The 288358-nt window shown below is 44.3% G+C and overlaps 1 non-coding gene across 1 annotated transcript; it reads right to left on the bottom strand.

Annotated features, from left to right (window-relative positions):
* Positions 1–26970: 26970 nt before the first annotated feature.
* On the bottom strand, positions 26971–27039 carry TRNAE-CUC (transfer RNA glutamic acid (anticodon CUC)). Its single transcript has one exon. It is a non-coding gene; the product is annotated as a tRNA-Glu (tRNA).
* Positions 27040–288358: the final 261319 nt, after the last annotated feature.

Genomic DNA, 288358 nt, shown 5'->3' with positions numbered 1-288358 from the left:
AGAAAAGAAATAGATACTCATGGCTTATTCTGCCCAAGGCAAAAAATTGCAAATACACAGCTATGTATAAGCATCCCGAATAAAGCCACATGTTTCTGAAATGTTGTCACAGATCTGTAATGAAGAGCCAATTTGATGCGAAAGGAAGCAAGTTCTACAAAATGCAGAAGACTGTGCAGTATGCTAGGCTTTGTGCAACATTTCAGATCAATGTACAATAGCACACCATGCAATATTTTAACCAGGCCTTAATGGTAGGATGTGTATGAACCATTTGGAAATGCCCTGTTCTGCCTGCTATCCCTGTAGCGATATTTTTGCATTATACTGTGTGTGTGTGTGTGTGTGTGTGTGTGTGCTTGTGTTTGTGCAGGAACACTTTTTATTTTGTTAGGGATTTATTTCCTTTTCCTCCATAGACTCACATATACAGACTAATATGTCTAAATAACATAGCCATTAGCAAGAGATCAAATTATCCATTTGGCTCCCTGTGTTATGCTGCCTTACATGTTATTCCCCCCCCCCCCGCCCAGTTTTGGCCATTTCTTAATTAGATTTCCTACTGCCTCTTGTCCTAAATACCATCCGGTGCATTATAATTCTAGTACACCTTTCCAACATCCTGCTTTGTACAATCTACTCTTCTCCTCCCCACTGTCACATCCTACCAGGCACCATCTTGATGAATAAATTATCAAGATTGTTCTACAAGAAATCTGTCGTGTGGTATGTGACCTCTTTTAAGTCTGAGATTTAGTCATGAATCCCATATTAGTACTAAATGAGCTGTTCTTGTGCCAAGTGATTGTACCAGAAGTTCCCTTTGATCACGTGCCATTTTCCCCACTTGTTTCTTGATTCATCATTTTCAGAACACTAGCAACTACCCAAAAAGAGGCACAGATCCAAAATTTGAATCGTTCCAACTTTTAAATGAATCCAAACCCAAGAAGGGACAAAATATACAGATTATTTACACAGCGCCAACAAGACAATGGGGGAGTCAAAGCAACAGATGAAGCTGCCTTCTACTCAGTCAGACCCTTGGTCCATCAAAGTCAGTATTGTCTACTCAGACAGGCAGTGGCTCTTCCGGGTCTCAGGCAGAGGACTTTCACATAACCTGCACACCTAGTCCCTTTAACTGGAGACGCCGGGGACTGAACCTGAGACCTTCTGCATGCCAAGCAGATGCATGACCACTGAGCCACAGCCCCTCCCTAGGGGTGGTTTCAGTGATACCTTGGCCTAGACACAAGTCCAGGATGGGAACCCAAATTCACTGTCCCCCCCACATAATTGGCAGCCCTTGTCCTGTATGAGGTGGCTGGGACTAGGGTTGCCAGGTCCCTCTTTGCCACCGGTGGGTTTTTTTGGGATGGAGCCTGATGAGGGTGGGGTTTGGGGAGGGGCTTCAATGCCAAAGAGTCCAATGGACAAAGTGGCCATATTCTCTAGGCGAACTGATCTCTGGAGATCAGTTGTAATAGCAGGAGATCTCCAGCTAGTACCTGGAGGTTGGTAACTTTACTGGGAGCTGTCACAAGCCAGCTGCCTGAGCCCAGGATGGGGTAGGTATAAGCAGTAGCAGGAGCCTGATCTTCTTTTTCCCCATGTGTTGGGGCAGGGTGTGGCTGTAGGCACGCCCTTCTGGACCCAGGGCAGCTGCCCTGTTGCCCATTGGTTAAGACCAACCCTGGGGAGGGTAAACAAGGGTAATGCTTGACGGTAATGTCATTTATGTCCACAACTATCCTCTAAAATAGACAGATAATTGACCCAGTCCACTCAGGGAGTTTCTTGTAAACTCAGGTTTCCCCCATCCAAATTCATTACACTTAGCACTGCAGCACAATACTTTTGCAACCCACCGCTGGGTTTTAGGTTATCAGTAGTCCAAGGGTTATTACAACATGCAAAAATTATCCTTTATACAATGTTATCAGTGCACGTGGCTCTCAACCGCATTTCAGTTCACAAATTGGTCCCTGCTCCCAAGAGAAGTTTACATTTTAAATAATCTGGAGAAGAGCGTGACCTTTTCTTTCTTACTGTGCAATGCATAGGTTTCATTTCAGATTTAAGCAGTTTGTGTTTGTTGATGAGGAAAGGGGTATGCTATTATATGTCTGGTTTCCATGGCACAGAGTGGTAAGCTGAAGTACTGCAGTCCAAGCTCTGCTCATTACCTGAGTGCTATCCTGATGGAAGTCGGTATCAGGTAGCCAGCTCAAGGTTGACTCAGCCTTCCATCCTTCTGAGGTTGGTAAAATGAGTACCCAGCTTGCCGGGGGTAAAGTGTAGAGGACTGGGGAAGGCACTGACAAACCACCCTGTAAACATAGTCTGCCTAGTAAACGTCGGGAGGGGGCATCACCCCGTGGATCAGAAATGAACCAGTGCTTGCACAGGGGACTACCTTTACCTTTTTAGCTAGCTGAGCTGCCTAAGGATGTGCAAATTTGGATCTGATCTGTTTTTCTTTACATCGTCAGTGCTTTCGGTCTCTGCATTTTCTGCTGGTTTTGCAGGTTCATTTGTAAGGTTGTAGGGTTTTTACACACAATTTATATGTAGAATGTATCTCATTTATACATATAAAGGTGATGTATTAATGCCGCCATAATGATGAAAAATGCATACACTGTACAGGGGAACGAACAGTGTGAGAGAATGGTGAGAATGGTGCTAAAAGAAAAGAGGAGATTTTCAATTCACACACGAGAGAAGTCCCCACCCATGGAGATTCTCAGGTTGAAACAGCAGGGATGAGAAATTTCAGATCATTCTGAATTTCTGTCTTTGTCTTGGCTGACAATGTAGATATTAAGTCCCAGGTGTGTGCATATAGGGAATGAACCAATGCATACAGAGGTATTAGCACATATGATTTGCTGGGAATGAATGTGCACTGAATGAAGAGCAAAGGCACCTCTCTGGGTGCATTGTAATGGAGAGGTGTTCCAAAGCTATTTTCTCTGGATTTGTTAAAGAATTATGACGCAAACACCTGCTCTATCTGAGGAATCCAAATCATTCAAGCATTGTTGTGCTTTTAAATATCTCATAACCAAAAGGGAATTTCCTCTCCCTTTACCAAAAGCAACACGTTCTGCTGTACGAAAAGCTTGACAAAGAAGTAGGAAACATTGACCCAGTTCAAAGGCAAAGCTTTAAGAGCGGTTGGCATTTTGAAACAATCGCTGTGTTAAAATAGCGGTAGGGAAAGGGAATTTAGGCTATCATTCTCTCAAAGAGAGGGAAAGTATTGGAGGAGGTGTGGAGGTACAACCACGTGAAACATAGGGGAGGAAAACCAGAAAGACTGAGAGCGTTTGGTGGGAGCAGAGTGAGGGGAAAGAGCTGTTCATAAAGAAAGAGGGCAGAGAGTCAGAAGAGACAACTGGAAAAATGGCTTTAATTGTCTCAGGATACAGCATTTTGTCATGCAATTCCACAGATATATATTGGGCAGGCTGCAAAATTAGCCGCGTGTCAACGGAATTTTATCTGTGTCTTTGAATGAAGAAGTAATTCAGCCCTTACCTCCGCATGAGCCTGTCACCCTGCTCCAGACAATTTGGCTGAATACAACAACTGCTTTTCATGTCTCTTTCCACTATTAGCTCTAGCCCTCTAGTAGATAGATGCCTGGAGAGGATCCCAGGAAACTCAGAATCTAAACAAGGTGAGACCCACTGGAGGGCAGAGATGCAAAGGATATGGGGAGATAACTTCAAAATGACATGAACATATTTTTTTCTCACACAATGGAGTCATGATTACACTCCTGTTTTATACACAGACTGAGCAAACTGGCTGAGGGATCTTTCACACTTGAGCAGCGTGTATATTATTTGAAAATACATGTAAACTGATAATTATCAGGCCATAAAATACCGGTTTGTTAAGGTGAACTCATGCGGCCTGATAACTGGAGGAAATATGATGAAAATCCATAGTATGTGTGTGTATGTTTCAAAACTTAATTTTGTTATCCTTGGAAATGAAAGCTTAACTAGATGTCCCACTAGTAGTGATGCAAAAATAACAATCACACGTGGATTTTTCAAATATTTGTTTAAATGATTGGGGGAGGGAGGAAGCAGAAATCAACAATGTATAATGTACAATGCTTCATTGGGCATAACCAGAAGAAATTCCCCATGAATTACACCTTAATTTTCTACTTTTATATTAAATTTTTATCTTACCCTTATTCCACTGGTCCAGGTTGAATTACCCCTAAAGCAACTTTGATGTGTAGTGGTTAGAATGTTGGATGAGGAATGGGGTGAACAAAACAGAGGGGAAAATGACCCAACCTGACAAACAAAGTCGGGTACCAAAAGGTTCAGTGAAACAAAATGCAATTACACTATAAATTAATATTTATTATCAAGCACTATGCATATATTAAAGACAAGCCCTTATGGCAACAAATGTAGGATTGATAATCTAAAACCACATGCCAAACGCATTTTGGCCCCTAGGCCTTCTCCAGTGGTCTAGTTCAACATATTATGCATAACTTTCATTAACAAATAGAACATTTTTGTATCAACCCGGATACGTATTGTAAGATGTATTCCAATTGGACTTTGCTACCAGAATGTTACTAAACTATATTTTGAATTGTAAAAGCAGTTTAATTATTTCTTTCTGGAATGGGCTGGTATTACATTCAATATGTGCATATCAGTATCAACCAAGAAAGACAATAAATATTTATTTATTGTTTAATTGCATTTTGTTTCACCCAACCATTTAGGTGCCCAATTGAGGAATAGGGTGACCCCAGGTTCAAATCACTACTCTGCCTGGAAGCTCATTGGGCGACCCTGGGCCAATCACTCTGTCTCTCTCAGCCTAACCTAGGGTTGCCAGGTCCCTCTTCACCACTGGCAGGAGGTTTTTGGGGTGGAGCCTGAGGAGGGCAGGGTTTGGGGAGGGGAGGGACTTCAATGCCATAGAGTCCAATTGCCAAAGGGGACATTTTCTGTAGGTGAACTGATCTCTATTGGCTGGAACTCAATTGTAGTAGCAAGACATCTCCAGCTAGTACCTGGAGGTTGGCAACCCTAGCCTAACCTCTACCTCACAGTGCTGTTGTGAAAATAAAATGGGAAGGTAAGAAGTATGTATGCTCTCCTGAGCTCCTTGAATAAAAATCAGGGAGGGAAATGTAACAGGTAAGTGAGGACAAAAAGAAATTGCATTTCATGAAAAAATATACAGTGTTAAGCCCTTGGTATCTATCACAGAGGGAAGGAGAAAACTTGATATACAGAGTTTCTTTAGATTACAGGGAGGACTCTGTTCTGTGCAAATTTGGTGCCATTATCTTTATAAGCAGCTGTCACAGACCCTCATATACATTCTTCCTTGAAAATAATGGCCCTGAACCCTGGAACCACATGGATTTAACTCTCAAACCAGTAATGTCCTACCTGAAAACAAAATCACAGTAAAAATCCCCTGCTGAAGCCTGAATCCAAAATAGCAATACACCAGCATGGTATAGTGGTTAAGAGCGGTGGACTCTAATCTGGAGAACTGGGTTGATTCCACACTCCTCAACATGAGCGGTGGACTCTATTCTGGTGATCCTAATTGGTTTCCCCACTCCTCCACATGAAGCCAGCTGGGTAACCTTGGACTAGTCACAGTTCTCTCTGAATTTTCTCAGCCCCACCTATCTCACAAGGTGTCTGTTATAGGAAGAGGAAGAGAAGGAAATTGTAAGCCGGTTTGATTCTCCTTTAAAAAGGTAGAGAAAGTTGGCATATAAAAACCAACTCTTCTTATTATTATTGAAACAGACTCCTAGATAAAGGCTGAGATATCTGTGTTATGAACTGCATTTCTGAACATTTCTCATCATCACATTTTGAACCAAAATAAAAAGTCAATAAAACTGTGATACAGTCCCAAGATGCAAATTCTGATTAGCTACTACTAGCACAAGATCAGATCAAGAAACCAATAAATAGAACAGGATACAAACAGAAAAGCTGTGCAGGAGGACAGATTAAGAAAAAAAAGAAATAAAATTTTATTTGCTGAACATTCTTATATAATACCCATTGGCATTTTCTTTGTAAGAAATTACTTTATTCCATGGGTTAATGAGATTGACAATTGACCATGCTTAAAGGGTGTTAAAGTAATGTATTGGAATACCTTAGGTTTACAACCCAAAATTGATAATCTCAGCTATTTTAAGTACAAAAGATCGATGTCGTCAATTCCCCTGGCTTTAAGTGCTAATAAATGCTTTAAAACACAACAAGCATAGCACCGCTTGACAATTAAATTAGATACAGAATTAAATTCCTTACATACACTGCAGAGGACTCCTTGGGAAAAACCTGATAACCACCCTCAGTTATCAAAGTCACTGGATTCTTAGCAATCAAAATATTGGCACAGCTGTACCAATGGAGGCTTTATTTTAGCTCCTGGACAGAAATGTTAATAAGATAAATAAATGGGGAGGATTTTCACAATCAAGCAGCAAATTTTGTCTCTTTGCTGGCCTAGAGAATGGAGCAGGTCTGTGATGACGAAGGAGGATGGTACCTTCTGGTGGCTTTAAGCATCCATCCCAGGCTATCAGTAGCCAAAGGACATTTCAAAGCAATCAGAAACAGAAAACACACAAGAAAAATGGGATGAGACCAAAAACTTGGGCAAGGACCATGTGCTCTGGGCTCTTGTTCATGTTTCCCAATATCTATCCATATATACTCGCATAGCAGAGAACAGGGCAGGACCTGCATGCACAGTGTTCCATATAGGCGCTGGTGTACACAGTTGGTGGCAAATGCCTCTTTGAACGCATGAAGCTGCCTTATCCTGAGTCAGACCATTGGTCTAATAAAGTCAGTATTGTCTACTGTGACTGGCAGTGGCTCTCCAGGTTCTCAGGTAGATAAAAGAAAAGAAAAGAAAAGGTAGTCTCCTGTGCAAACACTGGGTCATTACTGACTTATGGGGTAACGTCACATCCCGATGTTTACTAGGGTGGTTTTCCATTGCCTTCCACAGTTGTCTAAACTTTATCCCCAGCAAGCTGAGTACTCATTTTCATGACCTTGGAAAGATGGAAGGCTGAGTCAACCTTGAGCCAGCTACCTGAACCCAACTTCCATCGGTATCACACTCAGATAGTGAGCAGAGCTTGGACTGTGGTACTGTGGTTTACCACTTTACACCACAGGGCTCCCTTCTCAGACAGAGGTCTTTCAAATCACATACTCCTTGATTCTCTTAATTGGAAATGTTGGGACTGAACATGGGACCTTCTGCCTACTACGCAGATGTTCTACCACTGAGCCATGGCCCCTCCCCTTTGAAATGTTTTTTCCCATGTTTATGTTTGAAAATGGTATCTGGAAAAAGGGTGGTACCATATTTTGCCACACCCCCAATCTTCTATCTACACAGTCACACATTCCACTTACTTCAAGACATTCTGCGCCTTTTGTCTGTATGGGCTCTCTGCTCAATTGTAAATACATTCAGGATGGATTCTCTCTGAAAGAAGACTACTGCCTTCTTAAATATCTTGAATGAGGCTTCCTCAGAATCAACAGACACGAATAGATGAGGTTGATAATATAATGGAAGTGTTCAGCATAGGCCAATTAAGACAGTGGCTATGCAGTTCCAGGAATTTATAAAGGAAGAGCAGGAAGCAATTGTTAGAAAGAAATATCCCATGATACTCATGCAAAAACAGTTTAATTCAACTCACTTTAATACTTAATATAATGACAGTGTGATAAATTCTAGTGAAAAGAGGAATTGCTTTTTCTTGACAATTCTAACGTCATTTCTGGCCCTGGATCATTTTGAGACCACCCATAATGTTATCTAATAAGGCTCCAGCCCCCTGTTCTTATTTCTTAAACCCCTGTTTGTGGCTTCCTAAAGGCACCTGGTTGGCCACTGTGTGAACAGACTGCTGGACTTGATGGGCCTTGGTCTGATCCAGCAGGGCCTTTCTTATGTTCTTATTTATGTTCTTATGTTCATTCATCCCTGGACGTTTTATAGTTCCTTGCTGCTCTGTTTTAACTATTTTAATGCTGTTAGTTTTAGTATTTTAACATATTATTGCTGACTGCTTTAATTATTTGTTATTTTAACATGGGCATGGATAGCTGCCATGGGAGCCAATTTTGCCAAAAACACAAGGTGTAGTGTTCTAAATAACAAACAGCCCAATCCTGAAGGAGGGGGAAGGTCTGCGGCAGCTGGGAGCAGTGCAGCTGTGCCTCCTCCTCTATGGCTTCCAGCCTTTGTGGAGGGAAAAAGAGACCCAATTTTTAAAAAAAATTTAAAAGGGGGGAAATATTGCTGACAATGGGGCTGCACCACCGAAAAAGGTGGCACAGCCCCACCACCACTCAAGGGGCTGTTCCCAAGGCAAAAGGGTTGTGGATGCTGCCTAAAGGCAGCTCCACCCCTGGGAATGCCCCCCCTGCCGGTGTGGCTACATGTTTACCCCGTGCCAGCGTAGATGCCTCCTTATTCCATGATAAGGTGGCACCTATGCAGGCACATGTTTACCCCTGTGTGTTTACCCCTGCGCCAGTGTAGGTACCACCTTATTCCGTGATAAGATGGCACCTACACTGGTGTGGGGTCACACCTGCTCCAGAGGAGTTTTGCCCCCCCCATTTAGGAACGGGCTCTTCACAACATACTGATTGGGGTTGCCAGTGTCTGTATTCTGATGGGACACACTGACTATCCATGAAGCTATCTGAGCGTTCCTGATCCTGGATCACAGAACAGACTCCAACATAAATTCCCTAGCTTTCCTGGAAAGCAGTTTATAAATGAAAAGAACAGATAAACCATCTAGCACTAAAAATGCTTCATAAGTATGGAACACATGTACTCAGAGCACGGAAACACACACATGTGCACATACACATGAACTTGGAGCTGCCATGAGCAAGACTCTGGAGAGGTGGCATATACATAAATAGAGGGTATGAAGTCATCAATTGCGGAACAAACATGTTTCTTGAAAGATGACCTCAAGAAGGAGATGGACAACAGTCTCTTGCTTTGCTGGAGGACACATATATCCATTAACATTGACATGAAACACTCACAAAAAGTTGTTGCTTGTTTTCCTTATAAATGGAAATTTAATTAAGGCCTAGGGGAGAAAAATGCTCAAAATTTGATGAGATTGCCAGGGGACAAGCAAGAATGTCTTGGGCCATGCCTGGTATACATGAGCAAACAATGCCATTTGTCCTCTGCCTCCCCTATATGCCAACCTTCTTTTGCAGGGGTGAAAGCCTTATCTTTTCCTTAGCTTATGACTCCTCCCATGCAACTCTTCAGGCCAGACTCAAGTCATAAATATATATATGAAATTTCACAATATGACAGGTTATTAAGCTCCACTGAGAACTATTCTCCTTCTGCACTCACTCTTACGAATATCTTCCATTTCATTGTCTCGGAAACCATGCCCAAGTTAAACATGGACTCTACTTAAAATGACGTTTGGATCAGTCAGTTGCGCCGGTGTATTTATCATTTTAATATGCTGCATTCAAAGCAATTCGATTTATCTGTTCCCTTTTGTGTGGAACCAATACTTCTTTTTTTGGAAGGCGTTGATTTTAGCCAGAACCAATACATTTCAAATTCCCATGTAGTTTGGGACCACCTTGGTCGGTGTTCATTACCTTTTCATTACACTTGGAAAGTGACACCAATAAAAATGAGGGACTGGTAAGTTATAAACTAGTTGCTGGCTTGCACAAAAAATAATGAGGGTTTCTTACCATTTGGTTGTCCCACATTGCCTGGAATCCCTTCAGCCTGTCAAAACCTTCCTCCATTGGATCAATCCTATGACTGTTTAAAATAGCAGCGGTGGATATGATGGTTAATGACCCAGGATCCTAGCATGGCAAAAGTAGATGGGGAAAGGTCAGGCCAATAAGGAGCCAAATGGCTGGCATCTAGCTCAACTAGAACTTTCCTGAAACTTTGTGGAACGAACATTCGCCAACTTTTCTTAAATTTTGTTTAAAAATGTTTCGTCACACTCTGGAAATTACTGTCATGAGCGTAGATATATGAAGAGCAAGAAAAAGAAATAAGCCATATCCCAACATGTACATTATAAAGTTTAGAAAGGGAAATTATGTACAACAATGGACCATGTAGATGCACTAGAATATACACAGGTAACAGAGTGCTTTTCTCCCTCTTTCATAATACTAGAATGCGGGGTCATCTGCTGAAGCTGGAGGGTGAGAGATTCAAAACTGATAAAAGGAAGTATTTCTGATCCAGCATGGCTTTTATGTTCTTATGTTCTTATGCCATCCTAAGAAGTACTTAAATGGACTTAGAAGGGTATTACTATGCTTAGAATGGCACTGACCTGGATAGCCCCAGGCTAGCCTGATCTTGTCAGATCACAGAAGCTAAGCAGGGTCAGTCCTGGTTAGTATTTGGATGGGCAAACTCCAAGGAACGCCAAAGCCGTGACTTGCAGGAAGGCAATGGCAAACCATCTCTGAATGTCTCTTGCCCTGAAAGCCCTACAGGGTCACTCTAAGTCAGCTGTTGCTTGACAGCACAAAAAACACACAAAAAAGGACAGCATTGACAGTGATTTTTTACACATAAGACCTGCTTCGGTTTAAGAAATGGTGCAACTCCTAGGTAGAAATTTGACAGCGTGCAAGAGCAATTTGAGGCTGTCCAACTGGAGTTATTTGACAGCCATGTTGCAAGAATTCCTCATATGGTTGTTGCTCACTCATTAATCTATTTGCTCTTGATGCACCCAAACAGCTTGAACATATTTGATTGTAGTAAAAAAGACAATGGCATAGGTGTGATCACATCACTCTCTTCCTGTTGCTTCCTCCCCTCCCACCACTGTGTCTTCTACCACCTCCAATTGCTAAAATTACACTGTTAAAAGAAAACAAAAAGTTTCACATTTTGAGATGAGACTTATTACCTAGGAGTCTCTGTGTGCCTTATGACAGCTTCATTTGGGGTCTTTAAAGGATGCCAAGCTATTTGGACCAAATTGGGTATGTGGATCCCTACACTGCCTCAGGGGAACTGTGGATTCTCCCCTTTCTAGTTCTGCAGAAATCTTGTTTTTCAAACTTTCTACTACTAAAAGAGATACATCTCAGGTGGCTTTCAATAGCACATAGCACCCACATTTATTTATTTATCAAATTTATAGCCCACCCTCATTCCCAATCAAGCCAGGCTCAGGGTAGGTGACAACCTCTAAAATCACACAAAACTATAAAACATCAAGAATTAAAACACAGAATCATAATAACTGCAAAACAAGGTGGCACCCAAACAAACCAGTAGCCACCATGGAACTGGATTTCAGCAGATCAAATCTACACAGAGTGTGGAGGTGAGGGATGGGGAGGCGGGCATATGATGGGCAACTCACAGATGCCCTCAGTTAGGCCTGGTGGAATAGTTCTGCTTTGCAGGCCCTGAAGAACTGCTTAAGGTCCTGCAGGGCCCTGATGTCACTAGGATGACTATTCCACCAGGCCAGGGCCAGGGCTGAAAAAGCCCTGGCCCTTGTTGAGGACAGCCACACATTCTTCGGGCCAAAGACCACCAGTAGATTATTATTTGTAGAGCGCAGAGCTCTCTGGGGGGCATACCAGGAGAAAGAAAGAGCCTTAATAAGCAATATAAGCAAGTTTTATGTTGAAAAAAAAGGCAGCTGAACTGTCCTGATTGGGGATCAATTTATTCATGATTGTTCTCATAGTATCTCATGGGAGTTGCAACTATTTTCTAGGGAAGATCTAGCATTCTCCAAGCAACTTCCTACGTCATGACAAAGACCTGCCTTGATTGGCTAATTTCACACGCTGAATGTTTTACACGTATTTTTCTTTTTAAAAAATTGCCGAGGCATGACTGGGGCCAGGGAGATCACAGAGCTGCCAAGCAGATGCAAAGCTTCTAGGACAGTGTTTGAACTGAACTTTGAGCAACCATAGGAAGGATGTGTAGCGAGACCCTTGGGGAAAAAAATGCACAGAAGTGTGGGACAATGCAACAATGCAGGGAAACATGTAAAAATGCTTCCTTCATCCTGCTCCATTGATGCAATCTGCTCTCAGAAGAGGGGGAATGAAACAGTTTTGCTCAATTTTCCCTTGTCAGTATAGGGCCCTGAACATGTTGTTGATAAGCAGAAGGCAGGGAAATATTTATCATCTCCTCCCATGAACTTTTTCACTGAATTCAATCTGTCGTTCACATTTCAGGTCAGTGTTTTTATAAAGTGTGAAGTGGATCCCTGTTATCCTGGACTGAGTAAACTAATAATGATAGGCAATAGGTGAAAATGAAAGATGGTTCTGTTTTGTTCCATAGAAGGATGGGAAGAAATCTTTTGTTCTTCTGAAGCTATTAGACATGCTGGGAAACATGGGAATAGCTTTGACACCTGAAGATCCAGAAATGATTGGTTCTTGTAGGTTATCTGGGCTGTGTAACCGTGGTCTTGGTATTTTCTTTCCTGGCGTTTCGCCAGCAGCTGTGGCAGGCATCTTCAGAGGAGTAACGCTGAAGGACAGATGCCTGCCACAGCTGCTGGCGAAACGTCAGGAAAGAAAATACCAAGACCCCGGTTACACAGCCCGGATAACCTACAAGAACCAATGAACTCTGACCGTGAAAGCCTTCGACAATATCCAGAAATGAGTTTCAATGTTTCATTACAGACTCTTGGTGAACATTCTAAACTTATTCAAGCCCCTTTGTTCAGAAGATTATGAACAAAAAGCTAGTACCATTCCCCAATATCTTAAGTCTCTTTCATAGAAGAAAATCTGCATCTGGCTTGGATAGATTTCAATAGTGTTGCTCTCGAGTAGGGCTGGTTCTTCTGAAGAGGATAAATCTACCAAGGGGCAACAAATTCATTTTGAGAGTTCTGGGATTCGACCCCCACACCAGTCATTAGTGACTACATTTGGCCCAGTCTAAGGGTAGAATCTTCTGCATTGCTCGATTCATAGGACCCACTGATAGCAAGATGGAAGACGTGTTGCTTGGCACTCTGATGTGCACTACCATCAATTTAACCAGGCAGTTTTTGAAGGGGGACAAAATGGGCATCATGAAGAATTTACAGAAAAGCTGAAATTCTGAAGAGCAGAAGGAAGCTCCTTAGGAGCTGGCGTGACCCCTTTCTTGCATCCGTACCACTTTACCATGGTGCAAAGTGGCACCTACGCTGGCGTGGGGGCAAAAACACCGGTCCTGGGGAGCACCAGAACTGTGCCGGCTTCCGCCGCCAGAGCAGCCATGCCGGCAGGGAATTCCTGGAAAGGAAATGCATTCCCAGGGCATTCCCAAGAGTGGAGCTGATGTTAGTCCGCTTCCAGACCCCTTTCAGCCGGGAATGCCCCTTGTTGCTGTGGTGTTGCTACACCACCTTATTTGGTGGTGCAGCCCATTCCTTTCTAAGGGGGATTTTTTGCCTTTTCCATTTCCTCCCTTTTTAATTTTTGTTTTGTGGCCAGGAAGCCTCTGAAGAGGCGGCTTGGCTGTGCCACTCCTGGCTGCCATGAATCTACACCCCCCCAGGAATGGTCTATAAGTCACTTAGTAAAATTAGCAGTCTTAGGCTATCACATCCAAATTGATTTCTCATTATCCTCTCCTTCCCCCTCCATAAGCAAGCAAACATGCTCTGTAAATATACAACAGAGTTACAGTCACTCAGCAACCAAAACAATTTACCCACAAAATCTATCACTTAGCTCATTACAGGATATCCAACAACAGTAGGTTTGTCATGCAGGGGATACCAAGAAGTGGAGACTTCTGAACTCAGTGATGCTACATAAAGAAGCGAGAGGGGTGGTGGTGGGGGGGGGGAGTTGACTCAAAAGGACTCTACCTATCTAATTTTTAACAGCTCCCGGGATAAGGACATTTCACTTTTACAGGCTGTGCTCCAACTTAAAACAGTTTCTCAGCAATAACAGCAGACCACATAAGAGAGAGATAACCCAGGAGCCAAACTCTCCCATCAGTCCTAGATGCCAACTTTGTCCCATATACACTCAGGCAATATGATTGCATGACCCAATAAGATGAGCTATATGATCTTGGGCTCATCTGCTTGCACACCCTCCATGCCATCTTGTGCCAACAATGACTTTCCACTCCCTACACTGGGAAAACAGGCCAATCCCTACACGCTAGAATAAATGGACATAAATCTGACCTCAAAAATGTAGCATTCAGAAATTGGTATGGGAACATTGTAATATTCCTGGGTACACTGTTGCAAAACTTCAACATGTTCTGCAAAAAACAAAACAAAGAAACCTTCAAAGGAAGAATTCAACATGAAAGTGCTGAATTAGAACTCATCAAAAGATTAAATGCCACATTGCATTGGGGCCAGAGCAGAGACTTGATTTCCAAACTCTCTATAGGTGGTAACAGTTCAGCATAATCCATGTTTTAGAGATGTTAATGGGCCCTTGTTATCATATTACAATCATACACTTATGCTTTATCACAGTGTTTCCCCTATCTTATGCTTCACACTGCATTGTCCTGGAAAGGATGTTTTCAGACTTTGGGTTTATCACTCTGCAACTTTGTTTCGCTCTCTGTAACAGAACCTCATGAGAGGCCGGAATCTGGGATTTCTCTCATCATTAATTAGGTGTAAAAATCATGTGTCAGTTCCCATCCCTAAGCCATGAACTCATTCGGAACGATTTATTACAAGCCTTTCTGTTCCACAGTTCCTACTCCCCAAATCAGATTGTGGTTTGTGGGAAATTTCCGGTGCATATTACGTATCTGAAGAAGTAAAGTCTGACTCACAAAAAGCTTATCCTGAAATAAAATTGATTAGTCTTAAAGGGCCACTTGATTTCTCTTTCACTTTGCTACAACATACTAATATGGCTCCCCTTTTGGAATTAATTCCTTGCCTCTCATCTTTTCCCGCTTGGGCAATTTTCCCGATTACTACTGTTATCTCCTTCTTCTGTTTATTTCAAGTTGGAGATAGAAAGAACTGCCCTAGACTGTAACAGAGGCTGGATTCAGAGAAACAACACTGCTTTCTTCAACTGTACGTGTATAAATTCCCATCTTTTTTCCCCTTTGGGGGGGGGCAATTGCTATTCTGGATGTCCCTCAGTAGAACATTAATTTATAGTCTGTAGCCATCCACATAGTATATTTATTTGACTTTCAGCCCATTTATTTAAATAAAAATGGTGCACAGCCCTATTTGCAACCACAAGAAAATTCCAAAGAGTTCCTGGGGTGCGGTTGGTAGGCACCTTTCATAAGCAACCTTTCTGAAACTAAGTGAGTCTGTATCTGACCAGTGACTGGATGGGAGACCTTCTGGAAACCTCGTCTGCTGCTTTGACTTCCATCATGGAAGAAAAATGCAATATTAAATGTAAGAAATAATAAAACATACAGGAGTCTGAATGGATAAGAGGAGGAAAAAAGACATCTGGAATGTTTCTTCAAGAGGGGGACGGCTGAGCAAATGTGTAGAGGGGGAGATAGGAGCAGAGAGGAATGGAAAAGAACGTGGAGAGTAAGAAGCTGAAGCAAGAGGGGAAAGGAGCAAAACATTTTCCATCTTCCATTTGCCTCACCCTTCCTCACCTCTCTCCTCTTCCCCACAATTCTTGGCTGTTTCCATTTGTGTTGGCATATCACTGTATATATTACATAGGGCTGCCAGGTGTCCGGTGGTGGCTGGCAAACTCCTGGTAATATGCCCACTTCCGGTTTGTAACCAGAAGTAAACTGCGCAGCACTTCCAGTTTGTAACCGGAAGTGCTGCCTTGTAGGAGCCTTATGCCACTCAACCTCTTAGTTTGAGTGGTAAAGGGCCGCTTGCGACTTGGCAATTCCCGGTGTAAGTGCATTGCTAGGGGCCTTTTACCACTCTTAGTTTGAGTGGCATAAGGCTCCTCGCGAGGCGGCACTTCTGGTTGCAACCAGAAATGCTGCGTGGGCGCTGCTCTTCTGCCCCAAAAGCTCCCGCCGGAGGAGAGGGGGGACCTGGCAGCCCTAATATTACACAAGGCAGACCTATTTATAGGGTTGCCAGGTCCCTCTTTGCAACTGGCGGGAGGTTTTTGGGGCAGAGCCTGAGGAGGGCGGGGTTTGGGGAGGGGAGGGAATTCAATGCCATAGAGTCCAATTGCCAAATCGGCCATTTTCTCCAGGTGAACTGATCTCTGTCAGCTGGAGATCGGTTGTAATAGCAGGAGATTTCCAGCTACTACCTGGAGGATAGTAACCCTACCTATTCATTTGCTAAGATGGTTAAAGTGTCAACCGAGATTTAAACAAACAAAGGGTGAAAATAAAGGGGAAACTATAATAATAACTCTAAAACTCAGCAAAAAAAAAAAAAGCCCCACCAAAATTCCCATAATCTACTAGGTGAATTACATTTGTCTATGGTTCTCCATAACTTTGTTTTTTTTAAAAAAAAGAAGGATAACAATTACTTTAAAATAAAATAAGAAATACAGTGACTATAGTCAGTAGGTGGGAAAAGCTCAAACAAGAAGGTCAAAGGTCAGAGAAGAAGAGTTGTGCTGTAAAAAATCTTTTAATTATTTCTGTTGCAATTTGGATTTTATTTTTCCTCAGTCTGGGTCTGCTAGTAGGTGGCCATGTCTCAGCACCATGTCTAATGTTCACAGAAACCAATAAAGCATCTTGAAGTGCACAGACTGTCTTCCTTCTGGCTGTGCAGCAGCTTTTAAACCAGTGTTTTATGTAATAATCCTTTGTAGGAATGTGGGGAGAGGAAATTAAGGTGCAAAAACTTAATAAAAATCCAATTTTCTGAAGCATTTGAGACGATTAAAATGGAGCCCTGCGACTGGTTCTCATTATGTTAGGCGAAGTCCTTTATCATTCCCTTACCCTTCTACACAAACTATAAAATCGTGTTTAGCACAACCACGGCATATTTTGAGAACGAGACACCCCTGCAGATATTTTTTTAAAGGCCGTTTCCTTTGAGGTTCAGTTGCCTTTGTAGGAAATACCATTAGATTTTCATTACTTCTGGGTCAGCTATGAAAGTAAACCTCTGTAATTATAAACTTTTTTTGCGCTTTTTCCTTTCTCGGTGATATTTCATAACAGTCGGAATTTACCTAAATTAAGACGGTTTCCTGCAATTCATCTTAGCCTAGATAAGCAGCCCAGTACAGACCTAGAGTGTAAAAAGGCACTGAAAAATTCATACTGGAGACTGAAAAGAAGTTCCGTGAGAAAAAGTTAGATGCTAGCTGTCCATGACTTAAATCCCTTTCTGTCTGCCCCCATCAGCATGTGTTGGAACAACATGCCATTTAAATGTTGTGGCAGTAACTTCCCCTACCACTCCTCATTAATTTTAAAATATTTCATTTTGGCTGGAATGTTATTCATTGACAGTTAAGTACGCAAGTCAATGCTCCCATTTCTTTTGCCCATTAGCCGAGCTTTTCAATAAAAGATGCAACTCAGATCAGCTGCTTACACTCTAAGTAAATGACAGTTCTTCTAATCAGATTACAAGTAGGAGGGGAAGAAAACCCGTAGAGATTTTATTGGGTAACAAGCTGTTTGAGTTTTGATTCCAGCAGGAATAGAAATTAACTGTGCTAATAAAGGTTTCTGCTAAGTGGCTGCACGGGAAAAAAAGCCTTTGCAAATGGAATCTAAAACGAAACTTAGACAGTTTTTCCCCCCAAAAGAAAGGGCTTTTTTTGATTTACAGAATTGAATACAATTATGCAATTTTCCTTTATGCACCAGCAGCCTCTGCATTGAATTCCTGTAAAGCGGATGATTCACAGAGAAGAAAAAGCTTTGCAAACGGAGAAGCAACCAGGAAAATGATCACTTGAATGCAGTAACGAGAAGTACGATGTATTAATCTATTGTACAAAGGAACTGATAGTGAAACTGCACCTTCTAGGTTAAAGTTGCCTGCCCTTCCCCCTCCAGAACTGTGAACTGGATCACTTGAGGGCTTGTCAGGACACCAGTGACAAGTAATGCTTACTTGCATCTATGTTGACATTTGAAAATGCTTTCAATCACCACCTCCACAATGCTTTTTCACCTTTAAACAACTCATTTCATTGCCATGGTAGTTGCAAACTGGTTAGCTCCAGGCACTTGCAAGAGTTTATTGGGCACCTTCAGAGGAACCGACTTTACAAGGACTTGACAAGGATTTTGCATGGCAATCCTTGTCAAATGGAAACTTTCACCTTAAAAAAAAATCATGCGTAGGTTACCTCTAGGGTTTCTAGATCATTCTTTGCCACCGGCGGGAGGTTTTTGGGGTGGAGCTTGAGGAGAGCGGGGTTTGGGGAGGGGAGGGACTGCAATGCCATAGAGTCCAATGGCCAAAGCAGCTATTTTCTCCAGGTGAACCGATCTCTATCGGCTGGAGATCAGTTGTAATAGCAGATCTCCAGCTAGTACCTGGAGGTTAAGGAAATCAGTACAGGAGCGAAAATGAGTGAAAAACAGCAAATATATTAAAGCTAAACACATTAATTTACAAAGATGGTCTCAAGGACCTCCAATATGCAAAATGCAACAAGTGTCCGATGTAAAATCTTATATAAGGTAAGTATACTTCAATTCTCAATCTTTCTTATTTTCACAAGAGCAGGTGTACATGGACGAGAGGATGTCGACAGACGAGAGTTCATCTGGAGGAAATGATCGTTTTGAAGTCAACAAGTTCAAATCTTGATCAGTCCTTCCTACACAATAAATATATACAAAATTGCCATTTCCTGCTACATAACAAATTAAAAATCAATAAATATACAATATTAATCTTATACTTACATTTTAAAGTCCAATTGCCAAAACATCCATTTCTCCAGGTGAACTGATCCCTATTAGCTGGAGATTAGTTGTAATAGTGGGAGATCTCCAGCTACCACCTGGAGGTTGGCAACCCTAATGCTGGGACAGGTTTTTTAAAATTTTCCTGAGACCTTAGAAGCCACTTTTCAACTCAAATGAGTTCTTGAAGTGGAAAAGATTTATTTTAACTTCTTCATGTTAAAACATCCAAAGACAGATTTTAATAAAAAAGCTAAATTGGTTAGCTTCTCTAAATAGCAGGCAGAATAACACTAACCAAACTAAACTTCAGCACACATGGATGTTAAAAGCTTCCTTAAAAAGTCTTAATAGCCCATTTAAATGTGCCAAGCTCTTGAGTCTGGAGAACCTCAAGTGTTAATGAATTCCATAAATAACAGGTGGCAGCTGAAAATACTATGTAATTAAAGACTGCTTATCTCCAAAGAAGATGGTGCCCCAAACCAATGCTCCTTACGGACCTGAATTTTATCACATTGTCCATTGTTTTTGTGAATGAATTAGGTGCACATTCAGGGCACAATGTATTCTGGTGAATTTCTAACCCTGCATAGACACTGCACACTTATGCTTGTGGTATTAATTCCTGCAAAAGAAAAAAAAGCATATCTAGAACAACCTCTCTCTCTCTCTTCTAAGCCTTGGAGTTTTGGCCAAGAGATTACTTTGCCCAAAAAGTTCACTTCCTTATTTGACTGTCCAGCGTTGAACATCATTTGTGTAAGTGCAGAAGAATCAGATTTGCCTCCCATTAAGCCATCTGGAATGACACCCAAACCACACTACCTGAGGCGATCTCTACTTCTGGTCTCATCACCACTCCTTGCCTTGTTGTACGAGGATCATATTTGCTGTTAAGCAATGCTATGTGAAGTCTATATCCATCATAAGGATCCAGAGGCTGGATAGCCACAAGAACACTGTTGTGGGTGTGGAATCTTGTTAGCGTGAATAGGTGTGTGCTATGGGCTTAGCCTAAAGTGGTGCATCTTGGAAGAGAGAGAGAGCCTACAACAATTACTATGAGATGATCATACGATGGCTCATATCAGGGCCTGGAAGAGGTCACTCTCGCAAGCAGAAGGGAAGAGATGAGCCATGTGAAGAAACAGTTCAGTGTTGGTTCTGGGAGTGAGAGAGAAATAGATGGACACTACTGTGAGTTAGGCGAAGGTCCCTGGAGTGCAACATATCTCTCTTTACTGGGAATCCAATGTGGAGTAACTGCTCTAGTGTTCTACCTATATACCAGTGTTCTACCTATATATTTGTAAATAAGGCAAATACTATGTAAACAATGTAAACCTCCATTGCTCTCTCCTCCAAAGGGAACCAATCCAATATAGCACTGCTCATAGAATTTTTCAGTGCTCAGAGAAGTGGGGAGTGTATAACAATATGTATACTCTCATGCCTTTTCCTTTACATTATGTAAAGCGTGGTGTACTCTAATCTGAGGACTCTGATCTGGAGAACCGGTTTCGATTCCCCACTCCATATGAGCGGTGGACTCTAATCTGGTGAACGGTGTTGGTATCCACACCCCTACACATGAAGCCACCTGGGTGACCTTGGGCTAGTCACAGTTCTCTCAGAGCTCTCTCAGCCTCACCCACCTCACAAGGTGTCTGTTGTGGGGAGAGGAAGGAAAGGAGTTTGTAAGCTGGCTTGATTCTCCTTAAAAAGGTAGAGAAAGTCGGCATATAAAAACCAGTGCTTCTTCTTCTTCTTACACAATACACACTGCTGGAACAAAAGCCTCTGATTTTTGCCAGAGCCAAGCTATGTATGAATGTTTTAGAGAAAAGAATCAAGTTTTGCGGGTGGATTCTCAATCTGGGAAGACATAGCAGCTCCATCGCTCATCATTAGCTTCTACATGACATGTTCAAAGGTCCATACCGAGAACGTCTATATAGGACATATGCTAAGTGACTCAAGAATCAAGATACGTGTAAGGGTAATTTAATATAATTTGATTTACATCTCTTTTCTGGTTTTGAATATGGCCATATAAAGCAGCTCCTGCCTGCCTTATTTTTTTTTTTTTGTGCAGACACTTACTTTTCATAGCACAGATGTATAGCAAGCACAACCATAATGTACTTTGTACAGTGCATCTGTTGTGCAGTAGGGAAGCTTAGTTGGGCAGTTTGTGAGCAGGGTGCTTACAATATAAAATAGGATGCAAACACCATGCAGGTGTTTCGCAGAAAGCAAATATGAACAGATCCAACCCAGTAATAAACAGCTGGCATCCGTGAAGAACAGGGCAGACAAACTGCATCCAATCCTCGGTGATAGCAGAAATAAACACTAGTTTATGTGCCAGGAGAGGTTTTGTTTCCAAATTATGCAGAAGTTTATTTGCATGTGAAGAGTCTGAACACAAACAACCCTGTTTTATGCGGTGAGATGCCTTACATGAGTAGAGGAAATAGATCACAATGGGTAGCCGTGTTTGCCTGTAGCAATGGAAAAGAGCAAGAGCACAGTAGCATCTTAAAGATGAACAAAATTCCTGGCAGGGTATGAGCTTTCACGAGTCACAGCTCACTTCCTCAGATACAGATCCACGAGTATAGGAAAGTCCTTCTGCCAGTCCAGAGAACCCATTCCTCTCCAGCAATAATTCCCATACACCAGCACTGTAATGTTTTTATTAGGAGAATCAAAATGTTGCAAAGTAGTGCACAGATTTTTGACATACAGAGAATTCTTTATCGGGCTGCATGTTCAGACAATAGTCGGATCTGTTATGTCAGCCCCCTCCCTTCCTCAAGCAAGAAATGGTCAGGCTTGGCATGTGATCAGAAAAAAGGTCCTTTGTTGGTTTAATGCCCTGTGGGTCACCTTCTTTTAACAGATACCATTCTTGTGGCATTCAGCTTAGCGGTTTCCGTCTGCAAACCTTGCAGTATTTAAGATCTTATTTTAATACTACTTTCTGTGCTGCTTTTTCAAAAGCTCCCCAGATCTACATGAAATTAATTGTGTGTGTGTGTGCGCGTGCTTCAGGAAATGGCATGCAAATTGGTCTGCCATATTTTATTCTGAGAGCTTCCTTTAACAAATCATTCCATCGTTGGTCGCTTATGGATCCAAATTCATCTGCAATGTCTGTGTCAGGAAGCCAGACCATCAGAACTGTCTCTGCATGTTAATGCAGGGAAGGAAACAGAGCACAGGCAATAGCAATAAATGGGCAATAATAATGAATGATTAGATTTTTAGGCCATCTATAGTTTCTTCCACCTAAGGATCTTGAAGCACTTTGCAGACTGTAATGGGTTATGACTGCAACGATTTCCTGTGGAACAGGCGTCAGCCCCATTTTCATATGTCAGACTAAGCTTACCCTCGGCCCCAAGTTCTTAACACAACTGCATATTTGTGCAAAAAAATACATTTTTTCTTTCTTCAACCTCTGAGACTTACTTACTGGCATAACTGGGTTTATGGTTGAGGAGTGTTTTCTGAATAGTTTTAAAATAAACAAGTGACCCCCCCCTCGCAAAAAAACCGTCTTTGCCTTGTTTCCCTGCTTGGCCATAATCTTTCATATTATGTTTTGGGAGGCACTATAGTTCCGTGGTACAGCATCTGCTCTGCATGCAGAAGGTCCCAGGTTCAATCCTCAGCATCTCCATTTAAAAGGACCAGGTAGCAGGTGAAGGGCACAGAGGCAAGAGGGGAAGTGAGTACGGTTGCCAGCTCCGGGTTGGGAAATACCTGGAGATTTTTTGGGGAGAAGGGTGGGTTTTGGAGAGGGGAGGGACTTCAATGCCATGGAGTCCAATTGCCAAAGCGACCATTTTCTCCAGGGGAACTGATCTCTTTTGGCTGGAGATCGGTTGAAATAGCAGATCTCCTGCTACTACCTGGAGGTTGGCAACCCTAGAAGTGGGAGGTTTGGAAGGAAGGCATGAGTGGGGGCCCCCGGGCACCCTCTGTCTGGAACCCCCCAAAAGCTGGAACTGGTCCTGATCCCGGTGTTGGGAGGCAACATCAGGGAGGCAACGCTGTTACTTGCCATCAAAATTCAGTGGGAAGCTTAAGAGATGACACTTGACTTTCCAAGGTAAGGCGATTGATGGGTGTTTTTAGCATATTGACAAAGAACCCGGGGGGGGGGGGAAGCTTGAATGAAGGTAAATTGTCCTCTTGATGACCCATCCTGAGTGGATCAGATATTGGGCTCTTTTTTGATCAATAGCTGGATCGGAAATGATACTTTCCCATCAACTGGAAATGGCCCATATTGCTCTGATGAAGCATCCCTTGAAGCAGGGGATACGATAGTATTATGCGTGCCTTGGAGCTGGGGGTATGTAAATGCTTTAGTGACATCCTGCCTCCATGATGGAATGAGCTCTGGACACGGCAGGCCAGATGCGCTCACTGAAACTTATCCCATTCAGGCTTTCAAGGGGGTTCTCTTCAAAACAACCAAGAGGAGATTGGAGTGTCTCAGCTGAGGAGAGGACAAGGGCCTTACATATTGGCTTTTGAGTACTGCTTGTTAGAGCTCCAGGACAGCTGCTTGAACACTATGTACTACAGAATGCTGGACTGGATGAACCATGGGCCTAATTCAGTATGGCTCTTTTAATGTCCCTGGGTCCTAATAATGACACACACTAGGGTTTTGTGTGAAGCAGTCCTGCCTGCCAAATTCCAGAGGAGCGAACATGGCAAATTGCAGTCAAAGCAATAAAAAATCTTGTGGCACAGTGAAGATAAGGAAAGGTATCATGGCATAAGCTCTCATGAGTTAGAACCTACTTGGTCAAATGTACTGTGGGCTCTGGCTCAAGAAAGCTTATAAACTCATTAGGAGTGAATGCATTTAGTTTTAAGGGATATAAGGATATTTTCTGTTTGACAACATTTTATCACCCTCTCAGTAGTTAAGAGCATTCGTGAACATTCCATGGCATCTAGGGTTGCCAACCTCCAGGTACTAGCTGGAGATCTCCTGCTATTACAACTGACCTCCAGCCAATAGAGATCAGTTCCCCTGGAGAAAATGGCCACTTTGGCAACTGGACTCTATGGCATTGAAGTCTCTCCCTTCCCAAACCCCGCCCTCCTCAGGCCCTGCCCCCAAAACCTCCCATCAGTTGCGAAGAGGGGCCAGGCAACCCTAATGGCATCCCAACAGATCAATGAAGAAAAGAAGGGGGCTGCACCAAGGCATAACGAAGACAAGGAAACAAATGGTGCGGAGGGAAACGGATTCATTAATAATTTTTGCAACCCCCTCTGCATTCCGCATGTAGCTTCATCAGGGGGAATCTTTCAGGTGCTGGGGACATTAGTAAAAAGAATCGAAAGATTCCCCTGATGAAGCTGCACGCGGAACTTTGAGGGGTTACAAAAATTATTAAAGAATTCATTTCCCTCTGCACCATTTATTTCCTTGCCTTCGTCCCCTGATCAGCCAATTGATACAGCGGAATGATTGCTGGAAGGAGCAACAGGCAAAAGCCATGCAATTGCATTTGTAAAAAAACACAATGTCCCTTTAGGTTCATGCAAGCCAGCATGGTGTAGTGGTTAAGAGAAGTAGACTCTAGTCTGGAGAACCGGGTTTGATTCTCCACTCCTCCACATGAGCGGTGGAGTCTAATTTGGTGAACCGGTTTGGTTTCCCTACTCCTCCACATGCAGCCTGCTGGGGTGACCTTGGGCTAGTCACAGTTCTCTCCAAACTCTCTCAGCCCCACCTACCTCACAAGGTGTCTGTTGTGGGGAGAGGAAGGGAAGGAGTTTGTAAGCCGGTTTAATTTCCCTTAAAAGGTAGAGAAAGTTGGCATATAAAAACCAACTCCTCCTCCTCTTCTTCTCCTCACATTAATAATAGAATTGTCTGACTGAAGTCTCATCCTAAATGGACAGCAAACGTGTTGGTTTATATTCATTTTCCTAATCGTCTTTGACTACTCAAGACAGCCATTGTAAACTTGAGGCCAAAAGAGATCCCGACTTCTTAGAGTTTGTGACAGCTGCAGGAGGCAAGATGCTCACCGGTGTCTATGGGATGCACCACCTTTCAGATGACACTATTTTGAGTGGTATTTGAGACCGGTGGAGTCATGCACTGTTTGTTTCACTGCCCTGAGTGTTCTGAATATTTGAGAGAAAGCATCTGATGCCTGACCTGAAAATTCTCCCAGGTTATTCCCCATTCTCTCAGGTGTGTTCCCCTGTACGTCAACTCAGTCGCATTTTGAAAATCACTCCGTGTGATTTGGAGCCCAGGTCCTTGGTTGCTTCCCTTCTTTCCCTCCATAGATGAAGTAAAGGATCTGCATAATTTACACTCCTGCCATTGACTGCGAGTCCAGCTCATTTCTGATGTTTTTTAAAATACTCACCTACTACTTTAGGGCAAATCTAGAAGGTTACACTGGCTGCAGCTGACGCCGGCTGTCTTGCAACAGGAGAATTTCTAAAAAGAAATAAATTAGGATTTGTTTTGAACAAGGAATTCAGTCCGACCTTTTCTTGTTGTCAGTGCTTGCTATCAACTTTTCTTCCTTTGCTGGGGATTTTGTACGTGCGCTGAGAGAAGGTAAACAAAGCAGGGATGGCAAAATTCAATAGGAAAGCAAAATGCTACCATTAAGGGCATTAGCTTAAAACCAAGTGATTTTAAGTGTAATTAAGGAGACCAATAATGAAAGAAATAGCAAAAGAAGAATGCTGCAAAGCATTTAGCTGGGTTGCTTGTTGAGACAGCCTCAGACCTGCCACGAGTGCACACCATTTTGCACTGCAGCGTGGTATAGTGGTTAAGAGCAGTGGTTTGGAGAGGTGGACTCTAATCTGGAGAAGCGGGTTCGATTCCCCACTCCTCCACGTGAGCGGTGGATGCTGATCTGGTGAACCGGGTTGGTTTCCCCACTCCTCCACAAGTAGCCTGCTGGGTGACCTTGGGCTAGTCACAGTTCTATTAAGAGGTCTCTCACCCCTACCTATCTCACAGAGTGTCTGTTGTGGGGAGGGGAAGGTGATTGTAAGCCGGTTTGATTCTCCCTTAAGTGGTAGAGAAAGTCCGCATATAAAAAACAACTGTTCTTCTTCTTTATTACAGGTTGAATATCCCTTAGCCAACCAGAAGTGTGTCGGATTTCGGATCATTTCGGATTTTGGAATATTTGCATATACATAATGAGATATCTTGGGGATGGGACCTAAGTCTAAACATGAAATTCATTTATATTTTATATACACCTTATACATATAGCCTGAAGGTAATTTTATGCAATATTTTTAATAATTTTGTGCATGTGGGGCATTGTGGGCAACCTACCATTGGCACGACTGGCTTGCATACTTGCTATTTTATTACTCTTTGTGGGCATTCAAAAAGTTTTGGTTTTTGGATCATTTTAGATATCGGATTTTCGGATAAGGGATATTCAACCTGTATTCAAACAAAGAAGAAAATCACTCAGCCAGTTATTTATAAATACAAATAGTTTTTTTTTTAAGTTAATCTATGTCCATGTTTTTGGAATTATTTTGTTCATGAGTAAAACAGCCTTTGGGGAATCATAAGCAATCATCCCTGATCCTCAGGAAGAAACAATTTCACCTACCGTATAGATGCAAAAGTGGTTGCAAGGGAGTTGGAAATGAGTTGGAAAACTCCGACAGCAGGTCGGGGTGTGTACCTGGAAACCCTTGAACCAAATATCCACTTGGAAAATGCCTTTTTGGCTTGCTTCTGGGATTTTCAGAATGGCTGATGGCATTCTGGAATTCTTCAGGATTATGGAAATGCATCACAAAGATTTCCATGTTGCTTTTCAGACCCTGGGAGGGATCAGGAAAGCCCTATCTGTCACAGGAGACCAGTCTTGGAGACAACACATGAACACATGAAGCTGCCTTGGTCCATCAAAGTTAGTATTGCCTACTTAGATCAGCAGTGACTCTCCAGGGTCTCAGGCACAGGTCTTTCACATCACCTACTTGCCTAGTCCCTTTAACTGGAGATGTCGGGGTTTGAACCTGGGACCTTCTGCATGAGAAGCAGATGCTCTACCACTGAGCTACGGCCCTTCCCCAAGACAAGCCTTGGCTAGGCCAGAGTCAGCCATTTTCTTATTTTGCTATGCTAAGGACAATGGCTACTAAAAAGTGGTTTATATTTGGTTTGAATATTCAATGTTACAAAACCTCTAAAAATTTGTTATTTTCAGTGTTGGTTTTTACTACCAAGTGGTTATGACTTGTAATTCCTTTTAGTCCCTCAAACAGACTAGTTGAGATATACCATGGGGAAAGATTGTTGCTTTCATGCTTAGACATCCAAATGGCACCTGTCAGGCCATTGTAGGAAACAGGATTTTATTTATTTATATTTTATTAAAATATTTATACTCTCCCTTTTCTCATGGTTCAAGGCAGCTTACAATAATAGTTAAAACATTTTTAGTTAAAAAACCAAAAACAAATACTGGATACTGGATTTGGTAGACCTTTAGTCTGATCTAATGAGGTCATTTCATCAACTACTTTTCTAGGTGTATACCACCACTACTAAATTGGAATCAAAATCCACTGTTCCTCTGACACCACTCCAGAGTCTAGAACCAGAAAATACCCAATGATAATGGAATTCTATATCCTGGTCTTATGTATGTTTACAAAGAAGTAAGCCCCACTAAATTCAGTTTCTTGTAATGGCAGGCCTTATTTTCAAACATAATACGAAATATGCATTGAATAAGGGCCAATTCATGCATAATGGAGGAGGGAGTTTCCTCATATTGTTCGCATGACAGTAGCCCATCAGGAATACTCTTTCAGATTCACCTGTAACAAAGGCATGATTTAAACATGAGGTTTAAACCACAAAATGCTTCATATAGGATGCCCGTAAAAACTAAGAACATTAATATATAATAATCATATCCTCTCCCCCAGCCTGTCACAGTTCATTATTTTTGCCTTGCCTGAGAAGCATTCTGCTCTAGTCGTAGATCTTCCACTCCACAAGTTTAGCATGAGTTTTTCTTCACAAATAAAAATGCTATATTTTTGAATGTGTAGGGGAAAGGAATGTCTTGGAAGCAGATAGATTTGGAGAAAGAAACAACCCTCTTTGTCCAATCTCATAGATACAACTCCAGTCCCCAACTACTTTTAGTTATCAAAGACCGTTCAGGAGATCTAGTCAGGGATCTCCAATGTAAACTGTAGCTTGGCCCTCAGATGCAGACTATGCTTTTTAAAATCACTATCTGCTACATTTTTATATCCCACCATTTTTCCGAGGCCCTCGACATTGGGGACGTGGTTCCCCCTTCCTCCGTTTTATCCTCCCAACAACCCTTTGAGGCAGGTTGGGCTGAAAGAAAAGGACTGGCCCGAGGCCACTCAGCAACTTTAATATCAGAGCAGGGATCAGAACTTGGATCTCCCAACCCTCTAACCCAGGGCTGTCAAGCATAAGGCCCGGGGGCCGGATCTGGCCCCTTAAGGGCTCTTATCTGGACTGCGTGCCAGCCACCCCTCCACTCTCGATCTGGGCTGGCGAGGCCTGGCCCGGCCCAACCAAGTGACATTTATGTTAAATCTGACCCTTGTAACAATTGAGTTTGACACCCCTGCTCTAACCGCTGCAGCACGCTGACCTGAGCTTTTTTCTTTCATCACCCAGTGCAAGCTGCTGTTAAATGCCAAAGAGCTGCTAGGCTACTTGTTCTGGGTCGGTGGATAGCTTACGTTTATTTCTAAAATGCCGGTCCATTCTGCCACCACAGAGAGCCTCTGTGGTTAAAAGCGCCCCGGGTGCGTCATGCGTCATCCGGTCCTTCCCAACTTAGGGCGACCCTGAAAATTAATCTCTTCCTGCCGTTAAGAGCCTCGCTCAGGTCTTGCAAACGGAAGGCCGTGGCTTCCTTTATTGAGTCGATCCGTTTCGTGCCGGGGCTCCCTCTTTTCCAGCTGCCTTCAACTTTCCCTAGCATACCGCTTCAAATAAAAGGAACCGTGCCACTTTTCAAATGCCTGCCTCATGGAATTGGCTTCTTTTTTCAGCCCATTTCAAATTAACGGTCTTCCGAGAATAAAGGCCGCCACCAACTCCTCCTTCCTCTCGGGTGTCACCCTTAGAAAGCATGCCAGGGCTGGTTGCTCATAGCAACTGAGCCCTTAACTACTGATTCCCCACACCTGAAGACAGGGGTGGCATTCTGAGCTATGAGTCGCAAGATTAACGTTTCGTTCCTGTTTTGGTCAATAAAGTATATAACCTCCAAAGGAATCTGGTCATGTCAGAGCTCAGCCCACGGCCGATTTTCTTTCCTGATCCTTCTCCTTTGTTTAAAATGCAGAAATTGCACAGGTAAAGATTTCCCCAATCACTCACCGCAAGGCCAGAATCTTTGTGCACTAAAACGTTCAGCTGCTGCAAAAAGAACAACAAGGGGGATGAAGTACATAAAAATCATATCAAAGAGTGCAGGGTGGCCATCGTCTTGTTCTGGCAATGCTCCTGTACCTTTAGCTATGCAAAAGATACAGACATTTAATCGGTAGATTCCTCTCTGTTGGGAAATGCTGCAGTTGCTGTGTTTCTGCTTGTGCAGCTGTAAACAAATGTCAGAGATGAGGAGAGTGCCTCTGAGCATCTGCAGAGAAGAAGAAGAAGAAGAAGAAGAAGAAGAAGAAGAAGAAGAAGAAGAAAGAAGAAGGAGAAGGAGCAGGAGTTGGTTTTTATATGCCAACTTTCTCAACTACTTAAGGGAGACTCAAACCAGCTTACAATCACCTTCTCTTCCCCCCCAACAAACACCCTGTGAGGTAGGTGAGGCTGAGAGAGCTCTAAGAGAGCTGTGACTTGCCCAAGGTCACCCAGCTGGCTTCATGTGCAGGAATGGGGAAACCAACCCAGTGCACCAGATTAGCCTCTGCCGCTCATGTGGAGGAGTGGGGAATCAAACCCGGTTCTCCAGATTAGAGTCCACCGCTCCAAACAACCGCTCTTAACCACTACACCATGCTGGCTCTGTGTAGGGATGCTGTGGATTTCTCTGCAAACACATTTGGCTGTTGAACTTGCCATGTACAAAGATGGCGATCTGTCTGTTTAGTTCATGCCTTGCAGCAGCCAGTGCCTGCCGAACTAGTTTGCATGGGGTTTTCCCACAACTGCGCTATACCCCGATAAGCTTCCTTTGCTGATCCCTGCATAACCCACAACTAGTTAAAAGGATAGCATGTGGCCAGGTCAATCCCCCCCGCCCCAGCACATTAGCAGGCCTACTGACTTTCAGCCCAAAAATACAGCTTTTGAAATTTGCACATCAAATACATCTCCTCCTAAACAACAGTTGCTCACAGGAACGGTGCTTGTGTTGTTATAGTTTCAACTTCTCTCAAGGCTTTGCAGGTCCAAATCCTCTCTTCTGTGGAATCATTAAGGATGCAGTAGCCCCAGCCAGCGTGGTGTAGTAGTTAAGAGTGGTGGACTCTAATCTGGTGGACCGGATTGGTTTCCCCACTCCTACACACTAGGGTGACCTTGGGATTGGTTTCCCCACTCCTACACACAAGGGTGACCTTGGGCTAGTCACGGATCCCTCCGAACTCTCTCAGCTCCAGCTACTTCACAAGGTGTCTGTTGTGGGGTGGGGAAGGGAAGGCGATTGTAAGCCGCTTTGAGACTCCTTAAAGGTAGAGAAAATCGGGTCATAAAAACTGACTCTTCTTCTTTTTACATCCGAGCAATTGGTCTCAGCTATTGCTTTAGGTTTCATTCATATCAGGCAAAGTAACGGTGAGGTTGGAGTCTTGGGGAACACGAAGAGGAACAGGATCTAAGCCGACGAGGAGCTAACTTAGATTTTTCAAGGCCTTGAATACTTCCAGTTGATCTGGGAATTCCCACACTTAGCTCTATTACGCAGAACTTTTAAAATGTCTGTTGTTACGGAGAGATTAAGTTCCTTCCCAGCACCTGTTCTAAGGGCACATTTCTTTGCTGATGAACGAGCCGAGTTTCGTGTAGTGATTTGCCATTAATCATTATAAGGAATAAGCCTAACGAGTCATACATTCAATGTACAACTGTTTTACCAGCTCAGACCTGAAAGAGTCTATTAATTTCCACTGCATTTGAGACAAAAGAACACAGGGAAAAGGTTGCTCTTCTGATGGGCTCTTTTCCTGAGGGCTGCTCTGCAATCATATTCAGTTAGGATGCCCTTTTTGTGACGGCCTTTTGCTTTCACCAACTTTCAAAGTCAATTTCCTTCTTTATTTCTCTCTCTTTTTACCTGCAGTGCTTTCGTTTTAGCTCTTCCTGCTTACACATGTGACAGACTCTCTGCAGAGAGGGCACATAGCAGTTACCGAGTTAAGGATGCTGTTAGTGAGGTTTTTCATGTTCTGTTTCCTGCTAGAGCATCCTGCAGACGGACCTAGGATGTTGGCAGGCACCAGGGATCTCAGACCTTGCAACCTGAGAATGGGTTATAAGACCTATGTCCCCTGCACTTGCAACCAGAGAAAGGAACTGCGGTGCATCAGCAAACAGTTCTTACGGCTGCATGAGCCCCTGCAGACAAGCAGTCCAATGATGGGCATTAAGTACCACTATATATTACAGCCAGCATGGTGTAGCAGTTAGTAGCTCTAATCTGGAGACCCGGGTTTGATTCCCCACTCCCTGCTGCAGCTGCTGCTGCTTCTTCTTCTTCTTCTTCTTCTTCTTCTCCTCCTCCTCCTCCTCCTCCTCCTGTGTAGACACCCAAATACCCATGATGAAGCCAAGCAAAACACACATGATGAAGCCAGCCTGATCTATCACTCAGGGTGACAGTTAAAACAAATTCTCAAAAGTCACTGTCAATATCTCTTCTTGCACATACATTGTAAAAACAAAACCACTGGCCTTCACGGGCCATTCTGGGATTGCTAGAGCAACTCCAAATTACTTTGGGGAGGAAGCAGAAGCCTCTATGATGAGGAGGCAGGAACAGCAAGAAGCTGGAGCTGGCTTCTGTGAGGCAGAGAAAGCAGAGTTGCCAAAAGTGTCAAGCAAAAATGTCATCTCCCTTTAAGAGAGGCTTAATGGGATGTTATTTACCTCCATACCCTGAGAAGCTTCATCTGCCCATTTCCACACATTAAAGGGACAGAACATTTTTCTCCAGGCCTGTTGCCAATAGAAGAAATCCATGGTTGGTGGCAAGGATGGGGGGCATTCATTCTCCTTTGTGATTGTGGAATAAGCCTTCTATAAGCCAGTTCACAGATGAGCCTTTGAACAAACTTCTGAGTGATCAGAATCCTCCGGGTGCTTGCAGTAGCTGTTGGTTCAGACACTTTACAGTCCAGCTGTACATCCAGTTGAGCAACCATTGTTTCTAGCAGACTCTAGCTTCTCCGACAGACTTTTTTACACTGCCCCAGGTTCTTTATTTCCAGAAGCAACCAGATACTGCCAGAGGGCAAGTGGGTGGGAGCATTGCCGGTGCTACTGAAAGGAGGCTGTGTTGGTGGTAGGGTTGCCAGGTCCCTCTTCACCACTGGTGGCAGGTTTTGGGGGCAGAGCCTGAGGAGGGTGGGGTTTGGGGAGGGGAGGGACTTCAATGCCACAGAGACCAATTGCCAAAGCAGCCATTTTCTCCAGGTGAACTGATCTCTATCGGCTGAAGATCAGTTGTAATAGCAGGAGCTATTACGGTACTGGAGGTTGACAACCCTAGTTGGTGGCTGTATCTACTATGGTCATGCAGAAGCTTCTGGCCATGTGAAAGCTAGTATACAACCTTCTGTGTGAACAAATCCTATCAGCATTATTCTTCCATGGGTTTGTTAGCTGGAAAATGCATTGCCACAGTTGAGCAAATCACTTCCTGCTTATATCCCATGCCTGAAGCCACTGCTTATTCCTTGGCATTTGCAGTTTCAAGCCTCTCATTTTATTTCAGAGTTTTCTTCTTTCCTGCTGGCATGATCCAGGAGCTGACTTGGCATGTTGTCTGGGCCCAGATATACTTGCTGCAGCAATAATAACCACCTACATCTAATGATTCCTGGTAGGGTTGCAAAATTGCAGTCTGGAGACTCATATTGTACTGTTACAGTCCCCAAGACAGTGAGATATGAGACAGCGCTGACTGAGTATATTTGTTCCTCCTCAGTTCTACTGTCATAACACCTTCACCCCGATTCTGCTGTAATGACTACCACACTGAAAGCCTACAAGGCAAGAGGGTGTTGCCAAGTGGTAGAGCCTCTGCTTGGCCCGCAGAACATCTCAGATTCAATCCCCAGCATCCTGAGTTAGAGGAATTAGGAAACAGGAGATGTAAAAGACCCTTACCTGAGACCCTGGAGAGCTGCTGCCCGTTGGAATAAGTGCTGACCTTGATAGAGCAATGGTCTGATTCAGTATAAAGGAGCTTCATGTGTCCGTGTGAGTGGATCACAGACTTGAACAGGAACATGAAAAAGAAGCATGGATTCTAAACTGGTAGCCATACTCTCTTTCCTTGCCGAGGCCATCTTCTCTCATACCACCACCTCCTCTCTTATAAATAGTGTTGCCAACCTCCAGGTAATAGCTGGAGATCTCCTGCTGTTACAACTGATCTCCAGCCAATAGAGATCAGTTCACCTGGAGAAAATGGCCATTTTGGCCATTGGACTCTATGGCATTGAAGTCCCTCCCCTCCCCAAACCCCACCCTCCTCAGGCTCCACCCCAAAAACCTGGCAATCCTACTGGCAACCCTAGTCCCAACATTTCCTGCTATCAGTAATCCTCAATAGGAAGTCAAGGGGCAAAAACAGTGTCTTAGATGATGTGGACAGGGTCTATATGTCTTGCTGGCGCTTCCATTGATTCAAGCAAACATTGAAAGCCATGAGTCTTGTGCAGATGGAGCTGGTAACTCTACATATGAACCAGCCTACCAGTGAAGAACATGAAGCAGTGAGGTTTTGGAGCTTCCTGTCCACAGAGTAGGGTTGCCAACTTTGTGCTGGGAAATTCCTGGAGACTTGGGTGTGGAGCCTGGAGAGAGTGGGGTTTCAGGAAGGGAAGGACCTCAGTGGGGTATAATGCCATACAATCCATCCTCTAAAGCAGTCTTGTTCTCCATAGGAACTGCTCTGTGTAATTTGGAGATAAGATGTAATTTCAGGAGAAATCCAGGTCCTAGTTGGCGGTTGGTAACCCTTTCACAGATATTTACCTGTCACCTAACTAGCTGTTTTTTAGGCCCTAAACAAACATGAACAAATAAATGATTTTATTTTTCCAAGCTAATTATTAATTTGTCTCCCTGGTCTCATTTGTGTAGGATCTTATTTGTTTGTTTGTTTGTTTATCCTAAAGTATTCCCCCCTTTCTGGTTGTGACCCATTTTAAGCAATGGTTTGAAATAGGTATTGCCACTTTAAACGATTTTATTGTTGTTTCTGTTGGTCTTTGTGTGCGTAAAGTGCTGTCAAGTTGAAGCCAGCTCATGGCAACCCAGTAGGGTTTTCAAGGCAAGAGACTAACAGAAGTGGTTTGCCATTGCCTTCCTCTACATAATGACCTCAGTATCCCTTGATGATCTCCCATCCAAATACTAACCAGGGCCAACCCTGCTTAGCTTCTGAGATCTGATGAGATTAAGCTCACCTGGGCCATCCAGGTCAGGGCTTTGTTGATCTTTACACTGCTGCTTTTTACTGGCCATATTCAGATTACCGTTCTAAACCGGATGTCATCTGTTGTTGGCCCATTTTGGAATAAAGTGATACAAAGAGTGATGCTCATACAGCTCGTTTCAATCCGTCTATGAGCCATCTCTAAGCATGTTGGCTAGTTCAAACAGCCCCACGATTGTTTTCCTGCCTTTTTTTGCTGGTGCGTACTTTCCTGTCTTTTTTTTGGGGTGAACATTCTGAGATTTGCGTTATAGCGCTATAGTGCTATAACGCAAATCTCAGAATGTTAAAAAAAAAGCCAGAAAAAAATGCACTGGCAAAAAAAGGTAGGAAAACAATCGTGGTCCTTCCCAAAGCTCTCCAGGCAGTTCAAACAGCACACTGGAGAGATTCAGAGGCGCAAGGAAGAACTGAAAATGGTTGAAAGGAGTTTTCATTAAGAACCGGCTCAGCTTTGCTTTGCGAATGGGACACAAGGCAAAGATCGTTCCATTCTTTTCAGATGTCTGTATTACAGTCTGAAATACTGTGGGAGCCAAATCTTCCAAAAATTAGTTTTCTAAACTGCCAAGATGAAATCTGCCACTATTGAAAGGCATTCAAAGTTAAGTTACGGCCAACAAGGAAATAATTGCTGAGGCGATTTCTCTAAATAGTCTGACTTGAGAGAAATGTGTCATGGGTTTTAAAAGGGAGAGGCCTGCCGGCTGAATTGCCCAGGCCGGCAACTAAAATTAATTTCCTTTCCAAGCCATTCTGTCAGGAGATAATGTAATAGTTTCACAAGAAATACCTGTCTTCTCACCTTGTATTAGGTTTCTGTCCTCTGCTGGCTTATGGAAATGATCATGATTTTATCAGCCGTATGGTGGTATAATGTACTTATTTTAAAGTTTCTAAGGAGGAATTTTCCTGTTTCTACCCATTTCCTATATGGGGGGAGGAGGGGGGGCTGTTGAAGCAGGGACAGCTTTGTACAAAGTACCTTGAAGAACTACACAGCACCACTGGTAGGGTTGCCAGGTCCCTCTTCACCACTGGTGGGAGGTTTTTGGGGTGGGGATTGAGGAAGGTGGGGTTTGGGAAGGGGAGGGACTTCAATGCCATAGAGTCCAATTGCCAAAGTGGCCATTTTCTCCAGGTGAACTGATCTCTATCGGCTGGAGATCAGTTGTAATAGCAGGAGATCTCCAGCCACCACCTGGGGGTTGCAACCCTAACCATTGATGCTGAAAGCAAGGCTATTCCATTGGCCAAATGCTGCCCCCAGCTGTGTTCCTGACAGCACTAGGTGGGCTTCTGTTGTCCCGCATTCAGGGCTGAATAGGAATTCTTGTTCTCCAAGTGGGGAGGGGCCGTGGCTCTATGGTAGAGCATCTGCTTGGCATGCAGAAGGTCCCAGGTTCAATCCCTGGCAACTCCAGTTAAAGGGACTAGGCAAGTAGGTGATGTGAAAGACCCCTGCCTGAGACCCTGGAGAGCAGCTGCCGGTCTGAGTAGACAATACTGACTTTGATGGACCCAAGGGTCTGATTCAGTATAAGGCAGCCTCATGTGTTCATGTGACCTGAAGCAGCTGAGGGCTCTGTGGGTGGGGCTTATCTTGCATATTAGCATAGAGACAAGAAGTATGGCCTTAATATCCTGGGGTGAGGACATGGCCTGATGAAAAGCATCCTTTCCCTTTAAAAGTGGCTTAATGGGATGTTATTTATCAGGTGATATTATCTACCTGTGTCATGAAAAGCTTCTACTGCCTATTTCTACACATTAAGCCTCTGTTACAGGGACACAATCATGTTTTTTTCACCAGGCTCCTTAGCATCCCTGTTTGGATCAGTGGTTTAAATATCTTTCCAATGGTTACTGGTTAGAACCAGTGTGATATCATGATTAAAGTAATGTCATGGTTTAAAGTGTAAGACTCGTATTTGGGAGACCCAGGTCTGAATTCTCACTCTGCCGTGGAGGCTCAAATGGTGACCTTCGGCTAGTTGCATACCCCTCAGCCTATCCTACTTCACAGGGTTGTTGGACAGGCTGAGGAAATAAAGGAAGGTAAAATAATACAATAATTAAAAAAACAGAGGAGAGGACCTTTTTAGGTCCCCACAATCATTGATTGGCTTTGCCTGTGTCTTCTATAAAGTTTATATCGCTGGTACCTGGCATTAAATTTTATGGTACACATGGCCCGGCCCAACCAAGTGACATTTATGTCATAACATAATAAATTAGTTTGACACCCCTGTTCTAGAGCCTTTTGCCTTGCATGTACAAAATTGCCTGAGGCATGCAGGTGGGCTCTTTGGTCCCCAGCCAACATTTTAAAATCCTCACGTGAATCTGAGCATTTCTTTTTTTTAAAAAAAGAGACCGCAGAACGTGTCCCATTGTTCCAATTTTCAACACTTGTTTTAGGGATGGGTTTTGTTCCTCTCTCCCTATCTGTTGGTTAGGTGCTCTATAAAAAGCTATCACCATGGTACCTAAGCCTTTTCCCATTAAAGAAACACTATTCTCACTGCTTACTTAGCAACACTGACAATAGCCTCCAGCACCGGTGAGGCAAGCTGACTTTGTGGCATTTTGCAAGATGAATTCTTTGCCACAGTCTCTGTTTTCTTCTTGCGCTGTTCCTTTGCAGAGAGATGCAGCCTTGGAAAAGAGGCTCCCTCATCAGCTACTGCTGATGGTGCCATTGTGCACACGCCACAGCTATGGATCAGCAGGTACACTTTGTACCTTTGCATGCCAAGGAGGGGGAAAATCAATTTCTGCCTTGAAAAGGTGAAACCAGTGTTGCAGAAGATCTGCACACCGTTCCCCAGTGCTCTAGGGCACTGGTGACTTGTGGAGGGGATTCAGTGAAACTTGACATAGGAATGAGACTTCGTGAGAGCGTTAACCTATTTAGAGCCAAAGAGGTAGTGGTTTTTTTTAAAGACACAGAACATCCTCTAGCTTTAATTGATCAATCTAGATTTTTTTTTAAAGGCAGAGAACATCCTTTAGCTTTAATTGATCAGACTAGATTTTTTAGATTCTCATCACTCAAATCTCATAATACATTTTAAAAATTCAGCCTACGTCCATCCACACATTGGGTGCCGTACTTGCTAATTTATTTAGTGTATCTATATTCTATGTTTTAGTGCTTATGGTGGCTTACAGCAATTTCATCCGTATCTGTTGGCATTCTCCAAGGGCTCATAATGAGAGTGTTGTGTTTGGACAGGTTGAGGAAATAAAGGAAGGTAAAATAATAAAATAAATAAATGAGTTTTGACTTGTTATCATTTTCTGGTCCCTACAGAAGGGCTTAAAGCTCTTTTGCTGGAGGACTTTCCTTGAATGTATAAGGAATTAGGATCAAGGCCCAGCATCTCCAGTTAAAGAATCTGAGGTACTGGGGCTAGAGTCTTGCTTGGGACCTTGTAAAGAAGACAATAGTGAGCTAGATGGATCAATGGCGTGACTCAGTATAAGTCCGCTTCATACATTTATATGTACATCCCACTACATCCTCACAGGGTAATATGCATATACAAGCTATAAATAACTAAAAAATTTAAAATACATATTTGAATACTGAACAATGGAGGGAGAGACTTTCAAAGGTGAAAGATAGGAGGAAGAGAAGGCAAAGCTGTAGTAGGAGGAGAAAAAAAAGGGAAAGAGGGAAACCTAAAGATGGGGGAGGCAAACAAAAAAGGTGGGTGAATGAGTGAGGGGTGCAGAATCTGCCAGGAGGGGGAGAAAAAGGTAAGTAGGTAGGTAGGTGGAAGAGAAGGAAAGGGAAAGACAAGGTTGGGGAGACAAAGAAGAAAAGCAAGAGAGAGGTAGTGGGGAAATGAAATCCTCCCATAAGTTCTCACTGGTCCCCCAATTTTAATTTTGATAAAACAACTCCAAAGTCACAATTATATACATTCAGTTCATGCAGACTTTTGAGCATCCTGGTTCAGCTTAACGGTAGGTTTGAAACTTTGTAGGTCAATTAAACCAACATTTAAGAGATGGGAATCAGCATCTCCTAAAAACCTGGGCAAAGGAATAACCAGGAATTCTGAAAAGCCTGGCCAAAGGAATCCTGAGATTACCCTGCTAGTGAGGGCATAAGGTATTTTTAGATGGATTTATGTTTTTATATCTGTTTTTTTAATGCTTATTTGACCAAATTGATTTATAATGTTGGGTCCTAAGATGCTCTGGAGAAAGATGGGCATATTAATATTTTGAATCAACCAATAAATACCCCTAGAAAAAATGTATGCAGCAGCCATGTACACCATTGTACACCTTTATTAGGATCAGAAATGTCTGATTACTCGCTGGTGCACCTTGTGTTCAGCTTACAGTTAGTGATCACGGAAGCCAAATGTACACTGGTGCTATCTTTGACTCAATGGCTCATAATCCAAGAGGAAAAACATAATGTTGTACAGTTTGACATTTTGTGTTGAGACTTACTCCTTTGGTGTCTTTGTGTGCCTTATGACAGAATGGCTACTGAACTGCTGGAACCCGATCAAGTTAAGCATGCATAATATTGCTTAGACTCATGGAAGGAATAGTTTATTTCCTGCAGCCTATAAAATCATGCAGTACTACCTACTAAAAGGGATGCATCTTGGACCATTTTTTGTTCCTTACACATACTGTGATTGACATCTTCTCTGGTGATTGAGAAGACTGTGTTTGCTGACTGTGCAGGCACAAAAGTATCTACAAACTGCAATGCAGAAATGAAACTTAGCTAACAAGGATCCTACCTAGCCAACACGCTATAGTACATACAAGCGGCTACCTGCAATATTTGAGTCCAACATTGAAGTGCACCATCAAGGTGATCTGGAGAAGGGGCTTGGCTTATATGTAAGCAAAGAGTATGATGCTGATAAACTTGTGACCCCATTTGATTTGATGTTTTCATCATTCCTGATCAAGATTTCAAAGGTAGGGGTGTCTACAGGGAGGAGCCAAAGCTCAGTGGTATGGCACAAGCTTTGCGTGTAGAAGGTCTAGTGTTGGTCAAATCCACTTAGAACATGAAAATGCCTGTACCTCACACCTTGGAAAACTGACAAGTCAGAGTAGCCATTATTGGACCAGTTAGACCAATGGGTTGATTCGGTGGAAGGGTGCTCCATGAGTTCATATGGTCTGAATTAACACAGTGCTAATATATTCCCAGGGAATAGCCTGAAGGCAGATGGCACAGCTACTTTGCTGAAGCTAAACACTCCTGGGCTTGGTCAGTGCTTGGCAAAGGGACCTGTGTGTGTAAAGTGCCGCCAAGTCGCAGCCAACTTATGGGAACCCAGTAAGGTTTTCAAGGTAAGAGACGAACAGAGATGGTTTGCCATTGCCTGCCTCTGCACAGTGACCCTGGCATTCCTTGGTGCTCTCCTATCCAAGTACTAACCAGGGCCGATCCTGCTTAGCTTCTGAGCTCTGATGAGATCAGGCTAGCCTGGGCCATCCAGGTAAGGGCCAAGGGGACCTATATACATTTAATTGAGTTCCATCAGAGAAAGGCAGGGTGTAAATACTGCTAACAAATAAATAGTTCAATCTTCATTACAAAAGGAGAGTATACAGACAGATATGATATCATAGGAAAGTATCTGTGAACATATAGCAATAAATTTCTTTCCTGTGGATTTCTCTCTCTCTCATTGAGCTACACATGGCAGAACTGTCCATGGTGCTTCGTGGGGAAAAACACTGTCATTAATAACAAACGTACGTCACTTTCCCTTTTCAGCATATACATTAGAATGGAAATACTTTTAAAAATTTTCTAATGTTGCCAGGACTTATTGTCCCTCCTTTAGCTGGAGGAATACTTGGGTGAGTCAGATATTAATATTTCAAGCTCTTACTGGAGAAGTGGTGGGTGAAGAACAAAAAAAATATAGCCCTTTCTCCTAAGCATTTGAATTAAAAATACATTTAAAAAAAAGTTCACTGCAAGTAAAGTTTTGCAAGAGGATTTTCAGACTTCAGGGCCTAATAGCCAGTCACTCTCAATAAAATAAAGTGCAGGGTTCTTTATTTAAAACGGAAGTCCCACACTTGTAGCCTAGTTCTCCAAGTCAGTGGAGCTGAAGTAAATGGCTTTCTGAACACTGGTACCCTAACATTATAGCCTTATGAAGCCACAACACTGTCCGGGATCATAAGCATACATACTTATTGGAATCGTTTGCAAGACTTACAGTGCGTTCCTGAAGGGGGGAGGGTCGCAGCGGCCGGGACAGTGCAGCTGAGAAGCCTCCTCAGAAGCTTCCCAGCCGCCGTTGTGGGGAAAAAAAAAGCCTTTCACCTATAGGGGAAAGAGGGCCTGTGCCAAGTAAAAAGGTGGCACATTGCCGGATATATGTATAAGCTAAACAAGCTATAGCTTAGGGCCCCACTCTCTTGGCCCCCCCAAAAAAATTTAAATGAAAAGAAAACCTGGATGTACATTTCCAAAATATAAGATAAAAAACAAATAAAATAAAACCTACATACAGCAACAGTGTTTTGTGTTGTGTAGTCTCCTATGATGTAAGTAATGGGCCCCGCCTGCAATATATAGCATATATTCAACACAAAAAACAGCGACAATTTGTTGTTGACAAAGGACAGCTGGACATATAAAGGGCCCCACTACCTTCAATAGCTTAGGGCCTCATGAAACCTAAATCTGGCCCTGATCCCGGGATGCATTCCTAGGGCTCTGCCCCCTGGGATGCCCCGGGAACGCCTCTCAGGATGCCGGCCTGGGGACTTGAGCTGAGAGAATGCTGGCGGGAGGCCCCATGGGCGCCTGAGCCCTGCACAGCCGCTGCGGCCCAAGGGGGCCCGTGTAAATGGCACTATGCCGGTGTCCATGAAAGTTTGCATGGCCCAAGTGGCATGGACTTTGCCATAGGGGTCACACCGGCTCCTAAGAGCATTCGCGTGCTCCCTTCAGGAATGCACTGTCACTATGCCTGTCTTGCTGCCCCAGTCACCACGTTGAATCACAAGGAGGGCTAGCCTCCGGGTCACTCAATAAAGCAGCACACCCAGGTCACCCACAGAAAAGTAAAGGTCCCTATATATTTGGGAGACTCAACCCCTGCAAGGAGCTTTCAGGACAAGTGAGAAGCGGAGGTTGTTTGTCATTGCTTTCCTCTGCAGAGTCTTCCTTGGGGGTATATACTTCTTTGGTATGTGGGAAAATGTGACTTTGTAAATCAATAATTTTTTTTTTCAAATTTCAAATACCTTTATTGGCGTAGTACAATTTGCAGTATATAAAAGGATAAAAGTTAAAGTAAATTAAAATTAATACGAATCATTCCTTAATGTTGTGATTCTACTTTCGACTAGATTCCCATTGGTTGACTGCTATCATCAGAAATTTTGCCACATTTTTCGGTTATCTCAGGATCCTTGTCAGCTAATAGTTTGTGAAGTATTTTCGTGTTATTTGAGAAGTTCAAAACGATAGGTTTTATGAGGTTTCCTCTTGGGGAATCATAAAGATGGCAGTCCAGAAGAATATGAGACAGGGGTAAATTAATCAAAAGAAACAAGTGAAAAAATGGCCTGAGTATGCTCCAGGAGCAAAGAATATTGACAGTAACAGAGAGCCAAAGTGTGTGTGTGTGTGTGTCTGTGTGTCTGTGTGTGTTTGAAAGGAAAGATGAACCTGCTGAGGCCCCTGAGATTTTATAACATCACGGAACAGGGAAACTTGGTGAGATCTCCCAATTGTCCCCCCTCCAAGTATTTCCCAGTTTGTCATTATAAAGGTGACTACTAAACATTGTTCAGATACACATTTCGTGTATTTGTTTTGCTAACTTTCTTTGTAAAAAAACAACTAAGGTGGCTAAGAAAAGTTTTAAAATTGTTATAATAAAAGTAGAATCAGAGAGCTCATAACAGGAAAACCAAAAATCCAATAATAATGATAATAAATACAAATACAAATACAATACCTTTATTGGCTTCTTGGAATAATAAAACATGCCAAACAGCCGGCTATAATGATAATAATAAAAGGCATTGGGGATTGCATTCTGTCTATTCTAATTATGATTCTGTGATGCTTTATCTGGTTTTTAAATGCATTTATTAATTAAGAAACATCTTTCCTGTTTTTCGGTCCAAGTCCCCAAGCAACTTATAATAAAATAAAAAAATATAATTATAAGGTACAATAAAAAAAATTAGTATAATGCCCTCATCAGAAATAGCCAATAGATAATATGAAAGGTAAATACTGAAGAGAGAGTGGAATGGAGAGAGCCAGCATGGTGTAGTGGTTAAGAACGGTGGTTTGGAGCGGTGGACTCTGATCTGGAGAACCGGGTTTGATTCCCCATTCCTCCACATGAGCGGCGGAGGCTAATCTGGTGAACTGGATTTGTTTACCCACTCCTACACACGAAGCCAGCTGGGTGACCTTGGGGAAGTCACACTCTCTCAGCCTCACCTACCTGACAGGGTGTCTGTTGCAGGGAGGGGAAGGGAAGGTGATTGCAAACCAACTTCTTCTTTTTCTTCTTCTAAAGCAATAGCAAACCCGAAACCTCCAACAACCACAGAAATCAGACCTGACCATCAACAGAAAACCTTCCCCAAAATGAGCACCAGAAACCTGTTGAAAAAGGACTGAATTCAGTTGTTTTCCAGAAGTTAAAAAAGATAGGGTGAGACTTCCCAAAGGAGGGAGCTCTAGAATCTCAATGCTGCTATCCCCTCTCCTAATGAGCTGTCTGATGCTGAACCAGACCATCGATTCCTCTGGCACAGGGTTGCCTGCTCTAAAAAGAAGTGCCCCAGCATTGCCAGCAGAAAAAGAAAGAGCCTTCTCTGCACCTGCTACAAAAGACCCTTTAGTGGGAGAAGCCAGGAACTGAAACTGAGATATTCTGCATTCCCCTCCCCATAGCGCCTCTTGTAAAATGAACCCCAAATACGAAACTCCTCGTGAATTATTTATTTTTATTTACTTCCAAAATTCATCTCCTGCCTTTCTGCCCTCACAAGGGCCACTGAGGTGGCTACAAATGAAAGCATACATAATGAAATCACTTTTAAAAACCAGCGTGGAGAGCCAGTGTGGTGTAGTGGTTAAAAGCAGTGGTTTGGAGCGGTGGTGTCTGATCTGGAGAACCAGGTTTGATTCCCCACTCCTCCACATGAGCGGTGGAGGCTAAACTGGTGAACTGGGTTGGTTTCCCCACTCCTACGCATGAAGCCAGCTGGGTGACCTTGGGCTAATCACACTCTCTCAGCCCCACCCACCTCTCCAGGGTGTTTGTTGGGGGGGAGGGGAAGGGAAGGTGATTGTAAGCCGGTTTGATTCTGCCTTAAGTGGTAGAGAAAGTCGGCATTCAAAAACCAACTCTTCTTCATCATCATTGAAACTATTAAAAACAGAGCTAAATATATATACAAATGCATGCAACCAACAATTAAAGCATTGGTCAGGAAGGAGGCATCACTGAGGGAATGCCAAATGCAGAAGGCAGCCACAGAAGGGGACAGATGAATTTCCTTGGGGGGAGAGTTTCAGAGTTTTGATGGCACAAACAAGAAGGCCTTCTCCTGGGTTGCCACCCACCTAATCTCAGAAGGTGGAGGAACCTGAAGCAGGGCCTCCAAAGATGACTGTACTGGTAACGTAGGCTAATAAGGGAGTAGGCAGTCTTTCAGATATGGTGGTCACATACATACAATGCAATCTTGTGCAGAGAAGATGCTAATCTTCTGTTGACCATTCCAGTTTTAATAGATATGTTACCAAATCAAGCACAGGTAGAAATTAAAGTGATGATTCTGGATCTAATACTTACAGATCTCATTTCTCAGAATTTGATATTTACTGAGGGGAAGCAAATATATGGGGTGCAATCATGCCAAAGTCATGGTCAGCAAGAAATTCCTACATGTCAAGACTGCATACCTGGAACATGGCCTGCCTTTTGGTAATGAATACAGTAAAATATGATCAGTGAGTTTCCAAAAAAGCTGCCCTTCTCAGGGACTATCACTAGACACCATCTCATTCAATACTTCAGGTCTAACATAATATGAAAATGAGAACTTACTAAGAGATAAAGAAAATATATGAATTATGGAAATATATGTAACTATAGATGAGATATATACAATAGAAGCTTTTCGTTATAGTTAGGTACAAATATAGATGCAGAAAGGTTTTAAAAAAACATGATATTGTATTTAAAGTCCAAACTAATACAGTTACAGCACATTCCTGAGCTTCTGGCAGCCGGGGACGGTGAGGATGAGGCACCGCTGTGGTGCCTCGTAAGAAGTTCCACGGCTGCCAGCAGCTCGAAAAAGCCTTTGAAACGCGTTTTTCTCTTAAAATGGGGCTTTTCGCCCTAAAAAGCAGGCGCAGCCTCACTCTTCTCGCCGCTGGCGTACCTGGGCCAAAAAGGGACAGGAAGCTGCCTAATGGCAGCTCCTCTCCTCGGCCACCCTGGGTACGCCTCTAGGGGGGCCGGAATGCCCCGCGGAACGCCGGTGCGAGCCTTTACACCAGTGGGACACCGCAGAACACCAGAAGGCCCCACCGGTGTCCCGGGGTGCTGCTGCTGCGGCAGCACGTGGTGACTGGCATCCGGCTCTCTTCGCCGGCGTTGGGGTCACTAATGCCGAAGTAAGCAGCCTGGATGCTGGCACGGGGGCCCCTAATGCCGGCATGGCCACTTCCTGGCCTCCTAATACTTCCGCCCTCGAAGGCCAGGAATGCTTTGTAACTGGTATAAAATAGTGGAATTTCTATTTCTGTTTAGTAATAATTTTTAATAATGATAGAATATATCCAAGTAGCAAATATAGCAGGGATTCTAATAATAATGCTTCAGGTGGTTGTTTTACCTTGCTTATGTTTATGATTTTTTTTCCTTTCCCAATATCCCTTTTTCAATTTCTGTACCCCACATTTAAAAAAAACAATACCATTTTTTTGCAAAGAAATACTTCAGGTGTAACAAAGTAATAATTTGGATCCAATTATTCCTGTTTGTGAAGTGAGAAGTTTTCCACTGTAAGGAGACTCATCTCATTGAAAGAAAGCGTCTTTCCTTCAATGGCAGATTCCTCACAAATTGGAAGGGAACCAGTGGATCAAATCCATAACAAGATGTGCTCATGCCAGCCTTGTGGATCAGAGATCATGCCAGTTTTTCCACTGACGCAAGTGAAGGGAGAGACTCCTTTCTACCCTTGAAAAGGCTATGGCAGGGACACAGTCCAAAGGATACATGACATAGTGATGCGGTGAGAAGGGGAATTGGACAATATCTGCTCTCCTTCCTCTCGCTAACAGAAAAGCTGTTAGGATTCATCCCAATACTTTAATAAGGTATGTATTTTATGGGCCAATGTGTAATTATGGATTCTCTCTTTCTGTCTGAATTCTCAAGTCGCAAAGATGCAACCATTATGGTAGTTTTGTGTGTGAAAGCACCGAAAACCTCATCGTACTATATTCCTTTCAATTTCATTTGGAAAGCTCTTCAATCCCGTTGAAATCTATCTGGCGATGAACGTATTTGTGTAAGCAGCTGCCGTCTTTGTTTTTGGCCGTATTTGCTTACAACAGGCATAGCTGTTTGCTTTGGTTTTTCCCTCCCTCTCTCTCTCTCTCTTTTTTTGTGTGTGGTAAGAATCAAGTCCAGTTTAATGAACTGAAGAAAGCAGAGGATTTCACATCCTGCTGGTTGTTCCTCCTGTTAGAATGATATGGAATAGCATTGTGGTTAGAATTTAAATGTTTTCTGAGAATCCTCTCTGTTGCTTTTTCGGATGTCACTTTGTGGCATCCCATTCATTTGTATTATGTCTTTGAATATTCATCCATGTGAGACCTAGCATACAATCCCAAACTGTTCTCATGCTGTTGAAAGCACAGTTCTGCATATTGATGGGAGTATGGCTATCCATATGCTTCTGAAGTGTTCCCTTCACATCAGCAGCTGAGGTGGCTGAGGGGAAATTGAAATTAGCTCATTTTTTTTCAAGAAGCCTTCTGGAATGAAGTTGGTGAAAGGATGGAATTTTCAGGGTCTTCCATCTAGTGTTCACCTTAAATCAGGAGCGATGTCAAAATGCGGCCACTTGCCCTTCAGGTACTTATCTCCAGATGAAGCTGCAAAGTGTAGCTCCAACTCTGAGGTGATCACTAATGAATGTTAACAGTGTAACTCCAGGAGAATGCTTTCACAGACGACAGGGGGAAATTCACCTACATTTATGTTGGTCCATAATGACACATCCCATTGCAAAACATCTCATCACAACTATTGCTGGGAAAAAAGCCCTCTCCCCCACTTCTCAAGTAAGCAGCTCTATGGTAATGATAAGAAATGGTCGATGGGAAAGCCGCATCCTTTCACAGAAGTGGCCACAATGCATCAGACAATAGGGAATGGATCAGGAAAAGGCCACATAGCATATGATCCTACTGCTGAAGCCAGGTCCTCTTTCATGAGATTAAGCCACCTGAAGCTTACCATGCTCCTGATAATATTACAAGAGTACATTGGGGCCGGAAGGCCAACTGACCCCAACTCCCACATTGAGCATCCGAGGACCGCCTTCCTTTGTCTTCAAAGATGGAAGGGTTTACAGGGAGGCCTCATGTCAGGACCAGTTTGAGGCACTGGTTACCTAGTATCCAGGGACAATAGGAAACATGGGTAATGGAGTTCCATGCTCCCTGACCTTCTTCATTAAAACACCAGAAAACATGCCCATGTTTGAACTGTTGTGCAATGAGCTAAGTTTGAAACTTACAGCCAGCAGTATATTATGGCATATACCTGCTGCAGTAATAGAAACAATCTTACCAGATGTTTGTATAATTGGTAATATATGTTTACCTTGGCATTCTTTTTTCCCGTAACCTAAATTGGAATGCCCATCAAAAAGCAGTGTCCAACAAAATTAAACCTGGGGTTGGTGCTATTGTCAATTTTTTTCACACCAAAGGTGGCAAATATATTCCAGGGGCTATTCAGGTTTTTAACCTGAAAATTACCCCAATTATCCTCTTTGGTGTTGCCATCTGGATTACAGTCATCAATGAATCTATAGATCGTCCACTGCTTCAGTTCTTACGAAAACTTCTAAATGCCCCTCGATGTGTTGCTGGCGTTACTCTTCATTCCGAGTTTGGCCAAATGTCACTTGAAGCTAGGGCGTGGTTGGCCGCCTTTAAACTACACCTTAAACTGTGCTTTAGCACTGAGGGGTTCCTAGCTTCTCTGAAGCATGACCCTTTTAAATCCTCATGGCAAAAAATCTTAGATGAGAAACTGGCATTGTTGGGCTTCTCGCAGGATATGTTATCAGATCTTGGGAAAACTGAAACTTTTGCCAAAATTAAAAAGCGCATTAAAGAGCTCGATTATAACAGCACTACTTTTCGTGCTCGTCGTGTCTGTTCATCCCAGTTCTTCGGAATACCCCCTCCACGTGGTCTGCCTGCCTATACATATTATCTAACAACTCCTCGTCTCTGTAGAGCTTTTTGCTTGGCTAGATTGAATGCTAACCCTTCTATGGTAATGCAGGGCAGATTTCTGAATATACCATACTCTGACAGGATCTGCCCTTGCTCTTCTGGCTCTATTGACTCATTAGCCCATGCCCTTTTGGAATGCCGCTTTTACGAGGAACTTCGATCGCACTATATTTCCCCCCTTTTAATATACAAATCCAATGCCTCTGTGACTGACATAATGCCTTTTTTACTAAGTAATAGGGACCCCAAGGCTACATTGTCAGTGGCAAGATTTGTTTCAGTCCTTATATCCCTCCAACACTAGATATATGCTGCTCAAGATCAATTGATCAAGGAGCTTCTAAGGGATAAAAGGAAAGGAAAGGAAAGGTAATATATTATGTAAGTAATTCCAAACATCTCTTTTAAGATTTATTCAATTGGCTTCTCAATAGTGTTATGACTGTGAAATGGTTTTAAGTCCTAATAACCATAACACAGGAAGAGGTTGATAATTTAGAACAGTTTGTTTATTAAGCTTAACAATACATACCGGGTGGGAGCTTCCCAAAAGCGGAGGACAGCTCGCACCCCGAACAAAGGATTGCAACCCCAATTATAACTTCTGGTTAGGGATGTTCCAATTACGTAGACTTACTAGACATTGGTTATTTCTCTTACTTTAATTAACATAGTGTATAGAGATTGGTAGAAGCTGTCTCTAAGCAGATGCTAGGTCTTGTACAAAACACATTCCTTAAGTAATAGGTAACTCTGAAGCTCTATTGGTAACAGGCCGTACCAAGCAAGCACCAACGGATTACAGTGCTTGCTTGGTCTCTTAGTTGTGGATGCCACCATTCCCAAAGAGTCCTCAGGTGTGTGTGCATATGAATACACAGCATTCCAAACTAGCCCTTACATTCTGGGCTTAGCATTTCATAACTGCAAATGTGCAGACTGAACATGAGAACATACGTTCAAATATATTTCCCATAGTATATAATAATTTCAGGCATTACAATAGATAGAGACTAACCTGTTACTACCCTGACCTGGATGGCCCAGGCTAGCCTGATCTTGTCAGATCTCAGAAGCTAAGCAGGGTCAGCCCTGGTTAGTATTTGGATGGGAGACCACTAAGGAATACCAGGGTTGCTGTGCAGAGTTAGGCGCTGATAAAACAACCTCCATTAGTCTCTTGCCATGAAAACCCCAAAAAGGGGTCGCCATAAGTAGGCTGCGACTTGAAGGCACTTTACACACACACACAACCTATTACTATTATATATTTTTTAGACAACCTATATACATGCCTGGTCTGATATATATTGTCAGTGTATGTATATATATTTGTAAATGTGTGTATGTTTTACATGGGTTTCAATTGGCCAAATAGGCTGAAATGCATCTGGCATGTGGTTATAGATATCAACCTTAGGAAATGCCATTGTGCTGTTTTAACGTTTTTTAAATATTTTTTATCTTGACATAGTGCCTTAAATAAATTATATTTTCATTATCTATATATTTTATTTATCTCACCCAACCTTGGGTACCCAGCTTACATACCTGCTGCTCCACAGGTATAGGATCTGTGGCCAGGTGAAAGTACGAGCAAACCCTTCAACTCATACTAATATCTGCTAATTATCTGGATCAGATGTTCTAGCTATTGACCTTTTAACTCCCTTTTACGTGGATCTGTATTTACATTGGTTGTATCTCACTCTAAGACTATGGAATAAGGTGGAGTATAAAAATTAAAAATGATATATGAGAACATAAGAACATAAGAAAGGCCATGCTGGATCAGACCAAGGTCCATCAAGTCCAGCAGTCTGTTCATGCAGTGGCCAACCAGGTGCCTCTAGGAAGCCCACAAACAAGACGACTGCAGCAGCACCATCCTGCCTGTGTTCCAAAAGTATATAATTATTCACGCTACTTTACCAAAAGGTTCCAGATTGGGGGGAGGGAGCCATTCAGATTATGAAATTCAATGATTTTCATGTTTGAATGCCAAACGGGTTCCTATTTCTTTAAACAAATACGGTAAAAATAAAGAACTTGTTTGGCATTCAAACCCCCTGTCCCCCTCCAGTTTTTCCAGTGCAGCTGCCTCACTCAAAGCAAGAACTTCTTCCCCATTGATCAAGCCTTCTATTCATTCTCTATATTGTAACATAAGCAGGGGCCAACCTATTGGAAGCAGCCCACACAAAAGGACTATGAACTCATGAATTAACTATGTAAGATGGCTTCATTGTCTGTGTTGCTACACTGTCTTTCTGACAGTTCACATTTTTTGAATGGGAAAAAAAGTATCTAAAGGGGTGGGAAAAAAGCACTCTCATAAAAAGCGATTTTGGCTTTCAGCCCATTTTCAAAGGAGAGATTTTGTGTCCATGCTTCTGCTTGATCGCATGATCAGCAGCTGTACATTCCAAGGCCCTAACGCTGCCCCTCCAATCATATTATTTACCCTCTTCCAAAAACCTTTGCACTGTCATGTTTTTCAATACTGACATGAAACACAAAAGATTCAAGGGAGGCTTGGTCATGCCTCTCATTTTGAGCTCAGTGTTATTTCATTGGCGTTAAGCATTGCATATTTACTTCGCTTAATAGGACTGGAGAGTGGTGCTCGCCCCCCACCCCATTGCATGGGTAAACAATGGACCTCCAAAGTAAGCGCCTGAAATCAAACAGTTTTCCAGCTGCGCTCGGGATGTGTCGTGACAAATTGCTAAGCGGCTGAATAAAATCAGCTTGAGACAGATCAGCGTGAAAAAGCAGTGGAAGGATTCTAAAAGAACAACGGCCATATATTCATTGCCTGAACTTGGAAACCTGGTGGTGAGATTTCAAAGGAGTTGGGGAGAAGCTTGTCTTTCTTTTCATCACTGGAAGGAACTTGCCCCTAATAAACATGCATTTTTTCTGCAGTGTGTATAGAACAGTGTGCCTTACGATCTATCTATCTATCTATCTGTCTGTCTGTCTGTCTGTCTGTCTGTATGAAACAGATATATTAATCTAGTGGGGCAATCCTAAGAAGAGTTGTACCCTTCTAAGTCAACAGGGTAGGTAGGTAACACTTATTGTATGAGGTCAAAGGCCATAACAATATAACAAAAAAACAATTGCCGAGGCAGTAATAAATATACCAATGCAAGATAACTCGGCAGAATTAAAAAAGAAAAAAGAAAAAGGTAAAGGTCCCCTGTGCAAGAACCGGGTCATTCCTGACCCATGGGGTGACGTCTCTTCCCGACGTTTCCAAGGCAGACTTTGTTTGTGGGGTGTTTTGCCAGTGCCTTCCCCAGTCATTTTCCCTTTACCCCCAGCAAGCTGGGTACTCATTTCACTGACCTCGAAAGGATGGACGGCTGAGTCAACCTTGAGCCGGCTACCTGAAACTGACTTACGTCGGGATCAAATTCAGGTCGTGAGCAGAGCTTTGGACTGCAGTACTGCAGCTTAACACTCTGTGCTACGGGGCTCCTAATTAAAAGCAATTTAAAAAGCAGAATTAAAAGCAATGTTAAAATGGTTGGAACCAGGACATCAGGCCGAGGGTGCAGTATGGATCTTCTTGGCTGCCAATGCACACTTGACAACACATATGCTGCATAATGATGCTCACAAGATAAAAGTTAATGTTATCTGCCACTGAATGCAGGGCCAGCCTGGCTAGAATGGCTGCAAGAAACTTGGCCCTGGGAACTGAGTAAAGTTTACAGGACAGGATTTCCAGTGCTCCACAGATGCATACTTGTTGGGCTACTGGTGTATGCTGATAATGGCCCACTAACATGGCAGTTGTCATTGTTTGAAATCTGAGAACTGTAAAGGCTTCTCTAAGTTTATGGAAGGTGATGCTGGACAAATAAGAAGCTGTAGTATGATGCCATTTTAGAAGTTTAAACCATGGTGGGAAATCTGAAGCTAATGATGATACCCCTATCTAAGGAGGCATCTATATTATATATCTGATCTTGAGTTTTAAACCCATCCAGAGGAAAGCCCTGGGCATCAACAGGTATTGGATAATGGCAGAAGATCCTGTGATAACTGGCAACCCAAAAGGTAACTTTCTGGAGCTGGATAAAGCACTGCCTAGTAAGACGACTAGAGGGAGAATACTTCAATTTCCCCCAGTAATCCATTAAGGCAACATGGACCAGGGCCCTAATGGAAGGCAAGACAGTTTTGGCTCGCAGCAGGGCAGCTGGAGTGCCCTGAGGCAGATCAAATTTCTCTTTAAAAAGGAATTTTGTATTATCTCCAGGCTTGATACTATGTTATCGTCCAAACCCCAGATCTCACCCCCATACAGAAGTTGGGCAATGACTTTACCCTGGAGTAGTTTCAATGCAGGAGCCCCGTGGCACAGAGTGTTAAGCTTCAGTATTGCAGTCAAAAGCTCTGCTCACGACCTGAGTTCGATCCCAACGAAGTTGGTTTCAGGTAGCCGGCTCAAGGTTGACTCAGCCTTCCATCCTTCCGAGGTCGGTAAAATGAGTACTCAGCTTGCTGGGGGTAAACGGAAGATGACTGGGGAAGGCCCTGGCAAACCACCCCGTAAACAAAGTCTGCCTTGGAAACGTTGGGATGTGACATCACCCCATGGGTCAGGAATGACCCGGTGCTTGCACAGGGGACCTTTACTTACTTACTTAGTTTCAATGCAGGAACAATCAAGAAGCCACCTTTTGAGTGATAGAACTTAAGGATAGCCCCTGTCGATTGTACTACTAAGGACTTTGTTATCTCCATATGAGCCTTCCAAGAAAGATTTCCCGAGAATGTTACCCCAAGGTATTTGAAGCGATGGTGCGGATCAATTGGAGCGTTACCTATATGCCACCAAAACATGGGGGACTTCTTTCCAAAAACCATCACCTTAGTCTTAGAGTGGCTGATCCATAAAGATTGTTCTTTACAAAAGTCACTAAGCCTGTGCAGCATCCTCATAAGACCAACTCGTGTAAGAGACAGTAGAACCATGTAATCAGCATACATTAGAATAGATACTTTCTGTGGGCCAAGTGAGGGTGAGATAAACTCTAGGCTTGTCCAACTCACCATTATATCACTGAGGTAGAGGTTGAAGCAGGGGAGCTAAAATGCACCCCTGTTTAACCCCTCTGAGGATTGGAATCTCCTCTGTTAACAATCCAGATGTCCCCACTAATATTTTGGCTGTTAGATTACTATGAAGTTCACGTCGCCGGAATAATAGCCGTTTCTCGATGTTTGCAATGGCCAGCTTTGACCAAAGCCAATTCCTGTCTACTGAATCGAAAGCAGCTTTTAAATCCACAAATGCTGCAAACAGATGTTTGGTAGAGCCCCTACTGCATTTTACGGCAAGATTGTATAGGCTTGATTGTACTTTGCCCTTTTCTGAAGCCCGCTTGTTCTGGGCAGATGATTTGATTGGAGATTTCCCAATCCTCCAACTTGCCCAAGAGATGTTTGCTGTACATTTTGGAGATTATATCCAGCAGGCTAATTGGATAATAATTGCTGGGTACCCGTTTATCCCCATTTGTAAATACTGGAACCACAATACTGTGTTTCCACCCAGGGGGGAGGATACCTGTTGTGTTAGTCTGGGTGAACAGCTTGGCCAAAATAGGAGCCCACCAGTCAGGGAAGTATTTGAATAGTTGTGGCGGGATCATGTCCTCCCCTGGGCCTTGTTGAAGAAAGGGAGAGGATCAGAAGAAGAAGATGAAGAGTTGGTTTTTATATGCCGACTTTCTCTACCACTTAAGGGAGACTCAAACAGGCTTACAGTTACCTTCCCTTCCCCTCCCCAAAACAGACACCCTGTGAGGTAGGTGGGGCTGAGAGAGCTCTAACAAAGCTGTAACTTGCCCAAGGTCACCCAGCTGGCTCTGTGTGTAGGAGTGGGGAAACAAATCCAGTTCACCAGATTAGCCTCCATTGCTCATGTGGAGGAGTGGGGAATCAAATCCAGTTCTCCAGATCAGAGTCCACCACTCCAAACCACCGCTCTTAACTACTACACCATGCTGGCACTTCTTTTTATCTCAGACCTTTTATCTCAGAAGTTGATACAAGAGACCATTGGGGCATGATGGATAGATCAATGGGAGAAACTTGCTCAGAAACCCTATTTGGATGGATAAAAGGAGTTTCAAAGAGCTGTGTGTGTGCCAGTCTTTGGACAGGATCTGAGCCTCCAACTGAGTGGAGGTTTTAGAAAGATGAGCCAGCATGGTGTAGTGGTTAAGAGCAGCGAGACTCTAATCTGGGGAAATGGGTTTGATTCCCCACTCCTCCACATGAAGCCTGCTGGGTGACCCTGGGCCAGTCACAGTTCTGTCAGATCTCTCTCAGCCCACGCAGAGGCAGGGCAGTGGCAAACCACCTCTGAATGTCTCTTGCCTTCAAAACCCTATGGGGTCGCCTTGTCAGCTGTGACTTGACGGCACTTCACACACACACGCGCGCCTCTGCTTAGGATAGCACTGTAAGACACATAGGGTTGGGTCTAGACTAAATTTTCTGCTCATGCAAGGCTTACCAGAACATTCCTTTCTCCACTCTGAAGCAGTCCCCTGGTCTCCCCCAAATGCTGCTCCTGAGAGACTCTCAGGAGCAGCATAGGAGGCAAATCGGGGAGCCTGCAGTGGGAAGAGGGCATTGGTGAAAACGACCCCACCTCTTCCATTAATAGAAGACTTACAGTACATTCCTAAAGAGAGTTACTCCAGTCTAAGGCCATTGAAATGACTGCAGTAACTCTCCTTAGGAATGCACTGTAAGTCTGCATTCAACCCAGGGAAACTCTTCCAGATAGTTGCAGTTCATTTTTTAAAAATAAAATTGAACTTTTTCTTAGGCTCAGCTTAAATGAGCTGCTGGGGTGGTGAGGAGTCAGCAGACTTTACCCTTGCAAAGGTGTCTATAGCCAGCATCTTTTCAAGTGTCTATATTTCAGATTCTGACTTTAGAAAAAATGATTGGGGGTACACATTATAAAATCATACATGAGGAGGAGAAAGTAGATAGAGAGAGCTTTCCCCCCCTCTCCCATAATACTAGAACTTGGGGGCACCCAATGAAGGTGATGGACACAAGGAAATACTTCTGTTTTCAATGAGTAATTAAATTGTGGAATTCCCTGCCAGAGGATGTAGTGATGGCCACAAGCATAGATGGCTTTAAGGGAGGATTAGATAGCTTCAGGTAGATAGATCACTTAATGGTTACCAGCCATCATGACTCTACATTCTGAATATTCCAGTGATAGTGATGGTATCAGGGGAAGGCGTTGCCCTCTATGCTCTCATTTTTGTTGGACTGACCAGGGCCACTGGCTGACCACTATGTGAGACAGGATGCTGGACTAGGTGGACCACTGGTCTGATCCACTTAGGTTCTTCTTACGTCTAAATTGGGCCATGAATGCAATGTTAGCATGCTGGCACAATGCCATACTGGGCTAAGGCTGTTAGACATGCTAACTTTGCATGTGGTGTGGCTGGGGACCTAGTTGAAACAAGACATCAGGTTTGTGCAAGTTTGCATAGGGACGTTCTTATGGAATGCCAGCATCTGATAGCAACTGGGCTTTCATTATACCAGTGGTGTAAGACCTGCTGAAGTCCTTCCCACAACTGTCAGGTAACAGAAGGTACTCCAAGCTGTGTGGGAGAATCCTATGGAGCTGTGGCTCCTTCCACACCAGCATCACCCCTGGTTCTAGGAAGAACAACAACATAGTCTAGGGCTTTGCATAGTCCTCACAGTTCAAGAAGGAGCCATGATGTTCTAATACAAAGGAGAGAGGCTGTGGCACAGTGGTACCTGTCACCTGAGTCAATAACATGGAGCTAGCTGGATGAATGATCTGACATGGAATAAGACAACAGCCTGTCATGATGTTCAGTGTGTGAAATTTGTCTTCGCTAATATCTAAGCAGCATGTGTTTGATGTTAGAAGGGCAAACGAGATGAATGACAGGTATGTGAGAACTCAGTGGGAACAATACTTTTTTTGAACATCTATAGTTTCATCCTTATTCAAATTCTGCTGCGTTTGGAAATGCTAAAGGGTGTCAGCCTGATACACACACAACAAAGCTTGCGTAGTAATGTGTTAAGTTTGTAACTTTGCAGTCTGTCAAACTTCAAAAGGAAGTGTAAGGATCTAATTTATTTTAAACGAAGCCTATAGTGAGTGATGCTTGCTGGTGGTTCACACATGAAGTTAAAAAAAAAAACTGTTATGGCTTATGTAGTTTCTTTTTTAAAAAAAATAAAGTTCAGGTGGTCCACACAGAGCTACTTTAGTTACACCCAAGGGTTTGGCGACATTTCCCCTTTCAACAGCAGACCACCCTTGCCAGAAGAAGTCGGTTCATACTGGATCATACCATGGATCCCTTTAGTTCAGTACTGTCTAGCCTGACTAGTTGTTCAGACTTCAGGGTCATGGAGAGAGAAAGGTATCCTGCTGAAGTTTTTTAACTGGAGAAACAAGGGACTAAACATTGACACTAATCCATGCAGCTGCTGAAAGCTCCTTCACTTTCCAAAGTGGTTTTCTGTGTGGAGCAAGAGTCCAGTAGCACCTTAAAGACTAGGGCTGTCCCTCTTTGCCACCGGCGGGAGGTTTCTGCACTCTATACACAGCAGATCAGTCCACAGTCCCTTTATAACCACCTCCCTGAACCATTCCTTTGTAGTATAATTTTATTACCTTTATAGAAATGCCTTTCTAAACAGATCTGTTTGACATAGGGAAGCCAGGTCTCTCTTCGCCATCGGCAAGAGGTTTTTGGGGCGGAGCCTGAGGAGGGCGGGGTTTGGGGAGAGGAGGGACTTCAGTGCCATAGAGTCCAATTGGCAAAGGGGCCATTTTCTCCTGGTGAACCGATCTCTATGGGATGGAGATCAGTTGTAATAGCAGAAGAACTTCAGCTAATACCTGGAGGTTGCTGCTAACAATGCCAATATATTGTAGCTACATATACACTTTACAGTATGTGGTAATGAAACCACCAACAACACATACATTCAGTACAACAGTGGATGTACAAAATTTCCACAGCTCATTTGAATTCCATCTGGTAAGTATCAAATAAGTCCTTTGAAGTAATTATCTTAGTCTTTTCTCAAAACAGATGCTGCAAGATGAACAGTCAAGGAGAATATGATCGTTTCGGAGCACAAGGGCTCAGTTCTTCATCAGTTCTTCAAAAGATGCAATGCATGCAATCCTATATCAACATCCATGATATCAGGTTTCAAAGAATAACCTTTTCCAGAATAAAGTGCATAATACTTCCCCAGAGGCATAAGATGCTGAGTTCCTTCCACTCCTGGTAAGGACTCAAGTGGAATTCAAATGAGCTGTGGAAATTTTGTACATCCACTGTTGTACTGAATGTATGTGTTGTTGGTGGTTTCATTACCACATACTCTAAAGTGTATATATAGCTATAATATATTGGCATTGTTAGCAGCATTGCTCCTGTACTGGTTTTCTCATCCTCCTGATAATAGTACAGAGGTGTCTTTTTTCTCCTTCAATACCTGGAGGTTGGCAACCCTACGTTGACATGGTTTGTGGAATGACAGAAATATGAGCCTTCCTGACCACTTGAGAACTCCAAAGCTAAGGAGGGTTAGTACTTGGGTGAGAGACTACCAAGGAAGACCAGGCTTGCTACACAGAGACAGGCAATGGCAAATCACCTCCATCTGAAAACCCTATGGGGTCACCATCGATTGTGACTTGACAGCAAAAAACAACCCTGTAGTGTAGTAATATGGGTGCTGCAGTGGGGCACCTGGGTTTGAACCCCTTCTCTGCACCTTGAAGCTCAGGAGGTGCAGTTGCTTTCCATCAGTCAGTCGCGCCAGTTGCTTTCCATCAGTCTAACCTACCAGCTTGGTGTACCAGCGTGGTTTAGTGGTTAACAGCGGTGGACTCAGATCTGGAGAACCGGGTTTGATTCCCCACTCCTGCACATGAGCGGTGGAGGCTAATCTGGTGAACTCCTACACACAAAGCCAGCTGGGTGACCTTGGGCTATTCACGCTCTCTCAGCCCCACCTGCCTCACAGGGTGACTGTTGTGGGGAGGGGAAGGGGATTGTAAGCTGGTTTGAGTCTCCCTTAAGTGGTAGAGAAAGTCGGCATATAAAAACCAATTCTTCTTCTTCTTCAGAGTAAGTTAAAAAGGCATTGGAAAACTATTTGAATAAATGCATTATGCCTGGGATTCTTCATGCTGAAGTAACACTCATCTTCCTGCCTTAGCCATAAGTTAAACTTGAAAGACCTTATTGAGAAAAAGATATTTAAAAATATGTTGTAAAGCCCTGACCTGGAAAACCCAGGCTAGCCCGATCTTGTCAGATCTCGGGAGCTAAGTAGGGTTGGCCCTGGTTAATGCTTGGATGGTGTGGCGGGAATCTGTTGTGCCCCCCACCTTCTAGTTCGTTGTGCATGACCCTCTCTGCCTGCTTCACTTACCAAAAAGCAACCCAGATAGATCTGGCTGGAAAAGAACCTTTCATACAGAGAAGCATTCTTACACAGTCATCCTTAAACAGCATTCAAGGCATATGAGCAGTACCAAACAGTTTTATTGAACTTACAAAAAGAATATGAAGCAAAGGAGAAAGCAATATTTAACATATATGACAGTACTTAACAAACATACATATTGACAGACACAGATACAGAGGCCCCTGGGTCACTTCCAGAGAGAGAGAGACAGAGATAGCAACCATTCAAAGGGTCTGTGGTCTCTCAGTGGAAGGACAAAGAAGGGATAGTTGGACGGTTCATTTATAGAGAGGAGAGGGTTTCAAATGACCCCTCCCTGTCACATTCTTAGGAAATGAGTTTTCTGCAAATCATGACTAAATTGTTTAGAAATATCTTGTTCCATAATAATTCTTTCAGTGTCTGGGTTTGTCCATCAATGTTCCCAAAACAATCTCCTCCTAGAACGGGCAGACAATTTGCCGCCTGCTTGAACAGCCTTGATTTGGAGCACACAATGTGCTTTGGGTGACTAGCTCCTGTGCCCTTTAGGGTCAAGAGCCTAATTGGAGCTGATGTCAGCTAAAGGTCTTCTGTGACTATAGGTGATAATATTAAGGTATGCATGTGGTTATTATTTTGTTAACCCAAACTCATTTAATATAAGCTAATATGTTTAAAAATTCTCACGACAGATGGGAAACCACTAAAGGAAGTCCAGCAATGTGACACAGAGGCAGGCAATGGCAAACTACCCCTGAAGTCTCTTTCCTTGAAAACTCCACCAGGGGTCGCCATAAGTCAGCTGTCACTTGATGGCAAAAAGAAGAAGAAGCACCAACGGTCTGACTGTTTAAGGCAACTTCCTATTAGGAAGAACAAGAAGAAGAGTTGGTTTTTATATGCTGGCTATCTCTACCACTTAAGAGAGAATCAAACCAGCTTACAAACACCTTCCCCTCCCCACAACAGACACCCAGTGAGGTAGGTGAGGCTGGGAGAGCTCTAAGAAAGCTGTGACTAGCCCAAGGTCATCCAGCTGGCTTCATGTGTAGGATTAGCCTCCACTGCTCATGTGGAAGAGTGGGGAATCAAACCCGGTTCTCCAGATTAGAGTCCACTGCTCCAAATGGGAACTTGCAGTAGAGACGCTGATCTGAGCACCACGTTCCTCGGGAGTTCCCGAGGGACCCAAGAAAAGTTCGATTTTGGGGTGCAACCCTGTACCCCCCCCCCCAGGTTCCTAAATAGTGGACTGGGAAGCAGGAATACCCCTGCAGCCGAGAAGAGCGGTTTGACCCCCAATTTCTCTGAGAGAACTTCAGGAAGTCTCTCGGAACATTGGGTGTGGTCCCGCCGGCATCGAGGGGAATTACATAGCCGCGAACGTTTCCTTGGCATCAGGCTCAGATCTCCTCTGTCTATTACCATCTAAGCAACTATATGGAAGCAAGGATACCTACTGTCTAAAATCTGAGTAAGTTACAAGAACTCTTCCGTTTTACCTGGATCTGGAAGCTCTGAAGGATTATCAAATACATCTATTAAATCCGCGTCTCCCCACCTAATGTATAAATGACTCTTTGAAAACAAGAAAATATCTGATAAACCGGCAGGAATCTTATCAATTGGATCGGTGGGTAGACATAATAAACAGGATTTTTTGAAAGGCACTACAACTACCAATCAGACACTATGACGCAGAAAGGTTAGGGAGGAGGAGATATCCCCCCCTCCTCCTCCTCCTCCTCCTCCCCCTTCTTCTTCTTCTTCTTCTTCTTGAGACGGAAGGGGAGAACTAACTACACTGCTCTGAATTTCTTGGAGGAAGGGCACGGAAAAATATCAACTGATTGTTATGGTTTGCTGACAAAGTTATATAAAACTTAAAACATTTTTTTAAAAAATCCCATAAATCAGGTTTGCAGAGTCCACACTGCTCCATTTGCTATTCACAGAATTACTGGGGGACTGGGGGGTGGGGGAGTGAAAAATGTCCATATGATGCCCTCAGTTGGTTCTGCTGCTGCTGCAGACTGCTATCTTTGTTCTTAATATGCTTTAAGGTAGTTAATTTAAAACTCTTTTTGTTTTGCACCAGATATTTGATACATATATACACCCGGGCACACAACACTGATTTATTGATGGTGCTTGCATTTCATCTATATTAGTTTTGTGCCTTGGAAGCTACAGTATTAAAAAGAGCAGTTACATTTCTGGTAAATTTCTTCAAAATTAAAGAGTATAAAGATTATCCATCATTGCTCACACAGGGGAGGAATTTTTGGGGTGTTATTTTTTTAATTTCCCGTTTCTTGGCCAGGAGAACTATCAAACACGGTGGTATTTCTTCTACTTCAGTTACTGATCCTCCCTCTGAAAACATTCAGATCTTTAAAAAAAGTTCAAAATTTGAATAATGAACTTCTGTTTTCTGTTCAATGCAATCAGGTGGAAGGGCTACCAGGAATTTTGCTGTGGCACCAAGTTTATTGGGAAAAAAGCTTACGGTGGACAATGCCCAAAGATTTCGACAGGTTCCTCTCTCTGTACGGTGGACTCCTGCCACAAATACAGATCCAATTACTGTGCATCACATGTCAGGGATTTGATGCCACTGCATTTCTAAACACTTGGTTTGCATGTAGGCATGTATTGCCCTCAGGGTGCCCTGGCAGGGTATAGGGGAATGCTTTTGATGGCTTTGAGCCTTGGGGTTAATTGCTTTAAGGTCCTTGGGATGAAAGGGTGCTGGAAGAAAGCAGGTTTGCTGGTTCACTTCTCAGCTTGTCAAATGAACGGAAACAGTAACATCTCAACATGGGCTTTACTTTCTCTGGCTTAATTTGGAAGAGGTGGCTAAAGCTTTGAAAAAAACCAACTACAGATTTCTCTGTACCGTACATTGCCCTAAATAAGAATCCAGAACATTTTAACATGGAACTTCAGGCTGACTCTTAGGCACACACATACAAAAAGGGACTTGAGCAGAGAATGGGACTGATATATGGTTGCCAACCTCCAGGTGGGGCCTGGAGCTCTTCTGGAACAACAACTATCTCCAGATGACAATCATCAGTTCCCCTGGAGAAAATGGCTGCTTTGGACGGTGGACTCTACAGTATTATAGACATACCCCATTTTATTGCGCCTCACTGTATTGCACTTTGCAGATATTGCATTTTTTATAGTCGGCAGCCTTCAACATTGAAGCAAGGCTCTCCTTCAGCAAAAGGATTATGACTTGCTGAAGGCTCAAATGATGGCTAGCATTTTTTTTAATAAAGTATTTTTAATTAAGGTATATACATTTTTTAGACATAATGCTATTGTACACTTCATAGTGTGAGCCCCATGGCACAGAGTGGTAAGCTGCAGTACTGCAGTCCAAGCTCTGCTCACAAACTGAGTTCGATCGCGACGGAAGTTGGTTTCAGGTAGCCGGCTCAAGGTCAACTCAGCCTTCCATCTTTCTGAGGACGGTGAAATGAGCACCAGCTTGCTGGGGGTAAAGGGAAGATGACTGGGGAAGGCACTGGCAAACCACCCCATAAACAAAGTCTGCTTGGAAACGTCGGGATGTGACGTCACCCCATGGGTCAGGAATGACCTGGTGCGTGCACAGGGGACCTTTACATTTTTTTTTTTTACACTTCATAGGCTACAGTATAGTGTAAACATAACTTTTATATGTACTGGGAAACCAAAACATTTGTGTGATTATTGTGCTATTCTCTTTATTGCGGAAGTCTGGAACCGAACCCACAATATCTCTGAGGTATGCCTGCAGACACTGCTGAGCTCCATCCCTTTCCCAAAGCCTGCCCTCTCCAGGCTTTACCCCAAATCTCCCAACCTTCAGTTAGCAACCCTAGGCTGACACCATGCTTTCAGATTATCTGAATGAGATATGGAGCATGAAACTCTCGAGTGGGTGATACATTTGGCTACAGGTACCCTCTTTGGGGTATCTCTGGAGACCCTTGGGCATCATGCACGTATGAGAAGGTGTCATGGTTAGTGAAACTGGAGGCACCCTAGGGGAAAACTATTTTCAGATGACTTGTTGATAGGGTCAGATCCCACTCTATGAGTCCGGTATCTGGTAAAGTCTCCTGCCAGAGGAAAGCTCCTTTGCTAGTGGAACAGATCTGTGGGATCCAGTCCACTCCCTCATTCTGGACTAGGGTTGCCAGGTCCCTCTGCACTGCTGTCGGGAGGTTTTGGGGACGGAGCCTGAGGAGGGCAGGGTTTGGGAAGGGGAGGGACTTCAATGCCGTAGAGTCTAATTGTCAAAGCTGCCATTTTCTCCAGGGGAACTGATCTCTATCGGCTGGAGATCAGTTGTAATTGCAGGAGATCTCCAGCTAGTACCTGGAAGTTGGCAACCCTATTCTGGACACAGCTGTCCATTCGACAAAGCAGTTGTTGCTGGATTTATTTCCGATGACCAAAACAGAAAGCACATCTTTGAACTCATGACAAAACATATTCTTGACCAGTTTTATAGACTTAATTTTTTAAAAAAATCAAGGCTTGAGTTTTTAAATCTATAACTTGGTTGAACTGAAATTCTATTTCTCCCTCAAAGACTGATTTGACCCCCTGCTTAACCTGGGGACACATTCTCAAGCTTTTTATCCAAATAATTTGCTTCTTTAGACTCCAATGTCCTTCTGTTCTATTGAACTATTAGTCTGTATTGAAGACAGCTTGGAAAAAATCTTTTTTTTCCTATCATTGTGCAGTTGGTGGCACCAGAGGGACTGAATCAAAGTGAGGAAAAAGTGTCCTTTTTGGATACAACATTATTTTACGGGGCATCTGGCTATTTCTCTACTGAAGAGGCTGTTTTTACCACCAGCAGAAAACAGGCTCTCCTTCTCTCTCTCCCGCCCTGTGTTTCTGTAATAAAACAATTGGTGTGTCATTTTGTATTATGTCATACCACATGTTGAAAGGCAAACTGACATCTTGTACCCTAAAGGTATTTGAACATATCAGCAACTGGAATAAAAAGCATTCTCTTTTGTGCTCTCTCTCGTTCTTTCTCTCTCTCTCACACACACACACACATGCACAGGGCAATAATTGTTCTCCATTTTTGTTTTAATATGTCTTAATTTCCATTTTTAAAGAATCCAACTAATGCAAGGACAAACATCCACCCAGCCTGGCTAAACACTCTGGCCATTTGCTAAATTCTTTTCTTTAACAAAGTGAAAAGAGCCATGTTAGAAGGCAAAAAAGAGCCTGCTAATCTTGTTGCCTGCACAGAATGAAACCCCCCCCCCATAACAACCCACATTTGCCAGACATGAGAGCCCGAGGAAAGATTAATTAAAGTCAATGGAGAATTTAAAAGCGAGAAAATACAGGGCAACAAGAAATCATCCTAGGAAGCCAGAGGGGCTCAGTGCCAGTCAACATTAATTTGCGGGATGGGAGATGTCAGGAACTGAAAACAAGATTTGGCAGCTAATACGAGCCAGTCTTGGGCTTCTATTCATGGAAGAAATGACGGCTGTATCTTCTGCTCTGGGCTCACAGCATTCATTTGCCAGCCTTAGGTGACTTGATCGCCAAGAAATCTCATCATCTCCATCTTGTCCATCTATCCCATTTTGGGCCAAGCTTTATTGCTGTCATTTACTGCAATCATTCTGCCTTTCCGTCCTTCTTTGCCTGACAAATTTTGTCCATAGTGGTGAGGTTCCCAAGTTTTGATTGAAGTATTGTTGGCCCCTAGGTGGCATTAGAGGGCAGAGGAGAAAGAAAGATGGAATCTGGTGGGTGGAGCCAAGAGAAACTCGGCTAAATTGGGGCTGAATATGCCAGTTCAGAATCACAGCACACTACTGACTTTTTGGGACCTTGAAACTACTTACTATAGAATACAGAACACAGTTTTACTGGTGAAATATAAAACACTGGCTGGTTGGTAACACTACTTTGGGAAATTCCTGGAAATTTGGGGTGGAGGCTGAGGAGGGGGGTATTTAAAGAGGGGAGGGACTTCAATGCCATAAAGTCCAATTGCCAAAGCAGCCACCTGGAGATCAGTTGTAATAGTGGGAGATCAGTTGCCTGGAGATCACTTGTAATAGTGGGAGATCTCCAGCCACCAATTGGAGGTTGGCAACCCTAGTGAGAAGAGAGTTCAGTGCTGGTGTGATGCTATAGAGTCTGCCATCTGAAGCTGCTATTTCCTGCACAGGAACTGATCTTTGTAGTTGGGAGATGATTTGTAATTCCAGGAGTACTCCAGGAAGTTGACAACTCAGGGCTAAAAAACGAAGAAGCAAAAGAGAGGCACAGCTAGACAAGGTCTTCCCCTAGGGTTGCCAACTGCCAGGTAGTAGCAGGAGATCTCCTGCTGATTCAACTGATCTCCAGCCGGTAGAGATCAGATCACCTGGAGAAAAGTGGCCGCTTTGGCAATTGAACTCTATGGCATTGAAGTCCTTCCCCTCCCCAAACCCTGCCCTCCTCAGGCTCCACCCCAAAAACCTCCCACCGGTTGCCAAGAGGGACCTGGCAACCCTATCTTTCCCCCCCTTCTTCTTCCTCATTTGCATTTTTGTCTTTGTGCTGAACAATTTGAAATATGTATAAATGCAACTTATGCAAATGGCCTCCCTCCCCAGGGACAGCCATCTTGTGAAGATAAGAGAAGTGGAAAGACTGGCTGATCCATTTCTTCCTTGAAAAATGGATGCGCTCTCTCATTCTGTTCCAGACTGTTTTCCACCACTGCCTTCCTCCCCATCTTTTCAGAACTGTACTATCCCATCATCATCACATTTTATTTTGTAATGAACTCTTGCAATCACACAAGTCCTCAAGGGACTAAAGTTCTAGACACTCAGAAAAAAAAGCAACCCAGACAAAAGGAGGGAATATTGAGGCAAGTTTACTTTCCTCCTGAACTTCTTTAAGATATAGGAGAGGCTGGAGCTAAATTGCTCAGCATGTGTCTTGCTTCAATTTCCAAGAGTTTTGAAGAGGCACAGTCAGACTGTAACATAACGTTTGCTTCTCTAGTGGTGATTGCTGAAAGAGTGGAAACAAATGGCAGGATACTCCATTGGTCAAACTGAAGATTCATGTATCTAGCACTATATAAGTCTGCCTGTTTTTGCTGGGGCCCTTTAGACGTGAGGTGAGTGTCTACCCTATGACAAGGCCTTCTCTGCGGGGGCACCCAGTATGTAGAATTTCCTCCCCATCAAGTGCCTACTTAATTACCCTCCACAAAGAAATGGTTTAACTCTGCTGAGGATTGGGCTATTAAAGACCAACAAAAACTTTCTTTATTGAAGCTTTATTAAAGCTTTCATTATTGAAGTTTTGACAGTGTTTAATATAACATGCTTTTTAAAAAAATCAATGCTTTTCTTTTTTCACCTGTTAATTATTTAGTTGGGATTTGATCTTTTTTCCAGTAGAGTGTTTTTTTTTTTAAAAAAAATAGTGTATTATCCATTTTCAGGCATTACAACTGTGCATGCTGGTAGCCTCTGTCCTTATGTATTAAGAGCGGATCCTACCCACAATCTTGCCAATATGCGCAATTGACATGTTGTGTGAGGTAGGGCAACATGCATAGATACAGTGCCCATCCCACCCTGGTCTGTGTGAAAATAAACCCTGAAACGTCCACTGGTCACTTTACATACCAGAATTGTATGTGCACGGTAAATATGAGCATGGGCCCTGTTCACACAGCATGGCAAATGTGTATATTGGGAGGATACACCGTTGATAGGCTTAGGGTTGCCAGGTCCCTCTTTGCCATCAGCGGGAGGTTTTTGGGGCAAGGCCTGAGGAGGGTGGGGTTTGGGGAGGGGAGGAGCTTCAATGCCATGGAGTCCAATTTCCAAAGAGGCCATTTTTCTCCAGGTGAACTGATCTCTATTGACTGGAGATCAGTTGTAATAGCAGGAGATCTCCAGCTAGTACTTGGAGGCTGGCCACTCTAGATAGGCTCCTGGTGTATGCAGTTGTCATGTCTGAAAAGGGCTATTCTTTGAAACAAGTAAAGTGCCTGGTGGACTAACTGGTTCAATGACACAGAGCAGGGTACATGGGTTAAAGTATTGGATTAGGCTTGGTAAAACCCATGTTCCTAGCCAGGAAGCCCTAAAATACACTGGATTACTGCTCTTTTCAATAAGTCTCACAATTTCATTTTAAATGTAGGTTTCAATCTGAGTACTCATTGTTCTGTTTTATAGTAGAGAAAGCTCTTTGTCACCGAATATTCTTTCCATTGCTCATTAAGCAGCCGGGCCAGTGTGTATATATAATATCATCAAACTTGTATGAATTCTGTCTCGTTCCAATGATATTCCAGGCTGAACTCTCTGTGTTTAAAAAGCAGGGAAACATCTGCAGTTCCACCACTGGTTCTCTGGTCCAACACTCTTTCACCTCCGCTGGGACAACATCTTGCAATTCAAACCCCCAAGCATATTGCAGACAGCTGGCTCTGAAAAAAACCACAGTCAAAGTTTACCTCCTCCCTCCAGCCAAAATATGCCATTCCTCTACCTAAGGCCCTGAAGGGCCAGAACTCCTCCGCGGCTTTCAAATCAAGAGTGCGTTAAAAAGGCATTGGAAAACTATTTGAATAAATGCATTATGCCTGGGATTCTTCATGCTGAAGTAACACTCATCTTCCTGCCTTAGCCATAAGTTAAACTTGAAAGACCTTATTGAGAAAAAGATATTTAAAAATATGTTGTAAAGCCCTGACCTGGAAAACCCAGGCTAGCCCGATCTTGTCAGATCTCGGGAGCTAAGTAGGGTTGGCCCTGGTTAATGCTTGGATGGGAGACCACCAAGGAAGTCCAGCAATGTGACACAGAGGCAAACAATGGCAAACTACCCCTGAAGTCTCTTTCCTTGAAAACTCCACCAGGGGTCACCATAAGTCAGCTGTGACTTGATGGCAGAAAGAAGATGAAGAAGCACCAACGGTCTGACTGTTTAAGGCAACTTCCTATTAGGAAGAACAAGAAGAAGAGTTGGTTTTTATATACTGGCTATCTCTACCACTTAAGGGAGAATCAAACCAGCTTACAAACACCTTCCCCTCCCCACAACAGACACCCAGTGAGGTAGGTGAGGCTGGGAGAGCTCTAAGAAAGCTGTGACTAGCCCAAGGTCATCCAGCTGGCTTCATGTGTAGGAATCGGGAAACCAGCCCGGTTCACTAGATTAGCCTCCACTGCTCATGTGGAGGAGTGGGGAATCAAACCCGGTTCTCCAGATTAGAGCCCGCTGCTCCAAATGGGAACTTCCGGTAGAGACGCTGATCTGAGCGCCACGTTCCTCGAGAGCTCCCAAGGGACCCAAGAAACGTTTGATTTTGGGGTGCAACCCTGCATCCCCCCAGATTCCTAAATAATGGACTGGGAAGCAGGAATACCCCTGCAGCCGAGAAGAGCGGTTTGACCCCCAATTTCTCTGAGAGAACTTCAGGAAGTCTCTCGGAACATTGGGTGTGGTCCTGCCAGCATTGAGGGAAATTACATAGCCGCAAACGTTTCCGTGGCATCAGGCTCAGATCTCCTCTATCTATTACCATCTAAGCAACTACATGGAAGCAAGGATACCTACTCTCTAAAATCTGAGCTCACTTCTTCAGCTGTGGCTCATGAAAGCTCATACCCTACCAGAAAATATTTTTGTTAGTCTTTAAGGTGCTACTGGACTCTTGCCCTTTTTGACTACTGCAAACAGACTAACACGGCTACCCACTGTGAATTATCTAAAATCTGAGTAAGTTACAAGAACTCTTCCGTTTTACCTGGATCTGGAAGCTCTGAAGGATTATCAAATACATCTATTAAATCCGTGTCTCCCCACCTAATGTATAAATGAAAACAAGAAAATATATGATAAACCGGCAGGAATCTTATCAATTGGATCAGTGGGTAGACATAATAAACAGGATTTTTTGAAAGACACTACAACTACCAATCAGACACTACGACGCAGAAAGGGAAGGGAGGAGGAGATATCCCCCCACCCCAGTGGTGACGTCTTTACGAGTCAAGTAGGTCCTCCAGCCACGTTTTCCCTGGAAGCGACTTATCTTGGAGAACCGGAAGACAGTAAGAAACTTGTTGCTCTCTAAGGCATCTAATACCATCGCAGCATCTTCGATCGTGGGACCGGAAGTGTGTCTCCCTTGTGCAATTGGCAAATATCTCCCAAGTTCCTGGATACTAAGAGGAGGTAACGGAAGGTCCACGATCCTGCAACTTTCCTGAAATATCTCTGTGCTAGAGTGTCGATGGTATTCTAATACTAAAGTACTACCCCCAGTACAAGAAACCTGCCAAACTATTTACAAACTTATTTTTTTCGGTGTATCTGTCTGGACTTTACCAACTAAGTGTTAATAGAATTTTTAAAAGCAGCAACCATGGAACGTATGATTAATCAGATGGATCAACTACTTGCTATGATGAACTCTCAATATCAAATTATCAATCAAAAACTGGACATCATCTTAGATGAATTTAAAGAGATAAATAACCAAGTTACTACAATGAAGCCAGATGTGGGAGCAGTGGACGTTCTAACTGGGAAGACGGCTGAAGAACAGAAAAATCCTATAAAGGAACTGGAAAGCCATGATGAACAACCAGAGGCTGCATATCTTCAAGAAGAAACTGCAATAGATCTGCTGGCTACAATGGATCTGAATGTGAGAGACTTTGATTTCTGTCTTTGCACTCTGCCTGAAGAACTCTTTAATTCTAGCTTGGAGGATTTGAGGGGTGGAAAGGCTGGAGTTACTGGGATCTCTCTCTACGACTTAGGGATGGAAGAAATTACAATGCAGATTTACTATGAGAACCCTATGTCTGCAGAGGGAATTTTACCAACAATCTCCAAGGATGCTTTTCGACGTTTAGTGTTAAAGAGGAAAAGTGGAAGATGCTGGAAATTCCGGACAAAGGGACTGGATAAAAGAGTTTAGAACTTCTAGAATAAAAAAGGAAATAGTTGAAAGGTTTAGTTTTGGTGAAAATGTAACAATCTATTATACTAATATACTAGAAAGATAATTTGCAATTATGGGTGTTAGGAGACATGGAGGGTTTACAGAGAAATTGACTTTTAAAGGAGGTGATAAACGTTACCTAATGTTCTAATATAATTACTATTATTGTGATTTATTCTTGTGTTAGTATAAATTAATTTTTTAATTCAATGCTTTATTTTTAAAATTGCATGTGATTTAGTTTATTGAATAAAATTTAAAATATTAGGATTGGAATTATCTATACTAAAGAGTACATAGGCTTATTGATGAATGGAGGAAGATGTAGGGGAAGTCTTTTTCTTCTTTTCTCTTTTTCTTTTTATATTGGATGTATTTTAAATGTATATGTTTATTTGATTTAGAAAAACAATAAAAAATATTTTTTTAAAAAAGAAGAGTCCACTGCTCCAAACCATTGCTCTTAACCACTATACCATGCTGGAGAAGCCATGAATCACTGTGTCAGAGGCTGCCTGACAACAGATTCAGACTCTGACGAAGACCAGATCCAGGGACAGAGTCCTCCTTCCCCACCCACACTGACAGTGAAAACAGCTGATGACGATGTATTGCCAAGACAAACCTTAAAGTCACCGGCTAAAGAGCAGCCTAAGGAAAACCAGATGCCGGCGGACCCGGGAACATCAAGGAAGCTGCCCAGGGAGCCGGGAGGCCATGAGGAACAGATGTCTCCTGGGACTCGTCGAAGGAAAATGGGCCGGGTCCTGGCAGAACAATGCTGGCGTTCAGCCAGGTTGGAACAACAAAGAAGGAACCGGGACAGCCATGAAGATAGTGAGTGAGTCTTTACAGAAGCTGCCTCCCCCAGACAGCTGCAAGAATTTAGGAGGGCTGAGTCAGCAGAAGCTGTGGAAGCAATTAGTACAGCTGCCAGCTGTAGAAGCCTCGGCTTCAGAAACCCCAGCCTGTTGCCCCGCCTGCTGCAGGCCTCTTCATAGCACCGCGCTGCTGCAGGAGCACCCCGCCCTGGTGGGCCAGCATACACTGAGAGAGCAGAAAGTCTTAACACAGAGAGCTCTAACGTAGTGGCATGCCCAGGGAAAGGTCTCAGGTTTTGGAAAAGACCTTGATCTTTGGCTGGACTAAGGGTTGTGAAGCTACTGCCAAAAGCAACAGCAGTGTATCTCTTACCATCCTTCTCACTCCACCAGAACATGATGTGACGTCATTGTGCTCCACATTTCCCCACCTCACTATACTTCATTTGCTGCTGATTGAAGGGTATTGATAGCATGATATCCAATGATGAGTGGATGCAGCCTGAGTAAGGTTGCCAACCTCCAGGTACAAGCTAGAGATCTCCTGCTATTACAACTGATCTCCATCCGATATAAATCAGTTCGCCTGGAGAAAATGGCTGCTTTGGCCATTGAAGTCCCTCCTCTCCCCAAACCCCACCCTCCTCAGGCTCTGCCCCAAAAACCTCCAGCCGGTGGCAAAGAGGGAAGGGAAAAGACAAGAACTTCTTTCTTTCTTTGGCCAAAAACACATGGTCCCGTAACCCTCTTTATTCCCCGTTTCAGCCAGGATCAAATTTACCCTGGCTGGGGGGAAACTGTACGCATTACCTTGAAAAGCAGGGACAAAACTGTGTGCAAATTGATCCATGTAAATAGAAAATGCGGGAGACATGCACAGTTCCTGCAACACCCCCACCCCCGGTGATTGGTTGTTTCCCGGGGCACGGAAGGCCCTCATTGGTCAATTTGAAATGACCAGTCACCGGGGGCATGAGGTGTGTGCCAAACTAAACAGGAACTTCATGTCTTCTGCATTTTCTGTTTACATGGATCGATTGGCACAGTTTCGTCCCTGCTTTTCAAGGTAATGCGTACAGTTTCCCCCCCAGCCCGCGTAAATTTGATCCTGGATGAAACGGGGAATAAAGTGGGTTACGGGACCATGTGTTTTTGGTCAAAGAAAGAAAGAAGTTCTTGGCTTTTCCCTTCCCAGTATGTACCATTATCAGTGGCTTCCATGACAGCTTGCAATATCTGACACTGGTGTTCCATCTGTTTTCCCAGAATGCTAAGGCACACTCTGTCCTTGGTCATTGGCAGTGCCCTCACATCCACACCTCTCTTTTGTTGGGCTGCCAGGATCCATAGCATGCAGTTCTTTCTGGTTTTCAACTAGCTGGCACTTCTCACTTTCTTCCTGTCCATTCTCTAGTATGTTTCTCTCCCCCACCACCACAACTTTGAGACGTGTCATTCAATAAATAAACCAGAGGGAGAAAGAGAGACAATGTGAAACTACAGACAAACTTAGCAGGTTTGGCAGAGAAAGCTGCAGTCTTGTCAGGTTCTTTCAGAAAATGTTGCACAGCTGTTACCCTTGATAACCTGGATTATTAGACTGTGTCAAGCCAGTGTATGTACCAGGTTGCTTCAAAGCAGACTGTAAAAGTGGATGCTACACCTAGATGCATGAATGGGCCCATTAGTTCTCCATGTGAATAGAGGCGGTATGTATCGAAAGTGGCCCTGGTTTATTATGGCCACCTAGCAAGCTTTGTTTATTCATCAACCCACCTTTATTCCAGCACGACAACAGCATAATAATTACTATAAAAGCAATCCTAAAAACATCCTTCAAATCTATCAATTGGTCAATCGATGAAGCTTCGTGGCAGCGTGGGGATTTGAAACTGGGTTGCCCCAAGCCTAATATGATGCTCTACTACATTGCCTCTCACTCATTCTGAAGTCAGTCCATCTTCATGCTGGATCTCTGAACTTGTACCTGAAAAAATGCTCTCCATTGTCTTCAGCATACAAGACGCTAAATAAAATATTAAGGATATAACTTCCCTGAAAAGTTTCACCGACTTATCAAAACTCTTTTGCTTCCCCACGATTCCTCAGATATTTTTCCAAGGAGTAATTTCTCTTCAGGTACAATTTGGTGACTTAACTTGTATGGAATCCCTCTTGGGCATGCCACTGGGCCTACTGGACCTTTTTTGGACTCCCCTCAGAACTCTTCAGATGTTTGCCATAGGAAAAAGAATCCCAAATTCACTTCAGATTTGGTTCGGGTAAAATTTCAGTGACAACCCTAAAAGCCTTTGTTAACTATCAGCATGGCATTGCTGTAGGCTGCTAAGCTTGGTGTGTGTGTTAAGTACTGTCAAGTCACTTCCGACTCATGGTGACCCTATGAATTAATGTCCTCCACAACATCCTATCCTTAACAGCCTTGCTCAGATCTTGCAAATTCAGGACAGTGGCTTCCTTTATAGAGTCAACCCATCTTTTGTTGGGTCTTCCTCTTTTCTTGCTGCCTTCAACTTTTCCTAGCATGATTGTCTTTTCCAGTGACTCTTGTCTTCTTTACTTTAATGATACTGTTCACATGTTCAATTCAGCCCTGAACAATGTCACACTGAGATCGAAAATTAAAGAATAATAAAAAATAAAAAGAACTATCTAGATAACCCATATGAAAATTAGATTTTTTTAAAATCTTGATTGACTGGGGTGGGGTGGGGAACTTGGCAACTGCTAATGTAGTATTAAAATCCACCCCTGCTAAAAGAACCCTACTCTCTTGTCTTCTCATAATGTGACCAAAGTACGACAGCCTCAGTTTAGTCATTTTAGCTTCTAGGGTCAGCTCAGGCCTGATTTGATCTAAGCTAGGAGAGACCACAAAACAGAGAAGCGAAGAGCTTAATTCCCTCTTATCAAAACAAAATGACAAGCCTGGAATTGGTACTACGGAAAGAAATGGGGAGAGCAAACAGCAGGTGCACAGAAAAAAACGCAATGCTTGAATGCCTTCTGCACCTGTCTAATGACAGAGATCAAGGGGAAAATCCAAAAGCAGCTTTCGCCCTGGATCCAAAATGAGCAGATTCCATCTTCTCAAGCACTGGAGGTGGATCGCAGCTGACAGTCCATTTCGAAGCCTTGTACTCGGGCCCTTCCCCAAAGATGGTGTCTGCTGGCAATGTGACAGTGGGAACATCTGCGGTGCCAGAGATGTACAGATGTTTGTTGATCTGTGCTTCAGCACAAGCCACATGCTGTAAACAGTTGTTGGATGGGGAGGATTTGAACAAGAGAGAGGGTGGCAATGTTTTCACACAATGAGCCTGGAAAAGAAGAAGGGCCTGCCAAAAATCTTATAATTCAGGAAGGCAGATCCAAGGCAATATGCTTGTGGAATTTGGATCTCTGCTTGTTATGCAGCTTTTCTGAATCCGTTCCTTGTTTTTAAAAGCTGTTTTTTTTTAAAACAACAACAACAACAACAACAATCCTAATGTCTTGATTTGGCAAACTTTTTTGCTCATGCAGTGGGTAGATTTAAGTTCTAGAGTAAATTGATCTGTGTACAAGGTAGGTGGCAGTTTGTCAGAATCCCATGAATGGTGAACTCGGAGAGTTGATGTTGGTTAAGGGGATTGGCTCCATCCATGAGTAATCTTACAACGTAATCCTAAACAGAGTCAAACCTTTCTAAATCCACTAAGGTAAAGGATTCTGAAGGATATAACTTTGCATAGGGGTGCACTGCTAATGATACTTAACATTTATGCACCAAATGCTCAGAGAATTTTGCCTTGTAAGGGAAGCCATTATGAATATACAAGAGCTGCTTTATACCAGATTGGACCATCATTCCATCTAGTTCCATCCAGTCTACTCTGACTAGCAGCATCTCTTTCTTCTTTTCTCACAGTCCAATGTAGTTTTTTCATTCTCAGCCCACTGAAACCAATGGGATTAAGAAGAAGAAGAGTTGGTTTTTATATGCCGACTTTCTCTACCACTTAAGGGAGAATCAGACCGACTTACAATCACCTTCCCTTTCCCTTCCCCACAACAGACACCCTGTGGGGTAGGTGAGGCTGAGAGAGCTCTAAGAGACCTGTGACTAGCCCAAGGTCACCCTGCTGGCTTCATGTGTAGGAGTGGGGAAACAAATCCAGTTCACCAGATTAGCATCCGCCACTCATGAGGAGGAGAGGGGAATCAAACCTAGTTCTCCAGATCAGAGCCCACCGCTCCAAACCACCGCTCTTAAGCACTACACCACACTGGCTCAAGGTGGAGTAATTCTGCATAGGATTGCCCTGTTTGTCAGATCGAAGCATTTCCCAACATCCATTATTTGAGCTCCTTTAATGGAGATGTCTGGGACTTTCTGCACGCAAAGCATGGGCTTTCCCACTGAGCCACAACCCCTCTTGTGTGTGATTTCCCCCTAGGGATCCCATTCCCCTGGGGGGTGTGTGTGTGGAATTCTCTGCTTCCGCACTCCTGTTGTCCTCCGTTGCTCTGAACAATGGTGGTAGATTTTTTTTAAAAAACCCACATCATGTGTGTGGTGGTAAAAACCTGGAAGTGAAACAGGGTAGCTCTAGGAATTGCTGCCAAACTCTATGGTTTTACAGTAGAGAAAATGCATTTAGAAAGTCCACATCTGAGGAGAGATTTGAACCACGGATATCCACATTTGCAGCTCCTTTTCTTAACCACTTTGCTGGGGGCTCTGTGACTAGAAAATTGGCAAGGGTTGTGACCTGAAGATTTGCAGGGAAAGCTGCCAGTAGAAATCAATATGTCCCCAACGCAAGAACTCACTCTTAAGGATTTGTCTGCCCTAGGCAAAGATGTAGGATTTCTTTCTTTCGGCATCATAGAGATATGAGATGTTTTGCAGCTCCAGGCAAATTTTCTTGTGAAGTTATTGTCCCTATTCATTGCTACAAGATGTTAGAACCTGTTTGATTGTAGTCACGTTGGTCACAGAGCCTTGTAAAAGACCTGTGAGTGACCTGTATGGTTCCATTTCACATACTTTACAATGTCAGCCATTAAACTGATCAGAGCCTAGAGGCAGGGAAGAGCATATTTCCCCCTTTCAACTCTTTATTGTTCTGGAATTTCTCTGTGTGCTTGTACTGAAACCTAGTGTCCCTAGTAGAATTTCTAAAATTAATTTCAGAATTGGATCATGCATACCTTGCCACAGATTTCAATTACTTCATTATATTTGCATCTCATTTTTCCTCTAAATGTTCTTGATGTGCACATGTTTGTGAATATAATACAACAACTTTAATGGCCATTTATGCAGGGTTGATTTTGATGCTTGCTCAAAGCTACTTTTTTAAATCTGCCCTTTAAAATTACTATTCACAGTCCCGATGCAAGAGGAGAAAGTCAAACAAATTCCATTCCCCCCCCCCCTCGCCTGCTCCTTCATTCCTTCGTTTGCATAGCTATTAGCAACGGTCGTTTGCATAGCTAAGCCGAGGCTGTGATTTTTCATGGTTCCTTCGGTAAATGCTTCGATGTGGGGGTGGAGCTAATACAAAAGGTCGCATTAAAGGGGCTCTTAAGAAATGCGAAGTGTAGATGCCTGGGGAAGGCACTGGCAAACCACCCTGTAAACAAAGTCTGCCTAGTAAACGTCGGGATGTGACACCCCATGGGTCAGGAATAACCTGGTGCTTGCACAGGGGAATACCTTTACCTTTTTTTACCTAAGAAATGCGAAGCAGGTATGCGCTGGCTTCGCAGTGATGGCTGGAATGAGGGTTCAGCATGAAGAAATTAAAAAAATATATATGTAGGGCACTTCAGCCTGGAACGTGCTGCTAATTACCAAGCCTAAACGGCCTATGAGATGGTGACATCAGGATTCTTTGTTTGCAGTGTCTGACTGATATGCACATGAGCTTCTGTGCATTGATGCATTGTTTTAGCTGATGCGATTATATGGGCTGTCCTCATATCAAGGCAACTCCCCCCCACCCATATTTTGAAGGCACAGCCTCCTGCACATTGTTAAAACCCCACACAAAAAGAATCTTGAAACACCTGTTTGTGTGATCACATCATTAATGGCTCCCCCTCCCCATGTTTTATCAGTGCACACATGTACATTGGCAAGGCCTGAGAGAGATGCGTGAATGAAAGGAATTATAAACGGTGGCAAGCTGCATCTGTGCAGTGCTCCATTCAAAAATGATGGAAATTAAGAAATGGAGCAGTGGAGGCACCCAGAAATAAGACCATATAATTTGAAACTCCAGGATAGTGGTAATGGTGTCAGATTAGGATCAGGAGGCTCAGGTTTTAAATCTCCACTAAACAATGAAGCTTGCTGAATAACCTCAGCCTAATAATTTTCTCTCAGACTATCCTGCCATAGAGGATTGTTGTGAGGATATGTGGAGGAGAACCACATACAATCCCCTGACCTCTTTGGAGAAACAGTGAGGCAAACAATGCCAGGGACAGAATGCCACATTCTTGGATAAAACTAGAATGAGGAGAATATTGGAAGTATCCCTAGCTAGGACTTTTCAGAAGGTTTTTTTGTGTGTGTGTGTGTGGCAAAGTCAAGAACTGAATACAAAAACAGCAAAGAAGAATAATTGCGTTATAAATGCACCAACAAAGTCTGGTTTGCAACGGTGAACAAAAATTGTAAGAGAGAAGAAAAGCAATTCCACCCTACCCAAGAAATCCATCTTAATATCATTCATACGGCAATAAATAGCATTAAGTGAGCCAATCCAAACATAGATCATGCAGCCTTAAACCACTTGGAGACACAACATGGATTTTGTTCCAATCAAATAAATCACTTATTTTCCAAGGGAGCAATATTTATAGCAGAGGAAGGAGAAAAAATTAACACGATTTTCAGTATAGAAAAGGCCCAAGGGTGGAATTAATAAGTATAGACACATCGATCTCCCCCCCTCTTATTTATTTTGGATTAATGAGAACCTACAAATCCACTGTTTTATTGAAATGGAGTTGTACAAGGAAACCCAAAATAACATTACTGTTCTTTTCATTGGTTTTGTTAAATATGAACTATCCATCCTGGGAGGCCGTTTTGGCCGCAGCTGCCTGTGGTTGATGCTATGGATGAAGTTTTCTTCGTGAAAGTGAGGAAAGAACTCTCTCTAGAAAAGCAGTTCGGCATTTCAGAGTAGCCATTTACTAAGGAGGCATTGGGGGTAGGTTTTCCGACCCCAGCATGGGAAATTCCTGGACATTTGGAATGGTGCCTGGGGAGGGAAGAGCTTGGGGATAGACCTCAGCAGTAGGCTTGCCAGGCCCCGTAGCTCCACCGGCGGGAGTTTCTGGGGCCGGGGCTGGAGCGCCATGGCTGTGGGGCCTCCAGGGAAACTGATCTCTGTAGAATGAAGGCTCTATGGCATTACATTCAGAGGGAGGGATTCAGAGGGAGGACTCTATGGCATTACATTTCAGAGGGAGGACTCTATCGCATTACATTTCTGCTGAGCTCTGCCCCTTCACCGAACTCTGCCCTCTATAGGCACTGCTCCCAAATCTCCAGGAATTTCCCAAGCCAGAACTGGCAACTTTACAATCTCTGTATAAATTCAATATAAGTCAATAAACACCTTTGACTAAATAATTAGCCCCATTGTTATTAGTGTACAGTTATGAAGACTGAAACAAAACAGTATTCATCTTCATTTTCTATTTTTATTTATCCTTTCCTCACCTATTTCTTTAAAACAAAAAGAATTTAGCTGTTTATGAAGTCTCTTATGCCCAACTACGCAAAAATTTCACACTTCACAAAATGTTTTAATATTGCACAAAATGTGTCAAGCTGCCCATTAGGACAAACTCTGCAACAACAAGAAATCCAAGATACTTCACACAGTTGGAGTGATTCTTGAAATTGTGTACCCAAAAATAAAATTGTCTTTACTTTAACTTAGGTTTGTTGCCCTGCCACCCTCTCTTTCTTTTCCTCTCTTCTCTTCCCTCATCTCTTTCACCAACTTGCTGCAAGCTCGTTGCGAGCATAGAGAGCCAGCGTGGTGTAGTGGTTAAGAGGGGCAGACTCTATTCTGAAGAGCTGGGTTCGATTCCCCACTCCTGCACATGAAGCATGCTGCATGACCTTGGGCTAGGTACAGTTCTCTCAGAACTCTCTCAGCCTCACCTACCTCACAAGGTGCCTGTTTTGAGGAGAGGAAGGGATTGTGATTGTATGGCACGTTGAGACTCCTTAAGGTAGAGAGAAGTGGGGTATAAAAACCAACTCTTCTTCTTAAATTGTGATGATGATAACAGCCCATTCTTGAGAATGCGACGTGCGGAGTCAGCAGGGAAGAGGCGCAGTGGTGCCACTTTCTAAGCCGATTCACACAGGCTTTTCACGGCTTTTTTTGTTTTCAATGGGCCCAAAAGCCCCATTGAAAACACTGAGGCTGCACCTGCTAAATAGCAGGTGCAGTACTGCCGTTCCGGCCGCCTGCGCAAGTGGCTGAAAGGGGATAGGAAGCCGCTGTTGCCGACGCCACAGAGAGGCCGCGCCGGTGGAGGGGTGAGGCGCGGTCCCGTAGTTCTCACCCCCCGGTGGGACTGGCCTCGCCGCCAGCATAAGTACGTTTAATCATGCAATTACACATACTTATGCTGGCGGCGAGGTCACACCGCCTCCTATTGAGTTTCAGCCCATTTTTCAGGAATGTGCTGTTAGAGATGCTGGAAAGTTGGTGTGGTACTGAGGGCAGAGTGATGGACTGGGATCTGGGAGATTCCTGTTCCTGTCTCCCCTTTGTCATGAATCTTGCCTGGGCCAATCACTCTCTCTCAGACTAACCTACCTCACAGGGTTCTTGTCAGGATAAAATAGAGGAAAGGAGAACAATGCCCCCTCTCTCTGATTTCATTGGAGAAAGGGCAGGATGAAAATCTACCAAACAAATGAAATGCTTAGGAATATAAATGGAAAAGCGGCTCAAGGTAGCACTGTCACATTATGCTGTTCCTTTCCTTACTCTTAACCTTGGGGACTTGGTTCCACTTCACTCCTATTTGCAAGGTTAATCTTTGAAACCACAGGGGATAGAAAACTTAAAGAGAAAAAAAAGAGAGAGAAAGTTTGACTTCTGAGGTTCTTGCCAATTCGTGGCCTGCAGGTCATGCGAATGTGGCCCCCAAATGACTCACCTGACTTCATAAACCTGCGGGACGGCTATTATTTAGGGGAAGGGGGTAGTTTGTCCCTGTTCCAAGTCTTGTTCTGTCCCTGGTTTGCTTTGTTGACTGTCTGAACTAATTAGTGCTGAAAGCAGTCCTTGTTTCCACGTATGAGACTCTGGATAAGTGACAAGTCTTTGTACCGGGAAGAACACTTATGCCGCCGACGTGAATCTTTTCTTTTTTGTAACTCACTGTTTTGTCTTGTCTGCATTCGGCATCCCACAGAACTAGTGTCTAACAACCTTACACATGCTGAGCGAAATCTATTTGAAAATGTCCCTATCTTCCAGCATACAAAGAGATATTATCCGGATTTTTTCCCCCCTTTTCTTCCTGCAGACTATGATCTGGCATTCCTGAGCCGGCTTGTTTTCAACCTATTTTCCTTCACTGAAACAATGCTTGAAATATATTATTGAGAAAAGAAAAGCCTTTTAGATTTTCCCCCTCCTGTTCTGTTCTTTTTTTATTTCATGACATCAAGAAATAAAGGGGGGGGGAGAGAAAGAGGTGATCAAGGAAACAGGATTGGAAAGGAACTGTGAAACAGAGAATAGGAGCCATTGCTAGGGGAAGGATATCAAGAGGCGGACACTGAGAGCTGGGATTAAAACTCTCCGCAAACTTATTAAAGAAAACCAACAATGGCTCACTAGTAGAACATCTTTGGTCCAAAGTGATAAAATTCTCGGCTAGCCAGAGCTTGAGAGAAAATTGGTACAAGCTGTTTTACCAATGGAACATCACACCTAAAGACATTAGTAAAATAAGCAAGAGTACTGATGGTTGGTGCTGGAAATGTAAAGATGTTGATGGCTCTTTTTTTTCCACTGTAGGAAGTATGTACTTGTAGGAAAATAAAGAAATTTTGGGTTGGGATATACCAAGAAATGCAAAAGACAATGAAAATCAATTTCCCTTTGGATCCAAAAACAATGTTGTTAGGAATCCTACCGTCGGCCATTGACAAAAGCAAAGCAGAATTGTTCAGATACATGATAACAGCAGCAAGCGTGACCATTGCCTTCAATGGGAAACAGGAAAAAACACCATCTTTAGATAACTGGCTACAGAAACTAGTAGAATATGCAGTGATGGCCAAGTTGACAAATACTGTAAACAAAAGACCCAGGGAAGAATTCCTAAAGAATTGGAAATTGTATTATGATTACAAGCCAGAGTAAGACAAGCTGCATAAAATAATATGAAATGTTACAGAAGGGATAAATTGATCTAAACGATTCATTGTACATGATATTATGGGAATAGGCCTCTTTATGGTTTTAGACTAGCAGATCAGTTACAATTGTTTAGAATTACATCATATGGGTATTTCATGGTATTATAATATAACTACAATATTTGAGTAGGTTAAAGCATTTATTACTAGATCTATAGAATATGTAGTACAATTATGCATTGTTAATCATTTTCTATATGGGCTGATTGAAAGGTTAAGTACACACAAGTGGAATTATATAACAATACTAATTAAATATTGTAATTCATATATCCGGCAAAAAGGTATGAGAATATGCTCAGGTTCCCCCCCTTCTCCTTTTAAGACATGTTTATATTTTATATTTCAGATTTACAAATAATTTGCTAGAGTAGTAAAAGGCATAGACGGATATTTAATTGCTCTAAAAATAGCTGATTAATGTCTTGTCATAGATATGTAAAATGTGTGTATGTTGTATGTTTTCTTTTATGTTGTTTGAAAATTAAAAAAAATACTTAAAAAAACACAATGGCACACTAGTTATGAAGAGCAGTGTGGATGGGGAGGTAGTGGGTTAGAAAGCACTGAACCACAGGGTTCCCTCACACACACAGCATGGAGAGACTGAAAGTATCCTCCTGATTTGCTGCCATTTTTCTTTCTTTCTCCTTCCTTACTAGGGTTGCCAACTGCCAGGTAGTAGCTGGAGATCTCCTGCTAATTCAACTGATCTCCAGCCGATAGAGATCAGTTCACCTGGAGAAAAATAGCCCCTTTGGCAATTGAACTCTATGGCATTGAAGTCCCTCACCTCCCCAAACCCAGCCCTCCTCAGGCTCTGCCCCAAAAATCTCCCGCCGGTGGTGAAGAGGGACCTGGCAATACTATTCCTTACAGGTAATGTCCAGTGTCAGAGGTCACTTTGGACGAAAATGTATGGTCGCTTTAGCTTCCTTTATTCTCTGTTTCAGCCAGGATTCAGCCAGGATCGAACACATGCGTTTCGTCGAATGTGCATTCGATCCTGGCTGAACCCTGGCTGAAACAGGGAATAAAGGAGGCTAAAGTGACCATGCGTTTTCGCCCATTGTGGCTGTGATGGTCCCAGCGACAGCAAACAAAGCTTTTCTCTCATTCAGAATAGTTGGGGTTTTCTGGACAAATTGCTTCTCGAAGCACTGAACAAAAAGTCAATGCTGTGCTGCGGGCAAACGGATGCCACCTGGTAATGCCTAAGTTTGCAAGCTGCATGCACGAGGGGTGTGAATCAGAAGAGATACTCGCCATTACATCATCCTGCTTCACACTACCAGAAAAGTGAAACACAGCAAGGTATGAAATTTGGATTAGAGTTTATCTGGGATGGGAACATGAAGGGACACTGTTTGTATGAAATGTCACTGATCGCTCTGTGCCATCCCCCACCCCGTATACACGGCTCAAGCTGCTCACAAACAGCTTGATGAGGAATTGGCACTGGGCTTGCAAAGTGCTGAACACAATCAGAGTGGAGCTGATAGGTGATTGAGCACCACTACAGAAAATCCAGCCTACTGTGATGCCCAGCTAGGCTAGCTTGGGCCATCCCTGAGATGTCTCCCTTGCATAACTCAGGTGACCATGATAAATTGTCCAGTTCTTTTGGAGGGATATGTAGATGTGAGGTAGGTTTTCCCACCAGAATTGTCTAAAAAACTGTTGGTATCTTCACTGTAACAGATATCATTCGAACTCATGGGTTGTTCAGATGTGTATCTTACTGCCCCCTGACACAGTCAATACAATCCTCTTAGGCACTTTCTCTTTCTATCTGTACTGCTGGTGTTTTCCCACATCCATGCTGGCTCTACTGCCATTGGATGGAGTCAGCCTACCTTGGCTTCCTTCCTTTCCTCCCAAACTTCACACAACTAATTGGCTATCTTTCTTTAAACATTACCTTGTTCCGTTTAAAAAAGGAATGACCGAGAACCATAATGTGGCTTTCTTCACGCCCAGCAGAAAAGTAAAAGACAGAATATGTGTAGCCCATTCAGGCTTTTTTCTTTTCTTTATATCCTGTACTTTATAAAAAACTAAGGCTACTCTTATGGGGGAGTAAACCCTACTGAAATCAGTGGGAGTCCCCTTGGAGGAAATGTGTTTGGGATTGTATTACATATTACTCTCTTTCTCTCCCTCTGCCTCAGTCTGCCTCTCTCTCTCTCCCCGTTGAATCTCCAAGCAACAAGGAATGCCTTAGATAGAACAACACAACAGTGTAAAATTGCCTCTTCCAAAAGGAATAATTTCACTTGACACTACAGTTGAAGCAAGTGGAAGCTCATGGGTAGGGTTGGGAAATACCTGGAGATTTTGGGGGCAGAGCCTGAGAAGGGTGGGGTTTGGAGAGGGGAGGGGCTTCAATGCCATAGAGTTCAATTGCCAAAGCCGCCATTTTCTCCAGGTGAACTGATCTCTATTGACTGGAGATCAGTTGTAATAGCAGGAGATCTACAGCCAATACCTGGAGGTTGGCAATCCTATTCATGGAAGGGAAATGATACTTTGTGAAAAGTTAAAAACACTTTAAAATGTAGTTGCTGATGCCTAGATGCCCCCCATAAACCATTACATTCTCTGGTTTAAAAAGGTGTGCCAGTGACAGCCAGGAGCACAGATGTCTTTAAAAGGGGATTGGACAGATTCATGGAGGAGAGGTCCATCAGTGGCTACTAGCCATGATGACTACAGGAAGCCGCCACATCTAGAGGTGGTAAACCTCTGAATACCAATTTTAGGTGGCAATATCAGGGAAGGCCTTGTTCTTTATGTCCTTTGTTGGCCCTCTGGGATGAAATAGGATGCTGGACTAGGTGTAGGGTTGCCAACCTTCAGGCACTAGCTGGAGATCTCCTGCTATTATAACTGATCTCCAGCCAATAGAGATCAGTTCACCTGGAGAAAATGGCCTCTTTGGCAGTTGGACTCTATGGCATTGAAGTCCCTCCCCACCCCAAACCCTGCCCTCCTCAGGCTCTGCCCCCAAAACCTCCCTCTGATGGCAAAGAGGGACCTGGCAACCGTAACTAGGTGGACCACTACTCTGATGTTGTTATGTTCCCCTCACCCCACTTCCTATTCTGGTCTTATTACCACTTGAACATGAACTGCTAACTCAAAGTGCAAGGGTTTTTCTTTTTATGACATGACACATGTAGGGTTGCGAGCTCTGGGTTGGTGAACACCTAGAAACTTTGGTGGTGGAGCCTGAGGGCAGGATTTGAGGAGGGGAGAGACTTCAATGTGGTATAATGCCATAGAGTCCAACTGCCAAAGCAGCCATTTTCTCCAGGAGAACTGATCTCTACCACCTGAATATCAGTTGTAATAGCAGGAGATCTCTGGCCACCATCTGAAGGCTGGCAACCCTACACACATGAGATGTTCGATAAGATGGCTGAAACTTTGGCCACTTGAGAATTGAACTGGGAATGAGCTCATCTCCAGAGCTGGGGAGAAAACCAACCAACAATCCATGAGCTCAATCTTGCTCATTCATAAAGCCACTTAAAAAAGATTCTGACTCTGTGTTTTGCTATGCTCTGATATTGGGGGGAAATCGCCAGATAATATTAGGCATGGTTTGAAAAAAAGAAATTACATTATATGCAGGCAAACAACAACATCTTAACATTTCTTTATCCATCTCATAAATTCTTCAAGTTCTGCAGAAAACAGGGTATATTCCAAATCAGAATAATATCTATCAATAATAGCTTATGCAGTCTGTATCCTGTCCTTGTACATGTTCAGCTGATGCTTAAAAAAAACACTGGTAAGTTAACTGTTACAAAAGGGTCACAATCGGGGTTGCCAGCTCCCTCTTCACCAGGTTTTTGGGGTGGAGTCTGAGGAGGGTGGGGTTTGGGGAGGGACTTCAATGCCATACAGTCCAATGGCCAAAGTGGCCATTTTCTCCAGGTGAACTGATCTCTATCAGCTGGAGATCAGTTCTAATTACAGGAGATCTCCAGCTGGTACCTGGAGGTTGGCAACCCTAACTAGGCACTTAGTTTTCAATTTTATCTTATTCATCTTTAATGCACTTAAAAGAATGATAGACTTAATATGTTACCTGTTTTAGGTACATTGGTAAGCTGCAGTAATGCAGTCCAAAGCTTTTCTCACGACCTGAGTTCTATCCCGACGGAAGTCGGTTTCAGGTAGCCGGTTCAAGGTTGACTCAGCCTTCCATCCTTCCGAGGTTGGTCAAATGAGTACCCAGCTTGCTGGGGGTAAAGGGAAGATGACTGGGCAAACCATCCCGCAAACAAAGTCTGCCTAGAAAATGTCGGGATGTGACGTCACCCCATGGGTCAACAGGGGACCTTTACCTTTACCTTTATGTCTGAGCTGCACTGATTCTCTCTCTACGTCTGTGTACATCTAGATGTCCCCATACCCAACATTTCTGGTTACTGGCCTGTTTGGGCTGCTGTTGTGCCATGGCCTGGTCATTGTTATTGTGTCTGGCACAGCAGGAACTTCTGCATGAATGCTTTCATACATGGAAAGGGCCCAAGCACAATTCACCTTGGACCACTATGCTTGGGAGCTGCAGGGTTGCAACAATCTCCCCGAAGTGCTCCTTAGTTATAACAGGAACAGTGCAGGTGATTATTTATTCCTTCTCTTCCACCTCTCCTGTGCTATCACAAAATTTAATCCCTGCTGTTACATTTCTATAATGGAAGCGGATACAGAACATGTAGATGCTCACATGATAAAGTTGAAACTATTGAACATATGATCATGGAGTGTCCTGTCTTTAATGAACCAAGGGCTAGTTTAATTAATCCTTTATTTATAAATATGGAAAGGTCCAATGAGGCATCTCACAGTACAAGGGTGCAGGGGACATGGCTGCTATCAGTACAAATGATTCTGTTACTCTGTGACAAAATTTATAGGGGCAATAATTAAATACCAAAAGAATAACACTAAGGAAGGCATTTTTATTCCTTTTTTCCTGCTCAAGGCTATAGCTGTATGAGCAGTACCAGACAGGCAGACAGACAGACAGACAGACAGATAGGACTAGGGTTGCCAGGTCCCTCTTCGCCACCAGCAGGAGATTTTTGTGGTGGAGCCTGAGGAAGGCGGGGTTTGGGGAGGGGAGGGACTTCAATGCCATAGAGTCCAATTGCCAAAGCGGCCATTTTTCTCCAGGTGAACTGATCTCTATCGGCTGGAGATCAGTTGAATTAGCAGGAGATCTCCTGCTACTACCTGGCAGTTGGCAACCCTAGATAGGACTGAAACTGTTATGGTATTCATCCACACATTTACCAGCCTTTGCTAACTGAGGCCTCCTTGCAACTTTTGTTTTGCCACGTTGGCACACTTTGACTGCTTGGAAATCTATCAGGGCCATTCTCCTTTCTTGTGGGAACTCGCGTGGCCCTGCAAAGTCAGCAGCTCTGAGAATCTATCTGTGCACGGATGTGGTGTGATTTAAAAGGAGGCCCTGAAAAGAGGGCGAGGGCAACAACCGGTGATGCAAGGAAGGCTGTAAAATCTGCACAGAAGATTGACTGAGCCAACAAAATGTTCATGATTCCCATCCTTTTTGGACTCTACCGCCCTTCTTCAGGGAAATACTATGTACCAAAAATGGAGCTACAAGGAAGAAAAAAAATCAGTTGGTCAAAACTACTTCAGATAGGGTTGCCAACCTCCAGGTACTAGCAGGAGATCTCCTGCTATTACAACTGTTCTCCAGCTGATAGAGATCAGTGCACCTGGAGAAAATGGCGGCTTTGGCAACTGGACTCTATGGCAGAGTTTCCCAAACGTTTTGAGTCATGGAGTGCTTTTCAGGAGAGAAATTAATCATGGAGCACTAATTTTCACCTAACACCTACATACTAAACTGAATGACAGTAGTATTTTTCTTTCCAATCTCTTCATGGAGCACTAGGAGATGTTTTGCGGAGCACCAAGTGCTCCTTGAAGCACAGTTTGGGAAGCTCTACTCTATGGCATTGAAGCCCTTCCCCTCCCCAAACCCTGCCTTCCTCAGGCTTCACCCCAAAATCTCCAGCTATTTCCCAACCAGGAACTGACAACCCTAACCTCAGATGATGAAGTCAGATGATGAACATTACAGTTTTGCTGTTATCAGCCCAGTGTTGCAGGTAGTCCAGCATCCTTTCCAGCAGTAACCACCCAGGTGCCCTTGGAAGTCCTAAGAGCAGATCATGGAGGCCAAGACCTTTGCTTGCTGTTACCATCAAGAATTCAGAGGTACACTCCTTTGAACATGGATGTTCCATTCAGCTTCAAATGTGTGGCTTCACATGATAGGAATTATTTCAGCCTTATGATCGAACAGGGGCTTTTAATGGGAAAAGCAAAAGAAGGGTTGCCAGGTCCCTCTTCACTACTGGTGGGAGGTTTTGGAGGTGGAGCCTGAGGAGGGTGGGGTTTGGGGAGAGGAGGGACTTCAATGCCATAGAGTCCAATTGCCAAAGCAGCCATTTTCTTCAGTAGTAATAGCAGGAGATCTCCAGCTAGTACCGGAGGTTGGCATCCCTAAACATAAGGCCCAGTGAGAGCATATCTCATTTCAGAGGTGACACTGGGTATGCTCTCGACTAATTTCTTTCATGGGAAATGAGATTCTGGACATAAACACGTGCAGACACACTCCTCCAGTTTCCCCAGTCTTTCTAGCCAGTCTAAAACATAGGTAACATTTCAGATGAAAACTAGCCAAAAGAATAAATGATCCAATCTGAATGAGTGTAGACTTGCAGTCTTCAGGTGATGGATTGGAAACCTTGGGTGAGTTGCTTCTCTGTTTGTGTGCCCTCATTGAGCTGCCATTTTTTGTTGTTTTGGGAAGGACCTGCAAAGCAGCCACACCCCTTGCCTCTTTTTGCACGTGCTGTGTCGTCTTGCTACTTTCTCGCCCATGGTAGATACTGCCCCCGTCCTCACTCCCAATCCCCTACCCCCAAGAAATTTAGGAGTGAGAGAAAAAATGGTCAGAAAATTGCCTCCATAGTGACCCTCTAGGAATTTCCCTATATCTCTATGACCTTTACCATAAAGAATCAAGGATGTTCCAATAATGCCATCCAGAAGGGACATTGTGTCTTCTCCAAACTCCACCATCCCTATTCACTGCCCTCAAAAAAATTCACAGAATTTAATGAGGCAGTACTGGCAACCAAAATGCAGAGAAAAAAGCAGCAGGGCAACAAGGCAGAATCACTTGGTGGAGAGGATTCCTTTTTAGCACAGGCAGATACAGGTAATGGTTGCAGCTCAAGTCAATGTTTGTGTGATTAAAACACTGTGGCCATTTATGCAGGGTCAATTTTGATGCTCGCTCAAAGCTATTTTTTTTAATGTGACCTTTAAAATGCTTATTCACGGTCCCAGCGCAAAAGGAGAAATTCCACCCTCCACCACCACTCCCCTGCTCCTTTGTTCCTTCCATTAGCAACCTCTATTTGCATAGCTAACGCACAGCTGTGAGTTTTGCATGTTTCCTTGAGGGGATTCTTCACACAAAAGGTCACGTTAAAGGGGCTCTTAAGTAATGCGAAGCAGGTATGCGCCCCTTTGCAGTCACTTCCTGAACGAAGGTTCACCATGAAAAACTAAAAAAAGAAAAAAATATGCGGGGAACTCAGCCTGGAACGCACTGCTAATTACCAAGCATAAATGGCCTGTTTGTGATCACCACATATATACATTCAGGGTGAGACCCTCAGGAGGTTCCCCTTCCCCTTTCTGTAGAATCCCAATTCATGTAGAAAATAGTCCCTGTCCATGCATGGCTAGCCAAATCCCTGATTTTTCAGTCTGGTATCAGCTTTCAGTTTGGTATTGGCTTGGTGAACAGTCTCATCGGCACAAGTCTGTTGAACAATGACGACTTTCGCTTCAGCCCTTGAGACAATAAGGTCACCTGCTGTAGTTGAAGCTGAAAGGTCTTTCCACCAGGATGCTCTTTGAAGCACTCTTTGAAGCATCCGGTGCCAGTGTTTGTGCACCGGAAAGAGTTGTCAAAGCTCTTGCTGGCAAAGGGAAGGAAGACGTTTAAATAAGAAAAAGGAGGGGGGAGCTTTTTTTTCGCAAGCCAGGATGGACCGGTTGTATTCCAGCTGGCTACTTGAACCACTTGCAAACTATGCTGGTTGGGTTGCCAGGTCCCACTTCACCACCGGCGGGAGATTTTTGGGGCGGAGCCTGAGGAGGGTGGGGTTTGAGGAAGGGAGGGGTTTCAATGCCATAAGAGTTCAATTGCGAAAGCGGCCATTTTTCTCCAGGTGATCTGATCTCTATCGGCTGGAGATCAGTTGAATTAGCAGGAGATCTCCTGCTACTACCTGGCAGTTGGCAACCCTATATGCTGGGAAGGGGGGATGTGGCAACCAAGGACAAGCTAAAGCATCCAACCTGAAGGTTGTGCCTCCACCCTAGGAAACTGGCTCCAGACACTGAGTGGAAGGTGTTTGATTCCATTCTAGTCCAGGTGTTGCAACCGAAAGCTGGAACAGGCTGAGCCACAAAAACAGAAGGGGAGAGCAGGATGAGTTGTGAGGGGAGCTTTGAATTTGGATCATTGTCAAAGCCCCGCTGCCCAAAACAATTGACCTCTGGACTCCAGGTGGGGGTGGGGTGGGGAAATCTTCCACTGCAGCATATAGTCAACCAGCATGGCTGTGGCACCCGGCCCGGAATTGTATCAGCCTTTTCCAAACCTCCTCTGTTACCCCTTTCCATGCCAAACAAACAAACAAACAAAAAAACTATTATGTAAGATGAACAGAAAATCTAATGGCCAAGTGTGCAAAGCACAGCACATTACCCAGAAGTGACATCATTGTGCCAGGGAAAATGCTCTAGCAATTGCCTCAAACTCTGTGGTTTAACCATAGAGTTTTCAGCAAATGCTACAGAGTCTGTTGATGTGACAGTGTCGCTTTCAGGTCACGCAGGAATTAACATCATCACACTGGGTGACCTCTGGCAGGCAGAGGGGGCAGGAGTCAGGAGGCCTTCCATCAAAGCAGGAGATGTGGTAACCACGTGGTTAACGCCTGGTCTGCACATGCAGCAGAATGAGGTGGAAGACGGCTGAGATGATAGAATGAAGAAGTAGAAGAAGAAGAAGAAGAGTTGGTTTTTATATGCCGACTTTCTCTACCACTTAAGGAAGAATCAAACCAGCTTACAATCACCTTCCCTCCCCCTCCCCACAACAGACACTCTTGTGAGGTAGGTGAGGCTGAGAGAGCTCTTAATAGAACTGTAACTTGCCCAAGGTCACCCAGCTGGCTTCATGTGGAGGAGTGGGGAAACAAATCCAGTTCACCAGATTAGCATCCAGTGCTCATGTGGAGGAGTGGGGAATCAAACCCGGTTCTCCAGATCAGAGTCCACCACTCCAAACCACCATTCTTAACCACTACACCACATTGGCTGTACCACTTTAGACTGCTGGTGAGGGTGTCACATTTTCAATGCTCCTCCATGTTATTATTATTTTATTATCAGGCACCTTCCTATCTTGAGGAACTCAAGGCAGCTTACAATGTAAATAAAACAACAATTATTAATAATACATGTACAAACTTCCTGAAAATTAAAAGTGAGGACATCAGGGAGAAAAAGTCTAGTCTAGGCCTTCGCATGTTATGCCAGTTTTCCATTTACAGGGAATAATTGATGATCACTCCCCAGTCATTGGAAGCGGTCCAGTCCATTCTTCCACTTCACTCCTCTGCCATCTCATTACCATTCTGCTGCACATGTCGACCAGGCCTGATTGTACGAGTTAAGCAGAACGTACTTTAGTTGGATCAAGGCTAAGTTTCGCCTTGTTTGTAGTTTGAAGTTTCCGTGTGCATTCCAACACAGATTATATGACCTCCCTCAAGCTCCTGTGCATTATTTGATGTATGCTAATTATTTGATGTTGGTGTATTAATATTGTTTTGGTTTAGAATAAATCACCCTTGTACTTTTCTTTTCTTTTCATACATATATCCCAATTTGGGTTTACTTTAGTTTTACTATTGAGCCACGTGCTGCCTTCTCCAACAGTCACTACCTGGAGGTTGGCAGCCCTAATCAGGGCCCATTAGGGTTGCCAAGTGCCAGGTGGCAGGCAAACCATCGCCAATCCACCTGGCTGCCCGCCGACCAACTGAGGGTTGGCGGGCAACATGTGCATGTGGGCCTGTCCGAGGTATAGGGCTGCCAGGTCCCTCTTTGCCACAGGTGGGAGATTTTGGGGGCGGAGCCTGAAGAGGATGTGGTTTGGGGAGGGGAGGGACTTCAATGCCATAGAGTTCAATTGCCAAAGTGGCCATTTTTCTCCAGGTGATCTGATCTCTATCAGCTGGAGATCAGTTGAATTAGCTGGAGATCTCCTGCTACTACCTGGCAGTTGGCAGCCCTACCGAGGTGTTACGACGCTTCTGGTTGTAAACCGGAAGCGCCGCATCGCAAGGGGCCGTTTTTCACTTAAACTCCCAGTTTGAGTGGTAAAGGGACTGTTGCGATGCAGCACTTCTGGGGGTAAATGCATCACAAGGGGCCTTTTACCACTCAAACTGGGAGTTTGAGTGGTAACTGGCCTCTTGCGATGCATTTTACACCTGGAAGTGCAGCATCGCAACAGGCTCTTTACCACTTAAACTCTTAGTTTGAGTGGTAAAGGAAGGCCACTCCTAGTTTGAGTGTAAACCAGAAGTGCATTGATCGCGTTGGGGCGGCCACGCGCATGCGCGCACGCAATCTCGAAACCACCAGGGAAACCTCTCACCAGAGCAGAGGAGGGACCTGGTAAGCCTAGGGCCCATGTGTTTGCATCTTTGCTCTGGCACACTTCTGATCATCCACATTCAGCGTGAAATGAATGTTTTTAAACAGCATCTAATTTCAATAGCTTTTAAATGGCACCTACTAATTTCAGCCCACCCCTCTTCAGGATCTGTACTCAAAATGTGCATAAATATTCAAGTGTTTGATAGAGCTTGCCCTCTCTTTTCCTCTCATGCTTAAAAGTTAAAATACAATTCAATAACATGGGTGAAGGTGTAAGAGAACTCAGGAAGTTCTAACGAGGTCTTCGTGGATGACACAGTGACCCGTGCAGAGTCTTGTGGTAGATAATGAGGTGTGAACAAACAACAGATCTCACTTTTTTGCTACATTGTTAAGCATCAGGTCACCACCAGATCTTGACAATTGCCTGCAATGATCGGTACTTAGAAAGCCTCTGATTCAGTTTCCAGGAGATACTGGTGACAATTGCTGTAGGCAAATGCTATTTTATTCTACCCAGAAATTCTTCTTGAAAGAAATGTGTCTCTCACCTGTGGGATAATTATATCTTGTATCTGGAAGTACTTCATTTTCCAAATGTGGTGGACTCGACTGTTCTCAGGTCATCCCACTCTGTATGCCACTCATGGAGACATTCCATGTTTGCTAACTCCTCAAATTCCATAATGGAGGGGAGAAGAAGGTCTGGAGAAGAAGATCCACGTTTTTCAACATTGGCTTGATTGGATAGCCAAACTAAGCAGCTGCTGATGGATGCAGTATAAGAGACAATGTAAGGTGAATCTAGGGTTGCCAACCTCTAGGTACTGCCTGGAGGTCTCTTGCTATTACAACTGAGAGAGTGTCTCTAGTCCAAGGTCACCCAGCTGGCTTCATGTGTAGTAGTGGGGAAACAAACCCAGTTCACCAGATTAGCCTCCACCACTCAGGTGGAGGAGTGGGGAATCAAACACAGTTCTCTAGGTCAGAGTCCACCACTCCAAACCACCGCTCTTAACCACTACACCATGCTGGCTTTCCAGCCCAGCACATGGATGCTTCTGTTGCAAGAGTAAAATTCAGGAAAGGTGAATTGAGTTGTAAGCTGTTTGGGGTCCCCAGTGGGAAGGCAAGTTGGGTGTAAATATCTAAATAAACATAATTAATGAGTCCTCCTTTCCTGACTGTCCTAGTTCTGCAAATACCTGTTGCAACTTTGCTCTACCCCAACGTTGGGCAGGCACCACACGAAAGGATAAATCTTACCCCTTCCCCATGAGCAGAGATGTATATTGTCCATGAGTACCCATGTATGTTGATTCCTCAGGGCTTGTCCTTATGTTGGCGAATCTGTTCATGGTTGATGCATGCCCACCCTTCCACCTTGCCTGGGCAAGGGATTTATGAAACAGAAATGTATTACTTGTGTGTCAGACATAACATATCTTTGGATCTCCAGATCTTCAAAAATGGTTCATGACCCAGTCTACCAGCAATCATACAGAACTTATAGGTTCACTAGTGGTATCCGCTGGTCCTTCACCCTTTGCAAATCTGCAAATAAAGAAAAACCATCACCCAGCCCATTGAAAATCTACTCACTATTGCAGGGAAAATCAAGAGAACACCTAGAATTTTAGTGTCTGGCTGTTGTTCAACACCCATATCTGTATCCAGTCCAGTGCTTTTCAAATAGCACCCATAAAGAGATATTAGAGTGGCAGTCAGAGGAAATTGCTTTACAGCTTTGTAGCACCTATATTTCACAAAAGCCTTGCCCCCCTCTCAAATGTTTGCCTTCTCATATCTAGCTTTATGCATCTTTCTTTAAGAAAAAATACTGTTTATGCATTTTTATAAAAAGAAATGATGTCCTTGAAGGTGGTTGACATTTCCCAGCAAGATTTTAATGCCGTGCTGAATCACAGACACTTGGAAGATATTTGCACCCTGTTCTAAACAAATACAAGGGGGAGAGACAGTGAGGGCTATTTTGCTGCTCTGTTTTTGCTATTTTAGAGACTGCAGAGACCGGTATTAGCCAGGGGAACAACTGTGTTGCATTTAAATTGCATCTTTCCCTGGCTTTTCTCAAAACAGGTGGCTGGAAGGGGAGCTAGCCACCTTCCTAGAATTCAAGAAAAAAGGGAAGACCAGGCATCAGTATTTAGACCACATTTTATGATGCTAAAGGAAAAAAATATCCTTGGAAAGGACAAATGACTGAAATAAAGAGACTTGTTGCCTTCATGGTCCCCTAAACAGATTGTGGAAGCAATACATCTTAATTCAGCTATCCACCCAAATGTATTGTTGTCAAGGGCAGGAATCAAGAAATGATGGGATCTCATGTTACCTGTTAATAGGAAGAATAGCTGGGATCCAGTCTCAGTGGGTGAGATCAGGGGTAGGTGACCTCCAGCATCTACTTGTGAAGATATTGGTGGTGGTGATGGAAAATGTAATCAAGTCACAGCTGACTTAAGGCAACCCTGTAGGGTTTTCAAGGCAAAAGATGTTCAGAGGTGGTTTGCCATTGCCTGTCTCTACCTAATGTCCCTGGACCTCCTTGGTGGTTTCCCATCCAAATACTAACCAGGGCCAACCCTGCTTAGCAGCCAAGATCGGATGAGATTAGGCTAGCCTAGGCCATCCAGGTCAGGGATGTTGCTGGCCAACCACAAAAGCGTTGGGCAAGAGGGGAGGTTCTGCTGTGAGCTCTTGACCCATCGAACCAGAAATCACCACAGAGACAATCAGATTCCAAGCAGATGGCTTTACTGGTCAAATAGGCAATACAGTGCATTGAAGGCAAGATGACAGCTATGGTTTGTCTTGCCCGTTATTTGGAAATATAAGGCAGAGAAACGGCGGGAGATTACAAAGCATAAACAGAGCATTATTTCCCAGGAGTAGCGTTCCCAGGCTTTGGTATGTAGCCGTCCTTGAAGTCTGGACGTTCAGCAGAGAAACATCTAAACCGAGATAACAGCCTGACATCCTGCCCCCCTTAAGGCCCCCTCCCATCCGGCAAGGGGGCTGGTCTGTCCGGGTAGGTATTGTGAAAGGCGTTGACGAGTTTGGGGGCGGAGACATCCCGTGCGCGAACCCATTCGTCATAGGCAGGGGGGAAGTGTTTCCAGCGGATCAGGTATTGCAAGGCCCCGTGGTGTATGCGGGAATCCAGGATTTTGGAGACTTCGAAATGTTCTCCCCCCCCCCCATTATGGGTTGTTCAGGAGGCGGCTCCGGGTGCCATTGTGGGGAAGCAACATGGGGCTTTAGAAGGTTGATATGGAAAACGGGGTGCACACGCCTCAGAGTTTTGGGGAGAGACAGTTCCACCGTGACAGGATTTATGAGGCGGGTGATGGGAAATGGGCCAATGTATTTAGCACTGAGCTTATGGCACGGACGGGTGGAGCGCAGGTTCTTGGTGGAAAGGTATACCAAGTCACCCACTTGCAGGTCCCTACCGGGGGAACGATGCTTGTCAGCCTGCACCTTGTATTTGCGCTTGGCTCGGTCTAGGTTGCTAACCAGCCAGGGCCATGTTGTACGGAGGGTGTGTGCCCAAGAGGCAATGTCAGCATCCCCCTCCCCCTCTGATCCTTCTATTGGGGTGATAGGACCGAAGTCCTGTCCATACACCGCATAAAACGGGCTGAAACCTGTGGACTGATGTACAGCATTATTGTAGGCATATTCTGCAAAAGGCAACAGTTCCACCCAGTCATCTTGGTGGTAATTGACATAACAGCGCAAATAGCATTCAAGTACAGCATTGACACGTTCGGTTTGACCATCCGTTTGGGGATGGTATGCACTAGACAACCCCTGCTCCACCCCCACCAATTTGAGAAAAGCTTTCCAAAACTTAGCAACGAAACTACTTCCGCGGTCGCAGATTATCTTGCACGGAAACGAATGTAGTCTAAAGACATGTGACACGAAGAGGCGGGCCAACTTCTGAGCGGAGGGGATCCCCGCACATGGAACCAAATGTATTTGCTTAGAAAATAAGTCAGTGATAACCCATAACACAGTTTTTCCCCCGCTGAGAGGGAGATCCGTCATAAAATCCATACCAATCACTTCCCAGGGTTTGCTGGGTATTTCAAGTGGTTGCAGTAGTCCTGGGGGCTTGCCTTGAGATCGTTTGACTGTGGCGCAAACAGGACAGCTGCGAATAAAAGAGTCAATGTCAGAACGCATTCCCCCCCACCAAAATTGTCTGCGCAACAGGTGAAGGGTCTTTAGGAACCCAAAGTGTCCAGCTGTTTTCACTCCATGAGCCAAGTGTAAGACGTCTTTTCGGAGCGCTTTGGGCACATATAATTTCGAGTCTTTATACCAAGAGCCTCCTTGTTCGATTACACCAGGAGGCAGGGTTTGAGCAGAGCGTTCCATAAGGCATTGTTCCCGAAGGCAATTTAAGAAAGACTCGGAGACGGGAACCCCCCCTTGTTTACGGTGGTAGTAGGAGCAGTTATGGGGGTTGACGAGGGGGAAGCGCTTACGTGCGGTGGTGTGCAGACTGCAGGCGGCTGGGCGGCCGGTTGGGTTGGAAGAGCTGGAGCGTCGGCTATCATGTGCTTCCGTTGTGGGGGCAGCTGGGCAGCCGGTAGGGCTGGAGGAGCTTGCGCGCCGGCTGTCGTGTGTTTCCGCTGGGGCAGTGTTTGGGATCGGGTTTGTACAGCCAGTACGGGCAGGGCTTCTCTTTGCACGGGCGTAAATAAAGAGTCTGTTGGCCGATCGAGTTTAGCCGGGTATTGAGGCAATCGGGAGAGAGCATCTGCGAGAACGTTTTGTTTTCCAGGGACATGCTTCAGGACAAAACAAAACTGAGCAAAGAATTCCGCCCAATGCTGTTGTTTCGCGGATAACTTATGGGTTCCTGTGAGGGCGGCTAGATTCTTGTGATCGGTCCAAACTTCGAAGGGGACTTTAGACCCTTCCAGGAATTGTCGCCATAGAGTAAGCGCATAGTGAACGGCCGAGGCTTCTTTCTCCCAAATGGGCCAGTTCAATTGGGAGTGCGCAAATTTCTTTGAGAAGTAAGCGCAGGGGTGAAGGAGACCATCTGGTCCTCTTTGGAGCAGGGCCCCTCCCATAGCTACGTCGGAGGCATCGACTTGTACAATGAACATTCGATTTGGGTCTGGGTGCCGTAGCACAGTTTCCGACGTGAAAAGGCATTTGAGGGCCACAAAGGCGGTCTGGCATTGATCAGTCCACAGTATTTTAGCGGAGGGTAATGTAGCAGAGCTTCCTTTACCCTTGGTTTTCAGAAGGTCGGTGATGGGCAGCGCTATTTGGGCGAAGTTAGGGATAAATCCGCGGTAGAAATTAGCAAAGCCCAGAAACTGTTGTACTTGCTTGCGGTTGGAGGGAGGAGTCCAATCGAGGACGGATTGGACCTTGGCCGGGTCCATGCTAAGGCCATGGTGGGAGATTATATATCCCAAGAAAGTTATTTTGCTGTGGTGAAATTCGCATTTAGCCAACTTTGCAAAGAGTTGGTGATTGCGCAGGCGGTGCAGAACTTCTCGGACCAAAGTGACGTGCTCATCAATGGTTTTTGAATAAATAAGAATGTCATCCAAATAAACTACCACCCCGCGGTACAGTAAATCATGGAGGATTTCGTTGATGAGTTGCATGAAGACCCCCGGGGCCCCTTTTAACCCGAAGGGCATCACAAGGAATTCAAACATTCCAAAACAGCTAGAGAAGGCAGTGAGGGGTTCGTCCCCCTCGCGGATACGGACGCAGTAGTAGGCTTCTACTTGGTCCAATTTGGAGAATATACGTCCCTCTTGTAGTTGCCCCAAAATATCTGAAATTAGAGGTATAGGATAGGCGTTGGCTTGAGTAACTGCATTGAGTTTTCGGAAGTAAATGCAGAGGCGCAGGTCGCCCTCCTTTTTTCGGACGAAGAACGCGGGGGCTGAGTTGGGAGCATTCGATGGGCGAATGAATCCTCTGGCAAGGTTTTTGTCCAAAAAGTCCCATAGTACAGTGCGCTCGGAAGCGCTCATAGGGTAAATCTTACTCTTGGTTAATGTGCAGTCCTTCACCACCTCAATTGCACAGTCAGTGGCCCGGTGGGGGGGGGGGGTAAGGCATCACATTCTTTAATGTTAAAGACATCCGCAAAGTCCTGGTATACATCAGGTAGGGACGGCGGTGATGGGACATCGGAGATTAATGCCGGAGCGGGTGGAGACAGAACCGCAACTTGCTGTCGGTGCTGGTCGCATTTGGGGTTGGCAAAGGAGATAGTGTTCATCTCCCAGTCTATACTGGGACTGTGACCTTTAATCCAGTTAATTCCCAGGACCACTTCAAATCGGATAGGGGCTATGGTAAAGTCTATTTGCTCCCAGTGGGAGCCAATACCCATCGCCACCCCTATAGTGCGATGATCAACTGGGCCCCCTTTGAAATGGCTTCCATCCATTTGGGCAAATTGGATGGGGGCTGGTAAAGCCTCGGACTTGACTTTGAGTGCTGCAAATGTGGCCTCACTGATTAGAGTGCGACCGTCAATGAGTGCCTTAACGGGTAGTTGGGGACCACCTTTATAGTGTTGTAAAACTGCGTCCACATAAACAGTGGTTTCCACTTCCTTCACTTTAGTGGGAGCTTTCGGTTTAGCAGGAGATTCTGCAGGGGTCTGTGGAGACGCTCCACTCACCACAGACCAGAGTCGTTTTTTGACAAATCAAGGGGGGATTCCAGGTTTAAAGCTGGAGGATTCCATGGGTTCTCTTCATCAGAAGAAGGAGAGTTGTCCCCCAATGGGGCATTTGTAATCCGGGACCCGGTGGGGTCGTTCGATGTAGGAAGGATAGATGAGTCCTCAACGTGAAGTTCAGAGGGTGTGGGTCTTCCCGGCGCTGCGCTGCGGGTGGCCGCGGTGCCTCTGCGTTGAGGTCGTCCTCTAGCTCGGGCTGCCATGCTGGGACAAAAGAGTTCAGGGCGATGTGGGCAGACTGCCGCAAAGTGGCCCAGTTCCCCACAAGTGAGGCAAGCACCTCTTTGAAACTGGGTTTCGCGATCCTGGGGTGGACGCACGGGTTTCCGTGGATTGGGGGGCGGTGCCTTGGGCTGGGGTTTTTGGACGCTTTTCTCCTTGTTTCTTTGGCGGACAAGGGAAATAAAGCGCCGGCGGCTTTCCACCTCTTCGGCTAAAAGAATCCAATCCTCGAGGGTATCGGGATCACCCCGCATATACGACCAGTTCAGAATGTCAGGGTGTAAGGCTTCCCTGAAATGGTGAATTAGGGTGGCTTCGGGCTAGCCCACAATTCTGCTTGCTAGTCTCTGAAATTCATCGGCAAACTCTCGAACTGGAGTAGAGCCCTGTCTTAGTTGTAGAAGCTCCGCTTTGGCTCGTTCCCCCAGAAAGGGGTCCTCAAACCTCCTCCGTAAGGCAGTCATGACATTGTTGAGGGAACGGATAGAGCGGGATCGGGTGTCGAACTGGAGGACCATCCAGTCGGCTGCTTTACCTGTCAAAAGGGAAGCCACATAGCGAACCCGGCTGTCCTCTGTAGGGAAGAACTGTCCTTGTTCTCGCATATAGCTGTCTACCTGATGCAAGAAACAGGGCAGGGTTTCGAGAGATCCATCGTAAGTAGTTTTCAACTTGAGTTGTTTCCAAGCACCGGGCATGGGTTGGCCCGGTTGCACGGGTGCCCTGGGTGCAGGTAAAACGGGACCTCTGGGAACCGGGGGTTGAACAGGCACATGAGCGGGTGGCTGGGCTAGCACTCCCTGTTGAACCGGTACTGCGGCCCCCTGTGGAACGGGTTGTGCCGGGGTTGTCAGGGGCTGCTGTAACTGCCTGTTGTCCTGAAGCAAGCGTTCCATTAGCTCCTGGAGTTGATCTACACAGCCAGATAGCTCCCGATTCTGAGCTCGTAACAGGTGAACGTCCTCACCCGGGCAACTGTACGATGAGGTTTGCTTGTCCGAAAACTTGCGGCCCATTGAGAACTGTCCCCATACAAGTCCTCTTCCTCAGACTCCTCGGAGTCTTGGCGTCGTTCCGCGAGGTGGCGTGCGCATTGGGTCGTGCGCAACTGGGCAAATACCGGGGAAAATGACAGACCCAATGGAGGACCGCTCCTTCCGGAGTTTTTGGGGCGGCCGCCTGTCCGCGCCCGATCCGCAGCCAACTGCTGTTCTTTATCCCTTGCGGCTTGAGCCTCGGCTTCCGCCTTAGCCGCTTCAGCAGCTTCCCTATCCGCGAGAGTTTGTGCGCTTTCAAGTCTTAGAGCGGCAGCTGCAGTAATGTGCGGTAAAAGTTCCGTTTCCAGGAGCGTGAGTAGGGGGTCGGGCTCCCCACCTAGCAATGGTTGCACTCGGACCGTGACCGCGGGTGCATCGGCCCCGAACGTCGAGGTCAAACGAGCCAAGGTGGCTATCGTGGTATCCTTTGTACAATCCGCCAAGAGGAGGGCTGTCTGGATAGCGACCCTCTTGGCTTCAGCTTGACAGTCAGCTGCATTGGGTACCAAAGAAAAACCTGCCGGTGCGGCTCCCGCCATGGTACCTTCCCCCAAGGCGACAGGACGCGTTAGAGCCGTGGATGAGAGAGTCTCACGGGCAATAAGCTTATCCAATAAACCGGTTAGTATTTGTAAGTCCTCAGTTGCCAGCCGGGCATCATCCAGCAACTGATCAAAATCCTGGAGGTCTAAACGAGCATTAGCATCCTCCGACGTCAACATCCAGAGAACCCTCACTAGAGATTGCCACTGTGTCTGGACCAGTCCACGCAAGCTGCAAACCTCTGAATTAGTCCTAAAGAGTTCAGCTACTATGTCCCGTAGAAGGGTAGGATCCTCTGATGAGGACTCCAGGATTCCAAGAAGCAGTAGTCACGGTTCACTCGGAGAGCGCCCTCCTAGCTCCCATCCGAGTGGCAGGCGAACCCTCCAGGGCTCCAGCCTGACTAAAGAATCGATGAAGAAGAGTGGTGGATAGCTGTCATAATGTGAGCTCTTGACCCATCGAACCAGAAATCACCACAGAGACAATCAGATTCCAAGCAGATGGCTTTACTGGTCAAATAGGCAATACAGTGCATTGAAGGCAAGATGACAGCTATGGTTTGTCTTGCCCGTTATTTGGAAATATAAGGCAGAGAAACGGCGGGAGATTACAAAGCATAAACAGAGCATTATTTCCCAGGAATAGCGTTCCCAGGCTTTGGTATGTAGCCGTCCTTGAAGTCTGGACGGTTCAGCAGAGAAACGAAAGGAAACATCTAAACCGAGATAACAGCCTGACACAACTTCACCTAGGAATGACCAACAGGGGTGTTGGCCTTGCTCCTTAGTACATCTAACAACCTCCTGCACTTGCCTCAGGTACTGAGCAGTAACCCAGAACACTCATGCAACTTTCTTGGCTGTACCTGAAAACCAGTGAGAGGACTGGGGGCAGGGCCATGGTGGGAAGGACGGCATTGTGAGCATGATGACATCACTCCTGGGTAAAACCTGGAAATGATGTAGGGTAGTTGTAGGAATCACTAGAAACTCTGTGGTTTTACCATACATTTTCAGGTAATTCCTAGAGCTACCATTGTCACTTCTAAGTTTTCCCTGGAAGTAGCATCATCACACTTGTGATGCCGGTGAGTTTTTTTTTTTTTAAACAGTATCACAGAATCATGAAATCATAGAGCAGGAAGGGTCCATACAGGCTATCTTGTCCAACCCCTGTTTAATGCAGGATCAGCCTGGAGCATCTCTGACAATTGTTTGTCCAGCCTCTGCTTAAAAACTGTGAGTGAGGGGGAGCTCACCACTTCCCTAGGAAGCTGATTCACTGGTACCTTTCCACCAGCAATTTAAACCCATTATAGCGAGTCCTATCCTCTGCTGCCAACAGGAACAGCTTCCTGCCCTCCTCAAAGTGACAGCCCTTCAAATACTTAAAGATAGCAATAACGTTCCCTCTCAACCTCCTCCTGACTAAACATTCCCAAGTTCTTTAGCCTTTCCTCGTAGTGCTTGGTCTCCAGGCCCCTGATCATCCTTGCCACTCTCCTCCGCACCCTCTCCATTCTGTTCGTATCCTTTTTGAAGTGAGGCCTCCAGAACTGCACACAACACTCTAGGTGTGGCCTGACCAATGCAGTGTTCTGTGGAACTATGACATCTTGTGATTTGGATGTCACTAGGAGCAGCGGTGAGCAATGGGAGTGTGGGTTATGTTGGGTCCCCTGATCTGACTGGGGGGTTTGGTAGCCCTATGTACAATACAGCACCAACCACTCCACCAATAAGTGGAGCTGCCACCACTTATTGAGAGCAAAGCCAGAAGGAGCTTTGATTAACTACAGCCCTGCTTTGGGGGTGGAGGGAACATGGTGCTGAGAAAAATGGTCTGATGTGCTGCGGTATAGCACATGGACTGTCAGTTGCTTACTGCGAGGTTAGATCAGCTGGACCATTTACAGTTTTTATTAATCGTTACACTTATACCCCACCTCTTGCTCATCATGCAATTCAAGATGGCATACCTTTGCTACTCAGTCATTGACCCCGTGTATCTTCAGGTTCCTCCCAACCAATTTGGTTGTTCAGTTAGGAATGCTGACTCCCATAGTGGAGGATGATGAGCTGACATGGATATTCTATGGATCTTATTAACTGCAGATAAAAATAAGAATTGCCACTAATCAGAGAATCCCTGCTGCTATTAGATTGGTTTTGGATATTGCAAACTAACATTGTTCATTTAAGAGAAAGACATCAAGGTTGTTATAAAATGGATTTTGTTTCCCGGGGTTTTAGAACTATCCCTATGATGGTAATGTAAAACCATACAATTTGCTTTTCTCCCAAGTTAAGTGCAGAGAGAATTGCAGTTTTTGGTGCAAGGTTCCTTGGTGGTAAGAAGAAAACATCGCTTTGCTTAGAATTGTGGGAAATTGCTTTCCAAAATCAGCATGGTGTTCCACCTATTTATTTCATCTGTTGCCTTGTGACAATGTGAATGATTTCAAAGTGAGGGGTTGGAATAATTCATGGGGATGCAAAAGTGAACATGCAGCACAGCCTTATGGGAAGCCTGTTGATTCATTTAGTTAAGTATCGTAGCAGTTAAGTGTTGTGACAGTTAAGTATTGTCCAGTCTGACAGACTGGACTTCTACAGGTCCTAAAGCAGAGAAAGGTCTCCTCTAGTACTGCAGGGTTGCCAACCTCCAGGTGGACCTGGGGCTCTCCTTGGATTGCAACTGATCTCCAGACTATGGAGATCAGTTCCCCTGGAGAAAATGGCAGATTCAGAGGGTGGACTCTGTGGCATTATACCCTACTGAAGTCCCTCCCCTCCCCAAACCCTGCCCGCCACTGGCTCACCCCTGAAATCTCCAGGAATTTCCCAACCCTGAGTTGACAACCCTAAGTAGCTGCTGACTGGGATCTTTTAGCCTGAGATGTCAGGGATTGAAAATATGCAGTCGACCGTTGAGTTGCAATGAGTTGCAGTTTCTCTCCATAATATCAGAATCTGTCTTATGCTGACTCCCTCTGCCCCAATTTTAATGGCAGCTGATTTATTATTGTTGGATATTGCGTGATATGAAACTAGGCTTTTCTGTTATGAGCAATGTAGCCATCCAGTAAACAGATGGCTGCTATAGTACGATGATAGCATAAGATCCAATGATGTGTGGCTGTAGCCTAGCATGGGCTCTCCATGGCTGCAGCATTTGCTCCAGCCCTACCACCTAAGTTCCTTTACCTGGAGATGCCAATGAAACCTGGGGCATTCTGTATGTAAAGGATAGGCTTGAGCTCCAAGCCATGGTCCTGCCCATGGTCACCCCCTCTAGTGTGATAATTAATTAAGGGTGCCACTAGAATTTTAACAAATGCTGAGAATTTTTAACTGTAACTTATTATTGGACCAGTGGACTCTGATCTGGAGAACCGGGTTTGATTCCCCAGTCCTTCACATGAGCGGCGGAGGCTAATCTGGTGAACTGGATTTGTTTCCCCACTCCTACACATGAAGCCAGCTGGGTGACCTTGGGCAAGTCACAGCTCTGTTAGAGCTCTCTCAGCGCCACCTACCTCACAAGTTGTCTGTTGTGGGGAGGGGAAGGGAAGGTGATTGCAAGCTGGTTTGAGTATCCCTTAAGTGGCAGAGAAAGTCGGCATATAAAAACCAACTCCTCCTCCTCCTCCTCCTCCTCCTCCTCCTCCTCCTCCTCCTCCTCCTCCTCCTCCTCCTCCTCCTCCTCCTCCTCCTTCTTCTTCTTCTTCTTCTTCTTCTTCTTCTTCTTCTTCTTCTTCTTCTTCTTCTGTTTTAATTGTTGGGATATGTTGTGAGCAGCCCCGATCCTGGCTTGCTGGGAAGGGGAAGGATAGAAACCAACCAACCAACCAAACTAATACATGCATGCACACATACTTACATGCATACATACAATGCATCCACCTTACTCCAGGGGTCTGGCTACGCCCCCAAAAAGCAGGAGGGGGGAAATGCTTTAAATATAATAATGATAGAAAAAGCAAGCTTAGGCACTTTGTTATTATGAGGCAGAAAGTATTCATTTTCTAACAGAAAAACGAAACTCTGTAAAGTGCACTTTATTACAGCTGTTCCAGAGCACCGACTCTGATTAGGAAATAACAGGCTTTTTTGTAGTACAAATTATATTTGGAAGTTAGGTTTCTATAATGTAGAAATGTGGCATTCAGAGGCTCAGCTCATGCGTGAGCAGGCTTTCCCATTCAGTTCCATGGGAGGGAGAAGCTACATGTGCACTTTTTTTTTTTGCTTTTGTTTTTCTCTCTCCAAGTGAACAAGGACTTCTAGACACAAGAAAGAGGGTCCCAGGAAGTTCAGAAGAACTCTGCTGGATCAAACCAAAGGTCCGTCTAGACCAGCAATCTAACATCTAATGGCCCAAAAATGCCTCTGGGAGTACCCTAGGAGGTCAACACCTGCCTGGCTCTTCTCTGCCCAGTAGCTGTTGTCCAGAAGTAAACCACCTCTGAACACACAGGTGGAATTTAGCCATCATGGTTAACAGCCCTTGATGAACCTGCCGTTCATGAATATGTCTAATCCCCTTTTAAAAGCCCTGTAAACTACTTGCTGTTACTATGTTTTGTGGCAGTGAGTTCCATATGTTGGGTGGAGGAGTACATACTTCCCGATTCTTCTGCCTGTCACCTTCATTGATTACCCCTCAGTTCCAGAATTATGGGAGAGAAAATCCCCCCCCCCAGTTTTCAAGTTAACTCCAAAATTCTTCTCTTGTTTCAGTTCTCTTCACAGGGTGGTTGCAAAGTAGATACTTCTAAGCAGTTTAAAGCAATTTATACACTGATAATTCTTTCTAAATTGTGAATAGTATTATTCGTTATGCATTTTTAATAGCTTATTAAATAAAGTTCAGTCTTTAGCATCTCTTCTTGGGTAAACTCTTCCTGAAGCCCTGGAGAATTCCAGCCAATAAAAATGCTCAGTGTTAGTCCAGATGGACATTTGGGCTGACTCAGTCAAAGGCAGCTCCTTATTGATTTATTGATAGCTTCTAGGTAAGGTATAGAAGAAGAAAAAGAGTTAGTTTTTATATGCCGATTTTCTCTACTGTTTAAAGAGAATCAGACTGGTTTACAATTGCCTTCCATTCCTCTCCCCACAACAGACACCTTGTGAAGTAGGTGAGGCTGAGAACTCTAAAATAACTGTGAGTAGCCCAAGGTCACCCAGCTGGCTTCATGTAGGAATGGGGAAACTAACCCAGTTCACCAGGTTAGAGTCCGTCGCCACTCATGTGGAGGAGTGGGGAATCAAACCTGGTTCTCCAGATTAGAGTCCATCACTCTTAACCCTTACACACTGGTGTAGTCCATGTTCATACACCATGCAGGAGGGGGAATGGGCATGAGCGCATTGGCATGGCTTCCATACAATCACTTCCATACAGTGGGGATGGGCTGTGGCTCAGTGGTAGAGCATCTGCTTGGCATGCAGAAGATCCCAGGTTCAATCCCTGGCATCTCCAGTTAAAGCAACCAGGCAAGTAGGCGATGTGAAAGTCCTCTACCTGAGACCCTGGAAAGCCGCTGCTGGTCTGAGAAGACAATACTGATTTTGATGGACCAAGGGTCTGATTGAGTATAAGGCAGCTTCATGTGTTCATGTGCTCCTGACCACTACACCACGCTCGCTCGTTCAGAAGCAGTATCATGACTAGACGATGGGAACATTGCATGTCTCTTGCATCCTTTTTGGCTTATCCCAAAACGTGTGCTGACCTAAACATCAGTAAATAATTGAAAGAGAAAGTGCGAGGAAAGGGATTGCCTTTTAAACAAGATGTGCATGGCTCGTCAAGGAGCCCCACGGCAAATGCAGTCCACGGGGGAGATGACAAGATTTGCCTCAGTGGCAGAGCCATGGAATCTGACAGAGAAACACATACGTGGGAAGTCATCTGTTAGTGACCAGAAAAACGAGGGCAGCATTTCTGAACACAGTGACACAGAAAGTGGCTACCAACAATCAAAGACGGGTAATGACAAAAAGCAGGGGACCAAGAGGAGATGGGGAAAGGTGTCCACCCTGGTCTCAGCTGGGACTACACGGATGCCTGCTTTTCTTTTACATCTTTTAAAAAGAAATGGTACAGGATAGGAGGAAAACAACGCCCTGATTACTTTTGGCACTGCAAAACCAAATGAATCATGAGGAAATATTTTTCAAAACCACAGATTTGTGGGAGGTTGAACGCAGCATGGGATAACGTGGGAAAATGTGAGCAGGGGAGAGGAATAATCCTCAAACCAAACACTTTGTGTGTGTCTACAAATATTTGCCATGGTTAGTCCAGATTAACTGAAATGGCTAGATCCTGTGTTTTACTGGAATCTTCTTGGTGTGCATGATACTTCACACAGGCACCTCTGTCTCTCGGAGCCCAGATACACCTGCAGCAGCGTCCTGCCTCCACCTAGAGATTTTTTAAAAAATATTCAATACAGGTCAATATAGGCTAGCCAATAATTCTCCTCATGCATGCCATCTGTATACATGTGAGAGATAAGGAAAAGGATTCCATCTCCCATATTTCCCTTTTGTGTGACTCAAGTATGATTCTTTATTTTTGTGCCTCTTTTGTTCCTTCTCGCTGAATACTTCCCATAACAGCTACGCATTTTCAACCCTGTTTGTATATCAGTAGCCAGCATTATGCATACACTGTGTGAACAAATACCGTGTAAACGGCATGTAAAAAGCACACAACATGAACATACGATACCAAGCAATCGACAAACCAATGGCAAAAAGCGGAAGACAGACTCTATTGGTATAAATATCAAGTTTTAAAAGTGAAATAGGGAACTTTGGTTCATCCCTGCTATTAACCCCCTTTAAGCTTGTGGCGTAGATCTGTCCTTAATGGGAGACAGATGATTGGATGGCTGTTTTGCTAAAGAAGAGTCAGGGGTAATATTAGAGATGCAGAGAAAATTGCATCTGGATCACAGTGGAGCGAAGTGGCATGAGCAATCTTTGTTTTTTTGCAAAAAGCAATCCTGTCAGCTATGAGAGAAGAGGTTAAAGTATAGGATATTATTTGCTGAAGGCTACATAAAGCTGAGGGGATATCAACATGCCCTTCAACCATACTTACGTCGCCGTCTTCCTCGTATGCTGGATCTTCCAACTCTCTTGGTGTGCCCTGAATTTTGAAAAGCTTCCCATTTGGGGCGAGATTTGTGTGTGTCAAGGGGGGAAAGATATATTTTGTGGCACCTCAGCACCAATGTTGTTTTGTGGGTTATAAGATGCCAAAAATAAAATAAAATAAAAGGTTGGTTTGTTGGTTCTGAAATTAAATTCAGCTGGGGAGAAGGGAAAAGATAGCACTGACAACCGCCCCCCTCCATACAGCCTGCTTGTTTCACTCACCGAGATCAGGCTACAAACTGCTTATTTGCTTAGCGCAACTGCGCACCTGTTTCTAATCTATCAAATACTGGAAGGACGCTTCATTTTGCAGATATTTCTTCTCCCTTCACTTTAAGGAAAAGCAACAAGGCGATTAGCGAAAGGGACAGATTGTGTGCTGTTACGATGAAAGACAGGCAGTCAGGAGTGAGAATGAGCCTTAAAAAAAAAAGTTGTTATAACTGAGCAGATGACCTGCCTTGGAAAGGCAAATGGCACACAGAAGGCACATTGGTGATCCTCAGGCCTGACTTTGTGACACGGAGTCAGGCCTATACTCTTCCTTATTTTCCAGCATTGCATGGCCGGCTACCCTCTGGATAACTGTGATACTTGAAGCCCAACCGTTTGCATGCATGTAGAGCTCTTCCGGCCATTCAGGGTGGAACTAGACATTATGACGTAAATGTGAGGTATCTAACAGTGCAGTCTTGGGTTGCCAGGTCCCTCTTCACTACTGGCAGGAGGTTTTTGGGGTGGAGCCTGAGGAGGGCAGGGTTTAGAAAGGGGAGGGACTTCAATGCCATAGAGTTCAATTGCCAAAACGGCCATTTTCTCCAGGAGAACTGATCCCCATCGGCTGGAAATCAGTTGCAACAGCAGGAGATCTCCAGCTAGTACCTAGAGGTTGGCCACCCTAGTCCAGTCCTAACCAGAATTATACCATTCTTGGGGACCCAGAACTGTGTGCAAAGACAGCGTAGATGATTTTAAATAAATAAACAATTTAAAGAAATAGCATACCTTTAAAGAAATAAGCAAAGCATCTTAAATGGATTTGGAAGGATGGAACAGTGCTTAGGATGGCACTGTTAACACTCAAATGCTTGCAGGCAGGAGAGAAAATCAGCAAGAAGATATGGTAGGGTTGCCAGCTCCAGACTGGGAAATCCATGGAGATTTTGTCGTGAGGTCTGAGGAGGGCAGGGTTTGGGGAGGGAAGAGGCCTCAGCCAGATATAATGCCATAGAGTCCACCCTCCAAAGCAGCCCTTTCCTCCAGGGGGACAGATCTCTGTTGTCTGGAGTATAGTTGTAATTCTGGGGTATCTCCCACAGTCAATTTCCCTAGGCTGTTTGAATCCCGCCCCCATCCTGACTCCAAAACCATAAAAAAATCAGTATATAAGCATTTTAAATACATTTTAAATAAACAAAAATATACGACTCCAAGAACTGGGTTGGGCCGTATGAGAGGGTTGTTGCTCTTGTGCCCTGCCAGGTAGGCGTCTATTTGGTTAATCCTGGAAACAGAGGGTCTGAGGAGAGGCAAGAGGGCAGTTCATCAGAATAAAGTATTTCACAGGGGAACAAACAAACGAACAGTGGTATGAGCGAACCCCAGTTAGTTATCCCGACACATATTCTGGTAGTAATGAAGATTAAAAAATTGACAGGCTGCTCGAATTGCCATAAAAAAGCCTATAATCAGATTGACAATTTATGATGAAGCGGCGCTAGAATAACAACCTGTAAAATCATTAGGGTGTCCACAGAGCCATCTCTGTTAAGGTCTCCTATTGCACAAATATAAACAGTAAAAAATGGCTTTTTCTCTCACGTCCATTTCTCGCACTAGTAGGGTTGCCAGCTCTGGGTTGGGAAATACCTGGAGATTTTTGGGGTGGAGCCTGAGGAGGGCGGGGTTTGGGGAGGGGAGGGACTTCAATGCCATAGAGTCCACTATGGTCATCTTTGGAGGCCCTACTCCAGGTGCCCCTGCCATTTGAGGCTAGGTGGGTGCCAACCTGAGAATGGACCTTCTTGTTTTATGGAAATGGAATCCGTCCTCAGGGAGATTTGACGGTCCCCTTATATCATTGTCTTCCACCAGTGGGTGAAGACTTTCCTGTTTTCTTTGGTGTGCCTGCACTGATTCCCATTAACTCTCCTTCCCATCCATGTATGTATGTATGTTGTAATTGTTTTTGTCTTGTATATATCTATATGTGCTTTTAACTTGTTTGAATGTTTTTGTTGTTCACTGCCTTGTGGACCATAAGTTGGGTGGAAGTCAGCATAAAAATGTTCTAATAATAATAATAATAATAAATGAACAAATAGAGCCTCCATGTTCATACTCGCTATACTGCACAATACACAACTGCAGTGACGCAATAGCAGTAAGAGGCGATGCCCCTTCTTGCAGGCCTTCTGGGGCATCTGTTTGATCACTGCTAGGCTGCATGGCCCAGGCTAGCCTGATCTCATCAGATCTCAGAAGCTAAGCAGGGTCAGCCCTGGTTAGTATTTGGATGGGAAACCACCAAGGAATACCAGGGTTGCTGTGCAGAGGAAGGCACTGGCAAACCACCTCTGTTAGTCTCTTGCCATTAAAATCCCCCAAAAGGGGTCGCCATAAGTCGGCTGCGACTTGACGGCACGTTACACACACACACACACACACACACACACACACACACACACAGGCTGCATTAGTGTTGCCATCCTCCAGGCACTAGCTGGAGATCTGCTATTACAACTGATCTCCAGCTGATAGAGATCAGTTCCCCTGGAGAAAATGGCCGCTTTGGAAGATGGATTCTATGGCATTATACTCCATTGAAATTCCTCCCCTCCCCAAACCCAGCCCTCCTCAGGTTCTGCCCCTAAAACCTCCATGTATTTCCCACCCTGAAGCTGGCAACCCTAATCCCGACATTTCCTAGTATCAGTAATCCTGAATAGGAAGCCAAGGGGTAAAAACAGCGTCTTAGATAATGTAGATAAGGTCTACATGTCTTGCTGGCGCTTCCATTGATGCAAGGAAACATTGAAAGCCATGGGAGTTTTGCAGATGGAAGTGCTAGAGGAAGAGGACACATTGTGCACATTAGATGCTGCCTTGCTCACATGGAACATCCATAGGATCCAAGCCAGTAAAGTTGGAAGGTGTGTGTATTCATATTATTGGGTTAACTTTCAACAGGACTTTTTTTTAAAATCCTGAAACAGTTTTTTTTAACTAACCTTTTTGCTAAAATTTTGACTCTGTGCAACAATACATTGCAGTTCACACTCAATCCGTGGCATGAGCCAAACAAGTTTGTTTCCATCGAATCAACTGCTTTGGCATTCTCGATCCCTGGGGCCCGGCTAATGCTGAACCAGGTTGGGTTGGATTTAAGATCTCTATCATAATGTATTCTCTTCTGTACACAACCGTGAGTTATGTTAGAGATGCGAAGAAACAGACCTTTTGTTTTCCCCCTGCAAGGAGTAGTGTGGTTTCTAGACTATAATTGGATAGCTTGAGATGTTGACATTTTTCCCATTTTGACAGCCAAATCAATGTTATTGAAAGCGGTTTGTAGGCGTTCGTGACAGCCTCAGGATTAATACTGCGAGCCGGTCTCAAAATGGCTGCTGTTTATAGGCAGGTAAAATAGTAATGGGATTCTGTGGGTGAATTTAGGGATGCTTTAAGTAGATAGTAAAATAAGTGTTGCCAATACCTATGGGCAGAATCCAGCAAGCCCATCTGCTGTGCAGCCACCATTCATTTCTGCTCCCCTTTCATTGAAAGAAATGGAAGAGAAGTGACTCTTTGCTTGTTAGATGGAGCCCTCAGGGTTGTTTCATTGTGTGAGAATTAGCAGCAAAACTGGATGAATTTCTGTTGTTCCCCTTCACGTGGGAAGCTGTGACTTGTCACAAATATTAGCAGCTGCCGGCGCAAACCCCCAGAAATCCCTTATATGTTATTTATTTGTTTAAAAAGTTTAGTGGCTACCAGCAACAAATTAAAAAAAAAAACCCAACCATAATAATTTCTTTAAAACAACCCTAAAATTACTAACAAATCTCGATCATCGAACACCTCATTAAAACCCACCCACCTGGAGTGCACAAAACATCACCGAAAAGTTGTTTTGCAGGCCGGCCTTATTTTTATTCATTTAAGCATTATTTATTTATTTGAACGCTTAAGCATTTTATAACAAGCTGCCATAGCAATGGGCTGGCATGTTCCCTTAGCAGTGAGGTATTACTAAATTCTAAAGTGACTCAGTCTACCCAGGCCAGTCATTAGCTTCCCTTGACCTGAGGAAGCGTTCAGGTCAGTCAGGGTTTGGGGAAAGATGGGTAACTAAAGGGAGTATGGTTTGGAGGAAGTCTTCTTCTGGGCAAGACCCAGAAAAAACTTTACACATACTCTGTTCACACACGCAAACACATAACCCCCCCTACATTATGAACTGGGGGTGTCTTAACACAATTTGTCTGGCTCTGATTTGGTTTCCTCTCATTAGAGATAATGAGCCATTGTTCCAGAACTATCATAGATTTAAAATGTGACAGTCCTGGATATGTGGCATCACCACACACCCCATTACTGTCCCCAAAAGCTAAACCTTCTTCAGTCATACTTTCAGAGCAAGGTCCTTTTGCTGGAATGTTCTTACCATTAGCACATTCTCATCATGTATCAAAAGTATCATAGTTTCTCTTCTGCTGAAAGCTTACGGAACGGGAATCTTTATGAAAAGTAATGGAGGGTTTTTCTTCAATCTGTGGGCATCTGAGGAACCTGATAAAAGTTAATATCATAATATGGCTCTTCTTTCTTTCTTTCTTTCTTTCTTTCTTTCTTTCTTTCTTTCTTTCTTTCTTTCTTTCTTTCTTTCTTTCTTTCTTTCTTTCTTTCTTTCTTTCTTTCTTTCTTTCTTTCTTTCTTTCCTCTCCCCCTTCCATCAGGAAAGAAGAAGAGTTTGTTTTTATACCCTTCTTTTTTCTCTACTAAAAGAGTCTCAAATCGACTTACAATCACCTCCCCCCACCCAAACACACAACAGGCACCTTGTGAGGTAGGTGAGGCTGAGAGAGTTTGCAGAGAACTGTGACTAGCTCAAGGTCACCCAGCAGACTGCATGCGGAGGAGTGGGGAATCTAATCTGCTTCTCCAGATTAGAGTCTGCCGCTCATGTGGAGGAACAGGGGATCAAACCTGGTTCTCCAGATTAGAGTCTGCTGCTCTTAACCACTACACCACCCTGGATGCTTCTATGCACCTGTGGAAGTCCAATTGTCTCCAGCACATTGCAGGTTAATCAGATGGGGCACCAAATTATTTGAGGTTGGCTTCCTTGAAATTAGAAACTCTTGTCGGAAATGTTCCACCATTCCGAATGAAAGGGGAGTCATTAGAGCATGTGTAACCTTTCTTACTGTAAGCAGTAATGAAAAATGGTTGGCAGTTCTAGGTTCCGTCAGTTTATTCATGCATTTGAGTCTTTTCAAATGCTTGTGCATATTTTTTTTTTGGTAACTCTCTTTCATGCCCTTAGCTATAACATATTCTAGGCTGTCTTTGTCAGAAAATCCCTCTATAAGATCTTAAGAGTCTGGGCTCATGACATTAATACAGTCGAAGATGAAAATACAGCTTCATGATCATTTTATTTCCCCCTCTACTTTTATCTGTAGGGGGAAAAATTGGAAGCACTGTAGCATCCACAACAGGAGAAATTATGTCACTTTATCTCTGAAAAGTGCACAGCTGACTGACTGAATAACCTGCACAGATAATATGCTAATAAAATGGATCTGGACTGTATAAAATTGGATTGGCCATAAACGGCTTCCTGAAGGAACCACGACTTGCTAGGCATGAGACTGACTATGTGAAACTCCCCCCCTCCTCCACTTAACAAGGAATTTATTGTAATTAAAATAAAAATGAAATAGCTTTCAGTATCTTCTCCGCAGAGAGTTTATCAAGGCAATAGTCGACCTATTTGAAGACTGGCAATTTGTATCCAATAAGATATTTATGCAAATATGTCTATTATTTCCCCAAGCAGGAAAAGGCACATCTTTTTATTGCATTTTCCCCCTATTTCTTTCGTAATAGAAATTCATAGGTAATGAATAATCTGTGGATTCAGAGAAGAGATAATTTAAATTATCCTGTGCTTAGCAGCTAAGGTGGCTTAAAGGTTAAGGGAGTTTTTGCTGAGGGAATTCGCTGGGCTGATAGTTTGCTCTTTTGAGATTTGAAGATTCTCATCTTACCAGCATAATGTATTTCCCTTTAAGTTTGCAAGAGTGATAGGTTGCTTGCTAAAGAGCCATGGACTCATAGCCTAAGAACTACATAATGGATTGTCTAGATGGAAGAAAGAGTCAGCAATAGTTGTTCGATATGATAACACATAGCCCTATCCAGCTCTGGGGGCCATTTGGTCCACAGAGAAATGGAATTCTGTGCACATTAGAGATGAGCAATGGTCTCTATTTCGTTTTATAAATATTTATTTATATTTGTTGTCAGTGGTTTTGAGTTTGCTCTTGGACAGTATTTGTATATATTACATACCTCACTTGCAGTGCAATTCTAAACAGCGTCAATGGACTTAGCACAGGCTTCCCATTCATCTACTTTACTAGCCCCCAGCCCCAATTTCCTGCCCCTGAGAAATTCAGAAGTGGGAGAAAAAATAGCCTCCACATAAGGAGCCTCCACTGTAGCAGTTTCCCCTATTCTGTAAGGTAAAGGCCATAGAGACTAAGGGAGGCAGCCTAGAGTGTCACCCAGAAGTGACTTCACATCTTTCCCAAACTCTGCTCTCCCCAGCAACTGCTCTCCCCTCCAATCTTATGGCATTCGCTGAGGCAATGTTGGAAATCCTAACTTAGAAGGGTGTAAATCTGCTCAGGCTTTCACAGTTCCACATATAATGTACATATAATATATAGTGCTGATTTACTGATATTCAAATACTTTTGAAAAATATGTACATTTTATGGGAGAAAATGTGGAGTCACTGTAGCTCATGTTACTTTCCCTGTCAGAAGTTATTTTATTTCTGTTGTTTAAAAGGCAGAGTTTAGGGGAATGGATGCAATCAGTAGGGTTGCCAGGTCCCTCTTTGCCACCGTTGGGAGGTTTTTGGGGTGGAGCCTGAGGAGGGCAGGGTTTGGGTAGGGGAGGAGACTTCAAGGCCATAGAGTGCAATTGCCAAAGCGGCCATTTTCTCCAGGTGAACTGATCTCTATCAACTGGAGATCAGTTGTAATAGCAGGATATCTCCCGCTGGTACCTGGAGGTTGGCAACCCTAATTTCAATTCCAAAAGGCGAAAGATTTATACGATCTGAAGAGAAACCTGCCTGAAACCTTGCCTGAAAAGCTGCAAGGGTGTTGTCATTTCTTGGCTTGAACCATCCCTAATATCCATTTGGGAATAAAATTAGGGGGAGGTCAAAGAGAGGGGATGAGAAATATGAAATCATCCATAGTGTACAGATGCCTAGCTGGATGGAGACCCAGACATCCCAACAAGTCCTAAATGCATAGGGTTGCCAGGTCCCTCTTTGCCACAGGTGGGAGGTTTTTGGGGCGGAGCCTAAGGAGGGCAGGGTTTGGGGAGGGGAGGGACTTCAATGCCATAATGTCCAATTGCCAAAGCGGCCATTTTCTCCAGGTGAACTGATCTCTATAGGCTGGAGTTCAGTTGTCATAGTTGTCATCTTCAGCTAGTACCTGGAGGCTGGCAACCCTATAAATGCATAAGTCTTTTTTTTCTGACTTTGCTGCTGAAAATTAGTAATCACCTTGATCAGGAATGAGGTTGAATTTAGTTCAGCTCTGCTTGGCCATATTCTGCCAATCCCCCCAACACCCAATCAGCCCAGTTGCTGACAATTGACAAGGCTATGTGACTTAGGGGCACTTCCATCCTCTAAGGCATGCACTTTTTTTTTTGTTAGAGTCTGGGGACAAACAGCAGGGGGATGATTCTCCACAAGGCCTTGCCTGAGAGCTTCTCCGGGGCATCCAGGCTGCCCACAGTTTAGAATGAAGAGCTAGATGGATCTTTGGTCTTGGTCTAAAGCAGCATGGTGATCATTATGCTCTTAATTCTTAAACTTGGTCACTGTGAGCCTTCCAAAATCTCCCAAATAACTGACAGTGTCTTCCAGAGGAGGCAAAGGGTATGACAAGCCGGTGTAGCAATGGAGTGGGGAATAGGGTTGCCAGGTCCCCCTCTCTCCTCCAGTGGGAGATTTTGGGGTGAAGGATTGCATGTGTGCGGCCACGAGCACCGCGATCCCGTCACCTCTGGTTGACTTCTGGAAGCACCGCAGTACAAGGGGATGATTTACAACTCAGACCCTCCATTGGAGTGGTAAATTGCCCGTCATTCCAAGCCACCTGGCAGCCCTAGTAGGGAGGGAAGTCACCAGTGATGATGTTAATGGCCGATAATGCGTGGCTGGAGAGTTGCTGGTTTGTCCTTCTCATGTCTCCCACTTTTGTAAACCGCTACAAAAAAACTAAACGCATGAGAGGTACTCTGTGCTTTAACAAGCTCCGTGCTTTATCCACCCGTAGATGGTGTCTGATGACCAGAAGAGGGCTTGGCTGCCAGGGAAGGTCATCTGGCAGCTGCTGGCTGGGCTGTTGCCCCCAGATGTCCGCTGCTGCCACCTCTCTCAGCCCCTTCACTTCCTTCTCCCATGGTGGCAGCTGCTGCTGGGGCAGCCGGTCTGCTGCCGCCACTTCTCTTGTGCAGCAAAGGCAGTGGCAGTAAGGAGAGCACCTGCTAAGGGGCCGGGGAAGACGGGACAGAGTTGACCTGCTCATGTTGAAACGCACAAGCAAGCACTCTGAGTTGCAGCGCTACTGAACTTTAAATCTGAAAATCAGAGGGATTGGAAAACCTGGTAAAGTACCGCAGGGGAGTGGGTTGGCTGGCCCCACGGGAGGGAGACGGCCAATGCATTCGGGCAAGGGAGATTCACTTCATTGCAGAGAGAAGTGCAAGACCAAAACAGCCGTGCGTTGTTTTTTTTACCAACATCTGCATAAGTCTGAATACCAAAGGCAGCGTTTCAACAGTTGCTTTCAGCAATGGAAATCACTATAAAAGGCGGGGTACACAGCATGCTGTGCTGTACTGATGTGGCTGAATGGAATTGACTCCTCTACCTGGCCAAGTCTGCACCAGCGTTCATAAGGGAACTGGGCAAGGTGGGATAAATGAAACGGGATCTTTGTTTTCAGGAGATCCAGGATTTGCAGTGGAGGGGTATCCTTTTAATATTTCAGGGTGGTGCCTACTGTCAAATCCACTCAAAGAATCTTCCTGCAGGATCTCGGGGACAGTTTGGGGTGAGCATTGTGTTCGGCTCATTGTTCCACACGTTGCGTCATTTCTGCAAACGAACAAGGCAAGGCTAATTACATCAGTAGATCTCACCGAGTAATATGCTGACAGCAATTATTGCCCAATCCTTTATCCACAGTAGATAAAATGAATTCTGAATACAGGCACAGGGCCAGAAAAAAGTTCCCTTAACAGATTTCTGATCCAATGAACATCTATTTCGCAATGAGGATTTTTAGGCTTTTTTTTATTTTGTAGTTTTCGGCAGCCCTTGCTTCACCATGCACGAATCTCATTACAATTAATCTCCTGCAACAGAAATTCTTGTATCGTTAGGCAAGGGCTCTAGTTTTTGATAGTCTGTGTCTATTTCCGTTTTATCGCCGCGTGGGATGGAATAGAAGAAGATGGCCCTCTGTAGCCACAAATCAATGGAGAAGCCTCTGATCAACTGCCATGAAGTTCATTCAGATAACTAAAATATTTCTGTGCTGTTGGCAGCCTCCCTGGCAGGAAACAATCCATTAGGGTCTGAAGAGAGGGGAGCTGATAAAAGTTAGGCAGGATGTCAAATTATCCCATCTCCTGAGTTCTCACTGATAAAATTGCTGCGTCTGGACTAAGTGCTTACTTGTAGACCCCTTGAGTCTTGCTCAAAAATGATTCCCCATTAGAGTTGTTTAACATGTTTCTGCACTGAGATGAAGCAGAGATTTATGTATTTATTTTATAACTGTCAGGCTGCATGTGCAGCCGCCAGGAACAAAGGGAGCTGCCGGTGCAAACGGAATAGAGTAAGAAGGGAGCTTGGGAGATCTTGGGCAGGTCTTACAAGGGTCCCAGGTAAGATTGCCAACCTCCAGGTGGAGTAGGGTTGCCAGCCAGGTAGTAGCTGGAGATCTGCTATTACAACTGATCTCCAGCCGATAGAGATCAATTCACCTGGAGAAAATAGCGCCTTTGGCAATTGGACTCTATGGCATTGAAGTCCCTCCTCTCCCCAAGCTCCACTCTTCTCAGGCTCTGCCCTAAAAACCTCCTGCTGGTGGCAAAGAGGGACCTAGCAACGCTAAGGTGGAGGCTAGATATCTCCCACTATTACAACTGATCTCCAGGTGACAGAGTTCAATTCACCTGGAGAAATAGGCCGCTTTGGCAATTGTACTCTGTGGCATTGAAGTCCCTCCTCTCTCCAAATCCCACCCCTCTCAAGCTCAACCCCCCCCCCCCAAATATCCAAATATTTCCCAACCCAGAGCTGGCAACCCTAGTCCCAGGTAAGGCAGGTGGAATGAGATCTACTTCTCACTGTGTCTGGGCTGTACCACTTCAGAATTAACATGGGAGCTCATATGAATGAATATGTTAGCCAAATTGCTCGGTTATGAATATTTATGTGGGGAAATTAGCATTCAATAACCGGCTATGGGCATAACCTGCAGGATCTAACCTATGTCTACGGGAGTCCAAACCATGATTCAAAGAATAAAGCGGAGACAATGGATCTAGTTTCAAAGGTTTACTTATTAAAAATGTGTGCACAAGCACTCAAATATCATACACACACCAACATACAGAGCCTAGGAATAAAAGAGAGGAGTATAGAGATGTTTGCCCATGTGGCAGGCACTTTGATTACGGGAAATACTGCACCTGTCCTGAAGCGGAGTTGTCCTGGGTTCCGTAGGCTAAGATACTGGGAAAGAGGGGCGAGGAAGAGGGGTTCCTGGAGACTCGACCAGCGAGGTGGGAGGGGAGCGTGGTCAGGCTGCACAAAACCCAAACCAACAGAGTGGCGGCAAGTAAGCCAGGGAAAGACCTAAGGTAACGTATGGATTTGGGGACCCCAGATATACTCTTTACCGGGGTGGGGCAATCGTGGTTCCCATTGTAAACAAAAGGTGACAAAAAGACTAATGGTTGGCTGCCAGAGTGAAGCAATAGGGCAATTGAGAAAGCTATCCTATTTCCATTGATTTGTGCAATTCCGGGAGAACAGGGTGTTGCTTGCAGATGGGATTAACGATAGTACACAAAGGCGCACATAGCTGTGTCCGGGGCGCATCACTTTGCATAGCCCGAGGAGCGATCTTCCATTGGTATCTCGATGTCTTCCGATGGGCTATCAATCATGCAAATGAGGTGATGGGGAGGAGGGCTGTTGACGATGACTACGTGCTTGACAGCTCCCTGCGAGATGAAATTGGATTCCCTCTGGTTCATTGGAGGGGTTGACCTGGCCATTGTTCCTCGACTGCCGGTTTCGTGGGATGATGAGAAGCCCTTTCCGCAGCGACTCGGGCTTGCCACTTGGTCAGGAAAGGCGGAGGCACACATTTTCTGGGGTTGCCATGACCAGTCTGGGAGATTGGCAACCCATTTGGTTACAAATAGTCCTCTCTAAGAAAATCCACATAGAAAACTACCATATCTGGGAGAAGGCTGAGCTAGAACCATTCCCTCTGTTAGCTAGTTTCTATGTGGAGGGTAGGGTTGCCAACCTCCAGGTAGTAGCTGGAGATCTGCTATTACAACTGATCTCCAGTCGATTGAGATCAGTTCCCCTGGAGAAAATGGCCACTTTAGCAGTTGGACTCTATGGCATTGAAGTCCCTGCCCTCCTCAGGCTCTGCCCCAAAAATATCCCGCCAATGGCGAAGAGGAACCTGGCAACCCTAGTGGAGGGAAACTTTTTTTTGTATAGATGAGCATTCTGTCATGTCATTCCTCACCTCCACTCTGAAGTGGTAAAGCCTAGATGCTGTTTTTTATTGCCTCATTGAAAATAGGCCAGAGAGAGTTTGGAAACAGCAATAAAGTTGGGAAGTGAAGGGGCCTTGGCAGGCACCTGAGGAACCTAATGGACCATGAATCTGGCTGTTGCCAGGCACCAAGCCAAGTCTGACCTGGAATTTATAGCCAAACCAGGGAAAACCAATGGGTCGCTTTGGCTGGTGGATCTGTTCAGAAACCTGGGAAGATAACACAACTGTCAGCCTTCTCTCCGCAGTCTTAAATTTACCAGTCCTCAGTCTCCTTACCATGCGCTGAAAACACCTCTTGTCCCCCTTTTTTTCTGAGCAAAAACTAATCTTGCCCTTCACAAAGCAGAATTGTTCTGATCATTCCACAGCTGATAGCTTACCTTGGTAGATAATAATGTTCATGAACATTCCTTAACATCTCATCAGATTACCGAATAGGTCTCAACAGCTTTACTGCTTCCAAAAATACCCTTTAAATTATAATATACCCCAATCCCTTAAAACAGAGCAAGTAAAGATGTATAGAAAGTGGCAAAAATGAAACATGTATATTTAGCATAGTAATTAGTTAGAAAAGTACCCAACAGAAATTATGGACTATAAATTTGTTAATATTAAAGTAATTTAGAGGAGTAATTAGTAGACAAGCTCATAATGAGCTTGTAAAGTACCATCATTTTTAGAGAAGGAATAAGTAAACAATAAGATGAATATTCAATGACAAAAGTTAGAATAAACACAATAATGGCAAGATACTAGTATCTGTTTTACCTAGGTACAACAGTTTTATAGTTTAGGTTCAATGTTTTTGAATTGTGTTTCGTTATGTAGACAATACTAGTTTGTAGTATATATGTTTAGATGTTTGTGTTCTTTTTTTTGGGGAAAATACTTTAAAAAAACAGGGCAAGCGACACAATAAGATTTTCATTCATGAATAACTTGTGACTAGCCAAACTTTTTTTTTTTTTTTACAGTAGCATTCTTATGAATCTATATGAGCCAGTAAGGACAGAATGAACTGACCTTAGAATGAACTGACCCTAGAAGCTAAAATGACTAAACTGAGGCTGTTGTACTTTGGACATATTATGAGAAGACAAGAGTCACTGGAAAAGACAATCATGCTAGGAAAGGTTGAGGGCAGCAGGAAAAGAGGAAGACCCAACAAGAGATGGATTGACTCTATAAAGGAAGCCACGGCCCTCAGTTTGCAACATCTGAGCAAGGCTGTTAAGGATAGGACACTTTGGAGGACATTGATTCATAGGGTCGCCATAAGTCAGAAACAACTTGATGGCACTTAACACACACACACACAACAAGGACAGAATAATTGCCACATCTTGTCAAGATTTCCTGGCCTTAAGAATTCCATTTAAATTCTTTCTGTGCTCGTCCCTGCAGTTTTGGGGCTTTTATTGGTTAACATGGTATTTCTGACCTGCATCCTTTTCTGTCCTTTGCAAGTATTTCTAAAGCTTCAACGAATTGCAGTGAAATATCAACAGGGATGTCTCATACAATTCCCAGTCTCCCTCCTTTTTGTTCAGATCCTGGAATATACTAAAGTGCTCTATTTTGTTTTCAAGAATCTTGTTTTTTCCCCATCTCTGTTCTAATCCCCCCCCCCCATTCTCAGATTTGTTTCAAGGTAAGTCAGCTTTTTAATGGCATGGTCATCTTTGTATCTTAATAAACCTGAAATTGAATTATCTGCACTACTAGGCAGGCGTGACCCATCTTTTGCTGGCATATGTAAGGTGGGAAAATCCACGGGGATCACCTATTCAATTTTAGGTTCCACTTGAATACACTGCAGCCCGGTGGATATGAGTTCGGTCTTAACAGTACAGCAAAAGGTAGAGGCTCAGGGAAGGTGGAGAGAAACCTATTTGAACCTAATTAAAAAGGCTCAGTTTAAAACACACACACACATGCACGTATACAGAAGGAACCAGATGGCAAAATCTATTTTGGAGTGCCCTGAAATAGAATATATTTTATGTTTGACATTCTTGAAGGGCATATGCAGATAATATCTTCAGGGAACTGGGGAGAGACCTAGCATTTTGTAACCTCCTGGATGCAACTGTCTGTCTCGTTCATTTGTATGCTTCTGTCCTACATGTTCAACACAGCTCTGAAGGCGAGTTTCAATGAATACAATATGTTTGAAATAAAATTACATGTTTTTTTTTTAACCGATGCAGGTAATGGGTGTGTGTGTTACGTGCCATTAAGTTGCTTGCAAGTTATGGCAACCCTATGAATTAATGACCTCCAAAACCCCTTGCTCAGGTCTTGCAAACTGAGGGTCATGGCTTCCTTTATTGAATCAATTCATCTCATGTTGGTAGAGTTGCCAAGTTGGAGATCTCCTGCTATTACAACTGATCTCCAGCCAATAGAGATCAGTTCACCTGGAGAAAATGGCTGCTTTGGCAATTGAACTCTATGGCATTGAAGTCCCTCCCCTCCCCAAACCCTGCCCTCTTCAGGCTCTGCCCCAAAAACTTCCCACTGGTGGCGAAGAGGGATCTGTCAACCCTACATGTTGGGACTTCTTTTTTTCTGCTGCCTTCAACTTTTCCTACCTGGTAACAACAGCACTGCCCTGACCTGGATAGCCCAGGCTCCCCCGATCTCGACAGACCTTGGAAGCTAAGCAGGGCCAGCCCTAGTTAGTATTTGGATGGAAAACCACCAAGGAAGTCCAGGATCACAACACAGAGTCTTTAGTGTCCGTCCCCCTAACTTCTAGAGGCCATGTGGTTCATGGCTTTACATGGGATATGTGTCATATGTCTAAGAAAAAAAGCATAACATTTCTGATGACACTTCCTAAAACGTCTTGTAGGAATACAAAGAAACTATCTCGATCCAAGCACTGGTTTCCAAGAAACCATTGATATGACCCTTTTGAGTTGGAAAAGTCATCATGAAGTGCCTTTTCTCTACAAAGTGAACACTGTGAAGAAGTAGCATGGCATGCTGTCCTTGTTAAAATGATAAATTATCCAGGTCTGAAAAAACTGTTATAAAATTCATGATTTCTCCACCCCCAGAACATTTGGTAACTTCTCATTCTTCCGAATTCAGAAGGCTGTTTCATCAAGGGAAAACTGATGGGCAAAGTCACCTTATGATGAATTTTCCATATCAGAAACAATTGTAATAATTGGCATGTGGAACTGTTATTTGGGCATTCTTGAAATCAACCTACAACTTCAGATGCTAATCAGAGCTGAAAGATTTATTTAAATGTTTCAAAAATCATATTTCCCTTTTATACACCTACTGGGCTTTGGAGAAGTGCTGTCAATCAGAGTAGATAATACTGAGCTGGATGGACCAGTGACCTTGCAATAGGGCAGCTTGGGAAGTACATTTGTAGGCAAAAAGTCTAGGACCAATAACTGCTCAAAACAGAGGGAATCAATCATTTTAAAGAAATGTTCATGGAAGTTGATGCAGATTGCTCTATTGTTCTAGAGTTATTTTCATTGCTATTAATCTGAAGACAAAGGATATCCAAAAAGTTAATCCAGAATTGGGGCATAATGCACAGCTGCAGGAACTGAATGGACTATGAACTTTTATTTGATCCATTTATACCTGTGGCTGTGTAGGATTCTTTATGAAGAATAAACTACACGGTGGAACATACTACATTTTTTAAAACATTTTCACATATAACTGAGCCGCGTAACTAAATAATATCCAGCAACAAGTTTGAATAAAATATCAGTGATTCTAAGGTGGCTGTTATTATCCAACCAGTTTCAGGAGCTGAGAACATAAAATGTTGTGAGAGGTGATATTCTGGGGAGACATATGTTATAGGGAGTTCATTTGTACACAAAGCTTTTTAGATCTTATATAGGGTTTACTAGTTAGCCTGTTTACTTAGTGGTAAGAATTAATCCGTTAAATTGGAATGAAAGTGTCCCTTTGCTCTTGGGAGCAGCCCACAAGTAGCAGGGCCCCCTTGGATCCAAACCAATGTTCTTAAAAACAGAGAGGAAAAGAGGAAATTGAAAACAACAAAGGCCTTTTATGCAGGGATGTTTCCCCGTGGTCACCCCCGCCGAATGCTTCAGGGCTTCCTTTTGATTATGCATGTCTTTTCTGCCCGTCATAGGTCGCCTCTCTCTCCCTGCACATTTTGCCCACATTTTCCAGATTCTGGCTAAAACAGCATCTGGAAAACATGGGGAAAATGTGCAGGGAGAGTGAAGCGACCTCTGACTGGCAGAAAAGGGTGGAAAAGGCATACGTAATCAGAAGGAAGCCCTGAAGCAGTTGGCAGAGGTGACCGTGGGGAAACATCCCTGCATAAAAGGCCAAAGTTTTTTTCACACGTAGAAATGTCAACAGCACTGACATCGCAAAATAAAACAGAAATCCAGGGATACCTTAAAAATGAGCAACATTGATTCCATTATGAGCTTTCATGTTGCAGCCAGTTATACCTGCAGAAATCCAGGATGGACACAAGAAGAGGAAAAGAAGAGTTGGTTTTTATATGCTATTACAACTGATTACAACTGATCTCCAGCCGACAGAGATCAGGTCACCTGGAGAAAATGGCCGCTTTGGCAACTGGACTCTATGGCATTGAAGTCCCTCCCCTCCCAAACCCCGCCTTCCTCAGGCTCCACCCAAAAAACCTCCTGCTGGTGACTAAGAGGGACCTGGTAACCCTAATACAGACACTTGTAAGGTGGGGGGGAAAGGTGGTGAGGGGGAGTGATGCAAAGTGGGAAATTTAAATTTAAAATGTGAATGTTGGCAGAAGGGGGTGAACTTTCAGGCAGGGGAGGAGTTGACCGTTGACCCCGGCCTTGTATCCCCACTAAGCTTTTTCCCCAAATTCTGCCCTCTTTAGGCACTGCCCCAAATATTGAGGATTTGCCTAAACCAAAATTGGCAAATGGCAACCCTATCTGCTTTTGCTTACTCAGACTGATAGCTGCATTCTATATTTCCCGACACCCACTCCCTGGAATTGTAGGGAATTGAACCTGGGACTCTCTCTGCATATAAAGGAGTTCTACAGCCACTTTTACCCCCTTTGACTGTTATCAAGGATTCATGCAGAGTTAATAAAGTATAACCAATTATTACTTAGAGGTCTTTGGTTTTTCTTTCAAGAAAATTATGTTTAGGAGAACTGAGTTTTCTCTTTTCAGTTGCTCCTTGTTAGCAGAGATGCTGGTAATTCTAATCTATGTTTGAGCAGAATCATAGCAGCAATAATAATAATAATAATAGGAATATCACTGGCAGCATAAAATGTCATGCTAATGAGCTAGGTTTTAAAAAATATATATTTTTTCTTGTTTAAGGAAAAATATTAGTTTGCCGCTTTTCTTACCTGCCTTCCTGCTGTGAAATTCTTGAAAGCTGGAACATTTTACCCATTAAATAGGAAGTTGGAACAGAACCCACAAATTTATTTTAGTGATCCCAACATAATGACTTTTTTGTTGTTGTTCACTTGGATTGTACCTCCTGGCGTGTATTTTAGCAATGCCACTTCATAGGTAGGTTTTGTTCAACATTGTTTTCTTGCCTGAAAACGTTCTTTTTCACAACTCATATTTTGTAGTGAAATAAGAATGCCTTTAGCATGGAATGGCTAATTGATACAATTTCGCTGCTCATGTTCTTTGTGCAATATTGGCATTGAGAACCTGACTTTTTAAACTTAGCCAATGGAGCCTTTTGTCACCAGAAAAGACTAGCAATTTTAGCAGGGGACAAGAGAGCGTGGTCCACAGCCTCCTCGATGAGATGTATGGCGTGCTATCCTCATTCGGCACATACACGTGCGCATGCACGCATGCATACAGATAAAAATAGCAAATGGCAGAGCGAAATGCAAGCAGTACAGACTTCTGTCTTCTCTGTTTTCTGTTCTCTCTCTGCACTCACGTGAATATAGATTTTCCAATTTATGATACGTATCATGTGTCTGATAAAGAGGGCTCTAGCCCATGAAAGCTTATGCGGCAATGAATCTGTTGATCTTTATGGTGCCACTAGACTCCTGGTTGGTTTAGTTTGCAACATGGCTACTCACTGTGGCATTTAACTTCTCTGTAGTTGTGCTCTTCCCCAATAGCTACCATATTAGAAGCATTCTTTATTTCCATACCTAACCCACAAAATGAGGTTGGCTACACAACATAGGGTCGCCATGAGTCGAAAGCGACTTGACGGCAGTTAACACACACACCACACAAAACAGGAGAGGGCCCACTACACCCACTAATCCACACAGTCGTCACTCCTGATAATACTCAGGGAAGGGTTTTGATTCTTCACACCTTTCTTCCCTAGAGCAACCCTGTTCCACTCTCTGACCGGCTTTCATACATACACATTTTCCCCCTCATCTGGTCATAGCACCTTGATGACATCTAAACACACGCAGGAATAAAATGCTATCGGCTTTTGAAGTGCTACTGGACTTCTGTTTTGTTTTGGTAAAATGGACTATCACGGCTACCCCTTTTGTAATCTATAATTTTAGCCATCCTCCCACCAGTCCTACTGCCTCACCACTCTCAAGCAAGATGACCAGAGAATTGGGCTCATATAGCATTGTGCCATGTAGAGCGTTCTGGGTGTGCCACCTGCCATGTAGTGGGATATTGCAAACTTCATTGCAGAAGTGACATATTCTTTCAGTATATGTATTATATAGGAATTTTTCACTGCTCTGTGGTACCACTCATTTTGTATTCCAGTATAACTAGAAACATTTCTAAATTTTATTTTGGAATTAGAATAAGGGCAGCTTGCCACAACTTTCAATTTGTCAAGTTCATTTGCATCTTTTCTCCCAGCTGCATCATTAAAACATTGCAAAAACCAAATGTTGTGTATATATACATATGATTGAAACATGATTTTTTTTGCATTCTATTAACAATGTACAATGTACACAGTGCAGCCAAGGAGTGGAGAAACAGGTGGACAAAATTACAGGGGTACAGGTCATCCTGGGGTCTCATGGAGTATGGTTGCCAACCTCCAGGTAGTAACTGGAGCTCTTCTGCTATTACAGCTGATCTCCATCCGATAGAGATCAGTTCACCTGGAGAATATGGCCGCTTTGGCAATTGGACTCTATGGCATTGAAGTCCCTCCCCTCCCCAAACCATGCCCTTCTCAGGCTCCACCCCTAAAAACCTTCGACTGGTTGGGAAGAGGGACCTGGAAACCCTGTCATGGAGTCAATCAAGCCATATGATGTTTAGGCTGGATCTCAGTTGTGTGAAGTAGGTGCAGAGGGGAGCTTTGGTGACCTCGGTATGATGGCTCTCGGTAGCCTTGAATGCATACATGGGCATTCTTAAAACACAACAAGTGAGGATACAAGTGAAGTAAAAAGCTGCCGAAAGTTGTTTATACAGGGAACACTAGAAAGCAGAACAACAAAGGATTCCTGTTGGGTCAGTCCAGAAACACAACCAGGTAATTTGGATCTCCAAAAGCTGGGGAGAAGTTCAAATGAAGAGAAACAAAAATAAAAGAAAACTCAAGATCCTGCAGGATAATCAAGAGCATAGTTGTCTGTTTTATTATTTTTAGAGACAACAGCATATACATTATTTTTAAAGCACATTTTTGACAGAGTATCTTTCCCAATACTTCAGACTACTGACATCAGTAGAGCTTAACCTAACCTTCATCCTCAAAATACAGTTACTAACTGTAGAGCAGGGGTAGAGGAGGGCCTTGGATGGAAGAGATGGGAGTTCGGTGTGGAATCAAGGTTATATATATGTCAGCCAAGCTGTAGAAACAGGACAGTTAAATCTAACATAGTGAAAAAGAAGAAGAGTTGTTTTTTATATGCTAATTTTCTCTACATTTTAAGGAGAATCAAACAGGCTTACAATCACCTTCCCTTCCCCTCCCCACAACAGACACCTTGTGAGGTAGGTGGGGCTAAGAGAGTTTAGAGAGAACTGCGACTGGCCCAAGGTCACCCAGCAGGCTTCATATGTAGGAGTGGGGAACCCAACCTGGTTCACCAGATTAGAGTCCACCGCTCATGTGGAGGAGTGAGGAATCAAACCTGGTTCTCCAGATTAGAGTCCACTGCTCCTAACCACTACACCACGCTGGCAGAGGTGGTCCATAATCTGTCAAGCCATAGGAAGAGCCTATGGACATCTTTTAAGCTCCAGAAGGGTCAATAGCCAAAAATCATTCACAAGGCTGTCTTCGTAGTTTCCTGTTAGTTGCCAGGGGTTTTACTGGTCAAATTCTTCAAATATTTATGTGGCTGGCAACTGTAACACAAAATAAGGATTTACAAAAAGAGGAGAGTCGTGTTGTCAAAATGGCTTCAAGTTTAATCAACTTAAAATATGTAATTTGCACTATTACCTACATTCTGGAAATAAAATGGGAAAACAGAAAAAAAAAGTGTAATGGTATATTATAGCATAGTGGCTAACAGACAAATGGTGTACAAGTTTGAGTTAGGGTCAAATTGTGTTCTACCTTTACTGCTACTGCTTTAATGTTTGTGGGTCAGGAGTTGTACAGAAAGTCTGCAATCTAAGTAAAACAGACAAGACAAATGTGTTTCAGTGCTACTGGTGAGGAACTGAAAGTCCACAATATCACTTAGAGCAGCATGTAGCTATCGACCCTTGGTGACTTCAACAGTATCTCGTTCTCTCAATTACTAAGTTGTGGCTCTACCTTGTAGCCACTGCATTCGAATGGATGCATCATTTGTTGATGGTACAGATGTATATTATCCTAGCCGTAAAAAAAATAAAAAATAATAACCAGTGGATGATCTAATAAATTGAATTTCTGATTGGAGATGAAATGAAGCAAATAATCTCTTCTTTTGTACGTGTTTTGGCGTCCTGGACACAGCCTGCTACATCTGCTCCCAGTAGTATTTGGAACCTGTCGTGGGAAAGTGGCCCAGCTAGAATCCTTTACACTTGTCAGGTCAGTGGAGTCCCATTGGGGAGAATTCAGTACGGCTAGGGCATTATCTGCGCGGCATTAAGTTTCCCAGTGCCAAGTGGTCAAGTCCAATATGAAAAGGGGGCAGACAAGGAAGCAAGCGTCCATTCATTTCTCACAGTTCTAATTCCACCCTTTTAAAAATAGTCTCTTCTCCATTTCTATTATAACAGGAAAAGTCTGAGGTCGGTTGAGAGAGAGAGAAAGCTTTCCCACGTCCTTGTCTAACCACTACACTGGACTGGTTGGTTGATGACCCTCAGCAACAAGTTTCCTACACTAACAGCCCATTCCTGAGCCTCCAGGACGAATGTCCTTAGGAGGCCAGGAAGGGGCTGCATCGGCATTTGTGTCCCCTGCGCCATAGCCCGTGCCACTTACGCCATCCAGGGTGGCACAGACACCGGTGGGGGAACCTGGATGCCGTTCTCCTGGCACTGCCCCAGCAGCGCCCCCCAAGGACGCCGGCTGGTCCTCCCGCTGGCGTCTCACCAGCACAAAGCCCTGTGCCGGCGTCCAGGGGGCATGCTGGAGAGTGGAGCCACCAATAGGCAGCTTCCTGTCCCCTTTTGCTCCGGTACGCCATTGGCGAGAAGAGCGTTGCTGCGCCAGCTTTTTGCTGGTGCAGCCTCACAGTTCTCAGTGGGGCAAAATGCCCCATTTAAAAATTAAAAAAAAAAAACTTCAAAAGGCTTTCTAAAGCCTTTCGGTGGCCAGGGAACAGCTTTGGAGGCTCTGTGGCAGCACCTCAGCCACGCCGTCCCTAGCCGCCGAAGGCTCAGGAATGGGCTGCCCAGGCAGACATGAACTTTATGTCCTCTGATTCTTAATGCCCAAAGTATTCTGAATTGTACCAACAGTTTCCCAACTTAACTGCCTGTAGTTCCTTCATAGGATGAGCATCTTTAATGGTTAAGGGAGTGCTCGACCACCTCACCCTCAAGGCTTCTGGTACAAACCCGGGGAATTAATGTTCCCCTCAGATGAGTGTTGTAGGGCAATTCAAGGAGGAAGCATTTAGGGCTCACACCTGATGGTACCATCACAAAGAAACTTTTTGAGAGGAAGAAAGCTGAAATATGGCTGGCACAAGCAGATAGTATGCTAATGCGCGCGCGCGCGCATGTGTGTGCGCTTAAACATGTCAAAACTCATCACATTGCATTGTGTCAACAAATAACCGAGTCCTTTTCTATTCCTGCCGGCTGTTCAAGGAACTGCCAGTGTAACGAGAATGTCACACGCAAGGATGTCAGCTCTTAGCGAGGCTTTTGAGAGCATTTCAATTTTAGAGGATGGTTGAAGGCTAAGATTGTGAGACTTCACAGTAAAATGGATGGAATGCCCACCTTTTAAATTTGTTTGAAAAATAACGTTTCTATCTGTCAGATTTATGAGGAGCGTCTCGAAAACATGACTGCCACGAGCACAGAAACCGCGAGGAAAGCAAACAGCAAAACTTCCCATACTCTTTACTCTCTTTTCTCCCACTTCCTTGTGATCTTTAGACAGTCTATTGATTTGAAGTCCCTTAAAAATGGCATCACCCTCGGCGATAGAAAACAACAGTCTTTTTCACAATATTAGTATCCGATTTTTATTTGTTTTAACCCTTTTATTTAGCCTCTGCGAAGAGCTTTTTGCTAATTTGACACAGGGGACAAAAGAGACCGTAAGTGATGTTTTTTAAAAAGCTGTCTTTCATAATCATTTCCAATTTAGAAAATACTGAAATGGTATTAAGGAGTATTGTTTATAGTACAGGAGACGTATACAGCAATGGTATCTTGGATCTGTTAGTAACAACCCCCAATGTTAAATCTGATGGGCTCTCATATATATTTACTCAGGTACTTTTTTCCAGGTAGGAAGGAATAAAAACAACAACAACAACAAAAACTGGATGTTTGACGCCTTCAGGTCATAACTGCCATATCAATATAATCTAGCTATTTGTGGAAAGAGAATTGTCACAATGTTGGGTATTTCCCAAGATGAAGGGCATATGTGAATGCCTTTTACACTGGAAAAGTGGGCGGATGTGAACAGGATGCAATTCAACAAGGATAAGTGCTGAGTTCTACATCTGGGTAACAGAAATGAGGGACATGCATACTGGATGGGGGATACACTTCTGGGCAGCAGTGTGTGTGAACAGGATGTTGGGGTATGGGTGGACCATAAGTTAAATATGAGCAGCCAGTGTGATGCAGCGACAAAAAAAGGCTAATGTGATCTTGGGGCGCATCAACAGAAGCATACCATCCAAATCGCAAGATGTCATAGTTCCACTGTACACTGCATTGGTCAGGCCGCACCTGGAGCATTGTGTGCAGTTCTGGAGGCCTCACTTCAAAAAGGATGTGGGCAGAATCGAGTGGGTGCAGAGGAGAGCGACGAGGATGATCAGGGGCCTGGAGACCAAGCCCTATGAGGAAAGGTTGAGGGAGTTGGGGATGTTTCGTCTGGAGAAGAGGAGGTTGGGGGGGGGGACATGATTGCGCTTTTTAAGTATTTGAAGAGCTGTCACTTAGAGGAGGGCAGGGAGCTGTTCTTGTTGGCTGCAAAGGGTAAGACTCGCAATAATGGGTTTAAATTGTGGGCAGAAAGGTACTGGCTGGATATTAGGAAAAACATTTTTTACAGTAAGACTTGTTCGACAGTGGAATCAGCTACCTAGGAAGATAGTGAGGTCCCCCTCACTGGCAGTTTTTAAGCAGAGGCTGGACGAGCACTTGTCGGGGATGCACTAGATGGCCTGTATAGCCCCTTCCAGCTCTAGGAGTCGATTTTTCTTCATTGAATTGGCCAGAACTAAGAAGTTCCCTGTTGGATCCTCACCTACAGAAAAGCAAAACAGAGACACATGTAGAAACAGCAAGCTACCAAGAGTGGCTTGCTGGCCGCATCCATGTCTGTGGTGTCCCACCAGAGGCCACAATTACAGTCCCATGGTGGGGGGGACTCTGCCACCAGCCCCCTTTGAGGCAAAGGCTGGTATGGTGCAAACATTAGTGACTGCTAATGATCCCTCTGCTGCACAGGGCTCTGTTCCTGCAAGAGAATGAGCTCAAGGGTTGAGTGGCAATCTAATCCACTTTGTAAGGAGGGGCGCAGGAAAACCCCCACAGACACAGTGTGCCCTGTCTTGGGCGGGGGCACAAAGGAATTTGCTCATAGCCCAGTGTGTAGCTGAAAACTCGGGCCCCCTTCCCTGGCAGCTCTCCTTGAGTACTTACCACACTCCAATCCCCCTTGCGCATAAGAGACCATGGTGCTTGGAGGCTGTGGCTCATGCCACCCAAGCAGAGCCACAAGGCTGCTGGGGTTGGGTGTGGGAGGTGGCTTTTCAGGGGCAGCTCCCAGCCACGAGCAAGGGGAATGGGAACCAGGCTTCAGCGTGGTGTTGTGGTTAAGAGTGGCAGATTCTGATATGGAGAACTGGGTTTGATACTCCACTCTGCATCATGAAGCCTGCAGGGTGACCTTGGGCTAGTCACTCCGAACTCTCTCAGCCCCACCTACCTAACAAGGTGTCTGTTGTGGGGAGAAGAAGGAAAGGCGACCGTAAGCCGGTTTGAGACTCCTTAAAAGTAGAGAAAATTGGGGTATAAAAACCAACTCCTCCTACTCCTCCTTCTTCTTCAGTGCACAGCTGTCCCGTTTGGTCCTGCCTCTGGAGATGGGTACCTGTTAGGGTTCTGAAATGAGGAAGGTCAGCCACAAATGATGGACTTTGCTCTTTCCAGTGAGTGTTGGCACAAAGTGCTCACTCAGTAGTTAGGGTTTCCAGCTCCATGTTGGGAAATACTTGGAGATTTTGGGGTGGAGACTGAGGAGGGTGGGGTTTGGAGAGGGGAGGGACTTCAATGTCCTAGTGTCCCATTGCCAAAGTGGCCATTTTCTCCAGGTGAACTGATCTCTGTCACCTGGAGATCTGTTTTAATAGTGGGAGATCCCCGGCCACCACTTGGAGACTGGTAGTGCCTTTTCTGTGCTTTTCCTGCCACCAACGTGCCTTGCCACTCGCTCTGTGTCTGCACGACAGGGAGCCGTCAGAGTCCCCGTGCTGTGCGTCCCACCTCATGAGTACTGCAGCATCCCAGCTGTGGGTTTTGTAGGGCTGGGGGACAGCGATTGGGTGCTGGGGAGGGGGGTTGGCCACTACAGGGGAGGGAGATGATGGTTCATGTCCATAGTTGGAATCCTGGGCTGCTTCAGGACTCACGAGCATGGCAGCGATGGTGGGGCATTTGAATTTCAACATCCATGGCCACCTATGGGCCCTGCCATGTTTTTGGGTGATGTAACTTTCCACCATAGACAGGAGGCATTCCCAGGCTGAAAGGCCTTAGGAAACTGACTCACTTCAGCCATACCCACAGGCCCACCCATAACCATGTTGCCGCAGGCACCTGTTGCGATGACGGCCAGCCACTGCGGGGCTGCAATAGTGCCAAAGAGTGGTGGAGCAGTGCTAGGGGCCTGCACCAGAGTAACTGAGACTTGTGCTGGTGTATCTTTGAGATACACTGGTGTAATGCTCAGTCGGCTCCCTGAGCACTTTCTGCCCCTGCTGTAGGGTTGCCAGGTCCCTCTTTACCAGCAGTGGGAGGTTTTTGGGGCGGAGCCTGAAAAGGGCAGGGTTTGGGGAGGGGAGGGACTTCAATGCCATAGAGTCCAATTGCCAAAGCGGCCATTTTCTCCAGGTGAACTGATCCCTATCGGCTGGAGATCAGTTGTAACAGCAGGAGATCGCCAGCTAGTTCCTGGAGCTTGGCAACCCCACCCCACCCCCAGGATTGAAGAAGAAGAGTTGGTTTTTATACCCCTTTAAGGAGTCTCAAACCAGTTTACAATCACCTTCCCTTCCTCTTCCCACAACAAACACCTTGTGAGATAGGTAGGGCTGAGAGAGTTCAGAGAGAACTGTGACTGGCGGCTGGCCTAAAGTCACCCAGCAAGCTTCACGTGTTGGAGAGGGGAATCAAACCCACTTCTCCAGAAGTCCGCCACTCTTAACCACTATACCATGCTGTCTCTCACTGTTGCACTCTTAATGATTTAATTTAAGGATGCTATTCAATTTTTCATATTTTCTGGTTTGACTTGAAAATCTTCATTTTGATTTTGACTTTCCTTCTCCACTTTTTTATGTTCTCTTCTTTCTCCTGCTCATTTTTTTCTGTTAAATTTGCACATTTTGCAACATTGTTTTTTTGCATCAATGGCGCAGAAATGACATGTAACATATAAAATATATACAAGTACCTTGGGGAGGGGTTGTGGCCCAGTGGTAGAGCATCTGCTTGGCATGCAGAAGGTCCCAGGTTCAATCCCTGGCATCTTCAATTAAAGGGACTAGGCAGGTAGATGACGTGAAATACCCCTGCCTGAGACCCTGGAGAGCCACTGCCAGTCTGAGTAAACAATACTGACTTTGTTGGACCAAGGGTCTGATTCAGTAGAAGGGACCTTCATGTGTTCAAGTAGCATAAAGGCACAAATAAATCAGGAACAGCAGCATTGAAAATGGCCGATGGAAAAGGCTCACATAACGAACAAAAACGGGAAACAGGATTATTTCACGTCTCAGTTTCATTCCAACAAAATTGCATATTCTCAAAGACATAGCCTTCATATTTTGGTCTCGTCAGGGGTATATGTAGTGGTGGCAGGGGGGAGAGCTTTAAAAATCTGACAAACAAATCTCTTTTTAATCTGAGAAAATTTGACAAGCTGAATGCAGACTTACCTATAGAAAGAAATGCTACGTTCATGCATCACCTATCAAGCAAGGGGTTCACTGAGCACAAGTATCAGTCCCCAGATAAAAACAGAAAGAGAGCATGGCCCTTATTTATTTCCATTTTGATGTACAGCTTTGAGACTGAGCCAGGGAATACTTTCATAAATCCGTATTAATAATCTATCATTTGCAAGCATTAGAATGAACTGAGATATTTGAGTCAGCTTCATCAGAATGATGAACATATCAAGGGAAGAAAAGTCATTTGTTTCCCTCTCAAATGAGCTGGTGATTGGAAATGTCATATTCTGGATCACCGATTATGGCAATGTTGCTCAAACCATTCCCCCCCCCCGAGGAAATGGCTTGATTATTTGCATGTCACATTAAATTGCAAATACTTCAAGGCAGATAGAATGAAATACAGTGGAAGTAACATGTCTGTTTTTAAAAACTGGAAGTGCAGTAATTGGACCTATTCCAGAGATGCTTCATGGGGTGCAATTAGGGTTGCCAGCTCCAGGTTGGGAAATACCAGGAGATTTGGGGGCGGAGCCTGATGAGAGTTTGGAGAGGGGCTTCAATGCCATAGAGTCCAATTACCAAAGTGGCCATTTTCTCCAGGGGAACTGATCTCTGTTGCCTGGAAATCAGTTGTAATTGCGGGGGATCTCCAGCCACCACCTGGAGGTTGGCATCCCTAACCCCCACTCGTGCTGGATCTATCAGGCTGCCACTGTCTTCTTGTGAGGTGCCCTGCTCTGTTCCGGAGCAGCAGCTGCCTTTTACCCAGTAGATGGGGTCTCCTCTGGCCCCTGCTGCCGCCTCTGTGCCACAATACCATACGACTAAGCAGTGTCATGGGATTTAACGTTAATCAGACAACCTCTTTGACCTATGGTTGCGTTTTGTGTATAGTTGTGATTTTTGTTCACTGACATTTCCTGAATAATTAAATCAACTGAAAATTAAAAACTTTCATCAAAACATGTGGTGATTTTTGACTGGGGATACAAGGTTTTTGTCATAGCTGGAATAAATAGATAGCTGGGACCTGTTTAGAGAGCCAGCGTGGTGTAGTGGTTAAGAACGGTGGTTTGGAGCGGTGGAGTCTGATCTGGAGAATCGGGTTTGATTCCCCGCTCCTCCACATGAGCTGTGGAGGCTAATCTGGTGAACTGGATTTGTTTCCCCACTCCTACACCCGAAGCCAGCTGGGTGACCTTGGGCTAGTCACTGCTCTCTCAGCCCCACCTACCTCACAGGGTGTCTGTTGTGGGGAGGGGAAGGGAAGGAGAATGTAAGCCGATTTGATTCTCCCTTAAGTGGCAGAGAAAGTCGGCATATAAAAACCAACTCTTCTTCTTCTTCTTCTTCTTCTTCTTCTTCTTCTTTTTGACTGATCATTAGAGGAAAGGGTCCTCCTCCACACAGCATTATGCATTAGTGGTCAGTGTGTTTCCTCAAGAGAGTCAAAGAGACGTTTCACTTCCACATGGCTGACTTGAAGTCATGTCCTCCCACAACTGGATTCGGAACCATCACAATAGCATAAAACAACATAATCAAAACCCGTAATACAAGGAGCATACACAGAGAAGATTGTGGGGTATTGGTTAAGAGTGGTGGACTCTAATCATGAACCAGGTTGGTTACCCCACTCTTCCACATGAAGCCAGCTGGGTGACTGTGGGCTACTCACAGTTCTCTTCGAGCTCTCTCAGCCTCACCTTCCTCACAAGGTGTCTCTTGTGGGGTGAGGAAGGGAAGGAGATTGTAAACTGGTTTAATTCTCCTAAAAAGGTAGAGAAAGTCGGCATATAAAAACCAACTCTTCTTCGTCTTCTTTGTCTAATGAAGCAAAGAGCACTACAAACTTATCAAACATCAAACATTTTGGAGAATAAAAATGTTTTAATGTGGTACCCAAGAGAAAGCAAAGTAGGTGCCATATGAGGAGACTATTACACAACTGAAATGCCACCGTAGAGAAGGCCAGATCCCCGTGTGAGGGTGGGGTCGGGAGGAGGGGCTCCTATCTCCCCTATGTCATTTTCAGGATCCCAACTCCCTAGCATCAGGGCTTTTGAAAAATGGTGCTGTAACTCTGAGCCAGGAGTTGGCTTTTGGGTCACCTTCATGACTTCTCAGGCCAGTAGAGAATCCAAGCCAAACCAACCTGACAAACCATTACCAAGACCTGGCAAGAAGACACTGACAGAGACAGTGTAAATTGGGTATGGGGGGCGGGGAGAGAGAGAGAGAGAGAGAGAGAGAGAGAGAGAGAGAGAGAGAGAGAGAGAGAGAGAGAGAGAGAGAGAGAGAGAGAGTGTCCTGGGAGCCTTAAACTGCTGGCCCTGAACATTTCCAGATTTTTTCCAGACCAATTTACTGTTATCCTGAAAACCCCCAAGTATATCAAACGAAACACCGCTAAAATATTTTTCAGTTATATATTCTATCCAGAAATATCCAAAAGCACAACCCTAATTCTGGCTCAATCAACATGGACATTTTAGCACAGACTCTACTTTTGCATATAAAATATGTAAAGTGTGAAACTTCGTTTGGATTTGGACTTTATCAGACCATGGTGGGTTTACGCATCAACAGGTTTATTACTACTGTCGACTTTTCAACACAAGCGAGATATTTCCATCCAACCAAATTGTACATTCATTGTTTCATACTTTGTTCTCTGCAGGCGACTGAGGAAAATGCTTGAGAGTATTTGACAAGCAAATATTCTTTTAATCTGAGAAAACTGGACTGGCTGAATGCAGAAGTATGTGACTTACCCGTGGAAGGAAATGCTACATTCATGCATCACTTTTCAAGCAAAGAGTTAACTGCACAACGTATCTGCCCCAGATGGAAACCGAAAGAGAGTGTGACCCTTATTTATTTTGTTTTTGTTTAACATATATGAGACTAAGCCCAAGTTAGATTTTCCATGAGGTGTATTAACAAACTACCATTTTCTGGCATTTGAATGAATTCCAATATTTAATTCAATATGCTGACAACTAGGAAAAGGATGCCCACTGAATCCACATAAGTATCAGAGAGATACCAGCATTGGGAACTGCTAATTCCCAGAGCTAGAAACGGATGGGATATCCTCAGAGCAGGAAGACTTCCACACAGGCCTCGTAGACCTTCCTCCTGGAATCTGGGGGCCCATGAAGAAGAAGAAGAGTTGGTTTTTATATCCCAACTTTCTCTACCTTTAAGGAGTCTCAAACCGGCTTACAATCACCTTCCCTTCCTCTCCCCACAACGGACACCTTGTGAGGTAGGTGGGGCTGAGAGAATTCTGAGAGAACCATGACTAGCCCAAGATCACCCAGCAGGCTTCGTGTGTAGGAGTGGGGACACAAACCTGGTTCACCAGATTAGAGCCTGCCACTCCTAACCACTACACCATGCTGGCTCTCAATCCTGCCTGGTTCACCACCCAGTTCAGGACTTTTTACAATCTGTTCTTGGACCCCAAGAATAGTGGCTGTAGTGAGGCTAAGCTGAAATTCACAAGAAAAGACAAAACAATTACTAGAAAGCATGATTCCATAGTGCCAGCCCTGAAGACGAGTATTTTCACAATCAGAGTTGGTGCATCTAGGAGGATGGGACTGTAAGCACTTTTCACTGTTTTTTTGGAAGATGCTTTCAAACAAGCTTCTTCTTCCACTCTAATCAACTGGATGGACACTAAGTTTAAGATGCTATGCTTGTCAGAGGGATGACGATCCCTGTGGTGATTTTCTCACACTCTCACCCTACTTATATCTTTTAGTATGATTAATCATATGAACCCTGAACTTGTTGTGAGAAGAGAGGAACTTGCTGAGACTGTCATAATTCACATGGTGAATCCCACTAAATGTCCAGAGCCCAAGAAACCTAGGGTCAATCCCCAGTATCTCCTGTTAAAAGAATCAGATGGTAGTTGATGTGAAAGATTTATACCTGGGACCCTGGCTTCCCAGAACCAGTCTAAGGAGATAATGCTGACTTGATGGACCTATGGCCTGATTCATGAGCCACCCTCCCCCCTTTGCAGATTGTGATGGCTAATGGATCCAAGAGTAGGCACAGCTTACAAATAATTGATCATTTAAGGATCCTAGGAAGCTATATTTACCAGATTGGTTGTCAAGGTATGCCATAGCAAAATAATAATTTTGCATTGGAAATCAAAATCAGTGATTATTCAATGTGTCACTAGCGTGTGTGTATGTGGGGGGATGACCACAGTGGATATTTTTCTGAGAAGAAGAAGAAGAAGAGTTGGTTTTTATATGCCGACTTTCTCTACCTTTTAAGGAGAATCAAACCGGTTTACAATCTCCTTCCCTTTCTTTCCCCACAACAGACACCTTGTGAGGTGGTGTGTGTGTGTATGTGACAGAGTGCTGAGAGAACTGTGACTAGGCCAAGATCACTCTGCTGGCTTCATGCACAGGAGTGAGGAAACCAACCCAGTTCACCCAGTTAGAGTTTGTTGCTCATGTGGAGGAGTGGGGAATCAAACCCAGTTCTCCAGATTAGAGTCCACTGCTCTTAACCACTTCACCACACTGGCAAAACCCGCCATCAGAAGCTGGAACCATTTTTCACTGCTAGAGTTTTATTCGTCTGTCCTAGCGACAGGGGAACAAATGATGACAAACTATCGGTGCTGAGTTGTTCTGCAGCAAAGCTACAATAAATGGTGGGGTGCAAAACTGACTGCATAAGACATTGAACGCGCTGCTTTGAGAAGAACATTGTGTCCAAAGATGATTTCTATGTTTATCTTGCAATTGTCTTGTAGCTCAAATCTTTACATAGCAGCAAACAAAAATGCTAAACAAAACACGGGTATAGAGGTGGGCGGGGGAGGCTAAAATGTCCCAAATTCATTAATCGTTAATAGGATTCGTAACAATACTTGACCTTTTTACCAATTCCGGAATGAGAGATTTAAAAAATAATAATATGGGCGAGCCAATTAAAATGCATTCTTTGATAATGCATTAAAGGTCATTTCTGCCGCTTCAGACCATCTCTGCAAATCTGGAATTATGGCATGGCTGAGCAGAATGGAGTCTGCATTTTGCCGCTGATCCATGGACTTAACATGGGGGAGGGGGAAAGAAACCCTTCCGTGCTCAGTCACTTTCCACGGTGTCTTTCATCTTCGACTAAGGTCCACGGGTCTTGTCTGCACTGCAACTCAAGATGGCTGCTGGGGAATTATAAGGTGAACTGGGTTACCTGGTAGACTGAAACCTTTTTTATTGACCTGTCTGTTTGCATCTGTCAGTTGGAGCAGTTATGTACATTGGGCAAATGGCAAAAGACACAATCTATTAAGCTACGCAACTCCCATTGATTTCACTGGGATCTGTTCAGGAGTCTCACACAAGACTCATTTGAAATAAGAAGAGGTTCTACAGCTGCTGCAACGTTTAGTAAATTCCATCCTAAATGTGAAGCAGATGGTTTCCTACCCTCAATGTATGAGTGCATGAGAAGGAAGGCCCAAACCAATCCCCTGGAACATAATAACAAATAATAGTTCAGATTAGTAAATTCTATAAAACATGCTTATAATGCTTGTGGTGTAGGGCTGCCAGCCTCCAGGTACTAGCTGGAGATCTCCTGCTATTACAACTGATCTCCAGCCAATAGAGATGAGTTCACCTGGAGAAAATGGCTGCTTTGGCAATTGGACTCTATGGCATTGAAGTCCCTCCCTTCCCCAAACCCTGCTCTCCTCAGGCTCTGCCCCAAAAATCTCCAGGTATTTCCCAACCTGAAGCTGGCAACCCTATTGTGGTGGTGGTAGCGGTCAGGGCTACATATACTGTGGTATAAGCAAAATAAAAATTCTACATCGAGACTGCATAAGATTACACTTTTATGCAAATTTGTATATATTTGTCTGTTTTGCTCCTATCATTCTGCTTCTGTTGGCTCTGGAGAGTGTGAAAGAAGTATTAGGGGAGGGGCTGTAGCTCAGTGGCAGAGCATTTGCTTGGCATGCAGAAGGTCCCAGGTTCAATCCCCGGCATCTCTAGTTAAAGGGACTAGGCAAGTACGTGATGTGAAAGACCTCCACCTGAGACCCCGGGGAACTGCTGCCAGTCTGAGTAGACAATACTGACATTGATGGACCGAGGGTCTGATTCAGCCTAAGGCAGCTTCATGTGTTCATGTGTTCATTCATTCATTCCAACAGTGAACACTGCAAGCCCTTGTTTGCCAACATGCAAGCTTATGAGCTGGCCAGTCAATGCCTATTTATTTTCAAATTTATCTTTGTCAGCCATAAGGACTAGAAACTCTTGAAAATCAAGACTGAAATTCTCTGTCTGCTTCACACCATTTTGAGATTTTTATAGTAGTTGTTGCCTTTTTAAAAAGTCAAGCCTTCTCATTCCTACCAGCATGCATTAGTTTGTACACGAGAGCCATATTTTCCCTGTAATGGAAAAAAAAAACTTTGCAGGGCATTTTAATAACCTATGGGTTATCGGTTTAATGAACCAGATAACAATAAGTGCTATACATTCAAAACCACTCATGAATTACTACCACTTTAGGAGCAGCTGCTTATTCAAGAGGGGTTGCAATCAAACAGGCTATAGGCTATTTCAGATGCTATGGTGATGGAAATTGCTTTTGCTGCATCCAATAAGAGCCTCATGAAGAGATCGTTTGAGGATCAACCAAGCCATCACCAGACTTATATGGCCTTTTATTGACAGCTTACAGCATTCTGTAAACACAGCGGGGGAAAGGAAAGATGGGTGTCAATTTGCCCCTTCTATTTAGGTCACTTCCCAACTACTTTCAATGTCTGTTTGTCCTTGTATCCCCAAATGAAGAGAGCAAGGCAAAAGGTTATGGGTGAAACTTAGGGTTGCCAACCTCCAGATATGGCTGGAGATGTCCCGCAATTACAACTGATCTCCAGCCAATAGAGATCAGTTCACCTGGAGAAAATGGCTGCTTTGGCAATTGGACTCTATGGCATTGAAGTCCCTCCCCAAACCCCGCCCTCCTCAGGCTCCGCCCCCAAAACCTCCCACCGGTGGCAAAGAGAGACCTGGCAACTCTAGTGAAACTGGGTCAACAGTACCCTGGCTCCAGACTCAGTGTACATGGCTTCCAGCTTTGTGTACATGTGTCTACATAGAAATCTGGGCTGAGGGTTGCAGAACCTCAACTCCTCTCCCCACACACCATAAAGGGACTACAGGTTTGGGTGATGCTGCTCAGCACCAAGAGAGTCCCTTCCTTAACCCCTGCCTCATGCAGTCAGTGATCAGCTGGCATCAAAGAACGTCCCTTCATCTTTAGGAGCCTCAGGGCACTCACCAATTCCCTCGTGTGTGTAAAGTGCTGTCAAGTCACAACTGACATGGCTAGGGTTGCCAACCTCCAGGTACTAGCTAGAGATCTGCTAGTTTAACTGATCTCCAGCCAATAGAGATCAGCTCACCTGGAGAAAATGGCCACTTTGGCAATTGGACTCTATGGCATTGAAGTCCCTCCCCAAACCCTGCTCTCCTCAGGCTTCACCCCAAAAACCTCCCACTGGTGGTGAAGAAGGACCTGGCAACCCAAACAGGGAGAGCCAGCGTGGTGTAGTGGTTAAGAGTGGTGGTTTGGAGCGGTGGAGTCTTATCTGGAGAACCGGGTTTGATTCCCCACTCCTCCACATGAGCGGCGGAGGCTAATCTGGTGAACTGGATTTGTTTCTCCACTCCTACACATGAAGCCAGCTAGGTGACCTTGGGCAAGTCACAGTTCTCTTAGAGCTCTTTCAGCCCTCCCTATCTCACAGGGTGTCTGTTGTGGGGAGGGGAAGGGAAGGTGATTGTAAGCCCGTTTGAGTCTCCCTTAAGTGGTAGAGAAAGTCGGCATGTAAAAACCATCTTTTCTTCTTCTTCTTCTTCTTCTTCGCAAATGACGTTCAGAGGTGATTTGCCATTGCCTTCCTCTGGTATTCCTTGGTGGTCTCCTATCCAACTGAGTGATACAGAATGACACCCTAATGGGAACTACCTTGAAAGAGACACAAATCAGAACAATAACACTTTGCACACATACCACTCATACAGAGAAAAATTCCATCTGCTTACCCTTTGGATAACTCATTCAGTAACACCCAACCTAGAAGCTGTTGAGGCAACCCTGGTCTTGAAGGAATGAATGCCATGCTCCATGACATATGGCCCAGCACTGGCAAGGACCACATGGGTTACTGCTCAAATTTTGATACTGGGTGAGCAGTCCACGATCTTGATGCTGAAACACCAAACCCAGGCTTTTCCCCTGACTGGACACATATTCCCACAGTGACCTCACTAAACAAATAACTGGTTCTGAGATACCATGTGGCATCACTCTTTGGCCAAATCCCCTCTGGGCCATTTTCAATTTCTGGACAAGAATGCCTAAAGCACTACAGCCATACGGCCTGACACTACCAACTACCATTCAAATAAAGGCCAAAAGCATATGTTCATGCCATGACAGACTGAACTTGAAACTTCCTACAAAAGAAGACCCCATTAAATTAATCTAAAAACTGAAGCCAAGTATCCAGATCTACCCTCATGTTGCTTGAAATTCTACTACAATGATGGAGAGAAAATGTTCTATAAGCATCACAGAGATGTGCTTAAAAGGGCTTCCCTGAAACCACCACCTGTCAAGTGCCAAATAAACTTCAGCTGACCTGTCATCACCTGCAACTGCTTTAGTATTGCTTTTTTTGTTTTCAATGACTTCCAGAACCATTCCCCACATATTTGCAGCTTAGCATCCAGCCAACAACACAACTCCCGCTGGGAATCAATTTCCAACCAAACAAGGACCTTAGGTCTTTTCTTCTTGAAGTGGAACCCCCATTACATGCAATTAATACCCTACTCCCAAGGGAGCTCAATAAAATGATGGCTAATAATTCCCCTTCCACTAACTGGGACCTTCTGCATGCCTAGCATGCAATTCAATTAACAACAAATCCCACTTTGAGAAATGAAGTATAAATGACTCAAGGTTGTGAAGCCTAGCCTTACCTTCCTGCTCACAAACCCAGGGCTGATGGCTAAATCCCCCACCCTACAAAAGAAAATAAAAAAAAAGTTGGGTGGAAGAGAAATATAAAAGGGGTGCTTTAAACAGGCCGTTATCAAGTAAGGTGTCTTGGTGCCCTTGCTCCTGGGCAAAACTTTAAGACCACCAAAACAGTTGTCTCCCTTCAGTGGGCTAAACCACTCATAACAGCACCTATTATCTACTCAAGGCTTGCTTAGCCTTCACTGCCCTTGGCAAAAACATCTTGGCAACCCATCCACAAACTTCCCACCCCACCCTTTCCTCCTGTGGATGAGTGCTACATCCTAAGACTGGCCAGCTGCCTGACAACTGATAGATAGTCCTGGTAGCTTCAACAATGCTCTCCTTGCCACTTCTTGCAGCTGCCACAGAAGGGCCTGACAGCCTGGCAGCTGGCTTACTGAGTGGGAGCCAGGGCAGCACCCCCACCCCCCACATACACACACGATGCCCAAATTTAACACACTGTGTAACTCTCCTCCCATGCTACACACCAGCCCAAGGCAAGAGTCAAGGCTGAAGCTGACGTGAACACCAAATCAAATTGCAGAGGCAAAAGCAGTGACTACCAGGGGGAGGAGCTAGTCACTCCTTTTGCCTCTGGCAATTGGCTGGATTGTATGAGGCTTTGATCCCATTCCTTCCCCCCACGATCTTCATGCGCCGTTTCAAATAGGACAACAGGGTAGGGTGGCCAGCTCCAGAATAGGAAATACCTGGAGATTTGGGTGTGGAGCCTGAGGAGGGGAGGGTTTGTGGAGGGGAGGGGCCTCCATGGGATATAATGCCATAGAGTCCACCTTCCAAAGTGGCCATTTTCTGCTACTGCAACTGATCTCTGTTGGCTGGAGATCAGTTGCAGTAGCAGGAGATCTCTAGTCACCACCTGGAGGTTGGTAATCCTACAAAGGTGTCATCTAGTCCTAGAGGAATGGCACTATTGTATCTAGTCCATGTTGAAGGGTGGGAGGGTTCAGGTGGACAGCACCCTTAGACTTCCTTCACAGCTATTCCTCCACTCCAAAGAATTATTGCTTATCACAGTATAAGCACACAAGTCCCCATATTACAACCTTTCAACCATAGCAACATAGTCCATCTCATTCTCTCCAGGTGGCCCATGGCATCATTCTTTCCTACTCCATCCTGCCTGAGCAAACTCAAGATCAAGACTACAATGAATAAATCTTCTCACTTTCCCCCACTAATTCCTGCTCCCCCAGCCAGCACCCTGCATCTTTGAATAAAATACTAGCCATTAGACCTAACACCCTCTCTCATAACACGAGAACGCGGGGTCATCTGATGAAGCTGGAGGGTGAGAGATTCAAAACAGATAAAATGAAGTATTTCTTCACACAATGCATATTTAAAGTGTGGAACTCCCTGCCCCAGGATGTGGTGATGGTTGCCAACTTGGAAGGCTTTAAGAGAAGAGTGGACATGTTCATGGAGGAGAGGGCTATTCATGGCTACTAGTCAAAATGGATACTAGTCATGATGCATACCTATTCTCTCTAGGATCAGATGAGCATGACTATTATATTAGGTGCTGTGGATCACAGGAAGGATAATGTAGCTGCAGTCGTCTTGTTTGTGGGCTTCCTAGAGTCACCTAGTCGGCCACTGTGTGAACAGACTGCTGGACTTGATGGGCCTTGGTCTGATCCAGCATGGCTTTTCTTATGTTCTTATGTTCCTAACACTGGGCAATATTCCCATTGCAGACATTCCATCAGAAACCTCATATACTGATATGTACTTTGAAGGGAACACTACCATGGGAAACAAACAAGTGTAAACATATATCGGAATCATGTGAGGGGGAGAAATTAGTGGGGGAGGTTTTGAGCAGAAAAATGGCCTTCAGGGAAGAAGCTACACTCCCTATTTCTCATGCTCTCCAAAAAATTGCACCCTCCCTAGGTTGCTTTTCATTTCAAAGAAGCCCATGCCGTCGGAGCGTCAATGCACAGATTGGTATTTAACGTGTCTTTTGCTCCCGAGGAAGAGAAATCCCTCTTCGAATAAGAACTGACCACAGGACAGATGTTCTCTTTTGGAGGCAGCTGTTCTGTGCCACTCCTCCTCGGCAGCTATTATGTTGTTAAGAGGCAAAAGCAATTGGTCTTGGGCTCATTTTCCTCTGCCTCTGCAGCGCTGGGGCTCACGGCAGGGAGGAGCGAGCAGAGATGAATGGCCGCCGAGCATGTACTTGCATAAGGATGGATGAGAATGACTGAAATCCGGAGCAGGAAACCGTGAAGCCTCTGAGCTAATGATGACAGCTGCCTGGTTTTCTCTCCCCCACCTTTAAGAGTGAAATACTGAGGATCAACGTCCGAATAAGAGTTTTTCTCCCCCACGTTGCATAAATTAGCAAAGAGGCAAATGTGTTGCTGTTGGTTAGGGATGCCAGTCTCCAGGTGGGGCCTGGGGACCTCACAGATTTCCAGCTCTTCTCCAGACTACAGAGACCAGTTCCCCTGGAGAAAATGGATGATTTGGAGGATGAACTCTATGGAGGTTTGCCAACATCCAGGTAGTACTGGAGTTCTCCTGCTATTACACCTGATCCCCAGCCGATAGAGATCAGTTCACCTGAAGGAAATGGCTGCTTTGGCATTGAAGCCTCTCCCCTCCCCAAACCCTGCCCTCCTCAGGCTCGGCCCAAAAACTGTCCCACAAGTGGCAAAGAGGGACCTGGCAACCCTAACTCTATGGCACTGTACCCTTAGGGTTGCCAACTTCCAGGTACTAGCTGGAGATCTCGTGCTATTACAACTGATCTCCAGCCAATAGAGATCAGTTCACCTGGAGAAAATGGCCACTTTAGCAATTGGACTCTATGGCATTGAAGTTCCTACCCTCCCCAAACCCTGCCCTCCTTAGGATCCACCCCAAAAATATCCCACTGGTGGCAAAGATGGACCTGGCAACCCTAACTCAATGGTACTGTATCCCACTGAGGTCCCTGGTGGAACAGCTCTGTCTTGGTGGCCCTGTGAAACACCTTAAGGTCCTTCAGTGCCCTGGTCTCATTAGCAAGACTTTTCCCCCAGGAAGGAGCCAGGGGAGAAAAGGCCCTGCCTCTGGTCTAGGCCAGCCGGACATTCTTTGGGCCAGGGATATGCTTGCCAGCTCAAGGTTGGGAAATGCCTGGAGATTGTGGGGGTGGAGCCTGAGGAGGGTGAGGTTTGTAGAGGGGAGGGACTTCAATGCCACAGAGTCCAATTGCCAAAGCAGCCATTTTCTCCAGGGGAACTGATCTCTCTCACCTGAAGATCATTTGTAATAGTGGGAGATCTCCAGCCACGGCCTGGAGGCTGGCAACCCTAGCCAGGAACCACCAGCAGACTATTATTTGACAAATGTAATGATCTCCGGGGGGCATACCAGGAGAGGTAATACATGAAAGCTCATTCCGTGGTGCTCCTTTCATGCCTACAAGTCACCACTTAATACTGATAAAGCCCGTGTGAGAGCAGAATGTAGAGCACAGATGAGAATAATGGTTAATCATGATTCTAGGTATGGATAAAATACTGATAACCATATGCTAAAAATATTGGATACTGAGACGTGGCCCCAGTTGTTCCTGTCATCTTGGTAGCTTCCCTTCTTCCCTCCCAGCCCCAACCCCAAATGAGATATTGTCCTCTATGGGCCAGGAGTTCCTTTCTTACCTTGCCCAATCTCTGCCTTTCAAGGGAAGATATACAGGTCTTTCATTTATCTTGCCAACCAGACTGTGTCACGGTAATGTAAAGGCAGTATTATATCCAGCAGGTGACATTCTGATATTGTCTGATTCTGAAGAACCCTGAACGATTTGAATGTTATCATGATATACAGAACCCTGAGGAGGAACATTGTCTGCCGTGGTATAATGCGTTTAAAATAGATGTTTTATAGAGCTGGCTGAATTATTCATTTCCAATAAATTATTGGGCAGATTTAGACCTTTCCCATTCTGCTTGTGAATTGCTCATGAATTAGTCTCAAACCTCCTGGTGTATCTGTGGCGTTGATAGGTACTTATGAAAATTAGATTTCACCTGTGGGTCTGTTTTGAGAATTGTTGATGCTTTGTTACCTGTGGGCATTTTAAATGGTACCGAGATTGAATTATTCTGTTTCTCTTCCCCCCCCCCTCCTTGGGTGAACGAAACCCTGAGAAATAATAATGATGACAACAAAAGAAAGAAGAACCTGCTCTGGGTGACAACGTCTGGATGGATGATCGTGGAGCAGTAGTTTCAAAACAACAAATAGTGCTTTATCTGCAACAGAAGTTAGAAGTGTATCTTGCGAAGTGTATTCTCAAGGAATCATGGGGCTTCTGAGAAAACTGGCAGAAGCTTGTCTTCAGTGAAAGGCTCCGTAATGGTGGACAAACCTCCTTGAAAGACAACTTGTTCCTTATTCCCTATCTTCCCCCTAATGTGCAGCTGGAGGAGAATTCTGGGTGATTTCTAGGCCATGTGTACAAATTACCATGAGGGCAATGCCAAAGACCAGCAGGCAATCTCAAGACACCTATCTGCTAACATTCCCAAAATGGGAAACAGCTAGGGTTGCCAACCTCCAGGTACTAGCTGGAGATCTCCTGCTATTACAACTGATCTCCAGCTGACAGAGATCAATTCCCCTAGAGAAAATGGCCACTTCTGCAATTGGACTCTATGGCAAAGAGGTCCTTCCTCTCTCCAAACCACGCCCTCCTCCGCCCCGAAAAACTCCTGCCGATGGCGAAGAGGGACCTGGCAACCCTAGGAACACCTAAATCAGTGGTCCTCGGTCTTTTTAAGCCTTGTTGTTCTCTAAGCTGCTACTGGACTCGACTCTAGTCGTTCAAAGAGTCCAGTCTCCTTGCACATACTTCATTTGTGCCAAATACATCCTCCAAATGCCCGTGCAAACTTTCCTTCAAAGCCCCCATGGCTTATTCCACTGTTGAATTCCTCTTTATTTTCCTCTTAATGTTTGTACTTTATCATTTGGAAAAGGAGAGTCAAATGAACGAGGACTGCATGGTATTTGGGTGAATAACCATGCTTAATGTTTTCTCTGACTGAATGCGAGATTTCTATTAGATGGGTTAACTGATTCGAATGAACTTTGATGCTGGTATTCAATTTTTTAAAAACCCTGCGCTAAATCTCTGCTTGCTACCTGCTCTGCCTAGTAATCCTTAGGACAACAGTGAGGGAGAGATATAATACAGACTAAGGTCTTGTTTATTGTTTTTGCTGCTATTGAGCTGGTGGTAAAGCATCCTAGTCATAGTGTTATACCATCAGATGGTAATAAGGATTTTACTACTTTCGGTTGGGGAAGGTATGTGGTGTAGTCCTCTTCTCTCCCTATCAGTAACTTCCTCTTGAAATCAGAAGGCTTTTGCACTTGACATATGTGAATAAAGGGCAATGTATGTAAAGGAGGTGTGGTGTAGAGTTTGTCGCTTCCACCCATGCCCAGGATCAAGTGTGCAGGCCCAGCTCTCCACCTATGTGCATATGTAGGGTTGCCAACCTCCAGGTACTAGCTGGAGATCTCCTGGTATTACAACTGATCTCCAGCCGATAGAGATCAGTTCCCCCTGAAGAAAATGGCCACTTTGTCAATTGGACTCTATGGCATTGAAGTCCCTCCCCTCACCAAACCCTGCCCTCCTCAGGCTCTGCCCCTAAAATCTCCCGCTGGTGGTGAAGAGGGACCTGGCAACACTATGCATATGTTACAGTGTGGATACGGAGACTATGTGCATAAGAACTGGTCATGGATAGTTTCCATCCTTGTGAATGGAAAGCATTGCCAGTCTTTGGGATGGATTCTAGCACATGCAGTTTGTACATGCGTAGTCTTTGCAGCCAAATGGTTGCCAGACAGGGGTGGTGTCAGTACACTTGATCACTGGTGGGAGGTGGGGCCAGCACACTCAATCCCACTCCACCTCAATTGTACTCACATGTCCTCCTGGAGAGCCAGCATGGAGTAGTGGTTAGGAGTGGCGGGCTCTAATCTGGAGAACCGAGTTTGATTCCCCACTCCTTCACATGAGCGGTGGACTCTAATCTGGTGAACTGGGCTGGTTTCCCAACTGTGCGGAGAGGAAGGGAAGGAGGTTGTAAGCCAGTTTGATTCTCCTTAAAAGATGGAGAAAGTTAGCATATAACAACCAACTCTTCTCCTCCTCCTCCTCCTCCTCCTGTACTCACATCTGTATAGGGTTGTGTATAGAGAACCAGTGGGTGCAGTGGTTAGAATGTCAGACTAGGATCCAGGAGTCCCAGTTTCACATTCCCTCTATGACATCAAAGCTCACTGGCTTATCTTGGTCCATTCACTTGCTTGCAGCCTACCCTACCTTATAGGGTTGTTGTTGTGACGGTAAAATGGAGGATGGGAGAATGATGTCGTAAGCCACATTGGTTCCCCAGTGGGGAGAAAGCAGGGCATGAAATCTAATAAACAAAGCTCATACCCTGCCAGAAAATATTTTTGTTAGTCTTTAAGGTGCTACTGGACTCTTGCTCTTTTCTACTAAAGCTCACTGGGTTTTCTAATTTCATACGTTCTCTGGAACACAGCGCTCCAGATCCTTGCCTTGCCCTGGAAAACACGGCATGCCTTCCAGCTCCCTTTGTTTGTAGTGCGAGTCAAGATCACACCGCCTCTTGCAAGCTTTGCCTTCTCATTTTGCAAATTACAAGCTTTAATACCACTTTGACCTTTTTAATATTCTGTGTTTAGACTGTTTGTCATGCTACAATGTTTCACAAAATGAGGAATCCACTACAAAATGCAACCCCCTACACTGGGCGGTGATGGTGGCAGTGGAAATCTGAAGAGGCATTAGATTCTGGTTTATTTATCTGGGGGACTATAATTGTTACACCAGTCCAAGCATAATCATTACTAATTATCTCATCATATTGTTAGTTAAGTTGTCCTTACCATGATGCCGTTGCTGCAAATTAAAAGGGCTTACTGTTGTAACTGGGCAACCTGATTCTATGAAACAGTTTTAGCTGGAGTGACATTGAGTAGTTTGTGCCATGGCAGCTAAAATGACATGAGAGGCTTTTCATAGGGCTGTTGAATTAAAAAAAATTCGGTATAGTTCGGATTCGGCCGAATTCAGCCCATTTAGATTCGGGATATGCCGAAGTCCGAACTCCCCCACTTCGGATCCGTTCAATTCGGCGGGAATTCAAAGTTCGGAAAAAAAATTCGGCCGAATAAAGCCATTAAAAACACAATCGCGCCTTTCCGCGGCTCGGGGGGGGCATTTTTGGGGTTAGAGGTCCCAAACTTTCGGCAGAGCTTCAAAGGACGTTTATTGAAAGACTCCCCAAGTTTTGTAAAGATTGGGTCAGGGGGGGGGGCTGAGATATGGGCCCTGAAAGGGGTCCCCCCCAACCTTAATGTGCATCTCTCAGCAGAGCTTGCCGCCCACGCACAAAGCTCCCAGCCCCGACAACAGCTGAGAAAGCAACTGCAAAACAACTGCAAAACAACACAACCTTGTTAAACAACACCTTTGCAACACACAACTGAAACCTCCCCCCTCAAACCAGGGAGCGAGAGACTCAAGGGGGAACACACACCCCTGGCAGAACCGACGAAAGCCCCCTTTGGCTTCCCCACCCACCCACAGAAACTGCTCCCTCCCCACACACACACAGACTCTGCTTTCCCCCCCACACACACACATACACAGGAGAAAAATTATAGATTAAAGCCCCCAAAGGGGTCTTACTGTGGCTGTCTTCTGTTCCATCAAGAGGGGCTGAAGAGGACTTGTAATCCAAGATGATTCCAATTAGGCACGGAACGTTTTGCTCTGGAGAAGATGCACTGGATCGGCTGATCCATTCATCCCAATAGGGAAAAGGGGAAAGGGGAAAGGGGAAAGGGGAAAGCCCATATCTCGGGACCCCCTGACCCAATGTTCACAAAACTTGGGGGGTATTTTAAGAACACTGGTCTGAAACTCCGCTCAAAGTTTGGGATCTGCACCCCCAAAAATGCACCCCCTGCAGCCATGGAAAGAGAAAAGGGGGGGAGGCGATATTTCTGCCCCCACTGAACCCATCTTTACAAAACCTGGGTAGTATCTTAAGAATAATCGTCTGAAGCTATGCTAAAAGTTTGGGGGCTATATCCCCAAAAAAGTGCCCCCTGCAGCCACATAAATGGAAAAAGGGGGGGGAGGGAAAAGGGGGAGAGCCCATATCTCGAGACCCCCTGACCCAATGTTTACAAAACTTGGGAGGTATCTTAAGAAGCTTCATCTGAAGCTCCAGTGAACGTTTTATGTCTGTACCCCCAAAAATGCGCCCCCTGCAGCCATGGAAAGAAAAAGGGGGGAGCCCATATCTCGGGACCCCCTGACCCAATGTTTACAAAACTTGGGGGGTATCTTAAGAAGCTTCATCTGAAGCTCCAGTGAAAGTTTTGTGTCTGTACCCCAAAAAATATGCCCCCTGCAGCCACAGAAAGGAGCGAATGTGCACAAGCACCCCCCCACTCACACACGAGGATTTCGCTCTCTCTCTCTCTCTCCCTGGCCGGGCCGCACATCAGCTGATTCCTCCAGTACTCAATCCTGACTGATTGGCCAGAAGAAGACCCAGCTTGGCCACCGATTGGCCGGGGGAGGAGAATGCTGCTTACTGACGGTTATGCTGCTTACTGACGGCCCCGAATTTGTCGAATTTATTCGCGAACTCCCGAACTCGCTGAATTCGGCCCCCCCGGTTGCCCGCCAGTTTTGAGTTCGGTTCCTCCCGAACTAAAAACCACCGAATCAGGGGAAATTCGGCTGATTTTCAGTTCGGGCCGAACCGAATCAACAGCCCTAGCTTTTCAATGTCGATATTAGAGTGTTGGACTAGCCCTGGGGAGACCCATTGGTTGTCAACTAGGGTTGCGTACCTCCAGGTGGTGGCTGGAGAGCTCCCGCTATTACAACTGATCTGCAGGCAATATAAATTAGTTCCCCTGGATAAAATGGCTGGTTTGGCAATTGGATTCTATGACATTGAAGTCTCTCCCCTCTCCAATCCCTGCCCTCTTCAGGCTCCACCCCCCAAATCTTCAGGTATTTCCCAACCCGGACCTGGCAACTGTATTGCCAGCTTCCCTGGGACAGAGGTCAAACTGACTGGCCTGTAGTTTCCTGCTTGCTACCCTAGATATAACATGGGTTTAATCATGTGTATCTTTCTGTCTATAAGCCAATTCCTTAAATTTTCTCCCATTGTCTCACCATACTCTTTGTGCTCCTGATGGACCATGGACAAACCATTCCCAAAGATGTCTCTTTATTTTCTGCATTATAAATGAAATGTGTTGGGCTGACACTGTTGCAGTGAAAGTGAAACAATTCATGGTGCCATGGAACCCTTTGGACAGAGATGTACTGCACCTCCCTGGCATCCTTTAGAAGCTTATTTTTCAATGCACCCCACCCATCATAATGAGGAATGTTCCACTGGTAGAAGAATCATGGTCTAAAGTGCCATCAAGTTGCAGCCAACTCATGGTGACCCTACAGGGTTTTCAAGGCAAGAGATGAACAGAGGAGGTTTGCCATTGTCTGTGTCTGAGTAGTAACCCTGGACTTCCTTGGTCATCTCCCATCCAAGTACTGACCAGGGCTGAACCAGCTTAGCTTCTGAGATCTGATGAGATCAGGCTGGGTCATCTCGGTCAAGGTGCAGCAGAATTTTAGTCATTATATTCTTGCATGCATCCTGTATTCAATAGATGCACTTGAAATTTGCATTGAGAATACTGAGTTCATTTTTATGTGGTAGTTAAACATTGCCTGCCTCGTCTCCAGTGGGTCAGAACCTCACAGTCTTATGGGATGACGTCAACTGGTTGATGTTCACAAACCTCTAGCTAGGGGTATTTATCAGGATTAAGAGCCACCTCCTTCTAAAAGTCACAGATCTTCTGTATAATTCAGTAATGACACATTTTTAGCCCAATGGAAAATCTATGTGACAAAAACTTTTAAGATTATAATGCTGCCAGATTAATAATGATCTATTCATACTGCAATTCCTCTCTGCTGTGTTGCCACAAGAGTTACTCGAGGATTTGTAGCTTTGGTAGAAGGCTTTAATATTCATCTGAGGGGCTCAATTAGATGGGTTGATGGCAGCTAGGGAAACGAAAAACTCAGAGTGAACTTCTTGATGGGAGGCCCAGTCCAACTAAGGAGATCTGTACATGTAAAACATGCTTCTGCAAATGCGCATGTTAATTACTCACATCTATATTCCACCCTTTCTCCAAGGAACTCTGGTTGACATACAGGGACGGGTTGATCCTATTTATCCTCTTATAACAATCCTTCAAGATAGGTTAGGTTGAGAAAAAAAAATGACTCGGCTAGGGTCACTGGGTAAGCTTCATGGTCCCAGCAGGGATCTGAGCCCACATCTCCACAGTCCACATCCAGCTATATCTCACTAGCTCTCTCTGCGTGCTGTAAAGGCCTAAATCTGATGCAGGTCCAAGGGTGGACACTGGCTATTTCACGGCATTGATTTGCAACGAGATGCATATTTCCTGCCTCTATGCTAAGCCCTTCCCATCTACAGTCCCTTCTTGCACTGATGAAAGACAGAAAAAAATAACCTTCTGCAGAAATGAAACACAGGCCAGCAAAGGGCTTTGTAGATCAGACAGGTTTTATGAGTACAGGCTTGGCAAATAATCCCCAAGAGAGGCAGAGATGGATGGATGACAAGTCCAATGACCAAAGTCTGTAAAAGCATAGGGAGTGCCTCACTGGGCCACAGCAAAGAACCCCTTTAGACCAACATTGCATTTCCAGCTGCAACCTCTGGCTGCTCACAAGTGGCCATGAAGCACATGTCCCCAGAGACTAATGTTTATTGGTACACTGGCTCAGTATGCAGAGGTTCCACTGAGCTAATAGCCATTGATGGACCTGACGTCTCCATTAATGAGTCTAATTTTTTTTTATAGAGCCAACTGAGAACTGGGCTCTATGCCCATCCCAGAAATGTCACTAACAACAGCATCCCTGAGGGGAAATTTTCTCCTTCTCTTCCACAACATCAGATCATGAAGCATCACCATGTTGTGAGGTTTAATTTCCCCACCCTACTAGCAGGAGTCAATGGTCTGCCATGGAGGTGGAGAAGGTCATACTTGGTGGTCCTCCATCATATCTCTCTCTCTCTCTCTCTCTCTCTCTCTGTTCTTGACATATTCTATCCCTTACATCAAATATACATAGGTGTCAGATCCCTTTGGTTTTTCCTGGATTGCTTCAGGCTGATTTAGTATTCACATTTTTGTAGCATTTCTTTTGGTTCTTCACCTCCCCCGCCACCTTGCTTTTTAATTAAGCTCTTAAGCTTTGTGGATTTGGACAATGTTTATTAAAACTAATGAATGGGCATTTTTCCCTAGAGTCCTTCCAGATTATTTTTTTTTGGTGTCCAGTAGGTTTAGTAAGAAAGCTCTTGCATCTGATCAGAATCTTAGATGAGTTCTAGAAGATAAAGTTAGATTTTCAAAGAGCCAATGAGGTATAGAAGAAGAAGAAGAGTTGGTTTTTATATGCTGACTTTCTCTACCTTTTTAGGGAGAATCAAACCGGCTTACAATCTCCTTCCCTTCCTCTCCCCACAACAGACACCTTGTGAGGTAGGTGGGACTGAGAGAGTTCAGAGAGAACTGTAACTAGTCCAAGGTCACCCAACAGGCTTCATGTGGAGGAGTGGAGATTAGGGCTGTTGAATTTAAAAAAATTCTGTACAGTTCGGATTCGGCTGAATTCGGCCCGTTTAGATTCGGGATATGCCAAAGTCCGAACTCCCCCGCTTCGAGTTCGTGCAATTCGGCGGGAATTCAAAGTTCGGGGAAAAAATTCGGCCGAATAAAGCCATTAAAAACACAACCGCGCCTTTCCGCGGCTCTGGGGGGGCATTTTTGGGGGTAGAGGTCCCAAACTTTCAGAGGAGCTTCAAAGGACCCTTCTTGCCAGACCCCCCATGTTTTGTAAAGATTGGGTCAGGGGGGGCTGAGATATGGGCCCCGAAAGGGGTCCCCCCACCCTTAATGTGCATCTCTGGGCAGAGCTTGCCGCCCATGCACAAAGCTCCCAGCCCCGACAAACAGCTGATGAGAGCAAGTGCTAAGGACTTTGCAAAGCAATACAACTGCAAAACAACACCTTTGCAAACATGCAAAGGGCGGGGCAGGTGTGAAGAATTTTGCAAAACAATACAACTGCAAAGCAACACAAGCACACAATGCAACAGTGCAAAGCAACACAATACAACTGCAAAGCAACACAAGCACACAATGCAACAGTGCAAAGCAACACAAGCACCTTTGCAACAGTGCAAAGCAACACCTGACACCTGGGGGTTTGCAAACCATGGAAAGGGACAGAGGCAGCTAGCTATGCATAATGAGCAGGAGGGGGTGGAATTTCTCCTTTTGCATTGGACTTGGGACCAGGCAGATGCATTCTTTAAGTCACCATTTGAAAACCAGTTTTGAGCAAGCATCAAAATAACCTAACTGATGTTATGAATGAGGGAAAACCTGAAGACATAAAAATAAAGCCCCCCCTCAAACCAGGGAGAGAGAGACTGGAGGGGGAACACACTCCCCAGGCAGAACCGGCAAAAGCCCCCTTTGGCTTCCCCCCCCACCCACAGAAACTGCTCCCTCCCCACACACACACAGACTCTGCTTTCCCCACACACACACACACAGAGAAAAGAAAAATTACAGATTAAAGCCCCCAAAGGGGTCTTACTGTGGCTGTCTTCTGTTCCATCAGGAGGGGCTGGGAGGCTGGGTAATCCAATATGATTCCATTTGTATCCAATATGTATGTATCCAATATCCATATGTATGCATCTCTCGAGGGTGATCCATTCATCCCAATAGGGAAAAGGGGAAAGCCCATATCTCAGGGGCCTCTGACCCAATGTTTACAAAACTTGGGTGGTCTCTTATGAAGCCTTGTCTGAAGCTCCGCTGAAAGTTTGTGATCGGCACACCCAAAAATGTGCCCCCTGCAGCCACGGAAAGGAGTGAATGTGCACAAGCACCCCCGCACACACACACGAAGATTTCCCTCTCTCTCTCTCTCTCACCGGCCGGGCCGCACATCAGCTGATTCCTCCAGTACTCAATCCTGACTGATTGGCTAGAAGAAGACCCAGCTTGGCCACCGATTGGCTGGGGGAGGAGAATGCTGCTTACTGAAGGTTATGCTGCTTACTGACGGCCGAATTTGCCGGATTTATTCGTGAACTCCCGAACTAGCTGAATTCGGCCCCCCCGGTTGCCCGCCATTTTTGAGTTCGGTTCGTCCCGAACTAAAAACCACCGAATCAAGGGAAATTCGGCTGATTTTCAGTTCGGGCCGAACCGAATCAACAGCCCTAGTGGGGATACCAGCCCAGTTCACCAGATTACAGTCCAACACTCATATGGAGGAGTGGGGAATCAAACCCGGTTCTCCAGATTAGAGTCCACCGCTCTTCACCACTACACCATGCTGGTATAGCGGTTAGACTGTTGGACTAGGATCTGGGAAATCTAGGATCTGGTAAATCCAGGTTCAAATCCTCATGCCATCACAAACTTTAATGAGTGATCTTGGGCCAGAAATGTACTCTCAGAATGACCTCCATCACAGGATAAAAAAAGGAAGGGAATGCCATGTATGTTGCCCACAGAGGTAGAGTCAAATGTTTTACTGTTCCCATAAGGTATAGAATTTCTTCTGCAAGTGAAAGGGCACTTTTGGATTCAATGCCACAACTTTGAAAAGACATAAGTTAACTACCACCAATAATAATATAAAAGGAATGGTGCTTTCCAGATTAATACCAATACAAAAGACAGATTCATGCCTGAAGGACCTTCCAATCTAAATTTCAAGACTAGAAGACCAGGGATTAAGGAGGGGGAGAAGCGTAACAAAAAAGAGTGAGGAGGGATGGGAGAACCAGCAAGACAATGGTGTAGCTCAGTCCTAAACACCTTGACTCAGATGTAAATCTCATTATGACTGAAGGTGTTTTATTACCTTAAGCTCTGTTTCAACTGGGCATAAGGTTTATGGAATTAGACCAAAGGCTTTGTGGAAAAGGTAAGAGTTACATTTTTTCTTATCAGACCTAGAGGTGGATACTGAGAAAATCTATCAGGTGGCAAAATACTTAACTCAAGTAATGGCTTTAAAGCTGTCCTGCTAAATGATACAGGTATTTGGCTCCAAAAGATACTGTTGAATTTGTATAATTTTATAGTATGCTTAGGGTTGCCAACCTCCAGGTGGTAGCAGAAGATCTCCTGCTATTACAACTGATCTCTAGCCAATAGAGATCAGCTTACCTGGAGAAAATGGCCGCTTTGGCAATTGGACTCCATGGCATTGAAGTCCCTCCCCTCCCCAGACCCCGCCCTCCTCAGGCTCCACCCTAAAAACCTCCCACTGGTGGCAAAGAGGGACCTGGCAACCCTAAGTATGCTTCTATGTATTTACGTATGTTATGTATTTCAGGTATTTTATATGTTTACATGTATTTGCTTATGGCTTTGTTAATTAGCAATAAACGGAAACAGAAAAGTAAGAGTTGCAGGAAGAGAAATGCTGGCAGATTTTTCTTTTGTATTTGCAAGCAGCACAATAGTTCTGAATAACTCCTTCAGAATAGGGTGTTCTTGGTAAATGTATGATTTGTATAAAAAAGATGAAAATAAACGAGGAATTAAATAATGACAAGGTGTGTAGATTACACTTAACTTCCTCATGCAAATGGCTGGAGATTTAGAAACGTGGCACCCAAAGCTCTCCTGAAACCATTGAAATGCTGACCCTACACTCACATTAGATGGCTTTTACAATAGAATTTGCAGAGCGTGGAGAGCACTTCAAAGCCACCTTGCATTCATTAACACACAGTGTAATGCAGCTATAAGGACTCATCCACAACCGATTCATCGCTAAAGAATTAAGAGCCTTGTAAACGCATTGTATCCTACGTGGAGACAATCTCTCTCCTCCATAGAACACACACACGCATACACAAAGTGTGATGTATGTCGCAAATCATAAATGTTTACTTTGAGGGATGGATGAGGAGCTGTCACTGTGCGTTTTGGCTTTCCAGTTTTCAAAAACAAACACCTATCCCTATAGATCCATGACAATCTCTATCTTCCTGGAAGAAAAATGCTATTTAGGAACATAGGCCAGGTGTTAGATCCCTTCTAATCTGAAGGAGGATATGAAGACTCAGGAACTGAGGATGCACAGATCCAGGAAACAACCTAAGAAGCAGTCTTGGAATTGGCCACCCCTCTGCAGACCTTCTTAGTATATGAGAAAGAGCCCCAAGATATACCCCGAGGTCTGTCTTTCTTTCTTTCTTTCTTTCTTTCTTTCTTTCTTTCTTTCTTTCTTTCTTTCTTTCTTTCTTTCTTTCTTTCTTTCTTTCTTTCTTTCTTTCTTTCTTTCTTTCTTTCTTTCTTTCTTTCTTCTCCAGTTTCCTCACCAATAAAGTCCCATTGCTGCTTACGACATTGTTTTCTCTCCTCCATTTTATCCTCACAACAACCCAGTGAAGTAGATTAGATCAGCTAGAGAGACTGGCTCAAGGCCTCCCAGCAAGCTTCCTTGGCAGAGTGGGGTTTCAAACCAGGCTCACCCAGATCCCAATCCAACACTCTAACCACTACACTCTAACCATCACACCTCACTGCTTCTGGAGTGGTACCTCGGACCAGCGTGGAGTAGTGGTTAAGAGTGGCGGTTTGGAGCGGTGGACTCTGATCTGGAGAACTGGGTTCGATTCCCCACTCCTCCACATGAATGGCGGACGCTAATTTGGTGAACCACGTTGGTTTCCCCACTCCTACACAAGAAGCCAGCTGGGTGACCTTGGGCTAGTCACAGCTCTCTCAGCCCCCCCTATCTCCCAGGGTGTCTGTTGTGGGGAGGGAAGTAAAGGGGATTGTAAGCTGGTTTGAGTCTCCCTAAAGAGGTAGAGAAAGTTGGCATATAAAACCCAACTCTTCTTCTTCTTCTACAGTCTGCATAGAGGCATCCCAGAAACCATCTTCACCAGAGCTCCCTATAACTACCGTGTGGAGTTCTGAGATAGCAATATCTATCCATCTGCACCAGAGGTCCCTATAACTGCACCAGGGCTCCCTGCACCAAAGCTCCCTATAACTACCATGTGGAGTTCTGAGACAACACTTTGACCAAGCTGTAGTGGTCGAAGTGTTTGACTCTATCACAGAGCGAAGCCCCTTCAGTTTCAAGCAGTATCCTTGAAGGAGGTGGAGCAGAAACACATGGTTCTCTGCACAGCTATTAACATTTCCATTAAACTCCAGACCAATCTGTGCTAATCAAGAGGCTTATATCCAGCTTTCACTGTGAGCTTGTCACGATACCAAGAACCTCTGGCATGCCTTGCCGGGATTCCCCTGCAGATATATCTAACTATTCTAACTACAATGGTTCTTTTCAGACATTACAATTGTAAGTACTGGGAACCTACCAATTACATATAACAGGAGCTCACACTATCACAGTGATCCTCCCAATACACACAATTGTCATACAAGGGCAACACCTTCATTTACCGTGTGTACAACCATGGTATGAATGAACGCAAGCATTAAAATATCCAGTGGCCAGTTCTTGAGTATCGGAGCTGTGCATGCATGATAAATGCAAGCATTGCTCCTGTTTACAACATGGTGCACCATGCATATCAGGAAGATCTGTACATGGTTGATAGGATCCTGATATGGGCGACTGTTGTCCTGAACTGAATGGCTCAGGGTCGCCTGATCTCATCAGATCTTGGAAGCTAATCAGGGACAGTCCTAGTTAGTGCTTGGATGTACTCACTAGTACCAGCGAGGAAGACCAGGGTTGCTATGCAGAGGCAGGCAATGACAAATTGTCTCTCAATGTCTCTTGCCTTGAAAACCACACAGGGACTTGACAGCACATTCCACCACCACCACCATGTGCAACTGTAACAAAGACTACAGTCCACAATAGCCATGCAGATTAGCCTTGGATTCGACATGTTAACAGATCACTTCAGGATACAATGGTTCCACATTAACATACCACACCCTCATTAGCACATTATCTTGATACTTACAGGACAATGATTTGCACATTACCTTTAATACTTTGCAGGACAATGTCTCAGCTCAAACCCAACCCCCTTCTGACTATATATTACTCTTCCTACACACTTGACACTGAGAGACACTGTCCTTCAGTGTTACTCCTCTGAAGATGCCTGCCACAGCTGCGGGCGAAACGTCAGGAAAGAAAATACCAAGACCACGGTTACACAGCCTGGATAACCTACAAGAACCAATGCAACTGTAATATTTGAAAAGGGCTAATGACTTCCATGAAAGTACTTGGACAACATTATTCTATAGCAAGAAGGGGGGAAAAATCATGTTGACTGTTGGCGTTTTTCAGATTTTTACCTTCAAGGAAGTCTTTCCACATTCATACTCAGGGTCAGCTGCCTGCAAACTCCTGAGACACAACAGTAGATATTGAGGCACACTTTATGGCATTTCCAGCGCATTCCTGAAAGGAATGCCCGCGCCGGGCTTAGGAGGCAAACTAGCGGCGTTGCCTTCTAAAGAAAATTCGGCACAGCCGAAACCTCTGCCTGGTGCCAAAAACTCGTGCAACCTTCATAGGGTTGCCAGCTTTTAGCTGGCATATCTTTACAAAAATAAAAAGGGGTGTTCCCGAGCCGAAAGTGCTCGGGAGGCCGACTAACATCAGCCCCGCCCCGTGGCCAGCGCCATTACGCCCCAGGAATGCCTCCCGGCCTGCCGCTGCGGCCTGTGCTGGCAGCCAAAGGCCGGTGGTTGGCAGCGGCGGTCGGGGAGCGGCGCCCGGCCCTGCACGCCGGCACTGGGGCCACTAACACTGGCATGTGCCATCCGGGCGCTGGCGGTGTGGGCCGCTGCACCGGCGGAGGCCATAGTCGGCCTCCTAGGGGCTTTGAGCCCATTTTTCAGGAATGGGCCCTTCATGTAGTGCACTTATAGCCATACTTGTTTGGCCCTGTTTGTTAACCACATGAACTGAGAATTCCCTGTGTGTATGTCAAGTGCCATCAAGTTGATTCTGACTTATGGTGTCCCTATGAATCAGTGACATCCTAAATGTCCTACAGTTAACAGCCTTGCTCAGGGCAAACTGAGGGTGTGGCTTCCTTGACTGAGTCAATCCATCTCATGTTGGGTCTTCCCCTTTTCCTGCTGCTTTCAACTTTGTCTTTTCCAGTGCTCTTGTCTCCTCATCTTGCGAAGAGCTGCTGCAGGCAAGTCTTAACTCAGCGCCATCTTACTTACCACTAATGTGAATAAAATCCACAGGTGCAGGACCAAAGTATGATAGCATCATTTTGGTCATTTTAGTTTCTGGGGAGAGTTTAGGTTTTGTTTATTTGTCGATTATTGTCCTTTTGGTGGTCCATGTGCCCTCCAATGCCACATTTCAAATGAATCAACTTTCTTCCTGTCAACTTTCTTTATAGTCCAGCTTCCACACCCCTACATAGCACAGGGAATACTATAGTATGAATTATCTTGAACTCTAGTGACACATCCTTTCACTTACGGATCTTTTCTAGCTCCTTCATAAGTGCCCTTCCCAGTCTCAATCTCCTTCTGATTTACTGGTTGTAGTCTCCCGTTCGGTTGATGATTGAGCCAAGGAATAGAAAATCTTCCACAATTTCAATTTCTTCATTGCCAACCTTAACGTTGTGTGATTACTCAGTAGTCATTACTTTTTTCTTCTTGATGTTCAGCTGTAATCCTGCTTTGGTACTTTCTGCTTTAACCTTCATCATTAGTTGTTTCAGGACGTCACTATTTTCTGCCAGAAATGAGGTGACATCTGCATATCTCAAATGGTTAATGCGCCATCCACAGATTTTCACTCCACGTTCATCTAAATCTAATCCAGTTTTCCTTATGACACATTCTGCAGATAGATTGAACAGACAGGGGGATAAAATACATCCTTGTCTTACACCTTCGCCAGTTGGAAACCATTCCATTTCTCCATATTCTGTCCTAACAGTAGTCTCATGTCCAAAAAATAGATTGCGCATCAAAACGATCAGATGTTGTGGCACACCTATTTCTTTTAACACATGTAATGGCTGTAAAATCGTCACGACAAAATGGTTCTATTCTGTGCTGAGCTTAAATGGGATCAGGCTGTTTTCACAAAACTGTTTCCCTTGTACAATGTAAATGCTTAAGACTCTGTCAATGAGCAATAAAGGTTGATACTATTTCTTTTAAAGCCAACCATTGCTTGACACGATTCACACCATCAAAAGCTTTGCTGTAATCTATGAAATACAAGCTGATTTTCTTCTGAAATTCTCTCATATGCTCCAGTAATCAACATAAATTTGCAATATGATCTCTAGTACCTCTTCCTTTTCTTAATTCAGCTTGAACATCTAGCATTTCTCATTCCATATATACGCTAACAGTCTTTGGTATAAGATTTTCAGCATCACCTTACTGGCATAAGAAATTATTTTCCAATAGTTGCTGCAGTTTTTGGTTTTACTGAATACCAAAACCTGGGAATCTGCTGGAAGCCGAATAGGCAATTCCTGAAAAAGCTAAATAAGTATTTGGCTTTTTTTGGCTTCTGCTTTCCCCAGGCTTTTCCCTATGGGAATTTTTTAAACGAGCTCTGGGGAAAACATTATTGGAGGTAGAATTCCTAAATTTTCAAACTAGCTTCAAGGGACTCTCCTTGCATGAACTCCAAAGTTTGGTGAAGATTGGGTCATAGAAATGCATGGTAAAGTTTACAATGTTTTTCTATGGAGAATAGGCGCTACCCCTTTGGGACCCCATAAAATCAGACCTCCTGTCCCAAACTTTATCAAACTGTAGGGTTCATGCAAGGAGAGTGCCTTGCAGCTATGCTGCAAGTTTGGTGACTCTACCTTGAAAAATCCCCCCCCCAAAAGAATTTTAAAAGTGGTTACTTTTCACAGTCTGTAATGGCTGCACCCAATCCCAAGAGTCATGGGAAAACTCAGTTTTCCATGAATGCTTGCAATGGGCCCTCACAAAGCTATGGGTAGCAATAGCTTTGGATGGGCCCATTGCAAGGGTAAAAACAAAAACAAAATCTAGAAAGGTTTGTAGGTGCTTATGGCAGTAATTTGAGAGCTAGCGTAGTGTAGTGGTTAAGATGTTGGACTAAGACCCGGCAAACCCAGGTTCAACTCCCCATTCACACCATGGAAGCTTGGTGGCTGACCTTAGGTCAGTCACACACTCTCAGCCCCAACCCTGGCTAGTATTTGGGTGGGAGACCACCAAGGAATACCAGAGTCGTGACATGGAGGCAGGCAATGGGAAACCACCTCTGAAAGTCTGTTGCCTTGAGAACCCTAAGGGGTTGCCATAGTGACTTGACGGCAAAAAAAGTATATTACTAAAAAAAAAAAAAGCCGAAGGATGCAAATTATTTTGAATTGCATAACCTATGCAGATTAAATTATGTGGGTTAACGTGACACTGTCTAATTGTACATTATAATATGTTCAGATCAGCCAGACAAAATTTAACCTACACTACTCGATGGCTTCATGCCACCAATTTTGATCTGTCTTACCTGACACTTGGCCCATTTTTTTGTATGGTGTGTCACAAAATGGCTATTTTTTCTTGTTAACGGTTAGCAGAACTTAATTGTTGGGTTCTTTCCCCCCCCTCTCCGCCCCCAGCATCTGGCGTTTGGTGTTTAGATGCACAATAAATGTCAGCGAGTAAGGATTTATTTTGAAATTCCTTGGGAGTTTTGTTGCCTCAGACATAATTTATGGCAAGACGGTGCGTTTCCTCAAGGCTTTATTCTGCTGTCACTCACGCCATATGCATCTTAGCCCATGGTGTAATTGGAAAGAGAAAGCTCCGTTGCACAGGCCTCTGTCTTCCCACTTGCCCCCTCCCCCCGCCATTCATGTTACACAAGATCAATATCTTCCTACTGCTCAAGACTACTTTGCAAACAGGGGCAAGGTCCGTTGCTTCCAGCAGAGAGGCCCGTCGAGAAAGGCCAAGACAAAGGAGATCTTGATTATGAATTCAATGCATTTAACTTGCTGCTGATCCTCATTCACTCTTTTGTGAGAAGTGAAGACCTGAAAGTTGTTAACGTGTCACAAAAGAAGCACATCAAATAAATTACAACATTTACGGTGTATATATAAGTAGAAGACGAAGAAGGAGGAAAAGAAGAGTTGGTTTTTATATGCTGACTTTATCTTTTTTAAAGGCGAATCAAACCGGCTTACAATCTCCTTCCCTTCCTCTCCCCACAACAGACATCTTGTGAGGTAGGTGGAGCTGAGAGAGTTCAGAGAGAGCTGTGACGAGCCCAAGGTTCATGGGGCTTCATGCGGAGGAGTGGGGAAACCAACTTGGTCCACCAGATTAAAGACTGCCGCTCATGTGAAGGTCAAACCCAGCTCTCCAGATTGAAGTCCACTGTTCCTAACCACTATACCACGCTGGCTCTCCAATAAGCAGTCTGCCTTGCAGAATGGATGATTTGAATGATTGTGCTGGATTTTACAATAGGCATAATAATGTGGGGTATTAAAAAAAAAAGTTCTGCATGCAACCGTGCTTAATTCTAGCTTTGACAATGGATGGTGAGGTGGACAGACACAATCTGTTGCTCTAAAGTTAAACTCTAGCATTCATCACCTTCTGACTTCCAAGCAATCAACTGCAGGAATATTCAGGAAATCTTGTGCCTAGATATGGTCTCCTGCTAAAATTGCTACCCCTTTTGTCCAGATTTGGGGTGCTAATTAGAAATATCACTTTCACTTGAACCAGTAACAAGAGGCCATAATCATTAGGGTTGCCAGGTCCCTCTTCTTTGCCACCAGCGGGAGGTTTTTGGGGCAGAGTCTGAGGGTGGTATTTGGAGAGGGAAGGGACTTCAGTGCCATAGAGTCCAACTGCCAAAGTGGCCATTTTCTCCAGATGAACTGATCTCTATCAGCTGGAGATCAGTTGTAACAGCAGGAGATCTCCAGCTAGTACCTGGAGGTTGGCAACCCTAATAATCATGTAATTAATAAATCTGAGTAGGATTTTTGCTTTGTTTGCTTTCTTTAAACCCACTTGCAGAACATAGTCCCTCAAACAAAGATATAATGTGAAGACCTTTTCTTTTCTTTTTTCTTATTTATGATGTTTATATAACCTACAAAGAGGGTATATCAAAATCCTGAATAAATGAATATAAGATAAATAAATAAATAATATACCCTAAATAAAGGGTACATAAATACTATGTAGGACTGATGTTGAATTCTGCTTAGAACAGAGTTAAAACATTGCATTTTGTTAATGGAAGGGCCTCTTTGGGACACTCTTTGGATCAGCATACATTAGGGTTGCCAGGTCCCTCTTTACCACCTGTGAGAGGTTTTTGGGGCGGAGCCTGAGGAGGGTGGGGTTTGGGGAGGGGAAGGACTTCAATTCCATAGAATCCAATTGCCAAGGCAATCATTTTCTCCAGGCAGGCTGATCTCTATCATCTGGAGATCAGTTGTAATAGCAGGAGACATGCAGGTCCATTAGAAGGAATTTCATCTCTAAAACCTTTGGAATTTTAGAGGGATCAGTTCGCACTGCCATACTTCCATCATTCCATCTAATAACAACGTTGACTAATAGAACAGTGTAATTGGGTCATCTTCTGACAAGACAGGGGTTTGTGCATACTTTGGGGGCACTCTGTATAGGCAGACAAATATCATTTCGCAAATTTAACAAAGAGAGGAAGAAACACCCAGAAGACCTGATGAGAACTAGGAATCCTGAGGATCACTAGGTAAGGAGTGCTTGCATTGGGGAGGAAGTTTCCCAAGCATTTGCCCTTATTTTCAGTTTCTCGTGGAGCCCTACTTATTATTAGTAATTTCAGGAAGCTCATTAAGGCAAAGTTTGAGATCCTGTGTATCTTTGCACCGAACTCATAGTTCGGGGAGAAAGCAGAAAGGCGGACCTATTGCAATTTTTCTGTTTTCCATTTGTTCACCCTAATCTTACAGTAGCAGATTGGAATAAAAAGAAACGGCCTCAACGACTTGATAATTATTGTGCTACGGTATTTTTTTCGGTTGAAAAAAATACAGTTTTACACATAAATGAGCTTTCTGTTTCTTTTATTATAATAGGAATGGTTTTTCCCATGTCCACTCTTGCCTCAACTCTACTTGTGTTTCCATCTCATTTTGCACTTTCTAGAATGTCTTGTTTACATGAATGACAACATAAAAAATAATCTAGTGGAATGTAATGTTGCCTTTGTGCTTACTGTATGGTTAATTTCATAATGTGCTTATTCACTGCATTCATACTTGAGATGTACTCTGCCATTAAGATTGCTCTTATTTGGGGCAGTTGCAACTCAGCTTACTAGGCAATTAACCAACCAGCATGAACATATTTTACTTGCAACGCAAAAGTGAATCCCAGCATCATAAACTCAATTTCTCTCATTATCATATGAAGGCTTACGGTGACAATAAAATTGTGGATATGTGTAAGAAAGGGAGGCATGGGCTGCTTCCACATAAAGGTTTTGCTCCAGTTGTGTGTCTAAGAGTTCATTCCTGAGCCCTGCAGAGGTCGGTGCCTCCAAGGAGGTTTCGTGGCCGCTGCAGGATAAAAAAGGGGAATTTTTAAAATAAAAAAATTAAAAGTGTGGGGGGGGGGGAGAGCCCCATAGAGAAAAGTGATGCCGCACCAGTAAAAACCTGGTGCAGCACCGCTGAGGCGTAAGGAGGCATTCCTGGCCTGAAAAGGGTTAGGAGGCTGCCTACTGGCAGCCGTGCCCCTAGGAATGCCCCCAGAATGCCTCCCAGGATGCTGGCATGATCACTTGCACTGGCAGGATGCTGGCAGGAGGCCAAGCTGGCGTTCAAGGGCCGCGCTGCTGTGGCAGTCCTGGGGGGGCCAGCACAAGTGGCACTATGCTGGCATCCATGCTAGTTTGCTTGGTGCAAGTGGCTCGGATGCCGGTATAAGGGGCTGGTCACCTCCTAAACCCATTCTGCCCTCTGGCTCTGGAATGGGCTGTAAACCTGAGCCTAACTGGATCTTCTACTGCAACTTACCCCTTGAGCTGTTCATCTGAGAGTCAGCATGGCGTGTTGGTTAAGAGTGGTGGTTTGGAGTGGTGGACTCTAATCTGGAGATCCGAGTTTAATTCCCCACTCCTCCACATGATGCTAAGCTGGTGAACTGGGTTGGTTTCCCCTCTCCTACACATGAAGCCATCTGGGTGACCTTGGGCTAGTCACAGCTCTCTTAGAGCTCTCTCAGCCCACCTACCTCACAGGGTGTCTGTTGTGGAGAGGGGAAGGGAAGGTGATCATAGGCTGGTATGATTCTTTCTCAAGTGGTAGAGAAAGTCAGCTTATAAAAACCAACTCTTCTTCTTCCAATCTGAGTCAAGACAATGGAGGAGGAGGAGGAGGAGAAGAAGAAGACTTGGTTTTGATATACCAACTTTCTCTACCTCTTAAGGAAGAATCAAACTGGCTTACAATCATCTTACAATTACTATTTCCTGTTTGTGCATAATTGCAGGCATATTTTTTTCATTAAAATAAATTGGATTAATTAGCAGAGAATCATATTTTTTTCTCCAAGTACTTTGGTGTGGGCCCTTCATTCTTGTTACTTTTAATGGTTTGACATTCAGTTAAAAAAAATTAAGTGCTGCTCCTGGAGGCTGGGTGAGAGTAAATTCTGATTACATTCTCCAGATGACTTGCCAATGCAGAAGCAATGTCTGGCTAGGATGGAGGGCCAGTTATTATTTGCACAATACCCTTTTTATGGGAAGAAAGATTTATCAGAGTGGTGTAATGGTTAACAAGCAGTATTTTGTACCAAAAAATATATTAATATGCAGTCACAAGTTCATCCTTTGCTGTGGACTGGCTCATTTTTGCATGGTAGGCCTTTTTTTGTAACTGTTTTGGGAAAAATAGGTCAACTGTCTTTTCACAAGTGATTTTTGTACCATATACTCTGAAAGGTAGCAGCTCTTCAGAGCCTCAGAAAGGGAAGGCCCTTTCTTCCCCAACATCTGCTTCCTGATACTGTGACTGGAGATGCCAAAGGCTGAATCTTGAAACTTTTGGAAGCAAAGAATGCACTCTAACCACTAAGCCTAGGGTTGGGAGGTCCCTCTTCTCCTCCAGCGGGAGGCTTTTGCGTGCAAGCCGACGCACGCGCGTCACTTCCAGTTTAGAACCAGAATTGTCGCCTCGCAAGGGGCCTTATACCTCTTAGTTTGAGTGGTAAACCGCTCAAACTAAGAGGTATAAGGCCCCTCGCGAGGCGGAACTTCCGTTTCTAAACCGGAAATGACACGCGCGGTATGCAACTAGTACTTGGAGGTTGGCAACCCTAATTCCAATTTATGATGACCCTATGAATTCATAATCTCTAATTCATTCTATCATTAAGAACCTTGCTCAAAGCTTGCAAACTAGGCTTGCAAACCTCCAGGTAATAGATGGAGATCTCTTGCTATTACAACTGATCTCCAGCCGATAGAGATCAGTTCACCTGGAGAAAATGGCTGCTTTAGCAATTGGACTCTATGGCATTGAAATCCCTCCCCTCCCCAAACCCCACCCTCCTCGGGCTCCGCGCCCAAAATCTCCCACTGATGGCGAAGAGGAACCTGGCAACCCTATTGCAAACTGAGGTCTGTGGCTTCCTTTATTGCGTGAATCTATGGTATGTTGGCTCTTCCTCTTTGCCTGCTGCGTCCAACTTTTCCTAGCATCATTGTCTCCTCCAGGAACTCTTGTCTTCTCATAAAGTGACCAAAGTACAATGGCCTCAATTTAGTATTTTAGCTTCCAGGGAGAGTTCAGGCTTGATTTGATCTAGAACCCACTTATTTTGTGTTTTTGGCAATTGATGGTATCTAAATTATACTGCTCCAAAACCACATTTAAAAAGAATCAACTTTCTTTCTGTCAACTATCTTCATTGTCCAACGTTCACACCCATGCCCATATCCTATCTACTCCTGGTGGTTTTCTGTTTTGTTTTGTTTTTTGCTTTGAGTGCGACTTTCAGTCCATTTTCTAAAATTGCAGGTTCTTCTTCAACAATTCTTCTTGGAAGGAATTTGTCATCTTTTCATCTCTGCTGTATAGTTCTTTAGTGTATTGTTCCCATCTTTTCTTTATTTTGTCTTGGTCAGTTAATGTATTTTCGTCTTGATCTTTCAGTACACTTAACCACGCTTTTAATTTCCCTTTGATTTCTTGGATCTTGTGGAACAGATCACTTGTTTTTCCTTTTCTTTTGCTCTCTTCTATTACTTTACACCAGTTATTATAACAGTTCTCTTTGTCTCAACATGCCAGTCACTGGAACTCTTCATTTAGACTTCTCATTCTAAGTCGTCCACCTTTCACTTTTGCTTCTCATCTATCTTTAGCAATTCAGTCATCCACTGAGGCTTTTAATTTCTTTTTGCTACAGAAGTAGACTTTGCACATTCTTCCTTGATAATATCTCTTGTTTCAACTCATAGTTCTTCCAGTTCACTTTCACTTGGACTTAGTAATGCATATCTGTTCCTTAAATGGTCTTTGAACTCTTCAGGAATGTTGTTAAGACTGTATTTTGGGCCCGTTGATATTTTGGTGTTTTTCTTCAGTTTTATTCTAATTTTCAATATTAACAAATCATGGTCTGTACCACAATGAGCTCCTGGTCTTGTTTTAGCAGAGAGAATAGAACTTCTCCATCTTCATCTTCTTCTCCATCTTCATCTTCTTCTTCCTTCTTCTTCTTCTTCTTCCAGTTATTTAATCTATTTGATTTGTGTATTGGCCATCCAGTGATGTCCACTTATCATTGGTTTGGCTTCCTGGGCATTGTTTATAATGAACAACTTGTTGCTTTCACAAAATTTTATTAGTTGCTCTCCTGCTTCATTTCAAGCTTCTAGCCCAAATTTTCCAACAATATTTCATTCTACTTTATTTCCTACTTTTGCATTCCAGTCACCTATGATTATCAGCACATCTTGTTTAGGTGTTAGCAGAGACAAGGTGTGATCTGGAAAGTTTCTGGTACACAACTCAAATTCATCTCCATGAGCTCTGTTTCAGTGACGTTGAACAACTTATCTCAAGGAATTCCTTGTTAAAATAAATCTAAAAGTTCATTCATTTTATTGGGATTTTATGCTAGAGATGTTCCTAGAGCTTTATGCCCCATGAAAGCCTGCTTAGAAATAGAAAATCTACTTTTACCTAAAATTCAATGTTAAGAAGAAAGACAAGAAAAAAGACCTTGGCATATGTTACAGATGGTCACTAACTCACCAATGTGCTCAATGGAGCGTGCGTTTCCAATCCGCTGAAACTCCACTTCCCTTTGTGCTCAGGAGACTTCTGGAGTAACGAGGAGTGACAGTATGCTTGGGTACACAAGCAAGCACATGATACACAGAGCATATGTTGGGCCTCACCTTCATCTTGTGGCAAAGAGAATCAAAAGGGAGAGGAAAAAATAAATGATGCCTCGAGGGAAGTATCCCCGCCCCCAGTATAAGCACCATTCATAATAGAGCTTGGGCATTTCTAAATCCTAATTTGGTTGTGACATGAAGAACTCTCAGTTTATAACCTTACTCTGACAGCACTCTTCAACTGACTAATATAAGAGCTCTAGGATGCTAACAGAAGGTATGTAAACATGAAATCCTCCAAGAAGCTAATCTTACCAAGACTCCTGTGGGACTTCGCAGACACTTTCCCCTGAGGAACAACCTTCAAATTCATTTATCATTTGGGTCAGAATAGGCATTGCCCTGAGTTGCTGCTATTAACGGGATGGGTCCCCAGTAATGAATGGACCATTTTCTTCCTTTTGACCCTGCACATTTGTTAAAACCTTTCCCAACAGCCCTACTCTGCACATTTCCATCTTCAGAGCTGAGATAGGGCTGACCAGAGGCTGTTCTCGGTTGGTACTTCCTATGTGGGCCTTATTTCCCTGGTACTTACCACAAATGCAAACATATGTACAGGGATGATTGAAAGCCCATTGGCTCCCATCCTGTTTGCTGGTTGCAGACAGAGATCTGATTTTTTGATGGTTCAATAGTTTGTCAATCTGTTTGTCAATGTTCGACAGGGTGCGTCACAGTATTCTTTTCCTTGCCAGTTGTGCAGTACAGTGCAATTGCCTTTTCACACGTGTGTGTTTTCACACAGCCTGATTGACTTGAGAGCCAGCTTGGTGTAGTGGTTAAGAGTGGTGGTTTGGAGTGGTTGACTCTGATCTGGAGAACCAGGTTTGATTCCCCACTTCTACACATAAGCAGCGGAGGCTAATCTGGTGAACTGGATTTGTTTCTCCACTTCTACACATGAAGTCAGTGGGGTGACCCTGGGCTAGTCACAGTCCTCTTAGAGCTTTCTCAGCCCCACCTACCTCACAGGGTGTCTGTTGTGGGGAGGGGAAGGGAAGGTGATTGTAAGCCTGTTTGTTTCTCCCTTAAGTGGTAGAGAAAGTCGGCATATAAAAACCAACTCTTCTTCTTCTACTTCCAGAGTACTTAACATGTTTGTGAAGAGGCACAGCACTGTAGAGATACAGCAACATCTCAAATGTTTTCTTCATGAAAGGAAAAATATCTTTAAATATCATGATGTAGTTCTATCACTAGGGAGAGTATCTCCTACAGAATTGCTCTGAAAATATCTCAGTTTCTTCAGTGTATGGTGAACTTAAATTTGGGCAATGAGGGTGCTAATATTGTAGATACAGTACTCTGTAATAAATCGGACCAAGCAACTTGGTGTGCAGTCCCCAAGGTCCTATTGTGATCTCTAAAAAAGGGTTACTATTAATGATGAGCAAATGTTTCCTAGTTCATTTCTTCCTTAAGTGGTAGAGATAGTCAGCATATAAAAACATTTGGGTTCTCTGGATTGGATCCAATGGTAATTTCCATTGTTGGAAGGGATCACCATCAGCAGGGTGAGACTTCCTCACCCCCTCCCACTACAGGACAAAAAGCACCCCCAATGCCCTTACCGAGCAGGAAGGGACCCCAAGGAAAACATCAGGGGGACATTGACAGGGGGACAGGCCTGCAGCAAAGGAGGAAATCAGCATCAGCTGAACCCATGAACCCATGAAGCTGCCTTCTACTGAATCAGACCCTTGGTCCATCAAAGTCAGTGTTGTCTACTCAGACCAGCAGTGGCTCTCTAGGGTCTCAGGCAGGAGTCTTTCACATCACCTACCTGCCCAGTTCCTTTAACTGGAGATGCTTGGGATTGAACCTGGTACCTTCTGCATGCCAGGCAGATGCTCTACCACTGAGCCACAGCCCCTCCCCAACTGCCCCATGGGATCCTCCATGGGATCCAACTATCAGGGTGGGTTTTGTTTGCTTGTTTTGCTGTTGGTTTGATAGATCTATCCGCATTGTGTTTGTGTGTTTTATAACTTTTATATGCATTGTCTAGGGTACACATATGCACAATGTACATCATTTATATATACACACGCTTAGGGTGCTTTCACATATGCTGAATAATGCACTTTCAGTCCACTTTCAATGCACTTTAACGATCATTTGCAAGTGGATTTCTCCATTTCACACAGTAAAATCCAGCTGCAAAGTGTATTGAAAGTGGATTGGAAGTATATTATTTGGCATGTGTGAAAGCACCCATAATGTATAGTGCTGGTTTCTTGTAGCCCCAATCAAGTTGAAAATGGTTATATTTTATGGAAAATTTGTGTGTGAGTCCTCAGCAAATGGTAAGATTTTTTTTTAAAGGGTGTATTTGATTTGCATACTGAACAGGAAGAAAAATGGAACAAGACTTGAAGAGGTAAAGCAGGGATGAAATGTTCAAAAATTGCTCCTATTAATTTATACCCCAGTTTCCCCCCAAAGGGAACTCATGATATCATCTTCCCCATCTCCACTTTATTCCCACAACAATAACTGTATGAGATAAATTAGGCTGAGAGAGAGTGATTGGATTGGACCAAGGCCACCCGATGAGCGTAGGGATTTGAACCAGATCCTAGTCCAATCGTCTAACCACCGCACAGTGTGTCATAGTATCTAGTCTTCACACTGAGTCCTTCTGTGCTGCTTTGAGATTCGTTACTGTGAGCTAATAGGTGTTTGAACAACAACACGAAGAGGAAAGGATCATTGCTCAGATAGGTGGTGGAGCAAAATGCTTTCTTTAATCAAACAAAAATGAGTATGACCTTTTATGTAGGGACGTTTCCCCTCAGTCACCCACACCGACTGCTTTGGGGCTTCCTTTTGATTATGCATGCCTTTTCCGCCCTTGCTGTCCTTGCGCGTTTTGCCCGCATTTTCCAGATAAAATGGCTAAAACAGCATCTGGAAAACATGGGCAAAATGCAGGGGGAGAGCGAGGCAACCTCTGGCAGAACAGGCATGCATAATCAAAAGGAAGTCCCAAAGCAGTTGGCGGGGGTGACTGTGGGCAAATGTCCTATGTCATTCTGCCCAGATACTCAACTTGTGAATTTAGCGCTGAAATCTAAAATAGTAGAACTTCTCCACAAAGCGATTCTTTAAGCATTGCCTCAACTCAATCAACATTGTTGTACAGGGAAATCGCCCCATGATTCCAGAACACCCTGTAGTCCCCCTATCCCTCCCCCTGTAATTTTCCTTCTCATGTGGTTAAAGACACATGGAGGGGACAAGCAATTTAGTAGGGGACTGATTCATGAGAACAAGTAAAAACATTGCAAAAAAACCCCCAGGGTTTCCTATTTCATGGTGAGGTTTCCTTGTAAAAAATAAAGTAATGTATAAATATACCCTCAAACTCAGTTTTCAAGGCTGACAGGTCAACTCTTTTTGTGGGAAATTGTTTTGTAAAGCTTCTACAATTGCCCTTTAGTACCCTCACCCCCAGTAATGCAGTTTAACAATAAAATAGAGCTTCAGAGTTGAAAGTTCATTCTTTTATCAAACCAAACCTCTGTTTTGGTCTTGATGAGGTCTCTGTTATAAAATACATTCCTCTGTATTATCTTGCCTTGCTGTTCTTTCATTAAAAACTGCCTGATACCTTCTACTGAAGAACAAGGCTACAAAATGTACCATATTTACTGGGCAACCGGCCAGAAGTCAGTGCTGGAAATGAAACTGCAGCATTCTTCCATTTTTAAAGCTTTCCCTCTCTTTCATAAATGTGATCAAGTAAAACCAGGAAAAGCATAAAAGGGTCACTGGGGAACACAGATCTCTATAAAACTGTATCCTCTAAAGATACCAGTTTTCTCGAGGTTTAGAGGGAAAACAACGTTATCTAACAGGGCAACGGGGAATAGAAAGAAGCTGGTGTGAGAACACATAAGATTTGAGACCGTTTATCTGCTGTACATTTGAGTCACTTCTTGAAAAATTCAGTTTCTTTATGTATTATTATTATTATTATATTGTTTTTCATCAAATTAGCATCCCCCAAGGAAGTCTGGGAAGGATGAACAGGAACTTGTTCCATTTGGTTCGGATTGAAGAATGGTGGAGGTCAAAATTTAATTTTTAAGTCATCGGGAATTTGAACCAAAATCCCCATGAACCAGGACCAACCAACTTCAATAATGCCACTTAGTATTTATATGGCTGCAATGGCACTTCCCTGGGAGTAAACGCCACTGAATAACATGGTACTTAATTCTGAGAAGACCTGCTTCAGATTGTTAACCAATAGCACTTACGTTGACAGGACTTCACATATATTGGGTTGTATTCAAAAGTGCTGTTCTTGTCAGGGACAGAATCCTACATTGAGCCAAAGATTCCTGCCACAATGGGAACATTTGGATCCAACCAATTACTCAGGAAGTTATATTCATGTTATCATCCTAGCATTAAAGTGGGAGAACTGAAGCTGAGAGTTGTTTGGTGAATGTCATCTTGTGAATGTGTGACAGAGATAGGATTTGTACCACAGACTTCCTAGCTCATAATGCAGCCTTTTAACAACTATGCTATGCTAGAAATTCTCTTCTAATGCTTACTTTGAGAGTTGCTGGACTTTCTTGATGGTCTCCCTTCGAAGTAATCAGGGCCAACCTTGTGCCATTTCTGAGGTCTGGCTAGCCTGGACTAGCCCAGGTAGGGTTGCCAGGTCCCTCTTCACCACTGGTGGGAGGTTTTTGGGACAGAGCCTAAGGAGGGCAGGGTTTGGAGAGGGGAGGGACTTCAATGCCATTGAGTCCAATTGCCAAAGTGGCCATTTTCTCCAGATGAACTGATCTCTATTGGCTGGAGATCAGTTGTAATAGCAGGAGATCTCCAGCTACTCCCTGGAGATTGGCAACCTTAACCCCGGGACATCCCGGCCATGGTGCACCATCTTTATGCATTTAAAACGATGCAAAGCACCACATCACTTGGGTGTAGAAGCTCCAAGTGCCCCAATGTTTTTCATTTTCTTCTAGGGGAAAGTTAATTTTTCTCTCTTTTCAAAAATTTCTTTTCAAAAATCACATAGCAACCTCCTATGATGGGGAAAGGACCCATAGAAGAATGTGGGAAAGGTATTGTAGGAAGGTGATGAAGTTGCTTCCCAGTTCCTTTAAAAAACTATTAGCTAAAGAAGAAATGCTGGCCTTACTTTGCTGTTCTAAGAGATCACACACGTCGTCGTCTGCTGCAGTGCTCCAACTTCAGGGTCCCCTCCCCACCTTTCCTTGCATCCCTGCCTTCTGTATATTTGCCCAGTCTCATTGAGCTGCTTTTGATTTCCTGAGATATTCTTCTCAAGGCATATATCACAGGCAGAGGAGTTCAAAAGTCCACATACAAGGACAGAAGTCGTCCACGAAGCTTCAGAGCAGTGGAGAAAACCTCCATTGGATCCCACTCCATTCCTATCTCTCACAGACCCTCAAACTCACACAAACGTAGAAACGTGCAAACTGTATTCATCCCCTGGAAAATGACTTTGTTAAGAATGGCACATCCTTGATCAGTGCTTAAAGGATGTATTCCCCCCCCCCTTTTCTTCTTGGTGACTTCAGAGTCACTTCTTTCGCAGGCTCGATGTTCAAAGCTGACTGTCAGAAAGGTTTCCTTTTACAAGAGGCAATGGTAAAGAAGAGGAGGAAATTGGAATACAGCCTGGTTTTGATATCCAAAGTGGATGCGAGAATGAAAACGGAGACCCTCTTTTATACATTGGCACATGCCTCTTCTTTGCGTATACCAGGTTACCTTGCAATTTGTCAGGTGAAGGTACTTGTTGAATGGCACCTGATGCAGGGCGGTAGCTGACTGTTCCTTGCTCTGAGGCTGCTGCACATTTTTAGGATGGGCTCCAAAGAAATTAATGTGTAACCAGTGATTTCCACATATTTGGTGGACAGAAATTTCCTAAAATGTGTCACAGAGTCTAAGAGTTTGATTGTGAATTGCTATGGCACCCCCTCACTGGGAGGTAGGGTTGCCCGGTCCCTCTTCACCACCGGCAGGAGGTTTTGGGGGCGGAGCATGAGGAGGGTGGGGTTTGGGGAGGGGAGGCACTTTGATGCCTTAGAGTCCAGTTGCCAAAACAACCATGTTCTCCAGGTGAACTGATCTCTATTGGCTGGAGATCAGTTGTAATAGCAGGAGATCTCCAGCTAGTTCCTGGAGGTTGGCAACCCTACCGGGAGGACACAATAATATACTGAAGTATTTGAGGGTGGGCCAAGTTACAGCCTACTAGTGGCTTCCTTTTATAGGCAGGTCCACCCTGACTCAAACTTGGGCGGTACTTCTGCTGGCCTTTATCTTCACCTGCACATGCACTATGTGCCAAGTGGTGCCAAGCCCTCATCCCCCTCCCCTGATGTACCATAAGCCCCTACCAGATTTGGATGTAACACAGTACCAAGGCAGGGCTGCCAAGAACTATGGGCCTCGGGACAAAGATTCCGCTTGGACCCCCTCGCTGACTCTGATCCAAATCATGTGTCTAGTCTAGAACTCCCTGGCCCAGGATGTGGTGATGGCTGCCAACTGGGAAGGCTTTAACAGGGGAGTGGACATGTTCATGGAGGAGAGGGCTATTCATGGCTACTAGTCAAAATGGCTACTAGTCATAATGCATACCTATTCTCTCTAGGATCAGATGAGCATGACTATTATATTAGGTGCTGTGGATCGCAGGAAGGATAATATAGCTGCAGTCATCTTGTTTGTGGGCTTCCTAGAGGCACCTGGTTGGCCACTGTGTGAACATACTGCTGGACTTGATGGACCTTGGTCTGATCCAGCATGACTTTTCTTATGTTCTTATGTTCTAGTTCTGTAATTCTATATTTGTACACACATACAAATGGCTACCAATATAGGAAACACTTTTTGCATATAGTGCAGTGGGCTGTAGTTCACAAAAAAACTTCATATCACAATAAATAGTAAGTAAATCAGTAAGAGATCTATTTCAGTATACCCTTGTACCTTTACCTAGCACAAAAACTGGGGCAAATTGATTATGTAGTGGGGCTGGAAGAGAAGTACTGGGATCATCAGAACCCATTTTGCTGTCATATTTTCTAAAAAGACTGTCATTTTTGATATAACATGAAGCTTAACATCTACAGTAGCAAAGCAGCATTTACAAAGGGATATTAGATATCCCACCAATACAATAATGACAATTCACTGCCTGAACAGTGTTTAAAATGTCATAAATCTAATTGGGGGGGGGGGGAGAAGGTGTTCTAATTTCCCTTCCACCTGTGTAACCACAAACAGTGCATTCCTGAGCCGTGCCAGCAGCCAGGATGAAAGGCCTTTGGAGGCCAGCGAAGGTATGTGCCGGTGCAAGAGCCCACAGCGCTGGCATCCAGGCGGCGTACGCCTGCGTTTGTGGCCCCAGCACCAGCATGCAGGCCCGGCCGCCGGCCACCAGCTGCCGCCAGAGTCTTCCGCCAGTGTCCGGACGCCGGCAAAGGCTGTGTCGTCACCCTGGGAGGCGTTCCCAGGGTGTCACGGCGCTGGCTGGGGGTGGGGCTGCCATTAGGCAGCCTCCTAAGCTATTTTTGAAGAGATAAGCCACCTTTTAGTTGGTGTTTCTCCTGTGCAACCCTATGCGGGTTGCATGGATTTTTGGCGCCGGGCAGAGGTTTTGGCCAGGCCAAAACCTCCTTAGGAGGCAGCGCTGCTGCATTGTTTCCTAAGCCCAGCGCAGGCATTCTGCTCAGGGATGCACTGTAAGACATTTAACATGCCATTACTATGTATGTAAAGGGGGGAGGGAAACATCCTTTTACAATTTTAGAAGGAGTTGAGGCCAAGACTGACAAATAAAGGGGGGGGGGGTTAGAAAGGGAAAGGGAAGAATTAAGGCATATTATGAAAGGAAAAGAGCAAAATGAAAGCAAAGAAAAGTATGGAAAAGAGAAAGGTGTGGGAAAGAGAAATTAAGAAAAGAGGAAAGATGGTTTTATTTTAGAAATCACACTAAAAGGGAAGATGTGGCTGAGCTCTGGACTGGAAAATACCTGCAAATTTTGGGGGCAGAGCCTGAGGATGGCAGGGTTTGGGGAGGGGACTTCAATGGGGTATAAATCCACCTTCCAAAGCAGGTGAACTGATCTCTGTCGCCTGGAGATCAGCTGTAAAAGCGGGAGATCTCCAGCCACCACCTGGAGGTTAGCAATGGCAACCCAAATGAAGAGACAAAACTATGGCGCTGGGTGGAAAGAAAGGGAAAATAAACAGACTGTTGGAAACAACAGCCCTGTTAGGAGGCTGCAGCCTGGCGATAACTGCAGCATCATGAGCTGCGCTGGCTGGTTTTGCCTTGCTCCAGTGAAGGCTTGGTTGACTGGTTTAGTTGGATATGCAAGTGTTTGCCTCCTTCTAGCATACTCTGCAGAAAGACATGGTGAGCCAAAAGCAGAGCTCTCTTTAATGTGCCCTGCTTTCCCCAGTGGCTGCAGTGCTGAACTGCATTAGAAGGAAAATAACCCAATATTAGGGTTGCCACCAGCTGAAGGTTTTTGGAGCGGAGCCTGTGGAGGGCAGGCTTTGGGGGGGGGGACTTTTTCTCCAAAGGCTTTTGGGGGGGGGGACATTTTCTCCAAAGGAACTGACCTCTATTGGCTGGAGATCAGTTGTAATAGCAGGAGATCTCAAGTGAACCTGGAGGCTGGCAACCCTACCCCATATACATTCTGAATGGAGCATGATGCTGGCTTCAGGGGCCCTCGAACTGTCTTGGACTCCAGAAATTTTGTCTCTCCAGTCTCCCCCCTCAGCAGTTATCCACTAAGAGCACTCCATAAGGCATGTGATGGCCTGTTCCTGACACAACCTCCAACAAACCTGATGAGTCAGGGTGTTTGCTGAATATCCCTACCTATTGTGAGCAAACCACCCAATTCCTGACAACTAGGTGTGGCCTAACCAGTCTTAGTTAACTAAACAGTCCTCCTTCTAGGACATCGTGAAGCAAGCAAAAAAGGGTTTCCCCCAAAGCCAATCCTGTAAATCCCCAACATTCCTGCTTGGTCCTACAAAAGCAACTGGCTAATCCTGCAATATCACATTGGTGTGTGTGTGTGTGAACAGCAGTCAGCAACAGACTGCTGGAGAGGGGGCAGAGCTATTTACATAGCCATTTGCTGCCCTCTCACTCTGGCCAATTCCTCCTTGTGCGTCCTTTTAAAGGAGCTGGGGAAAATGTATCCAAGGCACCACTGCTGTCCATTCCCCTTCTTAGCATCAGGAATGCATGAACTAAATAAGAAGAGCACCATGCCACAATTAAAAAATAATCTGTATAATTTTTAGATGGGGGCAAATCATTACTCTTGGCAGGGTGATTCAGGTTGCCAGGTCCTCTTCACCACCGGTGGGAGGTTTTTGGGGTGGAGCCTCAGGAGGCGGGGTTTGTAATGTTCTAATGCCTTATTGTATTAATATTCAATCACAATAAAACAGTTGGAAGCTGAAGAATCAAAGCAGGTTATTTTATTGGCCAATATAACAAAATGCTGGTGAAAATTGCCTAAAGCACAGAGCAATTTCCACACACATCAAAGGATTGCAAGCATGGATATAGACTTTGATAATGGGTGGTTACAGAAACGTAATACACACGTAACACTGAACTGTTCAATAAACTTTTTGGACGTATAAGCAATTATTTGCATATCCAATAGAAAATGCTCTTCAAGGCGTTGCCTAATGGTTAATGAGGAGGCACAGCTTCACATTCCAAGATGACATGTCTTGTCTTAAATCAAAGCTCCAGGCTTAATTAAGCAACCTGCCTGTACCAAGAGGGAATGACCTCACCTAGTCAGCTGCTGTAAGCTCCTGACCCTTCGAACCAGAAATCACCACAGAGTCATATAGAATCCAAGCAGATGGCTTTTACTGGTCAAAAAGGCAATACAGTGCATACAGGGAACTATGGCAGCTATGAGAGTCTCACTAGCCGAACGATAATATAAGGCAGTAAATGGCGGGAGATTATACAACATCAGCATACACAGACAGAGTCAACTTTCCCAGGCCTTGGTATGTGTGGTCGGCCTTGAGGCTAGACAGTACAGTACCGACACAGAAACAATACTGAAACCGAGATAGCAGCCTGACATCCGGCTCCCCTTAAGGCCCCCTCCCAGTCTGTAAGGGGGATGGTCTGTCTGGGTAGGCAGTGTGAAAGGCATCGATTAGTTTGGGGGCGGAGACATCTCATGCGCGAACCCATTCGTCGTAGGCAGGGGGGAAGTGTTTCCAATGGACCAAATACTGTAGGTTTCCATGGTGAACACGAGAGTCAAGGATTTTGGAGACTTCGAAGTGCCCTTCCCCCCCCCACCATAATGGGCTGTTCGGGGGGCGGATCGGGATGCCATTGTGGAGAGGCCGTATGGGGCTTCAGGAGGCTAATGTGGAAAACGGGATGCACACGCCTCAGGGTTTTCGGGAGAGCTAATTCCACCGTGACGGGATTTATGACCCGTGTGATCGGGAATGGGCCAATGAATTTAGCATTGAGTTTAAGGCACGGACGGGTGGAACGTAGGTTTTTGGTGGAAAGATAGACCAATTTACCCACTCGCAGTTCGCCCCCGGGGGAACGATGTTTATCAGCTTGTGCTTTGTATTTGCGCTTGGCTCGGTCGAGATTGCTAACGAGCCAAGGCCAAGTGGTACGGAGGGTGTGTGCCCAGGAAGCAACGTCAGGATCTCCCTCCCCCTCCACATTATTTCTGGGAGTAACAGGACCAAAATCCTGTCCATACACTGCATAGAATGGGCTAAAACCTGTAGATTGGTGTACAGCATTATTGTAGGCATATTCTGCAAAAGGTAACAGTTCTACCCAGTTATCTTGGTGGTAGTTTACATAACAGCGTAAATAACATTCAAGGACAGCATTTACACGTTCAGTTTGACCATCGGTTTGAGGATGGTATGCAGTAGACAATCCTTGTTCAATCCCTACCAACTTGAGGAATGCTTTCCAAAACTTGGAAACAAAGCCACTGCCGCGGTCACAGATTATTTTGCGCGGAAACGAATGTAATTTGAAGATATGTGTCACGAAGAGGCGGGCCATTTTTTGAGCAGAGGGGATCCCTGCGCATGGAACTAAATGGATTTGCTTGGAAAACAAATCAGTAACAACCCATAATACAGTCTTTCCCCCGCTGAGAGGGAGATCAGTCATAAAGTCCATAGCAATCACTTCCCATGGTCTGTTGGGTGTTTCTAGAGGTTGCAGTAGCCCCGGGGGTTTGCCTTGTGATCGTTTCACTGTGGCGCAAACAGGGCAGCTGCGAATAAAAGAGTCAACGTCGGAACGCATTCCCCCCCACCAAAATTGTCTGTGCAATAAGTGGAGAGTTTTTAGGAATCCAAAGTGTCCAGCTGTTTTTACTCCATGAGCTAAGTGTAAAACGTCTTTTCGAAGTGCCTTGGGTACATACAATTTAGAGTCTTTGTACCATGAGCCTCCCTGTTCTATTACCCCAGGGGGTAGGGTGTGAGTGGAGCGTTCAGAAAGGCAGTGGTTCCGAAGGGTATTTAAAAAGGATTCGGAGATGGGAACCTTGGCGGGAACCCCCCCCCCCGGCTATAGTAGTCTTAGGACCAGCTATGGGGGTAGTGCTTACGTGCGGTGGTGCGCAGATTGTAGGCGGTAGGGCAGCCGGTGGGGTTGGAGGAGTGGAATCGTCGGTTCGTTGTTGTTGCGAGGGCGGTTGGGTAGCCGCTCGGGTTGGAGGTGCTGGAGAACTGGATCTGGGATGCTGTTGCTGAGATCGAGTTTGCACGGCCAGTACAGGAAGGGCTCCCCTTTGCGTAGGGGTGAACAGAGAGTCAGTTGGTCTCTCGAGTTTTACCGGGTATTGTGGCAACCGGGAGAGGGCATCTGCGAGAACGTTTTGCTTCCCAGGAACATGCTTTAGGACGAAACGAAACTGAGCGAAGAATTCAGCCCAACGTTGTTGTTTTGCTGATAGTTTATGGGACCCCGTGAGGGCAGCTAGATTCTTGTGATCGGTCCAAACCTCGAAGGGGATATTGGACCCCTCTAAGAATTGTCTCCATAGAGTCAGGGCATGGTGAACGGCCGCTGCCTCTTTTTCCCAAATGGGCCAGTTCAATTGTGCGTGCGCAAATTTTCTCGAAAAGTAAGCGCACGGGTGAAGGAGGCCATCCGGACCTTTCTGGAGGAGGGCCCCTCCCATAGCTACATCGGAGGCATCGACTTGCACAATAAACATTTGGTTTGGGTCTGGGTGCTGTAGTACGGGTTCGGATGTGAAGAGGCGTTTGAGAGCCACAAACGCGGCTTGGCATTGATCAGTCCACAGGATTTTTGCGGAGGGTAAGGTAGCTGTGTTTGCTTTCCCTTTGGTTTTTAGTAGATCAGTAATGGGTAGGGCCACTTGGGCGAAGTTAGGAATGAATCCTCGATAAAAGTTCGCAAATCCTAAAAACTGTTGCACTTGCTTGCGGTTGGTGGGAGGAGTCCAATCGAGAACGGCTCGGACTTTGACAGGGTCCATGCGAAGACCTTGGTGGGAGATTATGTATCCTAAAAATGTGAGCTGGCTTTGATGAAACTCGCATTTAGCCAGTTTTGCAAAGAGTTGGTGGTCGCGCAGGCGCTGCAGAACTTCTCGGACTAGAGTTACATGCTCTTCCATGGTTTTTGAATAAATAAGAATGTCGTCTAAGTAAACCACCACCCCGCGATACAGCAAGTCATGAAGGATTTCGTTGATGAGTTGCATAAAGACCCCCGGGGCCCCTTTTAATCCGAACGGCATCACGAGGAATTCATACATACCGAAACAGCTAGAGAAGGCAGTGAGGTGCTCATCTCCTTCGCGGATGCGGACTCGGTAGTAGGCTTCCACCAAGTCTAACTTGGAGAATACCCGGCCCTCCTGTAACTGTCCCAAAATATCAGATATTAATGGGATAGGATAGGCATTGGTTTGGGTAACCGCATTGAGTTTCCTGAAGTCAATGCATAAACGAAGGTCGCCCTCTTTTTTTCGGACAAAAAACGCGGGGGCCGAGTTCGGGGCATTCGATGGGCGAATGAACCCTCTGGCGAGGTTTTTGTCAAGGAAGTCCCGGAGAACAGTGCGCTCGGAAGCGCTCATAGGGTAAATTTTACTTTTGGTTAATGTGCAGTCCTTGACCACCTCAATTGTACAGTCCGAGGCCCGGTGGGGGGGTAAGGTATCACATTCTTTAAGGTCGAAGACATCCGCAAAGCCTCGATATACATTAGGTAGGACTGGAAGTGCTGGGACATCGGAGGCCAATGCTGGGACGGGCAGATATAACAGTGCAAAGTTCTGCCGGTGCTGATCGCACATGGGGCTGGCGAAGGAGATAGTGTTTGTTTCCCAGTTAATACTGGGACTATGTCCTTTAATCCAGTTAATACCCAAGACCACTTCAAAACGGATAGGGGCTATAGTGAAGTCTATTTGCTCCCAGTGGGAGCCAATTCCCATTGCCACCCCTATGGTGCGGTGATCAACTGGACCCCCCTGGAAATGGCTCCCGTCCATTTGGGCAAATTGGACAGGGGTGGGTAAAGCCTCAGATTCGGCTCTGAGTGCAGCAAAAGTGGCTTCGCTTATGAGAGTGCGACAGCAACCGGAGTCGATTAGTGCTTTGACGGGTAGTTGTGGGCCACCGTTAATGTGTTGTAAAACTGCATCCACGTAGACGGTGGAGTCCACTTCTTTGATTTTGGTAGGAGCATTCGGTTTAACAGGAGGATCCTGAGAGGTCTGTGGAGACGCTCCATTCACCACAGACCGGAGCCATTTTTTGACAAGTCGAGGGGAGATTCCAGGTTTAAGGCTAGAGAATTCCAAGGATTTTCCTCATCCGAAGAGGGAAAGTTGTCCCCCAATGGGGCACTTGTAATCCGAGACCCGGCGGGGTCGTTGGTAGTAGGCAGAGGGTGTGGGTCTTCCCGGAGCTGCGCTGCGGGTGGCCGCGGTGCCTCTGCGTGGTGGACGACCTCTGGCGCGGGTTGTCGTGCTGGGACGAAATAATTCATGGCGGTGCGGGCAAACAGCTGCAAAGTGGCCCATTTCTCCGCAAGTAAGACAGGCACCTCTCTGAAATCGGGCTTCACGTTCCTGGGGCGGACGTGGAGGATTTCGTGGGACGGGCGGTGGTGCCTTGGATTGAGGCTTTTGGGTGCCTTTTTCCTTGTGCTTTTGACGGACTAGGGAAATAAAGCGTCGGCGGCTTTCCACTTCCTCGGCCAATAGAATCCAGTCTTCAAGGGTATCGGGATCGCCCCGCATGTATGACCAGTTCAGAACGTCAGGGTGCAAGGCTTCCCTGAAATGATGAATTAGGGTGGTCTCGGGCCAGCCTACAATTTTACTTGCCAGTCGTTGAAATTCATCGGCAAATTCTCGAACTGTAGCAGAGCCTTGTTTTAGTTGTAAGAGTTCCGTTTTGGCTCTTTCCCCCAGGAAGGGGTCTTCAAACCTCCTTCTCAGAGCAGTCATGAAGTTGTTGAGGGAACGAATAGCCCGAGAGCGGGTGTCAAACTGGAGGACCATCCAGTCAGCTGCTTTACCTGTCAGAAGGGAAGCTACATAACGCACCCGGCTATCTTCCGTGGGGAAAAGTTGTCCTTGTTCTCGCATATAACTGTCCACTTGATGCAAGAAACAAGGCAAAGTCTCGAGAGATCCGTCGTACGTAGTCCTCAATTTAAGTTGCTTCCAAGGGCCGGGCGCAGGTTGGCCCGGTTGCACGGGTGGTCCGGGCGGAGGAACAACGGGAGCTCCGGGAGGCAAGGGTGGAGCAGGCACATTAGCGGGTGGTTGGGGTGGCTGGATGGGCACCCCCTGACCCGGTATCGGAACGGGCTGTGCTTGGGCTATCAGGGTTTGTTGTAATTGCCTGTTATCCTGAAGCATACGTTCCATTAGTTCTTGGAGTTGATCAACACGGTCGGAGAGCTCCCGATTCTGGGCTCGTAAGAGGTGAACCTCCTCACTTGGGCCACCAGTGAGATGAGGTTTACTGGTCCGGAAGCTCGTGGCCCATTGAGAGCTATCTCCATAAAGATCCTCGTCTTCAGACTCTCCTGAGTCTCGACGTCGGTCAGCCAAACGGCGTGCGCGTTGGGTCGCGCGCGACGGGACGAACGCCGGGGAAAAAGACAGACCTGATAGCCCTTGTACAGTGTCCTTGGGGCGCGTATCCATTCTCGCCCGATCCCTAACCCTTGCTGCTGCCGCCTTGGCTGCTTCAGCAGCCTCTCTCTCTCTTGCGACCTTAGCCGCTTCGGCGGCATCCTTATCCGCAAGAACTTTGGCGTTCTCAAGTCTTAGGGCAGCCTCCGCCGTAATGCGCGGTAATAGTTCTGTTTCCAGGAGTGAGAGTATGGGGTCGGATTCCCCACCCAGCAAGGGTTGTATTCGAACCGCCAGTGCAGGTGCATCGGCTCCAAAAGTCGAGGTCAAAGCTTGAGCCAAGGTGGCGACCGGGGTGTCCTTTGTACATTCCACAAGGAGAAGAGCGGTGCGAATAGCGACTCGCTTGGCTTCAGCCTGACAGCTGGCCGCATCCGGGATCAGGGAAAAACCCTCCGGCGGGGCTCCTGCCATGGTAGAACTAGAGGAAAGAGTCTCTCGAGAAATAAGATTATCCAAAAGTCCAGTTAGTACTTGTAAATCCTCAGTTGCCAACCGGGCATCGTCCAGTAATTGATCCAAGTCTTGAAGATCTAAACGAGTATCAGTAGCCTCCGATGTCAACATCCAGAGAGTCCCTTTAAGAGATTGCCACTGTTCCTGTACCAGTCCCCTCAAGCGGCAAACCTCTAGGGTAGTTCTGAAGAGTTCAGCGACTATGTCCTGTAACAGGGTGGGATCCTTCCGAGAGGAATCCAGGATAGTAGGTCACTCGGAGAGCTTCTCAGCTCCCATCCAAGCGGCAGGCGAACCCCCCTGGGCTCCAGCCTGACTAGTAGTACAATAAAGAAGGTAAAAGATAGCTGCCATAATGTAAGCTCCTGACCCTTCGAACCAGAAATCACCACAGAGTCATATAGAATCCAAGCAGATGGCTTTTACTGGTCAAAAAGGCAATACAGTGCATACAGGGAACTATGGCAGCTATGAGAGTCTCACTAGCCGAACGATAATATAAGGCAGTAAATGGCGGGAGATTATACAACATCAGCATACACAGACAGAGTCAACTTTCCCAGGCCTTGGTATGTGTGGTCGGCCTTGAGGCTAGACAGTACAGTACCGACACAGAAACAATACTGAAACCGAGATAGCAGCCTGACAGCTGCCTGCAAACTGCTTGCTGGGTCACTCTGACCCAGGCTCCTCAGCAATGAATGTAGCTTGACCAAAGTACATGTTACCCATAATGCAAAGTGATTCTAGATCTGTACATAAGAATCTATATGTGTGCGTGTGTGTTATGCTATGTGAATATGCATAGATGTGACAGCATATATGTTTTCTCTATAAACTAAGTTAATTAGGGCACTACATCTCCCCCCTTGATTTGAACCTTTTAAATTCTTTTAAAATAGAAATAAAAACACTTGAGGTGTGGGTGCAGCTCAGCAACTGCTTTGGGTAGGAAACGTAGAACCATTATGTTCCCTGGTGCCTTGGGTGAGGGTTGATCAAGGGCATTGTGACCATGGGTGAGCTTCGGAGAACAGCTCGACTGAGATACATAAAACAGGATACAAAAGGGTACAAAGATTATTCCAGCAAGAGCACAAGCTAAAAAGAACATCAACTTTTTCCACCAAGCCCCTGCAAAAATATTTTCCCACCAAGATGCATCTCAAGCACTCTTCCAGGATTGAACAGGGACATGGGCTACCTTTTAGATATTGGAGGCAATATTAAGGATTGCTTCTCCATTGTCATCTATTTGGAGGCAACAACTATTAAAATTAAATTTTTCGCAACCCTCATTCTGCTTGGCCAGGAGGTAGTTCAATGCAAGTCGGTTCTGGTAAATTGCTGCTTGCATCTGTGTTTGCTGATGGGCCAGCAGCTCTAAGGTACTGGCAGTCTGGTTGGTAATAATTTCTAGGACAGCTTGAAGCAGGATGATGTGCTTTAACATGTATATAGGAGTTCTATACCCAAAAGTGCCATCATTGGCCCAAGAAGCAGAGTCATAATATTCAATGATACGCTGTGGGGGCCATTCCTCCCCCCACTCCTTGCCACTGATCTGAATGGATCTCTTTACTCTCTTGAGATTATCATACAAGGGATGCCTAGGGAATTTTCTTTGACTGCAGGCAGCAAGAAAAACTTTGGCTGGATGGTCTCGAATACACAGGTTCCAGGGGAAGGAGAAATTAGAAGGGTCTCTCCAAAGCCATCATAAAGAGGGGAATGCCTGGAATGGGTTACTGCCTGAGCAATTAAACAATAGGGAGTCATTAGCAGGGACACATTTTTCACTCCTGTTGGTGGCTGAGAAAAAGAAAGTGGGGGCTCGAGGCCACCAGAAGGAGTGGGTGTCATTGGCTACAAAAGTGGAGGTGCATAGAGTATTTCCGACTGGGTGATTGAACTTGGCAGATTGTCTTCGGGATACACAGAGGCTCCCAAGAATTGGAGCTCTCAGCAGCCAGAGCTGTGGCCTGGCTGAAGGGTTAAAGGAAGGATGGCGATTCCACTCGGCTAAGGAAGCCGGAGGAATCTCAATTGGTTGCCAAGGCCAGTCACTGCTCGCGACCGATCCACCACAAACCCAGCAATTAGTAACATTTAGCACATCAGTAATTCGTTTTCCCAAGTCAATAAATACATTTCTAACTGGATCTGGGAGCCAAACTGTTTTTGCCAGCTGTTTATACAGGGAAGGATATACTAGGGGGCCTTTGGGAGTTGGGATACTTTTCGGAGAAGGGATAGGCAGTAAGACTCTGGCACTTGCCTCAGGATCAGGGGCAGGCAAGTTAGGAAGGTGGCATTTGAGTCTTTCTGCTTCACTTGGGATGTACATGCCCAAGGGGCCCTAGGGCAAGACATTCCAGCCCACTTCCCAGTGACATGTCCTAGGTTTTGGGCCATGAGATAAGTCTTTCCTGCCTCTGTACAGGTCTTAGAAGGGAGTTGGAGACAAGCAGAATTAACACTTGGGAAAAAACGAAAGGCTTTGACTGAAATAGCCATCTCGTTTTATGAACTCATGGCAGTGACGACAGGTAGAGGGGACACATCGAATGCAAGCAATGGACAGTGCCAGGGGGCTACAGAGAATTACTATAAGGAGGGGGGCTAGGGGACCCCTCCATGCATGTAGGGTTTTCATGGTAAATAACATTTTCTGCACACTGATCTTCAGAAACAGGCACACCACAGAGTACCTGTCTCTGAAACCAGCAAAAAATAAAAACAGATCCCACCCCAATCAAAAGTCCCAACACCTCGAGAGTCCAGTCCATTCAGGAACGGCTTTGAAATCTTCAGGAAAAGCGTTGAAGCCTCTTGGCAATCTTCAGACGCAGAGGAGCGAGCTGTTCAGCTTGCCAGTTGAGGTTTGGGTCAGGGACAGGCTTTACTCTGGAACAGTGGATCCAAGGCTTGATTTCTTCCACTTTCACTGCTCTTGGAGTAGACAGGAGGACTTGCTTCAGGAGCAATCACCTGGGGTGTTCCGAAGTTGGGGAAAGTTCTTTGATCAGGACTCACAGATCTCATCTCTGACCGTAGAGGCTGGTCGGGCTATGGGGAGAAGGGCATCCAGTACCTGTGTGTAAATAGAAAACAAAACCTACGCCAGCGTTTGCATGTACAAACTTAAATTCTTTTCCCACCATATGGTTCCTTACATACATTTGCAACAAAAGGTCTCCCATACAGTATTTCAAAGGGTGAGAAACCATGCTTTGACCTTGGGACACTTGAATGCGCACTAGGGCAATGGATAGAACCTTACTCCAGGGAAGGGAAGTTTCTTGGCACAACGTAGAGATGTGCGTTTTGAGTGTTCTATTCATGCGCTCAACTTTGCCCGAGGCTTGTGGGCAATAAGCTGAGTGCAAATGCCACTTAATGTCCAAAAAAGTACTAACCACCTGAGTGACTTTTAATAGGGAACTGGCATCATTGTCGGATTTTAACCCCTTGGGGATCAAGAATCTTGGAGAGATGACATCCAGCAGGGTGTCAACAACTTCTCTTGCCTCTTGGGTCCCCGTCGGGATAAATTCCGGCTATTCAGAGAAAAGGTCCACAAAAACTAAAAGGTGTTTCTTTTTTCCATGCTTGGGCATTTCAGCAAAGTCAACCTGCCAGGCCTCTCCTGGGTACTTGGCTGTCCTGAGTCTAGTCGGGGGTCCCTTGTGGATAGGAGGCTTTGGGTTGGTTTGCAGACATTTGGGGGAGTTGGCAAGAACATGCTGGACCATGGCATGGAGTCCCTGATTACAATAGCGTGATTGGAGCCAGTTTGTCTTTGATTCCCATGTGGGATGCTCTGTGCACTCCTTGTACTAAAGCAAAAAGTCCTTCAGATGGGAGCTGAATTTGATCTCCCACTGCCTACCAGCCTTCGACCCACCTCCCCCCCTTTTCAAGAACATCTTTACTGCTGTAAAGAATCGGGTCTGCTTCGCAAGGGTCGACTAGGGCGAGGGGGAGAGCGGTTTAGGAGCTGGGGGCAGGAGGGCGGCTTTGTGTGCCCAGTGATCCGCAGCGCGGTTGCCCTGGGAAATGTTTGAGCTGTCCGCTGGATGGCTGGGGCAGTGCAGAACCGTAAGGGAAGAGAGGAGCCAGAGAACATCCATCAGTTCTGCAAGCAGGGGCTTCATCTTTAGGGGCTTGCCATCCGCACCTCGAAATGCACACTGTTTCCATAGGGCAGCCTGAGAGGGGGGCTGCCAGAAAGGCATACCAGCTGTATGAGTAGAGTGTGGCTGAGTTTCCCTCGGCTAGGTAGCAGGCTTGGATGAGGGCAAACAATTCCACTGTCTGGGGTGATCAGGGGGGAGGGAAAGTACACAGTTCAAAGGAGGAATGCAGAACAGCCAAGCCGGTGTGGAGAGTTCCATTGAGGACGTAAGAAGTCCCATCTGTCCAAAGGACAACTTCACAGTCAGGGGATAGGATCATACCGGAGATCGAGGAGCCCCCCCCCTTTCACCCAGCGGCTAGTAAAAAAAAAACTTCCATGCAATCCTAAGCGGGGAGGGAATTCTGTCCTTTAGCATCTGGGGCTCCTGGCTGAGCTTGCATTGGGAAAAGGGTGGCTGGATACAGGCGCTCGGAGCGGGTGAGGGAAATTCTTTCCTGTTCCAGGAGAATTGCCATTTATTTGGAGAGGCGATGAGATGCAGCCCAGACGGGAGCCTTTCATTCAAGGAGGGATCGCACGGAGTGGGGGCAGTGGACTTCTAGGGATCTTCCTAGGGTGATTCTGAGCACCTTGCACCAGGAGGGCAGTTGCCGCCGCTGCTGTTATGCAAGCCGGCCAGTGCGGGGCAACAGGATCAAGGCATTTGGAGGGATAGGCGATTGGCTGGGGGATGGAAGCAAGGCATTGAGCGAGTAGACCCACTGCACACCCAGAGTTCTCAGTGACAAAGAGGAGGAAGGGTCTTTGAGGATCAGGAAGAGCAAGAGCCACGGCTCTAAGAAGAGCTGAGCGCAGGGAATGTCAAGCATCATGGTGAATCTGTGTCCAGTCCCAAGCTTGATCTACTCTAAGGAGTTCGTAGAGGGGTTGTGCTAAAACTGAGAAGGAGGGAATCCAGACCCTGGAGACTGTTAAGGGTTGGAATTCCAGAGCAGAGTCATCAAACTCAGCCATCTGATAGGAAAGTGTCTGCTGGGAAGGAGCAGCATTGGAGATGAATGAGTTAACAGAGCCAGCAGAGGGATTTTCCCTCTGAGAAGCGCAGCCCGAGCCGAGCAGGCACTCCATGAGGCCAAGAGGGGGTGGCTGAAAAGAGTGAGAGGGCGGCCCAGGGAAGGATCCCAATCCGTTGGTGAAGCTTACTGCGGGCATTGATTTTTCCAGGGGCTGTGGCCTCTGCAAAAGGAGCACTGATTCTTGCTTGGGGTGGATCCCTCCCTTCCTCTTCTTCCCCTCCCTCTGGCTTGGATGAACGGGTTGGAAGGGAAATTGTTGTGGATCGCGGCTGCCAAAAGGGTCGCTTGCCGCTGCATTTCCTCATTTTCCTTCTTTTCCCCGCTCCCCCCCTTCGGTTATAAAGTTCATAAGCAGACTGCATCAAAAGCTGAGCTGTGGGAGCTTGGAGACGGCAAGTTCTGCGGGGGGGGGGGATTGGGGCCAAGCCCTGGTAGGATTTCAATTTGCAGCGACTTCTTCTTCTCATAGCGTAGTAGCTGCTTTGAAAACTTGTCTGGCAAAGCTGCCAGAAGGGCATGGAGATCTGAAACTGTGGGTTTCTGGGTGGCCCTGATCCTTCGCACTAGAAAGCGGGGATGAGGATGAGGTGGAGGGGCTGCCAAGTGTCAAGACTTTCCGAGAAAGAGGCGGGGTGGAGGTCTGAACAGGGGCATCCACAGGTGAGCCAGCCTCCAGGAGCTGAAGCTCTGAGCTGGAGCAAGGCGTCTGCTGAGGGGAGAGGGCCCGATCCGCAGATAGGCGGGGGGGGGGGGGGAATGGTGCGCTCTGGCGTGGCCAGGCTGCTGCAGGCACTCTGGCTGTGGAGGAGAGTCGTCCCTCGGCACCTGGAGTTGCTTGTCGTGCAAGGAAGCAGGGGAGGGCAGCGGAGCGGGGGGGGTAATCCTCTTCTTCCGCGTCTTCTGGAGACACGACCTTCAGAGGTTTACAAATCACAACACCTTGGATGCTCCAAAGGGGAGGCACCCGAGGCAGAATGAGCTGCCAGTTGGGGGTTGTCTCGGAGAGCCCAAAAAGGGGCAAGGTAGCCTTTTTCGTGGTACTTCCCTTGCTTGGACAGAAAGAGATCTAAGAGGGGGGGACGAGTAGGATCCAAAGATCCAGTAGCCGGGGAGGATTTCCCCTCTGCTAGGGTATATTGTGGCTAAGCCACCTCATAGGAGAACACGAACAACTTTATAGAAAGCCCATGATTAGCTCTGAGAGTATTCCAAGTCTTACAAACACATTTTAAAAGGGGCCAGAAAACTCACTCTGGTTGTGCCCCATGCTTTAACTCCAGAAATTTTGCACCTCGTCAGGCGGACACGAATTAAGACCCTCTACTCTCTGGAAGGGAGAACGTGCCTTTTCCATCACTGTTAAAGCTTCCTACCTAACTTTTCACTTGTGTGCGTAACAGGGGCCAGGAGCTAAGGCAGCAGACAATCACACAGCGGACAATCACACAGACATGAGACACAGGGAAAAGGGAGTGATGAGAAGTGGGGGCTGCATACCAGAGTCAAAGGAATCTCAGACAGCAATCAGTTTTCCTGCCCACACATGCAGCCTTCACATACAACCAGCACACTATATTAAAATTTCACCAAAATACTCACACTTGCATGAGTCAAAGGAGCTCTTCTCTTGATCGCATGCGCAGGTAAACTTCCAAGGGGCAGCGTTTGAGGGGCGTGCTATGGAATCTGCCTCCTACCTGGGGCGAGCAGACGCCGTCTCTCCCCACTGAAAGAGCAGGGTGCGCGCTGAGAGGGGTGTCGCCCACGGGAGGTGGTTTCAACCATGCCAGTCTCACAAAGGCCCGCGGGGCGTAAAAGCACCCTCATGTCCCAACTTTTTGTGGCTTCTCAAAAAGTTAAGGAGACTGATCCCCTGAGAAAACACACGTTGGGGGCCAAAATGTAATGTTCTACTGCCTTATTGTATTAATATTCAATCACAATAAAACAGTTGGAAGCTGAAGAATCAAAGCAGGTTATTTTATTGGCCAATATAACAAAATGCTGGTGAAAATTGCCTAAAGCACAGAGCAATTTCCACACACATCAAAGGATTGCAAGCATGGATATAGACTTTGATAATGGGTGGTTACAGAAACGTAATACATACGTAACACTGAACTGTTCAATAAACTTTTTGGACGTATAAGTAATTATTTGCATATCCAATAGAAAATGCTCTTCAAGGCGTTGCCTAATGGTTAATGAGGAGGCACAGCTTCACATTCCAAGATGACATGTCTTGTCTTAAATCAAAGCTCCAGGCTTAATTAAGCAACCTGCCTGTACCAAGAGGGAATGACCTCACCTAGTCAGCTGCCTGCAAACTGCTTGCTGGGTCACTCTGACCCAGGCTCCTCAGCAATGAATGTAGCTTGACCAAAGTACATGTTACCCATAATGCAAAGTGATTCTAGATCTGTACATAAGAATCTATATGTGTGTGTGTGTGTTATGCTATGTGAATATGCATAGATGTGACAGCATATATGTTTTCTCTATAAACTAAGTTAATTAGGGCACTACAGGTTTGGGCAGGGACTTCAATGCCACAGAGTCCAATTGCCAAAGCGGCCATTTTCTCTAGGGGATCTGATCTCTGTCACCTGGGGATCAGTTGTAATAACAGGAGATCTCCAGCTAGTTCTTGGAGGTTGGCAAACCTAAGGGTGATGGACCCAGCAATCCCACATGACTGTGGAGTGGTGCTGTTGGAACAACCTCACCTGCTTGAATGGGGGCTGGAGGAAACAATTTGGCCATTTAAATGCTGCTAAAGAAGGAAGAAAAAAAAACCCTGAGTTTTTTTTAAAGCTGTCTGGTAAAAAGGATCATTAGTGGGAAGCAGACTCCAGAGATAGGCTGTTGCTTTTAGTGAGCCGATGTGCTTCAAAGATCATTACTGTCCAGGGATGAGCAATTGAAAAATAAAGATCTAAGGAGAAAACCTCTGGAAGTGGTGCTGGGGAGGACCATGGCTTTGTACTAAATCATCTGCTTTATTTGCAGAAGTTCCCAGGTTCTGTCCCCAGCATCCCTTCTTGAAAAGATCAAGTGACAGGTGATGTGAAAGACCTCTGCTTGAGGCCCTGGAGTGTCGCTGCCCACTCAGAGCAGATAGTACTGATCAGCGTGGAGGGGTATGGCTCAGTGGTAGAGCATCAGCTTGGCATGCAGAAGGTCCCACGTTAAATTCCCGGCATCTCCAGTTAAAGGGACTAGGCAATTAGGTAGGGTTGCCAACTTCCAGGTACTAGCTGGAGATCTCCTGCTATTACAACGGATCTCCAGCCGATAGAGATCAGTTCCCCTGGAGAAAATGGCCGCTTTGGCAATTGGACTCTATGGCATCGAAGTCCCTCCCCTCTCAAAACCCCATAGGGTTGCCAACCTCCAGGTACTAGCTGGAGATCTCTTGCTATTACAACGGATCCCCAGCTGATAGAGATCAGTTGCCCTGGAGAAAATGGCTGCTTTGGCAATTAGACTCTGTGACATTGAAGTCCCTCCCCTCCCCAAACCCCACCTTCCTCAGGCTCCACCCCAGAAATATCCAGGTATTTCCCAACCCAGAGCTGGCAACCCTAAAACCCCACCCTCCTTAGGCTCTGCCTCAAAAACCTCCTGCTGGTGGCGAAGAGGGACCTGGCAACCCTACAAGTAGGTGATGTGAAAGACCTCTACGGGAGGACCTGGAGAGCCGCTGCCCACTCAGAGCAGATCGTACTGATCTTGATCAACCAATGGCAGCACAGTGTGTTCTGTGAGGCAAGGTGTGGAAGGGGGACTCGGGGAATGGTTCCCATAGCTGCATGGTCCGATTTTGCAGAAAACAAAAACACAACTCTATCACCTGCTTCAGGATCTGGGTGGCAAAAGAGATTCAACATAACATGCCAGTGGTATCACATCTCCCTGTGACTGCTATGCAAAACAGAACTTTGCTTGCCCACAAAAGAAGATTACACTCACCTGACAATAATCTACTGGTAGTCCCTGGCCCTAAGAGTTTGCAGCTGTCCTTTGCAAGAGTCATGGCCTTTTTGGTCATGGCTCTGGCCTGGTGGAGCACCCTCCCAAGTAACATCAAGTCCTGTGGGACCTTAATGAGTTCGGCAGGGCTTGTAAAATGGAGTTGTTCCACTGGGCCTACAACTGAGGACTGCCGTGATGTCATCTATGCTGGTTTCCTTACTTTTCCCCTATTCCCCCTCACCCCCTTTATCTTGGTTGATATGTGACCTAGGGGGTTATCTGGCTGCTATAGTTAGTGACAACCACCTGTGGCATCATCTGTTGCTCTAAATTGATTAATTAAGATTTTAATGATTGTGTTAGAATTTTAATGAATACCATTGTGCCTGTTGGCTGGTTTTAACGTTGTTACCCGCCCTGAGCCTGGGTTCAGCTGGGGAGGGTGGGATATAAATTGAAAAGAAGAAGAAGAGTTAGTTTTTCTATGCCGACTTACTACCACTTATGGAAGAATCAAACTGGCTTACAATCACCTTCCCTTCCCCTCCCCACAACAAACACCCTGTGAGGTAGGTGAGGCTGAGAGAGCTCCAAGAGAGCTGTGACTAGCCCAAGGTCACTCAGCTGGCTTCGTGTGTAGGAGTGGGGAAACATATCCAGTTCACCAGATTAGCCCCCACGGCTCATGTGGAGGAGTGGGGAATGGAAGGAAGGAAGGAGGAAGGAAGGAAGGGATGCTTTTGTCTGTCTTTTCAATTTTAGTTGGGCTGATCCTTTGGGTGAAGGTTACAGCGCTTGAGAATTTCATCCCAGTTAGACGAGGAAGGGCATGAAATGACTCAGGGCTTACATTTCCCTTTGAAATCAATAGATATAATGCATTTTCTAGTATGAATAGTTTTAATATTAATATTAAAGAAACACTTTTTTTAAAAAAAGATGAAAGACTCAGTTCCAATACTGGGTTGATTTTTGTTGTTGTTTCATGGATTGAATACTTTATTTCTGTGGGCTTGCTTAACTGCATTTAGGGTTGCCAACCTTCAGGTACTAGCTGGAGATCTCCTGCTATTACAACTGATCTCCAGCTGATAGAGATCAGTTCCTCCGGAGAAAACGGGCGCTCTGGCAATTGGACTCTATGGCATTGAAGTCCCTCTCCAAACCCTGCCCTCCTCATGCCCAGCCCCCAAAACCTCTCCCCAGTGGAGAAGAGGAATCTGGCAACCCTATGTGCATTTGCAATACGTTGCCGGGGGGGGGGGTCCTGTTAAGACTCCAACAGTCTGTCCTCATATGGAAACCATAAAATGATCTCTCAGAAGGAAGCAGGAAACACGAAACCAGTAGTCTCTGAAAGAAAGTTTGATCCGCAAAGAACTTTGCTGCGGCAAGCCCCATCAAAATAATTGTTTAGAAAGGCTTTGCCACGGAGGTTTGGAGATCCATTTTTCAGCAGAAAGATGAACATTACAACATTGACACTTGTCTCCTAAGGGGCCTCCCAGTGGAGCCGGGACTCTTCGGTTCATCTGGCAGGAAGCATTACAAGAACCGTGCAGCTGTGTCTCTCCTCCTCTGGAGGGGGAAAGAAACATCCTCCTGAGGGAGGCACAGCTGGCTGAGTCCCCTTAATGCAGCACACACCCAAGTCTTCAACTTCCTGCTGCCGGAACCACACTTTTTGGAAACTGCCTTCAGATCTAACTCCTGCAAGAGAGCCAGCATGGTGTAGTGGTTAAGAGCGGTGGTTAAGAGCAGTAGACTCCAATCTGGAGAACCGGGTTTGATTCTCCACTCCTCCACATGAGTGGCAGAGGCTAATCTGGTGAACTGTGTTGGTTTCCCCTCTCCTACACATGAAGCCAGCTGGGGGACCTTGGGCTAGTCGCAATTCTCTGAACTCTCTCAGTCCCATCTACCTCACAGGGTGTCTGTTGTGGGGAGGGGAAGGGAAAGTGATTGTAAGCCAGTTTGATTGTTCCTTAAGTGGCAGAGAAAGTCGACATATAAAAACCAACTCTTCTTCTAAGGCTCCTCCTAGGCCTTAGTAACACTCTGTGTGGTGAGATTCTCTGTCCCATCCATGCCTTATACTGATCAGACCCATCAAAGTCAGTATTGTCAACTCCGACCGACAGCGGCACTGAAGGGGCTCAAGAAGAGGTCTTTCACACCACCTACTTTCCTGGTCCCTTTAACTGGAGATGACGGGTATTGAACCTGGGACCTTCTGCATGCCAAGTAAATGCTCTACCCCTGAGCCACAGCACCTTCTCTTACCCTTATCCAGGGTAGGCACTATACTGTCCAGCCAAATCACGAACAGTGAGGTGACACCCACAGTGGCCAGAATAGCAAAGGATTTGTCCAGCAGAACTAGAAAGGTTGGCTAGAGTCAGTGGCCTGCGGAGCCATGTGCTGGAAAGCAGGGGAGCCACAGAAGAAATTGTAATAACCAGGGACCATGAGCTGTTCCAACAACAACAACAAAAAAGGCTGGACCAATCCCTTCCAGTGAACAAATCAGAGTTTTTGTAATGACCTTGTTGTGTTACCTTTCTGTGTTACTAATGGGGTCGTGATACAGAGGAGAGATTGGAGCTTCCTCCTCCCAAACAAGACACTGAAACGGAAAGCCCACTGCAACTTGGTGAGCACTGTATCTTCTGTTCCGGGCTCAGATTCATTGCTGTTCTGCTGATGAGGTCCTGGAGATTAAGAACAGGAGAGCCCTGCTGAATTAGATCAGTGGTCTACCCAGTCCAACATTTAGTTTCACTCAGTGGCCAATCAGGTGCCCTGGAGGACCAACAAACAGCACATAGAAACCAAAGGACTTCCCTTGATGTTGCCTCACAGGACTAGTATCCAGAGGTTTGCTGACTCTGAATGTGGAGGTTCCCTTTAGTCATCATGACTACTAGCTATTGGCCTTTTATGCAGGGTCGTTTCCCCATGGTCATCCCACACTGAATGCTTCGGGACTTCCTTTGATTATGCATGCCTTTTCTGCCCGTCAGAGGTCACCTTGCTCTCCCCGTGCATTTTGCCCACATTTTCCAGATGCTGTCGGAAAAGGCATGCATAATCAAAAGGAAGCCCCGAAGCAGTCGGTGGGGGTGACTGCAGGGAAATGTCCCTGCATAACAGGCCATTGATGTATCTATCATCCACAGTTATCATAGGTAATCTTAAAGTGGGTAGTTCCTACCAGGAGATATCTGGTTTGCCAATGCCCTAAGTGGGTTTTTCTCCCCATTCCCCATAAGTGGTAGAGCTGGTGAAGAGGTGGTTCCTCCTGAGAAAGTAGTCACAGAGGGCAGTCATAGTTGGCTTGTGACATGATGCAAGAAGAATAAAATAATCCCAGTTTTTCAGTTATACCACTTCAGCTTGAAGATATCGGTAGAATGGTCATGTTTGAATGCTCTCTCCAAAAGCATGGTGCACATGGGAGGGGGCATGCAACAAGAGAGAATGAAAATATGTTACCCACCATTGGCTGTCTGAAGAAGTACAGTCCGGGGGAGGGGGGATGTTATCACTTGATTATGTGTAATGTGGCTTTCAAAAAGTTCTAGTCAATGAAATGGGGCCAGCCATAAAGTATTGGATGGGTTATAATCCTCTGAGTAATGTACCAAGGACACTCTGTATTGGTTAGTATGGAACTAAGCATGAAAGAAAAAGAAGAGTTGGTTTTTATATGCCATTTTCTCTACCACTTAAGGGAGAATCAAAGCGGTTTACAATCACCTTCCCATCCCCTCCCCACAACAGACACCCTGTGAGGTAGTTGAGGCTGAGAGAGCTGTGACTAGCTGAAAGTCACCCAGCTGGCTTCATGTGTAGGGGTGGGGAAATCAACCCGATTCACCAGATTAGCATCTGCCACACATGTGAAGGAGCGAGGAATCAAACCCAGTTCTCAAGATTAGAGTCCACCGCTCCAAACCAATGCTCTTAATCACTACACCAAGCTGAAAGAGAAATAATAATATGCAGACAACTTCTAGTACACCCAACAAGCACAGATCTTCTTCGCTTGTTTCTATACAAGTTGCAGCCTGCAAATTATGCATGTGAAGTGTCTTTGGGGGCTTTAACATCATTTTAACTTAGTTCACTGCGAGTAGAAATTCTGTTTCTCTGGAGAGGACCTGAGGGGCTGGAAGCAGCATTAAATTTTCTAAATAAGAGGCATTAGATTTGAGTAATAAAGAGCCTCCTGGGATTCTCTATACTCCATTCCCCTATCAGTCGTCTCTCATCTTTGAATGGACCTCTGGACCTCTGAGTCAGCCAAAAGATCTTTACAATCATTAAATCAGATTGACAGCCTCTGCCTTGAGACAATGGAAGTGACCCCCCCTCCACATCTTTTCCTTGTGATCTCAGAAGAGCTGTTATTCTCTTATGAGGAAATCACTCCCCAAATGTGATGCATTATTAGCATGGTGGGCAAATCTGGATAATGATGAAGAGATGAAATTAGGTTGTGAAGGGCCTTTAAAACACGAAAGCTGTCTTACCTCACCTGCTGGAGCAGAAGTGCAATGAAAGGATGGCCCTAAGGTGTGTGGTCAGAGCTGGATCAATGGGTCAAAAGGCAACTGGCTCTTCTATAGTGATTCCTTCAACACTGGCCTTCAGCCTGGTCTTCTTCATCAGTGGACAACCAAATGTCTCTGTGAAGCTCAGGACCTGATATTCAGCAATCTGTTATTTATTAAGGTTGAGGTTTCATTCCTAGCTGTCATTGCCTGGAGCAGTTAGTGAGATCACATGGTGAAGTGTGAGGCAGTAACAGGGCATAATCCCAATGACTAAAGCGAAAGGGGACCTGGCATGCTTACTTTAGGTGATTTGAAGGGGCATTTGGGTTGCCAACCTTCAGTTGGGTCCTGGAGATCTCCTGGAATCTCAACTGTTCTCCAGATGGAGGGTGGATCTATGGCATTAGGCCTGGCTGAGGTCACTCCCCTCTCCAAACCCTAGCCTTAATCCACAGATCTCCAGGATTTTCCCCACCTGGAGCTGTAATTGAAAGCAGTGGTTGGATGAGACAGCACAGTGGAAGTGCACAGCTGGTGCTGAGCAGCTAGAAACACTCAGAATGCCATGGGCACAAATGTTAACAGCCCTTTTGGGTCTCTTACAGCCCATTCCTGACCTGAAAGGATGAAAGTCCTTTGGAGGCCAGGAAGGGGCTGTGGCAGAGTTCATGCCCCCTGCACTGGTGCCCATGCCACTTACACCATCCAGGGTGGCATGGACGCCAGCGGGGGGACCTGGACGCTGCCTCCCAGTACTGCTGCAACAGCGCCACCCAGAGATGCCAACTGGGCCTTCCGCCAGCGTCCCACTGGTGCAAAGGCCCACGCCAGCATCCCAGGAAGCATTCCCGGGACACGCCGGAAGGTGGAGCTGCCAGTAGGCAGCTTCCTGTCCCCTTTTGCTCTGGGTACGTCATCGTTGAGAACAGCTTTGCTGCGCCAGCTTTTTGCTGGCGCAGCCTTGTTGTTTTCAATGGGGCAAAGTGCCCCATTAAAAAAATTAAAAGCGCCCAAAAGGCTTTTTAAAGCTTTTCGGCAGCTAGGGAATGACTTTAGAGGTGCTGCTGCAGCACCTCGGCCACACCGTCCCTGGCTGCCAAAGGTTCAGGAATGGGCTGCCCGCCAATCAGCAGCTAACAGCCATTAGACTTCTCAGTTCTCTTCTGCTCAATTGCTAGGCATGCTTCCCCATGTTCTTCTACTGCATTTCTGTCTGAGAACTCCCAATGACTTGGTCATGGTTCTGAGGTGGAGATGATGCATCAGGAATCGATGTTGTTTCATATTTTTATTTCTGAATTTTGTATAGATCACTGTGTGTCGATAGTTTCAGTAATATTTTATTGTCCCTATTAATTCAATATACTTCTATTCATCCCTTCAACACATTTTATCATTATGCTGTGTGTTAAGTAGTGGATGCAATCCTAAGTAGAGCTATACCCTTCTAATTTCATTGAAGTAAATAGGCCTAGAAGGGTGTAGCTCTGCTGAGGATTCTACTGTATTTCTTGTAGAAGATTGGTGGCTGATTGGACTCTAATCCTTAGCTGGTGGGGGTGGCATCTTTTGCTCTCTTAATTGGATTTTAATGGGCTCTTTTATAATGTTTTTCCTCTGCTGTCACCTGTTCCATGCATTCAGGATGAAGTGGGATGGCCGATAACTTCAAATCCATAATAAAGGAAATAAATTAAAATTCTGTTTGCCTCAAATTGTTTTGGAGACATATGGGAAATGACATCCTTTCGCTTGAGATTCCCCCATCTCCAGACTTGGCCCTCCTCCGCTAAGGAGTTAAACATATGGGTAAGGAATTGCCTAACCTTGATGATTTATCTGTGCTGGGGATAAACAGGAAATGCTGCGGTCCAGAGCTGTCAATCTGTCAACACTTTACAAGCAGCAAATCCACATTAAAATACTTTTAATATAGATGAATAAGATTCATGCTGACGGTTATGGATGCTTTTGGCACTGCTTGGATGACTGCCACAGCCAGAATTGGGAAAAACTCTTAAATTATTTGATGCTGTTGAAGAGGGAGTTTTCTTAGCATGGTTCTCATAGTGTGTTCTTTGCCTCTTTTGCTATTGAAAGCAAGCCGTTACTCTGTAAGCCTCTTCATACCCCAGTGATACAAGGTTGGAGTTCTTCACAAGGCACAAGGCATAATTAAACACCATAACCACAATGGCCATTAGCTTACACAGTTTTGAAAAAGAATAAGACACATAGACAGAGGGGTAGATCAATCAACTTATCACAGACTTTGAAAGCCAGCGTGGTGTAGTGGTTAAGTGCAGTGGTTTGGAGCAATGGACTCTGATCTGGAGAACCGGGTTTGATTCCTCCACTCCTCCACATGGGGAACTGGATTTATTTCCCTGCTCCTACACATGAAGCCAGCTGGGTCATTTTGGGCTAATCACACTCTCTCAGCCCCACCTACCTCACAGGGTGTCTGTTGTGGGGAGAGGAAGAGAAAGTGATTGTAAGCCGGTTTGATTCTTCCTTAAGTGGTAGAGAAAGTCGGCATATGAAAACCAACTCCAACTCCTCCTCCTCTTCCTCCTTCTTTATCAGATGTTAAGAATCCAGCCTTGTGTTGTCCCCTTGCCTGCATTAAACTGCAAAACAAGTAGGCGACGAGGGTGGAATTCTTCTACTAAAGGAATCTGGTGTTAAGCAGAAGATAAATCCAGAGCAGGTAAGACCTTGGCATCTTTGAGGGCGAGTTACATAATCAAGTGCTGGTCTTGCAAGAGGAAGATACCAGAAACCTTACAGTCATACACTGGGCTGCTGAGAGCCACTGTGGATCCCTAGACAAAGATTCTACCTGGGCCCCCTATATGATCCAAACCAAGTAAAAACCAAACCCAATCCAAAACAAATCACTTGGCTTTCTGTGGCCGTAAATCTATGGTAATAAAACCATTGGCCTGTCTGTCCATCTGTCCAGGCTAGTCTGATCTCATTAGATCTCAGAAGCTAAGCAGGGTTGACCCTCACAAGTATTTGGATGAGAGACCTCTACCAGAGTCATGACATGGAGGCAGGCAATGGCAAACCACCTCTGAACTTCTGTTGCCTTGAAAACCCCAACAGCAGTCACGGTAAGTCAGATGTGACTTGATGGGGGGGGGGGAGGTCTCATCAGAGAATAATGCTAGGAGACTCAAAACTGGCCACCAGCTTCAGGATGATTGTGGGAGTCCCAGGGCCAAAACTGAAAGGCATGGGAATATCCTGGTCCAGTTGATGCACCACCACCCCATCCTATTTGCAACAGAAGCTAAGAGCCTCTGTGGCAGGCATAACTCATCAGAAAATAATGCTACATGCTTGAAAACTGGCCACCATTCCCAGAAGAATGATGGGAGTTTCAGTGCCAGAAATGAAGGGAATTGGAGCACCCTGAACCAGATTATCTTCACGATAAACAACATGTAACAAGAGAGCTCTTAACCAACCTGTCGTGTGTCTCTAATAATCTCCAACTTGCCCTGGAAGGTTGTTGGGTGACCCACTCTCAGCCAGGGATGTTGTGAGGATAAAATGAAGGACAAAAGAACTATGCAACTTTGGGTCTCCATTGGGGAGAAGGACTGGGTATGACATAAATCTAATATTAATGACATTAAAAAGATTATGTCATTTGTCATATAGCAAAGTAGCCGTAACAAAGGGCTATTAGATCTTCTGGCAACACAGTAATAATGATAACCCAGTGCCTGAACTGGAAGTTCTAAGTTCTGTTCCACATGCATAACCACTAAAACAGATTAATGTTCTGTTACCATGCATGTAAAGGATGGAAGAGGGGGAAAGCACCTTTTACTACTTGTTGGATCATGGGGAAACGGTAACTCCCCTCTTCTGTTCATAATATTAACAAAGACTTGTCGCGATACTACTATTAAGTAAATTGTGTTGCCAAGCAGGATAGGAATGAGAAGGAGCTGAGACCAAGACTTGAAAATAAATGAGAGGGGTATGGAAAAAATTCGTGAGTACTCTCTCAAAGGCCACAGGAGCCCTGGAAATGGCCCTGCCCCTTCCCCATCCTTTTCCTAACAGAAACCAAGGCTTGAAGGCTGGCTATATCGTTGTGGTTTCCAAGCAACATCTATTGAAGGCATTTGTTTCTTAAAGCTACAGGTGCTGTTCCTATTATTTGGAAAGTGGGGTTAACCTCTCAAAGTAATTTTTTTGTTAGATTTAATTTTTTTCCCGTCAAACCTGGGTGTCTTTCACATTTGTAGGAAAATCTTATTTGCTCATGGCTTCAGTCTCCTGATGTTGAATTTGGCCATGTTGAAAATTAGATATATTGATACCACCTCCAGCTGTAGTTTTATGTTACAATTTTCTATTTACTGTCACAAAATCTATGGCAATTAGCTTAGCTGTCTCAGAATCTGTCTTCAGCCATAAAACACTAAAAAAGCATTCCTGTAACAACTTACTATGGAATATTCTTAAGTACTTTTTTAAAAATGCTTTGGAATACAAGAATATCTGGCTGTGGTCATAGAGAATATTCACTCTTCTTTGGTAACTTGTTACTCTGTTGCTCAGGAGTCCTCGTAACTCAAATCAAATTCTCTCCCTGCCCTCTCTGAATGGAATTTAAAGCCAATTCAAGGTTCAGCAGCAAGCACAAGTCTCTAAAAACCTGTGTCACGATTAATTTTTGTAATAAAATGTTTATGTAAACACATCGATCAACTTCTGGTTTCAGCCAACACTAAGATACATTGTCCCTTCAGGTAAATATTGGTCTTGGCCTCAATCAATATCCACCTCTCAGTTCAATGCATGGTTGTGTTGGATTCTACAGAAGTCAATATTTGCTTAATGTGTTGCATTCTTGTCCCAGGTGCAGAGTTTTCCATATATTCCACAACCATCACTGAGAATATAGCTCAGTGGTTGCCATATTCATCAGACTGTGTTTCTTCATTCCTTTTCCCTATATTGGCTTCTCATTCAATAAAACTATGATACTTCTCCTCACTGACTGCTCAACCCAACTGTTCTTAATCAAGCCAGTAGTCTCATTGATTATAGTGGAACTTGTTGCATGAGTAAATCAAGCCCTATTTGGCCCTTTAAAAGAGGCATCTCTGTTCTTCCTTAGAAGAGTTAAGATTAAAAAGAAAAGAAAAAAAGAATAAAGATGCTTTATCATTGGTTAGGATTGTGACCGTGGTAAACCAGTAAAGAGAAGCTGCTGGTTAGTACATCAGGCACTAAATTCATATGCCCAGTGTAGTTATCTCTGTTGTTGTTGTATGTGTTGAATGAGGAGAACAACTTTGGAAGTGAGCCATGTGCCTGCACAGTATGGTTGTCCAATACCATGTGTAGCATTCTTCAAATAGAAAGGACATATATCTATATATCATGTTGCTGAGCAGTGAAGAGAACCTTTGATCATTCACCTGCTATCCCAGTTTTCTGGAAATGTAGAACATGAGGCTGCCGTTCAAAACCTGGTTGAGATGTCAGATAGTTCGAAGTCCAAATACAGAAGCAAGGGTACTGACACAGAGGTATGCCACATTAACCATTGGTTATCAGTGTATATCCTGGAATAATTTAAAGAACTGATTTTGACCTTTATGTGATCTAGACCCAGGATGTCTGTAGGTCTGCTCTATGAGCTTTGATATCCTTTAAGGTCTTCGACAAAGACCTTTCTCCGAGTGTCTGTCTATTGCTTCTGAAATAGGGGTGCATTAACATGCTCTTTTCATTTGTGGCACTATTGTTGAAGATTTCACTCCCCTATTAATTTTATGCTGCTAATTGTTCATTTGAATGGGTTAAGTATTTCAAATTTTTAAAATAGTTTTCTGTTATATGGTTTTGTAAAGTTTTTAAATATTTTGTATATTGGTTTTATACTGTATTTTTATTATCATATTGGAAGCCACTTGGTACACAGGTAGAATCAGGATAGAAATACTTCAAATGAACAAAGAAATGCATTTTCTCGTTACTGCTTGGCAGGACAAACCTGTCTTGCCAAGTAGACACATGTAGGCTATGCTGCTAAGTCACCACTTGGGAAATGGATATCTGTTTTTAATCATAGTTGACTACAATTCCATAATGAATCTAGTAAACGTTCTAGTAAACTTTTGACTATTTATGTTAGCAGGAAGCTCACCTTCTAGCATCTCCCATGTAAGGCTGATTTTGAATTTCTTATCCCTATTCTTTCAGCATCAATATGTTGATTTTAGTTTTGCTTCTCTCCTGTGCGAGTTAAAGTTTGGTTCTTTTTTTTTTTTTGCCATTTCCTGTTTTCTTATGCCATATTCCTGAACACTGTTCATATTTTTAAATGTTATTTGTACATAAATAAATCCACATTGTACATACATTTAATATTTAAGTGATGTACAATTTGTAATCCAACAAGGAGAAGTAGACAACCGAAATCGTGGGCAAAAATATAAACAGACAAACGGGGGACCCGTAAGGACTTGCAACTCATTTTCCTCTACCCTACTATTTTCTTTTTGCCTTTCCTAAAAGCCTACACAGACTGTTTCACACTGCCTGCTAATCAATGGTACCAATGTTAAACACCCCATTCCCCTTTGATTTGGAAGAGGGCTCTGATGATAGAGCTAGGCTCTAGTGCCAGACTTCCTGATAGTGTGATCATATAGCCATTCTCTGGAGTCAGCCATCTGGATCCCATGACTTGCTTCAAGTCTGAATCCAAAGCATATCATGGACAAAACAGATGGTCAGTGGTTGTTCTAAGCCAGTGCAATCCCTATTCTCATTCTAGGGGCCAATATGCAATGTCATGGCAAGGAACTGTCCCAGTATATGCATGAGAAGATCTTAGGTAGTCAGAGCTATTGGTAAGATGATATTTGTAACATCCACATCTGAAACAAGTTTTTTTCCCTTATTCATTCTACTTAATTTTAGGATTCTAGCTGCATTCATTATCTGCATGAAGCATTTATTGAAATGGGATATCATTGGATACAGCATTGAAAAGTACATTTGTCATTTCCTTCATATCAGCAAGAACTATATATCAGCTTAGGCTCGGCTGTTTTGCACATTATTTTCATAAATAAATATACAGGTTATTGATAATACATATATACATCTTTGAGCTTTGTCACATAAAATGCTGCAAATACATTGTCCAATATATTTATTCCCAGGGGGGGAAATATATTATAATCAATTAATCAATTGCTGAATGAGTTGTGGTGGATTTTCTAGAAATGCTGTCAAGATGATGACATCTCTCTGCAAATCTCTTTTTACGGTCGAGATGAATCTGTTATATTAAAACCGTCTACTTTTAGTTCTTATTATTTGCACTCATATGCTGCTTCAGAACAGCAGCAGAGAAAATTTCACTCCAAAGAACTGGTTTAATTTATTTCAACGTACACCAATGGCATGACTCAGTTCAGGGTTGTCACACCTTCTATCTTCAGAGAAGTCTCTCCAAACTACCTTGGGAGTAGACAAATTTGTGAAGGGTAGATCTACCAATGGCTATTAACCATGATAACTAAATGGAACCTCAATATTCAATGGCAGTGTAGGACTGAGTAATAGCTGCTGTGGGGACAACGGGAGGAGAGGTTTTGTCATACATGCCCTGCTTGCGGGGAAGGAAGCCACAGCCTTCAATTTGCAAGATCTGAGCAAGGCTGTCAAAGATAGGACATTTTGGAGGACTTTCATTCATAGGGTCGCCATGAGTGAGAAGCGACTTGACAGCACTTAACACACACACACAGTAGGAATAACCTCCAGGTGGGGCCTGTTGATCTCCTGAACTTACAATTGATCTCCAGACTATGGAGAAAATGGCTGCTTTAGATGGTGGACTGTATGACATCATGTCTCTGCTGAGTTCTGTAAATTCCCCAAACTCCTCCCTCCCCAGGCTCCACCTTTAAATTTCCAGTGTTTTCCCCATCTGGAGTTAGTAACCCTATGTGTGGTCTGGCTGGGATATTTTGAAAGCTATAGGGCAGCCTGTGGTCGGCTCTAAAAAGGCTCTAGTATAATTCTAAAAATGGTATCTCCAGTTCTCACTCGTGAAGTTATATTTGTAGAAAGTTGATCTTCCGAGTAATAACTATCCTGTTTATTGTTGTTTGAAAAAAATATCTGTTTTTCTTCTTAGTAAATCTAGGGCAGACACACACATCCTTTTTCTTTTACCAAGGAAGGACAGAGTGTTTCTCCATCACAATTTACTTCAGGAGTGGCTTGCTAAATAGTGCCAACAAGCACTGGCAGGTCAGTAAATAAATATTTCGTGGGCCTTCTTGCTCATCTGTACTTGGTGGTATGATAGGGAAGTGTGGTATGGGCAATAGTCCTCAATTAATCACAAAATCAATACTTGCTACCATGAAGAGGACAATGGCACTGTACTGAATGGAGGCCTTTCCCTCCAAAAACGTATTCGTGCCTGCTCCTGCCACCCCAACCTTCTGCAGATGATATCTCAAAAGTTAAACAGAATTCACATATCATATATGTTTGGTTGATGTTGTAGCCAGGTCACCCTCGTATGATGTGACATGAGGGTGCTGATTTGAACATGTAGTGGCTATGCCCCAGAACATCAGGATGTTGATGTGCATGCATGGATAATATTTATGAGATAACTTCCATATGGTTAAGAAAGCTCTGGAACAAAATTTATTGGGAAGGAAACACAATTGATATTGAATTAATTGACAGTGTCAAAAATAATATATGATGGATGATAGAAATCAAACGTAGTAGAAAGACTGAAAGAGTGCCTGCTGAAGGCCTTGCATACACATGGAGTGAAGAAACTTACTTGCATGTAATGGACTTAGAATCATAGAATCATAGAGTTGGAAGGGACCACCAGGGTCATCTAGTCCAACCCCCTGCCAATGCAGGAAATTAACAACTACCTCCCCCCCACACACACACCAGTGACCCCAACCCTCCCCCCACCATGCAGGATCCCATAATGAAAGCACAATCAAAGTCTTGTGAACATGCAGAAATTTATGACCTGACAATATCTTTTGAATATTGGGCAAGAGTTATAACATATTAGAGCAGTAAGATACGGTCAAATGCCACAGCACAAATTCAACATTTAATTAAAAAACAACAACAAAACTTTATGGAAACCTCTGTTCAATGTGGCACTGTGATGATTTCTGGTTTTGTTATAAACAGCAACAACAAAGGAAAGCTTATCTGTCATTATTGATTTCCTCATTGAGGAACTGCAGAAATGCTTCTAAGAAACCCCAGGGTTCCCTAGAATATAGTTCAAAACCCAGTGATCTAGTTACTGAGAACTTCCACATGAAGCTGTATTATATTGAGTCAGACCATTGTTCCATTCAGCTCTCTATTGTCTACTCCAACTGGCAATGGCTCTCCAAGATCTCAAGTTGAGGTCATTCCTACCCATGCTACCTTTGTTCCTCTCAACTGGAGATACCAAGGATCCCTTTTCATGCGAAATATATACTGTAGAGAGGATATTACAAAGACACAGAGTTTAAATATTTGTCAGGAACTTAATCACAACATTCTTATTACCCCCTCCTCCATATATTTCATATATCATTTTCCAGCTCTTGATGGTTCATTTCCTAATGTACATTTCCGGGCAAATGGAAGAAAAGCATTCAACTTTTGCTCTGTGGTTTTTATAGTTTGGGATTCCCCATTTCCTGTTTAATTTTACATCTGGCTGGTCAGCAGTTCAAGGAGGTCAACTAAAGTATTGGTTCAGTAGTCAGGTGCCTTTGCCTCCTGGACACCGTTTTCTTAGGTGAGGTTCTCTCAAAAGCAAAACAAAATGTCCCAAACTGTTGAAACAACGACACAAATAGTTGTACAACTTTAATAGTCAGGTTGTTGTCATGCTAGGCTAAGCAGGTAATTCTTGTGCCTTCTCTCGGACTCCACTGTAATAAAGCAACTTTAACTTACCTCACAAGGTGATTGCTGTTGTGTTGCTGATACTTGATATATTGGTCCAAAATGTTTCCTGAGTGAAGTCAGTATAAACAAGTCAAGAGTTCTGTCAGCAGCAATCCCATCTGCAGGAAGAATTATTGGAGACCTGCCATGTCTCTAGTTTATTAATTGCAGTGATTCCCATATTTTCTAGAAGATCTGTGTTAAAACCTAAAAGAAGAAGAGTTGGATTTTATATGCCAATTGTCTCTACTTTTTAAGGAGAATCAAACCAGTTTACAATCTCCTTCCCTTCCTTTCCTCACAACAGACACCTTGTGAGGTAGGTGTGGCTGAAAGAGCTCGAAGAGAACTGCGACTAGCCCAAGGTCACCCAGCTGGCTTCATGTGTAGGAGTGGGGATAACAACCCGGTTCTCCAGATTAGAGTCCGCTGCTCCTAACCACTACACCACGATGGCTCTACACCCTACGTGGGTGAAAAAGTCTTGCTTATGTCCAGTGCATTCCTTCCCCTGCCCCTGCTTCCTGCCATGTGATTTCTTTTCTCTGCCTTGTCCTGTAGCTGCTCATTTATGTATCCCACAGGCCTTGCCAGAGATAATTTTAGAAGTGAGATCTTTTAAAAGCTGGTGTTGGCTTTCTGGTTTCTCTTGGGTCTGAAGGTAAAACCAGATGAGATGCTGAGAGATCTGTGATTATCTTTTGATTGTAATTGGAGTCATAAGAACAGGGGATGCCGTGTAGCATCAGACCAGTGGTCCATCTAGCTCACCACCCTTTTTCTCACACTGGACAGCCAGTTGCCTTAGGCACTGAGGCCTCTCCCTGAAACTGCCTCCTAGCAGTGGATTTCAGAGGCTCACTGCCTCTGGACACCCTTCTGCCATCTCTCCATCTTCCTTATGTAATCCTTTTCCTCCTTTGTTGTTCATTTTTGCCCAGTAGCTCGCCTTCCTCCCCGGCCAGTTTCTCCTTTCTGATATAATGGAATAAATTGTGTTTGCTTGCCATGTTTTTGGAAATCACATTCTCTTTTTCTTAGCATTATTGTCAACTTATGATTGTTACTGCCAGAACCTGTGCTCCTTTTGGTTTACCTCAGGGAGATGATTTGAATCAGTGCCATGGTGTGGGAGGAAAAGCTTTTAACTCCTTATCCCCACACCATTTTTACTTTTTACCATCTGAATCTGCCATTTCCCCTGATGTGGAAAACATATAAGCAACCTATGCATTCCTTATACTGGGGCAAATAACAGCTCTGGAAGATTATTTAAGGGTAGAAAATGGTATGGGAGGAAGTCCTAAACCACCCATGCTTTAGCCCTGATTGGAATTCCCACTATCGTAGGTATTCATTAATTTTTGAAAAACTGGGGATACATTGACAGATCTTCACTGTCACTAGATGTCACTTGTTGATTCACAAGCAAAGTGTTTGGATGTCGGCTCCTGAAAGCTCTTTTCCTCTAATTTTATCCATTTACAGCTTCAGAAGCAGGGTTAGGTCAACCCATAAGAAGAAACCCAACTCCACCCAATATGTTATGAATAGCACTGCTAATTAAAATTATCAACAAAAAAAATCCACTTTTCCACTGTGGACTAAGATGTCAATTGTTTTCAGTTTCTCTCCTTCCTGTGTGCTGCAATGTTATCTTCCGTAACTAGGCGTTGCTCTTCAGGGTTTTGACTTCTGTCTAAGTTTCCCCACCTCGAAAGAACTCATGTCAATGGGCAGAATCCACCAATACCAGGTAACAGTGTGTGTAAAGTGCCATCAAGCCACAGCTGATGTATGGCAACCCAGTAGGGTTTTCAAGGCAAGAGACTAACAGAGGTGGTTTGCCTTTGCCTTCCTCTGCATAGTGACCCTGGTATTCCTCTGTGGTCTCCCATCCAAGTACTAGCTAGGACTGTCCCTACTTAGCTTCTGAGATCGGACAAGATCAGACTAGCCTCGGCCAGGTAACTAGCCACAGATAAGCAAACTCTCATTCACTGCATGACCCCCCCCCCAAACTCATAAATACTACTTGGAAGCAATGGTGACCTTGCTGACTGGTTCCGTATTTGCCTCTGGTCTTTGTGTCCATTTCTTCCTGTCCTTTGTACTCATTTGCATTTCTTTCTTTGCACTGCCTCTTCTCCAGCATCCTGTTTGATATATGAAATTAACAAAGCATTTTATCTTGTTTCCTTTTTTTTTTTTTTACTCTTTTATTCACTTGGACCCCAAGTAACCTCCAACCAAAGCTTTGTCATTCTTATTTGTTGTTTGCTTTCCCCGTTTTCCAGATTGGGCAGCTAGTCTCTAAGATCTCTTCCCCCCTCTCAGCTTGAATGCAGTGTCGAAAATGCAAAATGCTTCTATTGTGTATTGATGGGAGTCCATTGTTCCTTCATCATATCTTGGTGAGTCATTTAAAAATAGTTTTCGGAACAATTATTATTTCTGAACAATTCCATCAACCCCCCCCCCCCCCGATGTCAGCAGCCTCGTGATTACGCTGTATAAGGCAGACAGTAATGGTTTATTGTCAGCAAGGGCTTAAAGGCTCATTGTAAAAATTCCAATTAGAGAAAGAAACCCTACTGTACCTATGGTTTCAGAAGGTGAAAACACCAGGTTTTAAAGTCACAAGCAAGAGGAATGTAATTGCTTCTTATCTCACTTGCTAGTTGTAATTGTGTTCTATTGCATACAAAAGGAATGTTGTGATGTTATAACTTTTTCTTTTCTTTTCAGGTCTGCACTGGATCACAAAGATAACTTTAACTGTCATTATTTATGAAGTTTTAAAATAATATCTGACGTTTATCCTCCCCTAACATAGATGTCTTAATGCAGCAGGGTCCAGGGGTTGGTATTCTAGGGATGCACGCCCTTGGATATCGCATTATTGTTGTGCTACAGCAATAATACTACTTGTCAAAGTAGGCTGTCAAAGATAGGACATTTTGGAGGACTTTCATTCATAGGGTAGCCATGAGTCGGAAGCGACTTGACGGCACTTAACGCACACAGCAATAATGTGCAAATGGGTTGTTTTGTCCACACACAAAAATCCAGGTGCAAATGACTGCTGTAGTGCAATGATGTGTGGATAATACAGCCTAGGATGGAGCTACAAGACAGGTGTAATCCTATAACTGTTTTCCGTGTATAGTGATGGGCTGCTAACTGCCTTCCTCAAAGATGTGCTCAGGTGTGTGTGGGAAAAATTGCTACCCTGTGCAGCAAAGCCAGTGGGGAGATTAATTGGGGTGCTTATTACAGCCTTACCTTTGGCTCAGAGCTTCTACTCTTACCCCTCCCTACAGAACAGCATGGGATTAGCTGGTTGCTTCAGGGTCAAGCAGGAAAATTTTGGATTCCATTCCGATTGGTTGTGAAATGAACCTTTTAGTCAGCAGCACCGCCAGCATCATACAGGTCTCCCCTTTAAACTGCATCCCCTGTGGATGCATTCTGTTAAAAATGACACGAAAGAAGAAAGGGGGGATAGACATGCATTGGATAAATAGTTCTATAAAAACAATTGCCGGGAAAACAAATCTCAGAATTAACCCAACTTGTAGTTCTACCCTTAGGTACCCTGGTCCTCATGTAGGAGAAGGCATCAGGCAGCTGCTTGGAACTGTGATTTATTTATTTATATATACTGATACTTGAAAAGTGTGTGTGTGTTGCCGGCAAGTCACAACTGACTTATGGAGACCTCGTAGGGTTTTCAAGGCCAGAGACGTCCAAAGGTGGTTTGCCATTGCCTGCCTCGGGTCATGCCCCTGGTATTCCTTGGAGGTCTCAAACTCCACTAACTCTCCTGTTAGCAACAGAGAAGCACAATGTCACAGGAACTGACACCTTTCTGAGGATGGTAATTAAAGGGGGAAATGAAAGGAAATTGAGTGAATTTATGTGTTCAAGAAATCTGATCCTACTATAAGGAAAAAAGAACAGCAACAACCCTGACCACTCAAAAGCTGTCTTATCCATTTCTCTGATGCTTCTCAAATCATTTTTCCATCACTGGGTCATGGGGAAAACCTTTTTTGCCAGTTAGTACCAATATTTCACTTAAGCCCTATAAAATCAGAGGAAATAAAGTTGTGTGGCGTTTTCGCCTTCCTTGTTGTCTGGTCAGATTTACTTCCCGGGGTAACATGCATCACAAATGTAATCTGTGAAATCTGTAAGCAATAGATGTAATCTGCAGAGGGACCAGCTGAAGGACAGCTGTTTCATATCCTGTAAAGTATTTTGTCTCACACACTCTGAATTGCTTTAAAGGCTACCCAGAATTTTAATGTTGTCCGTAGCATCCAGCGTGTCACCTTTTTCCTGCAAACAGGAAATACTTCCATCTGCCAGTGTAATCCAAACCAAGGGAGATCTTGGCTGGAGTGCAAATGTAAAATTCCCTTCTCTTCAACTGCACCCTTTTCCTGAGTTTCCCAATAATTGCAACAAATCCTAAAGTGCTTTATTTTATTTATTTATTCAGTGTGCAGCATTTGATGTGTGCGACCTATTCAGATTACTTCAGTACCGAAAATGGTGGCATCACAGTGGACTGTGTGGACATTCAAAAGCAGTGCACACCCATAAAGGAGAGCAGGATTACACTCACAGGTTTGCACACAACAAGGGTGAAGACTTATTCATTCATTCATTCATTCAGCACAGCCACGGTAATGGTTATTGGCCTTCCTCCCTGGTCTGGTGTCATCTGTTAATGTATTTTTATTGAATTATTTTATAATTTAATGAATTAGAAGAAGAAGAGTTGCCAACTTTCTCTGCCTTTTTAAAAGAAGAATCAAACTGGCTTACAATCGCCTTCCCTTCCCCTCTCCACAACAGACACCTTATGAGGTAGGTGGGACTGAGAGAGTTCAGAGAGAACCGTGACTAGCCCAAGGTCACCCAGCTGGCTTCATGTGTAGGAGTGGGGAAACCAACTTCGTACACCAGATTAGAGTCTGCCGCTCATATGGAGGAATGGGGAATCAAACCCGATTCTCCAGATTAGAGTCCATCGCTCCTAACGCCAACACCACGCTGGCTCTCTTTTAATGTTTTATGTGTGCCACCTTGGGGGCTCTGATGAATGGATGGATGGATGGATGGATGAATACCATATATGTTGCACCTGCAGTATTGTGGGCAGTTCTGCAGGCCTCACTTCAAAAAGGATGTGGACAGAATCGAATGGGTGCAGAGGAGAGCGATGAGGATGATCAGGGGCCTGGGGACCAAGACCTATGAGGAAAGGCTGAGGGGTTAGGAATGTTTAATCTGGAGAAGAGGAGGTCGAGGGGGGACATGATTATTCTCTTTAAGTAGTTGAAGGTCTGTCACTTAGAGGGGGGCAAGGAGCTGCTCCTGTTGGCGGCAGAGGAAGGGACTCACTCTAATGGGTTTAAATTGCAGGTGGAAAGGTACCAGCTGGATATTAGGAAACTTTTTTTTTTTACAATAAGAGTTGTTTGACAGTGGAATCAGCTTCCTAGGGAGGTGGTGAGCTCCCGCTTACTGGCAGTCTTTAAGCAGAGGCTGGACAAACACTTGTCAGGGATGCTCTAGGCTGATCCTGCATTAAGCAGGAGGTTGGACTAGATGGCCTATATGGCCCCTTCCAACTCTATGATTCTATAATTCTATGCCTTCAACCAACTATCTACACAGAGCCACAGTCCTTTTGCCCACACAATTGGAATTGTGTGGGCAAAAGGACTGTGGATCCTATGGGACCTTAAACTACATCAAAGTATGTTATTTCAACTATATGAAGCTAATGCTCTCATTATTCAATCGCGGTCACTTTGGCTATTCTTCATACAAGAAGCTTAGGCTCTTGTTACAACCACGTTGCATAAAGCTTGTGCTTTGAAAAGAAATTGTGAAATTAATACAATTCAAAGCAACATAAGAAGAGGGCACGGGACTGGACACAGGTGGCTGAAGAAGGAAGAAACAAGATCTTTTACCGGGGACTTGTCCCACCCTTTTGTGTCCTGGTTCATGCTTACCACATTTTTGCGTTATATGTTGTATAACAGATTTGTAACAAGATGATCATTTATTTGTCCTATTGACCTATTGTAAGAAGTATTACATTGGCTATACTCCTATATTTATTTGTAAAACCATTTGTATGAGTTTAATACAAATGAAATAGTTACCTGGAGGTTGGCAACCCTATCAGTTCACCTGGAGAAAATGGACCCTTTGGCAATTGGACTCTATGACATTGAAGTCCCTCCCCTCCCAAACCCTGCCCTCCTCAGGCTCCGCCCCAAAAACCTGCCACCAGTGGCGAAGATGGACCTGGCAACCCTACTAATAGCCAAAGTGACCGCGATTGAATACATGGACTTCAGAGATGGGCCAGTAGGCTCAATCTCACTCCCCAGTGTGCAGTTGTGAATGTTTGCAGAGTTGCAACGAAATCTTGTCAATTGCATACATACAAATAAGCATGCCCATATTGGATCTCTTTCCTTGTTTGGCACAATGCTGCGATCCCAAACCCAAAGTTCCAGCCTGGAGGTGAAGATACTTAAGCCTGTCAAGTGGTGGTTGTGCACCGACAACGCTTCTTTGCTGTGTCTTCCTTCTTTTTCCATGTGGCCTTGCGGGGGGCTGGGAGAGGGGTTGAACCAATTTGTACAAAAGATCAGGTTCTGTTCCGGGCAAACATGTCAACTGGCCCTTTCAGTGCAAGCATCTGTTGTGTGAAGAAAAGCCATTACCACAAGCTGTCAGGATACACAGAGACATGTTGAGAGACAGCCAACATGAAGTAGTGGTTAGGATGTCAGATTGGGGTTCTGGGAGACCCAGGTTTGAGTGGCAGATTGGCTCTGCCCTGGAAGCTTGCTGGCTGACCTTGGGTAGAGCAGGAGCCAATGTGGTGTAGTAGTTAGAATATCAGACTAGTATCTGAGGCCTTTTATGCTCGGGTTATTTCCATGGTGATCCCCCCGGCTATTTGGGGCTCCGTTTTCATTATGCACATCTTTCCCGACCTTTAGGAGTCACTTCACTCTCTCCCCACGTTTCCCCCATGTTTTCTGGATGCTGTTTCTGGAGGCATCCAGAAAGCATGAGGAAAGCTCAGGGAGAGACCAAAGTGACCTCAAATCTGCCACTCAAACCTGGGTCTCCCAGAACCCCAATCTGACATCCTAACCACTACTTCATGTTGGCTGTCTCTCAACATGTCTCTGTGTATCCTGACAGCTTGTGGTAATGGCTTTTCTTCACACAACAGATGCTTGCACTGAAAGTGATTGCTAAAGAAGCAACCTGTGCATAAAAGGCCTGGGAGACCCAGGTATGAATCCCCACTCTGCCATGGAAGCTCACTGGATGACCTTGGGCCAGTCACACACTCCCAGACTAACCTACCTCACAGGGTTGTTGTGATGGTAAAATGGAAGGCAGAAGAACAATGGAAACTGTTTTTGATCCCCACTGGGGAGAAAGGGGGGATATAAATGAAATGAAAGAGGGGGGGACTTCTCTGTCAGCCAAACCTACATCCCACACTTGTTGTGAGGATAAAATGGAGGAGCGGATAGCAATATTGTAGGCCTCTTTGGGAACCCATTGGGTTAGGGGTGGCAGGTCCCTCTTCACCATCAGCAGGAGGTTTTGAGGGCAGAGCCTGAAGAGGGTGGGCTTTGGGCAGGGGAGGGACTTCAATGCCATAGAGTCCAATTGCCAAAACGGCCACTTTCTCCAGGGCAACTGATCTCTATCAGCTGGAGATCAGTTGTAATAGCAGGAGATCTCCAGCTAGTACCTGGAGGTTAGCAACCCTACATTGAGGCATATGAATATCCCAGTACGAATATGTTAAAGCATGTATTAACATATTAATACCTAGCTGCAATTTAAAGTTTAAAAAAGTCGGATCCATTCCCACAGCTCTGACCATCACAGTTTGCTAACTGGTTCTGCCCAGCAATTGCAGTGGCTCATGATAGACATCCCTGTTTCTTGTGTACCTGAAGAGACGACACGCGCCACATGGAAACCACACTGGGTTAATTTGTAGCTCAGACCATGAGAGTCTAGAACCTGTGGTTCTTCCACAAAACTGTGAGAGCCCGTAGAATTTTCCTCTCAGAGCAAAAACACCAAACAAACAAACAAACAAACAACAGAGGTCGTATATGCATGGGTACTTTCACTCATGTTTGTCCCCCGTCTGAATTGGTTGTTCCTTGGAGTTATGCATGAGTTTTCCCTCCATTAGAGATGACCTCGTGCCCAGCCCTCACAATGTCCAGGTCTTCCCATTCCTCTGTTAACCCGACTCTTCCATCTTCCCTGAGCAGAGCCCGGGTGAAATCCCTGTGCGTAAGGCAAAGTGCAGGGCAACCAAGCTTGGTTTCGCTCACAGCCAGTTACAAAGCAGCATGTCCAGAGGCGGGGGTTGAAATACTTCCTGCTTCCTGGGAGCTCTTTCTGAGCAAAAGAACAGCTTTTTAAAACCGAGGCTTGGATTTCTCTCCCCTCCCCTTTCCTGTCGGATTGCTCCATTTTTGTTGTTGTTCTTAAAATGCTTTTTTAAAATGTGGCCATTGGGTTGGAGGAAATTTTCTCTCACAGTAATCACTACAAGTAAGCCAATCACAAAGCAGCATTTAAAGGGGTGGGACTTGATTTGAGCTTGGAGACTGCTGGTGCATAGGTTCCTAACAGGAAAGTGTGGGTCCAGCCAGCAACGAACCTCAGATAAACCCATGCATAAATGACCAGACTTTAAATAACATCCATAAGATTTGCAGAGCTAACTTCCATTCTAAGAGTGAATGTATGCATGCATTCAGGTTTACATAGGCTTCAAACCACAAGAGTTAAGCAACCCTTGTAATTCACCTTGGTTAAAGTTTGGATGAATGTCTCCCATGTGACCAAGGAGAGATATAGTCACAGATTCCAGCTATTAAAGGTCGCCAGTGTTTTAAATTCATGGATTCACCACCTGGGAGTGCACTTGTAGAAACATTGTAAAAACTGAGAAAATACAGCCGTTTTTCTGGCCATGATGTTTAGAAAGCTCTGCTTGGAAAAAATATGCCTGTAAATGCATCCTGCCTGTAGAAATTAGAACAGAAGATTTAGCGCAAATCCTATTAGCACAATAATTTCAATATGCCTGCACATGTTGTGTAAATCCTGGTGTCGAGAGGCCAATGTGGACCAGGCATCAGTTTCATGCTCCCTCTGCTCCTGGTGCCGCTGCTTGGAGGAAGGACATGTAAACAAGTCAAGTAAGGTTGCAAATGGGATAAGCATAGGGTTGCCGCTTTCCAGGTCCCACCTAGCCACTGGTAGAGGATGCGGGGTAGGGTTGCCAGATCCAGGTTGGGAAACCCCTGGAGATTTGTAAATGGAACCGGGGGAGAATAGGGACCTCAACGGGATACAATGCCATACAGCCCACCCTCCAAAGCATCCATTTTCTCCAGGGGAACTGCTCTCTGTAGTCTGGAGATGAGGTGTAATTCCAGGGGATCGCCAGGTCCCACCTGGAGGAGGGCATCCCTAGACAAGCAGAATCCTTTTAGTCCTCCTGAGAGTCACTTGAAGGGGTTGATAGTGATATACATGACAGCCTAACTGCATGATGGATGTGATGTGAGTCAAGTCGGATGTCTTCCAACCCAGCTTGCAGTCACGTGTATGATTGGGGGATTCACCTTCCAAAGTGCTCCACTGCTGGCTGCCACTTGGGAACACTGCATGAGGAGAGGAAGGAATTTAACCTTCCCTCCTGTGCTTTTTTTCTAAGCTAGAACAGCTTTGGGGGAGCGGTTTGCCCCATGGTTGGGCTCCACGTGTCCTTAATGTAAAGCTAGGGTTGCCAACTTCCAGGTACTAGCTGGAGATCTCCTGCTATTACAACTGATCTCCATCTGATAAAGATCAGTTCGCCTTGAGAAAATGGCTGCTTTGGCAGTTGGATTCTATGGCATTGCAGTCCCTCCCCTCCCCAAACCCCGCCCTTTTACCAGGCTCCACTCCCAAAATATCCAGGTATTTCCCAACCCAGAGCTGGCAACCCAATGTAAAGCCTGACAATGGGACGAACAACTCCCCAACAGCTGTTTCTACCTGGGGAAATGATGTGGGAAAGAAGGCTGAAGTCCCTCCTCCCCTCACATAGAGATCATGAAAGGCAGCAAGCATTGCTGTCTTTTGGAAGAAGAGTCCCAGGGTTTCCAGCCCCCCACGGTGGGTGGGGGATCCTCCGCTTTGGACCCCCAAATTCCAGCACAGTCCAGCTGGCCAATGGGGGTCTTACTGGGCTTAAAATGAGGCCCAGACCTTGATGTCACCAACACAATGATGACTTCCGGAAGTGATGTCACCACACCAGCTGCATCGAGGGAGATGCTCTGAACTTGGGCAAAACTCTATGGGAAAAACAGCTTCTACCAGAGTTTTTGCCCAAATTCCAGAACCTTGATGTCACCAGTGTGATGACATTACTTCCAGAAGGTCTAATGTCAAGGTCTAAGCTTCATTTTAAGCCTGGTAAGACACCCCCACAGCCTTCTCCCCTGCCGATTGTCAGGGGATACCTGGCAACCCTAGTGAGCCTCCTTATCATATATGTGATTGCAAATCTGGACAGGGGAAGAAGAAGAAGAAGGGTTGGATTTTATATGCCGACTTTCTCTACCACTTAAGGGAGAGTCAAACCGGCTTACAATCACCTTCCCTTCCCCTCTCCACAACTACCCCTGTGAGGTAGGAGGAGCTGAGACAGCTGTGACTAGCTCAAGGTCACCCAGCTGGCTTCGAGAGTAGGAGTGGGGAAACAAATCCAGTTCACCAGATTAGCCTCCGCTGCTCATGTGGAGGAGTGGGGAATCAAACCGGTTCTCCAGATCAGACTCCACCACTCCAAACCTCCGCTCTTAACCACAACTCCACGCTGGCTCCAACCAAACTCACGTCACCACTCTTGTGTAGTTACGCCCCAAAGCATGGCTGTCTTTGATATGTCCCTAATAGATTCATTCTGGAGCTCCCTCACATAACTAGACTCAATTCAAGCATCATATAAAAATGTCACTTGACTTGCCCAGCTCCATGGCCCTCCAGGGTAAAGAAGGCCTCAGAATTTGTTCTAGAGCCACCCCTCTTGGCAGCCTTGACTTACATCCACCTAATGACTTTGTGGCAGAAGCAAGATCGGGGATACAAACTTTCAGTTTCAGCTTGCCTTGTCTCCTTGCAGGTTTCAGACATGTGGACCTGACCCAGCCATCTTTCAGAACTGGGTGTCTGACACTAGCATTGAACTTTTGCTTGATGGTGAAGCAGGTTTGTGAGTACTTTGACACATAATCATCCACCAAACTCAGCTTATGAAACCTCTCATTTATGCACAAGTCGAGCCATCTTCCTGGCTCCCCTTGATGGTGTTGTTCAATTTGAATGCCATGATAAGCATGTTGCCAACCTCCAGGTACGATGGTAACCCACTGAGGAACCCAGGAATCATGCAATTACACTAGCCTCTTGAAGGCATAAGGACATTATTGCTACCCATGAGGAGCTATTAGTATGGAATTGTAAGATAATAAATACCTATACCAACTGGAGAAAGAAGGTGTCAGAGGAGGAACTGAAGAAGAACAGAAATGGGTGTCTTCCTCTTCTGCCTGACATCTGGAATAAGAAATATTAGAAGATTAGTCCTTCTGAGACATAATAATAAATATTGTATTGTTGTTTGTATTTTGATAGGAATGAAAATTGTGATACTTACCGTGTATACCTGTTGGGATATACTATAAGGTTTCACTAGTTGGTTTACTATTTTTGTATAGCTGCACAGTTGTTGTGAGTGATTTTGTAAAATATTGTTGTTTAAGATCTCTGATACTGATATTGAAATTTGGCATTCAATTGAATATGACTGTGGTTTTTTGGTTGTAACTTACTAGTCCACAGAAGTGTCTATTTTTGCTAACCTCCAGGTACTAGATGGAGATCTGCTAGTACAACTGATCTCCATCCAATGGAGATCAGTTCACTTGGAGAAAAATGGCCGCTTTGGCAACTGAACTCTATGGCAATGAAATCCCTCCCCTCCCCAAACCCTAACCTCCTCAGGCTCCACCCCAAAAACCTCCCACCAGTGGAGAAGAGGGACCTGGCAATCCTAGTTGCACCTGTGCAGTAGCTGCTTGTACTCCGGGATAATGCCTTGGTAAAAATACAAAGAATTTAAAGGTGAAAATACACTGTCAATCAGAGCAGTTCTGGTAAAGATGCCACTGAATGCGTAGGGCATGACAGATCTCCCCCTCTCCCCAAATAACTCCAAATCCTATGAGGCAGTGTGGGAGTGCTCCTACCTGATTTGTCCCCAGTCAAGACAATTCGGCAGGCTTTCCTTTTGGTTTTCAAGGGAGGGACGTGTGCCAGGAATTATATGTTGCCATGAGCTTAGAGGTGCATCTTTTTCAGTCACCGAAGTAATAAGTCTGATCTCATAATCTCAAACTTTGTCTTTCTTTTTAGCAATGTGCCCTTTACAAACTGGAGGCAGCAGTGGCGGTGAAGGAGGCAGTTACAGCAAGGCAGCCTGTAGCTGCACATACAACATATTACAACTAATAACAAAACTCAACAATGCATTCTCCTGGATTGAATAGAGATCAGGGATTCCTTTCTCATTACCAATGCTAATTTCTCCATGTCTACTACCCCTCTGCATATCACAATTAATCCAGTCACTCCTGCTAATGTCATGTACCTGCTTTTGGCATTTACATTGCCATGGTGCGTTTAATTCACTCTTCTCTACTTAAGGGTAGATGGACTCACATTCTAGCTGTATCTGAAGAAGTGAGCTGTGGCTCATGAACGCTTATACCCTACAAGAAATGTTGTTAGTCTTTAAGGTGCTACTAGACTCTTGCTCTTTTCTACTGCTGTTGACAGACTAACATGGCTACCCATTGGGTAGTTGCACATGTGAATTAATCCTTCTTTCGCAACGTGGACATATTCGAGCTACTCGGGCTCATCTGAAGTGTATGCCAAAAGTTTGGCTGTAATGATTGCTACCCGTGAGCAGGACATGAGCCAAATAGAAAGTTGACTGAGCCTCTCTGGACATAATGGACCCTTTCTCACGAAACTTCCCAAAACAGGATGCATGACAGGGGTGTGGGCAAGCTGCCATAGAAATCCTCTACTGTAGCTAAAAGGGTACCTGGGGGCCACTCGGCTTCACCCCACACCCAGGCACTCCCCTGGTTGTGTGAATTGGCTCTTTGTAGTGCTACATTAAAAAAAGAAAATCTGTGTGAATACAACCACCCAAAGCCAAAGAAACATTGGCCTTTGCAACAAGCCGATGTCTTTGAAGCTGCAGAAATTACTCGGAGGGGGGAAAAATATCAAAGGAAATGTTTGCCCATGGTGGGCGAAGTGTTCTTTGTGCCTCTATGTATTGCTTTAGGGAAAATAAATAAATCTCTGTGTTAAGCAAGACTAGAAAGAATGACTGGGAAATAATGTCTCCATCCCGACCTCCCCCCTGCCCCAACCAACTATTTATTCTGTGATGCAGCCTTTAATGTCTTTGCTAGCCGCAAATTAATTACAAGGGAGGAAATAATAATTCCATTTTCAGAACCAGCTTTTTAGCATAACTGGGTCCCCCCCCCTTTTCCAAAAGGCATGCTTAAATACTCATTACAAGCATTCTAGGTCAAATGTAGCCATGATTAATTTTGTCCATATTGCTATTTCCCCATTTCTTTTGTGCTAAGTAGTGCTGTAATTGGCTCGATTTTTTTAAAAAAAAGCTGACATCGTGGTGTAATTTATTTCCCTCCTTTGCAAAGAAATGCCTTTTTATTCTTGACTACCTACCCAATCTGGGAGTTGCTGAGAGGTTAAGCAAGAGATCCGGCTGGATAAACTCTATGGATGGCGCTGGCACAACAGGTTGTCTTGTATTTCATCTCTTATTTGGAAACTTTATATTGTGTTTGAGCAACAATCTACTGTAAACCTTTCCACGCACCTAGATTTCCGAGCACTTTCTTGCTCTCAGCACAGTTTTACCTGTGACATTGCTGCGATGCTCTGAACGTTATAAACATCACAGCTCCTTTTCAAAGATTTTCTTTGACAGTTAGATAGAATCATCCAGGCAAACTTGCCATTTCCTCTCCTCTTTCTATGTCATTACTGTTCATACAGGTCTTGCGGCTTCCTTATTGAAGAACAGCAGTGTGCAGCAACTCAGTGTTATTCAATGCAATCTTCATTTGTATCTAGTTCCGGAGATGATGGCAACAGATATTGTAACTATTTATCTTGGGTTGTAGACCATCCTTTTGTTCTGGCGCCATGTCATGTGCTCAACATTATCTGTATTTTTTGTTTTGTTTTTAGTGGCCATATTGACAGCATCTCAACATGGAAAGGCTATTGCACCCCCATCTTCATACAATTGAAACATAGAAACATAGAGCTACTAGAGAGCCCAAGGGTCATCTGGTCCAACCCCCTGCACAACGCAGGGAATTCACAGCTACTCACACCACTCCCAGTGACCCCTGCTCCACTGCCATAAAAATATCTGGAAAAGCTCTATAAATGACTTAACAGGTAAAATTTCTTAAGGATCAAACAAAGGCACATAGTATTATATAGTATGCAATCCATGTAGTACTTGTAGCCATGAAAATCAGGAGACAGGACATCCTATCATCCTTTTTTAAAGGACATAATGAATGCCTATCTGGTTTCATCCTTGATTATATTCCTTGATAGTCTATCAATAATTTTCAAATAATAATAATATATCCTGTATTTTAAAATGTACCACTTTCATATGAGTCATTATAACTCAGCTGTGATTTCCTATGGAGAATGGGGGCGACCCATTTGGGGGCTCATAAAATTGGACCCCCTGTTCCAAACTGTACCAAACTTTGGAGTTCATGCAATGAGAGCTCCTTGCAGCTATCCTGGAAATTTGGTAACTCTACCTCAAAAAATGCCCCCACAGGAGCTTTGAAAAAATTACTACAGACTATAATGGACCTGATTTTTTTTGGGAAACCCGAAATAAAGCCGAAATACCCATTTACTACTATGGGTATTTGGCTTATTTGAGTCCCCCCCCCCACAAATTGGGTCCATTTAACTTGAACCCAAAATTTACCGGGGGGAAATGCACAGCCCTACCCTCCAGGGCAACTGGTGGACCTCTGTTTGAAACAGGATGCTGGACTAGATGAACCACTAATCTGATCCAGCAGGGCTCTTCTTACATTCTTATTTTCTTGATCCCCAAGACTCCATCAGTAGACACAGCAATGAACTTATTTATTCATGTACATTGAAATGTAGCCTTATATGTATGTACAATTTTTCTTCCCCAAGGATGCAAAGAATCCTTCCAAGAAATTCCACTAGCCTTATTGAAACTTCTTTTTGCTTGGCGGTTTCACTCATGCAGAAACTCCCCGATTTGCCTGGAAAGTACACTTTAGATGAAACATGGTAGCAGTTAGAGATGCATCCCCCCCACCACATCTAGCAGTTTTAGGACAACATTTTTCCTTCTCTTGTAATCCCTTGAATGCTTCATTAGACAATGGATCTCCAAAATGCACCTTACAATTTTGATATGGCAAAATTTGATGACACCTCTAATAACTCCCCCCCCCAGGTAGAAATAGGTAGTTAGGCATTTTGTGAAGAGTCTGCTGCTGAGATAGCATGGGTGCAGAATCTGACTAATAAGGTGAGCAATGAGGTGGCCACATTAACAGCTATGTAATATAGTTCAAGATTACCTTAGCTGCCTCCAGTCACAGTTTTCCCCTCTGTCACAGTACAAGCATTCAGCAGCCAAAAAAAGGAAAGAGAATCCAAATGGAGCAAATGATAGTTAAGTAGCAGAGACTTTTCACCCATGAGAACAACTAATAGGAGGAGTTACTCACAAAAATTGTGACAGAGAAGACTCATTGCTGTCACTGTGCATTGTAACTGTATTTACACAAATGGGCCTTGACTGTGTTTCTTTAGTAACATTTCAGGTGAATATTCTTGTTTCCCGCACCTATAAACACTCATGACACATACAGTTAGTGAATACACATGACTAAGAACCTATGAAGAAATGGATGCAGTTGACAGCTAGGTGGAGGAGAGTTCTCAGCCAGAACTGATTTGGGGCCATGGTGGACTGGCCATTTAACTTCCAGCAAAGTTTCCTGATGGGAAAGTGGCCTACAGGGATGGTGGTGGCCAGGGAGAAGGAGAGTTAAGCCCCAGCAAATCTGCCCAAGTCCCCAGGGCTGCTTGGCTCAGATCCCTCATCAGTAGGGATGCCAGCTCCAGGTTGGGAAATACCTGGAGTTTGGGGGGGGATGGAGCCTGAGGAGGGCAGGGTTTGGGGAGGGGAGGGGAAGGACTTCAGTGGCATATAATGCCATAGAGTCCACCTTCCAAAGCAGCCATTTTCTCCAGGGGGACTGATCTCTGCCACCTGTCTTTTTCTGCACTGCTTCCAGTTTGGGGGATGATAACAGCAGGTGAGCACATGAACACATGAAGCTGCCTTATACTGAATTAGATCCTTGGTCCATCAAAGTCAGTATTGTCTACTCAGAAAAACAGCAGCTCTCCAGGGTCTCAAGTAAAGGTCTTTCACATCATCTACTTGCCTAGACCCTTTAACTGGAGATGCCGGGGATTGAACCTGGGACCTTATGCATGCCAAGCAGATGGTCTACAAACTGAGCCACAGCTCCTCCCCTAATGCTCATTGTTGGCCCCACAAAACTGAGTACCCCTGGAGTGCAGACTTGGAGCACAGCAGTGCCTCTCAGCTTGGCTTGCTCTGGGGCCGTTTTCACTTCCAAGTCTACTCCTGGTTTTAGGCATTGTGGAAGGTGCTGGTCTCTCTCTGGCCTTGCTGGTGGGCAGTTCTTTTTTTAGTTTATTTAATAAAAGATATTTCTTCATAACTTGATAAACCAAAAAAATTCTAAAAATACACAGAAACAAGTATATATTACAATAATATCAGCCATGTCAACTGAAAAGTGGTAGGTGTAATTCAAATGCCATTGGAAAAAAGAAAGTTGCATTCTCAGTTGTCTACTTAACTGGTACCAATTATAGCTTCAGAAGCAATCACAGCTTGAGGAAGAAGAAGAAGAAGAAGAAGAGTTGGTTTTTATATGCCGACCTTTTCTACCACTTAAGGAAGAATTAAACCAGCTTACAATCACCTTCCCTTCCCATCCCACAACCGACACCCTGTGAGGTAGATGGGGCTGAGAGAGTATGACTAGCCCAAGGTCACCCAACTAGCTTCATGTGTAGGAGTGAGGAAACAAATCAAGTTCACCAGATTAGCCTCCTCCGTTGATGTGGAAGAATGGGGAATCAAACCTGGTTCTCCAGATCAGAGTCCACTGCTCCAAACCACTGCTCTTAACCACTACACCATACTGGTGTTTGGGCAGCAACAAGTTCAGCTTTCTTTTTTCAGGCATGTTGTACAAGACTGAACAGGCCCCAATGGTAAGATACTTGAGATTCAGCAAGATCACAGATTCTCATGAGCAACCCTATGTGTTTGAGGGGCCAGTGGGAAGTTAAAAAATCTATTAAGGAAAGGTGTGGAATATGTTTGGCAAAATAAACAAGACTTTTGCAAATTAAACAGACAGCTTGATTAATTGTTCCAAGTTTTAAATCTAATTTCACTAGCTACTCAAAATTCCACCAACTTTGCGTTTTGCTATTTTATTTCTCTTGTGATTATGCTTAGGTTCATAAAACTGCAGCATTTCATCCAGTAATTATGTCAACAACAGAGTTATTAGCAATATTAAAAACTTTAATTTAAAAGGCAAAAGCAAAAGAAGCAAAGCTGATTAGAACTACCTGAACTGAGTTACATCTTTTTATGTACAGTTAATTCCAATGCATCTCATTTATATGATTCCCAGTTTTCCTGATCATTGTCTTTTTCCTCACGCTTTGCTGATTAATCACCCACTGGAGTGACCAACAGAAACTCTGATGAGATCATTTACTTTTTTGGATTAGATCCTGTTCGTACATGTTCTCTGTAGAATGTCTCATGCCTGGCCTTATATAAGCTCTCCTTCCTCTCAAAATAAACACACACACCCCTTGTTGCTTTTGTGTGTGCACACACATGCACACATACACACCTGTCGAATGAGGGGCACGCTTCATGTATCTGACAAATTGTGCTCTGGTGCATGGAAGCTGATACTGTGATAAATGTGGGGCAGCCCATTCCTGAGGGGGTGAGTATTTCCATGGCGGACCAAAGATCTAATTCAGTATCACCTCCTCAGAGGCTTCCCAGCTGCCACAGAGGTAAAAAAGGTATTTTTAAAAAATAGAAAAGCCACCCCATTGAGAACAGCAAGGCTACGACTCCAAAAACGTGTTGTAGCAACACTGCTATGTGAGGTGGCGTACCCGGGGAGAGAGGGGTTAGGAGGCTGACTAGCATCAGCTCCATCCCTGGGAATGCCCTGCGAACACCTCCCCCATGGGCATTCTCTTCTGGGATTTAGCTCCCAGAGTGGCTGTGCTGGGAGTATGGCCGGCAGAGCTCCGCGGCTCCTGGACACTGGTGTTTTTGCCCCCATGTTGGAGTAGGTACCACTTTATTCCATGATAAAGTGGCACCCACACCGGTGTGGGGTCATGCCGACCCCTAAAGAGCTCCGCCCTCCCTTCAGGAATGGGCTGTTAGTCATAATGATATTTTCAAGGCAATCCAAAGCAGAAGTCAATGGGCTTAGCAAGGTGCAATTCTGTCTAGGATTGCGCTGTGCTGTTATTTACATGGAACTTAGCTACTGAACAAGTTTGCCCTCTATCCAGAAGATATCACATCAAGAAGATATCCCATGCCTTTCACAATCTGAGTAGCTTTTGCTGTTTCTTCCTCTTCATCTCTCAGTGCCTTCCTGGTTCTGCTGGGTGGTGACAGCTGTAGCAGGAGACCCAGAGTTTGCTGGCTAGCTATATTCAGAATTTTGGAAAGTGGGATCTAAGAGATGTCCAGAAATACTGAACAGAACGGGTGTCACATTCATTAATAAGCAACAAATGCTTACCATCCATGGATAATTTTGCATTATACTTACAAATAAGTACAATGTGGATGCCAAACCACATTCTCTTGTAATTAGCGTTACCTGCCTTTGGATTTGAAATATGGAATTGTTATGCTAAGCGAATACAGTGCTGTGTGGTGGCTGCAGTACACAGGCAATAAACAGGGTGTTAGGAGAGATAGGCTCGCACAGCAAGAGATTTATACTTTATGCTTGTGGATTTATCAGTCGGAATGCTTAGTTAAAAATTGTTCAAAAGGAATTTGGAGCCAAGTCTGGACAATGGCATATGCTGTATGAGTGTCTCGTAGTAATATATGGGGTTTAGCTAAGGTGGGCCGTGTTTTGCCTTGCAAAAACATAATGTCCTTGTTTGTCTTCCTGACCATGCAAGATGGTATAAAAATGGATGGGGGTTCCTCATTCATTAGGGAGATGCAGATAGGAGACTGACAGGGCCATCATAAAAAGAGATATACCTTTCAAAGCCCATCGACTTCAAGGGATTTAAGTGGCTATGGCAGTTTAGGATGGCCCTGGGGCAGTAGGGCTGATGGCCCTCTTCGCCATCAGAGGGAGGTTTTTGGGGCAAGCCTGAGGAGGGCGGGGTTTGGGGAGGAGAGGGACTTCAATGCCATAGAGTCCAATTGCCAAAGTGGCCATTTTCTCCAGGTGAACTGATCTCTATTAGCTGGAGATCAGTTGTAATAACAGGAGATCTCCAGCTATTACCTGGAGGTTGGCAACCCTTTGTGACAGGGTCATCCAATGCATAGTATCAGTTGCCCTAGGCTACATCAGATCTGTATAGGATTGCACTATGAAGCCCACCGGTCTATCTAATCCAGGATTGTCTGTTTACTTTGATGGACAGCATTTCTCCAATTCAAGTGAGCAACTGTTACATATTTTGCTTTTACTGCAGCTGAATGCATGAGAGAACATTATACGGGTTAAACTATTTTTTATTAAATGGCTCATCGGTATCACCAAACTCTCCACTCACATTTTAAGTGTGGGTTGCAACTAAGGCAGCACTCTGGCTACCAGTGTTTTGGCAACACCCCCCTCCTAATTCCCTAGTTACTGTCACCCTTGTCTATTCAAGCCTGGATCTTTCCTGCGCCAAAAAGTCTTTGTCCTCCCCCAAAGTGCTGTACAAGCACCAAGGGTATACTTTGGATAGAGAGGTGAGAGATAAATTTGGTAAGTAAATAAATAAATGCTTTCCCCCAACCCACACAAGTAACTAATTCACCCAGCCCCAATATCCCACATCTGAGGAACTGAAGAGTGGGGAAAATGGCTTCCTCATAGTGATGTTCTAGGAATTTCCCCCTAGTCTCTATGATAAAGACCATAGAGATGAAGGAGGCAGCCTAGAACATTGCTCAGAAATAATATCCCATCCTCCCCAAAGGCTGTCCCCAGACAATCCCTCCAAATCTTCCAGCATTACTCTGTTGGGAACCCTAACCCCCCCTGCTGTTCAAACAAATGGTGTGTTGCCTTGGGGATAGCACTTCATCATTGTGTGTGTGTGTATGCCGTCAAGTCACAGCTGACTTGTGGCAACTCTATAGGGTTTTCAAGGCAAGAGATGTTTGGAGGTTGTTTGCCATTGTCTGCCTCTGCGTCATGACCCCAGTAGTCCTTGGAAGTCCCCCATCCAAATTCTAACCAGGGCTGACCCTGTTTAACTTCTGACATATGATGAGATCAGGCTAGCCTGGGGCTATCCAGGTCAAGACCCTTCATCATTAGATGCCTCCAAATATTCACCAAATCCCAATCTGTGATGTTAGCAACCCACCATATTTCTGTCCTTTCTAGTTATGACCTTAGCAGTCACAGGGCCAGGTTATTATAACACCACACCTCCCAAGAACAACATAAATCAGGCAGAAAACAAAGATTCCCCTTTCAGGGTCAATTTGAAGGGGGGGAAGTTATTGCTTGGCCTTGAAGCCTTTTTAGAAGCTTCTCTTTGAAATCCCTCCATTGGTTGGGCACAGTTTGTATGATTCATGCATGTTGCATTGTTCTTATATGCTACTCATTTGGTATATGTACAGTGTGCCATGCTGGTGCACAAATTATGATGAAAAACGCATACCTTTAACACACAAGGGGAAAACAAAACTGAAATGGGGGCTTTCAGGATGAAACAGCAGGGATGAGAAATCTGAAATCATCCCTATTCTCCAAGGGTATCAACAGAAGAGATTCCTAGACCTTTCCCACTGATGTTACCTAAGAGATGCCTGCAATTGAACCGGAGACCTTAAACATGCAAATCATTCACTCAAGTGCTAGGTGATGGATCTTTCCTTGAAGTATAGTCCCCTTTTAATAAACTGTGTAAGATCTTCTCCAGAGGCAGCCAGGCAAAACTCAGTATGTGGCTCAGAAAATGGCAGGATTTTTCATCGAGGAAAATAAATAAATAAATCATGTCTGCTGGGAATGATAAATACACTTACAGCGTGGTTTGGATTAAAATCTGCAAGATGAAAGGCCTTGATAAACAATAAATTATGCGTACTGTTTCCTAAATTATGACATTTTTTAATAATGGTACCATTGAAGGTGTAGCTATGGATACTGAGTATTCTTTTGTCTAGAAGAAAGACTGCAACACGCTATTCATTCAAAACAGAATGACCCCTGCTCAAGAGAAAGATCAATGGTTCAGTTCGGAAAGTGGGTCCCATACATTCTTCTCTGTATTTAGATCAGGGCTGTCACTTGATTCAAGAAATATTAGTCGATGAGCTGTAGAAGCTGTAATAGATTAAATGATCAAATCTGCATAAATGTACATATAAATAAAATAATTGTTTGGAAGGAAAAAAACATTCTTTTGGGATGATGTATTTACCTGCCAGGCTGCCACAACAAGTACTTTCTCAGAAAATCCCATTCTGTGCAACAGAGGAGGAAAACGTCTTCAAAGAAGTCAACTTGCAAGCTGTGGATCTGCAAGTACTTATATATATTTTTAAAAATGCCTGACTAATCAACGGTGCTCGTTTTCATTGATCAAAAGATTTTGTTTGATTAATTGACTAAATGTTGTGGCCTCAAGTTATTTATTTTAATTGCTAAACTGTCCCAACAGTCAAGGTCAGAGACAACAATCTAAATCAATAATTGCAAATGATTCTGGGCCATATTCTAAGAAGAAGTAGTGAAGAGTTGTTTTTTTATATGCCAACTTCCTTTACCACTTAAGGGAGAATCAAACTGGCTTACAGTCTCCTTCCCTTGCCCTCCCTGCAACAGACACCCTGCGAGGTAGGTGAGGCTGAGAGAGCTGTGACTTGCCCAAGGTCACCCAGCTGGCTTCATGTGTAGGAGTGGGGAAACCAACCTGGTTCACCAGATTAGCATCAGCTGCTTATGTGGAGGAGTGGGGAATCAAACCCGGTTCTCCAGATTAGAGTCCACCACTCCAAACCACCACTCTTAGCCACTACACTACGCAGGCTCTCCAGCGTTTCCTACTCCATTCAAGCATAGCATGGTCCACAATTGCTGGACTCCAGTCAGCCTGAACTATCTGAGAGCACATCCTAGAGCGTGTTTGTGTCTCACAGCTTCATATTACTGAAGGAAGTTGGTTAGGAATGCCATATAATTAGGTAGTCTCAGTTTTGTCTTTGTGTTGGGAATGTTACCCCGTTCCTGCTCAGATAATCCATGGCACGGATTACTAGCTTTCATTTAAAAAAAGAGAGAAATAAGATGGCGCAGAGATACAAGGATCTGAAAACAGAAAATGTGACAACCATGATCTTTCACATTCTGTGAAGTTGGAAAACATCTGTCAGAACAGTACTGAAATGAGCCAAAGCTCTGTTTCTGGATAACCTCATGAAATCACATGACTTCTGGTACTATCTGCATAATAATGATACACACCTCAACTTTTCTACACCATACTCCTCTCTGTCCTTTCCTTTTGTTGTCTCCTTATGTTAAATTGTAACCTACGTGGGACAGAGACCTGACTTTTTGTATTTTATATAATAAATAATGTCACATCATGTTTTCTGGAGCATGGAAGACTTTTACTGATAGACATATTTTTATTCATGTCCATTAATAATCAATTTAAATTAATCCCCTACATTAAAAGACTATAACATATGTTGGCACAACCCACTACAATATTTTAAATTGACAGGAATTATACTAAATCTTTAGGACTCTGAGCACCAAAATCCCTTTTCACTAAGGTTTGGAGCAGCCTACAAGAGGAAACATATTTTATTTAAATTAAATACACGGTTGGAAAATAAAGATTGAGTTCTGACACAAAGGCTTTGCAGAGGTCTCTGCTAAACTGGTTATCTCATAGTATTTGTCACCAAATAGATACCTAGTCTTTCCAGGAGGTTTGCTGATGGTGACTTTTGAGAATCCGAAAAAAGCCCCCAACCTCTTCTAAGTAGGAGTATCCTTTGCAAATGCACAGCTTGGCTCTCGGCCAGTGACGTTTAAACTGCCTGCCTTCTAAATGAACTCTTTTTTACATTGACTTGATTACCACACTACCCTTGGTACAAATGCCTTGCATGTTATAGAAATGCTCCAGGGTGGGCTATCAATTTACACAGAATGCTGGCTAGGTTCATTAAAACTCACAATCGCCCTGCTGTGAGTATACCACACACCACACAAAACACTATTGTACATCTGTTTCACCATGCCAGGATTGGCAATGCTGGGCAAACTGCCTTATAAAATAGATGTTCTGCCATTATTTAGTCACTGTGTTTTTTTTAATCCCATCTTTTCTCCAAAAGAGTGCTGTGGCACAGAGTGGTAAGCTGCAGTACTGCATTCAAAAGCTCTGCTCACAACCTGAGTTTGATTCCTACGGAAGTCGGTTTCAGGTAGCCAGCTCAAGGTTGACTCAGCCTTCCATTCTTCCGAGGTCGGTAAAATGAGTACCCAGCCTGCTGGGGGTAAAGTATAGATGACTGGGGAAGGCAATGCAAACCACCCCATAAACACAGCCTGCCTAGTAAACATCGGAATGTGACATCACCCCATGGGTCAGTAATGACCCAGTGCTTGCACAGGGAACTACCTTTACCTTTCTTCAAGGACCCATGGATCTCCACTCCCCATAACACTCTCCCAATGCCATGGGGTTGAGGGCAGGTCTGCATCATCCATTATGTATTTGAAAAATCCCCAAGGCAGACAATTTATTAAAAAATAAAATCTACAGAACAAGTCAGAAATTTCAAAAACTTGATTTGACAAAGCAAAAGGCAGCAATCACAACAGGAAAGAGGAAAGAAAAACAACAACAGCCATCTCAGTTGAAAATGTAATTTAGGGTACTTAAAAGTCCCTTTGAAATAAGTCATTTTCTGCCCTGCAGCCTAAAATTAAACAATGAGTAAGTCTTCATGTGGATGGAGTTCTACAACCCTGGGACCATGGCTGAGAATGTCCTGTCCTCAATAACCCCCCTACCATACTTCATGCAGTGGAAGAATATCAAACAGGACTTCAGCAGAAGAATGGGTAGGTTCATATAGTAGTGCATGCACAACACCATCTTGGAGTTCAGCAGGGTTCCATCTATTGTTGGAGCAACATTTCCTTTGCTTGGGAGCTCTCCAAGGTCCTACACAATCCAATCTTGCTCTTCTACCCTTTACTACACAACTAATGCTCTCGGTTAGCCATATGTAGGCTCTGCAGAGTGTTCTTCAGTCTTTCAGACCATCCAGGACTAGATGACTGGTATCTACGCTGCAGGTACACAGTCTTTCTCCACACAGTATACTCTTGCTGGTAATTTCCTCAGTTCCTTTCTATTTTAAAAGTCATTGGTTTCTAAAAGCCACATTTAAATGTTATTGGTGTTGCTCTAAACCCCCCTCTCTCTCTACACATACACACACACAGTTTTAATCTCAGTTGTAAATTCCAAGTTAAATATTATTTTAAATAAATACATTTGAACAAGTAACTTGGCACAAGTGATGTTAATTTATTACTTCAGGTCCTCCCTACTACTTGGAATTTTCACCTTAATTATCAGTACCACTTGATTTAACCTGGTCTACAGGGTCTAACAAGATGGTCAAGGATAATTAGGGGACCAATTACAGAAAACTTCAAAGAGATATTTTGACAGTTGGAAATGATATCAACCTGAGATATTTGGGGGGGGGGCAGATTTAGCAAGATGTAGAAGAGTTCAGCTGCTCTGCAGTTTAATCTCTGTGTGAATGCTTCCTTTTGAGTCTGAGGAACAAAGAGTTGCTTTCTGCCTTTGTATGGGAGGAATGTAAAAAGAGCACGAAGTTAAACTTGAAGCCACAAAGTTACACGTTAAAAAGAGGATATGTTAAAAGAGATTCAGAAGTCCTGATACAAGAAAGCTGTATTTGCAATTAGGGCTCAATTCTTTCATATCGGATGCTTACATTAAGTGCTGAGCAGGAACAAAGCAACTTGAGATTCAACTGTCTTGATTGATATCAGCTTCTATTTCTGTTCACAAGGGTGAGATAACAATAAGGTATTATTAGGCAACTGGAGAGGGTCTGTGGCTCAGCAGTAGAGCATTTGCTTTGTATACATGCTCAATTCTCTTCCTCTCCAGTTTTTTTTTAAATCAAGTACTAGATGATGTGAAAGAATCTTCTTGAAATCTGGAGGGCAGAGGCCAAGCAGAGTAAATGATACTGACCTTGACAGTCCAAAGATCTAATTCAGTGCAAGACATTTCCATGTGTTCAGCATGGACTGCATAACCGGATGAGTGACCGTTCCTTTAATCATAATGTCCGAACTCTATAATTAATGGAAAGAATAGCAGATGATTGTTTAGGATTCACCTGCACTGTAATGTTGCTTAGGCATGTTATTATCCAATGTGGGTAGGGTGTTAAGAGGCTGGGATATCTAGATTCCCATTCTTCCAACAGGGTATAAATTCAGGGCTACTTAACACAGATTGACATCATGAATAACCATGTTATACTTACAGGCTGTTTACATGCTAGGTTCCTTTATATGTATACTTAGTGGCAAATTGAGGATTATGTGTTGGATCTAGAATAAATTTTTAATCAGAAAAATGGAATTTTTTTAAAAAAAATTAAGTTTATTCATAAAAATGGATAGACAATAAATGTATACATAAAAACAAAGAGTCACATAATAACATAAAGTCGCATAAAATGCTTTACAATCCTGCAGCCATAGCCCTTTCTTGCTTAACCAAAACTATATCTTATTTTAAAATGGACATTTCCATTCTTTGAATAATTCTTGTCAATAACAGATTTACACTATTAATATTATCATTTTTGTTAGTGGTTAACTTCACTAAAATATACACCTCTTTTATTTTTGAAATACAGTCCTGTATCTTAGGGGATGTTTTTTGGTTCCACTGCCTAGCAAAGACCATTCTAGCTGCAGTTAACATATGTAGCGCTACTATCCATTGGTCTTTCGGAATATCAGGAAGATAGTTCAATAATAAGGTTTCTGGCTTAAATGGAATTTGTTTCCTCAGCCCAACTGACATGATTTTTACAAGCTGTTTCCAAAAATCTGATGCCCTTATGGAACCCCACCACATATGAAAAAAAAACTGCATTGTCCTCATTATAGAACCAACATCTGCTGGTACCTGTCTTATAGATCTTTGCCATCTTGACTTATGCTGGTTATGTACCGCAATAAAGACCGACTAACTGATCTTTGCCATCCTTGCAGGTGGAAATGGAAATGTCCATCTGCAAGGATGGCAAAGCAGGTGAAATGGAAATTGCTACAGAGTTCCAAAAAAGGGATTGCTATAGAGTTCTGAAATTTTTCAGGTGAAATGGAAATTTTCTTCCTCCTTCCCCTTCCACTACAGTCTACTGATCTCCACAAAAAGCTGCTCCTGGCAGACAGAGACCCTGAGGAATGTTATGGAGAGGACCTGTGCCATGAAGGCAGATTTGGTGTAAATTGCCAAATTAGTCTGGATTCAACCCTATAAATGGCATTTTCTCTTGTGAGCAAACAAGCACTGTATGCAGAAAATGATGTAGGGTTGCTAGTGTAGTAGGAATACACTGTGGGTGTCTCCAAGCCGAACATGATTTAAGAACGAAACCAGAGAAGTCTGAAGACTAGGCATAATCGCTTTAATAAAGAAGCAATGCATTTTCAGGAAAGACAGTACAGATAACATTCAAAGTGCACATATAACACACACCTATAGGTGGGAGAGATGGACCAGATCCCAAGTGGATTTGAAACCCATTACCTCACCTCCTACCCCATAGCAGGGGGTTTAGCCTTTTATAGGAGTGGATAAACAACATTCCATTCACTATGTAACTTTTGACTCTCTCCCAATTCTGGCCAGTGCTGCTAAGCACATTTCCCATAAATGGGTGTGCATATCCTCTCCAGCAACAATCCTTATAAGACTAGAATCTTAGAGGCGTTCATGAATATACTTTGGTTCACGCGAAGCATTCTGGGAACAAGCAGATACTGGAATATGGGGATAGATTAGACCTTAATATTACACTTCTTCATCACCAGGTCCCCCCTGGACACCAGTGAGGGGTGGGGGGATAGGGTTGGCAGATCCAGGTTGGGAAACCTCTGGACATTTGGGAATAGAGACTGGGGAGGACAGGGATCTCAGTGGGGTACAAGGCCACAGAGTCCGCCCTCCAAAGCCTCCATTTTCTCCAGGGGATTGATCTTTGTAGTCTGGAGATGAGCTGTAATTCCAGGGGATCCCTAGGTCCCACCTGGAGGCTGGCATCCTTAAAATGATATGATATTGTTGTATAACTTTTGGTTGCAGTATGGTTTGTTCTAACAGTGCAAATCCAGCTACAGATGAAGTCATGTGCATTGCAATTTCTGATAGCAACAGAGTGCTGACAAGTGGTACAACTTGTGAGAGGGAAAATGAAAAAAAAAGGTCAGATTTAGGAACTGGACGGGTGCCGGTAGTGTAAAATAATTTCAGTCAGAAGGGTGAGAGGAAAGGATGTGAGGGAAGGATAGAAGGAGAAGGCATGGACAGGAAAAGAAGAGAGACCGATCAGAGGCCTGGAGACAAATCTTATCTGGGGCCTGATAGCAACAGTAAAGGAAGCCTCTCACATGAAATATTGAGCCAAATAGTTGGCTGAAGATCTCTAAATTTTAATACATTCCTATGCATATTCCTTTGTCACAGGCGGGGATTACAATTATGATGCTTTGTTCCTTTGAACCTCAAAACACACATCTCTATATTGCATTCTGGACAGCATCACAGTAAATAGGAACAGGTTTTTTGTTCATGGATCGCGAGTTGTCTGTGTTAGAACCTGATGGGATTGCTATAGAGTTCTGAAAAAGGTTGAGGACAGGAAGGTTAACATCTTTCATAAATGTTGAATGATATCTCTGATCCAGAGGATATTTGAAGAGGCAAAACAACGGAGTTTTATATTGGTCTGGTGGTAGAGGAGAGAATTAGCCCGAGGCGTTGGAAGGACAACACAGAATGGATTTTCAGTCTGTCGTAAATGGAGACTTATTAAAGAGTAATCTGCAGAATACAGAATGAGATTTATTTGTGTTGATCTGGAAACCATTTATGGCTCATGCTCATGAAGGGGGAAATAATATATATGTAATATATCAGGAAATGATAGATGGGCATTGACTTAAATGACTGGGAGTGCCATTTTTCCTTGCAAAGATGCCATAACCTTCAAGCTGCTTTGCTTCTTTGTTTACTAGGATACTTATGTTCAAGAGTGGATACAGGTGAGAATTGTTGTTTCACACTAGAGGCTTTGAAATACACTCGTTCAGGTTGTTGAAAGAGACTAAAATGATCATACAAGTCTTGTGAGAGCAGAATAATGATCCATAATGTAAGGCTGGAATGAATCACGTGCATTTGATGGGCTTTGGAGTAGGCTGTTCCCAAAGGCCTTTGCTGTCCCTCATGCCTGAAACTCCTTCTTAGGAAAGAGCACTTGAATTTCCTACAAATTCCAGCTCCTATTCATATGCATAGATGGCGTGATATAAACATACTTTTGTCCTTCCCATATCACTGTGACATACCCATTGCTGTCCCTTGCATTTTCTTGTACTTGTAGTTCCATTGTATGCAAACTTGGTATGTGTTTTGTTTTTAAAGTTCGTATGTATCATTACCGCTTCCAATTTACTAGAGCACTATATGCTTTTGACAGAGTGGACTCTAGCACATGAAACCTTAAGCCACAGTAAATGTTGACCGATAAGTGCACATGCCTAATGTATTTGAATGAAAGTTTCAGTATTTGAATATCAATAGTTTTTTTTGCCATCAAATCACATCTCGCTTATGGTGACCCCTGGTGGGGTTTTCAAGACAAGAGATGTTCAAAAGTGGTTTGCCATTGTCTGCCTCAACGTCGCGACCCTGGTACTCCTTGAAGGTCTCCTACCCAAATACTTGCCAGGGTCACCTCTGCTTAGTTTCTGAGATCTGATGAGATCAGGCTAGCCTGGGCTATCCAGGTCAGGGCTGAGTATCATAGTGTGTGTGTAAAGTGCCGTCAAGTCACAGCCGACTTATGGCGACCCCTTTTGGGGTTTTCATGGTAAGAGACTAATGGAGGTGGTTTGCCAGTGCCTTCCTCTGCACAGCAACCCTGGTATTCCTTGGTGGTCTCCCATCCAAATACTAACCAGGGCTGACCCTGCTTAGCTTCTGAGATCTGACGAGATCACGCTAGCCTGGGCCATCCAGGTCAGGGCCCTGAGTATCATTAGGCCATGACAATTAGATCACATACCATGGCCTTTTACCACATAGCCTTCCACTGCAAAATATTCCCCGATTTCCCCCCCATACATCAAGAAAAAAATTATTCCTAAACCTCATTCATGTGCCCCAGGCAGCTTGTTTTGTTACAACACATTAACATGTCAATGCTTGGAACCACATGTCTCCCTGACCGCACACGGTGAAGGAAACTTCAGGTGACAGGTCACACAGCAAGGGCATCTATTTATTTATTTTAGTCCCCCTTTCTCACTGAGATGGAAGGCGGATTACATGGTGTGAAACAATGCAATCAAATAAGCACAAGAGTTGAAATAAGTTATGCAACAGGACTCATTACAAAAATTAGAAACGGGTAAACATTATCAGACCTGATATGTCAGACCTGATATGTCAAGCAATACAGAAAACTGAATTATAAAAGTAGAAAACAATGCAATAAGATCAAGGTAATACATACTGCAAATAGATATTCTATAGCATCTATTAGAGTGTGTGTGTTTGTGTGTGTAAAGTGCCATCAAGTCACAGCTGACTTATGGTGACCCCTTATGGGGTTTTCAAGGGAAGAGACTACTAGAGGTGATTTGCCCATGCCTTCCTCTACATAGCAACCCTGGTATTCCTTAGTTGTCTCCCATCCAAATACTAACCAGGGCTGATCCTGTTTAGCTTCTGAGTTTTGAGGAGATCAGGCTATACCATGCTTCCTCCCTTCCTATATCTTAGCATATCAATAGATAATATTTAGTATAGACTACAGTCCTGTTCTGTTTATGAAAGGGCCTTCCTGATCCATTACATTACATTTATAAAAATGCCCTCCTTGGTTTTACAACTTGGTTTTACATACTTTTCAGAATGACGGAAGCATGGGATCCTTCACGACCTCCTCACACAGGCAATTCCACAAGGTGGGGGCCCCAGTGTACAATACATACATCTGGGCAGGTATCTATCTTTCCCATTTGAAAAGCTGTCATAGCAGACCACAGCAGCAAAGGCAGTCCTGTAGATAATGAGGTTCCAAGGCCATGAAAGCCTTTGTGTGTGATAACCTGTACCTTGAATTGGACCAGGTAACTGAAAGGTAGCGAATGGAGTGACCACAGAATGGGTGTTAATAGGCATACCCTGACTCCAATGGAAACTACCAGTTTGTTTGTTTTTAATCACTGTCTCCCTTCAACCCTCTGCCCTTATTCTCATCATCTTCTGGTGAGAAAGTCCTCGCTGATCACTACACCTCCCTTCAATAAAACGAAGAAGAATGTAGATTCCTTTTAAGAAGCTAGAGATAAATGAAGGACATTTTTATTGAAACTTTGGATAAGACACTAACTCTTCTCTCATGTACTTTAATTAAGGTTTTATTCCTCCATCTCATTTCAAACTAGTTTTTAAATGTATCCCCATATCCTACCCTGGGAATCGTTTATTCATTATTTCAGCCAGACCCTGTGATGTGGAACCATATTTATGAAAATCCATATAGCCCATGTCATCTCTGTATTTTCATTATATCGGTTCTTTGAAAATCAAAATAGGATGAAATGCTCTTGAATCCCATATGGTTCTGCCCTATTACTTCGTTACACTATATGCAGTTAACTTGGGTACTTCTGACACTGCCTGCTATTTGTACTGTCAAATTTATTACTTACTTTAGGATAGAAAGTGCAACGGCCTTCTCTGGTGATTTGCAATTTTACACCAAAGAAATAATGGCTTTTTTTGTATGAAGGTGATACACACATTCTTGACACTTGAGCAATAGTTGCCGAATCTGAAGCATGAATTAACCATTTCCTTATCATACGCAAAAAGACATTACAGATAACATTCAAAGTGCACATATAACACACACCTATAGGTGGGAGAGATGGACCAGATCCCAAGTGGATCTGAAACCAATTCCCTCACCTCCTACCCCATAGCAGGGGGTTTAGCCTTTTATAGGAGTGGATAAACAACATTCCATTCACTATGTGAATAAATGGGTGTGCATATCCTCTCCAGTAACAATCCTTATAAGACTAGAATCTTAGAGGCGTTCATGAATATACTTTGGTTCACGCGAAGCATTCTGGGATATGGGGATAGATTAGACCTTAATATTAGACTTCTTCATCACCAGGTCCCCCCTGCACACCAGTGAGGGGTGGGGCGATAGGGTTGGCAGATCCAGGTTGGGAAACCTCTGGACATTTGGGAATAGAGACTGGGGAGGACAGGGATCTCAGTGGGGTACAAGGCCACAGAGTCCACCCTCCAAAGCCTCAATTTTCTCCAGGGGATTGATCTTTGTAGTCTGGAGATGAGCTGTAATTCCAGGGGATCCCTAGGTCCCACCTGGAGGCTGGCATCCTTAAAATGATATGATATTGTTGTATAACGTTTGGTTGCAGCACGGTTTGTTCTCACAGTGCAAATCCAGCTACAGATGAATTCACGTGCATTGCAACTTCTGATAGCAACAGAGTGCTGACAAGCAGTACAACTTGTGAGAGGGAAAATGGAAAAAAAAAAGGTCAGATTTAGGAACTGGACGGGTGGAGTGCCGGTAGTGTAAAATAATTTCAGTCAGAAGGGTGAGAGGAAAGGATGTGAGGGAAGGATAGAAGGAGAAGGCATGGACAGGAAAAGAAGAGAGACCGATCCGAGGCCTGGGGACAAATCTTATCTGGGGCCTGATAGCAACAGTAAAGGAAGCCTCTCACATGAAATATTGAGCCAAATAGTTGGCTGAAGATCTCTAAGTTTTAATACATTCCTATGCACATTCCTTTGTCACAGGCGGGGATTACAATTATGATGCTTTGCTCCTTATCATACGCAAACTTTGGGATCAGTTTTTTTCCACCAGTGTTCTATGTAGATCCCATTTTTGTTAGCAGCTTCCTCCCACACACCAGCTCTATGAATTTATAATATATTCTTTGGGGTTTTATTTTTCAGGATTAAGTTTCTCACATAGACCTTGCCTCATCTTTTTATCTCTAAAAAAAGGAATACATGCATCCAAAATGAACCTTTTTTAACAAATAAAGCAAAAGGGAAAAAAATCAGAAAGAAGGAAAATGGTTAATCAATTGCACATAATCAAAGCTTTACAGGTCATCTGTGCTGATTTAACCCGACATGCAAATTGCAAGGATTCAAACATCCACCTGATTCCTTGACAAACTGGGAAGAAAACAATATCTGTTCTGTAGCAGAAAACAATGCAGAAGAGGAGAAAGGGCACCCTATGATAGATCAGTTTTAAAGTACACATTTTAAAAGGAACATAATTTAAATAGTCAGACCCCAAGAACCAAATAAACAGGACCTAACTATCATCCTTCAAGCATCCTCTGATCCTTAAAAGGATGTTCTAATCTCAGCTCCAATCTGTGAGAAAACATATATTTCTGAATAGAGAAACAATGTCTGCAGCTGACCCAGGTCCTGTAGGATAAAGATTGTGTGTCAATATTGTTGATTAGGTGTTTTTAACAAAGAAAGGCTCTGTGGTTATTGACATCAGCAGACAAAAATAAAGCCCCATCCGGCACCAAACTGTAGCAGTTGTTAGCACCCCCCCTACTTTATAGACTGAAGCTGTGCAGTACTCCTATCCAAGAAAATTCTCTATGATTAGAATAGAATCATAGAATCATAGAGTTGGAAGAGACCACCAGGGTCATCAAGTCCAACCCCCTGCACAATGCAGGAAATTCACAACTACCTCCCCCCACACCTAGTGACCAGAAGATGGCCAAGATGCCCTCCCTCTCATCATCTGCCTAAGGTCACAGAATCAGCATTGCTGACAGATGGCCATCTAACCTCTTCTTAAAAACCTCCAGGGAAGGAGCGCTTACCACTTCCTGAGGAAGCCTGTTCCACCGAGGAACCGCTCTAACTGTTAGAAAATTCTTCCTAATGTGCAGATGTAAACTCTTTTGATTTAATTTCAACCTGTTGGTTCTGGTCCGACCTTCTTGGGCAACAGAAAAAAAACTCAGCACCATCCTCAATATGACAGCCCCTCAAGTACTTGAACATGGTTATCATATGCCCTCTCAGTCTTCTCCTCTTCAGGCTAAACCTACCCAGCTCCTTCAACCTTTCCTCATAGGATTTGGTCTCCAGACCCCTCACCATCTTTGTTGCCCTTCTCTGGACACGTTCCAGCTTGTCCACATCTTTTTTAAATTGTGGTGCCCAAAACTGAACACAGTACTCTAGTTGAGGTCTAACCAGAGCGGAATAAAGCGACACCATCACTTTGCATGATCTGGACACCATTACTTCTGTTGATGCAGCCCAAGACTACATTTGCCTTTTTAGCTACTGCATCACACTGCTGACTCATGTTCAGTATTTGGTCTACTAAGACCCCAAGATCTTTTTCACACACACTACTGCTCAGACAAGTCTCCCCATCCTATAATTATGCTTTTGATTTTTCCTACCTAAATGCAGAACTTTACATTTGTCTTTGTTGAAGTGCATTTTATTAATTCTAGCCCACTTCTCCAGCCTGTCAAGATCATCCTGCATCTTGGCTCTGTCTTCTACCGTATTTGCTACCCCTCCCAATTTAGTATCATCTGCAAATTTAATAAGCATCCCCTCTAGTCCTTCATCCAAATCATTTATAAAGATGTTGAACAACACAGGGCCCAGCACAGATCCCTGAGGAACTCCACTAGTCACTTCTCTCCAAGTGGATGAGGAACCATTAACTAGCACTCTTTGGGTACGATCTGTCAACCAGTTGCAGAACCACCTAACTAAGCTCAAGACCTTTGGTCAAAGGAGCTAGTAAATAAATGGAGATGGAGAACCACCTAACAATAATAGGATCTAAACCACATTTTCCCAATTTGTCAACTAGAATACTATGTGGAACCTTATCAAAAGCCTTACTGAAATCTAGATAAACTATGTCTACAGCATTCCCCTGATCCAGCAAGGTAGTAACTTTCTCAAAAAAGGAGATAAGATTAGTCTGACATGACTTATTCTTGAGAAACCTGTGCTGGCTCTTAGTGATCAGATCCATCCTTTCTAAATGCTCAAGGACTGACTGTTTGATGATTTGTTCGAACACTTTTCCTGGTATAGAAGTTAAGCTGATGGGTCGGTAGTTACCCAAATCCTCTTTTTTCCCCTTCTTGAAGATGGGGACAACATTTGCCCGCCTCCAATCTTCTGGCACCTCACCTGTTTGCCAAGACTTTTCAAAAATAATGGACAGAGGTTCAGAAATTATATCTGCAAGTTCTTTGAGTACCCTTGGGTGCAATTCATCTGGCCAGAGGATTTTGTTTCATTTAAAGAAACCAGGTGTTTGTGCACTACCCCAATGTCAACTGTAGGCTGCAAATCCCTTCCCTCATCACATGTTCTGTTTATGCCATGTTGAGCACCACTTCCCTCACAAGAAAAAACTGAGGAAAAGTAGGAATTGAGGAGTTCTGCCCTCTCTTCATCTCCTGTTACAATTTCACTTTCCAGTCCTCGCAATGGGCTTATCTTGTTCTTACTCCTACTCTGTACATAGGAAAAGAACCCTTTTTTGTTGCGTTTAGCATCTCTCGCTAGCCTAAATTCATACTGAGCTTTAGCTTTCCTAACACTCTCCCTACAAACACTAGTTATTTGTTTATATTCCTCTTTGGTTATAAGGCCCTCCTTCCACTTCCTAAATGAGTCTTTTTTATTTCTCAACTCTTTACAAAACTGTTTATGGAGCCACCCTGGCCTCTTTAGGCTCCTCCCATTTTTCTTTCTCATAGGAATGGTTTGGGATTTCGCCTTCAGTATTTCATTTTTAAGAAATGCCCACCCTTTTTGAACTCCCTTCTCCTTAAGTATTTCCGACCATGGGAGTCTACCTAGCATAAGGTTAAGTTTGTTAAAATTTGCTCTTTTCAAGTCCAACCTATATGTCTGACTACGTACAGGTTTTCCTTTCCCCAAGATTGTAAATTCCAAGAGTACGTGGTCACTACTACCCAGGGTGCTTACTACTTTAACCTCATTGACCAGTTCTTCCCTGTTGGTGAGAATCAAGTCTAAGATAGCAGACCCCCTTGTTTCCCTATCCACCTTCTGGAATAGGAAGTTGTCAGCAAGACAAGTCAGGAATTTATTGGATCTTGCATTTTTAGCAGCGTTGGACTTCCAACAGATATCCAGGTAATTAAAATCTCCCATGACCACCATGTTCCTTCTCTTTGAGAACTTTTGATCTGGTCTAGGAGCATCCCATCCAAGTCCTCTGCCTGGTTTGGCGGTCGATAGCAGACCCCCACCAGAATATCACAATTATTTCTTATCCCTTTTATGTTTACCCATAGAGTCTCGACTGCACTACCATGCTCAGATTCATGTACTTCTTCACAAGTGTACACATCTTTGACATACAGTGCTACTCCTCCCCCCTTCCTTATCTGTCTATCCCTTTTAAACAAGTTGTACCCCTCAATCTTAATATTCCAATCATGAGTGACATCCCACCAAGTTTCAAAAATGCCTATTAGGTCAAAATCCCCTTCCTGTATTAGGGCTTCGAGTTCTTCCTGCTTGTTTCCCATACTCTGAGCATTAGTGTACAGACATTGGAATCCATGGTTTATGTGGCCCATGGTTTTCGTTTCTGTACTTACCTGTGAGTTTATGTTTCCTTGCATACATGCCACTCCCTGCAAATCTTTATTGTTCTCATCTCCAGGTATTGTCAGCATATAAGGCTTTAAGTTGTTGTCTCGCTCCCCCATAAGATTTAGTTTAAAGCCCTCCTGATCAGGTTTGCAAGGCTCTCACCAAACACATTTTTTCCTACCCTCGTGAGGTGGAAACCATCCCCCAACAGAAGAGCTTCTTCTCAAAAGCGTAAGCCATGGTCCAGAAATCCAAACCTTTCTTGACGACACCACCTACGCAGCCAGTCATTAATTTGGAGTATTCGTCTTTCCCTTCTTAAGCCATGACCTTCAACAGGCAGAACAGATGAAAACACAACCTGCTCCCCCAGGTCCTTCACCTTCTCACCCAGTGCCATGTAGTCTTTTTTAATGCGTTCTGGGCTGTGCCGGGCAATATCATTTGTTCCCACATGAACGAGCAAGAAAGGGTAATAATTTTTGAGCTTGATGAGTCTTCCTACCCTTTCCGTCACAGCCTGGATGTGTGCACCCGGTAAACAGCAGACCTCTCGGGACAACAAGTCAGGTCGGCATATTTCAGACTCTACCCCTCTCAGTAGGGAATCCCCAATTATGAGAACGTGCCTCTTCCTAAATTGTGGAGCAGAAGATTGATTCCTCTCATGCACAGGAGCCTGAGAAGTTTCTTCCACGCTTTGGGGGGATAGCCCTTGTTCCAGTGGTCCAGAATCAGTATCTATTGGGAGATCCTGGAACCGATTGCTGAGCAAGAGAGGATCAGGATGTGTCCTGATTTTCCTACGGCTGTGGGCCACATTCCTCCATGCATCCTCCTCCTGTGTTGCTTGTACCTCCACTTGTTCAGATTCCTTACTCTCCTGCTCCTGTTGCTCGCTAAAGAAAGCTTCATGAGTTCTGTCCATGAACTCTTCACCTTGCTTTAAAAAATGGAGTGTGGACAAGCGTGCCTCAAGACCCTGTATCTTCTCCTCCAACAGGGCTACTAACTTACGCTTGCTGCAAATGTAATTAATGTTACCCTCAGGTAAAAAGACAAACATGCCACAGACCTTGCATGTTACTGCCTCAGCTCCCTCACTAGCCACAGTGCTGTGATCCATTGCTGAAGTTTCTTTCCTAGGCTACTCTGATAGTTCCCCTGACAAACCTTCTTTCAAGGCTCCCTCCTTGAAGTAGTAAAACACTCAGCACACACAAAAAAAAATTATTACAGGGCCCCCAGGCCAGACCCCCAGGCTAAGAGCCCCAGGGGAAGCAGACCCTGTTTAAATACTGTCAGCCCCACCCCTCAGCAATGAACAGCACAATTACCTTCAGCCCACTAAAAAGGTAAAGGTCCCCTGGGCAAGCACCGGGTCATTCCTGACCCATGGGGTGACATCACATCCTGACATTTCCAAGGCAGATTTTGTTTGTGGGGTGGTTTGCCAGTGACTTCCCCAGTCATCTTCCCTTTACCCCCAGCAAGCTGGGTGCTCATTTGACCAACCTCGGAAAGATGGAAGGCTGATTCAACCTTGAGCCGGCTACCTGAAACCAACTTCCGTCAGGATCGAACTCAGGTCATGAGCAGAGCTTTTGACTGCAGTACTGCAGCTTAACACTCTGTGCCACAGCTAGATAAAACAACAAAGAGAACCAGTCAGAAACCCCCCTCCAGCAGGCTACAGGCACTCACTCACACAAACACATGCACAAACCTCAACTACTGCTCCCCAGCCACTGAGGAAAACAAAAACACAAACTTTACAATATGTGCAAGATGTTGTTTGGCCCATGTATATTTCAAGAGCCATCCTAAGTAGTTCTACACAGAAGGAAGTCCCATATTAAGCACTGGGGCTTATTCCCAGTCTTTTTGCACCTGTCTTTACCCCCTCTCCCAGATAGCTTGGCTTCAAAATTTGACTTGTGGTTCAAATGCATCAGTGGTCATTGCTACACTAACCTTGAATCCATTACCGCCTGCCAAGTATGCAAAATTATAATTGAATGCCCCCTAAGCCACACACAAAACCTCAGGACATAAAAGAACAACACTTCAGACAAGGCAGCTTTTTATATTGATATGTTTATGACATATGCATGCAATACTACAGATCTCAAGCATATATTCTATGAGACCCTTATAATCAACCAACTCTTTTAAGTTAGGATTGATGATTCCCATGTGCGGTGTGCCACTTTTATATGGCCTTGGGGTCAAATCTGGGATTTAACCCTCGGGGCAGGGTGTGCAGTATAAATCAAGTATCCTCCACTGGCTATAGAGCCATTGCAAATGGGACCTGCCTAAAATTCTAAATGCCTCGCTTTGCTCCCAAAAGTTCTGAATGTCCCCCAAGATTTGCAGGTTGCCTCCTTTAAAAATCACTGTAATACATCTTCATGATTGAAGCAACTTCTAAAGCTCTCCTGACTGATGGAGAAAACTTGCCTGAACTGGGGAGATGGCTTTCTTCAGCAAGACATTCATGGTAGTGGCCATGGTAGAAATGCATGCATGTAACTACTGTGAGGAGTTGTATAATGCAATGAATTTCTTGCACTAACAGAACTAGCTCTTTGGGCAGAAGGATTCTAGCCCAGTCTCCTCCACAATCTGAAGATTTTCTAGGTGCAGGATGAGTACATACAAAAAATCACTCCACCCAATACCGCTTGCCAATACCACTTGCCAATTACATGCCATCAAACTGAAGAATCATTCTCTGAGGGCTATAGGGTCATTAGCCTATGGCTGGCAACCAGCTGGAGATTTTAGGGTTGCCAGGTCCTTCTTTGCCACCAGTGGGAGGTTTTTAGGGCAGAGCCTAAGGAGGGTGGGGTTTGGGGAGAGGAAGGACTTCAATGCCATAGAGTTCAATTGCCAAATCGGCCATTTTATCCAGGTGAACTGATCTCTATCGGCTGGAGATCATTTGTAATAGCAGGAGATCTCCAGTTAGTACCTAGAGGTTGGCAACCCTAGGAGACTTCCATGGATGGAGGCCCTAGCTGGTGATTCCTTGACTCCATGATATCACTTCCAGACATCATTGCATAGGGTACAAAGCTTTAGCATTCACTCAAAAATCTATCCATAGAGTTTGGGGTGAATGCCAGAACATTGCCTGTTGTGATGATGTCGCTTCAAGGTTACACTGGAAGTGACATCATGGAGTAGCTGCACTTGGCCCCCCCCATTTCCCCTATGCAGAGAGCATTCCTGAAACACAATACCATTTTGTAGGTTTCGCTGGCTGTAATGCACATATGCCACTTTAACCATTTGACTTGATCCTTCCTGTGTGGTGGCAGCACCATAAAAGAAAGCAGTTACCATGACCTCCATGCATTCTTGGTGTATGAAACAGTAATATAAAAATTGTACCTAAGACCCAAAGCTACATGTCTCCCCCACCCAATATTCCCTATCCTCACTGCCTGCTGCTGCCTGTCTATGTCAGGATGAACAGAAGAGAAAGAGAACAACCAGGTGTAGAGTGACGGTGACTTTGTTTGACTCCCCCACAGTTATGTTGTATGTAACTACATGCTAGAAGCTTTCACTGGTTTAAAGAGCTGCACCTTCCCTCTGAGGAGTGGGGCTGGGTCTCAACATCTAGTCCCAGAAGGTGAGATTTCATTGGAAAGGAAGGGGGGGGGGAATAGAGCTAGGGTTGCCAGCCCCGGGTGGGAAATACCTGGAAATGTTGGGGTGGAGCCTGAGGAGGGCAGGGTATGGAAAGGGGAGGGACTTCAGTGCCTTAGAGTCCAATTGCCAAAGTGGACATTTTGTCCAGGGGGAACCGATTTTGATCGTCTGGAGATCAGTTGCAATAGTGAGAGATCTCCAGCCACCACCTGGAGGTTGGCAACTCTAAACATAGCCCAGAAATATGGTTGTTGGGAAGGAAGGGGAAAGAGGCATGAGTCTGAGGAAGAAGTGGCGGGAACTCTCTCCCCCATGCAAACACCACACATTTACTATTTAAACTACACTCCACTTGATCTGATTTTTTTTTTTAATTCAAGCACTGATTTGGCCTTTCCATGATAGCCATACTTACGGAACAGAGAAAGGACTCATTACTAGTTTGGTTTGGTTATAGCATCTTAAAATCCAGGCTGCCTTCATTTTGTAGCAACATAAAGGATGGCACAAGCTGTGAAGAAATTGTGAGCTGGGTCCCTTGCCTGTCATGCTGTACAGTTCATCCCAAGTAAGCGCTAATAAAAACTTTATCCTTTCCGTGACAAATTTTGTTTATGTCACTCATTTTACAGAGAAGCTCGTCTTCAGAGTTCTAAAAATGTTATGTGGTATGTTTCCTGCTTAAATTGCTTTCCTTATAAATCCAGGCCACGTAAGCCACTCACTGTGCTCCCCATAGCAGCCACAGAAATCAACATGGAATTGAAAAGCTGGCCTCAACTTGAGCCAAACTTCTCTGAAGCCTAGCCTCAGCATTCAGGCCTGGAACAAGTGAATTGCTGCAAAAATTTGGGTTTGTTTCCAGTTTAAATTTTTGTTGACAATTATGTGATTTGATGTGTTAATTCACCTTGTGAATCCAGGATTACAAATCTGTATCCAACGGTTATATAGGGTTGCCAGACATTGCCTGGCTACCAGCAGGAGATGGGAGTGACAGGGGACTTCTATTGGGGGGGGGGGCAGTGCAATGATATCTGGCATGACACCGGTGCAATGACATCATATCTGGCATGACGTGGAAGTGACATCATCGCACCAGGGGTGACATTCTTACACTTGCCCCGACCCTATGGGTTTAGCTATAGAGTTTTGCACAAGTACTATAGCATCACCCAGCATGATGATGTCACTTTCAGGTCACATTGGGGATGCCAATCAGCTCACCCCATTTTGCCCCCCAATTTTCATCCAAACACCCTGCTGAGCAGTGGTAGGCACTGGGAGCTCAGGGTGGGAGATACTTTGCCCCCAGCAGGAAACTGGCAACCCTAGTTGTAAAAAAACGTATCTATTTTTATTGCTATTGCAATATTACCTCCATTTTGATTCTTTTATATTAATTATTGTTTTGTCAGCTTTTTTTTTTTTTTTAGTTCTGGCTTAAATTTTCAATTAGCGGCAGTTAGTCCAAATGTCCAAATGCAGGTGCCTTAATAAAGTGAACTAAGAAAGTGAGACAAAAAAAAGTAGGAAACCATGCTGTTCTATAGCAAAACCAAAACCAAAAGCAATGGCATGCCATTTATGAAGACCAACCAAAGAAACACAGCAGATTGTAGAAGCTTCTGAGTTCTCCAAAACTCTTCATCAAACCGGTTGTTAAAAACAAACAAAAACATGTAGTTAATATCCCAGAATTTCCTTAACTGGGATGACACAGTGGTTAAAGATCCCCTGGGTACTAGTAAAGAAATTAACCTCTGTTCATTAATGTAACCCACATTTAGACATCTTAAGTAAAAACCTCAATATGTGGCGCAGGTAAAGGTGGGCAGTGGGTGGAGAAACTGTAAGGCTGGCAATGCATGAAGTCAATGCCCACCATGGACAAACTCCAGTGTGTGCCATTTACAAAACTCAAAATAACCCAAAATTTGAAATGTTCACCAAATAAAAAACAGTAAGTACTTTTTAAAATCAGACCTTATTATCAGACCTATAAAGGCCTGGATTGGCAGACAAGCCTTAAGGAGTGTCCTAAAGACCAGTCGTTTTTTTTGACTATCAGGCAAGGATGCATAAGAAAGACTTTTACAATGAGATCCACTCTTCCAAATTACCAGACCCCTCCCATCTCAGGTAAAGAAATCCAGCCAATTTAAATTAAGATAAAAGAGTAGGCTTGCAAAAGAGGTTTTCCTTTTAGTAGTCTAACCAACTTAGGCTAGTCAATCCTTCAGGGTAGACATTCATGAAAAACACGCTATTATGAACATAATGTGAAACAGATTAAAGAGACTAGTCATAATTCTTTGCCTTTCCTTTAGGAAATGACATAATTGAGAATATTTCTCCACTCTCTGGCTATTTTATGAACTCGTTTCAGAAAATCTGACGCAAACCAGCAAAGGGACTCAAAATGGCAAGCACAAGAAGAATGGAAGGAACAGGGAAGGGAAGGCATTGTGGCAGAAATGTGTGTGTAAAGTCTCACGGCATCAAATGGGTCCTCAAATGTGGGTGTAAAGTGTCCTCACAACCAGCTCATGGTGACCCCTTGGGGTTTTCGAGGCAAGCAATGAACAGAGATGCTTTGACGTTGCCTTCCTCTGCATAGTGACCCTGGAATTCCTTGGTGGTCTCCCATCCAATTACTAACCAGGGCTGACCCTGCTTAGTTTTTGAGAACTGACAAGATCAGGCTAGGCTGGGCTGGGCCATCCAGGTCACATTGGGAGAAATAAGTTACCATTATGTGGTAAATTGCTTGTGGAGGCCAGCCAGCATACTCAGTGCTCACTGTGGGTTTTAGGGGGTGGGCAAGAGCTCTTTATTATATAATTGACAAACTAAGAAGATTGTGTATTCTGTGCATAGAAACTATACAGAAACCCTCACCATGTTTTAGTCTACTTTGATGCCTTTTTGTTAAACACTCAACCATTATGTTTGGTATTAGACAGACAGGCATTGTTGCAACCTGTAGGAAGGGATTTGTACAGGTGCTTTCAGAGTAGATGTGTTTTGGGGAAAGTGAGATGTGAAAATCAGTAAACATGGTTTTCTTTGTATGAAACAGAATTGGTGATAAGAAACTGGCAGCGTTAACTCATTTCCTTTGACTTACTGTGTCAATTTGTTCCTCTGCCTACCTCCGTTTTCTCATCAATTGTCCATAGAAAAGGGGTGTTTGTTTTCTCACCAAAAATCTGATTATCTTTTAATTTCCTTACCTAGTTCCCATTGTGGTCAATTTTAGTTTTTAGATTACTTCCAGTTTCTAAGAGTTCATAAATGCTTCATTTCTGAGAGGATGCATGCTCTTTCTTATTGTGCTATGAAACTTTCTTTGTTCGCATCATTTAATAAGTCTTCCATAAATTTGAACATCTTTGTTCCCATTTGTAAATAGTTTGTGTTTTCACCTCTAGATTCTGTGTGGGAAGCTCTGTTGATTTGAGGAGGCCTTATGTGCACGGATCAGTTTGCAACTTGATTGGGGTCTCGGCGAAGGGTTCGTAGACAATGGCAGGATTCTTTATTGCCTTTATTGTATGCTTTATTGTATTACAAATGCCCACATTTTTATTATGTTTTTCTTGTCACCTGTTCTAACCATTTCCTTCTAAAGTGTGATTTCACACTGTTCTTTTTCACACATGCAAGCAGGTGTCTTCTGGAAAAGAAACGCTGAACACAAAAATACATCAGATTGGGTTCAGAGAACTGCGAGTGGGAGAGAAACAGCCGCTTCCACTGTCACAACACAGGTTTTCTTCGTGCTGTTATACAAGATCCTGTGCATTTTCCATGATTTGCCTCATACAAAAAGTTGCACAATCTCTCATAGAAGACCATCACTGGAAATAGTTTCAGTGTAAAATAGCTACTTTGTAATCAGAAGACACCAGTGGATCCGACCATAACATAGAAAAGTTGCATGTATCAGAATATTTTTCATAATATCTAGAATATATGATGAGCCTACTGAGATGTACCATGGCCCATTCAAGTCTGTTTTTACTCTGAAGGTGAAATGGGGTGACGTCACATCCTGACATTTCCAAGGCAGACTTTGTTTATGGGGTGGTTTGCCAGTGCCTTCCCCAGTCATCTTCCCTTTACCCCCAGCAAGCTGGGTACTCATTTCACCGACCTCGGAAGGATGGAAGGCTGAGTCAACCTTGAGCTGGCTACCTGAAACCAACTTCCGTCGGGATCGAACTCAGGTCGTGAGCAGAGCTTTTGACTGCAGTACTGCTTAACACTCTGCACCACGGGGCTCCTTATTATCCACCAGAAATGACGGCCTGAAATCAGGAGTGTCATTTTGTACTGGCAAGCATGAGATATGTAGTTCCCTCTGATCATTCATTTGAATGGATTCACTGAATTAATTGAGACAAGCCCTTCCTACCACTGATTTCTCCCTCCTTCTCAAGCATTTAGCTTGGGGGAAAGAATGAGTTTTCCCCATTCAGTTTTTCCCCCTGTACTTTCTTGGGACATTTTGGGGAAATGTTAGGGATCACCAAATGTTCTTTGGATAGTTTTGTTTTATGTTCACTTGGTTCTTCACTTTCTGCTGTTGATTTTGCAAACCTTTTTCTATTGTGTATGCATGCTGTACAGTTTTTGTACTCCATCTGTGTAGAATGTATAGTTGAATTGTGGGACTCCCTGCCCCAGGATGTGCTGATGGCTGCCAACTTGGAAGGCTTTAAGAGGGGAGTGGACATGTTCATGGAGGATAGGGCTATCCATGGCTACTAGTCAAAATGAATATTAGTCATGATGCATACCTATTCTCTCTAGTATCAGAGGAGCATGCCTATTACAGTGACATAACATATTTAAGTCTAATGTAGTAATTTTGGTTGCTATTACTCGCTTCCATATGCTGGAACATACATTGTTACTTTATTTTCAAACTTAAGCCTTTCCATTGCTGCATTTCTGCCTCATTCTTAATAGACTGGAGATTAAACTGATTAGCTGCCTCAGTGAGCCCACGATTTTCTTTGCCGTGCTCCTTTTAAACGTTCTCTCATCTGCTTGCTTTACTTTTTTGCTTTCACAATATGCTTGCAGCAGGCAAGGGCCACATTCTGCAAACCTTGAAAAGACAGCAGAGAAATGTTGTCAGTGCCAGCGGCAGGATAAGGACCACCCACAAAAGTCATTTTGGAGCCCCAAACTGGAAAGCAAATAAAAAACTGGAGCAATTGAAAATTTTTCCACTCACTTAAATTTCATAATGGATCCAAACCTACTCCTCATTACGGATGAGATTGCTTGCTAATTCTTTGATCATTTGTACAAGGAAATATATATATATATATATATATATATATATATATATATATATATATATATATATATATATATATATATATATATATATATATATATATATATATATATGCCTATTGTTGTTTAGCTATATTTTTTAATTAGAGTCAACATCATTCCAGTGGATAGAGGCAATAAATTATAAGGCCAGACATAACCAGATATAGAATAATGAATTTCCAAAGGAGAAAGACAATAAGAGAAGCCAGGAAAATCTACTAGGATGCTGAGAGGGGGTTGTTGGCTTATGAAAGATTCTTCAAAATAGCCTATCTCACCCTTTGGAACTGGAAAAAAACCCAGGAGGCACACAAATGTAAAATCACAGTAGATAAGCTACCAGGGAGTCCACAGCAGGGGGTATATTCTTCTCTGGGGAAATCTTTGATACTGAATGTCAATATATTTAAACTAGCTGGGAACTAAATTGTTTCAGATAATGTCAGTGGTAATGGCACATTCTTCTTATCAACATTTGAGCCTTTTATTTATAAATACATCAACAGGCAAATATCACAGGCCTTAGGTGGTCTGATACAATTTAAAGTTGCAGCAAAACATTGGCTACAGCACACATCTGCATAATAAACTGATGCAGGCAAATTAGAAAGCATGTGCCAGCCATGCTAGCAAGCAGATCCTGCCCTGACAAACATGGAAAATAGGGTTAAAGCTGCATGCATTTTTCATGTCAACTTGCTTGGCCTCGTTGAATGGCCAACAGATACTTTGGGGCAGGAATTTAACTGAATGCAACCAAGAACAGTCCTTTGAATCTCACGGAGAATCTCTTGCTCTTCATGGAATCTCTTGACTTCCTCTTGTTAATGGCTTCTGAACTGATGAGGATGCTCATGGCTGAGAGGATGTAGACACAATTTGCTCAGACAAACCCAAGGAGCTTCCAGGCAATTATGAGGAGGCTCTTGACCTAAACAAAGAGACCCTCCAGGGTGCCCTCAACTACTGGTTTACATGGAGCCATTAGGTAAAGGAACTCTGAAAATACCTAGTACTGTGTCCCAACAGCACTTATGGTATAGCACTGGTCCCAGCACCATCCTCTCACAAGTCAGGGAAAGAATTTGCGAGGAGAGGGCAACCGAGAAAATCTCTCTCCTATATCTGCCCTACCTACCACACCCAAGAATTCCATGCAGGTTTCACTGCTCTGGCACAAGGTTTTGGACCCTAAAAAACCTGAAGAATATCTCCTAGTGCTTCTGAAGGCAACTTATATGTTCCCCCTTCCTCCTGATCTCTAGTTTTGTCAGTCTTTTGACCAATTAATATGATTTAAAAATCATGAGTTGAGTTTTGCATCTCCACAGGATTTGGAGTCGAGATTCCCCAGGCAAAACTTACTATTAACTGTCCGATTCTTTTGTACTTGCTGTGCTGATATTAGAGCACTCAAGGGCAAGCAATACATTATAAAAGTGATACTGCTATCCAAATCATGGACCTGCCTTGCTGTTTGAAAAGCAGGTTGGGATGGTGGTCAGGAGTGCCTTCTATCAGCTGCATCTGATTAGCCAACTCTAGTTATCTAGGCTCAGCTGATCTGGCCATGCTGATTCACGCTTCTGTAACTTCATGGTTAGATTACTGCAACATACATTACATGAGGCTGCCCTCGGAGACAACCCAAAAACTACAACTGGTCCTGCATGCAACAGATTGACTATTGTCAGGAGCTAGCTGCTGGGAACGTATATTGCTGCCAGTCTGTTTCTGGGCTCAATTTAAGAGTTCTGGTTATGACCTTTAAAGCCCTTCACAGCCTCGGACCCACATATCTGAAGGACTCTCACCTTCCATATGTCCCTCTCCACCAACGATGGTTGGTTATCCCGTCATTTAGGGTGGCCCATCTGGCATCAACCAGAGCCTGGGCCTTTTCCATCATGGCTCCGGCTGTATGGAATGGGCTCATGGAAAATGTGAGGAGGGTCTCCTCCTTGGATATATTCAGGGGGTGGTGCAAGGCCTGCCCATTTGTTAGAGCTTTCAAGGGGGGTTGAATTGGCAGGCATCTTTTAAGGCCTTAAGGTGGGAGAGATTTGGGGTTTGCTATTTTATTTTTGGTTTCAAACTGAAAATGTTTTTAATTGTTATTGTAAACTGCCTTGAACCATGAGAGGAAAGGTGAGATATAAATTTTAATAAATAAATAAAATCCTCATGCTGCCCTCTCCTGCATGAATCCTGAACCAATGTGATCCTCATGCTGCCCTCTCCTGCATGAATCCTGAACCAATGTGTCTATTTTCTAAAGTTAGCTATGACAAGTTAGACATTTGGCATATCTAACTCACATTGTCTACCGTGAGCAGCTCTCCAGGGTCTCAGGAAGAGAGAGGCCTTTCCCTAAACCAGCAACCGGAGATCTTTTTAACTGGAAATACCAGGTAGTGAAGATCAGTGGTAATTCTAGAAGATCTCCAGGCCCTATCTGGACGCTGGCAACCCTACAGTCTAATTGCCCTCATTCTACTGTTGCAAAGATATAATGGAGGAGGGAGGATTCCTTGGAGGAATGCTGGATATTCATGTAATTTTGTAAGCCTCCATGAAATTTCCTTTAAGAATCAGCTTCCCCTCTACAATGTAATGACGCTTGGTCTCTACGTCCCTCCCACCCCACCTCCACCTCAGTTTGCCAAGGGTAGAAAACAATTGTTTAGGCTTTGACTTTAATTTTTTTTTATCTTAACCAAAAAAATGACAAAGGCTGTTTCACAAAAGGAATCAAAATCGGCCTCTATACAGCAAATCTTCTCACAGCCTTTGACAAAAGAGAGCTGTAAACAACTTAGCGAAAATGGGAAATGGGGGTACCGAGTACGTAGGGGATTTAAAATGGCACAGCCTGTGCTGATTTGTATGGGTGTACTGCCATGTGGACAGCAGGCCTTGATGTATGCTAATGTAATCAACAGTAAGGCAATGCTCACTTCTGCATCACTGGGCCAGGCGGCAGAATTCATAAATCTGAAACACACTGAAACGATCCTTGCTTGGTTGCCTATTTAGTGGACCTGCTGATGCTTAATATTCAAGGAAAGTCCGGAGTTTAGTTTGGAAATGCACTCTATGAAATTGTCCTTTTGTTCTGAGGTCTGTTATCAGTCACATTTTGGTCTTAATTAAGTTTGACTTCCTTGCTTCTTTGAGTGGGATGAATTCTCTGCCGCTTGTATTTTTTTTGGGGGGGGGGGCAGAATGTATAGAGAAGTGGCCCTACAACTGTTCCCTCCAAGGTAGTACAGCCACTTTCTAGTTTACTTTATGCAGAAGAAGAAGAAGAAGAAGAAGAAGAAGAAGAAGAAGAAGAAGAAGAAGAAGAAGAAGAAGAAGAAGAAGAAGAAGAAGGAGGAGGAGGAGGAGGGGAAGGGGAAGGGGAAGGGGAAGGAGAGTTGGTTTTTATATGCCGAGTTCCTCTACCTTTTAAGGAGAATCAAATCAGTTTACAATCTCCTTCCCTTCCTCTCCCCACAAGACACTTTGTGAGGTAGGTGGGGCTGAGAGAGTTTGATGAAAACTGTGACTGGTCCAAGGTCACCCAGCAGGCTTCATATGTTGAAGTGGAAAAACCAACATGGTTTGCCAGATTAGAGTCTGCCCCTCCTGTGGAGGAGTAGGGAATCAAACCTAGTTCTCCAGATTAGAGTCCCTATTTACAATAAGCAGGTAGAATCTTTGGAATGGGGAGGCCTGGATAGTACAAGTAGCATACCCTGTGTACTCTACAGCCAGTGCTCCATTTGCCAAGGTGCAACACTCTAGATCTGACAACCAGTGTCAACCCTGCTTAGCTTTTGAGATCTGATGAGACCAGGCTAGCCTGGGCCATTCCTCTATCTCAGTAGACAGAGATATGTTTTTTGGGAGGGACCTCAGCAGGATTTAATGCCATAGAGTCTACCCTTTGAAGTAGCCATTTTCTTCAGGGGAACTGATTTGTGTAGTCTGGAGATCAGTTGTAATTCCAGGGCATTTTCAAACCTCACCTGGAGGCTGGCACCTCTAATATTGGGGTTCATGTTAATTAATCCAGATTTACTATCACTCCCTCATTTGGTGTATTTGCAATCATGTGCAGCAGATTAAAAACCCAGTTTAATCCAACAACAGGACAAATTAACCTTTTTATATTTCAACCTGATTATGAGCTGGATAGGGTTGCCAACCTCCAGGTACTAGCTGGAGATCTTCTGCTATTACAACTGATCTCCAGCTGATAGAGATCAGTTCACCTGGAGAAAATGGCCACTTTGGCAATTGGACTCACCTGGAGAAAATGGCCACTTTGGCATTGAAGTCCCTCCCCTCCCCAAACCCCAACCTCCTCAGGCTTTGCTCCCCCAAAACCTCCCTGCGGTGGCAAAGAGGAACCTGGCAACCCTAGAGCTGGAGAAGGTGGATGAAAGGTGCTAGGAGTCAACAAGATGTCCTGCATCTTCTCTCTGTTGTTGTGAAAACAGGAAAGACACAGGACCTGTGGAAATTTCAAATCATATAGCTCTAGCAATCATGCTGAAAAACGTCTTATGTGGAATTATGTCTCATTCTCCAGGGACAGTCCTCCAGGGAAATCTATTTCTTTCCCCCCATTAAATACTTCAAGGTTTCTAGGCATATAGATAGGTTCAATAATCATGCATGTATAGATTCCCACAGAGAAAAAGCTCAAAACATTTAGTTTTATTTACATTAAATCCTTTTTCAAGGGCTCTGGGGAAAATCTTCTTAGAAAAGTGATATTTCAGGAATTGCTTGCTATAATTCAGATTTAAAACTAAGATGGAATTTGTTTTTTAAAATTGTATTCAATATTTTTGATATTTCCCTCTTATTTTCTCAGAGAAATGTTAACTTTTTGGACTTAGATAAGAACAGTTTAGTCCAGTAATCTAGTTCAGCTCTGGCTGCTATTGTAACCAACACTGCCGAAGAAAATGCCTGGAGATTTGGGGGACAGTGCCTGGGGAGGGTGGAGTTTCGGGAGGATGTGACATTACTTCTGGATGATGATCTAGGAATTGCCCCTAATCTCTATGATAAAAACCACAGATACTAGACTAAAACCCTGGAATGCCTAGAGTATCACTATAGAAGCCATAGTTTCTTGAGAACAGGAGACTGGGGCTGGGGCAATGAATTCCCCACCAGGCCCAGGCAATTGGGAAGCCTACTGACTACCCTCCCAGTTACCAACTCTCTGCTTACAATGAGACCAGACATAGATCATACAGCACTCTAGGAGAGGAAATCTTCAACAATCCCCCTACATTTGTACAGTTTTTGAGTATGTTTTAATGAGTCAAAGCTTACTTCATCAGGTGAAAGAGATGTACATCCATAGCAACCAATTATACTTAAATTTACAAGCAACGTAAGTTACAAGATTGTGGCTTTAAATGTAAATATATCTGTTATGGATATTCACTTCTTGCATTTCTTGAAGTGAGCTCTGATGCAGAAAAGCTTATGCTGGACCACATTTTGTTAGTTGATAAGGTGCCACAGTACTTCTGTTTAATTTTGCTGTAGTCTATTTCATGATTTTGGTAAAAAATTCCAAATATGAAATGGTAAATGAATGGCTTTATTGTTTGTTTGATAGTACTAGCTAATCCACTATGCACACACTATGTTTCATGGGCACTGCACATTTTCCCTTATGTGTTCCAGTGTGACCCTCCCAAGCTCACCATCCCAGACAGTTTCCTGCCCCTAAATCTGACCCTGGGTCTTTCTGAGGCCTCATATCATCCTTTAGATAGAAGACCAAGGCATGGAACCCTGAACCTTCTGCAAGCACAGTACTTGGCTCTACCGTTGAGCTACACTTTAGGTCTCCCACCTGCTCTTGCAGTTAATATTCCCCTTAATAATTAACAAGTGTAGGCAGTGATTCACTTCAGTTGATGACTCAAAATTTACATCTATCACAGTTCGCCGAGTTGGTAATGAATGGATCCATGAGTAATTGAAGTCTGAGTTAACAATTATGCCTCACAGGATGCCCTAAATATTTGATCACCATTCAGTGGAAGATGATTCCAGCCTTTGAATTGTTTTTTTTTAAGTGTGGCCACCCAAAGTATTGAAAGCTCTTCACCACATACTCAGGAGCAGTAAATGCAGAGGCATGAACTCTTAACATTTCAAGTTACTTTTTATATATGTGTCCTTCATACAAACAGCAGTACTGCTAGACTGTACCATTTTAGATTTGAGAAAGAGCCTTGTTCTTGACCTCCCAATTTTGTATTGGCAGGGGATTATATGTAGGGTTGCCAACCATCAGGTGGTGACTAGAGATCTCCCGCTATTACAACTGTTCTCCAGGTAACAGAGATCAGTACACCTGGAGAAAATGGCCACCTTGGAAGGTGGACTTTCCGGTATTATATCCCATTGAAATCCCTCCCCTTCCCAAATCCTGCCCTCCTCAGGCTCCACCCCCCAAATCTCCAGGTATTTCTCAACCTGGAGCTGGCAACCCAAATTATATGTTCACTGTAAACCATTCAACCACCTGCAACATCAAGCACTGCTCAAATTACAGAGGTTGTGGAGAAAACCTTTATATTTTGTGACAGATCTAGAGGCAGTTTTTTGAGGGATGCAGAGGAAGGGAGGAAAACTCCTCTTGGCCTATTCCAGGGTGAACATCAACAGATGAGGCGTGTGGATTTTATTAAACCATGGGGAGGGGGCACTGCTCAGAGTCAGAGCATCTGCTTAGCATGCAGAAGGTCCCAGGTTCAATTCCTGGCATTTCTAGTTGAAAGGACCAGGTTGTAGGTAATGTGAAATATCTGTACCTGAGATCCTGGAGAGCCAATGCCAGACTGAGTACATAATACTGACTTGGTGGCCCAATGGTCTGATTCCATAGAAGGCATGTTCATATGTGTCCATGTGACCACTCCCTTCTACAATAAGAGCATTGATTTACAAGTAGGACAGTTTAGTAATCAACTTTACCCACTTCTCTGATGTTACAGCGAGCTAGGCAGCTTTCTCTTTTGAAACATATTGATGGGGCAGATACATCAGTGTGGAGATCAAGGATGGCTGAAGATATTTTGACAGAATGGATCCTATTAGACTACTGCTATGAGCTTTATGCGGGGCTACCCTTGAAAAATGTTCAGAAGTAGGGCAAGCTCTCTTTCTTCCTGCTTTCCCTCTTTCACCAACACTTATACCCAACTCCAATCCAAGTGCAGGTTTTGGCCACTGCCCCTCTATAATAATATAACTGCCCTCAGCTGGATGGCACAGGCTAGCATGATCTCATCAGATCTCGGAAGCTAAGCAGAGTTGATCTTGGTTAATACTTGGATGGGAGGCCAATAACAAAGTCCAGGTTTGCTATGCAGAGGCAGGCAATGGCAAACTACCTCTGAATATTTATTGCCTGGAAAAACCCTACAGGGTCATCATAGGTTGGCTGCGACTTGACGGCATTTACCTCCACCACCCCCTCTATAACAGGCATCCTTTCTTTGAGGTGCCCAACATATTTATCCCTTTAAACCGGTCTATGGAATTTTTCAAAGCCACTTTTCTAAAAAAAAAACAAAAACTAAAACAAAAAAAACTGAAGCATTGCTTGGAGAAAGGGAAGGGAGGTAACTTTGTGTGACTGCCACAAGGGCCAGCCAATTAGCACTCCATATAGCTGGAAAAGACAGTCATGCTAGGAAAAGCTGAGGGCAGCAGGAAAAGAGGAAGACCCAACAAGAGATGGATTGACTCAATAAAGGAAGCCACAGCCTTCAGTTTGCAAGATCTGAGCAAGGCTGTCAAAGATAGGACATTTTGGAGGACTTTCATTCATAGGGTCGCCATGAGTCGGAAGCAACTTGACGCACTTAACACACACACACACACACACACACAGAGCTGGTTTCTCCTGGAAACACAACAAACTGGTAGCGCCTGCCATCACTGGGAAGTTGGGGACCCTAACTGGTGCACTGACATCATTTATGATAAAAGCCATAGAGTTTTTGCAAATCTTAGAGTATCCATGATGTCACATCAGTGCATCATTACAATCCTGATGTGCACCCCAGTCACATGAAGCTGCCTGATACTGAATCAGACCCTTGGTCCATCAAAGTCAGTATTGTCTACTCAGTTGGGCAGTGGCTCTCCAGGGTCTCAAGCAGAGGTCTTTCACCTCACCTACCCGCCTAGTCCCTTCAACTGGAGATGCCGGGGATTGAACCTGGGACCTTCTGCATGCCAAGCAGATGTTCTACCACTGAGCCACAACCCCTCTCCATTTCCTCCTTCTGGTGCTTCAGGTGATGGTGGGCAAAACAATGGGTTGCTGGGAGGTCTCTCACCATAGTGGGAGACCGGGCAACACTAACTCTAGCCCAGTTAAATAACTGTATGCATAACTGGAACCTTGTGTCAATAGGAGATTTGGGCTTTTCTCTATGAAGGATCTCAACCTTCCTCTTACCACAATACTTCACAGCTATGGGAAAAGACATGTGTATGCCTTGCCACCGCTGGTTCTTTCTGGGCCTTCAAAAAAATTCTATTTCACCAAGATACTGGTGCAGTGCTGGCCTGGCTGTTGCCATGGTAACATAGCCCTGGTGAGTATATCTGCTCTCCTCATAGGGGAACTGTAGAACAGAGAAGGAAGAAAATGAAGTAAAAATTATTTTAATTATCCCTTAAAGAGTTGTCGAACTAGAAACTCACCAAGTTATATTTAAATAGATTATTGCTGGTGAGAAAAAGGCTGATATTCTAAATGGGTTATTTTAGGGAAAGATTCTGGAAGAAAGAAAACGTCACATTATTATATGTTGCTGGTTATTTTGTTCCAAATGGGAAAAAAAAACAGCAGTTTTTTTCATTTGGAACAAAATGTCCTCACCGGCCATTATGTGACAGATAGGCCCACCATTGTGGACATTTGGCATTTGATCGTCTTCTTGGCCTTGTGGCAGGAGCCAGACAGTTCAAGCTTCTTTTGAATTATTTTAGCAGAGTGCAAAAAAAAAGTTTCTATGATAACTGATTGTTCTATGCTGCAGTGTTGAGAACCAAGGCTAAAACCTGTGGAGACACAACTATGATTATGTTTCATACAAAGTGCAAGGAGAGGACTTTGGAGAACTCTGGGGAAAGAGTCTGGAGGGAACTGGAACATGCCATTCCAATATAATAAATTGCTAAATTGCATGTTTTCTGGAATCCAGTTAATTATGTCAAGGATGCACTCACCCTTCTAGCTGTGGCTAACTCTAAGCCTTAGGGCTGCCAACTCTGTTGAGGGAAATTCTGGAAATTTGGGGATGGAGCCTGGGGAGGGCAGAGTGTGGGGGAGGGAAAGGAGCTCAGAGGGGTTGGGATACCATACAGACCACCCTCTGATGCTGCAGTTTCCTCCAGGGAAACAGATTTCTCTAGTCTGGAGTACCTTTGTAATTCTGGGAGAACTCCAGGCTTCACCTGGAGATTGGCAACCCTGACTTGGCTACTGCACCCCCATGGAAGGGCAATATGTAGGGTTGCCAACCTCCAGGTGGTTACAGAAATAAATCAGCAGTCTTATGAAGCCTTAGAGTGTATTAATATGCATATCGAGCAAAACATAACATAGAAAAATGATATTATATTCATATCATATTCTTTGGAACATACATTGTTGCCCCAACATAAATCACATCTGAGCTCTACCTGCTACTGCCAAAGACAGGGTCAGTGGTTGGCATGACTAGTCACCTACCAAACCCCATGGCCAAAGGGATAGCCAGTCACTAACTGCAGATGTTTGGCTCATCTAATCTCATCTCAGGCGTCTGTGATGCCTTTTCATTTGCTGATAGGAGGGACGCTTGGGGGAGGCAGCAGAATGAAGCTGTCACAAGAGAACAACACTCTGCTGCAGCTCTTCCACTGGGAAATTAAAGATTGCCTGGGGGTCCTTGCAGTGATCTCCTTTTGGTTGGTTTGAGAGACATTGTACAGATTGAATTATGGACTTCCTCTAGCTATCTTTAGCTCTACTGGAACCAACAGCAGAGAAGAAGGGGATGGAGTGATAGTGGCCCACTCACGAAGTAGTCCTGCCCAGAATATTTCACACTGAAAATATATAACAAGGCATTCTCACAATGCCAAGAAACCTGGGACAGTGATTTACAAGGGAAAGTGACTAAAATAGAGACACTCCCAAGTCAATGGTTAGAGCTGCTTAGAGGGAAACCTAAGAATCCCTTATGTACAAATGGTATGCCTTCTGAAGGCCTGATTTGAAATTGGAGACCCAGATGTTGTCCACGCTTTATGGGATTTATCACTCTCTGTGGAAGGTATTCTTAGGTGTCCTGGAAATCTCAACTTGTAAGTTTATCTTGATTTTTCCAAGTACCAAAAAGTTGATTTAGTGGAATGAAAAGAAAATACTGGCAAGAAAAGGTCAGGGTGTTTCCATTGCTGACTAGAGTTGCTTGTTTTCCCTGTGTTGAAGTGAGGTCACACATCTGGAACACATCAGCCTTATATATAAGCAAAAGATCTCATCTTGTCTCAAGGGTATATTCCATTCTTGACAAATGAGAATATTAGATGGGAAACACCCATAAACACTAGATACAGTTTTTATGAAATAATCTTATGCATCTCTATGCAAAACCAGAAATGCACATTCAGGAATCGTGTTCTAAACGTTTATGCGATGGTTCTTCTCATTACCAATTAGTTGTGGGGCCAAACTGAGTGATACATGAGAAATGCATGCAGTCTCCTGGTGATTTTTTTTCCAAACAAAAAACTGCTGTGGGAAACAATATCAGGGAATAGGGACCACTAAACCCCTTTACATTCCTGCTGTCTGCTCAATACCTCCTCCCCCAAAAAAAGATGTGTGTCTCGTACATGGTTAAAGACACAGAGTCCCCATTTTTTCTGTTGTACGTGGGGAAATATGTGTGAATACGTTTAGGTGGGAAAATGTCAGAAAGGAAAAGGGCATAGTAGAAGAAGAAGAGTTGTTTTTTATATGCTGACTTTCTCTACCACTTAAAGGAGAATCAAACCGGCTTACAATCACCTTACCTTCCCCTCCCCACAACAGACACCCTGTGAGGTAGGTGGGGCTCAGAGGGTGTGACTAGCCCAAGGTCACCCAGCTGGCTTCATGTGTAGGAGTGGGGAAACAAATCCAGTTCATCAGATTAGCCTCTGCCGCTCATGTGGAGGAGTGAGGAATCAAATGCAGTTCTCCAGGTCAGACTCCACCACTCCAAACCACAGCTTTTAACCACGATACCATGCTGGCTGTCTAGTAGTCCCTTCCTGCTGTTTCTGTGCTGAACCTAGCACCTCATAGCAAATATTTAGTTTTACAAAACTGGGAAAAGGTTTTTTCACCACGCGCTGTATATCAACCTGGGAAAAGATTTATTCACCACGCGCTATGTATCAACCTGTTTAGCTGTTACTAGAGTTAAGTGTGGGGAGGAATCATTGCTGCTGCGCTGGATGGGCTGCAGTCAATTCCCAAAGCCACAGTTCCATCCACATTTACTAATAGGGTTGCCAGGTCCCTCTTTGCCATCGGCGGGAGGTTTTTGGGGTGGAGGACGGGGTTTCAGGTGGGGAGGGACTTCAATGCCATTGAGCCCAATTGCCAAAGCAGCCATTTTCTCCAGGTGATCTCTATCAGTTGTAGATCAGTTGTAATAGCAGGAGATCTCCATCTACTACCTGGAGGTTGGCAACCCTAGTTGCTGATGAAGGGAGCTTTGAGTCTTGAAAGCTCATACCCTGAAAATCTTAGTCTCTAAGGCGCTACTGGACTCAAATCGAGCTGTTCTACTCTAGAGCAACACAACTACCCTTTGAAACTGTGCCATCCATTTAGTCTGGCCTACCAACAGAGGCAGGAGGGATAATTGATCCTAATTAGGAGGCCAGGTTTGATAGATGCACCAACAAATGATCCCTCCAGTAAGATATAGCCACTTTAGACATATAAATCACAAAAACTGAATGCCGTTGAAAGCGGAACACTCTTTTTTTTTAGATAAACCAGCAGGAGGCAACCATACAGCATGTTAGACTTCAGCAAACTTTTCCTGTGCTCCTTTAATTTGATTTTTTAAAAGTCGTTGTAAGATTTTATCATGTGAAACTCACTCTCTTATTTACTTTTAGCTTCCATTTTTTTCAAATAAAGTTCATGAAATATGCATACGGACAAAAACCCATTGTAGTGAATGGAGCCTGCTGTTGTGAGGAAAGCAGCAGGCTTGAGGTTCATTTCCTACTGTAAATGAGACACCAAGATAAATTATCGGACAGTTTACTGAAAACAGAATAAACTAAATTGGCACCTAGTAAGAAAACTTTTAGTAAGAAACTTAAGGTGCAACTGATAGCTCAAATTGGGGCTTGCAAGTGAACCTGAACGCTTGTCTTTTCAAAGCCTCCAGGACTTTGTGAACAGACACAAGGACATGACTGCATTTCTCTTGTTGTCAGCCATTATGGAGTAATATTTATTTTCAGTTAAACTTTGGAATGTTAAGGGCACATCTATGCCTGGACCCAGACTCAGCTCAGAATTAGAGATGCTGAGAACTTCATGATGAATATGTCCAGCAAGTTATTGCTCCTCTTTTGGCAGCAGTGATGGCAGAGTTGGGCTCTGTACCTTCTTTTGGTATTTTTTGTGTTCAGGTTTAATAAACCCATTTTTTTTAAAAAAGCTGACGATAAATGATTTGGATCTTTGAATAATTGAAAATTTTGGGGTCTATTAAACTCAAACCCAAAAAATATGCAGCACAGAGTGTTCAGTTACGCACCTCCTGGCACCCGCCAAGTCCATGAGGACTTCAGAGGTTGCAGGTGGAGATCTGTGTTCAGATCCCACCTGCTGCCTCCAAAGTCCATGTGGAAAATTTTCCACGTGGAAAAAAGGGTGAAAAAATTCTGCTTTATTAGGGATCCGCTTTTTTGGCTCCTTTTAATCACTTCCATCTTTTTACTGCCCCCCCCCCCCGCAAATGTGGTGTTGGAGGAGAAATGTGGTGTTGGAGGAGAAATGTGGTTTTGGAGGAGAGTGTTATGGATACCGTGGACTGCCCCCCCCCCAAAAAAAAAATTAGTGGGTTGCAGATCAAATCAAGCCTGAACTGACCCAAGAAGCTAGAATGACTTAACTGAGGCTGTCATACTTTGGTCACATTATGAGAAGACAAGAGTCAATCATGCTAGGAAAAGTTGAAGGCAGCAGGAAAAGCGGAAGACTCAACAAGAGATGGATTGACTCTATAAAGGAAGCCACAGTCCTCATTTTGCAAGATCTGTGCAAGGCTATTAAAGATAGGATGTTTTAGAGGACAATGATTCATAGGGTCGCCATGAGTCGGAAGTGACTTGACGGCACTTAACACACACACTGAAAAATACCAATAAAATATTTGGAGGGGGGGGGGCGGTTCGGCTTTAGCCGAATACCCACCCCTAGTGATGAGCCAAGCCTCAGATCTCCTCACCACTGTCTGATGTGGGCAGTTGTCAAACTTGTTTGTGGCTACACAGTACCTTGGATGTTCACATTCAATTCTGGTCTTTCACTAGAATGACTGTTTTGATCATTCTTTATTTAAACAGTTGGCAGCTGGGGTGTATACAGCAACAGGTCTGTGGGGATGGGAAAACACATCTGGTTTTTAAAAAGCACCCATGTGCAAAATGTTGTTGATCATATTGTGCAGTTCTGTTTGAATACATTGAAAACAAGGAAACTTGGTGAAAAGCCATGAGATGGGCTTGAACTGCTCAGCAACAACCCATCAAAACATTGGCAACTTGCTTCTGACCAGAGAGCAGAACTAGCATATATTTGAGCATCCCTACTGAGAAATTCCTCTTCCAGGACATTTTTATCTTCAGTTTTCATTTTTACTTGATTGTGATTGCTATGAGTTTTTTTAGGGTCCAGCAGAGAGAATAATAAACAAACATGCCCGGGCAAAATGTCAGGCCATGGCTGGGCAACATACCTGAAATAGAGGAGGAACAGACTCGGGTTAGTCTAGCTTTCATACATCTGGCAAAGATGTCCTCAGTCTTCTCTGAATATTGATGAATTAGATGGCCAAACAGGCATCAAGAGAAGTGTTAGCTACATCTTTTCTTTTTCTCATGTCCTCTGGAATTGACCTGCTACCTAACAACATGATGTTCTAGGTGTTCCTGCCTTTCTGCTTGTGGCAGCCATTTATATAGAATGGGAAACACAGAAGGCCATTATGTCAGGATATGGCTTTAAAAAATATGTCTTCCATCTGAATCCACATCGAGTTCTGAATTACAGAGGGAGCAGGGAAGATGGAGCAAAATAGTCACTCCCTAAAGGATGTGGACAGAATGGAGCGGGTGCAGAGGAGAGCAACAAGGGTGATCAGGGGCCTGGAGACCATGCACTATGAGGAAAGGCTGAAGGAGTTGGGGATGTTTCAGTAACAGCTGAAGCCTACAGTTTGGCTGGCTTTTTTCTGGCTTGCCCCCCCCCCCATCTCTGCTGGGCAGCTGTTCTGGGCTGGGACTAGTTGAGCCAGCCCAGGAGGAAACTTGTACCCTCAGGTCTGCTACTGCTTGCTTAAAGGGGCCAGCCTCTACCCTGGACTATTGAAGGGTAGGGGTGGAATTCTCATTTGCCCCTTAAGGGACCCAGGGGAAGGGTTTATAGAGGTAGCCATGGGTAGCCCTCTCCTCCATGAACATGTCCTCTCCCCTCTTAAAGCCTTCCAAGTTGGCAGCCATCACCACATCCTGGGGCAGGGAGTTCCACAATTTAACTATGCGTTGTGTGAAGAAACACTTCCTTTTATCTGTTTTGAATCTCTCACCCTCCAGCCTCATCAGATGACCCCACATTCTGGTATTATGAGAGAGGGAGAAAAGCTTCTCCCTGTCCATTCTCTCCAAACCATGCATAATTTTATAGACCACTATCATGTCTTGCAGCAACACATTTAGAATAAAATCCTATGTGGCTTTGGTAGGGTTATGAAGATCTGATTGGAGGACCGTAGAATATATTGGCAGAAGAAACATGAAAAATCGGGGGCAGTGCCAGCCTGCATTCTTCATGTCTGCAGAGCTTTGAGGCCCTTGTGTTCACTGAATAAAGAAGATGAAAATGGATATTTTAAGATGATGAGAAGTACTATCAAAAAGTAGAATTTTCCCCACTCACCACGGTGCCCTTTGGTAGCATAGCCTTTTATTCTGTGGGCTCCATCAATATTTCTATTTTGCTATTTATTGCTCTGTTAGCTCTTATCAGTGAATGGCAAGACTCAACACAAAAACCTCTCTTCAACCTCTGCACAAAACCCAAGCAAATCTTCACATGTGATCCTAGCTTTGCTTGGCTATTAAGGAAATGGTAGTGGCAGAAAGTGTTATTTAATTGAATTGAACGGCAAAAACGGAGAAAACAGCCTTTTCCTCTCCCGAAGTTTAAAACTGTCTGAACTGTGTGCATTTATTAGAAACAAAACCAGTTTATTGAGTGGCACAGCTGTTCTCTGTATGATGTTTTGTATTTGGGTGCTGGTAGATATTTATATCTAATTAGCTATCTTACACACCATCAGGCAACCTGCATTTAGGGAACAGGAAAAGCCAAACCATGCGGAGTTACAAGCTGTCAGAAACCAACAATAGAAGTGGCTCAGGTTTTGGTTACTGAAAAGTAACTATTTCTGAAACAGTTCAAACTGTTGTGGATTTTCTCCACCATAAACAATTGGGTTGAGGGCATCAGGGCCTTCATATGGCCATGCTATCTAAAGCGGAATGGTTTCTTCTCTAGTACATACCCAAGAAGGGAAGATGGTATGGTATAATCTGGCCTCCTCAGATCTGGGAAGATGGTATGGTATAGTCTGGTCTCCTCAGATCTGGGAAGCTAAGCACTGTCAGTATCTGGATGGAAAGCCACCAAGGAAAGCTCTGCAGAGGAGGAGGAAGAAAAAGAAGAGTTGGTTTTTATATGCTGACTTTCTCTACCACTTAAGGCAGAATCAAACCAGCTTACAATCACCTTCCCTTCCCCTCCCAACAACAGACACCCTGTGAGGTAGGTGGGCCTGAGAGAGTGTGACTAGCTCAAGGTCACCCAGCTGGCTTCATGTGTAGAAGTGGGGAAACAAATCCAGTCCACCAGATTAGTCTCTGCCACTCGTGTGGAGGAGTGAGGAATCAAACCTGGTTCTCCAGATCAGACTCCACTGCTCCAAACCACCGCTCCTAACTACACCACACTGGCTCTCAGGGGTGACAAGAAAAGCAACACTGTCCCCACTCTTGCCCAGAATGGGATGATCTCATCTCTTGTCTCTAAGCTTTCAGTAGGGGCAGTAGAATGGGAGAAGTAATGGTCCACTATGCCATGCTGACAATGGCAAACCACCTCTGCTTCCCTGAAAGCCCTTCGTTGGGATTGCCATAAATTGGTTGCTACTTGGTGGTACTTAAAGATATATGTAGACACCCAAGGGAACTGGAGTGTATTTCAAGGAAGATTAGCCATATTCCCATAGCGAGAGGCCAGCCATTCATTCACTACCATAACAATATATTTAGTTTTCTCAGTGTTAAGTGCCACACATTCATAATTTCAGCACGCAGATTTCCTTTTATATATATATATATATATTTCACCCTTCCTCCAAAGGGCTCAAGATGGTATTCCGGTTCTCCCTCCTATTTTCTTCCCACAATAATCCTGTTTCTAGTTAGGTTGAAAGGAAATGGCTGGCCCACCCTGTGAGGGTTTGAACTCCCTCCATTCCCTCTAGTTTTTCCCTAGTAGCTTAGCATCTTGGTACATCGAATGGACTGCTGCACATTCCCATGGGGCTAAGCATTCTGTTAACTCTTTATATGGACTTTTCTTGGCTATTGAAGCCAGCAAGGAATTTTACCATGACCCTTAATTGGTTCCATGCAATGAAGACTTTTGCCTTCCTTAAAGCAAAAATATGCTAGACAATATGATGCTGAACTTTCCCTGTCACAAAGGATGCTTTGGCATCAGGCAGGAACTATGCTAGATGTAAACTAGGGATGCTCAAACTCCCACCGGTTTGGCTCCCAATCTGTTCATTGGTCAGAAACAGGGAACTGATTTTTCATTTTCATGTTGGCTCTTTAGGAATATTTCAAGCCAGTTTCCTAGGTAACTTTTCATATATTCGAACAGTACAGCCTAGTACAGTACAATCAGCAGTGTTTCATGCATGCATATTCTCACGTAGGAACCTTACATTCCCCATCCCTGTAGACATGTTGTTAATGCATCTCTCAGCAGTGGGTCAGCAATTATAGTAATTATAAATAAACACTGTGTTTTTTAAAAGTCTGTTTGGTGATCATCAACATCTGTTATCAAAGTCATTTGTGCATGTGCATTTTTTTACACAGCTGATGGGAGGCATAGCTGTCCTATAGGGCTTCCAATCTCCAGGTGGAATCTGACCTTCTCCTGGAATTACACCTTATTCCCAGGCTACAAAGATCAGTGCCCCTGAAGCAAAAGGCAACTGAAGGGCGGACTTTGTGGTACTATATACCATAGAGTCTATGATAAACTGATGTCCTAGAGTGACATCACTTCCCCACTGAGCTTTCGCCAAACACCATCTTTCCAAGGCACCACCCCAAACCTCTAGGAATTTCCAAAACCTGCTACCCTCTCACATAATTTAATTACCTGGCCTGGCCATCCATGACCTTGGTTAAAATAATCTCACCTACTCAACGGATGCAGAAGCCCACAAGGCAAGGATATAAAATGTCACCACCCTAACTACTGCTCAACTGCAATGCTGTTTGACCACCATGTAATGTGGATGGCAGACAGGTAAACAGACTATGGGTTTGGCTCAGGCATATTTAGGGCATTTTCACGTATTGAACATCTTCACTGCAAAGTTTGCAGCATTCCTCATGTAAAAAGGAATGCTCTCTCTGTGAACATGTATTGCAGTGCCCTGGCAAGGCTGTGTCAGCATTAGGTAACATCTGACGCATTTGGGAAACAGATTGTCAGTTTAATTCCCAGTCAGGGTGCCTATGGGCTGCGCCGCCAACCTATTGCATCCACTGCCACATGACTATCCTTCTTCCCTCTTCTATGGTTTTTATTCAGCAGTCATCAACAGCTGTCTGTCTAGTCCACCATCAGGTTGGCAGCAACATCTGCCAGGCCCGTGCCCTGAGTACACTAAAATCAATGAAATAAAATTGTTGTTTGTTTTCACCCAGTTCTACGTGCATCTCCCATTCTCCCAGACTTCGGCTACCTGCTGTGGGCGCAATCAGTGGCGATTATGAACTTCACATAGTCATAAAAATGCTGGTGACAGACTTAATTCTCACAGGCTGATGTTTGAATGCCTTTAACACATTTCTTCCTTATCTGAAGACTGGGGAGGCCTAGTGCATAACAAAATTACTTTAGGTCCTGGGAAGCTTTCACGGTAGTTCCTTGCAAATTCTGATATGGTAAAATGACACCTTGTACAAGTAACCACCATAAAATTCTGAATGGAACTCTATTGATAGTTACTCAGTCAGGCTGTGTCAAAGACTTATAAAAGCCTTCTTAAGGACGATGGGTTGGTCCAAGGTGCTGAAGTGTGATTCCTCACAACTCCAGGGTAATGCTAACACCAGTTCCCTTTGTTGGAACTGGCAAAGTCTGGTGTACGGAGAAGAGAGAAGAAGGCTGCAGGGGGCAGCAAGAAGACTATTGGAGAGGATAGTGAGGTCAGCACCTTTTCTCCTGTTAAGTGTCCTTCCTTGCCTGTCTCCAGATTGCTACTCCTAGGGCAATATCCTGCAATACTTATATCTTAGGGGCCGCCTCTTCTGGTACACCCCCCCAAAGAACATGACGTTCATCTGATAACAATTTACTGGTGGTCCCCAGCCCTAAGAGTGTGTGGCTTTCCCCAACAAGAGCCAGGGCCTTTTCGGCTCGGGCTCCAGCCTGTTGGAACTCCCCCCTGAGCAACATCAGAGCCCTGCAGAACCTTAAAGAGTTCCGCAGGGCTTGTAAAATGGAGTTGTTCCACCAGACCCATAATTGGGGACAGTCGCAATGTCATCTACGCTGGCCTCCCTACCTTGCCCCCCCCCCAATATTATCTTAGCTGGTGCATGACCTAGGGGGTTGTCTGGATGCTATAGTTTAGTGACAGCCATTTTGGGCATCTTCTATTGTTTTAAATGTTTATTTAATACTGTTTTCATGATGGTTTTAGAGCAGCATTTCTTAACCAGGGTTCCATGAGAAATCACTAGGGGTTCCGTGAGAAATAGTGACAAATAGGCTAATCATATGTAAATCATATGTAATCATATGTAGGAGTTTCCTGAGGCATTAATATTATTTCAAGGGTTCCCCAAGGGTAAAAAGTTTGAGAAATACTGTTTTACTTATTGTGCCTGTTGGGTGGTTTTATTGTTACCAGTCCTGAGTCTGGCTTCGGCTGGGGAGGGTGGGGTATAAATTGAAATGAATGAATGAATGAATATATAAATGAATACAGTATCACAGGTTTAATTCTCACAAGGGAGCAGCACAATCAAAATGGGGATTTGGACATTACGGGAGGAGAAATGTGAAATCACCCTAGACTGAATTTGTTGTTGGAGGCTTGGAGCCCATATTGCTGACCCTTTAGTCCCTACTTAATTCAAACTAGCAATCACAAATTGGTTGCTGCCCAAGGCTCTGGGACATGTATGACACTGATCACCATCAAAGCATGAGAGATGATCAATGCCAGCCAAAGCAGAGTTACACCCTTCTAAGCTCACTGACTTCAGTGGACTAAGAAGGATGTAGCTTTGCTTAGGATAGCGCTTTGTGTGTTCTACATCCAGCCCTTGCTTCTTTAAGTTCAATGTATGCATCTCACAAATAGGTTAGCCAGATTTTCAAGCTCAGGCGGGGTTCCATTTGTGTTTATCTAAGACCCGGCTTGATGTGGGTCAAATTGCTTCTCCTGGCTCCTCCCCCTCGTCATGTCTCCTGTAGGATGCCTTGCTCCTTTGTTAAGGTCATGCTGTACCGATTCAAGTTTGCATCGCAGGTTGTATGACACCATGTAATTAATTCTCCTCCCAGAGCTGAAAGGACTATCTGGTTGACCCGGATTTTTGTAAGGTCAGGCAATAGCTGTTATCTTCACCAGGATCTAGTGGTGGAGCTGCCTCTCGCCATTATATGCAACTGGACTATTTGGCTGTCACCAGCCTATGAAAGGTCATTCATGTTATCATTCTCATTGCCCAGCTGTGCAGGTCACCTGCCCTCAGTTTTTACAAAAGCACCAAGATAATCTGCTAGGATTGTACCTGCCTGCCCTCCAAGGCAAATATTTATTGCGCAGAATCCCCCTGCTCTCATCTGTTCAACATGTCTCATGAATATCCTGGCAAGGAAGACAAATTCAGCTCCAATTGCACTGACTTCTTTCTCAATGTCTTCTGGAAAGACCAGGGCAATTGGCCTTTCCCAAGAGCAAGGAGAAGAAAAAGCAACTGTCATCACAAGTTTTCGTCCATCGCTGTCTTCCACATTTCAATAGTTTGGCGGTGTCGTGAAAAGCCTCAGTACTGGCGAATGTTTGCAATGATCTTCACGAAATGGACATGCAACCCCCCCCCCAGATTAAAATTAGGATCAGCTCGTTTCATATGCTACACCTGTCATGGATTGGTGTGATGAAAAATAGAATGACAGCATTGTCAGATGGTACAAACTTGCTATAGATAGTGAAGCAAAAAGCAGAAAGCTGTCAAACTCAACCCAATCCCGAGCCAGTGAGAAAATAGCAATGCAATTTTGGAAACAAATTATTGATTCATGTTCGACAGTTCTGTCCCACAACCTCTCAACCATGAACTGTTTCTCATTGCGGTAGAGAAATAAATGGAAATTCACAATAAAAATCATTCAAACCCAACATATAAAAAGATGGGACAAAAAAAACCAATTAAACAAGAAGCAAATAAATAAAAGAGTATAAAAGAGACATAAGGTTGAATCCAACTAGCTTGGTCTGCTGGTGGAAAAGGGAGGAAAAAATACCTACCATAGCTATTACTTGCTAAAAACATATACATAGTATTATGTTATAAATTGGTCATTCTCACTCATGCAAAATATCCCCAAAATCTTATAAATACTTTACTGGAAACCTGAGCTCAGAGCAGTAGCCCAAATGTTAACCTTGAATCTAGGAGAAGGATGGGAAAGGTAAAAAATGTATTTATGCCAGAATAAGAAAACCATATCCTGAATGCCACGTGCAACCGTTTTTCTATCACAAAGGATTTGAAATAATTGAAAAATTTAAAGGGCAACAGAAAAGGTCAGGGTATAAACTTGGTTCCATTGGAGGAGAGACTTAGAAGATTTGGCTTTGGTACATTGAGAATGACAGGCATGAAGTAATTTATTCAGAACTACTTGACTTCTTCAAGCCCAGCTCTGGTTTTCTGTGGTCCGCAGACAAATGGATGCTTGCTTCCTCCCCCAACCTCTATTTATTCAGTACATCTGAGTTCTGCTAGAATCCTGAAGTCCGCACGTTTTCAAATATCCCAAACCTATAGTAGTAAAGACGGGCAGGTTTACAACGACAAGAACTTTTGTTGAGAAGAGTTAATTAGGGCTGTTGATTCGGTTCGGCCCGAACTGAAAATCAGCCGAATTTCCCTTGATTCAGTGGTTTTTAGTTCGGGACGAACCGAACTCAAAAATGGTGGGCAACCGGGGGGGGGGGGCGAATTCAGCGAGTTCGGGAGTTCATGAATAAATCCGGCCAATTCGGGACCGTCAGTAAGAAGCATAACCTTCAGTAAGCATTCTCCTCCCCCGGCCAATCAGTGGCCAAGCTGGGTCTTCTTCTAGCCAATCAGTCAGGATTGAGTACTGGAGGAATCAGCTGATGTGCGGCCCCGCCGGGGAAAGAGAGAGAGAGGGAAATCCTTGTGTGTGTGTGCGGGGGTGCTTGTGCACATTCGCTCCTTTCCTTGGCTGCAGGGGGCGCATTTTTGGGGGTACAAACCCCAAAATTTCAGGGGATATTCAGACAAGCCTTCTTAAGAGACCACCCAAGTTTTGTAAACATTGGGTCAGGGGGTCCCGAGATATGGGCTCCCCCCTTTTTTCTTTCCATGGCTGCAGGGGGCGCATTTTTGGGTGTGCTGACCCCAAACTTTCAGCGGAGCATCAGACAAGGCTTCTTAAGAGACCCCCCAAGTTTTGTAAACATTGGGTCAGGGGGTCCCGAGATATGGGCTCCACCGCTTTTTCCTCTCCCCCCTTTTCCATTTCCGTGGCTGCAGGGGGCGCTTTTTTGGGGGTGCAGCCCCCAAACTTTTATCATAGCTTCAGACAATCCTTCTTAAGAGACCACCCAAGTTTTGTAAAGATGGGTTCAGTGGGGGCAGAAATATCGGCTCCCCCCTTTTCTTTTTCCGTGGCTGCAGGGGGCGCATTTTTGGGTGTGCCGACCCCAAACTTTCAGCAGAGCTTCAGACAAGGCTTCTTAAGAGACCACCCAGGTTTTGTAAACATTGGGTCAGGGCCCCCCGAGATATGGGCTTTCCCCTTTTCCCTATTGGGATGAATGGATCACCCTCGAGAGATGCATACATATGGATCTCATATTGGATACAAATGGAATCATATTGGATTACCCAGCCTCCCAGCCCCTCCTGATGGAACAGAAAACAGCCACAGTAAGACCCCTTTGGGGGCTTTAATCGGTAATTTTTCTTTTCTGTGTGTGTGTGGGGGGGAAAGCAGAGTCTGTGTGTGTGTGGGGAGGGAGCAGTTTCTGTGGGTGGGGGGGGAAGCCAAAGGGGGCTTTTGCCGGTTCTGCCTGGGGTGTGTGTTCCCCCTCCAGTCTCTCTCTCCCTGGTTTGAGGGGGGGCTTCATTTTTATGTCTTCAGGTTTTCCCTCATTCATAAGATCAGTTAGGTTATTTTGATGCTTGCTCAAAACTGGTTTTCAAATGGTGACTTAAAGAATGCATCTGCCTGGTCCCAAGTCCAATGCAAAAGGAGAAATTCCACTCCCTCCTGCTCATTATGCATAGCTAGCTGCCTCTGTCCCTTTCCATGGTTTGCAAACTCCCAGGTGTCAAGTGTTGCTTTGCACTGTTGCAAAGGTGTTGCATTGCGTGCTTGTGTTGCTTTGCAGTTGTATTGTTTTGCAAAATTCTTCACACCTGCCCCGCCCTTTGCATGTTTGCAAAGGTGTTGCTTTGCAGTTGTGTTGCTTTGCAAAGTTATTAGCACCTGCCCCGCCCTTGCTCTCATCAGCTGTTTGTCGGGGCTGGGAGCTTTGTGCATGGGCAGCAAGCTCTGCTCAGAGATGCACATTAAGGGTGGGGGGACCCCTTTTGGGGCCCATATCTCAGCCCCCCCTGACCCAATCTTTACAAAACTTGGGGGGTCTGGCAAGAAGGGTCCTTTGAAGCTCCTCTGAATGTTTGGGACCTCTACCCACAAAAATGCCCCCCCAGAGCCGCGGAAAGGCGTGGTTGTGTTTTTAATGGCTTTATTCGGCCGAATTTTTTTCCCGAACTTTGAATTCCCGCCGAATTACACAGACCCGAAGTGGGGGAGTTCAGACTTCGGCCTATCCCGAATCTAAACGGGCCGAATTCAGCCGAATCCGAACTATACCGAATTTTTTTTAATTCAACAGCCCTAGAGTTAATTCTTCATGGGTACGAGACTGAATGAGACAATGGTCGGTTATAGAAGCACACCCAGTTCCAGCTAGAAAGCTAGTGTGGTGTACTGATAGAAATGCCAGACTAGGCTTGGAGAGACATGGGTTCAAATCCATACTCCCCCTAAGAGTACCTTGGAGCCATCACTGTCTAGGGTTGCCAGGTCCCTCTTCACCACTAGCGGGAGGTTTTTGGGGCAAAGCCTGAGGAGGGTGGGGTTTTGGGAGGGGAGAGACTTCAATGCCATAGAGTCCAATGGCCAAAGCAGCCATTTTCTCCAGGTGAACTGATCTCTATCAGCTGGATATCAGTTGTAAAAGCAAGAGATCTCCAGCTAGTACCTGGAGGTTGGCAACCCTATCACTCTCAATCCAACCCACCTTGTTGAATAAGGGTAAAGTTGGAGGGCACTGTGTAGCTCCATTCTTAGTTCCTTAGAGGAAGGGTGGGTTAAGAATCTAAAAAAAACAAAAACAAATATAGGTGTAAAACATGAACATATATGCTACCAGGAAGATTGTGGCTAGGATCCCATGGAGAGGTATCCATGGATAAGGAGAGGGTGATTTTCACCCATTTCCCCTCCCACTGCAAACATCTGACACTCCCTTTATGCTGTTACTGGGGGTCCACTTTCCCTCATGAACAACAATTCAGGGTGTAGGGGGCTGCAGTGAGAGGGGGAAGCAGGGAACTCCAGCTCCATGGATGGAAATCCATTCTTTCTACATAAATTCCAGGTGGATCCAGATGATGTTGAAGAAGATGAAGAAGAGTTGGTTTTTATACCCTGCTTTTCTCTACCACAAGGAGTGTCAAAGCAGCTTACAATTTCCTTGCCTTCCCCCCACCCCCCACAAAAGGCACCTTGTGAGGTAAGTGGGGCTGTCACCCAGCAGGCTTCAAGTGGAAGATTGAGGAATCAAACCTGGTTCATCACATTAGAACCCACCACTCTTAACCACTACACCAGCCAGCATGGTGTAGTGGTTAAGAGAGGTGGTTTGGATAGATGAAGTCTGATCTGGAGAACCGGGTTTGATTCCCCACTCCTCCACATGAGCCGCAGAGGCTAATCTGGTGAACTGGATTTGTTTCCCCACTCCCACACATAAAGCCAGCTGGGTGACCTTGGGCTAGTCACACTCTCTCAGGCCCACCTACCTCACAGGGTGTCTGTTGTTGGGAGGGGGAGGGAAGGTGTTTGTAAGCCAGTTTGATTCTTCCTTAAGTGGTAGAGAATGCCGGCATATAAAAACCAACTCTTCTTCTAAACCAAACTAAAGTTCAGAAATTTTGAAATCTCCCAGCTGGGTCATGTACTCTTTTCTTCCTTCCTTGTTATCTTGATGCCATTGACTGGTCTCCTTAGACATCCTGGTACACTATGGATGGCAGGTGTATCATGGGCTCTCACTGGATAATTTATGTTCCTCCCAAGGCATACTTAATCTATCTCTTTATACATTGGTTAGGATGAGGACTTGTCAGAGACTTACAATAAAAGACTAGGATATTGTAACATACTTGTTAAGGAACAAACTTTAACAAAAGGTTTCCAAGTGTTCTGCAGCACAAATCTTAAAGATGGTTACTGCTGTTAAACAGTAACTGGACACAGAACACAGAACAACAATGAGAATCGATACAGAACCTATCCCAGCACTCAAATGTGCGACAGCACCACTCACTGGTAGGGGTGGTTATATAATCATTACAATATTCTGTACTGCTTTAGGTGTCCCATATGTACCACTCTGGCCTCACTTGTCTTCTTAATGGCACAACAAGATGAATTTGTGATAAAAGTGAGTTGACATTTTCAAGAGCTGTACAGTTTTGTTGTCCTCCGTCTTCTCTGAGGCTATTTGTGCATTTATGTAAAAACCTACATGTGATAATATACTTGACAGTTCAGAGTTTTCCATTATTGTTCTGGTCATCTTACCGTTTCACTGTTCTTTTCTGGAACTTTGTCCAGGTGCAATCTGTTAAATATGCCTCTGCAGAAGTGAAAAAAGTTTTTTCTTGCCCAATCAATTTTTGAAGGCTCGATAATGTATTTGGTCTTTGATAGTGGCAATGCTGTAATCTCTCAGTAGGTGTCGCTATTTGCCTAGGGAGGTTTACTGTGTTGTATCACCAGATATCACCGTTTACCCCCTTTGTCTTTTTTGGCCATGCACATTGTTGTCTTTGCATTGGTTTCATTTTGACAAACAAATAAATGAAAAACCTAGCCAGACACTCTCCTCTGTAGAGGATGTACATTTAATAATAAAATTCACACACGTCTTTTCCCAAGACCTCGTGACAAAGAGCAGGAAGATAACTGCTCACATCTTGATTGTGTAAACTCACCCTAACGGTGCTTCCCCGAGAGACATTTTCTTATCAGCGGGCCATTCTATCGCCAAATTCTCCCGTTCTTCTCAAGATTTTATCCAGGCCACAAAGGGAAAGCTTGTGACAATCAAAATAAAGCCCATTTCTTTGCAGAGGGAAAAACATGTTTGCAGCGCGTGGGTGTTTCCCCCCCCCCCAATCCAGCAAGCAAAACTTAAATATTCTTCAAACACACCACCAATGTTTGTTATTTATATTCTCCCTCTCTCTCTTTGTATTTTCGAAAGGCTGCAAAGGAAGTAAATGTTTCTTTTCCTTGAAGTGTAACAGCAGAGGTGGGTGTTAATTTAGATAGAGTTCACGAGCAAGCAATATAATGCTGCTAGCATTTCAGTAAATAGAAAACTGCTCTACAACTTGGGTAATGCAGTGCCGGCATTAAATAGATTGAACAGTTTGCTGAGAAGAGATCCAAACCACTTTGAAGAGGTTTGTTGCTCAATTGGCAATCATTGTACAGGCAGTTTCCACTGATTTAGCATCTGGTAGTCAGTCAGAATTCATAATTCTGAATAACTGTGAAATGCCACTCCGACTCAGGCTTGTTCCACTTGATTGTATTTTTTTTTCTTTTTTCTTTTTGAAAAACGATCAAGAATGTTGGAAGAAATCAGAAAATCTCATTAGGGAAAAAATGCATTGCATTTGCACCACTCCTCTAAACTACAGTCTTGATATACTTCCTTATTGCTATTGTTTGCTGCAGCAGTGGAGCAATTCACAAGAATCATACCTTGGCTGACGGAGCCCAAATGAGAGCAAGAACAAGCACAAACCACATGCTAGCGTGGTGTAGTGGTTGAGAGAGGTGGTTTGGAGCGGTGGATTCTAATCTGGAGAATGGGGTTTGACCCCCCTCTCCTCCACGAGTGGTGGATGCTGATCAGGTGAACCTTAAGTGGTAGAGATTCTCTTTGATTCTCCCTTAAGTGGTAGAGAAAGTCAGCATATAAAAACCAACTCTTCTTCTTCCTCTTCCTCCTCCTCCTCCACAGGAAGCTGACCTCTACTGAGTCAGACCCTTGGTCTATCTAGGGCAGTACTGTGATTGGCAGCATCTCTCCAGGGTCTCAGCTAGAGGTCTTTCACGCCACATTCTTCCTGATCCTTTTAACTGGAGATGCCAAGGAATGAACCTAGAACCTTTGTACACACAGCAGATGCTTTAGCACTGAGCCAGTGCCCCTCCATTTCAATGGAGGGCAGTCTTTCACAATACATAATCTTTTCTATCCTTACCCAGTCTTTTTGAAGGGGCCATGTTTAGGGTTGCCAGCTCACAACCACCGCCATCACCACCACCAGCAGCAGAGGACAGAATCTAGTCAGTGCTGATTCTCCCCTGTCACCATGAAGGCCCGACTTTCGGAAGCCCATTTTCCTAAGTGACTGATGAGACAGGAAATAGGATCTTATGGGGATGACTTTCCCAAGACTCGGCTGGGAGCCAGTGTGATGTAGTAGTTAAGAGCAATGGTTTGGAGCAGTGGATGCTGATTTGGAGAACCAGGCTTGATTCCTCACTCCTCCACATGAGTGGCGAAGGATAATCTGATAAACTGGATTTGTTTCCCCACTATGAAGCCAGCTGAGTGTCCTTGGGCTAGTCACTCTCTCTCAGCCCCACCTACCTCACAGGGTGTCTGTTGTGGGGAGGGGAAGGCAAGGTGATTGTAAGCCAGTTTGATTCTCCCTTAAGTGGTAGAGAAAGTCAGCATATAAAAACCAACTCTTCTTCTTCTTCTTCTAAAATAACTGCATAATAAATAAACTGTATAATTGTATTAATTGTATAATAAACTGTATAATAAATTTCTGACCATCTCACACGCAGTACTTCCAGTGAAATCAGTATATACATTTGGGACTGTTCCAAATACATTTGCAGAAGAATGAGGTTGTAGACTCTTGAGATCATAGAGTGGACAGGACTTTTACAAAGTACTGGTGGGGGAAGCTCTTTCAAATGCTTTTTGAATATGTTCTTATGTCAAAGGAATGTGATCATCCACCTGAAGCCTGATTTACTACAGTCTCTTCTACTGCCTCAAGATTCTGCCATCTCATTCTGCTGCAGGGTCTCAGCTTCCAACCATCAGTGGTGAAATAGCAGGAGATCAAACAATGTGTATATTGTGCATGCAGAAAATTCTCCCAAGTTCTTGGAGGATTACTGGGAGGGGGGGGGAGAGAGAACAGAGTTCAGTGTTGGAACACACACTCACTGCATACAGAATATTCGAAGTTCAATACCTGGCATCTGAAAAAGATCTCAGGTTGGAGGCGATGGGAAAATCTTGGCTTGCAACCCTGGAATGTTATCAATCACTACAGAAAATACTAGGTGGTCCTAAATCAGAATTAGGAAGCTTTGTATACATGTGAATCAGGCCAAATGCCCCCATCGCTTGCAATTCCCTTATAGAAAGTTTTCCATACTACCTTATGTTAGTGATAAAGGCTTGATTCATGAAGAAGAAGAAGAGTTGGTTTTTATATGCCGACTTTCTCTACCAAGCCGGCTTACAATCACCTTCCCTTCCCCTCCCCACAACAGACACCCTGTTAGGTAGGTGGGGCTGAGGGAGTGTGACTAGCCCAAGGTCACCCAGCTGGCTCCATGTATAGGAATGGGGAAACAAATCCAGTTCACCAGATTAGCCTCTGCTGCTCAAGTGAAGGAGTGGGGAATCAAACCTGGTTCTCCAGATCAGAGTCCACCGCTCCAAACCACCACTCTTAACCACTACACCACGCTGGCTCCCAGCCGAGTCTTGGGAAAGTCATCCCCATAAGATCCTATTTCCTGTCTCATCAGTCACTTAGGAAAATGGGCTTCCGAAAGTCGGACCTTCATGGTGACGGGAGAATCAGCACTCACTAGATTCTGTCCTCTGCTGCTGCTAGTGATGATGGTGGTGGTTGGGAGCTGGCAACTCTAAACATGGCCTCTTCAAAAAGGCTGGGTAAGGATAGAAAAGATTATGTATTGTGAAAGACTGCCCTCCTCCTGCTTCCTGTCCTCTGCTCATGATTAGATGGAAATTAGTAAAAGATCACACACATTGCATGTCTTTCCTAATGAGGGGGATACATCTGAGGTTTGCACACAGACACACACATACAAAGGTGTCTACTTTCCTTTTTCTTTTTTCCCCCACAGGGGACAGAAAAACAAAACAAAACGCAAAGAAGAACACTTTTTATCAAGACCAAACAGCTTTAACAGCATTTCATCTCAACAGTGAGATTAAAAAGTATATATTCATAAGGAGCTGATTATGTTTAATCTGTTCTTCAGGAAGTTCAGAGAATAAATTTGTTTGTTGCCTTCTGTTCATCTGTCATATATAAGGATTGCTGAATGAAGCCTCTTCAAAAGGCCTCTGATGTGTCTTTTTTCCCTCCAGATGAGGTGGCTTGTGTTGTGTCTGCAGCTGATGATATATTATACAATCTACCTTTCCTTTTTCGGGAGCCGAAAGTATTTTGTGCATTTGGTAGATTGGTTACTTCAAAAAAGAATGGTAGGGGGGAAGGACCTCAAAAGGGTCTTCTCCTCATTCTCCCTGATGTGCAGCGGGCAGAAACATATTAGGAGAATTTCAAAAGTTGCATTCCATTAATCTTCACGCACCCATAGGAAGATCAGTGGGTTGTGGTTACAGGGGATGTAATTTGATGAGATATACTAAAATGAAATGCATGTTTAATATTAAGAGCTGGTCTCATTCAGTGGAAGAAGCGTCGGATTTAGACTGGTGCAGTCACTTCAGAGCCATCATGGTTACGGCTGCCAGGTTTTTGGGGTGGAGCCTGAGGAGGGCGGGGTTTGGGGAGGGGAGGGACTTCGATGCCATAGAGTCCAATGGCCAAAGCGGCCATTTTCTCCAAGTGAACTGATCTCTATCAGCTGGAGATCAGTGGTAATAGCAGATAGGGCTGTCAATTCGGTTCGGTCCGAACTGAAAATCAACTGAATTTCCCCTGATTCGGTGATTTTCTGTTCGGACGGATCCGAACTCAAAACTGGCGGGCAACCGGGGGGGCCGAATTCAGCGAGTTCGGGAGTTCGCTAATAAATCCGGCAAATTCGGCCCCCCCCCCTTCAGGGGAGCCCGCTGAAAGGCGCGGGCTGCCCTTTAAACTGATCTGCGCCTCCCTCCGGTTTTTACTCATTGTATTTCCATCTTCTGAAATGTTTTATGGCTCAGCTTATTATTAAGGTATGTTGGAGGGGCATCTCCCTCTTACTCACATGAGCATTATAAGATGACCCATCCAAGAGAGAGTTGGATGTCCTCAATGTAAATTTCCCATCCAAACAACATATTGCTTCCAAGGCTACAAATGTCTGCTCTCTGATACACCAGCATAAATCCAGATGGAATTTGCTGACCCAAACTGGAGTCACTCCAGTTATGTGACAACCTGTCTGAGAGTAGAATCTGTATGTGGGTCCCCTTTGGTTCTGATGAGTTTATTTCTCCTCCCCATGCTGTTGATGTAATAGCATCTCGCTTCTGCCATGCATTCTCCACTCTCTGAGTAATTGCTACCTTTTCCCTAGTTTGCAGCTGGATCTCCCGCTGGGTTCTTTCATGAACGTTGATCAAGTAAAGAGAACCTCTAGTTTCATTCTGCAGCTTCAACGGCTTTTTGTTTCTGTTGCTAATAGGCACCGTGATGCTCATTACAACAACTCAGATGTTCTAATAGCCTTTAAAAATGCTCTTTTTTTTTCTTGGAGGAATTCCCCTTCTCATCCCACAGAACAATCAACAGGTTTTACTCGCATCAGAATGTACAGCTTGCTTTTAGCAGCAGTCAAAATTCCAGTCTGTCCCAACAGGAAATGGCTGCAGCTGGGAAGTGTTAATTTTTCTTTTTTAAAAAAGAGATTTTGGCATTCCTTCTTTCACAATTCCCACTGAAATTCCTCTGGGAAAACTCATTCTAATAGCTTGAATCCCTCACAGATAAAGATTTAGCTGGAATCTGACAATATTAGTAATTTTTGACACCCCCATGGACCACTAATTCTTTACTTCCTTGATTAATCAAAACATTGTTGTCTTTTAATAAGAGAAGGGCAGAAAGGGTTCAAGTAGTAGGAAAGATGCCATCTCAGTTAAAATTCACCTGAAATCTGATGGCAGCCACATCTGTGGTTGAAGAGAAAGGAAGAAGCTGGATATGCTTGAACATCTACTGATCATGCTCATGTCCCTTTCACTGATTGCTATCATGGAGCTGATCATTGGCTGAGCTGTTTAGATGTGACTAGGTGTATCTGTTTGCATAATTAGCAGCTTTCTGACAACTGCTGCCAACCCCATTTCCAGCTGATTAAACGTTAACAGGCAAGAAACCTGAGATTGTTGAGATGAGACTTACTACTTAGATGTCTCCGTGTCTTTCATGTATGTTTGCCCACAGACTTAGCTAATCTTGCAATCGGTTCTTGTGATCACTTCACAAATAGATACAGTCAACTGAGCACACACGGAACAAAGGCCTAGTAATGTATTGAATGTAACTCATTTAAAGGTTGCATCCAACTGTGCAGGTACAAAGAGGGTGATGAAATGCAAGCAATTCCATGCTTGACAAGTAGGTCCCTTTAATGACTCAACCAGAACCCTGAGGTATACACAACTGTTCTCTGGTGAATGAGAGGATGTCATGCCTGTTATTTCTTAAAATTG

Source organism: Euleptes europaea, chromosome 13 (genome assembly GCF_029931775.1).
Source record: "Euleptes europaea isolate rEulEur1 chromosome 13, rEulEur1.hap1, whole genome shotgun sequence".
Taxonomy (NCBI): Eukaryota; Metazoa; Chordata; class Lepidosauria; order Squamata; family Sphaerodactylidae; genus Euleptes; species Euleptes europaea.
This window is presented reverse-complemented; position numbering and strand designations above follow the sequence as displayed.